This window comes from Pimephales promelas, chromosome 11 (assembly GCF_988280905.1).
Source record: "Pimephales promelas chromosome 11, fPimPro1.hap1.1, whole genome shotgun sequence".
Taxonomy (NCBI): Eukaryota; Metazoa; Chordata; class Actinopteri; order Cypriniformes; family Leuciscidae; genus Pimephales; species Pimephales promelas.
Window position 1 is genome coordinate 33,056,227 of NC_142779.1, and position 288,358 is coordinate 33,344,584.

The 288,358-nt window shown below is 38.8% G+C and overlaps 4 protein-coding genes across 5 annotated transcripts; 3 read left to right on the forward strand and 1 right to left on the reverse strand.

Annotated features, from left to right (window-relative positions):
* The first annotated feature begins 4,830 nt into the window (after positions 1 to 4,830).
* Positions 4,831 to 161,998, forward strand: prkn (parkin RBR E3 ubiquitin protein ligase). The gene is made up of 12 exons (XM_039690476.2): positions 4,831 to 5,023; positions 43,769 to 43,932; positions 69,073 to 69,289; positions 74,822 to 74,940; positions 85,004 to 85,087; positions 87,452 to 87,567; positions 93,570 to 93,706; positions 143,556 to 143,617; positions 145,624 to 145,773; positions 156,639 to 156,725; positions 156,963 to 157,080; positions 161,712 to 161,998. Exons 1-12 carry the CDS (start codon positions 5,017 to 5,019, stop codon positions 161,819 to 161,821), a joined length of 1,371 nt encoding a protein of 456 aa, XP_039546410.2. The 5' UTR covers positions 4,831 to 5,016; the 3' UTR covers positions 161,822 to 161,998.
* A 1,420-nt stretch (positions 161,999 to 163,418) lies between these two features.
* LOC120492403 (uncharacterized) lies at positions 163,419 to 184,021 on the forward strand. Its single transcript, XM_089117315.1, is given in 20 exon segments — positions 163,419 to 164,436; positions 164,536 to 164,665; positions 167,028 to 167,170; positions 167,266 to 167,352; positions 167,429 to 167,579; positions 169,619 to 169,780; positions 169,937 to 170,046; positions 171,252 to 171,380; positions 171,466 to 171,557; positions 171,629 to 171,740; positions 173,986 to 174,156; positions 176,022 to 176,092; positions 176,168 to 176,335; positions 179,325 to 179,443; positions 179,519 to 179,723; positions 182,661 to 182,868; positions 182,956 to 183,032; positions 183,171 to 183,340; positions 183,490 to 183,530; positions 183,532 to 184,021. Coding segments are annotated over 20 exon segments (2,469 nt in total). The 5' UTR covers positions 163,419 to 164,349; the 3' UTR covers positions 183,568 to 184,021.
* A 20,860-nt stretch (positions 184,022 to 204,881) lies between these two features.
* ubr2 (ubiquitin protein ligase E3 component n-recognin 2) lies at positions 204,882 to 269,730 on the forward strand. Of its 2 annotated transcripts, none has more exons than XM_039690443.2 (47): positions 204,882 to 205,038; positions 213,786 to 214,045; positions 218,149 to 218,227; positions 220,452 to 220,562; positions 223,039 to 223,169; positions 223,368 to 223,506; positions 223,595 to 223,657; positions 225,732 to 225,852; positions 226,132 to 226,239; positions 227,961 to 228,049; positions 232,675 to 232,773; positions 234,523 to 234,686; positions 236,355 to 236,454; positions 236,549 to 236,677; positions 236,757 to 236,940; positions 241,081 to 241,142; positions 241,229 to 241,339; positions 241,459 to 241,524; positions 242,166 to 242,288; positions 242,401 to 242,464; positions 242,582 to 242,706; positions 246,178 to 246,230; positions 246,311 to 246,413; positions 246,501 to 246,549; positions 247,610 to 247,764; positions 250,258 to 250,360; positions 250,440 to 250,549; positions 251,564 to 251,644; positions 251,729 to 251,910; positions 252,219 to 252,424; positions 252,513 to 252,606; positions 252,972 to 253,130; positions 257,618 to 257,709; positions 257,796 to 257,874; positions 257,967 to 258,115; positions 258,915 to 258,970; positions 259,119 to 259,215; positions 259,315 to 259,382; positions 260,415 to 260,550; positions 260,631 to 260,727; positions 262,483 to 262,613; positions 262,703 to 262,811; positions 262,911 to 262,967; positions 263,054 to 263,131; positions 263,223 to 263,393; positions 268,211 to 268,312; positions 268,392 to 269,730. In XM_039690443.2, the coding sequence occupies exons 1-47, from the start codon at positions 204,955 to 204,957 to the stop codon at positions 268,531 to 268,533; spliced, it is 5,271 nt and encodes a 1,756-aa protein (XP_039546377.2). In that variant the 5' UTR covers positions 204,882 to 204,954; the 3' UTR covers positions 268,534 to 269,730. The 2 variants fall into 2 exon arrangements, with proteins under 2 accessions (XP_039546377.2, XP_039546379.2); XM_039690445.2 differs by lacking the exon at positions 232,675 to 232,773 and adding an exon at positions 232,845 to 232,943.
* Positions 269,731 to 278,467: 8,737 nt separating this feature from the next.
* Positions 278,468 to 282,441, reverse strand: prph2b (peripherin 2b (retinal degeneration, slow)). Its single transcript, XM_039690664.2, has 3 exons — positions 281,861 to 282,441; positions 280,754 to 281,000; positions 278,468 to 278,668 (listed from the first exon to the last, which is right to left on the reverse strand). Exons 1-3 carry the CDS (start codon positions 282,439 to 282,441, stop codon positions 278,468 to 278,470), a joined length of 1,029 nt encoding a protein of 342 aa, XP_039546598.2.
* Between the last annotated feature and the right edge of the window lie 5,917 nt (positions 282,442 to 288,358).

Here is a 288,358-nt window from a genome sequence, read left to right on the forward strand (position 1 = left end):
CAGGGACACATTGGTGTCTCACAGTGGATTCGAACCCGGGTCTCTCACACCAAAGGCATGTGTCTTATCCACTGCGCCATCACCACCCAAAATGCAAGTAACATCTGGTAATAATAAATAACATTTACATAATACTAAATAAAACAATATTGTACCAAACAATGTAATATACTAGAGATTAATAGAGATTAGGGTAATCTAATATCGACATGGCTATAGGTTCCCATGTTTTGTCTGCTTTAAACCAGTCATGTAAGTTGTCTGGTCATTGTAATAGTTACGCAGCGATTAACTTGGCGAGTTTGGTATTTCGTTCCCACTGCATCTTAGCTACGCAGCTTTGAGTAAGCTTATGAAAGAGAACGTCTCTGGTTACTGGTATAACCCATGTTCTCTAAATAGGGAACGAGACGCTGCGTTCGCTGCCAAACTGAAATGCACGATTCGGCATCGATGCGGCAAAGTTCCATAATCGATTATGTCACTGTTTATATTCTGGCCTTGGACAATAAAGTTTGGAAGTATCAATTACTTCCGGGGGCATAATAACAACAATAAAGTTGGCTGAGGCGGAGGGAGATGACCGCGATAGACGCGATAGACATCTAGGCACAATTCATGGAAAACTAGATAAGACTTCAAGGTGTATAAAACCTGCCATGCTAAAATAAAGCACATTTGCAATACAACTAACTTCACAAACCATGTTGAACGTTGGCATCCTGAGTTGGCTTCAACAACAACAACACAAAAAGTCGACACATCCCAGCTGATGAAAAATTTGCCTTGTTGTGTGCAGTAGAATTTTGATGCATTGGAGAATCGAATTGAATGGAATTGTTACCCATTGAATCGTAATCAAATTGTGGGGGCAGTGCCAATGCACACCCCCCTACTCTACAGGACAATGAGCAGAGTTGAACATGTAAAAGGGTCTGAAAACTTCAGGAATGCAATCACGTCAACACTAAATCTGGTTCAAAAACAACTCTATCTCTTTCTCTATTGGCCTGATATTGCTTTTCCACAGGCGTTGGTGGCAGAGCCAGTGCCTGATTTGTAACAAACTGCATTTTTCCCCAAAAAAACCCCCAACAACAACAACTTGGATTTGTTCCAAATCCTGGTTCCGAACCAGCCCCCAAAACATTTAGAAGAAGTGTAGTATATTTTTAGTTTTGTCAGCAAGAGAAAATAACTGATAATTCTATTCTCCTTACTAATAGCCATTGGTTTTCTGCACCCCTTTTCTCTCTTGCCAGTAACTGAACCTGAAACCAGAAGAACTGAAGCTGGTAGTGTTGTTAAATGAGGGTTCTGGGCTTCAAGATCAAGTCTAACGTTTGGTAAAATTCTCAAAAACCTACAACAACCATGCTAGGCTTCCTCCCATCGATGAACTGGGATACTGAGTCAACTCTCTGGTCAGGCATAGGTGTTCTTCGGTGAGAGAGGAGGATCATATAGACCATCTCACATGGTCTGATGGAAAATGGGGGTATAGTATGAAAGTGCCATTACATTGTAAGTGAATCTTGATTAAGGTCTCTAGCAGCACATGTAAGTGTGTGTATGTGGTGTGTAGCAGTGGTTAAGGCCGCTTCAATCCCTGCAACGAGTGAGCCATGAGCCATCACTATTGTGCCCTTGAGAAAGGCACTTAACCCCAGGTTGCTCCAGGGGAATTGTCCCTGTAATAAGTTCATGTGCTGTTCTATGGTGACATTGCGTGAAAGTGACGGAAACAAATTCTACAGGCTCTGGCCGTGAGGCAATAAATACAGATTCTAATCTGTTTTATATAGTAGTGTCACTGAGCTGGAGCTAAACAAGCTGCTGCCAGTCGTGAGAAATCATGGCCGAAGGAGGTACAAAAGAGAGCAATAAAACAACAAAAAAAGTAGTTAAATGTTTCCGGGATTTTGCATTTTCATGTCTTGTTTATTATTATAGTCGTTTTTCTTCTTTCCTGAACTCTGTCATTTAAATAAGATTTGACATTAACAGCTTCCTGTCCAACAGTCCTCGTTGTGCAAATGTATGTAACATTTTTAATTGACAGGCGTAGAAAATAACCATTCTGAAAAGGGCAATTGCTCCACACAAAGCCAACATTTAGAAAAAAATGCTTTCATAAAAGCCATTCTTTTTTTAATCTCATTCTTTGTGCAAGGCTCCTTATAATGATGTAGGGCCACATACTGTAGCACCTTATATTCCATTAGGGGAGGGTCTTTGTCTTTCTCAGGTGTGAAAAGCAGTAATATTAATGGTGGTTGACGCCTCCCCGCATAAAGTTATCTTCCCCAAAACACGTCAAATAATTTTTAAAAGACTTTATTGTCTTATCTGATTGAGTAGTCTGGAAGATTTTCACAAAGTTTTGGAGCAAATACTCAAGGCTATGTGATTCAATTTTCAAAAGTCTTGTGAAGAAATAATTAGTATGGGTTTTATGACCTTATTTCAGTGACATTTTTTTTTGTTGTTTTTCACAAACCACGCATAAGCGTCATTATCTCAAAACTAAAAAGTTTTACATGCATGCTGCTGACATATTATTGTAGCAGAGTTTGCGCTGAATACAGTGTAATAATAAGTAACAGAAAAAGGCACAAATATAGACCCCTAAGGGTTAAACAGAAATGCTGTGGAACCTGAAAAACAACGTGTTCAGATACTTTTGGGAAGTTATTTCCGAGTTCAGGAATCGCAATTAGGCTACGTCATGCTAGTCCTTTTGTCTCTTAAATTTACAGAAATAGTAAAGTTTTTTAGCATTAGTGCAAAAAAAAAAAAAAAAAGATGCCATTTAGATGTAAAATTTATGCACTATCAATGTATTTTATCATTTTCTGCACCCGAAATTATGAGAAATGTAGTTTTGTTGAGCAAAGCTCACAAATCGGAGTCATTAGTTGTACAAATTGTACAGTCTCAATTCTAAATACTGTACAATTAATCCAACATGACTTTAAGGCAGCAATAATTATTCGCATGTGATAGGCTACAAACTGAAAAGATTCAAGACTAAAATGTTTACCCGATGAACACAAGATCAAATTAACTTCTATTGTTCTTTAAGTTATCTGTTGTTGTTGTTTTTTTTAATAGTAATCAGCTATTCCTGGAAAATGAAACATCTAAAAAGGAGTCTGTCCCTTGAGGGAAAAGGAAAAATATTATAATCTGTCATCTAGCTCATTAATATGCAAATTGAATCCTGTTTAGTCAGTCATTTTATCATCATGCGCGTAAGGTTGTTATATGCCACATCATATTTGTAGAGATGTAAAAAACATAACATTGATGCCTTTTCAATTTGAATATTAATGAGGTTTAAATTATTTGCTGCTCTTCCAGATTTAACAGGTTCTTGGATTTATTAAAGTGTACACAACAAACATCTTCGTAAGATAGATCTTCAAACAGGGCAAGCAATTCTGGGACAGACCAAATCCTATTTGGAAGAGTTAAATGGCTCCGTCTTTGAACTGAATAATGCATTGACAGTGCAAATCAAAATATTCACTGCATTTTAGAGTGAAAGACCAAAAGCCACTCGTAGTTCAGCAAACACACAACAATTTTACAAAATGAGAACCTCAAAAGATCAATATTGAACATCACCATTTCCATGAAACGGTGAATTTGGGTTTGCAGATTTGTTAACCACTAAACTGTTCAGATTTTCATGGATGTTGATCCAATTGGAATCTGTGATTTTGACATGGGTAACTGCTAAACAATATTGGTATGTCATGTAAGTTTGCAGAAATAAAATTTTGTATTAAATATTTGTGTAACAATTTGGGAGGGATTGTGCTCCCAATTCAGCTGGCTTTAAAATATGATGCAAATTGTAAACATCTCCAAAAAAGTAAGACCACAAGATAACATAGCACCAGTAGAGGTACGTTTATTTTCATAACTCACAATTATTCGAGAAGAACCACTCAGTCTTTTAATCATTACAACTCTTCTGACCAACGAGTTCTTTTTTATTGAAGGTCACGATGAAACTCGGTTACAAATAGTCAAAAGGTGAAGAAACAGCGGGTCAGTATGGCCTGGTGACACAGGCAAAACAACAAAACATAAATTATAAATCCATTTCACACTTTTATAAGCCCTCCCAAAAACAATCAGGCATTGGTATAACATCTAGAATTATAGGGCCTTATGAAATACCTACAATATGCTATACCTGCAGGGAAATCATTTTGTTAGAGTTAAAAAAAAATAAATAAATAGCTATAATAATAATTACAAAAAATAAAATATGTATCTCTGTCCCACATTCTGTTTTCAACTGTGTTGATAATGAAACATAAGAAGTGACAGCATTTGGAGTTGGTCATCAGCTTGGCAGGAAGACAAGAACACATCTATCCATATCTATATTCTCATTTTTAACACAATATTGTCACACTTCTTTTTGCTTTAATTTTATGGTTTTAAACGGTATTTAGGCAAAGATTGGGAAGTTTGTGAGTAAAATAAAGTAAAGCTCATATAAGGTGAATGAACAATATTTTGCGACAGTTTGAAGAAAAAAAAAATCTGCTCAATTTCTGGCAACTTTATTATTTTATGAACAGAATCGTTAACTGATTTTATATGTACCTGCTCTGATCATCACCATCAAACTGAGGAATAACCAATAACCTCAAATAAACTACTTGCAAAGAACACGCTGGTCCATAACTTCCTCTGACGTCTATCGAACCAGGAAATGAAGTTTTTCTACCGCTCACATCTTTGGCACTGTTGCCTCTCAGACCCACCTGAATTTGAACTAATCATGTTGTAGCTGAGTCAAATCCGGAGAAATTCAGAGAACGTGTCATTCGTCATCTCCTACGCTAATTATTCCCTCTCCCGCTGCAGAGCGGGCTTTCGTGGACTACATTTCCCACGATCCCGTGCTGCTTTGCTCTGTTAGCGCACGCGACATGTCAACAAACACCAAAGTCACTCACTGGAGTGAATCTGGGCTGTAACAGATATCACAGCATGATCGGTAAGCCCATATTTATTAACAGCTACCTATGGCTGCCCGTAGTCTATAATAACTATGCCTTTATTTCCATTTGAAACAGATTTCAGACGGGTAAATGTGTCAAAATGTTGACATCGGGCTACCTTTAGATGACAGCTCACTGCGCTATTAAAATAGTGAACATAAACACAACATAATTGTTTAATAAAGAAATGTGAGGCATAATCAAATCATATAAAATGTTATATATTACGCGAATTCAAAGAAATGTAAAGGAGAGTAACTTGACAACACATGTGAACTGTTTCACCAACAAGATCTACTACTACTAATATATGAGGCTAGTTGACTTCTTACCATTTTTTAATTCAGGGTGAGTTTTGGAAGTCTGCGTTTGTTTGTAGACAGCTTAAAATATATGTGAAATATGAAAAAAAAAAAAAAAAAAACCCAGCAAAAATTACAAGGTAACATACAGAAATATCCAATATTGGTTATTTTTATCTATAATGTGATGAATAAATTATTGTATAAACGTATAGCATTTAAATTCATAACGATTGCTCCAACAAAAATGTGACTGTATACCTGATATTTATATAGCATGAAGAACACAGTTCAGCCATTTAGTTAAAAATCCACCTTGTGTAGTTGACTGAGTAGATGTCAGTGTGATTTTATTGTGTGCACCTGTTTACCCAACAGCTCATAGAATTGATTATATTAAAATTTAGATTTAGAGGACATACTTTAAAAAAAGAGCTTTAGAAGTAGATGTTTAAAACATACAAAGAGAACACAATAATTTGTGTCAAACCATCGAGTTTCAGAGAGCTGCACGACCTTTAAGAAAACTTTCCTGTGTGACATGAATGCTCATATGCATTTAATACTTGTTTGGAGGAAATCATATTTGCAGAGTCTTCTTAGATAGAATACCACTATTTACTTATCTGTGATTAATGTTTGTTTTTCATCTATAGGCCTATAGTTTTTTAAATAATTATGGTACTTTTTAATATTTTATCAGTTCTTTATAGAGATGAAAGCAATTTTGTGAACAGCCATTTTGAACACAAATGTTTTTGATGTTCTATCCCTCCATTTACAGCTACGCCACTGACATTTTAATGCTTCAAAAAACTAATAAAGAGATCCTAAAACTCCATATGAATTGACCGGTTTATTATTAAGGCAGTGCACTTTGCGTGCATTCAGTAATGCCAAACCATGCACGCAGTAGCCTGCTTGCTTTTATGTTAAATGAACGTTTGTGAATGTTAATGCTTTAATAACAAACAATTTATCGGGCATTTATGCATTTTAGCATTTATGCTGATGTGTATTGCATGGTGGAGACACGTAGGCTAACTTGAAAGTAGGCTATTTCATGGAGGTAGGCTACAGAAAAAAATGTATTTATACTTTTTTTGCGGGCGGGAGCAGGACGAAACATGAATGTTGTGGGTGGGAGCGACAGACGGTAACATATTTTTGCGGGATAAATCCGTTCCGCGCAGTCTCTAGTTGCATTTAAATTACTTGCACTTGCTTCTCGCCTCCCTCTACCATTTTATGCGACCACGACAAAGCACGTATGCGACAAATGACGTCAGAAAAGCGTCAGTAGGCTTACTAGGCTACATTATAATCGGTTATGGTTTATTACTAAACCGATACCGAATCGTCCTCATCTGCATGAGGTTTATTTTTTTGTTACGCATCACGTTTGAGCACGTTTGACCAAAGAGGTTCATTCTACGAATCTACGAATCTGCGAGTTCGCGGCCGAATTTAATGACGCGGAGCGTTGTTAACTAATTGATCCATATATAAGGCGCTCCGGATTATAAGTGTGCTTTTAAGTGTGCCTTATAGTGCAGAAAATACGGTATCAGTCTCAAGCAATCCCCCTCTTCACATTCGACACGGTGCAACGCGAAAGGCGAAGCTTGAATTAACGGGTATGTCCCTCTTTGGCTAATGTACTTTCAAGATGGAGGGGCAACATGGCGACCGACATTAGAACCCCTTACCCGTATGTATATTCAATGGCATATTATACACTCACGAGAATCTTTTATTACTTGAACGAAGTAAATATACATTAATGAGCACATATATTTTTGAAAGAACTAAGTGTTTTTTGCTAAGAATAAACTAAAAAAGTTACACAGTGTAGCTTTAATCAAAAATATTTTAATTTGTGTTCCGAAGATGAACGAAGGTCTTGCAGGGTTGGAACAACATATGGGTGAGTAATTACTGACATTTTTGGGTGAACACTTTCAGCAAGAGGTTTGTTCTTCCTCGTCAAGCAGGTTCGTTTGAGCTTCTGTTTTTGTTCGCTGATCAATGTTTATATGTGAATAAAAGCCTGAATTTAATCTGTTCATCATATAAAGCAAACTCTTTATGAACTTTGTGAAGCGTCAAAGCGGTAGTTGCGTAGTTGTCAATGGAGGGACAGAAAGCTCTTAGATTACATCAAAAAGATCTTAATTTGTGTTAAGATGAACGAAAGTCTTACGGGTTTGGAACGACATGAGGGCGAGTAAATGTTTTGGCCGTTAACCTAATCCCTGTCTGTGAATCCAGGCCCATATAGAATTCGATTGTACCATATTTTCTGGTAAAACTTTCTCTCATGCATCTTTCAGCAGAGGTTTTCTCAAAGCAAAATTCTTTTGTCCTTTTTAGGTGTCTCGCATACTTTTCCGAACCGTCATATTCCACTTCCCTGTGCCTGCCTAGATTATCTGTGAAAAATTATATCAATGGTGAATCTGAAATAAATCGTTACAGCTTCTCCCGAGTCTGCCTTTGGACTGCTGGGCTCTAAAGAAGACATATTGATTGTGTCTTTTCGAGTGTCTCGGTACGGGGCTCGCTGATCCCCGCGAGACAGGGATTTGGTTTGAGTGAACTGACTGGCGCTTGTCTGGCAGAATGAGCATGAATCAAGCAGCACGCCTCCACCCTCAGGCACAGCATCTCCTGCTATTGGAACAATATCTGTGCCAATAGTCATGTCACGTAAGCTTGTTTTTATATTGACTGAGCTGCGAGGAGAACTGACTCTCGTCCCACCAGGGTAGAGCATGTTCAGCGGCACCAAAATCTGTCTGTCTTGCATGAATGGATCTGGATATGTTTTTTTAATTAGAAAAGATTTAAAATGGCTTGAATTAGATGCAATAATCTTATCGTGAGCATATTGAGCTGAACATCTGAATGCTCTTATGAGAGTCTGCAACATAATGAATTATTTTTGATATATTTTAGCTTTTACTCAAGCAATTATTTTAGGGTTATGTGTCTTTCAAGAGCACAATGGTAGTAGATCAAGTCATGATCATTTACTCAACTATATCTGTGAAATGTAAAATGAAATGTTCCAATCTGCTACTTTTTGTCCATACAAGGAAAGTCGATGGTGGTTTACTGTCATGAATGACAAAAAAAGCTTAACAAACGGATCATGAAAATTGTCGACATAATATTCTATAAATCTTCTGAAGAAATACAATAGCTTTGTACTGGAAACAGACTAATTTAGTGTCGTTAGTACTTCAATATCAGCTTATCTTATTTTAGTTAGCTGCCAAGGCAACATTTCTAATTTTAGTTTGTTTTGTTAAGTTTAAGTTTTATGTCAACCATTTCAATTTTTTTTCAGCTTTATTTCAATTAATGAAATCGTTCCTTAATAGTTTTAGTTAGAGTTTTAGTGAAACTATAATGTTGTGTCACGATATGTCTTGTGACACATGCATGCAGAACTGATGGCATTTTAGAAGACTTTTGTGATAGAGAACGTCAGACGTAGTCGACGGCGACTGAATGGGGATCACGCTTAGGGAGCCTGTTTTTTTCCGTACTACTATTTAATCAAGCCAATTCAACATTGGCGTGCGTGATTTCACGCTTCGCCCCGCAGTGTGGGTATACAGAAGTGGACGCATGCACCAGTTGCCTTTCGCTTCGGAGCCGATCGGATGTCTCTGAAGAGTACTATTGTTTTTAAACAAGAGTGTCGTTGTTCTTGTGGGAAGACCTCCCAGTGTTGGTGTTCTATAGCGCGAGTGGAGTGGTGATCGTGAGCTTCTCAAGCTCTTAACTACTATTTTAACAGCATCAAATTGCTGTCGGCTGTTGGACTGGACCATCCTCTGTGTCCTGGTCAGTCTCGGTTGGATGATTGGTATCTCGGGGTGGGCTGTGCTGGTTCTCAGCCTGCCGCCGCAGTACCCTTCTTTCCTGAAGTGCATGGAGAGCTTACTAGTTTGTGGACTGGTTCTTCCCCCTCACTACCCTTGACGGAGAAGTGGTGAAGGGGCTATTAGGCTATTCCTCCAGCTCCTCGTCTCCCCCCCAAGACCTGTGAGCTCGCGTCAGGTTTGACTTCGCCCTCACAGCGTTGTTGCGTGCGCGGTTGGTCTAGCGATGTCTACCCTAGTGGTCCAGGAGTGTCATCATTGGTTCAGCCTGGTTGAGATGGTGGATGCGGACAAGGTTCGGTTCCTGGACACCCCAATTTCCCAGGTTGGGTTGTTCGGCGACACAGTGCAGAGCTGCCTCCACCTCACTGCTGGTGGCAGTTCCTCCGCTCCGCCTGCCCATCGCCGAAGGCATCCACTGCCGCTGCCTCTGGTTCCCTCTGGTTGGGCCCCAGCGTAGAGCCAGCATCAGGCTGGCCGTCCAGTCTATCTCAGGCACTGCCAAGCCAGGGGGCAAGTGTCAGACGTACCGTTCCTGAGGCAGGCCACCTAGAGATGGGGTCCAGTGGTACCTGAATTGTTAAGAGAGCAAATTCCTCCTTCCTTGGGTCTCAAAAGGGCCATGCTGGTGCGTGCAACAACCCTGTAGGACAGTCTTGCACCCCTCAGTCTCCTCTTGTTCGCCAGCCGGCAGCATGGTACATTCAAGGACGGTTATCTGCCTTCTCACGCATCCCCTGTTGCCCCATCGAGACAGGTAAGTGTTGCACCACACAGTCAGACCTGCCCCCGGGCCTTCCGAGCCGGGTCCTTGTCTTCCACCTTGCTGCTCCACCTTAGGTACATCTTGTGCGTGCATGTCGCTGTCCTACTGGCGAAGAACGCGAAATAGCCGCTCTTTCCAGCCGATATGAAGGACAGTGTTTATAAACTCTTTCTTCATGTACCTAGTATGTGGTGGGTCATGAACATCTTGGCCCTGAGTCACTTGAACGGGCCCTTTCTCGAAAGGCTCCGTCCAAATTGCTACACAGAGAGGCATTTTTCAGAAGCTTGGTCTGCAGTGTTTGACCTGAATGACATGTACTTCAGGTGTCTAGCCTTCCGCACCACAGGCTATCCTGCATGTTGCGTTTGAGGGTTCAAAGTATCAGTACAGAGTCCTACCCTTTGAGTGCTCCATAGCCAGTTGGGTCTTTAGGTCAACTGGGAGAGAGTAATTTCGCCCATTGGCTGAGTATCTCTTTTCCGGTTTGAAGACGACATGCCTCTTCAAGAAGAGAGTGTGTCCGGTTATTGCTATATAGAAGTGAGAAAGGGTCCCACTGAAATAATTTTCAGAGGCTCCTGGGGTATAAGGCAGACGCAGCTGCATGGCTTCCTCCATATAAAGACCATTTCAGAAGATTTTTTTTTAAATAAAAAGCCATAGATTTTCTGAAACCAAATGATGATTTGGCAAATTATATATAATTTTCATTACTTAGTTTTTTTCATAATTTGTTTTAAAATGTCAACCAACCTTATGATAAAATAATTTGTCTTATGGTTTATTCCTGAGCTGTCAGACAACTTTGTGTGAGGTATTCGTGTCTCAGGATTCAGAAATGTAGTCGCTGTCTTCAGTCAGGTCCTCTTCTGATGTCTCTGAGAACAGAGCAGGTGTTACAAGAAGTTGAAGGAGACACATTTTCTGTGGTCTAAAACCATCTATATTTGAGACATTTCTTTACTACTTGAATTACAGGCACGTAAACTTAGGGCAAAACACACAAGAAGCGTTTTTGCCATTTTTGTACTGTCACTGTTGGCATTTAATGCAAGATTTCAGAAGTAAACAGATGCAAATAATACACCTTCCAGTCTCTGGGTAAAACTAAAATAAAGAGACTGTCATCTTCCTAAAGTAACTTTACCCCCGGTAATCTGACTTCAAATATCAGGTTTTGACCATCCTCTACAAAATAGTGGATTACTTTGTAAATATACATCCATTACACTTAATGTTTTTAACAACTCTACATTGCACTAGATTATTATTTCCGATCTCTTTTTAAAATTAAGAGACTACAATTACAAACTGTACAATATATATAATACAACCCACCAAAGTTGCTAGTAGGAGTGACTGCGTTGGAGTCCATATGCATTTGTCGGATGTTAATGTCAAGCCTTGCTAATAATAACAAATCAGGGTTTGTGTACTGCTATGACCATTACTTTTTATGGCTTTTAGTGTTTTGAAAATTGTAATGGGATTTGGGGATTCATTTGATCGAAATACAGACTTATTGACTTATCAATTTTGGATGACTAATACACACACACAAAGAAAGCTAGCTGCTCCCTGACTCTTCTTTGCTGTTTTCAGGGCTGATATAGAGACCGATGTCTCCGGACAGTTATTTCAGTGATGTCTGTCAGGCAGTAGGGACATGTCATGTGCAATATACCAAAAAATATTGCTTGCTGCCATTTTAAGATGGGATAATTCTGTGCACTTCTCATAACAATCATATTTTGTTGTAAAAGCCATTTGAGGTTTGCAGTACCTTCCTCAAAGTAGATTCTATCAGTGGGAAATCAACCCCACTATAGACCCTGAACAGAAAAAACGTGTGAAGTAAAAGTCGGATCAGGGTGGTCCATCAGATGTGGTTGGAATCCAAAAACAAGGAGATTGTATTTTGTGTTCAGGGCTAATGTTTTTCCTGTGCTGTCCTCTGGTGGAGACAGAAAGAGACAGATTGACAGTGGATATCTGTCCAAAGTGGAAGTGATCAGGGGGTCAGATGGGTCTGCTTATAAACTCAGTCAGAGAGAGCACTCCGTGTTGGTCCTCTCTCGGGACGGCAGTGCAAAGGGACAGGATTATTTACTCGCTGTGTTTGGAGTCCAAGGAGAGAATAAATTGCTATTGATTTTTGCAGTTAAGTGTCTTTCCTGCCTCCAGACTGACTGTGGGCAAAGAATAATTTGCTTTATTATGTATCCACATTCGTCTTATCTCTTTTTCTCCATGTCCAAAGTGGAAAGTTATTTTTTGACGCAGCATTTTTTCTCGCTGTCAGCACTCAGACCCGCTGTGTGTATGAAAGATGAAAAGTGATTTCAAAGAATCCTGAATGCAGAACATAGGGTTGGACGAGTGCTGCAGGCGTAAAATCATATACATTGCATTACACTCAGAGCCTTTGTGTACATCTGTTGAATCTGCTGCTCATAACTGAATTTGAATTTTAAATCTTGAAGTTGGCTTGTATTAGGAATGCTATTTTCAGAAGTGCGGGCCACAGAACAGCAGTGGACTCAAGCTGCATGCGTCTCTATTTGCATGCTTTTATCTTATGCAAACCCTCTACTTCACTGGGGAGTTGAAAGTATGTTGGAATATGTAGGAAGACAATGTGCCTGTATTGTAGCGGTAATACAGTGAGAACAGTTGCTGCATACTGAATTGTCTATTCAAATATCAGATTATCAATGTACAATTCATGGAGCAGGAGCAATTTATGAGTGACTTTGTTATCTGAATAAGCAAATATAGGGCTCGACAGTAACAGGCACAATCAAAAATTTAGGGTCAAGTTTTTAAAGATAATACTACTTTTATTCAGCAAGGATGCATTAAATTGATCACAATTGACAGTAACGACATTTATAATGTTACATAAGATTTATATCTATTTGAACTTGGACTTCATCAAAAATTCCTGAAAAACATTGATTTCAACATCTTGTGTTCAATGAAGAAGAATCATGTGACTTTGAAGACTGGAGTAATGATGGAAGATTCAGCTTTGATCACAGGAATACATGTTATTAATGCGATTACTGTATTTTTATCAAATAAAAATGATAAAAGAAGCACAATTGGCTTCTTTCAAAAGCGTTTAAAAAAATCTTACCGACCCCAAGCTTTTGAACGATTAATTGTGACTACAGAAAAACTAATATTCACAAAGTATACATTGCTGCTGATAAGCCTTTTTTATCTTGAATATGTGCAGCTTTATCTGACCAAATAACTGAAATATATTGGTAATGACAAATTAAATTCATATAAAGTGCTGTGAAGCATATTATTCTCATTAGTATGAAAATTCCCATTTATTAAAATTCAAATATATTTGAAAATACTTTAATCAAACTTCATAACTAACAAGGTGCACATACAGATTGTTTTTTAATTGAAGATGTCCCACTAAGGTGCCTGCTTTGTTCATGAATATTAATGCATTACTTACTTATTTGCTGACTGGCAGATATTTTGCACTAATCAGTTGATGAATTAAGAATCTGGTGAAATTGTGGCTCATGAATTTTTAATGATGTTACTTGACTGGACTCTTCCATAACGTTTCCGGGGATCTGCATGACCTTAGTACATTTAATAGGAAGTTCTACTTGTTCAGAAATGATAATTACAACGTGCACTTGAACGATTTTAGACGGAACAAAAAGGAAATTCATTTTCCATTTCATATGCCAACAGAAAAAAAACACACACACATACAGAATACAAGAACATTTTATCAATGTATTTGCGCGGACATAGCATCATTTGCCTATATGAGGTTTTATTTTAAGGTGGTTATCTGAGGTTATTATGGTGTTATTTATAAGTAGCCTATTAACCAGGTGTCAGATGTGCAGGTGTTTGCACTGTATTATATTATGAATATATTCAGATTGCACAGATTCGGCCTGTTGCGATTATGATTACGCGTCCCACTGTTTTAATTAGCTACCAGTAATAAGCCTCAAGTAATCAAGCTGGACTTTACACAAAATGATCATTGCATTAATTAGCAAAAGTTTCTAATGCACAATCTAAGCATATCTATGCCACAGAGCCCGTAGTCACATTCTGTTTCAATTTGCATTTAAATGCTAGCATCTACCTAAATTCATTACCATAAAATTAATTTGTACTCTACTTTGAGGTTTGTCAGAAACTGAATAAAGTCACAAGAAAACCATCACAAAATCCTCCTAAGATTAAGTTTAGAAAGTAAGAGACTGTTGGCAGTATTAGTAGTAGAGGTCGAGTGATTGATCGGTTTTGACGATTAATCGGCGCCGATAACCGATTTTTCGAACAATCAGTTATCGTCAAAAATCCATACTGATATTTTTTGAGCGGCTGAGAAGGGTCTACTGGTATTTTACAATACGAGAGTGACCCCTAGAGTCGAAATATAAACTATCACTGACGCGAGACTGCGCTCCACAGAGCATGACTATATGCGGATTTAAAACAGACAATAAAATGGTATGTTGTACAGTGACAATAATAAGAGATATAAACTTGCAATTGTGAAAAAAAGTCAGAATTGCAAGTTTGTTTTTTCACGATTGTGTTTTTTAGCTGCAATCGCGAGTTTATTTCTCGCATTCTAACTTAATAACATGAAATTCTGAAAAATAAAGTCAAAATTGCGAGATTTAAACTCGCAATTGTGAGGGAAAAAGTCACAATTATCTTTTAAAATGTTTTATTCTGTGGTGGAAACAAGCTTCAATTTTCATTAAAGGAGTAGTTCATCAAAATGAACAAATTGTTTAAAGCCCTTTGAACAGTTTGCAGTTTGCACTGAAATTGTCTTTTGGACCTTGAACCGTTTGGTTCCCAATGAAGTCCATTATATGGAGAAAAATGCTGGAATGTTTTCAGCAAAAACCTTAATTTCTTTACGACTGAAAAAAGAATGACATGGATATCTTGGATGACATGGGGGTGACTTGGATGAGAAGGTTTTTTTTTAAAAAAAAAATGAACTACTCCTTTAAGTATCTATTTTAAAAACCATCGGTTGATTAAACGGATACCGGCCAGCGTGGGCCAACCTAGTTATCGTTGTCGGTAAATGGTCGACATCTAATTAGCAGCGACTAGCAAGCACGAGTTCCTTCTTCGAAAAGGTATTCTTAATCTCATGCTGTTTAGGACTGATGGCATGTGCATCCGGAGAGAGTGTAATTATCAAGTGAGGTTTTGGGTTAAAAGTTAAAATCCAAGGGTGATAGACAATCTTCATTTTCAAACGCAAGCTATTTCTCTCTGGGGCAGAACTCTTTATATTCCTTTCATAGAAAGTCAGTTCATTTCCCGCTGAACATGGAAATGACTAATTTTCCATTTACATCTTTCAACATTTCAGAGCTTTTTATAACCCGATGACCTTTCAAGAGAACAAATTCGAGAGTTAAGGCCAGACTATTTACTGCTTTTCAGGCTGCCAAGAGGGAATTCAAATAGCGTATTTTAATCACATATTAACATTCGGTAGCTCTTTTAGCTCTTTATCTGCAGCCTGATATGTCTTTTCAGTCATATTTCCGCTTATTGGTTCCACCCGAGGCTCAGAAAAAGAAGAGACTTTGAGAAATCGTAGCTTTGGCGTGTGCTGGCAGAAAGGAAATTGGTGTGTCAATCACAGGTTTTCATATCTCCAAGCGAGCTGTCATGAGAATCAGAGAAATGGATGGAGACGCTGAAAGCAAAGAGTGGCAATAAATAGCATAGGTTGGAGAAAGTGAGTAAAGGAGTAGATACCACAACACCAGAGTGCAAGTGCTGCTATCTAATTACCCCCGCACATTGCAGAGCTATTGCTGAAATTGAACAGGATAATGACTGCACTGCTGTCAGTCAATACTAGTACAGGGTCAGTGGATTTGCACAGATATGTTTGTCGCCCGAGCTTAAAGTCTGTCATTAGGCCACTTTTAAGGGTCTACAAGGTCGTTTATGTCCTGAATGCTGTCATTCATTGCAGCGGTTTCCAGATAATGGAATACGTGCATCGTGACTGAATGTCTGCGGTAAATAACAGCATTTAAGCACCGCTTAAACCCTTGTGCGTGAACAAAATACAGTGCGTGGTGTTGTTTTACACTGTGACTGGGGAGACCGAAAGTTTTCCAGAAATTACGCTGCAAAGTTTTCTTCATAAGATCAATTTCATTCTTTGAGCACATCTTTATTAATATCAACATCGCCCTGACCTTTTTTGACTCCCCAAAAATGTCAAAATGATAATTCTGAAATTAAAAACATGTTCATTGTAGAAGAAGTGTGATGATCCAGTCTCTGAAATTGATTTTTTATACACTCTAAAAAAATGCTGGGTTGTTTTAACCCAATTTTGGGTCAAATATGGACAAACCCGAAATGTTGGGTTAAAAATATAATGTAAAAATTTAACCCAACGGCTGGGTTAGTCCATATTTGACCCAAAGTTGGGTTAAAACAACCCAGCATTTTTTAGAGTGTATATATATATATATATATATATATATATATATATATATATATAGTATTAATAACACAAAATGCAGCTTGTTATTTGTTACTATTTTCACTGAAATGAATGTACATGAGGACTGGGCTGTCTTTCAAGCTTCAAAAATAGGTAGCTCTTGAAAAGATCAAGTCCCCATTAATTGTAATTTTATGGAAAAAAGCAACCAGGGCGTTCTTTACAATTTTTGTTAGCGATGCATCGATATTTCGGCTACTGACATTTTTTGTCTGAAAAAGCTATTTTCGGTTTTGGAGGGCCCAAATTAGTGACGGAAACCGACGTTTCGTGCTCACAATATGGATTTTATGTTTAGCAGAAGTCATACAGGTTTACAACGACATGAGGGTGGATTTAAATATGTATTTTTGGTTACTTATATTCCACTGTGACATTTGAAACGCCAAGTAACTGACATTGTAAGTGTAACTGAGATAGTATCTCTCAAAGTATGCAATCTTAATTTTTTCTACCAAGCACAAAACCTCTGTCTCTAAAATACCTCAAATTTGTGTATAGTCTTGCTGCAGGACTAATGCGTTTTCCCTCTCTTGCTCTTAGGACCCCAATCCCACTCTTGAAACACCTCACTTTGATCCATTTTCCCTGAATTAATGTTTTATTGTTTAGTCAATGATTAGACCTAGGAATAATTTCATGGTTCAGTTGTGCCGGTGTGTGAATAGCCACCTGAAACACGCTGGGCTCCTTCTCTGAATACCTCACTTTATAATTAAAACTTGAGGTTGGGGTCTGGAAAACAAATTCTGCCTGAAATTGGAATTGGTTACACAGACTCATGCAAATGTGAGATGGCCGCAGCCGCCCCAGGCCTGACGTGAAGGACGCTGGTGAAAACATTTCTCACTGGAAATAAATCACATAATAGGAAAAACTAGAGAAAATATTAGAAGAGCAATACGTACAGTATGTTAGTCATAGGCCAAAATTTTCACAATAATGGTATCACATAGCACAAAATATATATATATTTTTTATAATATATACAATCGAATTATCAAATTAATTAAATACTTTTTTAATGAAACACTTCCTCACTTTTTATTCATAACAAATGATTGATAAATGGCAATCGTTTCATACTTATAGAATAGGATATAAATACACCTAAGAAAATATTATGTAACATAACTTCTATAATATATTCAGTATTTATATAGATGCAAGATGCAGAAATACAAAAAAAAACTATCAGACACACTACTGTGAAAACGTTTGGGCTTAAGAAGAAATGAAGGCTAGTTTTATTCATCAAGGATGCATTAAATGGATCAAACATGAGAGTTAAAACGTTTATAATGTTACAAATTTCTATTGCTAATACATTATTTGATGAACTGTCTGTTAGGGCTAGTATACCATATATCATGGTTTCTGTTGAAAAACTGTTTTTAACATTGATAATAATAAGAATCAGCATATTACAATTTCTGAAGGATCGTGTGACTATAATGATGCTGAACATTCAGCTTTGACCACGGGAATAACTTGCATTTTATATGTATTCCAATACATTTTATATAACAAATTAATTTATAGAAATAACAAGTCATCTTTATTGTCAAATATTGTTTTGCTGTAAGTAAGCTTGGTGACATGAGGAACTTTCGGAATCATTATAATCATCATTTTCTGTAAAAACATATTATTGACAAACATTTGAATGGTGGTGTATGTGGATAAATCGACAGACAGACAGATGGAGTAGGCTGGTTGTTTAGAAGAGCAATTGTGCAGTGCTTTTAACTCTTGGACCTCTTGGATTCAGCCAAACAGAACACTTACTTTAAAGAGACTGCAGCTTGATGCTAAATAAACAATACATTTTTCATGTAGAGCTCTTGAACTAAATCTAGCATTTTCAATTTCATCCAGCTTTTCCTTTTTATGGTGCCTCATCCTTCTTGTTTTAAGTGCTTTATCGTTTTGCATCTTTCAGCTGGTTTATAAGTGGCTGGTGGGCTGAAGCCAGCGTCCCTCAGGTGTGCTGGCCCCGGTGCCACCGGCACAGGTCGAGTATCACTACTTAATTACCATTGTTAATGAATGCCTTTCTGCTCAACCTGTGGCTCAGTGATGGGCCATGACAGACAGACAGTCACGCTCTTGTGTCCAAAATCATCAACACCATTTGGTCCGCCTGTCAGTTTATTGCCTCCAACAGCAGTATATGAATTTATCTTCACAGAGATGATGTCAGTAGATGTCAAGGCGAATCAGGGATGTTCATAATCTGATTTGAGGGACCAGCCGGGGACACAGATCTCAGCCGAATGGCCTGTGACATCATTTTAGGCTTTATTCACACTAGCTTTAATGGCTTGGTAAGAACCCTACTTTGATTTAACCATGCTGGTCTCTCACTTCGGGGGGCCTGTGGGGATGCTAGGGGATCTATGGAAAAAATATATTCACAAAAATAGATTAAATTAAATAAAACTACAGGAAACTGTTGCACAATGTTACTTTAATGTATATATGTATATGTTTTTCTTATTTCTGAAATGTCCCCAATTTCAAAACCTCTTCGCCAGACTTCCTTTTCAAGAGGATTGATTTGTGTGATTCACTAGTGCGGGTTCAGACCATGCTCAGTGTTGGGGGAACACATTACTTTTAAATTAGTTTTTATTTAAATAAGTAATTCAAATGTATACACTGACATCATTTCTCCATGGGAGATATGCAAACTAAGAGAATTATGCAAACTTGAAAGAATGATTAATAACACATTCACTCACCTAAAGGATGATTAGGAACACCTGTTCAATTTCTCGTTAATGCTATTATCTAATCAACCAATCACATGGCAGTTGCTTCAATGCATTTAGGGGTGTGGTCCTGGTCAAGACAATCTCCTGAACTCCAAACATGTCAGAATGGGAAAGAAAAGTTTTTTTAAGCAATTTTGAGCGTGGCATGGTTGTTGGTGCCAGATGGGCCGGTCTGAGTATTTCACAATCTGCTCAGTTACTGGGATTTTCCCACACAACCATTTCTATGGGTTTACAAAGAATGGCGTGAAAAGGGAAAAACATCCATTATGCGGCAGTCCTGTGGGAGAAAATGCCTTGTTGATGCCAGAGGTCAGAGGACAATGGGCCGACTGAGTCAATCTGATAGAAGAGCAACTTTGACTGAAATAACCACTCGTTACAACCGAGGTATGCAGCAAAGCATTTGTGAAGCCACAACACGCACAACCTTGAGGCGGATGGGCTACAACGACAGAAGACCCCACCGGGTACCACTCATCTCCACCACAAATAGGAAAAAGAGGCTACAATCTGTTGAACAGTTGAAGACTGGAAAAATGTTGCCTGCTCTGATGAGTCTCAATTTCTGTTGAGACATTCAGATGGTAGAGTCAGAATTTGGCGTAAACAGAATGAGAACATGGATCCATCATGCCTTGTTACCACTGTGCAGGCTGGTGGTGGTGGTGTAATGGTGTGGGGGATGTTTTCTTGGCACACTTTAGGCCCCTTAGTGCCAATTGGGCATCGTTTAAATGCCACGGCCAACCTGAGTATTGTTTCTGACCATGTCCATCCCTTTATGGCCACCATGTCCCCATCCTCTGATGGCTACTTCCAGCAGGATAATGCACCGTGTCACAAAGCTCGAATCATTTCAAATTGGTTTCTTGAACATGACAATGAGTTGACTGTACTAAAATGGCCCCCACAGTCACCAGATCTCAACCCAATAATTGAGCATCTTTGGGATGTGGTGGAACGGGAGCTTCGTGCCCTGGATGTGTATCCAACAAATCTCCATCAGCTGCAAGATACTATCCTATCAATATGGGCCAACATTTCTAAAGAATCCTTTTAGCACCTTGTTGAATCAATGCCACGTTGAATGAAGGCAGTTCTGAAGGCGACAAGGAGGTCAAACACAGTATTAGTATGGTGTACCTAATAATCCTTTAGGTGAATGTATTTATTTCATTTTATAATAGCTGAATTTGTAAATTTGTATGCGCCTTTAAGTGGTGATTTACTGCATGTTTCCATTAGCTCTTTCCAGAGAAAAATGATTCGTCCACTGTGCTAATAGGAGAGGACGGAGGGAATATTTCCTAGTGCCACTGTGCACCTGATGAACAGCGCTCGACGGAATCAATTTGGCCATTGGTCTGCGGATAACTCTCCTCTAGACAGTGCCGCGGGCCTCTCGTCTTCTGCTCCTGTACTCTCTCCCTTTCCCCATTTTTCCTCCACACCTCCTCCTCCCCTTCCATTTGGATGGATAGATAGCACTATAGGTAGTTCTGTGTCACTACCACTGAGTTGTGGCCCAAACAACGCTGTCTATTTTTGTCCTTCCAGTCATATCGCTAAAAGTCGAGAGGCAGGGAATGAAAAAGCCTTACAGTAGTATTTGTTCTCTTAATTGCTCAAACTGAGTTCTGGAATGGAAGAATCAATCTTCTTTATTGTTATGGTAGGGGAAATTAAAGGCAATGGAGTTGGCAGTATTTTATGGTGCTTTTGTCAGCGTTGTAGCGGTGCTTTATTGCTAATCAATGGCAAGTAGACCGACCCGAGCCCAGGGAAAGTGGCCTGCAATGTCAGCTGTTGTTCCTAAGGTGTTTTTACAGTAATCACCCTCTTATTTCCATGAACATTATAGGGATGTGCAAAACAACATATTTTCTTAATCGACTAGGGCAGTAGGTTAGTCAATAAAGCAGTCCATTAGTCTTTTTTTAATTGGGGTCCATCAGACCCCAATCAGATGTGTTTCAACTTCGAGGGTGTGCAAACAGCTCAAATTCTTGTATTAAAAAAAAAACAAAACACCTGGACAGAGCGTCACATTGAATTTTATTTTTCCCCCAAAATAAAATAAATTTTAATTCAGAAGTTCATTGTCGTTTACTTTTAAATAAATCATTGGATCTGACAGAATCGACAGTAATGTCGTTAACCCAAAGATATAAGCTAAGTTTATTTTTATTGCACAAAACTATTAGCCTGGCTCCGCCCTCCTACGTACTTCCGCTGAATTTGTGGTTGTGGTGTAACAGCGAACAGAGGGAGTGGCTGAGAATGATGATGTTGACGTCGTGCGCTAGTTTGAGTCGTCATACGTCACGACCAAACATTAGCGATTGGTTACGGCAGATCCAATAGTTTTAAACTTGACTAGAGTACCCGGCTTCAACATCATAAAAATTAACTCACATGATTATGAATCCAAGTGTCCTGAAGTATTACGTTTGTTTATATTATTTAATTTTTTTTTATTAATTTAAAAAATTTTGATTGCTTGAGCTTTCAATAGAGAGACTGACATTTTTTCAATTTAAAAATGTCTTCATTTGTGTTTTCAAAACATAACGTATTGTGGGTTTGAAAGGACGTGAGAGTGAGTAAATGACAGAATTTTCATTTTTGAGTGAACTATCACTTTAATGTATTATAGACATCCTTGTGATGAGGTATAGTCACGTGTTAGATGACTAATCGACTAGTTGACCCTGCTGATTTATCCCTATGAGGAGCCATCTCTGTCCAAACCTTCAAGTCTTCCCCATTCTGGTTTCACATTTACATCTTTCCCTTCGTAAAACATTCTTCTGACCCTGCCTCCTTTCTGTCTCCTTTCTTCTCCTCCTTGGTTCTGTCTGGCTCCAGCGCTAAAGACTCCCCAGACTCTATTTCTCTCAGATGCTGCAATACAGAATTAAGCCAATCTGTCTTCATATTACTGGCTGTGTGCGGCCTAGATTGATCTGGCCGTCTGCCATTCCAGGCGGACACAAATCATTGGCTGGTCATGAAACCCCGGTCACCCCTCTTTTGATTGACAGCACTCTGCCTCGTCTATCTTGCACTCTTTTATTCTCTCTGCTTTCTCGGTATTACAGTCTCGGCATGTTATCTGTAAATAACACACATTTCATTATAAGATGGCTGGCAGGTAGATTTTCCTCTTCCTAAGCTGCTAAGAAGAGTCGTTTTCTTTAGTCATTCAGGGAATGTCCTCGCTACTGGCGGTTGGTTGTGGATTTCTTTAATAAGAAATGCTTTGGGGAAAAAAGATGGTTTCATTCAAATTCATGTTACCTCACTATCAAATGGTGTGGTCTTTCTGTTTTCATGACAAAATGAGCAGGTGGGCATGACATGACATCCTAACTTAAAGCATTTTTTGACCCAAGCGATTTAGTCATGAGTACCTGTTCCTGGTTCAATAACCTTTGTTGGTCCTGGAACAACATTCCATGAAATCAATTAATAGGCCAAACTCCATCCTTAACCTTACACCTAACTTAAAGGTTGTAGCAGTTCTAGCATATTTGCACTGTTACAGGCAGAATATAGTTGTTTTATTATTATTATCTTCCTGGTCACCAGGGGGCGATGGCCTCATGTGAGGGTGGTAGAATATCCTTATAAGCAAGTAAGCAGTAGCCCTTTAAGCCTTGTGGTTTTTCAACTTTGTGGACTGCTCACATTTTTTTTTACAGTGAGGTGTTTGAGTTAAAGCTCAACTTTTAAGCCGTCTTGTGGTCTTTAATTGAGGTACAGTGTGTTTGTAATGCATGTTGTACATTATATAGATTTCATCGACTGTTTGTTTGATGTGCTACCCGGAATCTCTGCATTCGACACAGCCTTTACGCCAGCATCAACTTTAATTCGTTTGGATTGCCCTAGTTTGGATTATATATTTTCTCTCTCTCTCTCTCTCTCTCTCTCTCTCTCTCTCTCTCTCTCTCTCTCTTTTTTTTTTTTACTTTGTCTTTGGGGATTACTATTCTTGTCCAAGTGAGTTTTTCGCTACAAGATTATGGTTGCGAACTGAACTGATGTTTTTACGCACAGTCAATTTGATTACAAATTGCTGGATTACAGGTTCATTATATTCATTATCCGTATTCCCGTATTATCATTCTGTGTTTCTGTTTACATTTTTTCTTAGCTTTTTTTCTGCAAAGGTTTATTTGCTTTTCTTCTGCTATGATAAAGAGCCATGGCTGGCATACTTTCTTAAGTAGGTACTTATTTTGAATAATTACTTTACAACTGCTAAAAACATTTCATTTCATTCATTCACACATTTCAAAAACATTCATTTCAAACATTTCAACAATGATTCTCAGAAATCGCTTACTGCACCTTTAATCGGAATGAGCCTATAACCAGTGTTGTAGTTGAGACCAGCTCATTCAAATCCAAGTCTAGGTCAAGACATGTTTACTCACTTTTATTTGTACGAACCTTTATTCATTCCAATCCTGTATGACTTTTATTTTTTTGGAAAATAAAACATGATAATGGGTTTAAAACAACACTGGATTGCACTGACTTTCAATAGTTTCAATAGCAAGACTAGAAGAGGGTCAAGTCTGCGTCAAAAGATATCTAGCACGCACACAGTAGAGCGCAAAAGCCATTCAAAGTACGCTTGTTTGACAGTGGGCTCTGATGGATGTGTTCGGTGGGTATACTACCCCATTAAGTCTTAAAATTATGTCAACTTAGTTATATTAACAATTTTGATTAAAATCAGTTATGTTGTCTCCTGCTTTAAATCCTCTAGCTCTTTAAAGTCAGATCGATTCTGATTGGCTGTCAACGTTTTTAGTATTCTTCAGCTGGGGAAAAAAAATGCTCTGAAATTGATTCCAACGATATTTTTTCCTCTTTGTCGTTATCTTAATACATGTAGTGTGTACTCACTATTCTCTTATAATTAGAATCCATAGTTAATAGTTAAAGGAATCACTCTTGATGTGAACTGGCCTTACGGGCAGGACTTTCAAGGTGTGTTACTTTTCACTTCATGCTGAATTCTGGGTGTTATTGAAGATCACCGGTAGAAACCCTAGAATTTTTGTAAATCAAATGAAAATTACAGTCTTGCATCAGCCTTTTCAAGTCTCGTTTTCAGCACATTTTCTTCCAATGTAAGCATGAAATTTTGCAGGAAACCAAAATGAATTAAAAGTTGTTCTGTTCACCCATTCAAATTCGTAAGGAAGTTATTCACTAGTGAGAAGAATGGCATTTTTAAAGCATCTAGGGTTGAGCTAGAGGGATACTTGGTGGAAACGCATACAGATGCAAAAAGGCATGAGCCTATGTCAATTCCACACCTACCAATTCACCAGAATACCAAATGGAGGTCTGTGCACCTAAGTGGAGAGAGGCAGATCAGGCTGTGAGAAAGGCAAGGGCTTCATCATCTCCAGGGCCTAATGGAGTTCCGTACAGAGTGTACAAGAGTGATTCAGGAGTTCTACGAATTCTGTGGAAATTTATAAAAGTGGCATGGGACAAACAGGTTATACTGTACCTGCAGAGCAGGTGGAGTCTTTATACCTAAAGAAAAATATGCTACAGCATCAGTCAGTTTCATCCTATTTCACTATTAAATGTTGAAGGTAAGATTTTCTTCAACATTGTTGCTCAGAGATTGTCCACCTACCTATTAAAGAATGGCTTCATTGACACTTCAGTTCAAAAAGTGGGCATTCCAGGGTTCTCAGGATGCTTAGAACACATCAATGTTATCTGGCAATGAATTCAATCAGCTATAAAGGAGAGGAAGGAGCTCCATGTGACATTCCTTGATTTGGCTAGCGCATGGTTCAGTGCCACATGAGCTTCTTTGAGCAGCATTTGATTTTTCAGAGTACCAATGTCAATGACAAATTTAGTGAAAGCCTATGTTGGAGATTTGCAATTTAGTTTCTCAACACCAGAATTCAGCACTACATAGCAATGCTTAGAGGTTGGAATAATGACAGGATGCACCATTTCTCCACTGGCTTTTACCATGGCAATGGAAGTAATCATTAGGGCATCAAGATGGGTAGTAGGAGGAGAGCGTTTGGCTTCTGGGATGCAACTACCACCAACCAGAGCATACATGGATGACATGACAACCATGACTACAACAGTAGCGTGCACTAATCGGTTATTGGGTAAGATAACCGATAATATTGAATGGGCACGAATGCAATTTAAGCCCTCTAAATCAAGGAGTATCTCGATAGTTAAAGGAAGGTAGTAGATAAAACATTCTTCATTAATGGTGAGGCAATACCAACAGTTTCTGAGAAGCCAGTGAAGAGTCTTGGGAGATGGTAAGATGGGGATCTAAAGGACACAGTTCGAGTGGGAGAAGTTAGACAACAAGCAGTGGAAGGGTTGAAGAGCATAAACAGCTGTGCTTTACCAGGCAAACTAAAACCCTGGTGCTCTCAGTTTGGTCTACTGCCGAGGTTGCTGTGGCCACTGACTGTGTACGAGGTTTCTTTGACAACAGTGGATAAGCTGGAACCGTTAATAAGTTCATACATCAGGAAATGGTTGGGACTTTGGGTTTGGGTGAAGGAATATTGCAGCTACCAATCTCTGCTTGAAACTAAGAGTTTAAGTGCGCCATGGTTGGAATAGAAATGACCTTAGTAGAGTCACAATCGACAAGTGTGTAAGGGCGACAAATGTGTAAGGGAGGCAGCACCTGTGTTAAAAAGTGGTAGAAAGTGGTCAGCAAAAAAATCTGTGTTAGAGTCAGAGGCTGCCATTCAAATTGGTGATATTGTGGGACAGGTACAGCATGGAAGAGGGTGTTTTGAGCTGAGGTTAGCTCCTCCTAAATGGCACAAGGCAGGCCCAGTTCAAAGGAGGAAGCTGGTAGTCAACGAGGTGCGAAAGCAGGAGGAGAGGATGAGGTGTATAAAGGCCATTTCCCAGGCCACGCAGGGAGAGTGGATGAAATGGGAGTGTGTGAAACAACCTCTGGGTAGGAGAGGATCCCTCTTGTCCTTTGTGTTCATCACCTGCTACATTAAGGCTCATTTTGACAGGATGTAAGGTGGCTCTTAGCCAAGGTCGGTTTAATTGGCGCCATGACCAAGTACTGTGATGTTTGGCTTTAGCTTTAGAAGGCAAGTGTAACATGACCAATAAGTTGCCACCTGTTCTAGCAAAATATTACACACAGAAGACAATATTCCTCCACTCAGCCGAGCAACCACAAACAAAAAGATGTTAAAACCAATTCTCGCCCAGGACAACTGGAAGCTGCTAGGGACTGGAAAACACTGGCTGATCTTGATCAATTGCTTATTTTTCCACCTGAGACTGTCACCACTAATCTCCGACCAGATATTGTTTTGTGGCATGGGTCAGCACACATTGTTCTACTGATAGAGTTAACATTGCTCATCTGGCCACTGAAGCAGAACAGTGATGATGGAGAGTCCAGGTTTATCCAGTGGAAGTGGGTTGTCGAGGTTTTGTGGCACACTCTACAACATAGTTCCTCAGAGACGTCGGATTCAGAGTTGCATTCTAGAGTTGCATCGCACAGTAAAGAACTTATCTGAAGCACCAGAAAGCAGACGCAACTGTCTGTGATTGAGATGGAAAATTCTAGCTGGCTGTGTACAGGCCGCCACGCTACGGTTTTGTAGAATTCTTGAAAAACTTGAAGAGTCTGTTGGTTTATTTGTATAGTTTGCATAGTATTTTCAGTCATAACGTTCCTGGGTATATTGCGTGAATGAGGGTTGGTATTTGTTCAGATATTATGTTTTGCGGTAGGTAGTATGCCATACGGAACCGTTGCCACCGAACCTACTTTAACGAAGACAGTAGGGCTCGACAGCTTTAGTCAAACGGGTTGGCGCAAAAGGTTGGGTTGCGGAGAGATCGTGAGATAAGTCACGTGAACTACGAGGAAGGAGTAACCTCAACAGCAGTAGGGATGTTAAGGTCAGTAAGCTGGGCTGAGTTGAGTTGGGGATGGAGGGGGGTGACTCTGGGACGCCAGAGTCACTGTCGAACCCTCTTGAGGTGTCGTGGGCTAGTTGACGAAACACTGAGGACGGAAGGTGTCCACTTGATGACCCTAGAGATGTCCCCTACTCAGCTTACAGATGGTTGTCGTGTTGGTCCACTGGGTAGACCACACTGTACTTGCAGCCGCACCTAGTACAGTGCAGCCGTTAACGCCGGACAGAATGTCTGCTTATCTTGGCGAAAGCCAAGTACAAATCAGCATGAAGTTTTAACATCTACTCTCGTGTAATGTAAATCGTGTAATAATCAGTGTTCAATCGGTGCACACACAGAACTGAAGCAAACATTTTAAAGATTCAATTTCCAGTGAGATAAAACTGCAGGAACAAATTCTGTGAGATTCAGTAAGACTCTCCCTTACCTGCACTCTTTATGCATCTCTCCCCTTTTTTCACTTCACCCTGTGCTCAGTTTACTCTTAACATAAATTTATTTTAGATGGCTCAAGCAATCTCCACTGTCATGGTCCAGTGTAACCAAGACACAAGGTCTCAGATAGCAGACGTAATGGGAGCTCCGAAACTGGGGGTTAATGTTCTTGTTGGTTGCATTTAGCGTAATGGGACCAACAACAACATCAAGGTCAAGGTATGGTTTTGATTTTCTCCCGGTCAACCAGTTTTTCACTTTGCAGTGTAATTATTTGCACCCTGTGTTGAGTAGACGTGAACCTAGAAATTATGTTCACCACATTTATCACAATACTAATGTAGACATGCAATCTTTATTTATTTCTTTAAACAGACTGCATTTGTCTATTTTTGCGAACTCCACACTGTTAAAAAAAAGGGTAAATCTCTTGCAGCAAAGTTTACAGACTGATTCCGTTAAATTACAGCAAATAACCATTTCACAAAATTACATGCAAAAACCATAAAAATACAGAATTTACTTTATTCAAAATTAATTAAATTACAGTATATTAATGTTGATTATGGCTTATTAAACCGTGGAAAAAACGAATAAATGATGTCAAATCACATTAAAAAGACATTTAACTTTCAGGTTAAACTGTAAATTTAGGGTTTTATAAACTTATTTTATATAATACTGACTAATGCTGTCTTTCTTCAGTAATTTTCTTTTAATATATAATAAAAATAACAATGAAATTATCTAAAAAAAAATGTAATAAGTACTTAAATACAATGTTTGTAAATTTACAATTTTTATTTGTACAGATCCAATTTAACATCTTTGACCAAGCTCTAATTAAGTACCTAATAATTGCAAATTTATAGTCAATTTCTGCACATTTACAGTATTAGTAATTGAACAAACACTGAACATCAAGATAAGTGATTGATAGGGAATAGAAGCTTGGTGTATATAATTTAGAACATATAAAAATATCCACATTAAAAGACAATTGTACTCTAATATACCTTATTATTTCAAATATTTACAATTACATTTTATCCAAAGTGACTAACCAATTAAAAAAAAACAAAAAAAAAACAAAAACAATAGAAGCAACAAGTGCAGTGACAGATAGTTAAGCACAGAACACATAATGTAGTGTGTTTTTTTTTTTTTTGTATTATTGGGTCAAGTGTTAATGAGAAAGATGGATCTTTAGCAGTTTCTTGGAAATGTCTTGAGTTGCGCCGGTCATTCCACCTGCAGGAAACAGTCCAGGTAAAGGTCAGTGAAAGTGGTTATGTCTCTTTGGGATGATGGCACCACAAGGCATCGTTCACTTGCAGAACACAAGCTTCTGTGGGACACATAGACCCCGTTTACACCTGGTATTAAAATGCGATCTGTATCCAGATAAGTTATCCGGATAATAAAAAACGCATGTTAATGCAAGGTGTAAACGCGTTGTGATCGGATCGTGATCGGATCTGCCTGACCACATCTGGAGGTAGTCTGGCTCGCATTGTGTCCGGATCTTTACTAGGTGTAAACGCAATCTGGTTGTTGAAACCACATATGTATATTTTACTCCTTCCAAAAATGCTAAAAAATAAACGAGTGAGAGCGTGTTATATAGGCTATGTCATGTTATAGCCTCAGATGCGACACGCATCACCGCAGATGAGCAGCTGAGCGTCTATTCAACGTGCAAACATCGCAAATAAAAGTGAAAGTTAGTCACAGACGCAGTTAACACATCTTCAAGTAAAGAAACGAAATTATCTTACCAGGCCTGTTGCCACTCTCTCTTATTGATGTCTCGGATTTGGAAATTAGCTGATGATCAATAAAATGCCGCTCAGATCTGTTTTTGGTGGCGTGCAATTGCAATCCAATAAATCTGCATATAACGCAGGAGGTGAAGATCGGATTTATATCCGTTTTGCAAAAACACATTTATGTGGCCAGGTGTAAATGGAATCAGTACTTATTATCCGGATAACTTATCTGGATACAGATCGCATTTTAATACCAGGTGTAAACGGGGTCATAGATCTAAAGTATTGAGTTGAGGTATAGGGCTACTTTTAAAGACCACTCTTGCTGCAGCATCTGGTTCAGTTGCAGAGGTTTGACTGATGCTGGAAAGCCTGCCAAGATAGCATTAGGAGGAGTTGTGTAGCTCCGATAAGAAGGGCCTGATCCTCCTAATGATGTATAAGGCAAATCAGCAGGATCACAGCAAGTATGGATTGGCTGAAACCATAAGCAGTTCTGTCTTGGCAAGGTTTCGTTTAAGTTGAAGGTCATTCATCCAGCTAGGCCGAGATGCGAGCAGCTACCTTCAGATCATCTGGCTGGAGTGGAAGGTAGAGATATGTGTCATTAAGATAGTAGTGATAGGAAAAGCCATGTCTCTAAATGACAGAGCCTAGTAACAAAAAAACCCCACAAAAACTATAGATGGGTGGAAACTAACACAATCGTGGTCACAATTGTGTTGTCTAGTGTTTCAAAATGTCCCGCCCTATCATAACAAAGATTTTATACACAATTGGACGGACTTTGATACGCATAACAAGTCTACTAAAGCTTGTTTTAGGTCTTTAGAGATGTGGGTTCAAATGATCTTTTTTAAAACAGATGAAAGACACATGCTGCAGTGTTTTGCCCTCCAGCTCTCGGCAACAGTTATGACTGAACATACTGTATGAATGCTAACGCTTGGTTGGAAAATGTCTATGAACACCAATTGAATTATAAAATATCGTATGTATGAGACTCTTGCCTCAGCATGTGATTGTTTGGCATGATGTCCGCTGTGACGAACCAGGCTCACTGAAAACGGACTGACACCCGGACTATAACTCATTTCTTCAGTGCTCCTGCTCACGGCTGCTCCTGACAAATACGATTATACAGTAGCTTTGAACCACTGTCATCACACTTCACGAGAGTAGACTGAATTCAAATCTCCCGCTTGCCCTGACAACTTGACGACAGATCTGACAAAAAAGTAATGGCGGATAATTTGAATCTGTGTTATCGTGCGTTTGCGAGCAAACGCACACACAACACACATATGCACACAAAGCCACGCAATGTGCAGCAACGTAGATTTGGGAAAATATTCATTAAAGACATAAAATATACTTGAAATTAGGGAAGATTAATACAAATGAGGATCAACATGAGCATCTATTTGCAAGACAAGATTAAAACTAGATTAAAAGATTACTGACTATAATGATTCAATAGGCCTGCCTACTGTAAATACTATTATTTAACCTTAAAACTTACTTTAACACCCACATGCTTAATGATCTTCAAGGGAAACATGTTAAATGCAGTTATACCTTCTTTTCTGTGTTTTCTAATTTCACAGAAAGAATCTGTAAAATGTTATGTAATATTTTATGTAAAACCAAAATACAAGCGATTACCTGTAAATTTAATAGTGGACCTTTAAATTACAGCAAATATCTGTAAAATAACAGCCATTCACTGTATATTGGCAAAATTCTGTAAAAATACAGGCCGTTACCTATAAATTTAAGGGTTTTTTTTTTTTTACAGTGCACATTTTTCTAGCAGCTGTACACAGACGTCAAACATTGCGTCAGCTTTCCAAATAAACACACCGGCCCTCGAGGATGAAATTTGATATCTGCAGCCTGACATTCAGATGAAGGCAGAGCTTCTGCTGGACATTTTTGGAAGTTCAATGAGAGAAAATATCCCAACATCAGAAGATGTGCACTGAACCATGACAGCCTTGTTGTTTAGCTTAACATACTTGTGTGAGACAGCATTTTCATAAAGATAACCAAATTTCTGTTTAAAACTTGCCTCAGCAGCTTCTGATTACATTGGCCTGGCTGATTCATTTGAGTGCAAGTCATCTGAATTTTGTCATTTCTTTGAATGAAAAGATCTTGCATGATGTTATTTGAATAAAGAAATCAGAATAACTAAACTCAAATTTACAGTGTATCATCGAGTCTGAGGCCTGATGCATTTTAGTCAATCGGATCACAAGTAGGGAGACACATTCCCGTTTACAAGTGTGTTTTAATCTGTCTCTTTTGTACACTTTCAACCACTTCTGTCTTGAATTCTTTGAGGGGTGGGTCTATGGCTGAATCACAAGTCTTACCCCTTCCCCTTACCCCTTCCCCTTAGTTTTGCGCGTTCACGTGAGAGGAAGGGCGATCCCAATTCTAATTTTGATCTAGGGGTAGGGGTAAGGTGAAGGGGTATATACCCCTTAAGACCAAGAATTTTCGCGAGCTTTCTTGAAACCAAGGGGTAAGAAATGCACGTTTTTTCGCTTAAATGATTGATAAAAAAATAAAAATATGACCGTCTTGTTTTGTGCTCTACACAATTATGTACATATATATTTGCAACTATGTTGTTTATTGAAACGTTTTTAAAGTTTTTAAAAATCGCTACTTTGCTACGCTAGGCTATGCTAACGTTACATTGCTGATTTGCACAATCAGTCCCACATTTCAAGATCACCCAAAATGTCCGGGATTCAGCTTTTGCTTTCTACAGTCGCCTTTCATTATGTGTAACGTTATATTATTTGACACAGACACGTATGTGATCAGCTTCTCAGATGATGCATTCAGCTTCAAACGGATCCCGACTGAGACGAAAACACGGGAATATTAGATCAACAATACATTCAGATTCACCGATTTAAATGAAAGATTTCAGTCCGATTGAAACAACACCTTGTGCATGTAACATAATGAATATTGAAGGCAGAAAGCAAAAGCCCAATCCCGGACATTTTGACGGCATCTTGAAAGTTTCGAGAAGTTTAAATCAACACTTGTTGCCCGGGTGACACAGCCGCCAGTTAAGTACGACGCAAGATGACGTAACCGAGTGGTCTCATTTCATAGGGGTATGTTTGCACTAGCGCTTACCACTCGGTTTCGAGGGACAAGGGCTAGGGGTAAGACGAAGGGGAAGGGGTAAGACAGAGAATTGGGATTCAGCCTTAGAGCAGATAAACATTATATGGCTTTTTTCCAAATCTTTTTATCTAATGGAAAAAATAATCTAAGTTTTTCATTTTAAACCTAACATGGCGCTTCCCATGATGTTTTTAAGCATTAGATCTGTAGGTGGAGATTAGGCGTCTTTTGTGGATATTTAAACACATTTGATCATATGAGAGTCTACACTATGAATACAATCTGGTCGAATGCGTTTTCGACTACCTCTGGAAGTCGTTGAAAGTGGAAAACCTCAAAATACATTTGACCCTGTATTTAGAGTTGTCCACTTGTGATCCAATCGACCAAAACGCATCTTAATACCCGGTGTAAACAAGGCCTAAAAGTCTGGGTCCACATCAGAAATTTGGGATTCCAAAATTGAATTTAAATCCTGGAAATAAGCTGAAGGTTTTATGAATTAAAACTTTTTGAACATAATCTGCAGTGTGTGTAGACAACCACCGTATTATGTTAAAAATCCATCCATTCCAATTTTTATTTTCCTCATAAATCAGAAACAGTAGCTGCGTCCGAAACTGAATACTTCCTTACTATATAGTATGCGAAAAACAGTACGCGAGCAGAGTAGTATGTCCGAAATCATAGAATTGGAAAAACAGTAGGTGAAAAGTACCCGGATGACCTACTACTTCAGGCGAGATTCTGAAGTGCGCATACGATGATGCAACTATCCCATGATGCCACGGGAGAGGACACGGTCGTTATATTTGAAAATGGCGGAGACGCGGCTATAAATTTAGGAGATAAACACAGACACACATGAGTATCTCTATTGATTCATTCATGTTTATTCATCGATGGTAATATCACAAGAAAATAAATGTCTTTTTCCTTGCCAAAAATCAACATCATACCTGCACCACTCTATTGTGATGTCACTGTATAACAGGCCCCACCCATGACTAGTGATGGAATTGGCCCTATGAGCTTAGCTCCTCCCCTGAGTGAGCTGTAATCTCCTCGCTAGAACATTTAAAGCTGCAGTATGCATTTTTCGAAATCGTTGTTGAAACACAGTTCATATTTGAAACCAAACAAACACACCCCACCCTTCATTGCTCCAACCCCCAAAATGCACGAACATGCAATGCAAGAGTGTCTCTTTTATCATAGCAGAAGTGAAGCAAAATAATGCTTTGTGAAAAAAGTGAAGATGACGTACAAATGACAAGGAAGCACAAAAATGTAACACAATACAAAAGAGTGTACACAAGCATGAGTCCATTGTTGGTCACCAGCAGCACACACTCACAAACATGTTACCAAGTTAGTTTTGCAACCTCTTACCTGGAACATAACCTGCCCCGGCCCAGGTTAGCCACGTAAGTTACTATGGCGATGAAAAGCCAAACCAATTTCATGGTGCCTAAAACTGAAACATCTATGCATTTTAAATGTTAACATTTGTTTCTGACCTCCTAATTTTTATTCAAAGTGTCGAAATTCCAGAGAAAACGTCATTTTCCAGATTTCTCCAATCATTATATTTGCTTAAACCCCATTACTCCACATTTGACAGTAAGCTTATGTTTATTGTGGAGTGCAACACCAACATCTCAATATCCAATCGAAAAGCTTTTTGATAATTTGTTACTCTCACTCAGCTATACATCACAATACAGAAGAAAAGATCTGTTGCTACTTCAGTTTCGTAGTGCCTTTATGCAAAATACTAAGCCATTCTGGAATTCATGTTAATTATAGTATTCAACTTATCATTCTAATTGTTGTGATGCTAATTTGTATTGGGAACAAAAGCATTCATTTTGAAAAATGTAATGCAGAAGCATTTAAACTAATGGACTTTTGGATCCTACTGCATATTTAGCAAATATCATCTTCTTTGTTAAGTTATGACTTATCGAATACTGTTTCCAGGTCCAAGCCTCCACTCCTATTAAATTAAAAATACTATCCCAGCAGCCAATTTTGAGCACTTTTAATTTGTAGCACACTAAAAGCTAAGCTTTTAAAATCTCATGCTCTATACCAGTCTCCACGCTTACTGACAACATTATTTTAATGATGCATAAAGAATACACCGCTATCTGGCTATTAGCAGATTTATAGTCAACACTTAAAATCAGATAGCATTATAAAACACTACTGGTTCATACCACTGGAACAAAAGTCAGTCTGTAGTTCTTAAAGGACACACGAGTGGTAATATCTGGAAATCTGTGAGTTAAACGAACTAGGGCTTGAATTGTAGTATTCTAGAGTTCGGCCTCATTGCTTTAAAATCAGGCCCAGTGGCGCGGTGATGATTGCTTTTTGTCACTCTCGCCGACTGACGAAAAACTCTGACAGTCCAGGCACGTCGAGATGCGCTCGCGAAACTGACTCCTGCTGTGATGAAACATGACAAAGGGGGAATTTACTCATTTGTTATCATCCTGGAAGGCAGGCAAAACAATGAGAGACATTATGGAAATCAGCACGACAGCACACGTCACCCCCGACCTGCCCTGACTGTGGCTCTGCGCTCGCTACGGGCTTATCTTTCTCCCAACTGTCAGCGCAGTCATTGCTATTCCTGGTGTAATCAGTAGAAATAGTCTGAATGGAAATAGACCAGTTGCTCCGACATCAAAGCCCGCTTGGTGTTACAGCGTAAAGAAATATAGCAGCGATGTGTGTAATAAAGAAGGAAGAGGCGTATTTTACGAAGGCAATGAAATACATTGTGATATTGAAAGCATAGTTCACCCCGAAATTGGAAATTCCGTCATCATTTTCTCACCTTCATGTTGTTCCAAGCCTGTATGACTTTAATTTCGTCTTTGGAAAATAAAACAACCAAGCAACATTGGATTCCACTGACTTTCATTGTACAGACAAATTGTTTGTGTATAGCCTACAGGAACGGGTGCGTTTCCCAAAAGCATCTTTAGTCAACTATTGCCAGAAGTTCTGTTGTTACTCACATAGTTCAACGATTTGGTGTTTCCTAAAACAATAGTTCAAACAAGCATTTGCAAACAGCATCAAACAGTTGTGTGGTTGGACCTTCAGCTCTCAACCTGTTATAATCACAGTTTCTTATATGACATATGGACATAGATCACGCTCTTGGGAACAATTTAATATTCATTCATAGAAAAAAAAAATATTTAAATGCAAGTCAGAGAAGGCCTTGCTGGCCCTGACCGCCCACCACTGGACTCAGAACAAAAGTGGATGTTACATAATTGTTCAGATGACATTTTCTGGTGAAAATTACTTCCAAAAAGAATAATCTGTGATTCTGAATGCCAGTATCCACACCGGCACGGCGACTGACAGACGCACATTCTCCTCAAAACATTGGATTCATCCGCGCTGTGCCGTGCCGAAGCACAACCCACGTAAAGTTGATAATTCCTCTAATAACTGCAATAGCAGATTTCAAACAGAGATGGCGACAAAGAGGAAAAACTATGAACTGCAGATTTAAGTGAACTATCCTTTTAATCCAAGACTGCTTTTTGCTCTTCCCAACCATCCATGTGCAGGTTTCTTCCTCTGTGTTTGCTCTCTCCGATATGATTTGTTGTATTTTTGGCCTGGCGTTGGCTCAAGTGTCATTTGTCTTCAAATATAGTTGACAGAATGCCTTTATTAGAGAATGTCATGCTTTAACAACAAGCAATCACTCAAACCGCTCTTAAAGAGCATTGCAAGACCCTCAGCTTTTGTCGTTTAGTAGCAATCAGTGCAAGCGTTGCCCCCTCTATGCTTAAATCAACAATATGATGCAATTTCCTGGACGAGCAATGGCTGAGTGATATTGAGTCTACATGACCAAATCTCTCTCTCTCCGTCTTTCATTTTTTAATTTGTTTCTGTAAAAGACATAATGGGTTAGTTCACCCAAAAATGAAAATTATCCCATAATTTACTCACGCTAAAGCCATCTTACAGTAGGTATATATGACTTTCTTCTGTTCTTTCAGCCAAACACAATTGGTGTTATATTAAAAAAATATCCTGGCTCTTCCAAGCTTTATAATGGGAGTAAACCTGAGTTTTGAAGCCCAAAAAAGTGAATCCATCCATTATAATAGTAATCCATACAAATCCAGGGGGTTAAAAAAGGGCTTCTGAGGCGAAGCGATGGGTTTCTGTAAGAAAAATATCCATATTTATAACTTTTATAAACTATAATCACTGGCTTCAGGTATTGGCCGTACACGACTCGAGTTGAGTTCCAGCGGAAGAGTGACCTCTGACCCCACGCATGATCCCTTAAAGAAAGAGAAAATGGCTATGTTTATACAGGAGCACAATATGGTTGTCTCTCCTATTTTAGAGCTAAATACGATTTTGTTCACACAGTTCAGTTATAATCGAGAATGACAACTGAATTCTATAACCATCTATAAAAAATACTGATTAAAATAATTGATTATACATTTTTTACTATTTGCTTTGTGATGATGCTGTATGTATAATTTGAGCTAATTACCTTGAGTGTGGAGAACAAACGCCTTCACACCTGTCCTCTCACCCTTTCCAATTTTGTTCATAATGTGGAATTTTAGAGTATTTTTTTTTCTTTAATATCAGTCATTTTTCCATTTTCGGTTTATCTCTACGCCTTTGGGGGCTCTGAAAAGGTTGACTTGTTTCAATTAAAATAATAAGCACACAAGATAACAAGAAAAAGTCCTTCTGCACCAAATCGGCGTCATCTTAATGAAGGGGTTTGTGCTTTTTAGAGGAGGGATGGCATAGCCTGAATGTTAACATGGGTTTCTATTGGGTTTCTGTCAGTCTCCTGTCCTGTCCTCGTGTCCAACCGCTGTTATCTATGACTCTTGTCTTTAGTCTCGACTGTCCTGTCCTATACCTCGTCCCCGACCGCTGCTATCTATGAATCCTGTCTTTAGTCTCGTCTGTCCTGTCCTCGTCCCAGACCGCTGCTTTCTATGACTTCTGTCTTTAGTCTCTCTGTGAGTCTGTCCTGTCCTGTCCTGTCCTCATCCCCAACCGCTGTTATCTATAACTCCTGTCTTTAGTCTCGTCTGTCCTGTCCTGTCCTCGTCCCAGACCGCTGTTATCTATAACTCCTGTCTTTAGTCTCGTCTGTCCTGTCCTGTCCTCATCCCCAACCGCTGTTATCTATAACTCCTGTCTTTAGTCTCGTCTGTCCTGTCCTGTCCTCGTCCCAGACCGCTGTTATCTATAACTCCTGTCTTTAGTCTCGTCTGTCCTGTCCTGTCCTCATCCCCGACCGCTGCTATCTATAACTCCTGTCTTTAGTCTTGTCTGTCCTGTCCTGTCCTCGTCCCAGACCGCTGTTATCTATGACTCCTGTCTTTAGTCTCTCTGGGAGTCTGTCCTGTCCTGTCCTCATCCCCAACCGCTGTTATCTATAACTCCTGTCTTTAGTCTCGTCTGTCCTGTCCTGTCCTCGTCCCAGACCGCTGCTATCTATGAATCCTGTCTTTAGTCTCGTCTGTGAGTCTGTCCTGTCCTCATCCCCGGCCGCTGTTATCTATAACTCCTGTCTTTACTCTCGTCTGTCCTGTCCTGTCCTCGTCCCAGACTGCTGCTATCTATGACTCCTGTCTTTAGTCTCGTCTGTCCTGTCCTGTCCTCGTCCCCGACCGCTGCTATCTATGACTCCTGTCTTTACTCTCGTCTGTCCTGTCCTGTCCTCGTCCCCGGCCGCTGTTATCTATGACTCCTGTCTTTAGTCTCGTCTGTCCTGTCCTATACCTCGTCCCTGACCGCTGCTATCTATGAATCCTGTCTTTAGTCTCGTCTGTCCTGTCCTATACCTCGTCCCTGACCGCTGTTATCTATGACTCCTGTCTTTAGTCTCGTCTGTCCTGTCCTATACCTCGTCCCCGACCGCTGTTATCTATGACTCCTGTTTTTAGTCTCGTCTGTCCTGTCCTATACCTCATCCCCGACCACTGTTATCTATGACTCCTGTCTTTAGTCTCTCTGTGAGTCTGTCCTGTCCTGTCCTCGTCCCCGGCCGCTGTTATCTATGACTCCTGTCTTTAGTCTCTCTGTGAGTCTGTCCTGTCCTGTCCTCATCCCCGACCGCTGTTATCTATGACTCCTGTCTTTAGTCTCGTCTGTCCTGTCCTTGTCCCCGACCGCTGTTATCTATGAATCCTGTCTTTAGTCTCGTCTGTCCTGTCCTGTCCTTGTCCCCGACCGCTGCTATCTATGAATCCTGTCTTTAGTCTCGTCTGTCCTGTCCTGTCCTCGTCCCCGACCGCTGTTATCTATGAATCCTGTCTTTAGTCTCGTCTGTCCTGTCCTGTCCTTGTCCCCGACCGCTGTGATCTATGACTCCTGTCTTTAGTCTCGTCTGTCCTGTCCTGTCCTCATCCCCGACCGCTGTTATCTATGAATCCTGTCTTTAGTCTCGTCTGTCCTGTCCTGTCCTTGTCCCCGACCGCTGTTATCTATGAATCCTGTCTTTAGTCTCGTCTGTCCTGTCCTGTCCTTGTCCCCGACCGCTGCTATCTATGAATCCTGTCTTTAGTCTCGTCTGTCCTGTCCTGTCCTCGTCCCCGACCGCTGCTATCTTTGAATCCTGTCTTTAGTCTCGTCTTTCCTGTCCTGTCCTTGTCCCCGACCGCTGTTATCTATGACTCCTGTCTTTAGTCTCTCTGTGAGTCTGTCCTGTCCTGTCCTCATCCCCGACCGCTGTTATCTATGACTCCTGTCTTTAGTCTCGTCTGTCCTGTCCTGTCCTCATCCCCGATCGCTGTTATCTATGACTCCTGTCTTTAGTCTCGTCTGTCCTGTCCTCATCCCCGACCGCTGTTATCTATGACTCCTGTCTTTAGTCTCGTCTGTCCTGTCCTGTCCTCATCCCCGACCGCTGTTATCTATGACTCCTGTCTTTAGTCTCGTCTGTCCTGTCCTGTCCTCATCCCCGACCGCTGTTATCTATGACTCCTGTCTTTAGTCTCGTCTGTCCTGTCCTGTCCTCATCCCCGACCGCTGTTATCTATGAATCCTGTCTTTAGTCTCGTCTGTCCTGTCCTCATCCCCGACCGCTGTTATCTATGACTCCTGTCTTTAGTCTCGTCTGTCCTGTCCTTTCCTCATCCCCGACCGCTGTTATCTATGACTCCTGTCTTTAGTCTCGTCTGTCCTGTCCTGTCCTCGTCCCAGACCGCTGTTATCTATGACTCCTGTCTTTAGTCTCGTCTGTCCTGTCCTGTCCTCATCCCCGACCGCTGTTATCTATGACTCCTGTCTTTAGTCTCGTCTGTCCTGTCCTGTCCTTGTCCCCGACCGCTGCTATCTATGAATCCTGTCTTTAGTCTCGTCTGTCCTGTCCTCGTCCCCGACCGCTGCTATCTTTGAATCCTGTCTTTAGTCTCGTCTTTCCTGTCCTGTCCTTGTCCCCGACCGCTGTTATCTATGACTCCTGTCTTTAGTCTCTCTGTGAGTCTGTCCTGTCCTGTCCTCATCCCCGACCGCTGTTATCTATGACTCCTGTCTTTAGTCTCGTCTGTCCTGTCCTGTCCTCATCCCCGACCGCTGTTATCTATGACTCCTGTCTTTAGTCTCGTCTGTCCTGTCCTCATCCCCGACCGCTGTTATCTATGACTCCTGTCTTTAGTCTCGTCTGTCCTGTCCTGTCCTCATCCCCGACCGCTGTTATCTATGACTCCTGTCTTTAGTCTCGTCTGTCCTGTCCTGTCCTCATCCCCGATCGCTGTTATCTATGACTCCTGTCTTTAGTCTCGTCTGTCCTGTCCTGTCCTTGTCCCCGACCGCTGCTATCTATGAATCCTGTCTTTAGTCTCGTCTGTCCTGTCCTGTCCTCATCCCCGACCGCTGTTATCTATGACTCCTGTCTTTAGTCTCGTCTGTCCTGTCCTCATCCCCGACCGCTGTTATCTATGACTCCTGTCTTTAGTCTCGTCTGTCCTGTCCTCATCCCCGACCGCTGTTATCTATGACTCCTGTCTTTAGTCTCGTCTGTCCTGTCCTGTCCTCATCCCCGACCGCTGTTATCTATGACTCCTGTCTTTAGTCTCGTCTGTCCTGTCCTCATCCCCGACCGCTGTTATCTATGACTCCTGTCTTTAGTCTCGTCTGTCCTGTCCTGTCCTCATCCCCGATCGCTGTTATCTATGAATCCTGTCTTTAGTCTCGTCTGTCCTGTCCTCAATTCCCGACCGCTGTTATCTATGACTCCTGTCTTTAGTCTCGTCTGTCCTGTCCTGTCCTCATCCCCGACCGCTGTTATCTATGACTCCTGTCTTTAGTCTCGTCTGTCCTGTCCTATACCTCGTCCCCGACCGCTGCTATCTATGACTCCTGTCTTTAGTCTCGTCTGTCCTGTCCTGTCCTCGTCCCCGACCGCTGCTATCTATGACTCCTGTCTTTAGTCTCGTCTGTCCTGTCCTCATCCCCGACCGCTGTTATCTATGACTCATGTCTTTAGTCTCGTCTGTGAGTCTGTCCTGTCCTGTCCTCGTCCCCGACCGCTGCTATCTATGACTCCTGTCTTTAGTCTCGTCTGTCCTGTCCTCATCCCAGACCGCTGCTATCTATGACTCCTGTCTTTAGTCTCGTCTGTCCTGTCCTCATCCCCGACCGCTGTTATCTATGACTCATGTCTTTAGTCTCGTCTGTGAGTCTGTCCTGTCCTGTCCTCGTCCCCAACTGCTGCTATCTATGACTTCTGTCTTTAGTCTCGTCTGTCCTGTCCTTTCCTTTCCTCGTCCCGGACCGCTGCTATCTACATCCCCTGTCTTTAGTCTCGTCCGTGAGTCTGTCCTGTTCTCGTCCCAGACCGCTGCTATCTATGACTCCTGTCTTTAGTCTCGTCTGTCCTGTCCTATACCTCGTCCCCGACCGCTGTTATCTATGACTCCTGTCTTTAGTCTTGTCTGTCCTGTCCTCGTCCCAGACTGCTGCTATCTATGACTCATGTTTTTAAGTCTTGTTTGTCCTGTCCTGTCCTCGTCCCCGACTGCTGCTATCTATGACTCCTGTCTTTAGTCTCGTCTGTCCTGTCCTGTCCTCGTCCCAGACTGCTGCTATCTATGACTCATGTTTTTAAGTCTTGTTTGTCCTGTCCTGTCCTCGTCCCCGACTGCTGCTATCTATGACTCCTGTCTTTAGTCTCGTCTGTCCTGTCCTTTCCTTTCCTCGTCCCCGACCGCTGCTATCTACATCCTCTGTCTTTAGTCTCGTCTGTGAGTCTGTCCTGTCCTCGTCCCAGACCGCTGCTGTTTATGACTCCTGTCTTTATTCTCGTCTGTGAGTCTGTCCTGTCCTATACCTCGTCCCCGACCGCTGCTGTCTATGACTCCTGTCTTTAGTCTCTTCTGTGAGTCTGGTACTTTCAGACTTTGCCTTTATGCTTTTTATAAAAGCATGCCTGTTTGTGTTTTTTTTCTTCACTTTCTTGTCTCTAATGCAGTGGTTTAAGTCATATTTGTCTGGAAGATGTTTTTCAGTAAAGTTTGGGAACTTTGGTTCATCTACTGCCCCCCTTCTTTGCGGTGTTCCACAGGGCTCAATTCTTGGACCACTTCTCTTTTCCAGGAGTCAATGATTGGATCATTATTGCAGTGATTATTATGTTTCTAGCATGTTACATGTTTGGCTACAGTTCTTTTGCATTCGCAAAATGTTTGTGCACAGACAAGTTCCACACTTTCAGTGGTTAAAACAATGCTGTATTCATTCAGTACACATGCACAACAAATATTGTTTTTTGGTACGCATATGTGTAGCTACATACCTACTATATCCAGGTTTTATATAGTTTATTGTCTGGTTAATGTCCTCTGTTGCCTTTTCTATACTCTGTATCCTATTGATATATCCTTTTTTTTATACCCATATCTCTTTTTATATAACAGTTACACTTTTCTATAACCTATACCCAATTTACCCCAGTGGTTCTCAAACTGTGGTATAGTACATTTACCATTGGTGGTACACAGTAGCGGTGTACATGGCATGAAACTTTTTGAAAAAATGTATTTGCTTGTTTATTTATTTATTTATTTATTTAAAAGCTTAATACAGCTTTGTTCTTCTAAGGCTGTATTGCATAGGCCGAATTACTTTGAGATGTCAAACTGTGGAAATACTGATAAGGACTTGCGTCGGAGTGTAATGCACCATCATTTTAATCCACATTCAAAAAAGAGTGAACAGTATCAACCGTCTCTGCAAAAACGTAGGCACTTGATATCAAAAGATATTATATCTAAGATATAAATTATTTTACATTAAAGCTGATTTATTAGTGACCTGCGTTTGACTCTGACACTTTAACCTACAGTTGTGGTCAGAATTATTGGCACCCTGGTAAATATGAACAAAGATGGCTGTAAAAATAAATCTGCATTGTTTATCCTTTTTATCGTTCATTGCAAATATTCACAAAAGTTAAACCTTTCATTGAAGTAAAATAATTTAAAGTGGGGGGTAAAATATCGTGCATTCGGACGATAAAGACACACGTCCTCTTCCAGTTCAGATTTAGGACATCTTTAATTGAAAAACAAAGCCCAAACCCTTAATCATCCATCACAATGAGTAATACTAAAGAATATAGTTCTGATGTGCAGTAAAAGATTGTTGAGCGTCACAAAATAGAAAGTGGCTGTAAGAAAATAGCTAAAGAATTAAAAAATCCCATCTCCACCATCTCAGGGCATTAAGAAGGAAGGGGACGTGTGTCTTTATCGTCCTAATGCACGATATTTTACCCCCCACTTTAAATTATTTTACTTCAATGACTTTTGCAAGGGTTTTTAATGAAATATCAAAAGGATAAACAATGCAGATTTATTTTTTACAGCCATCTTTGATCATATTTACCCTGGGGTGCCAATAATTTTGACCGCATCTGTGTTTATGGTTCATATAGCTTATTTATTGTTCCATCCAAGTATACTCTATATCCTTAATATATGTTCCTTTTTCTTTTTGTTTTGTCAATGTCTTTGATAATGATCAGGATTTGACAAAATCACTCATCACTCATTGTCTCCCTCTCTCTTAGTGTATGTGCGGTTTAATTCCAGCCATGGGTTCCCAGTGGAGTTGGAAAGGGGTGCGAGTGTGTCTGAACTGAAGCAGATGGTGGGGCGTTTGCAGGGCGTACAGCCTGATCAACTGCGGGTCATCTTTGCTGGACGAGAGCTCTGCGATGAATCCACACTTCAGGTAAAACAGTTCAATTATAATCAAGTAATGCACTTCATATGTGCTTTAGGATGTTAGTCAACAATCAAAATAAGTGTAAAATATGCTTGCACATTCAGTGTACACTTCTTTTTCACAAGGGTTTGCTTTCTCACTCTCTTTGTGCATTTGTGTTTGGATAATTAGGTTGCCACTTGCAAGTGAGAACATCTTGTAAATTGTGTGGGTCTAACCCTGTAATGTACTGTATTAGACAGGGCAGACAACTTGTTACAAAGCTTTTCATTTATCAATTTCCTCTATTTCTCATTCTTTTGCTTAGTCTCTCTCTCGCTCGCTCTCTCGCTCATTCTTTCTCAGCATTATGAATGAGGAGGTCTCTGTGGGTCTCTGTCAGAGTAAACAGAGGCAAAGTATCTCCTGAACTTTAGTCCGGAGTGCTTTATTAATCCTGACCTTCTTAATTATGCATTAAACCAGACACACACATACTGACAATCAGTGCATTCAGAAGCACTTTTCGTTGTCCATGCACATCCATGCTAAAGAGGGCTACAATAACCAGAGAAAGCAATCTGTTGCTTTACCATGCATGTCAATGGCAGTTTCTTGGCTGACACAGGACCCCTGGAAGTACACATTTGAAATCTGCCATATTGCTTGAGTTTTTGCGTGATTTCCTGACCTGAGCTGTGAATGTCATGTGCAGTGTTGGGGGTAACGCATTACGAGTAAAGAAGTTACGCAAGTAGTAGTGCTGTCAAACGATTAAAATATTGAATTGCGATTAATCGCATTAATGCCATAGTTAACTTGCGATTAATCGCACATATTTATCTGTTCTAAATGTCTCTTGATTTCTTTTTGTCCCATTATTTTGTTTCTCATTTTAATGCTCTTATCAACATGGAAAAGTGGATCGGCTAGCTTCGTGCAAATGTTTTTTATTGAAAACAACACTTTCACACTCACATTCTCACTTGGAGCAAATAATATCTCAATGTAACACTGTCCATCAATAAAAGGGTGAAAGAAATACTGACGAGGTCCTGATATTGACGAGGGGGCGGAGAATTCGCATCAGCTGTGTGTGTGTGTGTGTGTGTGCTTGGCCATCATTGAGCGGTATTTCAGACTGGACGTGCTGAGATGATGATAGCTCAGTTCACAACGACAAAACACACAGATCACTTTGGTCTTGTCAATGGAACCATTTGGCATCCAATATTAGCATCCATTTCTGCATCTCGCGCTCGTCATCCACTCAAAATGTAACGTTTTTACCTGGCTCGAAAGCCTAAACAAGTGTGTGCGGCGTCGTGCCTGTTGTTTTGTTTCCGGTCTAGCTAGATCCACTTGTGCTTTGGTCGACGAAGCAACAAAACGTCCTTGCGCATGCCGCGTCCTGTTGCAAAAGCACAAAAAAAAAAAAAACTACAAACTTTGCTAGGCCAAAAAGCAGTGTTGTAGTCGAGACCACCTCACTCGAGTCCGAGTCGACACCGAGACCAGAGAGAGTCGAGTCCGAGTCAAGACCGAGTCCATAGAGAGTCGAGTCCGAGTCGAGTCCGAGACCAGAGACGGTTGAGTCCGAGTCGAGACCGAGACCAGTGAGGGTTGATTACCTAATTTACTTTTATTTACTTAGAGAAATCCTTTTTTTTTTTTTTTTTACTGAATTTACTTAGAGTTTAAAAAATATGATCAGTTTAGGGTAAAAAGGCCACATAGTAGGTGGTGTTAAAAGTAATTTTATTACAATTGGTCATGCGCAGTTGCGCACTAGAAAATCACCAATCACTGGGTGTGTCAATCAATTTAAAGAAATATTTTATTAACATACATTAATAATCATGAAAAATATTTTTTTAATTGAACTCGAGTGGACTCGGGAATAATTCCGAGTCCTAAAAAAAAAATGTTCGAGTACGAGTCAATTCCGAGTCCCAATGGACACGAGTCCATGACAAGACCAAGACCATTAAAATATGGTCTCGAGACCGAGTCCGAGACGAGTCCGAGTCTCGAGTACTACAACACTGCCAAAAAGACTGTTAATCCTGCGCTAAAAAGATTAACGATGTTTATAACGCATTTAACTGACAGCCCCTAGTAATTAGATAACTTTTTAACTAGTAAAACAACATATTACTTAAACATTACAACAAAATATCTGTTACTTTTTTAAATAAGTAATGCAAGTTACTTTGTTTTGCTCTTTATTGAATGACGGCCCTCCTGTACTTGTACCTGTACTGTGTGAAGATAATGTTATCGGTCCAAAGTGAAAAGCAATTATGCAATACATCCAGTTCCGTATAGCCAACACTATCTCACGACCAATTCGTACGAATTCGACGAATGATTAAAAAGTGTCTAATTCGTACGACCTCACTCGTACGGATTTGTACGATTTGTCTAAACACACGTGATGGTTAGGTTTAGGGCTGAAACGATTCCTCGAGTTACTTGAGTTATTCGATTACAAAAATTCCTCGAGGCAAAAAATCTGCCTCGAAGCCTCGTTAAATTCCTATGACGCGCACTTTACGTGCACGCAGGGATCTGATTGTTTCACACGGACCGTTATTCAGGAAGGACACCATAGCGCATGATACATTTGACTTCATAAATGGCAGAGAATGTGTAAAGTTTGGGATCATTATATGTTTGTAAAGGGAGAGAACAAGATGCAATGTGTCTGCAAAGTATACCTGGCAGGGCTGCCAACTCTCACGCATTCAGCGTGAGACTCGCGGAATTCGATTTCTCACGCGGAAGTGTCAATCCCTTCGGTCAAATGCCTGAAAGATGAGTTCGTCTATAGATCTACCTGTTGAGCCACTCCTGAACGACTAGTTTTACCGCCGCATATTAATTCACAAGTTAAAATATCCTGTAATCTAGTGCGAGCGCGCATGCGAGATGTTGACCCAGATAGCAAACTGACATTGAATCAACGTGGAAATATGACATCGAAACAACGTTGATCTGACATTGTTTTGCTCATCGAATTAACGTTGAACCAACGTCAGACGCGTCATTCTTTCAAAACTAACGGAAAATCAACTTGAAATCAACGCGTTGTTTCAACGTTATGAAAGCAAACCAATTTTCGATTTTCATTTAGCTATGAAGAATGCCGCGTCTGACGTTGGTTCAACGTTAATTCGATGAGCAAAATCAACGTTGTTTTAATGTCATGAGAGACGTTGTTTCCACGTTGATTCAATGTCAGTTTGCTATCTGGGGAGCTCCTAACCGCGGCTCGCGCACGACGGCAGAGGTAAGCAAGCGCGTGCACCCATGTCTCTCTCACGCGCCAGTCAGACCAATTGCGGCAATTCATCATATGCTTAAACTTTTATGTAGTCACGCAACAAAAATTTCAGCATAAAAAACCGGGACGTGATGGAGGAACAAATATTGTGAGACACACAGACACACTCTGATGTTTGTCTTGAGATTACAGTTGAAAAAGTCTGATTCTTATTTATAATTGTTTTATTTCCATTTATTCATTTTTTATAATTTATACACATTTGTGTACCTGTTTGGGTTGATATTTTATATTAATTTATTTTTGTTTCCAGGTGGGTAATTTGCAGAAGGTGCAAAGCCTTTTTTTGTAATGTTGGATTAAGAAGACAAAACTAAGGCCAAATGGGCTTTACTATTTAAGTTTGTATTCAAAGTTTTACATGTTATGAGCTACATGTAACAGGTTTTACAGTAAATTGTTTTAACTGTATGTTATATAATTGTTGGCACTGGCACTTATAAACACTAAATGGGTAAAAATTGCAATAATTAGTTGTGGAGCCAAATGTTGCAGTTGGAATAAATACCTCTATTTTTTTTAAAGAAATAAAAGCCAAACACCTTATCATTTTCGTAATACATTATTTGTTTTGGTTGCTTAAAAACACACATAAACAAATTATCCGATTACTCGATTAATCGATCGATTAAGTGCTAGATTAATCGATTACAAAAAGAATCGATAGCTGCAGCCCTAGTTCGGTTTAGGGGCGGGGTCAGGGGTAGGTCATTCGTATGATTTCATACGAGTTGGCCAATTCGTAAAATATGTACGATTTAGCAAAATCGTACTAATTCGTACGAGTGAGGTCGTATGAATTGTTACGATTTAGCCACTTTTTAATCATTCGTCGAATTCGTACGACTTGGTCGTGAGATCGGGTTGGTATAGCCGTGCTGCGGGGCGGTGCCTCAGATTCAAAACTCGCATGCCAATGTCCATTGGCTCGTTTAGTTACACTCGAAGTGGATTGGTCTCTCGAAGCGATTTACAATTTCTCAGTTCAGTTCTGACGCAAGAACGTGACCAACTGAAAGGGAACTCAGAATATTGAGCAAACCTGCAAAATTATGTTACATAAAATATACATGGTGTTTGATCTCTCTGTCTTTGCTGCTGACTTTTGATGATCCGATTCAACCATACTAGTTAGAAAAAAAGGGCTTTAGATAAACATCAGGTTTTTGCGTTTTTTTATCACTGAAGAGTTTTGAACATAGTCCTATTCTATGTTTTTAGCTGCACCGTTTACAGCCGTGAATTTGAATCAAAGAATTTTGAAAAAAACTGATTTCAACACTGATAAGCATGAATGTCTCTTGAGCAGCAAATCATCTTATTATAATGACTTCTGAAGGGTCATGTGACACTGAAGACTGCTGAAAATTCAGCTTTGATAACAGGAATTAAATTAGAAATATTTCACAATATTACTCCAACCCCAAAGTTTTGAATGGTAGTACCTATGTGTATGTGTACCTACTATATTAGCAGTTCACATTTTGAGTTGTGCCATATGCCATTGTGGCACTGATTATGCCACTCATCTCGTAAATATGATCAGTTTAACATGGATTTCTGCTTTTATGTGGGTCAAAACGAAAGACATTGACCTATATGTGCAGACAACACACACGGCAAGGAGTTATAAAGAATTTGAATCTCCCAGGGGTAAATTCAGATTTGAGCTCTTGTGTATGTCAACAGCAAGATTTGTCTAGTTTTTGCCACTAAGGTCTGAACAAAGCACAGTACATTTGTGTGATACATCACACGGTACCTCGTTTTCACGGATGAAACTCCTGCAGTGTGTCAGAGCTGTAACAGATGCTGTGTGGAGCTCATAACTCAACTGAAAATCATCTGCTCGTCATTTGTGCCATAAGGAGCACACTATGACAAGTGCAAAGTGCAAAGTTTTCTATTAAATTTAACTTTAGTGGTTCAATTGAACCATTTAGCTTTAGATTATTTAAATTAAACTTTAAGAATTAATGTGAAGAGTTCAGATGCAAAAGCCTCTAAGTGCCATTTGAAATTTTCTTCTAGAATGATAATTTTTATCAAGCTTGTATATTTAAGTTCAGTGATTTCACTTAAATGGCAATGATAATTACCTATTAATTGTTATTTAAGTGAAATTACTGAACTTAAATATACAAGTTTGATAAAAATCATCATTAAAGAAGAAAATTTCAAATGGCATTTAGAGGCTTTTGCATCTGAACTCTTCATGTTAATACACAAATGTCTTAAAACACCATACATGGCATTTCCTTTACATTGGCTTGTTTGAGTGTGGCAAAATCCAGTTTATTATGCATTCAGCAAATTGATTTTGTGTTCAGCAATGGACCTTGATGGGAAACCAAATGCTACATCACCGATCTGGGAATATTTTTGGATTTGTGCCAAACAAAAAAGGTGAATCAATAAATTGGGATGAAGCCATATGTCGGCTTTGCAAGTGTGGGAAAAGGGTGATGGGTGACATCGAGTGATGATACCAACGCTCAGCTGGTCAGGTTGGTATTGGAGAGGCTTTTTCCAAACTGGCCAAATACAAACCAGACAGTCATAAATGGAAGATGCTATCAAGAGCTCCACACTTTTTTCATTTTCCAGTTATTGAAGTTATTTAAGAAATTTAAGAAGACCATCATTGCTGATTTATTTTCCGTGGCTGCTGAGAAGTGGGGCAGCAGTGGTTCATGTTGGTTGTCTACAAACCCGAGGACAAGTGTCATGTGTCGAGATGTCCATGAGCAAGACACCTAACCCCAGCTGCTGCCGGCGAGCTTGCATGGCTGACACCGGAGTGAATGAATGGGTGAATGTTGTGAGGCAATAGACGAATCCGACGAGCGTTCTGTGTAGGCTGCCATCTTGTGGCGACGCCATTACTGAGCTGTTACACCGGCATAGACATATGCACCGGTATGTAAACAAACCTCGGTGATAACGCGAAAGCACCCTCGATGACAGCTACAGCCAGGCAGAATGACTTGTTGGGTTGATGATGTTAGACAGTGGCCCCCAGTCACAGATGAAGGTACAAACGATCTTACAGATTATTTATGAAAATAGCTTGGCAAGCTAGCTAGGCTAACGTTTGCTAACGAGGAAACTATAAAAAGATCTGTCCATTTGGCAACAATAAATAAATAAATGAAATCAAATAAACAAATTCATGTTTTTCATTTGTGTCCATTATTTATCTCATTTTCACATTGCAACGGGCAAGGGTAAGGTAACGTTACAGCTAGAAAGTATACATAATATCGACCAATTATTGTTTTTAAACCATGGAAAGAGGTCAATATAACAGCGGGAGAACAATTATGTCACATAACGTTACATTAGCTCAGGAAAGCCATTTAATGACCATAGCATGTTAATTGAATAGAAAAAATATCAAGAGAGGAGATTTTGCTGATCACTATATCACATATTTATTATATTTTTTATTTATGTCATTAAATAATTGTTATTATACGCGAATGTCCGCGTCTTGTACCTGCCCAGGAAATCTGTGTAAACCGTACGGCTCCAGACAGGGGCACTCGACCCGGGGTATTCACAATGTTTTCTCTTCAAAATTGAAATTTTACTGCCACCATAGAAACAATTTATAACGGAAACTGTTTACCCACTCAACATTATACAAGGGCTAACGTTGTAACGTTAGTGACAGTCCTAAATCGCGGGCTGTTTATTCCAGTGGACGCAAGTTGCAACTAAAACAATAGGAGGCAATGGCACAACGCTACTACGCAACAGCTCAGTAATGGCGCCCGCTTACTTCCGGTAGTTTCGCCGGATTCGTCTATATGTAAAGCGCTTTGGTGGCCATGGGTCTGTAGAAAGCGATATATACATGTAGACCATTTATCATATGTGCTCTGGCTTCAACATGACTCTATTTATGAGTCTGACCATGCATATCATAAATAAAGAATGAAAGCTGAAGAGCAGGTGCCTGCAGACTATGTCCGCACCTGAAAGCCACACGGACAATCATTTATCAGAATCTCTTCGCTGTTCATTCAAGGAGTGGGGATTCATTGAAAGAAAGCTTGCATGCATCACCACATAGCCTATAACTGGGCCAATATTGTAGCCTCTGTTAAGAAGGTACTGTAGAAGGATCGTGGCTGAACTGATGTGGCCACAATCTTAACCTCGCTGTCACAAATGGAGTGTCAGCTGAAAAGGAGAGTTTGGTGGCTGCATTCACCCACAGTTGGCAGAAAATGAGAAATCTTTGTGAAGAGCAAGAGGCCCTAAACCTGATGAGTTGGAAGAATTATGGGAGGACGTTTCATTCTCAATTCCAGTTAGAGGTGGGTGAAGTGGGGGGGAAAATGAAATCAGCCAAGTCATAATCTTGAATTTGATTAGGAACCCATTTTAGCCTACATTTTGAAATCAAAAAGGCTGAAAAATTTTGTTTACTTTCCTTTATAGTTTTATATTTATTTGCTCAAGATCATACACTATTCATATTTGCTCAATACATGGTTTCCAGATAAATATCCCCATGCAAATAATAATAAAATAATCATTGTTCTAATCATATCTTCAAAGTCTCTTCAATTCACAGAAATTCAATTAGACCAATTGAAGGTTTAGATGTGACCAGTGCCTAGTAAATTCTGAGTTGGAGAGGTCTGACATTTTTTACAGTGTACATTTGAGAACTTTGTATTTAAAGAGTAACTAAACACAACTTTTTTTGGTTGGAATGGATCTTTATTAATACCAGTCATTGATTCGAGTAACTTTTTTGACATTTGTGTATCCACAAGTTTCCTACGTCCCATGAGGCCTTGCGTCAAAAGTGGGCGCGACTTCCGGTTGGAAGTAAACAAAGCGCGATTTGACATGCTTGACACTCGTTCATTCAACAGTTGACAGTCATTCAAGTTATAGCGATCCAAACTAGCTAACGATGTGGGAACACAACCTCAACGAAATTCAATAGGGTGAAATAACAGTACCTTTACCCTCCACAGTAGTTGATTAGGAGTATTATAATAACATTATTAATAATCAATACTCATCAAGGCATGGTGACAGACAGTTGTGCGAGCTGACAAACAATTAAAATAAAAAATACACACTTAGTCATTGTGCTTTGGAGTTTATTCAAAATTATAAATGAATGTGCTGCTTGAATACATTAACTGGCACATTTGGTATTCTGTCAACACAGGCTTTGATCGTGAGTTTAGCTGTAACATCAGTAGCGAACAGCCAAACACATGCTGATAGTTTATAGAACATTAAGAATTTAAACAAATGTACACAGGAAGATTCGTCGTCTTTTGGGAGGTGATGGAAACTACAGTCGTCGGCAGGATCACTCAGTCTAATTTCGTTTTCAGCTTATGTTCAAAACAATCCCGTTTAAGCCACTAAATTAGTTTAGTCCGGCTATACACACAACCGCGAACAGCACATGTTGTCCCTGAGCTCCGTAACGACATCTTTTATAAAGATTTGCGTCTTTAAATAGTAAAATAATTCTCCGAAAAACAGCTAGCCTCTTCGCTAACTAACACACAAAATACCATTGGAATGCTACTTCCGCCGCGTCACCGGAAGTTTCACCCACTTTATTTTTTACAGGAGCGCCCCTCGGAAACTTGTGGATAAAGTGTTTTATTTCTACAATATATGGTGTAAAAATGTCTTAGTGCTGCCCTCTTCAGGTTGAACGGTGGCTACTGCACTTGAATTTTCCTATTGGATGTTCCGCACTTCGTGACGTCTTCCTTGGCAGTATCCACAAGTTTCCTACGCCCCATGAGGCCTTGCGTCAAAAGTGGGCGCGACTTCCGGTTGGAAGTAAACAAAGCACGATTTGACATGCTTGACACTCGTTCATTCAACAGTTGACAGTCATTCAAGTTATAGCGATCCAAACTAGCTAACGATGTGGGAACACAACCTCAACGAAATTAAAAAAGGTGAAATAACAGTACCTTTACCCTCCGCAGTAGTTGATTGGGAGTATTATAATAACATTATTAATAATCAATACTCATCAAGGCATGGTGACAGACAGTTGTGCGAGCTGACAAACAATTAAAATAAAAAATACACACTTAGTCATTGTGCTTTGGAGTTTATTCAAAATTATAAATGAATGTGCTACTTGAATACATTAACTGGCACATTTGGTATTCTGTCAACACAGGCTTTGATCGTGAGTTTAGCTGTAACATCAGTAGCGAACAGCCAAACACATGCTGATAGTTTATAGAACATTAAGAATTTAAACAAATGTACACAGGAAGATTCGTCGTCTTTTGGGAGGTGATGGAAACTACAGTCGTTGGCAGGATCAGAGACGGGCTCTGGCAGGATCACTCTGATTTCGTTTTCAGCTTATGTTCAAAACAATCACGTTTAAGCCACTGAACTAGTTTAGTCCGGTTATACATACAACCGCGAACAGCACATGTTGTCCCTGAGCTCCGTAACGACATCTCTCATAAAGATTTGCGTCTTTAAATAGTAAAATAATTCTCCGAAAAACAGCTAGCCTCTTCGCTAACTAACACACAAAATACCATTGGAATGCTACTTCCGCCGCCTCACCGGAAGTTTCACCCACTTTATTTTTTACAGGAGCGCCCCTCGGAAACTTGTGGATAAAAACCAGCTTGTTTCATCAAAACCACTGTAGCGAGTCAGGAGTTGGAATTGCAAGTATTGAAAACGATCAGGATAGAGTGTTTTAGCATCTATTTCGTCCCCTCTATCTCCGATGGGGTCTGCCCACTTTTTCAGCATTTTTCAAATATTGCCAGTGGGTGGAGTCAGGCTCTGACCGGGGGTTTAGTTACCCTTTAAACACTTGTTTACATTCCAATGAAACAACTTTATCAGTAAAGAAAACCACTTGTATAAAAGCATATTTATATTTTAGCTATTGTACCTTTCGGAATATACCCCCAAAACCACAGCCGGTAGTTGGCCCATGACCACAGCAGTCATAAAAACAAAAAAACAAAAAAAATCTGGTCCTCTTTTTAAATCATGCTAGAGCTCATTAATCAGTGGAGAAACATTAATGGTACAGACTTAGATTGTTCACACATTTCCTGTCATTTTCTAGTCGGTTTTGACTGTTGAACAGTGTTTGTCTCTAGAGATTTTATGCTGTCTTCATGTCATTTCCAGGAAGTTCCTATTTACAGAATAAATTTTGAAGTCTATTACAGCGCAATACAGTGTGATTTAGAACAAATTAGACATGTTGGACAATTTCATATTTCTTTCTCCCTCTTCCTGAGAAGCACAATCTATTTATTGTTCCTCATAAGTGTGAAGTCAATGCTTTACTCTTTATCTGGTTATAATTCTCGTGCTGCCAAAGAGAACGATGGGAAAGGTAGTAGGCTGGGGAATATCGCCTGCTGCCTCATAAACTGTTAGTAAACTACTGTAACTGTAGAGTGAGCACTCATAAAGAAATTTTAATTGTGATCAATACTAATTTGCGAGGTTTGGGTGCAAAAAGAACATTTCTCACTGGTAATTATGCCAATGTGGTGGCATTTATGGCACTCATCTCGTAAATATCATCAGTTTAATGTGACTTAAAGGAATTAAAATTCTCTACTGTTGTTCTCGGATATTCATATAAATCTCTCTCTCTCTCTCTCTCTCTCTCTCTATATATATATATATATATATATATATGTATGTAACTATACATTAACTATACATAGATCCTAGCATTAACTATACACCCTATTTGGCCTATATAATATATAATATTAATTGTTAAAATAAATTCATTTGAATACAAACACTTTAGTTGCACAGATGGCAGTTTTTATAATATAATAATAATAATAATAATAAAAAACTTTATTACAGACTCACCGGTCCAGATAAAAAAGACAGACAAATAAGACAATACACACAATATAATACAAACTTCAAAGGAGAAAACTATACCAATGCTTCCATAACTTGGACACAAACCGTGTAGTGCTAAATTTGATATTGGTCAAAGCCACAATTATATAATTCTCTGAGTTATTCAACCGACATATAAATTTGTACATGAAATTTCTCAATGTGGCTTGCAGGGTATTAACACCTGCCGCCACAAACATCTCACTGGCGCTACACCAGCGTGGTCTTCTCAGCAGAATTCTCAAAGCAGCATTGTAAATAATAAATAAATTTATAATAATAACAATCACAGGTTATGTAATTATATAATGAATATAATGGTGTCCATATATTTAGCAAAATGTTCCTCTCTAGTGTTATTTTTTATCTAGCTAACTAACGAGTTATGGTCATTGAATCTTTTTCCTGAGGTTAATGTAACATTACGTGACATATTGTTTGCAATCTGTTTTACTGATGTCTCTCTACGGTTGAATCACTGATTGAGTGATTACATGAGACATGATAGAGATTTCGGTAAGTTGTAATGTATCTTCCGACATACCTCCTGATGTTCATTCATTCGTGTGCACTGTGCTGCCTTGAACTACACTTGAACTCGCTACGGCGATATGTTACATCACATTATGCCGGATTCAGCAATATGTGTGTCGTCGTGATTAGGGCTGGGCAAAAAAATCGATTTTTCGATTAATCGTTTTTTAAAATGTGTTCGATTCAAAATCGATTCTCAACGACCACGAATCGATTTTTTCCATATAAAGGGCTCGCGGACGCGGTGCGGCGTCTTCTCGTCTCTCTGCACTAGGCAAGCGCCAAGCGCTGCAGCTGTCGATACACACACGCGTTTAGGAGTCGGGACATGACAGAATATTCACTTAACAATCGGGCCAGCATTGCATCGTAACTTATGATCGTAACTAACGTTTATCATTTTCAAGTCTTTTTAAGTTTTACAAGCAATGTTAAACCATCCCGTGCTCGCGCACTCTCAGAGATGTCTTTCACTGCGTGCACAGTAACGTTACAGCCTAAATCTGCCTCACAAACAGCTCGCCAGAAACAAAAGTTTTATCCCTGGATTATATCACTTTAACAGTTAAAACACGCGACATTATGTCAAAACTCTGGTCTTGGTGAGTAACCTCGTAAAGACAGTCGGTAATGTCTTAAATTAGCATTAAACGCGTGTAACAGAAAGTTAATGAAACAGTATGGATTCGCACACTAGTTCTTAAAGTGAACGCAGCCATTCGTGTCAGTCATTAATTCTGTTGTCATAACAACAGAATACAGTATTAATTGTAAGCAATCAGAATTAATAGCCTTTGTATTTATTTCAGTTTGGACTAATAAGTCTATCCAGTGTTATTTTACATTGGATTACTTTAGTCAGTTTCTGTAGCATTTCTGACATACCCAAAAAACTACCCCAAAATGTCTCTTAATTTTTGTCTTTATTCTATTGTATTTATTTGTGCTACTTTTTTCAATTTAATTCAAAGATTGAAATCAAGCTTCCATACATAAACTCTTAAAACAAAAATAAACAAAAAATTACACTACCATTTAGGTAAGATCAATGTAAAAAAAATGTCTAAATATTTATATATTTATTTATCTATATCTATCTTAAACATAAAATAACATGATACTGTTTGATCAAGCTGTGCGACTGTTCTGACTTTTTTTGTATATTGCATCAAAATCCTGTTTATTCTTTGTATGCATTTAGTAAATAAAAAGAGTTTTATATACAGGTTTATGGCTCTTAATTTCCTTGTATTAATTAACCACTAGTAAACTTATGTCCACTGTTCTTTTTTATAAATATAGGATTTATGTTACATCTTCATTATAGTCGAATCGAGAATCAAATCAGGAATCGAAATCGAAAATTGAATCGAGAATCAAAATCGAATCGAACTGAGAGCTTGTGAATCGAAATCGAATCGAAATTGAAATGTGAATCGATACCCAGCCCTAGTCGTGATTCATAAACGGGCGTCAGGATGCAAGAATCGATTGTTTCATCTCATATTGTGTGTAATAGTGTACGACAACCGACGCAGCATCTGCGGCGCTTCATGACGTCACAACAGAAATGTTTAATTGTTTTCTGTTCCCCACAACGGGTTCTGTCACGTCTGTGACGTTGACCAAAAGAAGCTTTTCCATACACAGCTATCAAACATGGCGAAACAAAAGAGAGATGTGGCATTGGGGCTTCTAGGTGGAATTTTGCAACACCGAGTGAAAAAAGATAAACGCTGGCGAACAATAGCCGAGGAGCTTCAGCAAACCAGCGAGTGCTGGAACTGGCATTAAGAAAATATGCAACTTTGGTAGCCACTGTTTGTTTATGCTCTTGTTTCTGGAAGTCAGTCGCTAGATCGGTCTTCTCAATAACATCATGCATGTCGTTAAAGACGGCAAGCAATGATTGGTCTGAGAGCAGCGTGTAGTCTGGCATGTTTCTTGTCCACGTCACAGCAAAAATTTAAGAATCAAAATTGCATAATCTGACAGACAAAAATTTTGTGTAGTTTGAAACTGGCATTAAAGAGCAAAACGATTTGAAGTAATGTAATTGAAAGTTTGAAACTTTGAAAGTTCAGACTTTTCAGCCCGTTCTCATCCTTTAACGTCATATAGAACGCTATATGACAAAACGGCGCTATACTACGCACATGGCACCCTTTATCGGTAATATAACACGCGAACCCAAGACGTTATAAATCCTTTAGCGTGAATATGACACGCACACCCTAAACTTAGCCCTCACAGCGCGTGTTATATTAACGATAACAGGTGCCATGTGCGTAGTATAGCGCCGTTTTGTCATATAGCGTTCTATATGACGTTAAAGGATGAGAATGCGTTGGACTTTTTCATATAAAGAATAAAAAAGCATCAAGCTTATTACGATTTATTGGATTGGAGACATGCTACAAACAGTGTTGGATGTAATTACTAAGTAATTAGTTACTGTAATTTAATTTCTTTGCCCTTGAAAATGTAAAGTAAGGGATTACTCTTCATTTACCTGTAATTTAATTACAGTTACTTCTGATGTAATTGAGGTAAATACTGTGTAGCTAGAGATCAATCCGATCTCACAGCGATTCGTATGCATTTGATGAGGTGTCTAAATATTACGACCGCACTCGTACAAATTCGTATGAATTATTGTAAAATATGTATGGAAAAAGTGTGAAATGTCTTGAGATCAGACATAAAACAATAGTGGGTTTAACATGAAAATGTATCGTCTGATGTTAAAAAGTATGTTTTTATAATGTAACCTTCTCCACCTTGGTCTGTTTAAGGATAATTCATGCTATTTTATAGTATTTATTTGAAAGAATTAAAACAGATTCATGTCTATCCTTGTATTATTCAGCTGGTTGAGATTGATATGGGATTTTGAAAGTAATTAGTAATTAAAAGTAATTAAATACTTTTTAGAGAGAGTAATTAGGACAGTAATCTAATTACACTGTTGAAGAGGTAATTAGTAACTAGTAATTAATTACTTTTTTAGAGTGCTACAAATGATATTTAGTGCTACAAAATTTAGTGCAGACATGCTACAAAAGTTTTTTTCATGCATCAACTGAAAACAGCATAGACTAAACATTTTATTTTTGGGATTTAAGAATCAATTTTGGGTCATCAGAATAAGAATCGATTAAAGTTGAGAAAATCATATTTTCAACCCAGCTCTTGAGCGCTAGTATGTTGCACATAAGAAAGAAGAGTTTAATCATGCATTTTACAGTAATCATTTTAATTTTCATAGTTTGACCCATATGTATTTACCACTATCTGGTAATTGGCAGATCCTTTTTAAAATCAATTTATATGAAAAAATAACTTTTTATAAATGTTTTTATTTTACCACTAGAGTACCTCTATAGAGTCAAAAATCCATTGTCTGTTGTCAATATTGTAGTGATGTATAAAGTACATCACACATAACCATTTTTGTTTTCTGTCGGTCAATGCAATGAATCCACTTGACAAACTTGAACCCATTGCAAAATGTTGGGAAATCCTTCAACCTTTTTTAAAAATGTTTGATTCCCATTGAAATTACTTTACTTCTCCTTCAAATATGTAGACCAATGATAAACATGACTGCACATTTGTACTGTAGAACCAAAATCTTGAAACGGCAGAACCGGTCACAGAAGAACGGAGATAAATTAAAAGTTATTGCGAACAAAACCTGATATACTGGTCAATCTGTAATTTAAAAAAATAAATAAATGAAATGACTGTTTGACTGTTTGAAATGACCGTCATTCTCAGGTCAGGTTGCAGACTTCTAGTTTGTTGGTGGCCATATATTTCTTCACAAAATTGAAGCATGCAGAAAACAAGCCCAAACGATTTTATGTGTCGGTAAATGCGTGAGAATCCTTGTGTTTTCGCTCGGCTCTATTCTCGAGTGGCTCTTAAGTGTTGACACCGGCTGCAGGTTGTCACCTTGCTCTGTGGAATCAATATGCTGTATATTTACTCAATTTGTTTTAATAAGCTCTCATCTTCTCTCAAAATTAATTTACGTGTCTCTCATCCATATTTACCACAGCTTCATTGTGCAGTGAATTTACTGGGGCACAGATAAAACTCGCACTAATTAAAAAGAGTTGGCCTTGTGTATGCGTGAGTGTGTTGTACTGAGTGTTTCTGGAGAATGTAACCGACTAATAGCTTATTTGCACAGCTCATAGCTCCTGGGTCTCACGTTATATATGTGTTTCTCACAGTCACACTCTGTGATGCTGTAATCAACTCATCTTTAATTGCACCTGTTCTGTTCCAGACTGGGTTACACATGCAGACACTGACATATAAATGCATTTTTCATTAAAAGAGCTCAATTTTATATTATTGTAGTATCGGTGTGTTTTATTTTACACAAGAATATGCATATTTAAGTGTTTTTCCTTTTAAAAAAAATCGTCATGCTTTAAAATAGATTGAATGTAACTCTACTTGCCTCATTTAGTATACTTGGTTCTATTAATATGCTAATGAGCCCCACCTCCACTCACTCACTCAGCTCAGAGATCCACTGGTTGACAATCACAGGTTGATCAAGGGTGCGTTTCCCGAAAGCATCGTTAGCCAACTATGGTCGCATGGTTCCCAAGTATCTGCATAGTTTAACGAGTCGATGTTTCCCGAAACCATCGTTCCAACGGACATTCGCAAACAGCATCGCAAAGTTGTGTGGTTTGAACGACAGCTCTCGACCTGTGGTTAGAGGCATCGTTTCTATATTGCAACACATTTGGATGTAATAAATCCTTATCTTGAGCAAAATAAGCAAGCTGACATTCAGTACAACAGGTGTCTTTTATTTAGAATACATACAAATGTAATTTACGTCTTTTAGTTTTTCAAAAGATTTGAAGTAACGTGTTTGAAGAGTGTACATGTGCGAACGTGCTCTACTATGTAAGAACGAGCCAAATATTGAGTCTGGTAATAAAGCAAAACAACTGAGAACAATTAGAAATAGTCCTCAGATGACATGTCTGTAATTTATATAAAACAAATCTAGCGTTAATTGGATCTCAAAACATCTCAAACAACATTTCATTAAAAGTAGTTATTACTCCACCACGTGCGAAACCAACGGGGTTGAACGATACTTTGCGACAGTGCGTTTCGGGAAACAGTCGTGACTAGCTAGTTGATTTTTCCAACGATACATCGTACTATGGCAGTGAAGCAGTGAACTACGTCTTGTACGGGAAACACACCCCTGATTGGTCACAAGGTAGTTTGTGACATCAGAAACACCAGCGATTTTAAACCGTGTCTTTGGTTCACTGCCGTTTTAAAATACTCATCAGTGTTGTTGACTTATGAATTTACTGTATTAAAGCATATCAAAAACACCACACACTCTAAAAATGATGGGTTGTTTCAACCCAAATTTAAGTCAAATATGGACAAACCCAAATGTTGGGTTAAAAATGCAATTAAAAAAATTACAGTTGAAAGTGAAAGTTGAAGTTGGGTTCACATTTGAAATTACATTTTTAACCCAACATTTGTGCTTGTCCATATTTTACCCAAATTTGGGTTCAAACAACCCAGGATTGTTTTGAGGGCATAGACATATAAACAACATTAAAAACTTGATTTTTCCTTAAATGAAAATGAAAAATGTTGCCTTGGCAACTAACTGAAATAATAAATTTGAGTTGAAGTACTAAAATTACTGAAACTAAAACGCACAAAAAAAAGATAATTTATTTCTAGACATGGGCGAGGCTAGCCCCTTTTTAGGGGTGCTTCAGCACTAAAGAGGAGCTCAGCACCCCTAAAACTTGGAGCAAGAAATGTTGTTATTCTAAAAATTTTGTTCGTCTTTGACACGGTTAAATAATGTCCAAAAAACACTCAGTAGTTTTTTACCTCTAGAAATACCTAGAGGTAAAAAAAATACCTAGAAATACCTCTAGGGGGGTTCCCCGAACCCCTCAGACTACACATTTGTTCATATCTTTAAGGTTGCCTTTTTTTACTGCTGGCAGGGGAACTACAGATGAAAATTAGCTCTTTTATCTAACTCGGGTACATTTTCATTGTTCTAATGTTGATTAATGTGTACACTGTCCCCCCTACAAATAACTAATTAAATAAATAAAATGAAGAGAGAGAGGGAGCGTATATGGGTGTAAAATGTGGGTGGTGGCAGTGGGGCTCATTGGGTGCTCAGCACCCCTAAAGCTCTGACCCTAGAATCGCCCCTGTTTCTAGAAATACTTTTTAAAAACCAAAACACACAAATAAAGATAAATTATTTCTAGAAATACTTTTTAAAAGATCATAAAAATGACTAAAACTTAAAATTAAAGCGAAAACTGTTTGTTTATTTATTTATATGAAATATTCACAAATACTACAATAGTATATAAAAAACAGTAAAGTGTGTCAGATTGCTGTAGTCTGCTGTATCCTTCACTCAGTTCTGCCCTGTGTAAATGGCATTCAGCATAGATTTCATTGGCTTGTTGTTATCACCTTATTTGCATAATTCCAAAGTGAACCAAATTCTAAAGCAACGGCAGCATGCACAAATAAACAATGTTACTAGTGTCCGGATTTCATTCTTAATGAATTCCCGGAAGAGAGTTCATGTTGCTGTCAGTGTTTGTCTGCACTCTCTCTTTGTTTGTCTGGTTGTTTGTCATTATTTCTCTCTTTTACGTCCTTTGTGCCTCCTTTTCTCTGTTCTGTGCTGTTGTTTTTTTTGTCTGTCTTTGTTATTCTTTTTTGTCTTCTTCTCTCACTCTTTTATATTCCTCTCTGACCCATTGGCTTGCTCACTGTTATTACCTCTATTTTCCAAAGTGCTCATCTCCCCCATTTTTCTTTCTGTCTCGTCCTCCTCCTTTCACACTCTCCACGCTTTCTGAAGGAGCAATACAGATAAACGGCAGTGCTCTGAAGGTTACAACATGCATTCAGCTTCAAGGACTCTTCGTGAATGAGAGTCATCCTCGTCCTTGCCTTTCGCCTCACCAAGGAGCCAATCACCATCTTATTTCAGGATTGCGCCACGTGTTCCCTTGGGCCAAAGATATACTCAACGCTACAATGCAAACGTGAATGCTTGGTCAATGCGTTGCAAGGACGGAGTCCCCTTGTAAATACTTAATGGTGGTTTCAAAGAGGATGTCGGTATATGTGACTCTAGTGACGCACTTGACTTCCTAAGCAGCTTAACCGGCGAGATGCTCTTGTTTTTACATCTTTGTCTGGTGTCGATCTTCCACAGTTGGAAGTCCCGGCTGATATTATTCACAGTGTCCTCTCAGGCTCTGTGTCTCAAGGCCAGCTCTCCACACCATCTGTCTACATGGGGAAGTGTCTCAGCTGAGCCCATATCACATTGGCAGTGTTTTTCGAAGATGCTTAGTCATCTCTTGAACTAGCAGAGTGGATTTCAACTTGCTCCCTTGCGGCGATTTAATTTGGGATTTTATAAAATGGGTTTTTATTATATTAAATTATATTATATGGTTTTAAACTACATTTTTATGGTCATCCAGTTTTGTCAGATATTAAGGTATTGGCTTAAATTGCTAAAAGTGACAATATACCTAGGTCATTCTAAATCTATATTATTGTCTTCTGTGGAACACAATGTTGATCTGCTTGATCTATCATAAAAGTACACTGTAAAAAAATAAAACAAAAATAAAAAAAATAAAAAAATCTAGCATTTCGAGATTAAAGTCGAAATGTTTCGAGATTAAAGTCGAAACATTGTGCATTCATAACAGTGCGCGTCCACTGGCTCAGAGCGCGCGAGTGTGTGTGTGTGTGAGAAGTCGAACTGCCATGGTTAACCCAAAATAGTAGCTTTTTACTTTTATCTGGGCTTTCAACAAAATTTTACACACGTCACACGTGCTAGTGGCAGTGTTTCTGAGGTGTTTTCGTGCTCGTCTAGTCAACACTATCTGGGTCGAGAACACAACAGTAACTGTTCGGTCTCCCTCTTCAACGTAAATACGCTCTGGATACATTTTAAGTGCATCATTCTGTATCCAATCATTTGGCCGGATCCTGTGATTTCCTAAGATTTAATAACCACTTATGGTTAAGGAGAGATTCTCTGATATGATTGTAAAGCACTTTGAGTGTAGGCATATATGAAAGCGCTATATAAATGCCCTATTCATTCATTCATTCATTCATTCATAAAGCTGGATTTCTCCATCCAGTCTGAAAAGTGTTTTCCGTGTTGGTTTTCCTATAGGCTAAAGTCTATTCCGGCGCATTATATTTTATAACGATAAAGTAAGATAAGTAATTCAGATAAAAGTAAAAAGCTATATTTTGTGTTTATCCATGGCAGTTCGACTTCACACACACACGCGCGCTCTGAGCCAGTGGACGCGCACTGTTATGAATGCACAATGTTTCGACTTTAATCTCGAAACATTTCGACTTTAATCTCGAAACATTCCGACTTTAATCTCGAAACATTTCGACTTTAATCTCGAAACATTCCGACTTTAATCTCGAAACATTTCGACTTTAATCTCGAAATGCTAGATTTTTTTTTATTTTTTTTTTTTACAGATTTTTTTTTTTTTTACTGACTTTTTTTTTTTTTAGGTTGCGGTTCAGGGCTTCCGTAGTTCTTTAATGGCATCACTGCAAAAAAAAAAAAAAAAAAAAAAAAAAAATTATATATATATATATATATATATATCTTTTTGGAACTTGAGAACCCCTTTTTGGAACTTGAAATATCTTTTTTAAAAGTAACATGGAAATTAGTGTAGTAACCAAGTTTTGTAGAACATCCATTTTTCAACTTTTAATTCAAAGACAAACTATTTGCAAATCATGCACAGTTGAGATTCAGCTCACAGTCTAAACTAATACAGTGTCCCTTTAAGATGAAATATAGATGAATATATGAGTACTGATGCCAGCAATGACCATAAATGACCTTGAGAAAGTGTCCAGACTCTCTGGGGCTGCTTATGATTCCAGATGAAAGATAAATTGATTGTCTCCGTGCTTTCAGCATTGAAATTCAGCCGCTGCGTATCTTTAAGAGCCAAGTCGTTACTAATGCACAGTGTCCCGGTCTTTATAAGACTGACTTGTTGATCAGGCTCCCCCAAGAGAATGTCTCAATTGATGAAGGTCACATGTGCGTAAAATGAAGGCACTTTCTGCTCATCAGGAATACAAGCGCCGCTCTGTCCCCAAAGTAAGTGGATTTGAAGATGAAAAAAATAAAGAAAAAAATAGACATATATATGCATAAATAAAAGTCAGCATCGAGGCGGGCTGACAACCTCAAATTCATTTGCTGTGGAGACTTTATTCTTATGTTACGGACGATTTTTCCGTCTCTTGGTTTTGTGTTCAATTTTCAGGCTGTGTGTGTGTGTTTTGTTTGGATCAATGCTTTTTCTAAATGTCACAAGTTCACGTCCTGGAAATTGCTTTTTATCTCAGAGTGCATTTCTAGTTTTTTTTTTGTCCAAAGCTTTCCCCTTTACTCTGAGAACTGGAGTTATCAGGAAAACTGCTGGCTCAATTAATGTGAATTAGAGGTTATCGCGAGTTCTGTAGGCGTAGCGTTCGAATACAAAGGATCGTCTCGCTGTTATTTTGTCATGGAACACAAATGCAAAATCAGAAATGCACTGCCGTGCGACTCAATTGATATTGACCGGCATATTTTATGTCACAGCGGCCTTTAAAGCATCCATCATGTGATCAATGCTAATTTCCATTACTGCATTTCTCGATAGGGATAGCAATGTGTTGCTATGGCCGCTTTGTTTCCCAGCATGCGGCCCATCTTTCTTTCAGCCTGTATTAGAAGTCTCATTTCTCTTACAGGAAAGTGTGATAAGGCTTTGCTGGGTGTCCGTTCACCTGAAGCGAGAGGGTCTTTCTTTAAAGGGTAACTAAACCCTAAAACAATCTTTTTTTAAGTTAATGATCTGTAAGACTGGGGCTTTATTAATGCTGTTCATTGATTCAAGTAATTTTTTTGACATTTGGGTTTAAAGTGTTTTTATTCTACAATATATTGTGTAAAAACGTCTGAGTGCTGCCCTCTTCAGGTTGAACGGTGGCTACTGCATTTGAATTTTCCTATTGGAAGTTGTGGTTCTCTGTGATGTCAGAGAGTACCAGCTAACCACGCCCTTGCCTACAAAGAGATGCGTCTCAGGTGCACGCTCCTCCCTCCACTTTTCCAGCATTTTTCAATCAGGCTCTGACTAGAGGTTTAGTTACCCTTTAATTTAGGTTATGCCATTGAAAAAATCAACCCTCAGGGACTGATGGAGAAAATGGACAAGATGAGATTCACACTTTTATTTTGTCTTTTGCTAAAACTAAGAAATGGACACTTGCTTGAGAACGGTTTCAGACAAAAGAATCACTTTCCCTGTCAGAGAGGTTTTCTCTTATTGGAGGAATGTTTTTGTCTGATTTGCATCATTCATTCTGCTATTTTTTCAGGTAGAAATAATTCTCTGCTCAACAAGAGGTAAAGAATGATAGAGCATCACAGTTTAATAATTGGTGTTTGAATCGACATGATCTAAAAATTGGATAATTTTTTGTGAGTGAATAAATATTGTGTATATATATATACACTCACCTAAAGGATTATTAGGAACACCTGTTGTCTCATTAATGCAATTATCTAATCAACCAATCACATGGCAGTTGATTCAGTGCATTTAGGGGTGTGGTCCTGGTCAAGACAATCTCCTTAAAGGGTTAGTTCACCCAAAAATGAAAATTCTGTCAGTATTTACTCACCCTCATGTTGTTCCAACCCCGTAAGACCTTCGTTCATCTTCAGAACACAAATTAAGATATTTAAGATATTAAGATCGCTCCTGCATACAGTCCATAGGCTTCTTGAGGGAATGACTCTTGCTGGCATCGCAAAGTCATTAAAAACATCGTTAAAATAGTCCAAGTGACTACAGGGCTTCACTTCCTTCTCCATGGGCCTGTAGTCAGTTAACGTAGTGTGATTACGTAAAGCTACGTCACACGTAAGCTCACTATTGGCCGCCGCTGGTCATGTGTGTGATGCGTGTGACGTACAATAACAGAAGCTTACGCTATTAAACTAGTAACCTGACTCGCGCAGAGGGAGAAATAAACGAATAGTTGAATTAAAGTCGTTATTTTTGTTGTTTTTGCACACAAAAGTGTTCTTGTCGTTTGATAAACTTAAGATTGAGCCCCTGTAGTCATTTGAACTATTTAAACAATGTCTTTAATGACTTTTCGAGGACAGCAAGTCATTCCATCAAGAGGCCTATGGACTGTATGCTGGAGTGATCTTAATATCTTAAATATCTTAATTTGTGTTCCGAAGATGAACGAAGGTTTTACGGGGTTGGAACAACATGAGGGTGAGTAAATACTGACAGAATTTTCATTTTTGGGTGAACTAACCCTTTAACTCCAAACTGAATGTCAGAATGGGAAAGAAAGGTCATTTAAGCAATTTTGAGCGTTGCATGGTTGTTGGTGCCAGACGGGCCGGTCTGAGTATTTCACAATCTGCTCAGTTACTGGGATTTTCACCACAACCATTTCTAGGGTTTCCAAAGAATGGTGTGAAAAGGGAAAAACATCCAGTATGCGGCAGTCCTGTGGGCGGAAATGCCTTGTTGATGCGAGAGCTCAGAGGAGAATGGGCCGACTGATTCAAGCTGATAGAAGAGCAACTTTGACTGAAATAACCACTCGTTACAACCGAGGTATGCAGCAAAGCATTTGTGAAGCCACAACACACACAACCTTGAGGCGGATGGGCTACAACAGCAGAAGACCCCACCGGGTACCACTCATCTCCACTAAAAATAGGAAAAAGAGGCGACAATTTGCAAGAGTTCACCAAAATTGGACAGTAGAAGACTGGAAAAATGTTGCCTGGTCTGATGACTCTCGATTTCTGTTGAGACATTCAGATGGTAGAGTCAGAATTTGGCGTAAACAGAATGAGAACATGGATCCATCATACCTTGTTCCCACTGTGCAGGCTGGTGGTGGTGGTGTAATGGTGTGCGGGATGTTTTCTTGGCACACTTTAGGCTCCTTAGTGCCAATTGGGCATCGTTTAAATGCCACGGCCTACCTGAGCATTGTTTCTGACCATGTCCATCCCTTTATGGCCACCATGTCCCCATCCTCTGATGGCTACTTCCAGCAGGATAATGCACCATGTCAAAAAGCTCGAATCATTTCAAATTGGTTTCTTGAACATGACAATGAGTTGACAGTACTAAAATGGCCCCCACAGTCACCAGATCTCAACCCAATAGAGCATCTTTGGGATGTGGTGGAACGGGAGCTTCGTGCCCTGGATTTGCATTCCTCAAATCTCCATCAACTGCAAGATGCTATCCAATCAATATGGGCCAACATTTCTAAAGAATGCTTTCAGCACCTTGTTGAATCAATGCCACGTAGAATTAAGGCAGTTCTGAAGGTGAAAGGGGGTCAAATACAGTATTAGTATGGTGTTCCTATAATCCTTTAGGTGAGCATATATATATATATATGAACATCTTCTACAAACCACATTTCTACTCAAAGAGACAATTTTTTTAGTCATATTCAGAAAGGAAATTAAGGACAATCAAGCGAATACTTAAGGGAATTGTACCGTATTAAAGTGCTTCTCATACTGTATGATATCTTTATCATTTTTCTGCCTTCTCCAAACAATGCTGTTTTTACCTTCATCTTCCCTTCATTCTCTGCAAGATACAAGCTTTTTGTCAGTGTCTTACAGTGATTGGCATGTTTATTCTCTCTACCTGTTTTTCCGGCGCTACAATCCCACCGGTCTGCGGCGTATGTGCCAGCTTGATTACTTGAATTTGTGAAGGTACTTATGACGGCAAAGTTTGATCCTTTCTTTCCTCATGCTGGAGACAGAAATGAAAGACAACAGGATGAAAAGATCCTCTCGCAGTGCGCTTTTGAGACTACAGCACCATAGAATTACTATTCATATCACTGACACTGAGGATGGTTTCAGAAATAAAATAAAATATAACTTTTTCTGAGCAATTTTTGATCTGACATGGGGTTACTACATTCAGTTTTTCCATTAATAATTACCCTAAATTGCTTAACAGAAATGGACCAGTGAGAACTATTACAGAGGGGATCATCTTGAAATCCAATTTACATGAAGACATCAACCACATTAATCTTAGAACAAATCCAAAACCTGACAAAAGCATAGGTGTTTCTTTAGAGTGTAGTGGTGCATGATGGATTACAGACCAATCCCTGAGGTATAGTGATATTAAACATGGATGAAGCTGTAACTATCTGCTTGTCCTCTTCTGTGACAGGGCTGCGATCTCCCCGAGCAGAGCACGGTTCACGTGGTCCTGCCCCCGTCCTCGACCCGGCGCTCTGAGCTGGTCCTGCAGCGCATGCTGAGCCACGGGACCGAGAGCTTGACCCGACTCGACCTCAGTAGCTCCCGTCTGACCACCGCATCTGAAGGCCTGGCTGTCATTCTGGAGACAGATGCGTCCAGACAGGGGGACTCTGCTGGACACACAGGTGAAGGCGGTGGAACTGTTGTTTTATGTGCGTATGTTTGTGTGGATGAAATATATGTTTAAATCCATTGGCAGTTGGTGCTTTATAAGAGTGAAGAAGCACTCTTCAAGGAGTAGGTCATATATTTATATATACAGTAATGTAACGTTAAGTCAACGGCGTTGATAAACTCGCTGAAAAGCGATTATGCGTGTTGATAGCACGCCAAAAATAGAAATACGAACTGGCGTGTCATACATATGCCATTTCATGAGATCAGTCTGCATTTTGGCACGCCAGAGGTACGTTTTTCCACTTAGCCTGGGTTAAAAGTAATGTGTGTGTGTGCTGATTTTTATATATACTCACCTAAAAAATTATTAGGTACACCATACTAATACTGTGTTTGACCCCCTTTCGCCTTTAGAACTGCCGTAATTCTACGTGGCATTGATTCAACAAGGTGCTGAAAGCAGTCTTTAGAAATGTTGGCCCATATTGATAGGATAGCATCTTGCAGATGCACATCCAGGGCACGAAGCTCCCGTTCCACCACATCCCAAAGATGCTCTATTGGGTTGAGATCTGGTGACTGTGGGGCCATTTTAGTACAGTGAACTCATTGACATGTTCAAGAAACCAATTTGAAATGATTGGAGCTTTGTGACATGGTGCATTATCCTGCTGGAAGTAGCCATCAGAGGATGGGGACATGGTGGACATAAAGGGATGGACATGGTCAGAAACAATGCTCAGGTAGGCCGTGGCATTTAAACGATGCCCAATTGGCAATAAGGGGCCTAAAGTGTGCCAAGAAAACATCCCCCACACCATTACACCACCACCACCAGCCTGCACAGTGGGAACAAGGCATGATGGATCCATGTTCACCTTCTGTTTACGCCAAATTCTCAATAGAAATCGAGACTCATCAGACCAGGCAACATTTTTCCAGTCTTCAACTGTTCAACAGATTGTAGCCTCTTTTTCCTATTTGTAGCGGAGATGAGTGGTACCCGGTGGGTCTTCTGCTGTTGTAGCCCATCCGCCTTAAGGTTGTGTCTGTTGTGGCTTCACAAATGCTTTGCTGCATACCTCGGTTGTAACGAGTGGTTATTTCAGTCAAAGTTGCTCTTCTATCAGCTTGAATCAGTCGGCCCATTCTCCTCTGACCTCTAGCATCAACAAGGCATTTTCGCCCACAGGACTGCCGCATACTGGATGTTTTTCCCTTTTCACACCATTCTTTGTAAACCCTAGAAATGGTTGTGTGTTAAAAAAACCCAGTAACTGAGCAGATTGTGAAATACTCAGACCGGCCCGTCTGGCACCAACAACCATGCCACGCTCAAAATTGCTTAAATCGCCTTTCTTTCCCATTCTGACATTCAGTTTGGAGTTCAGGAGATTGTCTTGACCAGGACCACACCCCTAAATGCATTGAAGCAACTACCATGTGATTGGTCAGCGCAGTCTCATCCCAAGACTTCATATAACTGACGTCTTGGGACGTCTTTTGACCATATGTCAACATCCGCCGTTTTAGGGTACCCTTTAACGTCGGTTAGATCAGTGGTTCTCAAACTTTTTCAGGAGGAGGCCCCCTTGTGTAGCGTGAATCCTTTTGTGGCCCCCCAAAAGAAAACTCATAACGAAAACATCCTCAAACGTACAATTTTACTTACAAATTTTAGATTGTACCAAAAACAAATGAATTTGTACAATGCTGGAACAACAGTTCTGTTTTTAGCTTTATGTCTTTGAATATACAAAATTAGTTAAATTGTACATTTCATTAAATATAACATTTTTTTTTATAAAAAATGCTTTTGACAGTTAACAGTAATATTGTCTGAAAAGTGCAACATTGAATACTGAACATTTGTGATGTTCATAGTAAAAGATAAACACTGAAAAATTAATTTGCTGATTGTAAAAAAGTGCATTAAACTTCTTACATTTTAAGGTAGTAAATGACAGTGGCTCAAGTTTGGTTTGCAAATTTGAACAGCAATCTGTTTTTTCAGCAAGAAACAAAAAAAATTCTACTCTACTTAAAGAAATACTTTTTCAATTTAGAAGACATACAATTTTAAGTTTTACAAAAGTAAAACTAAAGTTTTACAATATAACAAAAGTTTTACAATATAAAAGAAATCATGCAATGCAGATTTCACATAGGACAATCCAAACTTACATACAGGTAAAATCATTTTTTTTAAATAATTAATTTCATATTCTAGAATTTCTTTGCGGCCCCCCTAGCGCCATCTAGTGGCCCCCCAGGGGGGCACGGCCCCCAGTTTGAGAACCGCTGGGTTAGATGACGTTATCGGATCCTAACCCTACCCCAGACCTAAACCTACCCCATCACCTAACTGACGTTAAAGGTAAAGCGTCAGTTGTATGACGTCCCAGGATCGTCATGTAACTGACGTTAAAGGGTACCCTAAAATGGCGGATGTTGACGTATGGTCAAAAGACATCCCAAGACGTCAGTTATATGACTTCTTGGGATGAGACTGTTAGATTTGTTGATTAGATAATTGCATTAATGAGAAATTGAACAGGTGTTCCTAATAATCCTTTAGGTGAGTGTATATATACTTTGTATATATATTTGTCATTGCCATTTATATGTACATTAATAGGACGTTGTTCTTCCTGTGCAATATTTGCAATTGCCACTGACTCACTTCCTATATGATGCTTTTAGTGCCAAACTAGAATTCCTTTGTAAGTACTGTATATCCTTTCATTTACATTAGTTTGTGCACCGCTGAGGCTTTTTCGACCTCCTTCAACAGTAATACGCAGCTCTCAGAGAGAGCATTTGAATGTTTTTGTAAGCGCACCGGTTGCTGAAGTGGATGCTGTCATTTGCCACAATGGCGCCGCTTTTACAAGCTGTCCTCTTCCCGTCCTTCCCTTTTCAACCTCGCTCTGGCTAGCGGCCCACTCGGCTACTTAGTCCAATCATGCTACCTCTTTTATCCAGCCCTTCTCCCTGTAAAAGCATTAGCATAATGGAGGAATCATGCAGAAATCATAAATAACAGGGTGCCTGTCTTATAAAACCCACTCTGCTCGATTTATTGTTAGCTGTGTCAAGGTATCTTGTACCTCTTCGCTGCCCCATGCTTTTAGCTCTAATGAGAATGCTGCTCCCAGGTGTGTGCGTGTGCGTGCATGAGTGATTTAAACTGGGATGGGACAGACTGATAGGACATGTCCTCTCTCAACTAAATCATATGCAGAGAAGATGTCTGGATCTTCTATTCTAGGTAATTGGATCGTGAGCTCTTTGTCCTGGGACTGTGGTGGCTTGTTGAAGAGCTTCTACACCTTGTTCTTATTCTGTACTCAGTGCTCTAACCAACACTTGCGCCTCACTCAGAACACTCCACAGCTGTTCACTAATAGAGGACAAGAAGCAAGGGATACAAAATTAAAGCAAACAGAAGCTTGATAAGATTTAGTCTGCAATGTTGCTCTTGCTCAGCTCATCCCATCCGTTCTTAAATAAAAGAATGCACTTGATTTCCTTGATGTGAAATTTCAGCAACAAACATTATAAACAAAAAATGAGTTAAAAGAATGCAAACATATTGACTTATTCTCTACCTGTAGCCTATCTACCTATTGGTACACAGTAGGGTTGAGTACCAAAACTCTGTGCCAATAGGGAACCGGTTCTGACGGAAACAGGACCGAATAAGAACGAAAATTTCGGTGCAATATTGTTTTATTTGAAATTATGTAAATGTGAATTTTTATTTTATATTGGTTTATTTATTATTACCATATGTTGCTTCTATTTATATCGTTTAAAGATATAAGTTAATATTGTGTCCAGTTTGGCCCTGGAAATAAAGGGGTATAATTTTTGACAAAGTGTGTGCAGTTTCGTTTTCTTTAGTAGCATTTCAAAAACCGTTTTAGCACCGGAACCGTTTAAAAAAATACAGAGTAGGTACTGGTATCGGATAAAACCCAACAGATACCCAACCCTAGTGCACACAAAAGTTGTCCTCCCATGAGGGCTACAGTGTCCACTCTTAAAAGACAACTCTGGGGCAAAATGAACCTTTGGTCTAATTACACATTGCTACCTAGTCAACCGTTATCGGAGATTTGTTTTCATGATTTCTGAATGTAAATAGTTTTATCACTTAAAACAGTTTAGCCTATAACGCTAGTATAACGCTAGTATATAGGGCATAGAGTAATGACAAATAAAAATCGCTGGTATTACCACTAACAAGGCTCAAAATAACAAAATAACACACAAACACGACAGCATAACAAGGGGCCCTACATTCAAACCGAAGCATTGAGAACTTTGTCAGTGTCCATACAGTTTAATAAGAAGATATTTTATACATGCAGTCAACTTCGCGAATACAGGAAGAAGCCATTTTTGAAAAATAGTCTCTACCAGTCGATCTACAAACGCCGATCCAAGTGCGCTGAACTGTGCAGAATCTCATATGGTCGGTTGTTTCCGGAAGAAACACAAACACGAACCGTTTTCTTCTCTTCAATATGTACACATAGCCTACTGTTCGCGCTCACCTTATCACCTTATTCACATCTCACCAGCGCACTTGGATCAGCGTTCGTAGTTTGACTGGTAGAGACTATTTTTCCTGTATTCGCAAAGTTTACTGTGTGTATAAAATATCTTCTTATTAAACTGTATGGACACTGACAAAGTTCTCAATGCTTCGGTTTGAATGTAGGGACCCTTGTTATGCTGTCGTGTTAGTGTGGGGCTATTTTGAGCCTTTTTAGTGGTAATACCAAGCGATTTTTATTTGTCATTACTCTATGCCCTATATACTCGCGTTATACTAGCGTTATAGGCTAAACTGTTTTTTTAACTATTTACATTCGGCAATCATGAAAACAAATCTCAGATAACGGTTGACTAGGTAACAATGTGTAATTAGACCAAAGGTTCGTTTTGCGCCGGAGTTGTCCTTTAAAGGTCGCATAACACATACAGTTTCTGCGAATCTCATGTTACCTCTAAAGTGTTACCTATAAATCTATATTTTTGTCCCTGTGGATATTTTCTTGCATATTAGTAACAAATAGTGCAGGTCATGTGTCACTCACAGCGTATATGAGATGAGACTCAATCTCTCCATAAAACGCCACCTGTTACAAAATGTGAAGACACATAATAAATTTCAGAATTTGATCCACATATTTCTATTAATGTGAGAAATATTTCACATATGTGTTGGCACTTTTACAACGGATGTAAAAGTTAGAAGATTCATGATTTTCTTCAGTAGACCGTATTTGATTTGAATATCTTACATCATCATCGATAAGTGATATAACCATGTCTTATGTTGCAGATCTTAATAAAGTTGCTGACCAACTGGCAATAAATGCTTTAGGATGTCAACCAACAAATGGTTTAATAATAGTTGTCAGCTCACTGAGATAGTAGAAACTGTAATAGGAAACTGAAAAGTGTGTAAAACCCCACACACTTCACCATATTGCTTGTTTTTATGATGTTTTTGTTTGTTCTTGCAGAAACCAAAGGCCACAGCAGTTTCTATGTGTTCTGTAAGGCGGTCTGCAAGGCCATCCAGCCTGGAAAACTACGCGTTCGGTGTAGAGACTGCAAACAAGGCACCCTTACTCTCAGTAGGGTATGTATATAAACGCATATGCCACTAGAATTACTGGCCCTAACCAGGTACTGTCACTGCATCAAATTTACTACTGACATGTTTTTGTTTGTTTGGCGTTCAGAAGACATTTAGATAAGTCATCTAGTCAATATTGCTTTTTTCTTATTTGCACTCTTAAAAATAAAGGCTCTTTATTGAGATCGAACTTCCATTGAACCCTTTTATTGCAAAAAAAGTTCTTTATTGCAAAAGGTTTTTTTTAGATTGTTAAAATCTTCACAATAAGGAAAATGGTTATTTTAAAGAAATGCTCTTGTTCTGTGAGGAGGCCAAAATGGGTTTTCAATGGGATCGTTGCAGAAAACTATGAAAGCTTGTTTCCGCCACGGAATAAAAATAAAAAAGGTTCTTGTTACTATTTGTCTCATGATTGTTTTTTTTTTTTATTTGCGAGTTTGAGTTTTTTCTCACAATTGTTAGTTTATATCTCACAATTCTAAACAAAAGTGAGGTTGTGGTTTATAAAGTTGAAATTGTGAGAAATAAAGTCAGAATAACCAGATATAAACACACAATTGTAAAAAAAATGTCAGAATTGTGAGATAAAAAGTCACAATTACCGGAAACAAGCTCCCATAAAATAATAATAATAATAATAAAAGCTGTCCTGACATTTTAAACAGTTATTTTTTTATTTTTTTATTTTATACATTTAGAAATTGTTATTACTCAATATTATTATTGTATTTTTGGAAAAATTGAAAATGGCATACATGATTTTGAAAAACAAATGAATTCAAAGAGTATATTTTAAAGAACTTGCCATTTTTAAGAACTTTATCGGCTGCATTTTGATCAATTTAAAGCTGATCGACATATCAGCTTTATCATGGAAAAGGCAGATATAACAAACTGAGTTTATTAATCAGTTGTATAATATCTGTTGCATAACCCAACATATTTCTAAATACTTGCAAAAACAAAAGGAAATCGTTACAAAACATGGTTTGTCAGCACATATAAAGTTTATTACAAAAATTACGTCTGAAGGTTGTCAAGTCTCATTTGTATTTTGTAATTTTCTTTTAAATCTTAGTTCCTCGCTTATAATGTTGGCCTGTTGAATGTTTAATGAATCCAATCCACAATTTCATGAAGCAGCAATAAACTAGTTAATATACCTCAATTCATGTGTTTTTGTGCTTTGCTTATTTAATACATGATCAAATCAATAATCAATTTTAATAACAAAAGTTCAAATAAGATTGCAAGGGACAAATATCAGTCAATTGGCCAATAGTTGGTTGTTAAAATCGATATTGTATCGTGCCAAAAACAACAACAACAAAAAATTTCTGTCGTAAATAGTTTTATCTATATTTTTAAAAGAATTTCCTTTCCTTTATCATTGACACTCTTATATGTCCTCATTTAAAGGGATAGTTCACTTTGAAATTAATTTTTGTTTATCTTACCTCAAGGGCATCCAAGATGTAGGTGTCTTTGTTTCCACAGTATTTGATATTTTTTAGGTCAAACCGTTCTTGTCTGTCAGTGATATAATGCAGGTCTATGGTCACCACCTCAAAGAACATGCACAGAGAAGTCCAAATTAAACATGATTTAATGACTCGTAAATGTAAGTACACATTGATGGCCAAAGAGACTAAACATTTGGATCTTCACAGTGAAAGGTAACACTTCCGAAACCTCTGTGTAAACAACGAGTGACGTACATGCGCGAGAAATCACTTCCAGCGCTTGCGCAGACCGAAGCACCCGAGCCCTCAGATCACTTGGACTTGGCTGTGGTTACACGAGGTAAAAACGATTTAAATACTGTTCGTTTTCTCACACAAACCACTCGTTTCGTGTCTTAGGCCATCAATGTGTACTTACATTTACATTAAATCATGTTTAATTTGGACTTCTCTGGGCATGTTCTTTGAGGTGGTGACCATAGACCTCCATTATATGACTGACAGACAAGAACGGTTTGACCTAAAAATATCAAATACCTTGGAAACAAAGACACCTACATCTTGGATGCCCTTGAGGTAAGATAAAACATACCAAAAATTAATTTCAAAGTGAATTATCCCTTTAAGCTCATAAATCCTCTTTTTAAACAACATTTAGCGAGTTATTCTAATGCAGGAACTCATACCCCACATCACTGAATCAAGATTGTAGTGTGAAAACCTGCTTATTTTTGCTCACATTCACATTCACATTCATAAGGCCTTTGAGAGAAAAAAATGTAACCAGAAACATTTGCTCGCTTGTCCCAAGCCTCATAACTACCTAACAATGCCACTTCTTAGCCTGCAGAATGAATGCAGAACAGCACAAACCCACATCTCGGCTGTCATAAGCCCCATCCCTCCGTGATTCTGCCCGCGGTCCGTTTTATCTGTCGGCCCGTATGGACTCTCTGTCCCAGCGCGTGGGCATCGTTCCCACCCCTCCACGTTCTGGGAAAGCTGACTGACACGTCGCTAAGCTGCACCTGCCTTTACTTTCCGCTCGCGGTGAGAATCTGTTTGTCCGCCGTCTCAGTGCCAGCGCCGCCCCAGTCCTTTGCCAATCTTGTGATGCGATTGGCTCTTAACATCCTCGGGCCTGAAACGGGTTCCAGCTCTTCTCATCTAACTCTCTCCAGAGAACTTGCTGAGGAGGAGAAGACAGCAAAGTTTATGCACTCGCCGTCAGAGCTCTTCATTTGGGCCTTTGGAGATATTAGCAACACTTTCAATCAAAAACATCTCCGTCTACAGAAACTCTGAGCTTAAACACCCTGCCTCTGCTTTAAATAGATTTACTATGTGATTTAGACGCTTTTACGGCCAGATCTTCAAAACCCACATCACTGAATTGGGCCTTTAGGGGGAAAACCTGCTTATTGTTGCTGTTACAAGTTTCTTTGTGCTTTGAACATTAATAGAAAATAACCTTGGCTTGCATCTCTCCGGAATGCAATTACGAGAAATACAGTTTTGACTTGATTGCTGGTATTATAAATATCTTAATGTGCCCTAAGGCTTTAATTAGAAGTTTTAATTACAATGTTCCCGTTGTAATGAAACCCCCGGCCCCACAGATATTACATTTCACACTTTACTTTTCAGAGTTCATATTTGTCTTATACGACATTGTGTGTCAAGTGACTCAAGTCGAGCTGTTGGTTTGTTTTTAAAGCTACACTGTGTGATTTTTACCCCCGTCTAGCGGTGAAAAGGTATATGACCATCTAGTGAATAGAGTGCCGAAGTTACGAGGTCACTCTGTAGGCCAAAACACGGAAGTGAGTTAGCATTTTAGCACTACCGGTTCCCTCGCTCTAAAGTCTATGGGATTTTTGAATGGGTTTTTGCTAAATCATCTGAAATAAGGTCTGTGGTGAACAAAGCCTCTAAATATTTTCACGTTTTGATCTATGACATAAAACACACCAGTTATAACCTGTTTGTGTTTTTTTTTTAACTTTATTGTGTCTGATTGTGTTTTTTAAAATCTTTATATAGGCTTCAAAATGTATAAATTTTGGATTAACTTGTAAAGATTATCTTGATAGACAAAACGTGTAAGTGTCACAACCCTTTGTTAAACACAGATCTTATTTTTTGCGATTTTCCAAAAGTCTATGGGGAAAATGCATTGCTTTTCGACCGAGGGAACCCATGCGCCGCTAGCTTCCGAGTTGTCTTACAAAGTGACGTCATCACTTCGGCACTCTATATTAGTTTCTGTTCCTCTCAATTTCATTTTAACTCCTACGGTGGCCAATGTAGTCCAAGATTAACATGGCTTCCAGTTCGACCTCGTCCATGAGTGTTAACTCAAACGTAAACGCGAAAGGCGAAGCTTGAATTAACGGGTATGTCCCTCTTTGGCTAATGTACTTTCAAGATGGAGGGGCAACATGGCGACCGACATTAGAACCCCTTACCCGTATGTATATTCAATGGCATATTATACACTCACGAGAATACTTTATTACTTGAACAAAGTAAATATACATTAATGCGCACATATATTTTTGAAAGAACTAATTGTTTTTAGCTAAGAATAAACTAAAAGAGTTACACAGTGTAGCTTTAAAGCGATGGTTAACTAAAAAATGCCAATTATTTAATCATTTGCTGAACTAAATACCTTTCTCCACTGACGCTCTGAGTTGTTCAAAGTGTTTCTGATGATTTTTAGACTGAGATGGCGAACAGCAACATAGTTCGTGTAACATTAGCAACACATTATTAGTGGTTTGATAAAGGCTAATCATAGTAATCACCGTTATGTGTCTGACGTTGTAAAGAGCGAAACCATTTTGCAGCGTTTACCTCAGTAAGTTGGCCTAGCGAATCTGTAAGCTCGAGCGAGTGATTGGAGGTGGGGCTAATTTGCATATTTATGGGACCGCTTAAATACTAAATGAAGCAAGGGTGTAGAGTTATATTCAAGCTACTTAAGTTAAGACATAAATATTTCACAGGAAAAAAAAACATAAATATGTAATTTTGGCAATCAAAGTTGAAGGCATAGAATTATTGACAGTCAAGTCAATAGTGAGTAGTGCAAAATTAAAGTAATATATGTAGGCTTGATAAATCTCAAGACAAAAAGGACACAAAAAAAAATATTCCAGGATATGAAATTGCTCTGTCTCTCTCCAATTTTGTTTTAGATTTTTGCACTGGCACATCCCACATAATAATAGTGGATATGAATTATCCGGTAATCATTGGCTGCGCTTCGAAAGGTCAGCTGCAAACAGGGTCAACTTTGAGCATCGCATTACAATGCTTCACCTGCTTTCAACACGGTGTCAGGGTGATGCTGAGGCTTCATGCTTCACTCCACACACTTCAATACACTGACACAAATCACATTAAAAGCCCTCTATAGTTGGGATTAAAGTCTATTTATTATTTGAATGTTAGTAATATTTTTACTTTTAGGAGGAATGACTGTGTTCCTGGCACTTTACACAAATAGGATGCAAAATAAATCCTTAAAAAAAAGAAAAAATCTAAAAAAAAAAAGATATATATATATATATATATATATATATATGTACATATACAGTGATGTGAATAAGTTTGGACACCCATGTTAAAGTTGCCTAAACAGAGGAATAAAAAATCATCTTTTGGATATTGCTTTTAATGCCTTAATTAGAAAAATGAGGAAAACTCCAACCTTTAAGGACACACACATTTTCTTTGGGAATGAATAATGTATCATAAATAAATAAATGTTTTCCTTAAAATACAGGGTGTATAAGTCAGGACACCCCTATGATAAATTCCCATAGAGTCAGGCAGATTTTTATTTTTAAAAGCCAGTTATTTCATGGATCCAGAATAATATGCATCCTGATAAAGTTCCCTTGACCTTTGGAATTAAAATATCCCCACATCATCACACACCATTCACCATGCCTTGAGATTGGCATGGTTTTACTTCAGTTAGCCTAATAGCTGGTTTGATTTGCATTGAAAGATGATCTTATGGAAAGTACCCCATGCCAATCTCTAGGTGTGGTAAAGGGTGTGTGATGATGTGGGTCTATTTTAATTCCAAAGGCCAAGGGAACTTTATCAGGATGCACATTATCCTGGAAATGTATGAATTGGTGGATTGATAGATTTTAGTGCTTTAAAAACTCATGTGACATCAAAGTGCTGTGTTTGTGCCTAATCACTGTAAAAAAAAATATGACTGAATATGTTAAATCTAATCAATAAACTTGAGGCAAAAGATTACAATCAATATTATGAATTAAATTTAACAAATTAGAATTGAGTAATAATTAACCAAATTAATTACTTAAAAGTTAACCACTTAAAATGAGTAGAATGTACTTTTTTATTGCCAACATTGAAGACGCCTGATGATAATAAGCAGAATCACTGAAGGAGAAAACCGTAATTTTTAAGTCACCATTATGGAGATCAGTGTGTGTTTGTGTTTAGTTGGGCTCTTGACCCTTAAATTAAACTTCAGAGGTTGTTTGGCTGCTGTACGTGAGTTAAAACAGCCAGATGAACATTAACATTAACATAATTATTATTTCACAATCATTTGATCTTAATCACTGAACTCATATAGAGCCCAGTTTCTGAGCAAGGTTTACTTTATTAATTATAGCAGCACTGGCCTTGTACAGCATCATATTTTTAGCATTTTCAGTGAAACCAAATGATCAAAACAATAAAAAGATAACTTCAGAAATTATTTTACGTATAGGCACACACAGACATCAAGAATTAGTGTATGAATCTCAGCAACAGATCTTAAGCAGAATCTGTGATCATAAGCTCATTATTTATTCATGCAGCAATGCATGATGGAAGCCATGAATGAGTTTTGATTTGGTGGCACCCAGAATGCACTGCAACATGTGTTATTATTGTCACCATTGTTGAGATTCACAGATTCACAGATTCTTCTAAAGACTAAATCACTAACAGTACTTAAGTAAACCTAAACTGGACACTATATGAGTTCAGTGATTCAGGTCCAATAATTGTGAATTGATGATGTTAAAACATAACCAACTCCATCAGATCACCTTTTCTCTTTGTTCATCTGGTTGTTAAAATTCACGAATAACAGCCAAACAACATCTAAAGTTAAAGGGGCACTCCACACATTTGCATTAAGCTTTCCATTGTTAGAAACCCAGTTATTGAATGGTCATGTAACACTCTCTCATTTTTTCCCTGAGGCGAGAGAAATCTGCTATTTACCCTTTTCACTTCCTCCTACAATGACGCAAAAATCGTCAATTTATGTAATTTTACGTCATTGTAGGAGGAAGTGTAAGAGGGGGGGATTTCTGTAAAGACTACAAGCACTAGTCCCCACCCGTTCAAACCCGCCCATAGGGGGTTGGACCTAATGCGCTAACAGACCAATCACAGATCAGTGCCAGTGAGTTTGATTTCAGTTTTTGAAAATATGGACGTAGGTACTGAATACGCAGATGGATAGATAATGGAGGATTGGGATTGCACATAGTGTCAGCCATCTATTTTGGAAGCTAAGCTAGCAGGCTCTTGTTTTGTGGTGAAAGCTGAGTAGTAGGGGTTACCATCCTCTTTTTCACTGACATGTCCGGCCGTCGATGTCTGGGATTCAGCTTTTGCTTTCTGCAGTCGCCATTTATTGTTTACATGCACACTTTTTGTTTCAATCTTACTGAATTCATTCTGATTGGTGAATCTGAATGTAGTGTTTACATGAACACTAAAAAAAGTGATCGGTTGATGTGCGTTTTAACATTGCTTAGAAACTCCCCGCTCCTCCGTGAGAGATATGAGACCGGTGCGTTTCACAGGTTTTGCTCATCGGTATTCACGCCACCGGCCTCGCGCCGTTCTCCCGCGGCCCTCACTCGTCCCGCTCGCCACAGTAAACACGACTCGCCCGTTCTCCCGCGGCCCTCACTCGTCCCGCTCGCCACAATAAACATAATGAATGGCGAATGTAGAACGCAAAAGCCGAATCCTGGACATTTTGGGCGATCACGAAACACATTTTCGGGCAGACTCATCACAGAGACTCACTAATAGCCTAGACTGCGCTCTGTTACCGGTAGGCGTGGCCTCCTAGGGCAGCGAAGCAAGTGCATTCTGGGAGTTGTTGTCTTTCATCCACATCAGCCAAAAATACACTTTCTGGCTTTTCTCAGTCTGGAAAGCTCCAAATAAAAAAAAAAACAATAATAATAATAATAATTTCACATTTCTTCTACATAAATGACCAATTTTATACACATTCATCTTTCCAGAGGTGGAATGACCCTTTAATCATTTAAGGGTCAAGAGCCCAACTAAAACACACCGATCACCATAATGGCGACTTTTTTTTTTTTACTTGAAAAATTGCGTGTTTCTCCTTCAGTGATTCTGCTTGTTATCATCAGGCATCTTCAATGATGCCAAAAAAAAAAACAGTTCTTAATTCATCTTTGACGTCAATCTATTATTCCAATATTTTTGTTTCGAAAAATGTGTAAATTTTACTCATTTTAAATGGTTAACTTTTTAGTAATTCATTTGGTTAATTATTACTCAATTTGTTAATGTAATTACTAATATTGATTGTAATCTGTTGCCTCAAATTTATTGATTAGATTTAACATAGTCAGTCGTATTCATTTTTACATTGTGCAGTGTATGGTTAAACCAAATATGGTTTCTTAAATAAGCCGAGATTAAATGTCACTGTGATTAGGACTGTGTTTCCAAGTATTTGCTGTGTGTGATTCAGCTCTGTCTTCTCTGGATGTGTGCCGTGTTTGTGTTTCCGTCGACTTCAAATGTTTATAATTGAATGTGGTGAACGAACAGCCGACCAATCAGGCGCTTTGACTCGGGTCTGTGTGTGTATCAGATGTGTCTCTGCTGGATACAGGAAGTAGAATCCTCACAGCTGGCTCACACACACACACACACACACACACACACACACACACACACACAGCCCTGTTTGTTAAACAATAATGTAATTAAGGCTTCGTGGGACTGCGATGTTGATTCTCCTCCATGGAGGAAAAAACCCGTCCTGAGAGGGTGGGGAGGTGAGACTGGTGTGAACAATGCGGGAGGAGTGTTGTTGAATAATTCATCTGCGTTTTTCTCATTAATCATTTACACTCTCAGTGGCGTACGCGCGCGTGTGTGTGCGCGCGCGTTTGTTTTGAGCCGACGCGTCGGGGGTCTGTGTGACCTTTCCTTGCTGTCTCTAAGCAGGTGTCTTCGTGTAATCTCCGGGCTCCTCCACCACGGCACGCGTTTCATCCCTCCTTCCCGTCTCCCCCTCCCGCTCCCCCTGTGGGCGAGTAATGATTTTCTTAACCTTTTCTCTTGCTTATTAAGGGCCCTGTCAGAATGTTTAAATGCTTATGCTAATCAGGCGGGGTGGGGGGGAGAGACGTTGTCCCAAAACAATTATGGATGGAGAGAGTGTCTTAATCTGGCAGAAGGACAAGGAAGAGTGTGTGACTGAGGTGCAGGTATAAAGGAAACCGTTCGATGCTGGTGGTTTTTTAAGGGATAGTCTATATGTATTATCTATAATTATTTAACCTGCGTTGATATTTTTCAATCATTTCGAATTTTTTACGCAGTACTATGTATGTTTTTTTTTTTTTTTTTTTTTTTGTGGTTGTTTTAGGAGCAACTCTCAATGTACTGTAGAAGAGCTACAGTACATACAGATTCTTCAAAAAGTTTCTGTTTCAAGAGAAAAAACTGATTTGAATGACATGAAAATAAGTAAATAATGACAGAATTTTCCCTTTTTTGGTGAACTACTTCCTTAAAGGAATAGTTCACTTAAAAATAAAAATTCTGTCATCATTTATTCACCCTCATGTTGTTTCAACCGTATGATATGATAATCAGACAGTTGATGGACCCTATTAAAATACTATTGAAGTCAATGGGGTCCATCAACTGCCTGGTTACCAATATTCTTCAAAATATCTTCTTTTGTGTTCAGCAGAAGATTTTTTAAAGGGATACTCCACTTTTTTTTTTGAAAATAGGCTCATTTTACAACTCCCCCAGAGTTAAACAGTTGGGTTTTACCGTTTTCGAATCCATTCAGCCGATTTTGTGATATTTAGAAGAACGTCAGTAACCAGATAGTTTCTGGTCTCATTGACTCTCATAGTATATTTTTTTCCTACTATGGAAGTCAATGAGACCAGAAACTATCTGGTTACTGACGTTCTTCTAAATATCAGAAAATCGGCTAAATGGATTCGAAAACGGTAAAACTCGACAGTTTAACTCTGGGGAAGTGGTAAAATGAGCTTATTTCCAAAAAAAAAAAAAAAAAAGGGGGAGTATCCCTTTAAGTGAACTATTCCTTCAATGTTCAATGTTCAGAGTTTTTGATCCATTTCTCTTTGCGTTAAACTGCCCTTCTGTTTTTTTACCCATCTTACTCTACATTCCTCATCACATTCCGGCCCGTTACATTACTTGTCGTCCAATTACCATAGTCATCCTCATCTCCCTGTGACTGGTGTCTGTCATCTCTGTGATGTTGTGTGTGTTGTCTGTAGGGGCCGTGCTGCTGGGATGATGTCCTTCTCCCTAACAGGATTCATGGAGTATGTCAGTCACAAGACTGTGATGGCAGACTAGCGGTGAGACAGCAACAATTTTGTCATATGATTATATTAATTATTCTATTGCCATAAAAAACACCTTTAAAGTGGCTGGGAGACCAGCGAAACCAGCCTAAACCAGCTAAAACAGATTAGTAAGTGGTTTATTACCCTTCCCTTGGGTCATTTTCCCCCTAAACAATTTCTTTTTTAAAATTGAGTGTTCATAGTAACAAATCCTTCCCTCACGTGTCAATTGACCCCCATAGAAATGAATGGAAATGCAAGAAATGCTTCAGTACACATACAAACACCTAAACACATGCTCAAAATTCTAACTAAAAATGCTAAAACTTTGTCTAAAATTCTTTTTTATAATATCTACATGTGTATCTGAATGCATTCTGAAGAGAAATGACTTTAGGACCCAGAGGAAGAGTGCATTTGCTCCGAATAGAGCTGTAAGGCTATCTATATTGGCAAGATTCATTAAAAAAATAATATGTTATATTTTCTTTTTTTCCACAAGAGATTGGCAAAGTCACCCAATGTAAGATAGTTTGAGCTGAATTATGCACAGAATTGTGAGTTATTTTGAAGTTGAACGAATGTGAGGAATGTGTTTAAATCACTAGGCTATTTATTATTAATTGGTCAAATCTAGTAGCCTGGTAATACCAGACTCTGCTACTTCACTTTGCAGGAGCGAAATGAAATTAGCGGAAGTATTAGGTCTGACGTAGTCAGGCTACAAATCTAGTCATTTTAAGGTAAATAAAATTGCATTAACCCTCAGATGCTCTTCGGTCATTTCTGACCGAAAAATGAAAAAAAAAAAAAAATGTTTTGAATTTCTAAAAATCACGGCTTCATTGGAATGTTATGAAACTTGGTGACTTTTATGGCATTATGTATGTGAATACAAAATAAAATTGAGGTCGTGATCCGAGCATGCTAAGTGGTCGTAAAAAAAATAGTCACACTTGTGGTCTTCGGTCAAAAATGACCGACCCATAGGAAATGAATGGGAAATTGACAAAAAAAAAAAAAAATTCTCTGAATTTTTGTACGTGCAATCTACAAATTGGCCACAATTCTAAAAAAAAGTACACCGCAGGAAAAGGGTTGACACTCTACAATATCTAGAGTACAAAACAGACAAACCCACACACACATACAAACACACTTTTATACACATGCATACCAATAAAATTTGATTACAAAAAGTATGTTTTGAATTTTTAAAAATCACAGCTTCATCTGAATGTTACGAAACTTGGTGAATTTTATGGCATTATGTACTGTATGTGATCACACAAAAAAATTGAGGTCATAATCTGAGCATGCTAAGTGGTCTTAAAAAAATAGTCACACATGTGGTCTTTGGTCAAAAATGACCCCCCATAGGAAATGAATGGGAAATTGACAAAAATTCACAATTATTTATTTATTTATTTTTTACATTTTTTTAATAAAAAAATATATTTTTTGATATTGTTTCAACTATATATTCAAATCCACCAAAAAAAAAAAAAATGTGTTCATAAACATCTGGGGAATTCACATGCTTCTCCATAGAGAGCTATACATGCCATCTAGTGGTTACACCATGGTTCTACGCTTTTTCTCGATACTATAACCAGATGGAGCTAATTTTCTTCAAAAAATATTTTTTTTCGGAAGGCCTAGACTCTATATTAAACTAAAATACTGCATTAATAATTTTTTGAAAAAAAAAAAAATATATATATATATATATATATATATTTCATGGAAAAAATAGACCATAAATATTGCATAAATATTAATAAATTCAATCAAATTGTCTCAAAATACTAAATTACAAAGAATAAATATTATAGAACAAAAATAAATTGCATTGGTTTTACTGGGATGGACGAAATTTAATTTTTAGGTGTCCGGTCACTTTTGACCGGGAAGAAAACAAGTGTGACTCCAAAACGAAGAGCACCTGAGGGTTAAAAATTGAAAATAGAAAATATATTATCAAAATTAGATAAAATAAGCTTTCTGGACCTAAAAAATGTAAATAATGTGTAAGCGAGAGAAAGATATGGTACAAAGTGCGAGGGAAGGATGAGGGTTTTTGTGGAGAAAGTGGACGTTGCGTTGGCTGGATTCACACCTGAAATTCTCTTATGGTGTCTTGAGTAAATGTGTGTACAGCTACACACTTTTTATCATTACATAGTAAGCCATTTTCAATGAGGCATACTATTTATTGTGCCTTTTTGTCTGTCTAGTGCTGACAGACAAAGAGGACCGTCCACTTGTTATACTAAATTGGTAAATTGGTAATGCTACCCCCAGCCAGGCGGGTTGTTTTAGTATGTTAGAGGGGGTTTGCAGGACATGATTACATCTGGTTTGTGCTTCTTGCAGGAGTTTTACCTGAAATGTGCTGCCCACCCCACCGGTGATAATGACTCTTCAGCAGCGCTGGACTTGATAATGCCCAACACACGCAGAGTGCCCTGCATCGCCTGCACCGACATTGTGTGAGTTGCTTTCGGTTTTTCCATGTGTCTTTAAACCCATCATGGAGGTCGAAATGAGTCTGTTATGCTGCACAGCAAAGAGCCAATCTGACAGTTCATTGCAACGTTAATCTCAGCATGTCCCAAACTGGCGTGATGTGATAAACCAACAAAAGATAAAAGCTTTTGTCCTAACCAGCCACGATTACAAAACATTTTATTTTTGCTTGGTTTCTATTAGAAAATTGATTAAAACCTATAAATAAATCCTGAAACCATAAATATATTGAATCCCTGAATTAATACACACACACAGTTTTCACTCAGAAATTGGCAGTAGATTGCTGAAATAATTACAAATAAATGGCAAGTCGCATATTGGATTGAAGGATTAGTTCACTTTTAAAAAAACTTTTGCTGATAATTTACTCACCCCCATGTCATCCAAGATATCCATGCGTTTCTTACTTCAGTCGAAAAGAAATAAACGTTTTTGATGAAAACATTCCAGCATTTTTCTCCATGTAGTGAACTTCAGTGAGAACCAAACGGTTCAAGGTTCAAAAAGACAGTTTCAGTGCAAACTGCAAACTGTTCAAAGGGCTTTAAACGATTCCAGACGATGAATAAGGGTCTTATCAAGCGAAACGATCCCTCATTTAATAAATAAATAACAAAGTTTATTTTATAAGCTCAAATGCTCGCCTTGCTCTGTTCTGTGACGCACGTTCGTCACTCTCCTGTTCGAACTTGTTCATTCAACGAACAAAACAAACAAATTGACTCGGAAAAAGATTCGTTCATTTTGATGAACCAAATGACTCAGAAAAAGATTCGTTCATTTTGATGAACACATTCGAACAGGAGAGTCGTGAACGTGCATCACAGAACAGAGAAAGGCGAGCATTTGAGCTTATAAAACTTAAACTTGGTTATTTATTTATTAAATGAGCGATCGTTTCGCTTGATAAGACCCTTATTCATCGTCTGGAATCGTTTAAAGCCCTTTCAACAGTTTGTAGTTTGCACTGAAACTGTCTTTTGGACCCTGAACCGTTTGGTTCCCATTGAAGTCCATTATATGGAGAAAATCCTGGAATGTTTTCATCAAAAACCTTAATTTATTTTCAACTGAAGAAAGAAAGACATGGACATCTTGGATGACATGGGGGTGAGTAAATTATCAGGAAAAGTATTTTTTTTAAAGTGAACTACTCCTTCAATCCAAATGACTTGAAATGACTCGCGCCTGACGTGCTTTTCACGTCCGGTGTGAACACACCATAAGGCACGTTTATAAAATCCTATTTGAATTAAGGCCTAGTCCTAGCTTAATCTAAGCCCTGTCTGTAAAGGCAGGACTTCTTATTGTTTTTGAAATAAGATTTCAATGTACTGTTTGGTTTAAGTGTATGGTCAACTAAAATATACTGATGTCATTTCTATTGAAACTGGTCTATCAAGTATTTAAATATATTTGTAATTATAGTTCCAGTTGAATACATTAAAACAAAATAGCTTTAAAAGTATTAGTAGGCCAAGCCATTAATTCTGTTGTTAAACCAGGTTTGCACATTGTGTAAGACCATTTCACTCGGCAGCCATCTTTAAAACGCGACTGAAACGCGACGCTTTCTCCCAATGATAATAATACGAGTGCACCTTCTTTCAAAAAGTCTTAGTAAGGCCGTGTGTCCACCAAAGCGTTTTTAGCCAGCTGAAAACGCTAGAGGCTCTGCTGAAGACGCCGTGCTTTGGCCGCTTGAGAACGTTTTGGTAGCGCAGCGTTTTTTCCGTTGAGACGTTTCGTTGCTATGATACAGAATATCCGCAGCAGTTGAATGTTGTGACAGTTGGTCTGTGTGGTATTAGTCCCGCCCATCCTCCACTGTGATTGGACGGCTAGGTAAAAAGTGACAGTAATGAGCGCTGTGTTTTATCCAAAGTTGAACATTTTTCAACTCTCGTCGACCAGTAAAAACACTGGGCGCTCGGCGCTTCAGCGTGAAAAAAAAAACGAGCGTCTCGGTACGCTCATGGCGTTTAAAAAACGTGGCGTTCCCATTGAAAACAAACGCCAGGCGCGTGGAAAAACGCTTTGGTGGACACACGGCCTTAGACTCACTCATAGACCAATTAGACTGATCAAATTACAAAACAACAGACAACAACCAGAAAGGAAAAAACTTTTTAAACAAAACTTTTTAAAAACATTTAAACAGCTTTTTGGAGGCTTTCGGGTTGATCCAGCAGTCAGAAAACATGAAATGCCTGCAACACATTGGACAGGTAAATTAAAGATTGACACAAACATTCGGAAAGACAAGCTCTCTGTACTCTATAACCTGCGTACACCTCCTGCTGTGTGGCCCTTCAATCAACAGGGGCCATTTTTCCAGAAAGAGAGCGCTAAGTGTGCCCTGCCAATGAAGGTCAGCTATTAGCGGGGCGGTCCCACGTAAACGCTCCTACCTGCTGCTCTCCGGTCGAGCGCCTGGAAAAACCAGACAATGAAGCCCAATCACCAGCAACCACCATTCAAATCAAGGACTGATTGAAGTAGTGCCGCAATTACCTTCCTGAGTAGAGCTTTGTTTCCCCCCCGTCCTCCATTCCACTCTTCTTCCTCCTCACAGATCTCCTCCATTTGTTTAAAAGGTCAACGACAAGGACGCAGCCAGGCTCTTACAATAGAAGCGAGAGAACCGGGTCAGAGAGGTGGAACACTGTGTTAGCAAGTTGACTTCCAGTCAAGTGAGTGTGGGTTCGTGTGTGAAGGGGGAGGACTGGAGAAATGGAAAGAAAATTGTCAAGAGATTTCAGAGAGTTGTTTCTTTGCTTACTACACTAAAGTAACAAGGGTATTTGAGGTTTTCCGAAGGTTTTAAACTAGCATCTACACAACTTCTTCCCGCCCACGTTCTCCCAGCAGCCCTCTCCTCATCAGTGTTCTTCTCCAGGGAATCTCACGAAAACTGCACAGATCATATCTCACACCAAAAACTCTTCCCTGCTTTTGACAAGTTCTTCTGGAAATCCATGTTTTCACTGCTTAACTGTAGGGGGCGCTGTTACGCATCTTCTGAAATAGTACAGCACGAGAAAAGATCTGCGTAAACCAGGAACGGATAGAAGATTGCTTACGCGCTAGTAAGCTAACGAGATCATCAGACATCCAACAGCATGCTGTACCAACCCCGTAAGACCTTCGTTCGTCTTCGGAACACAAATGAAGATATTTTTGGACTGCCTCTTGACGGCCCAGAAAGTCAATGAAGAAAATGTTTAAATATCCCAAGTGACTACCGTGGCTCAACTATATGTTTATCAAGCGACGCGAATACTTTTTGTGCGAAAAAACAAACAAAAATAACGAGTTTATTCGACTATTTCTTTTCTTCCTTGTAGGCCAGAACGAGACTTCCTTAGATTTCCACGACGCATGCGCGAGAACTCAACTGAAGTAGTGTAAGGAGATCGCAATTCTCGCGCATGCGTCGTGGAAATCTAAGGAAATCTCGTTTCTGGCCTACAAGGAAGAAAAGAAATAGTCGAATAAACTCGTTATTTTTGTTTGTTTTTTCGCACAAAAAGTATTCACGTCGCTTGATAAACATATAGTTGAGCCACGGTAGTCACTTGGGATATTTAAACATTTTCTTCATTGACTTTCTGGGCCGTCAAGAGGCAGTCCTTTAGGAGCCAATGTGGTAGTTATACAGCTCTCAAATTTAATCAAAAATATCTTCATTTGTGTTCCGAAGACGAACGATGGTCTTACGGGGTTGGTACAGCATGGGGGTGAGTAATTAATGACTTAATTTTCATTTTTGGGTGAACTAACCCTTTAAAGCTACACTGTGTGTTTTTTACCCCATCTAGCGGTGTAAATATATATGACCATCCAGTGAATATTAGTTTCTGTTCTTCTCAATTCCGATTTCGTTTTAACTCCTACGGTGGCCAATGTAGTCCAAGATTAACATGGCTTCCAGTTCGACCTCGTCCATGAGTGTTAACTCAAACGTAAACGCGAAAGGCGAAGCTTGAATTAACGGGTATGTCCCTCTTAGGCTAATGCACTTTCAAGATGGAGGGGCAACATGGCGACCGACATTAGAACCCCTTACCCGTATGTATTTTCAATGGCATATTATACACTCACGAGAATACTTTATTACTTGAACGAAGTAAATATACATTAATGCGCACATATATTTTTGAAAGAACTAAGTGTTTTTAGCTAAGAATAAACTAAAAGAGTTACACAGTGTAGCTTTAAAGCAGAGGCTCTGTTCTTTCTTTTTTGGCCATACAACTTATGGAGGATGTGTGGATAATCAAGTGAACTTTAGTTGCTTCAATCCAGTAAATGTTCATCTTAAAATATTGCATCCATACAATTTCCATTATAAATTATTCTTGTGTTAAAGTAGTAGTTCACTTTAAAAAAAAAAAACTTTTGCTGATAATTTACTCACCCCCATGTCATCCAAGATGTCCATGTCTTTCTTTCTTCAGTTGAAAAGAAATGAAGGTTTTTGATGAAAACATTCCAGGATTTTCTCCATATAATGGACTCCATTGGGAACCAAACAGTTCAAGGTCCAAATGAGAGTTTCAGTGCAGCTTCAAAGGGCTTTTAACGACTCCAGACTGTTATGAACTGCTCCGAGACGTAGAGATGAAGATCCAAATGCAGCTTTAATTTAAGAATAGTCGTACAGGCAGGGTCGAGAATCAGCAGACAGGACAATGGAGAATACACAGTGGGAATCCAAGAAACAGGCAGAGGTCAGGGCAGGGCAATCCAAAGTCAAAAACCAGAAAACAAACACAGAAACCGCTCAGAAATGCAGACACACACAGTACAACAAGAGTTCGCAAACAGTGAACGTGAACACAAGGTATATATATATATACAGTATATATACACACTAACAGGATGAGACACAGGTGAATGCAATCAGTGAATGAGGTACAGGTGAACGTGATCAGTGATGATGAATCCGGGCAGTGAGTTCTGGGAAATGTAGTTGTGAGATAAACATGAACATCTGGTGTGGAGTGCCCTCTGGTGATTCTCAAGGGCACTCCACCTGATGACCGTTACACCAGTGGCGTAGCCACGAGGGGGCCTGGGTGGGCCTAGGCCCCCTCATTTACATGTCCGGTCCCCTCAGATTTCTGATTGCTTAAAAAAAAAAAAAAGTTGTTTTATTAGGATTGATAGATTGACCAATCAAAATGCTACGCGGTAAAATGCAGCTTATTTTCAAACTTGATTTGTTTATATAACGTGTTGCGCGTAACTTACGCTGTCATCTTCATCTTTGCGTGAGAGTTAATATGCCGTGACAATGGCAGGCGCTCAAACTCAAAGTACAATATTACACTTTTTTAAAAAAGCACGGAAAGATCAACTTGATATACAGTATATATAAATAATGTTGCCCCCTCATTTAAAGACGGGACCTCCCAAAAATAAAATTCTGGCTACGCCCCTGCGTTACACAGACGATGAATAATGGTCTTATACTGTATAGCGAAACGATTGCTCACTTAATAAATAAATAACTAAGTTTAAGTTTTATAATCTCAAATGCTCGCCTTGCTCTGTTCTGTTATGGGCGTTCGTGACTCTCCTGTTCCAACTCGTTCATCAAAATGAACGAATCTTTTTTCGAGTCATTCCGTTCATTTTTTTCGTTGAATCAACCAAATGTCTCAAAAACAGATTTGTTCATTTTGATGAACGAGTTCGAACAGGAGAGTCACGAATGCTCATCACAGAACAGAGCAAGGTGATACATTTTTTTTTTTGTATACATTTTTATTTTTGACTGATTGTTTCTCTAGATAAGACCCTTATTCATCGTCTGGTGTCGTTTAAAGCCTTTTGAAGCTGAACTGAAACTCTCATTTGGACCTCACTGGCCATCTCTGCATAACATTCGGTGTATGATGCAAAGTAGTGTCAATGCCCCCTGTCAGTGGGATTCATGCCTCTGTGTGTCCTCTAGGACTCCAGTGCTGGTGTTTCAGTGTGCTGAGCGTCACGTGATCTGCCTGGACTGCTTCCACCTGTACTGTGTGACCCGACTCAATGAGCGGCAGTTTATCCAGGAGCCGCTGGTGGGATACTCCCTGCCCTGCGCAGGTAAACACACCTTAAGTGTTCATGGACATGAATGGCTATTAGTGTGTGTGTGTGTGTGTGTGCTAGGCTGCTGTGTTTGGCAGTGATTGATGGTGGTGTGTTGGTGGCTGCAGTCAAGAGGAGATACTATCAAATTGTTCTCCTTCACTCTCTGACGCACACATTCGCACACACTGGGCCCTCGCCGTGCCCCCGTTGGCCCGCCACATCCGTTAATGCCACCCGGTAATGGGGCTCCGGGGAGAAGCATTGACCCCCTATCAGGCAGAACACGCCACCAATCTCTCAAACGCTGTATATACCGTTGTCTCGCTCTTGCACTCCTTCATTTGTTGCGCTGCTATTTTCCTCCTTTCGGTTTCTCTTTTACTGATATTTTTTGTCTTACTCATTTTGTGCTCTGAGTACTTGCAGTTTTTCTTTCGGCTGCATCTGGTAAAGACAGTCCACATCAATTTAGTTTACAATAAGGTTGTCAACATTAGTTCACTACATTACTGTTAACATGAACTAACAATGAAAAACACTTTAGATTAGTAATACAAACACTTTATTAATCTTAGTTGCATGTACACTATGTAACTTTTGGTACTCGGTTAAAAAACAAAACTGCGAAGAGCATAGTTGTGCTTTGGCTCTGCGTGGCGAATGAATATTGTTCTTTCTCATAACTAAAAAAAAAGACGGAGATATTATCCTACTGCTCAGAAAACATATACTAGGCTTAAAGTAGTTCACTTTTAAAAAAAATCTTTTGCTGATAATTTACTCAACCCAATGTCATCCGAGATGTCCATGTCATTCTTTCTTCAGTTGAAAAGAAATTAAGGTTTTTGATGAAAACATTTCAGGATTTTTCTGCATATAATGGACTTCAATGGGAACCAAACGGTTCAAGGTCTAAAAGAAAGTTTCAGTGCAGCTTCAAAGGGCTTTAAACGATTCCAGACGATGAATAAGGGTCGAAACGATCACTCATTTAATAAATAAATAAAGTTTAAGTTTTATAAGCACAAATGCTCGCCTTGCTCTGTTCTGTGATGCGGGTTTGTGACTCTCCTGTTCGAACTGATTTATCAAAATGAACGAATCTTTTTTCGTGTCATTTGGTTCATTCAACGAACGAAACGAACGAGTTGACTCAGGAAAAGATTTGTTCATTTTGATGAACGAGTTCGAACAGGAGAGTCACGAACGCACATCACAGAAGACGACCATTTGAGCTTATTAAACGTAAACTTTGTTATTTTAATTTTTTTTTAAATGAGCGATCGTTTCGCTTGATAAGACCCTTATTCATCGTCTGGTATCGTTTAAAGCCCTTTGAACACTTTGCAGTTTGCACTGAAACTGTCTTTTGGACCTTGAACCGTTTGGTTCCCATTGAAATCCATTATATGGAGAAAAATCCTGGAATGTTTTCATCAAAAACCTTAATTTCTTTTCAACTGAAGAAAGAAAGACATGGACATCTTGGATGACATGGGGGTGAGTAAATTATCAGCAAAAGTTTTTTTTAAAAGTGAACTACTCCTTAAATGTTAATGTATTAACTAATGGGACCTTATTGTAAAGTGTTGTCAGACAATCAAACAAAACTGAAAGTGCACAGCTCACATGAGCGCTAGAGATGGGATTTGTAAGAGATTTAATGATTCATGTTCAGATTCTGGTTACTTGTGAGTAACAGGCAGTCAGTAATTATACTGATTTATAAGAGCGGTCCACCCAAAAACAATGTACCGAAATAATACCCGATGTTCTCATCGTTTTTTCACCTGTGTTTGTGTGTGTGTTACTGTTGTGACAGCGTGTCTTTGTGGCCATCTATCACTGTGTGTGTGACTGCAGACTGGAGATTGTGTAGAAAGGTCAGACATCAGCCTCAAATGCCATTTCCACTTTTAAACACCTTTCAACAGTCCAGCCAAAACACGCTTGTCCAAAAGGCGCAGATGAAAGAGGCCAGGCACATCCGCGAAATGTGAAATGATCGGCTGCCTCTGATAAACATGATTGTGTGAGCTCAAGAAGATTTTTCTCTGAAAATACAGCGGAAGCCAACGCAGCCTTAACCTTCTTTTGAAATGAGCTTTAACATAACACCATATTACAAGCTGACCTCAAAGGCACAAAATCTCCACTTAACATTTAGTCACACACACACAGCACATGGCTTCCTGTCTGTCCAAGCATGATGTGAGATCCCTCCTCTCCTCTCTGAATCATTCACATTAAGAACAAGTTGAATTTTACAGATGCAAATGTGCTGAAAATTCCAGCAGTAATGTACCTGTTCTTCATTTTACTCTAAATCAGGCCATTATTTTGAGTGGGTCACTCTGTGTATCGTGACAAATGGAATTGTCTGTGATCTTTTGAATCAAAAGAGTTAGATGTACTATGTAAACATGTTCGATTGTAATGTTCAGAACTTAAAAACCTCCTCCACGGTTCAAAAAATCTGCAAAAATGCCTGTTGAGTTTTATTGTTAACAGTGTTCTCAGCCATTTCAGCCGTATCTTATTTCAGCAACTTATAATTTGTTTTATGTTATATGGGTTTTAGCAAAGAGGTTGTTAGTGCAACCCATAACCAATTTTAACCTATAATAAACCAAATGGACACAAATACATTATAATGCATTACTAAAAATATATATATTTTTAAAAATATTTTTTCAGTGCCCCTGTAAGAAATCATCTATTAATATTTAATAAATTAAATTAGTCTATTATTTAAAAAATATAAATATAATATATACTGTATATACTGTGTGTATATATATATATATATATATACATATACAGTATATATAATCTGTCACCGTCCCACAGGTGGGACGCTTGCCATATATTTTTAAAACAATAATATCTTAAAGACCTTAAATAATATTGACAAACTATATAACATTTGAAAGCTTACAATCTCTAGTTTCCATATTTGGTGACTTATTTTCTGAATAAATTACAGAGGAGCTGTTATTTATCAATTTGCAACAAAAGTATTTTCATACTCCTAAGGCGTGTTCATACCTTTATTTTGAAATATTGATGAACATGAAAAATCATGAAAAAAAGGTAGACGCCTCAGTTTGTTTTCATGCCAATAGTTCAAAAGATTGCATCCATTCAATTATTTTAGAAAAAAAAGTTCTGAAAAATGTTTTAAATATTAAGAAGAAATTATAAATTCACCATTTGCAGTCCATTTGTGATGTGGCAGGAAGCTATACGTGTTCACATGCGTGTTCACATGTCAAAAATTGCCAAACTTCCCATACTTCTGAATAGGATCTCTACTTCATAAATTGTATGAAAATTGTGGAAATAATTGTTCATATCACTTAAAACGCATATGGAAATAGAGGCGTCCTTATATGGGCAGTAATGGAGTCTGGTTGTGCCCTAGTGAAAAAGTTTGGTACTGCGCCCAAACAAAATCTCACTGAAAGCTCATTTTTTGAGATATCAACTTAAAATTTTAAACACAACTTGTTCAGATTTTTGGCTTAGATTTTTCTGCAGTTTTAGAGCAGCCCATGCAGGTTTTGAAAATATATATTTTATTTAAAATATGAATACTTGTTTTTTTTTACATTGTACATTTCCATAAACTCAAACTTCTATAACTTTTTTTTCTGTTTCACTTTCCTAATTTATTTCACTTCTACAAAAATGTCAAATGTCTTCTTTAAAACAAGACCAATCTTAAGTCTATATTCCAAACCATTCTTGAATTACAACCATTTAAGTTCGAAATGTGCATTTCCATGTCTATTCAAAAAAAGGGGGGTGACAGTTAACAGGATAATATAATATAATATGTGATTTTAGAAACAGTCTAGCTTTTTTGTGTGTCATTTTTGGTAAAGAATGGAAAGACCTGACTAATTATATTCACTTAAAATGAATTATTGTTAATATCATTCCGGCTATCATTTCTACATGGTTTGTAAAGCAACGCTGCAGAAAGGTTCTTGACCATTGCAAGTTGACTGAACGTATAAACAAGGTTTCAGACATGCACACCCCCTCGCTCTGCCACCTGCTTTCTGTTCCAGCAAAATAAAGTGCAACCTAACGCCCCCATTTCTGATATACATCCTCTGATACACAGTAGCTAGTTTGCTCTTTTTATTAAAACGTACATATGCGGGTGGGTTTTGAACCCACTCACATCAAAGGCATGAATCACATCACATCCGTATATGTCCACATTTTATTTTTGATCATTTAACTTTTGCTTTTTGTTCTAAAGAGCTATAAATTAATGTATTCAAGTGATTTGGCTGTCAAAAAAATGACAAAAAATCTGTAAAAAGTATTATGAAAATAGTCCACATGACTGATATTCCAAGTTTTCAGATGTTGTACACTAGTTTTATATGAGGAACAGGCTGAAATATTGTGGTCTTGACAGATCTGCGCTAGCTCTCCCTTGTGCATTCATGAGAGAGATAACTGTCCTATTTGTGAACGAATCCTATGGTGTGATGATGTATAACTATTCGTCGATTCGTCGTATATGTTAAAGGATTAGTTCACTTTTGAAAAAACTTTTGCTGATAATTTACTCACCCCCATGTCATCCAAGATGTCCATGTCTTTCTTTCCTCAGTCGAAAAGAACTGAAGGTTTTTGATGAAAACATTCCAGGATTTTTCTCCATATAATGGACTTCAATGGGAACCGGATGGTTCAAGGTCCAAACGACAGTTAATAACAGCTTCAAATGTCTTTAAACGACACCAGACGATGAATAAGGGTCTTATCATGCGAAACGATCGGTTATTTCAATGCTTATTCCAAAAATGTAACTTTTCTAAGGACAAATGCTAGCCTTGCTCTATTCTGTGAGGCGCGTTTGCAACGTCACGTAATACGTAATTACGTTCAAAAGGTCACTGGCGACGTAGCCGGAAGTACAGAATCAAAATCGTCCGACATCGTTGTTTTACCTTTTAATTCCTTTTTTGTAAACGGCGTTTGAGTTAGTTTTCACGTTCAACCTACAGTATGCGTTCAACTTGTAAACACTCTGACTCTGTACTTCTGGCTACGTCGCCCGTGACCTTTTGAACGTAATTATGTATTACGTGACGTTGCAAACGCGCCTCACAGAATAGAGCAATGCTAGCATTTGTCCTTAGAAAAGTTACATTTTTGGAATAATTTTTGAAATAACCGATCGTTTCGCATGATAAGACCCTTATTCATCGTCTGGTGTCGTTTAAAGACATTTGAAGCTGCATCTGAAACTGTTATTAACTGTCGTTTGGACCTCGGACCGTCTGGTTCCCATTGAAGTCCATTATATGGAGAAAAATCCTGGAATGTTTTCATCAAAAACCTAAATTTCTTTTCGACTGAGGAAAGAAAGACATGGACATCTTGGATGACATGGGGGTGAGTAAATTATCAGCAAAAGTTTTTTCAAAAATGAACTAATCCTTTAATGATTTTTATTTAGGTGGTGTTTACAAGGCGGAGATCTGAAACCATTCAGCTGCTCACAATTTCAAGATCATTTACGATCTTGATTTTCACATCTGGAAAGAGAGTTGGACGTACTTTTTTTGTGTACGTTCGTTCTCTGAATCATACATACTCACATTTGAGAAATGATCGTAAGATCAAACGTATGATGTTTTCTACGCAACATTTTATAAATCAGGACCCTGATCTTGACTATGATCGCTTGAGTCTGTAATTGTGTCTGCCTGTTATATTCTATGTTTTAAAGAGCACCTATCATGGATTTTTGAAAATGACTGTTCATGTAGTGTGGACTATAGCTCTGAGGGAATGAAAACAACCTGCAAAGGTTTATATCTGAAAGTGCACCGTATATAATGTTATTGTCTTTCAAAAGTGAGAGTCGACTCTGAGTCTATGAAATGAATTGTTTTTGAAACGAGTCATTAGCTGTTACGTCGTGACTTAGATACAAAACATTGGCTGCTCCCAACAACTGCGAGCGCAGACGGGAGTGTAAACTTGAAGTGACGTCTAGAACACATTCAAAAACTTCAGCTGAATCGCATCATGTCGAGAAGACGCTGTGTTCTACATTGCAAAGATAGTTCAGCCACTTGTTTCCATTGCCCAGGGACGAGCATGTGAAGAATCAGTGGTCAGAGTTTATATTTGCAACGCCTGAACCTCGTGTTCTCATCATTTTAATGCCGAATCATTCAACAACATAAATTAATTCAAATGTGGATTCACAAGCCGGTTGTTCCAATTACCTCCTAAACGACTTAGCCAAATATGACTTCGCTCTATATAATAAGCACTGCCCCTCAAAAGCCGCCGCAATGCGAGTTTCTCCGGGAAAGCTTGCTCTTGACGGAGACGCGAGTAAGGGACCGTGTGGAAAGTGCACTTTTTCTGACACGTTTGTTCAAACACTATATACAATTTTCAACACTTGACGAGCTATAATCCTGGTTATGGGCGTTCCGTTGCCGACAGTCTCTGCCTACGGTTTACCAATAACAACTGACTGGGTCATTTGACCAACCGCCGCAGATTCGCGTCACTCAAAGGAGGTGTTTGGGAAAATGAATCGTCGAACGAATCATTTGATTTGGGAGTCGTTGAGCAAATCGGGTAAAAATAAATGCATATTATAAGACAAATAAAGTGTTTTTTATCCTTGCATGCACATTAAACTGTTTTTGGGAACTCCTAAAACAAAAATAGGAACATTTCAAATGCTCTTTAATAATGTGTTTCATACAGTTATATATCGCAATACAGAAAAACATATCTGAGGCTGTATGTGTCAGCTACACTGTACAAACTTTTCTCTAATTTTCCACCTATAATTCCACCTTTTATACAGTATCTTTTACATCTACATTTATTATTATTCCTGTCATTATATCACGCATGTAGGATGGCCGCCTCCCACGATAAAATCACAGGGATGCCCTCCAACACCTGCGGGTCCCATCTGAGTTACAAAATTAGATCATTGTACTTCTAAAGAAACTCTCTCTCACACACACACACACACACACACGCACATGTACACACACCAATTACTGATTTGAGCAAATGTGAGTCAGTGAAGGGTTGTCTGCATGTTTCTGTGTGGGCACACTTATCAGACAGTGATACGAACAGAGTTGCATGTTAACTGGGCTCAGCCCGATGGCGAGTGAAATGCTAGATAAGGTGGAATTGCTGCAACACCTGTTGGAGGAAACCTTGACATTTTATCAGCTCAAAAAAAAATATCCTTAAATACCACAGACTGCCTGCAGCCACTCCTAACACCAGCCAGAGTCAACTCTGGAAAAAATCCAACTGAAACTTCTTTGCTGCTCCGCTTAGCTCACTTTAGCTCTTGCTAGTGTGGGTCTGGGGATGGATATATATACAGTATATACATATATCTATATATATCTCTCTATATATATATATATGTATATACACTCACCTAAAGCATTATTAGGAACACCATACTAATACTATGTTTGACCCTCTTTCGCCTTCAGAACTGCCTTAATTCTACATGGCATTGATTCAACAAGGTGCTGAAAGCATTCTTTAGAAATGTTGGCCCATATTGATAGGATAGCATCTTGCAGTTGATGGAGATTTGTGGGATGAACATCCAGGGCACGAAGCTCCCGTTCCACCACATCTCAAAGATGCTCTATTGGGTTGAGATCTGGTGACTGTGGGGGCCGTTTTAGTACAGTCAACTCATTGCCATGTTCAAGAAACCAATTTGAAATTATTCAAGCTTTGTGACATGGTGCATTATCCTGCTGGAAGTAGCCATCAGAGGATGGGGACATGGTGGCCATAAAGGGATGGACATGGTCAGAAACAATGATCAGGTACTAGGCACTAAGGAGCCTACAGTTTGCCAAGAAAACATCCCCCACACCATTACACCACCACCACCAGCCTGCACAGTGGTAACAAGGCATGATGGATCCATGTTCTCCTTCTGTTTACGCCAAATTCTGACTCTACCATCTCAATGTCCCAACAGAATTTTTATTCAAGCAAAATTTTTCTAGTCTTCAACTGTCCAATTTTGGTGAGCTCTTGCAAATTATAGCCTCTTTTTCCTATTTGTAGTGGAGATGAGTGGTACCTGGTGGGGTCTTCTGCTGTTGTAGCCCATCCGCCTCAAGGTTGTGTGTGTTGTGGCTTCACAAATGCTTTGCTGCATACCTCGGTTGTAACGAGTGGTTATTTCAGTCAAAGTTGCTCTTCTTTCAGCTTGAATCAGTCGGCCCATTCTCCTCTGACCTCTGGCATCAACAAGGCATTTTTCAAACAAGGCAATGTTCAAAATGCTTTACATAGAAGGAATTTAAATAATCAAATAATTAACAACAGATGCATAGGAATTAAAAATAGTAATAAGAGATGAGAATAAAAGTGTATAGTTTAAAATAAAAATACTGAGGGCTATAATAGTATTCTTGACTGCCTGACCCAGACAGCAAACTGACATTGAATCAACGTGGAAACGACGTCTCTCATGACATTGAAACAACGTTGATTTTGCTCATCGAATTAACGTTGAACCAACGTCAGACGCGGCATTCTTCAAAGCTAAATGAAAATCGAAAATTGGTTTGCTTTCATAACGTTGAAACAACGCGTTGATTTCAAGTTGATTTTCCGTTAGTTTTGAAAGAATGACGCGTCTGACGTTGGTTCAACGTTAATTCGATGAGCAAAACAATATCAGATCAACGTTGTTTCGATGTCATATTTCCACGTTGATTCAATGTCAGTTTGCTATGGGGAGTCACTAAGCCTAGTTTAGAATGGAAGAGATTGAGAGTACATTAGACACACTGATCCATTATACTATTACACATGCGTTTTGTTTCTGAACTGTTTACATTCACTTAAAACACAACTGATTGTTTATGTGAATACTCGCCAAGACCGACATTTTAACATTATTTTGTGTGTATTTGACACACAAAAATTCAAATACACGTAAGAACACCTATTTGAGACAAATAAACTCAAATAAACGTAAGAAGAGCTCAATGTACTGAGAGGCAGCTTTATGTGCGTACACTTGAGGGCATAAAATCTGCGGGAATGAGTAAAATTATGTGCACAATCCCACGGTGAAAATCAACAATTTTGGTAACAATATTACAACAATTACGGTAACAGTTAACAATTTTGTAAAATGTATATATATTTTCATAAAATTCAACCTGCGATTCAAAATGGTTAGTAGGAGACTAGGAGAAACTGCGTTAAACTCCACTGCAGAAATCCACCTGTATTTGGTGGGTTGGTGGATTTTAATGTAAAGCACTGTATATACAGTGTGTGTGTTTGTTATATAACTGATTAATGCTTGTGCAGGAGTGTACATTGAGCTCAGAGATTATAATAGCAATCCTGCTTCTGCACTTTATTAGTATTCATATAAAGATCAATGTCTTTGGCATATAAATAATCCACAGACTTCTATCCGCTTTAGAGGAATAATCCCAGAACGTTGAGCACGGTGCATCAGTATTACTGTACGGATGGCCTGATCTGGTGTAAATTTATAGGCCTATTGCGATTTTTATCAGCTCTTTGCTCTATCTGTAAGTCTGTATGGGTCTGTAAAGGCCTGTGCTGCTCAAGGTGTTCTGGAAGATTTTCTGGGAAGATTCATTTCCCTTTTTACAATGTCATGGAAATAAAATAAACAGTAAAAGTGTCACTTCATGGATGAAGGAGGGTCATTAGAAGGGAATCAGGAAGATAAGGAAAGGGAGAAACACAAGCACACGCCAACACAACCCAGATAGCAAACTGACATTGAATCAACGTGGAAATATGACATCGAAACAACGTTGATCTGACATTGTTTTGCTCATCGAATTAACGTTGAACCAACGTCAGACGCGTCATTCTTTCAAAACTAACGGAAAATCAACTTGAAATCAACGCGTTGTTTCAACGTTATGAAAGCAAACCAATTTTCGATTTTCATTTAGCTTTGAAGAATGCCGCGTCTGACGTTGGTTCAACGTTAATTCGATGAGCAAAATCAACGTTGTTTCAATGTCATGAGAGACGTCGTTTCCACGTTGATTCAATGTCAGTTTGCTGTCTGGGAAGTGGCATTAGCATGTTAGCATTAGCCTTAGACGGGCATTCAAAAGAATCTGTTTTCTTTATACAAAATAATATACAGATGTTTTGCAACTTTGAAATTAAATATTTCATTACAGTAGATGAGTCAGATATTTGTTCCCTGTCTGCTATACACACAGCAGAAGATTTGGAAGTGTGTATTCATTAGTGAATGGTGGCATTTTCCTGCAGAAGTGCAGCCAAGGACTGTCTACAGTTGACAAATATTGGTTGCGTGTATGGTATTATTTGCTTCACCATAATTTGAATCACTTATGTCTGCAGTAGCATAAAAACAAGATAAGGACTGCACCATTTCAGTGTGTTTTTCCACAGTTTTATGTTTTAGCTTTCAGAAAGCTGAGATGGAAAATAACAGATTTTCCCACTGGACATTTCTTGAGAGTACATGGAGGGGGAAATTGCTGACTTAAATTAGTCATATCTTCCTTCTACAGTGATTCTCTCGCTTTCTCAGTAGGACTAGCTGTCAGTGGAAACATCTCCAGGATTTGAACATTCGTTGCAGTCCACTGTTGGGCTTTGATACAAACAAACCCTTGAATTGCAGCAGTGCTCAGGTACGCCCCTCATGGCAGAAGGTTACAGTTCGCCTCTGAATATTAAACTTTTCCCCCTCAGACAAATGAGTGGTGGTGCTCCGATGAGGCCTCCTCTCTGTTATACAGACACCCACACGGTTCTGCGGGTCGACTGGCTTTGAACTTGTGAAGCTCAAAGCCTGGCCTCTGTGGCACTAGGTGCTTGTTCTTTGTGTTTTATGTATAATGTGATAAAGCGAGCAGGGTTTTGAGGGGAAAACCCAACCGTTAAATAATAGAATACAAAAAACTGTAGACTTCTCTGAAATCCTTACCAGTGAAAGATGAATGAAAGAAAAACAGCTCTTTTATATGAGACCCTGGCAGAATGACTAGCAGCCAGTCATCCAGCTCATGCTGGGTTCGCTTCAAGGGGACATTGTGACATGAGTGAAACACATGTTCATACAGTACCTCGATATTCTTTTATTATTCTCTTATGGCTTGTTTGAAATATTAAAAATGGTTGGAAATTAAAAAAAAAAAAAAAAGATTTTGCACAAAGTGTGACTGCGTAAAGACAGTATTCTTCCCGTAAACAGCTGGGAGAATATCGGATGTGTATCAGTGTATTGGAAACATGTCATTAATGTTAATCAAACTCATTGTTCTAATTTTGACTGAATAACTTTAATAGCTTTAATAAGAATGAATCTAAATTTGACTTGTACAAATAAATGTCTGCATGAAAGAATGCAAGTTGTTATAAAGACTGCATCATTAATTAAAAAGAAAACCGTGTTCTTCCTTTAGGAGAAGAAATTTCATTTAATTTTAAGTTAAATCTGTGTCTGCATTGAAAGTTCAAACCTTAATATCATAGATGTTTTTATTATGAGTTTGGATGTTTAATTGCATTGCACTTTAACTAAACCCCTTAGATTTTAGTCGCCTAAATCTACTGTTGATAAAGTCGACGAAAATCTTAGTTTACTAAAACTAGACTAAAACAATTCAGATGACTCAAACTAAATGGCATTTAAGTTAAGCCTATGACTAAAACTAAATCAAAATTTGCTGTAAAAATGAACACTGCATCTGAAAACAGATCACTCTAAATTGTAATGTAAACACATGCATTTTGTAAAGCTGCTATATACAAATAAATGTGAATTGAATTGTTCAGTGGCACTAAAAAATTGTCTATCGCAAGTTAAAACCCAGTGTAAACCTAACCCAGTGTTAACAAAAGCAAACGTGAGATGATTTTTACTGATACTATTGGTCGTTTCAACTAAACTGCAGTGAATTGTATGTATTTTTGGTATGTTTCAAAAATGTAGAGAGGCAAAAAACATGAGACAAGAAGTTCTTGTTGAGCTGATATTTTGTTGAGCTTGCTACTCTTTCAAAATTGTCCTTTCTCATATTTATAAGTCATGAACACTGAACTAACAATGTCTGGAGTACTTTGAAAGTTATAGGAAAGTTTTTCTAGGATCTTTTGAGGCATCACGGTAAGGTGTTGTAGTGTCCTTGGAGAAATGCTGGCCGGTTGGGCTTTTCATCACTTCTCCTTTTGGATGCTCACTGACTGTAGTTTAATGGGGTCCGAGAACCCAATGACTTTGTAACCCTTTCCAAAATTATACATCTCCACTTTTTATCTTAGCTGTTTTTGAATCTCCTGTGTACATGGCTTCTTCTTTATTGAAAGCTCCAATATATACTGTGAGGAAAATAAGTATTTGAACACAGCGCTATTTTGCAAGTTCAAAATTGTCATCGTAGGTGCATGTCCACTGTGAGAGACATAATCTAAAAAAAAAATCCAGAAATCACAAAATATGTTTTTTTTAACTATTTATTTGTATGATACAGCTGCAAATAAGTATTTGAACAACTGTCTATCAGCTAGAATTCTGACCTTCAAAGACCTGCTAGACTATGTTTACACGGAAACGATTCTGAAGAGAAAACGCAAAAGTGGCGTTGCGCCATCACTTTTTATTCTGCGTTTAGACGAGCGTTTTGTGTGGGAAATCCACGTGCAAATGGTGACGCAAAAGTGTGTGAAATTCAATGTAGTATGCACTTCAGGCGGCTAGGAGTGCATACTACAACAACACCAAGTCCACGCGCCTGCGTGCAACCTTCACTGTCAAGCAGACTTTTGAGTTTTTACTGTTTACACGGGAACGCAGCGGTGGAGCGTTTTTAAGATTTCCACTCTGGAGGGTGGTTTCACTTTTTCGCGTTTTTGAGCCTCAAAAACGCAGTGTAAACGAAAGGCACATCCGATAAAATATTTTTACGTTTTCACCCGCGAGCGTTCACGTGTAAACAGGGCCTTAGTCTGCCTTTAAAATGTCCACCTCCACTACCTTTAAATTATCCTAAATTACAGGGGTTGGACAAAAAAAACTGAAACACCTGGTTTTACTACACAATAATTTGTTAGAATGGTGAGGGCCTCTTTTTGCATCCAAATACAGCACCAATTGACAGATAGAAGTCCTTCACAGTGACCAGAGGGATTATGAGCCGTTCCTCTTCCAGAACAGTGTCCAGGTCACTATATGATGCTGGTGGACTCGCTCCTCCAAAACACCTCAATAATATTCAGATCTGGTGACTGTGCAGACCATGGGAGATGTTCAACGTCACTTTCATCTTCATCAAACCCTTCTGTCACAAGTCTTGCTGTGTGTGTTGGTGCATGATCATGCTGATACACGGTTTGAGCATCAGGTGCTCATGATCCTCCAGAAGGGTTTGGTAGTCCTCGGCAGTGTCGTGTCCATCAAATACAATCAGGATTGTCATGATATTGGAGCTCAAATCATCACTGATCCACCCGTGCTTCACTCTGAAGATTGGCCGCCAGGCATATAGATGTGAAACCTCCAACATTGGCCAGTGTTTCAGTTTCATTGTCCAACCCCTGTAGATGCACCTGTTTGAGGTTGTTAGCTGCATAAAGACACCTGTCCACCCTTATACAATCAGTAAGAATCCAACTACTAACATGGCCAAGACCAAAGAGCTGTCCAAAGACACTATAGAGACAAAATTGTACACCTCCACAAGGCTGGAAAGGGCTACGGGTATATTGCCAAACAGCTTGGTGAAAAAAGGTCCACTGTTGGAGCAATCAAATGGAAGAAGCTAAACATGACTGCCAATCTCCCTCGGACTGGGGCTCCATGCAAGATCTCACCTCGTGGGGTCTCAATGATCCTAAGAAAGGTGAGAAATCAGCCCAGAACTACACGGGAGGAGCTGGTCAATGACCTGAAAAGAGCTGGGGCCACCGTTTCCAAGGTTACTGTTGGTAATACACTAAGACATCATGGTTTGAAATCATGCATGGCACGGAAGGTTCCCCTGCTTAAACCAGCACATGTCAAGGCCCGGCTTAAGTTTGCCAATGACCATTTGGATGATCCAGAGGAGTCATGGGAGAAAGTCATGTGGTCAGAACCTTTTGGTCATAATTCCACTAACTGTGTTTGGAGGAAGAAGAATGATGACTACCATCCCAAGAACACCATCCCTACTGTGAAGCATGGAGGTGGTAGCATCATGATTTAGGGGTGTTTTTCTGCACATGGGACAGGGCGACTGCACTGTATTAAGGAGAGGATGACCGGGGCCATGTATTGCAAGATTTTGGGGAACAACCTCCTTCCCTCAGTTAGTTCATTGAAGATGGGCCGGGGCTGGGTCTTACAACATGACAATGACCCGAAGCACACAGCCGGGATAACCAAGGGGTGGCTCTATAAGAAGCATATCAAGGTTCTGGCGTAGTCTCCAGACCTAAACCCAATAGAGAATCTTTGGAGGGAGCTCAAACTCCGTGTTTCGCAACGACAGCCCAGAAAACTGACTGATTTATAGAAGATCTGTGTGGAGGAGTGGGCCAAAATCCCTCCTGCATTGTGTGTGAAAAACTACAGGAAACGTTTGACCTCTCTAATTGCAAATAAAGGCTACTGTACCAAATAACATTGATTTTCTCAGGTATTCGAATACTTATTTGCAGCTGTATCAATTTATTTTAATAAATTGGTAACACTTTACAATAAGGATAATTAGTTAACATTAGTTAACTACCTTAGTGAACATGAACTAAGAATGAACAATACTTCTACAGAATTTATTAATCTTACTTAAAAGGATAGTTCACCCAAAAATGAAAATTCTGTCCGTATTTACTCACCCTCATGTTGTTCCAACCCCGTAAGACCTTTGATAATCTTTGGAAGACGAATTAAGATATTTTTGATGAAATCTGAGAGCTGGATCACTCCTTCATACTAGTCCATAGGCTTATTGAGGGATTGAAACTTGCTGGCCTCGAAAAGTTATTAAAGACATTGTTAAAATAGTCCAAGTGACTACAGTGGCTCAACCTTACGTTTATCAAGCGACGGGAATACTTTCTGTGCGCAAAAACAAACTTAAATAACGACTTTATTTCAACTATTAATTTCCTTCTCTTTGGGCCTCTAGTCAGTTAAAAGTCACACGTAGGCTCACTATTGGCTGACACTGGTCATGTGTGTGATGTGTGTGACGTACAACAGATCGTCCAGAGAGAAGGAAATGAATAGTTGAAATAAAGTCGTTATTTATATTTGTTTGTTTTTCGCACAAAAAGTGATCTTGTCGTTTGATAAACTTGTAGTCTGTAGTCACTATTTTAAAGATGTCTTTAATAACTTTTCAAGGCCGGCAAGTTTCAATCCCTGAAGAAGCCTATGGACTAGTATGGAGGAGTGATCCAGCTCTCTGATTTCATCAAAATATCTTAATTCGTGTTCTGAAGCAGTGTTGTAGTACTCGAGACTCGGACTCGTCTCGGACTCGGTCTCGAGACCATATTTTAATGGTCTTGGTCTTGTCATGGACTCGTGTCCATTTGGACTCCGAATTGACTCGTACTCGAACATTTTTTTTTTTAGGACTCGGAATTATTCCCGAGTCCACTCGAGTTCAATTCCAAATATTTTTCATGATTATTAATGTATGTTAATAAAATATTTCTTTAAATTGATTGACACGCCCAGTGATTGGTGATTTTCTAGTGCGCAACTGCGCATGACAAATTGTAATAAAATTACTTTTAACACCACCTACTATGTGGCCTTTTTACCCTAAACTGATCATATTTTTTAAACTCTAAGTAAATTCAGTAAAAAAAAAAAAAAAAAAAAAAAGGATTTCTCTAAGTAAATAAAAGTAAATTAGGTAATCAACCCTCACTGGTCTCGGCCTCGACTCGGACTCGACCGTCTCTGGTCTCGGACTCGACTCGGACTCGACTCTCTATGGACTCGGTCTTGACTCGGACTCGAGTGAGGTGGTCTCGACTACAACACTGTATTTTTGGGTGAACTATCCCTTTAATATTAATTTCAACATTGACTAACATTATTAAAATCAAAGGTTGTATTTGTTAACATTAGTTAATGCACTGCGAACTAACATGAACAAACAATGAACAGCTGGACTTTTATTAACTAACATTTACAAAGATGATTAAATACTGTAACAAATGTATTGTAAAGTGTTAATACATTCTTAATCAGTCAGGTATTGTTTTTTGGACTTTTTCCTGTGCAAACTCACGATGTGTTTCATTCAAAGTTGAATTTAAGGGATTCATATTCGATTTCTTTCTTTTCTGACCATAACAGCATTCTATTGCCTGATGCTTGAAGTGTGTCTTATGAGTAAACACAATCTCTGTTAGCTTTGGAGGTGTCAACAAAGACTTTGTGGAAGATTAATGATGCTAGCATTTGTTCTGCAGGTGTACAATTATCAACAGAGATCATATATTGTTTTACACCTGCTGCTGCAAATGTTTGCTAAATAGGTTTACTATCATGTACAGTTGGAACGCTGAGTGATTTGATGCTTTTATTTGCTACATGTTGATTGTTAATCATCTCCCTGGGGACCGCCATGTTTGCTTGACATCATACATCCACATCATGGAGTTTAGAGTTTACCCAGTTCCAAGTCTGACTTCAAGAACCATTTATTTTTAAAGTCAGCTTAACACCATTATGTTAGTTCTGAGACAAATGTTTTTAAATTGTAGATGTCCTTAGTTTGATAATTAGGGGTTGAAGCACAGAGGATTCTGGAACCCTATTGTGTTTGTACTGATCTTCTCCTTCTTCTCTTTCTCCTCCTCCTCCTTCTCCTCCTCCTCCTCTTTCTCTTTCCCCTCCTTATCATCCTTCTCCTTCCCCTCCTTCTCCTCCTTCTCATCCTCCTCATCCTCCTTCTCCTTTTCCTCCTTCCCACCCTTCTCCTTCTCTTTATCCTTCTCCTTCTCCTCCTCCATTTCCTTCTCCTCCTTCTTCCCCTCCTCCTCCTTCTCATTCCCCTCCTCCTCATCATCCTTCTTCTTCTTCTCCTTCCCCTCCTCCCTCTCCTCCTCCTCCTTTTCCTTCCCCTCCTTATCCTTCTCCTCCTCCTCTTCCACCTTCTCCTCCTCCTTCTTCTCCTTCCCCTCCTCTTCCTCCTCCTTCCCCTCCTTCTCTTTCTCCTTCTCCTCCTCCATCTCCTTCCCCTCTTCCCTCTCCTTCTTCTTTCCTTCCTCATCATCCTCATTCTCCTTCTCCTTTTCCTTCCCCTCCTCCTCCTCCTCCCCCTCCTCCTCCTCCTTCTCTTCCTTCTCCTCCTTCTGCTCCTCTTCCTTCACTTTCTTCTTTTCCTCCTCCTCCCTCCCTCCTCCTCCTTCTCCCCTCCTCCTTCTTCTCCTCCCCCCTCCTTCCCCTCCTTCTCCCCTTCCTTCTCCCTCTCCTTCTCCTCCTTCCCCTCCTCTTTCTCCTCCTACTTCTCCTTCCCCTCCTCCTCCTTCTTCTCCTCCTCCTCCTTCTCCTTTTCCTCCTCCCTCTCCTCCCCCTCCCCCTCCCCCTTCCTCTCTTCCTTCTCTTCCTCCTTCTCCTTTTCGTCATTCCCCTCCTCCTTCTCCTCCTCCTCATTTTTCTTCCTCTCCTCATTGCCCTCCTCCTTCTCCTCCTCCTTCTCCTCCTCTTTCTCCTCCTACTTCTCCTTCCCCTCCTCCTCTTCCTTCTCCTTCTCCTCCTCCTTCTCCTCCTTTTCCTCCTTCTCTTTCTCCTCTTTCTCCTCCTCCTTCCCCTCCTTCTCTTCCTCCTTCTCTTTCTCCTCCTCCTCCTCCATCCCTCCTTCTTCTAGTCAGAACATGAGTGTGATACTGCTCCATAAGACTTTGATTATGAGGCGTGTCTTAGCCGAACCAGAAAAAAAAACTGCACTCAATTGGATAGATATACAACCAATCAGAGCAACGCAGTAAGTGACATGTTGAGCTACGCATAGTTGTCAACAGAACTCAATTGCACGTACGCTGGAAGAAGTAGTAAAAAAATAGTTTTGCTTCTTCTCCTTGGTCTTCCATGAGTGCGACCAAAGGAGAAACCACAACGACAACAGGATCTTCATTGTGTCCCATCTTCTTAGCGACCATCGGAGCCAGCTGATAAATTAAACTTTTGCCGAATCCGATAGGAAGGACGGCAAACACATCTTTCAAATCGACAAATGCCTTGATTGCAGTTCTCTGTTCTTCTTTTAAATTGAATGCGCTGTCGATTTCTTTTACAACAGACGCGATAGCTGAGTCTATACATCTCAGTTCTCCAGCTGCAGTCATCTTTGAGGGAAACCAGTTCAACCCAAGTGCTCTTTGATAACGTGATCTGTCCATCATCGTATAAAGCCCGCCCTGGCAATTTGATTGGCCTGACGATTTCTGAACCGATCATAATTACTCCTCAATGGATCGAGTCAAGACCGAACTACCCGACCAACGAAATGTTGTGGGCGGGGTTCGGGGTGGCATCCAGGCTATCAAAATAGGCTACCATAACCAGAATGTCACTTTTCAGTGAAGATTCAAGATGGACTTTCCTGTGAAAACCACATCATTTCAATTAAATCACTAATCATTCACATGCGCCATTAGTGCTCAAACCCCGATGTTTGCTGTTTGCGGCTATAGTCTTCTCTATTATGCAATATGTGTGTGTGTGTGTGTATGTATATATATATACTTTTTGGGGCCACTGTACACTGACAAGTGCACATTTCGGGGAAAGGACCGAACAAGACCCCTTCCACCCGCATCCTGACAGCAGGAGATTAATGATAATGTGTCCACTGAAACAGCCGGGCTCCCAACAGTACTGTATGACATTTCAGTTATGCAAGACTGGTAAGGTTAAAATAGAGCCATCCGAAAGAACGATTGGTTTGGAAATAGCTTCATCCCAATCCGCGCTGTTTCGCTTTCTTCATAGCGGAGACGTCGAGATTGCTGAACTTCGAAGGACCTTATTAGGACACAATGGAAACTCTTTCAACATTAATGTGAGAGAAGTGACAATAGGGTTTTTAGTACGGTCTCTTAAACACCAACTCAGGGCCCAATTACTGACAAAACCGAAGCTGACTCGCTGACAGCAGGGCATTATGGGCCAGCTAATACTAGAGCTGTTGACGTGAAGCTGCTTGGCTGACACTGAAAACCTGATACTCTAATGTGTAGCACTCGCTGAAACCCGCCACATTATGCAGGAACGCTGCTGCTAATGTGCTTCTTTTGACACATGGGATATTGAAAGCCTAATTTCAAGAGTTACGCTGAATGGCTTTATTAAATTGCTGGAATCTAAAACAAAGCCTATTTTATCATAAACTCTGATGCCTTCAGAATATGTTCATTAGCTTAACAATCTATTTGCTAAGCTTGATAATCTATTTTATGCCTTTTGCTAACTGTCTATATATTGATTATGCATTGGTCTAGAATTGGTTATTTATTTCAGAAGAGCATTGTTTCAAGCTAACACTGTTTATACAAAATGTTTGAAAGAAGCACATCTAATTAAGTTTCCATGAAATTAAATGAGGGCAATACAATAATATATATTTAATCGTTTTCATGTACTGTATATGCACCAATATAGCAATCCAAAATAAAAGTCATTTTTTTGTAGCTCACAGAGGCTGCATTTATTGGATCAAAAATACAGTAATATTGTGAAATCGTATACTGTTTAATTTTTTTTTGTATTTAAGTATATATTTTAAAATGTATTTTATTCCTGTGATCAAAGCTGAATTTTCAACATCATTACTTAAGTCTTCAGTGTCAAATGATCCTCTAATATGCAGATTTCTTATTATTATTATTGATGTCGAAAACATTATGCTTCTTCATATTTTGGTGGAAACTGTGATACATTTTTTTTCAAGATTCTTTGACGAATATAAAGTTCAAAATAACAGCATTTTATTTGAGACAGAAATCTTTTGTGACAATCTTTACTGTCACTTTAGATCAATTTAATTGAGTGCTTGCTGACACAGAGGGCCCTATTTTAACGATCTGAAATATCAAGAAAAAAAATTGTGGCAAAATTCAGAAATCTTTGAAAGATATCACTGAACATTTATTTAACCATATCAAAAGTACATTTCTTATGTTAATCTTAATCTTACTTATGTCTTTTGTGTGTATTTAAAACTAGACAAATCTGGTATTATTTGAATCTTATGTCTGTATTTAACAGTTGAGATATTTCTTTAATGGTGATCTAACCTAGCTAATCTAGCTATTCTATTCTAGACTTTAATGAATTCTATTGAGAAACCATGAAAGAAAAAAAGTGAATAAAGACTGATGTTCAGAAATGATTCATTATTATTATTATGTTTGTTACTATGTTTCGTGGTGTTTGTTGTCAAACTCAAAAATTAGTTTATTTTTAATTATTAAAAATGCCATTATTCTATATGAAAATTTCATAATTTTTATTTATTGAGTAAACATTTTAGTTTATCTTATATATTTTCTATTACATCAGATAACATTTTAAGCTGTCGTATGGTCATTTTACAATGTACCCCGCCAATGGGGCATGTTGTCACATTTCACTTCCAAAAAAAAAGTACACACTGTATAATGAAACAAAAGCACATAAGTGTACTAGACGTGTGAAATGAATGCAGGAAAAAATAAATACTCTGTCTAACCCTAAGTACCGTAGGCTTACACAAACTGAGAAAGTCCAAAAGCATTAGGTTGTGCCCCGCTCTCCACTACTTCCAGGAATATTTTGGATTGTGGATGCAAACAACAAAGTGACTCATGGAAATAATTTGATATGTTGATGTTTTTACTGAAATTTAAATCAAGAGACAACATGAAAACATTTAAATGGCATGGATCCTAAAGTTAGTATTGTTAGTAACTTGAAATCTCAAATGAATAGTGCAATAAAATAATTAGGGCTGTGCAAAAATTAATTGCGATTAATCGCATCCAAAATAAAAGTCTGTGTTTACATAATATATTTGTGTGTGCTGTATATAATTATTTTGTATATATAAATACACACACATGCATGTATATATTTAAGAAAATGTGTTATAAATATAAATATTTTACAAATGAATATAATATAGATTATGCATTTATATATATATATATACAGAATTTAAGCGCAAATAATTCTTAAATATATACATGCATGCATAGGTATTTATATATACAAAATAATTATATACAGCACACACAAATAAATTAATAAACAAATAAAAATAAAACAAATAAAACACAGACTTTTATTTTGGATGCGATTAATCGCAATTAATTTTTGCACAGCCCTAAAAATAATATAAATATTTTTTTTTTATTAAGATACAAGTGAGACTGAATGTTTCATAAAGATAAATTAATTTGATTCTGTAATTTTATGCTTTTGATCATCTTAAATTGGAAAGTCTGAAAGTGTACAAACGTAATTCACAATGGCAGTGTGTTACATCAGTCACCGGAACAACAGCTCCATTAATCCTCATCACAGTGACTGTCACATGTACACACTCACGCTTTCTCCTTAATCAAAGAGATAATTAGGAGATAATTAGAGGGTTGGAAATTTGGGCACGGAAAAGAAAAAAAAAAGACAAAACTGTTTTACTTCCTCCATCAGAGGCCAGATTGAGGTGCAATCTGTCTGGGAGGCAGACTCCTCCTGTCAGGGGAATTGGGAAGGTGTGGAGGGGTGTGTGTGGGCTCACCTCCACACGACAGAGAAAACAACTCGTTTGAGGGAATGAAGGGATAATACCATGATGAGAGTGAGAGAGTATTATAAAAATAATAATAATGCTAAACAATGTGTTAAATTTAATGTTAAAGGGATAGTTCACTTTACATTTCTGGGATGTTTTATCTTACCTCAAGGGCATCCAAGATGTAGGTGTCTTTGTTTCCACAGTATTTTCAATTTTGACATTTTTAGGTCAAACCGTTCTTGTCTGTCAGTCATATAATGGAGGTCTATGGTCACCACCTCAAAGAGCATGCACAGAGAAGTCCAGATTAAACATGATTTAATGACTTGTAAATGTAAGTACACAAACCATACAGAAACCATTTTCTCGGTTTCTGTGAAAAAATGAACAGTATTTATATCGTTTTACCTCTTGTATCTAATCACAGCCACGTCTGAGTGATCTGAGGGCACGGACACTGCGGTCTTGTGCAGGTATGTCACTTATTGTTTACACAGAGATTTCAGAAGTGTTGCCCTTCACTGTGAAGATCTAAACATATTTATACAGGAAATCACAATGAAAGACGATTTCGATATATTTTTTTTAGACAACGTTGAATTTTTTTTGCAACCGCTTTTTCCGCCGCTTGCTCAGACCGAAGCGCCCGTGCCCTCAGATCACTTGGACGTGGCTGTGGTTACAAGAGGTAAAAACGATATAAATACTGTTCGTTTTCTCACACAAACCGCTCGTTTCGTGTCTTAGGCCATCAATGTGTACTTACATTTACGGGGCATTAAATCATGTTTAATCTGGACTTCTCTGTGCATGCTCTTTGAGGTGGTGACCATAGACCTCCATTATATGACTGACAGACAAGAACTGTTTGACCTAAAAATATAAAAATTGAAAATACTACGGAAACAAAGACACCTACATCTTGGATGCCCTTGAGGTAAGATAAAACATATCAAAAATTAATTTCAAAGTGAACTATCCCTTTAAATGTGCACAAAAAAAAACCTTAACAAATGAAGTCAATCAGACGAGTGGATGGTTCTCTACTTGAAAAAGTTGATCAAAATCTGGCTATACGAAACTAAGTTCATTGCAAGTGTAGCAACAGCGAGACAGAATTGTCAGTAACAGTGGAGGAGGATTCATAAACTCAGTCTATTGACTCATAATATAGTCCATTAGAGCACAATCTACTATATTAAATCATAATTTAGTCCATTTGAAGGAGTCGCCGCTCGCGTTAGATGGTTGTTATCTCAAATGGAGAGCCTTGCATTTTTATTCAGACTTTCTTGTTCTTCAAATCCACACACTCTCTCAGACGTATTAGACGACATTTCCGTTTCTCATTATTCTCATGCTGAACGCAACAGCTCGGCCCTTTTGTCTGGTCAGTTGCCCTTCATGCTGGAGAAGGACATTAAAAATTAGATTTGGAGGCCCTTTATCACTGCTGGACGGCCCGCCGGAGGCACGGCGAGCGAGGAGGCCGGTGAAATATAGCGCATCTCTCTGCTGTGGAGACTCTAACCACGCTTTTATATGGGTATTGATTCTCTGGCTCTTCTCTTTATGAAAAAGACACTTTTTTTTTTTGTTATCTGTTTCAGCGAGTTATTAAAGAGGAAATTGAGTTATAATTCTGATGGATTTTTGCAGCATGTTTGCACTTTTTCTTATTTCGTTCTCTTTTTCTCTTCGTTCCAGCTCATCCATTCCTCTATGTGTCTTTATTCACAGTTATTCTGCATGTGTCATGTGGTTAAGTAAGGCAAACTTTTTAATTAATGGACATTTTTGGCATCTCAATTCACGTTTAATGCGTAATTTACAGTGATGGATCAAGTACACAAGTACCCTAATGAAATACTGAAGTATTAGCACTCATCCTTTTTCATCTTACTTGAGAAAAAGTACAACTTTATTTAATGTACTTAAGCATTAAAAGTAATAGAACCATGTTTATTTAGTAATTTTATAGTATAAGCAAGCATACATATACAGATGTCACACGGGGCAAAATGTATTAACATTTTAAGAAGAATTATGTATATGTCAACTTACTAGTTTTATATCATTTGAGACTGCGATGAAGATGCATTGGCATTAATTTGGTTATTTTAACATTATTTATAGTTTTTACTTAAAGTAACCTACTCCGTACAGACGGTAACAGGCAAATGCTAAACATCAGATTTTGTTCACAAATACAGTATCGTCTTTACCCTAAATATTGTTTTCATTACAATAATCAATGCAAAAATTCAGCATTTTCCATCAGTCTCTTATCGAAACACCCTTTAAAGCAAACCAAACTCTCACTATGATTACAAGTTCAAACCCGCAGTAATAATGATGATTATGCAGTGTAGATGACCTCAAGCTGTTTGCGGTAAGGTTGATTGTGGGTTTTATTATTGCCCATAACGCAAAAAAATATGTGCTTATGGCTTCATTGATTGATTTTGTGCATCATTGCACTCTGAAATCCTTCAGACTGCAATTCATAAAACAGTGCAGTTACAATACATGTTGGATTCCCAGTGTCACCACAGCAGGCGCGATATTGATTATTTTGCTAACTTTCGGTAACCGAAAGTTCAAATACTGTACTTTGAAGTAAATAGTTTGAAGAGAGTTCTGCTGAGAAATTTAGTCAAAGTCTACATATTTATTAAACTTTTTTTTTTTAGGTAAGAACGGACCATTTGTAACGTGAATGTGCAAGACTTCTGGAGTTTGAGGCTTCAAGTAATTTTAGATGCTTATTTTAATTTATTATTATAATGGGAAACAGACTGGTTTTTAGCACACATAGGTTTACCATTTACTGTACTTTGGTAATCTACTAGTTATTGACCTAATCAATCTGAAATCTCACACATTCACAAGAAATAGCCATAGGAAATGAACCGTTCATTAATTAGTTAATTGCTTTTTAGGTGTTATAAAATCAGGACTTTACGTTGTTTTTTTTAGTTCCATGATAAACTAATAATGTTTATTTAAACAGGGAATAAATTATAAGCGAATTCCACGCGCCTGGCGTATGTTTTCAATTGTTTTCAATGAGAGCGCCGCGTTTTTTAAACGCCATGAGCGTAACGAAAACGCTTTTGAAACGCTCTGAGCGTTTTTTTCACACTGAAGCGCAGAGCGCCCAGCGTTTTTAACTGGTGGCCGAGAGTTGAAAAATGTTCAACTTTGGATAAAACACTGCGTTCATCACTGTCACTTTTTACCCAGCCGTCCAATCACAGTGAAGGAGGGGCGGGGCTAATACTACACCGACCAACTGTCACAACATTCTTTTAGTACAACAACATCAACCAACAGAGCTAACCGAACAAAATGGATGAAAAATATATTTTTAATATGACACAAATTATCTGTGAAATCAGTTACAAGTAAACTATGCTGCGGATATTCTGTATCATAGCAACGTTACGTCTCAACGGAAAAAACGCTGCCCTGCCAAAACGCTCTCAAGCACCCAAAGCTCGGCATCTTCTCTAGCGTTTTAAGCTGGCAAAAAAAAAAAAAAGCTTTAGTGGACACACGGCTTTTCAGAAACTTCAGTTACATTTACTAAAGTTGTCTAACCTGCTAAATTAATCTCTTACATCGTATCTGAACTTTGTTGTATATGATAAGAGAATTTGCAAGAGTGCAGAATTCAGTCAGTAATTGTCTGCAGACTGTGCACTGAACAAAACTGGCTTTTTTTCCCCATCTAATCTAAATGACTCTGATTGGCCATTGCATTAATAAGCTCAACGCAAATGTGTGTGATTGGTTATAATGCTCAACACTGGGGGAAAAAAAACATGTAACGGGAAATCTAATGCAACGTGTGAGCAGATCTTAATGTAATGCTCTAATCAACACTTTTCATTCATTTTCACATTTTACTTTAGGCACAACAGCCGTAATAGATTTAGTTACCTGATCCTAGCATGCTACGGACAAGCCCAATGAAAATTCTCCCTGGAGACCCGGAGAGTGGGGTCCAGAGGTTATCAACACACACAACCGTTCTACCGAGTATAAGTTGCTTCTGCGGAAAGATGTGTAAGAACCAACGTAGTCTTAAAATCCATCAGGCCAGAATAAATTGCTCAGAGTGGGAAAATAAGGTGCAGGGCACAGGTACTAAACCTGGTTAGATTCAGGAGGAGCCCGGCGAGGAATCACCCCACAAATTGTCTGTTAATGGGACTTTAGCATAGGCCAGAAATGAACACAAAGAGAGCGCAAACGTGCAGCAGAGAAAATACCAGGCAGCAAGATCACTGTTTGTGATGCTCGAAATATAGGAAGAAAAATATAATTGTTGAATAGAGTGCCGAAGTTATGACGTCACTCTGTAGGCCAAAACGCGGAAGTGAGTTAGCATTTTAGCACTCCCGGTTCCCTCGCTCTAACGTCTATGGGATTTTTGAATGGGTTTTTGCTAAATCGCCTGAAAAAGGTCTGTGGTGAACAAAGCCTCTAAATATTTTCACGTTTTGATCTATGACATAAATCACACCAGTTTATAGGCTTCAAAATGTATAAATTTATTGGATTAACTTGTAAAGATTATCTTGATAGACAAAACGTATAAGGGTCACATCTCTATGTTAAACGCAGATCTTATTTTTTTTTTTTTTGCGATTTTCCAAAAGTCTATGGAAAAAACGCATAGCTTTTCGATCGAGGGAACCCATGCGTCGCTAGCTTCCGAGTTGTCCTACAAAGTGACGTCATCACTTCGGTACTCTATTAGGGTGGGGATTTATACAAATGTATCTCTGAAGGAAACTGGCTGTCTTTAGAATAGTTTCAATGGCATTTCCTTATAAAGTCGTGCTTATAAGCGCAGCTGCTTCTTTACAGCGGCACCCAAAGAAAAGCTTCTTTTTCATGAGCACCACTTGCTGTCAAGAGTCGATTTGCATTTTCATTGTCCGTCTGTTTTTGTTTTATGCAGGTGTGTCTTATGTAACAATTTCACAAAGCTAAATTTAAATAAAAAAAAACATGCTACATGTGTGTTGCGTCTTTGTTTGGATTGTGATTAAATTTCAGCGATAATTTCAAATGGTTCAGATTGGACCGTTATAGAGCAAGTTAACAATTTAGCTTAAAGAAGAAGAAGAAGAAAAAAAACAGCAGCTGGTATCGGAATTGGCCAATTTGCTTCTATAGGTAGATCTTAGCTTTCATCAAGGCCGAGGTCAGGGATCTTGGGCTTGAAATGATTGGTGCCCACTGGCGTACTGGCCTTACTTTATCACATTCTTGTAATAGTTCTGGATAGTATCATGATGACCAGAGTTTAACTCGCCTACAAAGGTATCAGGGAGAGAGAGAGTATCCTGCCAGCGAGAAGTAAAGTTTGCACAGGCTTTGTGTTTGGGCTGATGAGCTGGGCGTTTTCTGGCTGTGAAAGTAATGCTTGGTAAAGGGTTTTGCCATCAGGAGAGGAGATAAGGTGTTCTCTCACTTTCTGTATTTCTCCCCCTCTCTGGCTGCAGCGCTTTTAAGTGGTTCAGCCTTTGAAGTGGAGGCAATTGGTTCTTGCTGCATGTATTGCCATGGAAACGATTTGACTCTGCCATTCACAAAGAGCCCACTGTAATATGAGAGCATCTTTTGGAAGTCAGTCGGGGTCCGTCCTGTAAGTGTGAGAGGTGTGCGAGACTACTTTTAGGGCTGAACAATATTGAAAAAAACTGACATTGTGATTTTGTTGGTCTACGATATATATTGTGATATGAAAAAATACAGGAAGCATCAGCAGATAACTTGAGTAGCTATATTTGGATTTTGTTGGGTAGTGCATGTGCTTAGAAAAAAGGCTTTTTAAAAGTGTAAAACCCTTTAAACGATTTGAAACTTGAACAATTTGAATGTTCATACATTGGTTAACAAGAACAAGAGTTATATACTGTATATAGTGCAGCCCTTTCTCCTTCCCTGTTGTACAAGTCTATATATTTTGTGGAAGGGTGAAAGTCATCCATCTCAATTTCTTGCTGTCAGTTTCTTTGTCATAAACATGTCCCAATGATATCTCAAATCACCTCATGATGTCATATTCCCTCTAAAGGTGCTTCTGACGTTTTGTTTCTGTATATCTCTGGCACTCGAAAGCCTTCAAGTATATTTTCCTCTCACGCAGGCCCGTGTGTGCACCGCCAAAGTTCTTGCGTTTGTTCTGCACCTATTTCCTCCCGAAATAATCTCATTTCGAAGCTGGCTAGTGTTTGGCAGTTTCTACTCTCTCATCCCAGGAGCCTCTCGCTCTTCGCTGTCTTACGGCAGCAGAAGGATTTGATTTGATAAAACCACAGCAGAAACATCTTCCGTGCTCGCTTGTTTACCTCCACTGACTCGGATGCTACTTCAAAGTCAGTGGAGACAACATTGGGAGCTGGGGAACTAGTGTGAATGTGTGTGATCTCGCCCTGTCAGTGGTTCTGTTCGGTTTGTGTGTGTTAGAGATTAACTGATAGCCGTGGACAGGCTTTGCTGGTGTTAGTCAGGAGGGAGATGTGGGTGTAATTGAGGTCATTTGTCAAAGTCTTGACCTTGTCTAGACTGGCCGCTGTCTGTTGAAAACACATAATGTTATTTTTTTATATATAGAAAAGAAGGAATTGATGTTTACCAGGCCAGTGGCCCATGTAAATGTCACAGTTATGTTCTGTCTTGTTAATCCCTGATTAGTTAATCTTCCTTCACCTGTGTCTAGTTAGTTTTCCAAGTCAAAGAAGGTGGAGCTTCATAGCCACACCCACTTATTTCATAATCGCCACGGACCAATGGGACACGAGTGTTTACCAGCGTGAGCAAATCTTTCTAGAAAGTTCTCTTTGGCAAGCTTTTTCCCGAAACAAATGCAAAACGCACATCGTTTTGGACTGATTTTGTTCAAAATGAAGTCACATTAGTTCACTTGATGTTTATCGAGGGGTGATTCCTTGAGCTTTTGACATCTAAGAGGTCATCATATTATAAGAATATCCTGTAAGTTTCAGAACTGAAAACGTCCTTAAAACGTCCTGAAAACTCTGGGTCGAACATGTATGGGCGAATCATTCCGGTTGCCATTTTACAACATTGGACTTTTTCAAAACAATTTCCCCCAAGTGCATCGACGGGTGAGTCGAAACTCATTATAATATGCAAAACTGTTATGCTCTCACAGCAGTGGGCGTTTACTTCCAAGCCTTCAATGCGAGATGCCCATAAAAACTGAGCGTTTTTCAGCTAGGCTCAAAACTAGGGTACAAAATAGCCTATTACTTATTCATTTTGATGTTTTGAATGCAAAAACCAAGCGACAACAATATAATAACATTTAAAAAGCCAGTTGATGACCCCTTTTTATGTTATTATTGCATTGAATATGCTGAAATTTGCTTGTGCAGCTGAGATGAGAAAAATTCTCTGAAATACTTTAACAAGGAGTTTTATTTTCAGTGACGGTATATTCCATTTTAAAACAGGAAGTTGAAATGACATACATTAATATGTTGTCTGTTTTTAAGTAGCGTATAGATTTTAGGGTAACACTTTAGAATACGGTTCCTTCGTTAATGAATAACTACACAAGAACTAATGAGTAACACAATATTAACAATCTAGTAACTATTATTAACTAACAAGAAACTCTGATTAATCAACTAGTAAGTAATAGCGCACAGACGAAAGTGGTACTTCACTATTAAGTAATCAATAACTACTATTTTTTTAATACTTCCCAGAGAACTACTGAAAAAGTTTATTAATAATCTAGTAACTACTATTAACTAAAAGAAACTCTTATTAACGAATTAGTAAGTAATAGCTCACAGATGAAAGTGTTACTAGATACTTCTGTGGGAATTAATTATTTGGATCCGTATTATAAAGTGAAGATCATTGGAACTAACTAGTAATTACTCAAGTGTTACTTTTAGACATTTTCTAAAAGTATACTAAAGTTCACCAAAAAATCTCAAACATTTGCACAAATCATGAATAGATCATGTAGTAACACTTGAGTCATTACTAGTTAGTTCCAATGATCTTCACTTTATAATACGGATCCAAATAATTAGTAATTCCCACAGAAGTATCTAGTAACACTTTCATCTATGAGCTATTACTTACTAATTATTTGGATCCGTATTATAAAGTGAAGATCATTGGAACTAACTAGTAATGACTCAAGTGTTACTAAAGACATTTTCTAAAAGTTACTAAAGTTCACCAAAAATCTCAAACATTTGCACAAATCATGAATAGATCATGTAGTAACACTTGAGTAATTACTAGTTAGTTCCAATGATCTGCACTTTATAATACGAATCCAAATAATTAGTAATTCCCACAGAAGTATCTAGTAACACTTTCATCTGTGAGCTATTACTTACTAATTCGTTAATAAGAGTTTATTTTAGTTAATAGTAGTTACTAGATTATTAATAAACTTTTTCAGTAGATCTCTGGGAAGTATTTAAAAAAATAGTAGTTATTGATTACTTAATAGTGAACTACCACTTTCGTCTGTGCGCTATTACTTACTAGTTCGTTAATCAGAGTTTCTTGTTAGTTAATAATAGTTACTAGATTGTTAATATTGTGTTACTCATTAGTTCTTGTGTAGTTATTCATTAACGAAGGAACCGTATTCTAAAGTGTTACCGATTTTAGTGCCCAACAAAGAGGCGCAAAGTCCCATGATTTCTATGACAATCGTATTTATAATTTAGTAGCATTTTAATTACATAGCATTGTTAACCCCTGTTTATTTTTGTCAACTTTTAGGAGTATACTAACATGTAGATGGCTCAGATCTAATAGACATGGACTGAATGTCACAAAAACCTATTGATTTCATGGGGTCTATAAAGGATAAAATCCCACATGGGACAATCAACCTTCTACTGATAGCGATCACAGTTGTGCCCTTGGCCTTGAGCACCTCAGGTTCCTCCAGGGGGAATGTCCTTGAGACTAAACCTGGAAGCGGTCTCTCGAGCAGAGGTATTCAATTAAGAGTCTAAGAGGTCCGGTGTCTATGTTTCCTTTCCGTCGGAGGTCCGGACAATATATTTTGGTATAGTTGTATAATATATATGAAGAGTTCAGATGCAAAAGCCTCTAAGTGCCATTTGAAATTTTCTTCTAAAATGATCATTTTTATCAAGCTTGTATATTTAAGTTCAGTAATTTCACTTAAATGGCAATGAAGATTGCCTATTAATTGTCATTTAAGTAAAATCACTGAACTTAAATATACAAGCTTGATAAAAATGGTCATTTTAGAAGAAAATTTCAAATGGCATTTAGAGGCTTTTGCATCTGAACTCTTCATATACAGTATATATTTCCTTCTGGGCAGGTAAAAAATCCTAAATAGTCATCAAAGATGTGGACATTTGGTCCAATAGCCAAAGCAGTGGCATCTAAGGGTGCTTTCACACCTGCCTCCTATAGTTCGGTTGAATCGCACTAGAGTTTGTTTTCCCTCTTGGTGCGGTTCGTTTGGGCAGGTGTGAAGGCAGCAATCACACTTGGGTGCGCACCAAAAGCGGACCAAACAAGCGTAGAGGAGGTATCTGTACGCTTTCAAACGAACTCTGGAGCGGTTCGTTTGTGGTGAGAACGTGATCCGCCCTCAAACAGACCCAACTGCCAAATAACTGTTCATTTTTGGACTAAATCAGCTGCCGTAGTAAAACAAAATGATTATTTATATAGCTAATAGCGCTCCCTTTAAGCCGCGTGTTCTGCACTCTCACTAAAACACTCATCATAAACACTGAAGTTGTCCACACTGCACAGTGAACCTCTTATTTATATCACGTCTATACTTTGTTTATGAGGGGATTTGCGAAAGGATAAAGCTCGTGCTGATTCTGAACATACATTGTGAGTGAATTCTCCGCATGTCAGCCGGATTTTGCTCCTCTTTGTTTACTTCCAGGAGTTCTGTTGACATTTTCACGCACGTTAATTCTGACCAATCGAAGTACAGTTATGGAAATATGTTCAAGACATATCTGGCCAACGAGTAATGTGGATGTCAGTGTGATGTGAAAACGAACCAAAACCCCTGAAAAATGCTACAAAGTATAATTTTTCACCCTTGGTCCGGACCAAATGAACTGAACTACAGATTTGAAAGCACCCTAAGAGTTTAAGGTTCTCCACCAGTATTTGGAGTTTTTACTCCCTTTTCCACCAAAGCATTTTGAGAGCCGTTTCAGAGCCGGTGCAACTGGCGAACCAGTTCTTTGTGTTTTCGACAGCCAAAGAACCAGTTCTCAGCCAGAAAAATTGGCTCTAAAATGGCACCAACTCTTTGCCGGACTAGAACCGTTCTTTTACCACGTCATGCTTACGTCCGGGGCTGTGGGCGGGGCTATTGTGACCAACAACACGATGGGAAAGCTAACACATATGGCGACGTACACAATGACGTAACAACGCTATTCGCTGGGCTCTATCGTCAATGGGAAAACCAACAGGTTCTGAGAAGGTTCGCAAGTTGAACCAACTTTGAACCATCTTTTTTGGTGGAAACGAGCTAAATGTGAAACTATAGGTGTATATGTAGACACGTGATGTGGTGGGTTTTTTTTTTTTGTGCTTTCTTTTGTGTTTTTTTGTTTGTGTTTTGGACCATATGTGTCCTTTATAAAGGTTTGATGATGATGATGATGAAATGTATTATTATGTGGTTAATTCCTAATATGCAGTACATTTCATCATGCACTGTCAGAAAAAAAGGTACGAAAGCTGTCACTGTGGTGGTACCTTTTCAAAAAGGTACACTTTTGTACCTAAAGGGTGCATATTGGTACCATAATTGTACAAATATGTACCATGGAGGTACCAATATGCACCCTTTAGGTACAAAAGTGTACCTTTTTGAAAAGGTACCCCCCTAGTGACAGCTTTCGTACCTTTTTTTCTGAGAGTGTGTCATCAAAATAGTTTTAATGTGCTGGATTAAATAGAAAATATACACTACCATATAAACGTCTGGGATATGCAAGAAAGTACCGGAGAACATATTACTGAAACTCTGAATAAACCTTTTATAGAAATTCCCCCTTAAGTCATACTCAAGTATATTTCTTTTTAAACTAGTTCAAACGGTCGAGCAGAACATGAATGAGCTATGTCTTATCTGTGGGAACTGGCTAATCTTGTCTCTTTGTTTCTCGTCATGCAGTCTGATTTACACGAGTCATCTCTGCCTGAATGAGTATTAACGGGTCTATTGGGTCATCTGCTGTAGCGTCGCCCTGTGATCTCATGCTTTCTCTTTATCTCTCATATTCCCACCAGCAGAGCTCTGTGATACAGCTGTGTCATCAGGTTTATCACGAGTGAGACTCCTCGGACTGTACTGGCTTCAGGAGCCCAAACCTTCCTCTTACACTTCTCTTTCTTTGCTATCACAAAAGAACAGCAAGCAGGGCAGCTTCCCACTGACCAGATACACATCTGGTTTGGTTATCGACAGGTAAACACCTGTCATGCTAATCACACGTCTTACTCATAAAGTGCTTCTTAAAGAGTCATTTGAAGGGTAAATTCACCTCAGCATTATATCTATCATCAGTGGCGTATAGCGCAAATCCACGGGCCCACCCTGTTTACATTTAAGTCAGAGAAGCCTGAAACCCTGTCAATTATTCACTACAGAAAGTGAAAGCAGAAACATCTGACGCTGCATTAAAGGGATGCGTCAGGATTTAGCATTAAGCTTTGCATTAGTAGAAAACCTGTAGTATTTTCGAATTATCATGCTTTCCACCTTCATATCCCCCTTAGACGAGAGATTTATGTATTTTTGTCTGAAAAAATCATCATTTAGCGTCATCTGTGGATTTTTTGTCCAGAGGCTAAAGACTACAGTCAGTAGTAGGGTCTGTCCCGCATGTTCTCAACCCACCCATAGAGGGCGATCTCACTCACAGAATGAACACATAGTGTCGGCCATCTTTTTTTGGAAGCTAAGCTAGAAAGCTGTGAAAAATAATTTCCCACTTTGACCCATTTTAAATACACATTATCCCTTTAACAGTTCATTCTCTCCGAGACGCTGAGAGCTGAATCTACTTTAACGTATTGATAAAAATGTTGCTAATATTGTCAATTACTACAATTTAAAATAACTGTTTTCTATTTAGATGTTTTAACCCCTTAACTGTCACCGTCCCGGTACCGGTATCTAATTATGACAAATTATATATTGTTGGAAAGGTCTAAGACTTCTAAATAGATATTCTACCCCTGTTGTGTGTTAAAAATTATGTAGGAAGAGTAATTGATGAATTTATGACAAGAGTGCACCTCAAAAAATCTGCTTCATAACAGGAGTTTTGATCTTTGTCACAAAAAGTTGATGAACCCACTTTTAATCATTGAAACTTCTGTATTTATGCTAAAAGTTCATAATAAACATATAATCTAGTATTTTTCAATAAAAAATAAAAAATGATAGTACAATATTATCCTCTAAAAGTGATAATATTTATATTTATTATCCTCTAAAATATAATATTATTTTTTATCGCCTTTTTTATTATATCACATATTTTAGTAGTTATCATAAATTAGGTATCATTTGAAAGCTTATAAACTCAGAATTCATCGTGTGAAAACTGTTTTATAATTGAAAGTTGCGTTACCATAGAAACGGTACTTATTTTATCAGGCTCCTCCCCTTTTGGGCATCATTATATTTCATAATTTATGATCAAAACCTTTTCTAATCTTGACAAAACTGATATTGTCAGAAAGGTCAGAGTCTCAAGGTTCCAAATTTTGTGACAGAAGTGATATTTGGACAGAAATGTATTAATTTGTTAAGGCAGAATGTATACAACTAAATTCAATGGAATTCAATGGCACCCGGTGGCTATTTTTGGTACTACGCCTAAACAAAATCTCATGGGAACTTCAATTTTTGTGATATCAACTTCAAATTTGGAACATAACTTGATGAGATGTTCACCCAAAAATGAAAATTATATCATCGTTTACTCACCCTCAAGTTGTTCCAAACATCTATGTGTTTATTGTTGTTGTTCTGCTGAACACAAAGGAAGATATTTGCAAGAATGTTTTAATCAAACAGATCTCATTCCCCATTGACTACCATAGTATGTATTTTTCCTACTATGGTAGTCAATGGGGATTGAGATCTGTATGATTAAAACATTCTTCCAAATATCTTCCTTTTGTGTTCAGCAGAACAAATAAACACATAGAGGTTTGGAACAACATGAGGGTGAGTAAATGATGAAATAATTTTCATTTTTGGGTGAACTATCCCTTTAACTGGTTAATACATAATAACAGTAAATTATGCACAATTACAATGTACATATAGTTCATTAATTCTTGTGACTAAAGCTGAATTTTCAGCTTCATTATTCCAGTCTTAAGTGTCACATGATTCAGAAATCATACTACTATGATGATTTGATGCTCAAGAAACATTTCTGGTTATTATCAGTTGAAAACAGTTGTGCTGCTTCATATTTTTGTGGAAACTTTTTTCAGTCTTTTTTTTTTAAATAAATTGTTCCAAAGAACAGCATTTATTTGAAATAGATTTTTTGTAACACATTTAATATCATTTTTGATCAATGTAATGCAGTTTAATTCACTTTACATAAATAATTGATTAAGACTCGAATCGTTAGGAGAATTCCTAGTAATAGTGATACGAACAGTTTGTAGACTTTTTTTTAATATATATATTTTTTATATTCAAATTGAATTGGAAACTTCTTATCATTCCTTCAGCATTTATACACTGAAAAAAATAATATGCTTTATCTAATCAATAAAATTGTGGCAACATATTACAAGCAATATTATTAATTCAATTGTACAAATTAGAATTAATTAGAATATTAATTTGATTAACTATTACTCAATTCTAATTTGTTCAATTTAATAAATAATATTGCTTGTAATCTGTTGCCACAATTTTATTGATTAGATAAAGCATATTCATTTTTACAGTGTATGTGTTGTTTTTCATATGCTCTTTTTGGATAGATTTGATAATCTTACACCAACTTAATGAAAATCCATCATAAGAATATAAATTATTACTTTTAAAGGAAAACTAAACAAGAAAATAAGAGAAATAACTACATTTAGCTGCAGTGTGTTCATCAGTTTTTTCAAATGAGCAAATATCCCTCTGATGTAACGCTGCGAGCCGAACCTCGGCCGGGTGTGTTTTGGACCGTGACTGCGGAGAGATTTGATTGGAGAACAGGAGAAAGCGTGTGACTGTCATTTCTTATGCATGCTCTTTATTGGAAATGTCATGGGTTCACGGGGCGTTGGGGGAGGGGTGCGGGGGTATTGATTATCTACATAATTAAGTATTCTTTAAGTACTTGGCTTTTGATTGGGCTTTCACATGCTAATGCTGGCCGCTTGTCTCAGAGCGCAGAACAATCAGAGCTTGATTTGTTGGGATAAGGTGATGTTAATGGAGTATGGCGGAGTTGCAAGGGTGACCTCTTGCATTTTAGCCAGTTTCCATAAATGAGGAGGGCAATGCAACAAAGGGCTGTCAGATGTGAGGTGTCAGACACACACGACCTTGGCCCCGGCACCAGGCTATCAAAGGTTATGAGGCTGCAGGCCAGAGATGATAGAGACTAGTTTATGAGCCTGTGTCAGGGGTCCCAGTGTTCTCTCGTGAGTGTAAAATCTGCAGCCAAGAGCTCAACGGGACACATTTTGATGCAAAAGCCATTTGTCATTTGATTTATTTATTTGTTTTTACAGAATATGAAAAATTTTATATAATGTGTACTCTTATTTTAAAGTTTCATTAATGTAAAAATTCTAAATACTAAAAAAAATCTTAATTTAAATCAGGGTTTATTATCAAGTCTATGATTGAATCTGGAAATAAAGCAAAATAACTGAGAAAAACGAGAATTAAACCTCAGATATCATGTCTTTATTTTATTTCTAAATATCTACCATTAATTTGATCTCAAACAGTTTCATTAACAGTAGTTATTACTCCACCTCCTGCGTGATATATGGGCTTCTCCGGTCAAAAATGACCGAAAACCGTTACGTTTTGAAATGTTTAATTTTTTTTGTTACTTCACCAGAGGGGGATGAAACTTGGTGAATTTTGTTGTATTACCTATGTGAACACTCAAAAAAAAAAAATGAAGGAGATGATTCGGATATGTTAAATGGTCAAAAAAAATAAAATAAATAGTTACACTTAGCTTCCTCTCGGTCAAAAATGACCGACATAGGAAATGAATGGGAAATACGAAAAAATAGGAAGGTTTTGGTGATAGAAACTACAGATCTGTGAAGAAAAAAAATGAACATCAATGAAGGGGTGACACTCTAAAACATCAAGAGTGCAAATAAGACACCTCCCCCCACGCATGCACGCACACACACACACACAGATAAACTGGCAAGACTGCAACAGTAAATTTTTAGAATATGCAAAATAAAATCTGTAATTTTTTTTTTATTATTATTTTTAAGTATTTTAAGTATTAAATATTATAAATGTTAGTATTAATATTAGTAAATATTAATTTTAGTATTAAGTATTTAAGTATTAAGTATTTTTTGAATTATCAAATACTGAGTAACAAAAATGTTTGCATTGTGTTCCCTTTATAACCAAATGTTATTGTTTGATTGTAATCATAATGCAAAACCTGATACTTATCTAAAATAAATAAATAAATAAAAGTATTTTAGAATATCTAAATACACACACACACACATATATATATATATATATATATATATATATATACTGTATATATACACTCACCGGCCACTTTATTAGGTACACCTGTCCAACTGCTCGTTAACACTTAATTTCTAAGCAGCCAATCACATGGCGGCAACTCAGTGCATTTAGGCATGTAGACATGGTCAAGACAATCTCCTGCAGTTCAAACCGAGCATCAGTATTGGGAAGAAAGGTGATTTGAGTGACTTTGAACGTGGCATGATTGTTGGTGCCAGAAGGGCTGGTCTGAGTATTTCAGAAACTGCTAATCTACTGGGATTTTCACGCACAACCATCTCTAGGGTTTACAGAGAATGGTCCGAAAAAGAAAAAACATCCAGTGAGCGGAAGTTCTGTGGGCGGAAATGCCTTGTTGATGCCAGAGGTCAGAGGAGAATGGCCAGACTGGTTCGAGCTGATAGAAGGGCAACAGTGAATCAAATAACCACCCGTTACAACCAAGGTGGGCAGAAGAGCATCTCTGAACGCACAGTACGTCGAACTTTGAGGCAGATGGGCTACAGCAGCAGAAGACCACACCGGGTGCCACTCCTTTCAGCTAAGAACAGGAAACTGAGGCTACAATTTGCACAAGCTCATCGAAATTGGACAATAGAAGATTGGAAAAACGTTGCCTGGTCTGATGAGTCTCGATTTCTGCTGCGACATTCGGATGGTAGGGTCAGAATTTGGCGTCTACAACATGAAAGCATGGATCCATCCTGCCTTGTATCAACAGTTCAGGCTGGTGGTGGTGGTGTCATGGTGTGGGGAATATTTTCTTGGCACTCTTTGGGCCCCTTGGTACCAATTGAGCATCGTTGCAACGCCACAGCCTACCTGAGTATTGTTGCTGACCATGTCCATCCCTTTATGACCACAATGTACCCAACTTCTGATGGCTACTTTCAGCAGGATAATGCGCCATGTCATAAAGCTGGAATCATCTCAGACTGGTTTCTTGAACATGACAAGGAGTTCGCTGTACTCAAATGGCCTCCACAGTCACCAGATCTCAATCCAATAGAGCATCTTTGGGATGTAGTGGAACGGGAGATTCGCATCATGGATGTGCAGCCGACAAATCTGCGGCAACTGTGTGATGACATCATGTCAATATGGACCAAACTCCCTGAGGAATGCTTCCAGCACCTTGTTGAATCTATGCCACGAAGAATTGAGGCAGTTCTGAAGGCAAAAGGGGGTCCAACCCGTTACTAGCATGGGGTACCTAATAAAGTGGCCGGTGAGTGTATATATACTGTATATATATATATAACAAATAAGATAGAGAAATCATGTCAAAAACAACAATAGGAATCAAAAAGCCTTTATTTATATAGGAAGCTATAGGCGGTTACAGGACATATCACACATTTATATATTTTTATATACAAAGCTGTCTTCTCACTTGATATTTTTTATTTTTTTTTTGCCTGTAGCCTGCACTCTATTTTGATGTGAAATGTTGCATAAAAATTTTTTTTTATAATAATAATTAAAAAAAAATTATATTAATTCTAATGGGAAAAATAGCTAATATATAATTAATGCAAAGTACCATACACATCTTTAAAAATTCTAAATAATAATAATAATAAAAAATATTGAACAAGAATATATTTGATTGATTTTCCTGGGGGGAAAAAATAAAATTTTAAGGCTTCAGTCTTTTTTGACCGGGAGGAAGCTAGTGTAACCCCTAAACGAAGAAGTCCAGAGGGTTTTTTAACTGACATGTTTAAACGACAAATTTGCGACAGTGCGGTTTTCAGGAAACAGTCGTGACTAGCTAATATTGTACTATTTAAGCAGCGAGTTACATCGTTTGTTCGGGAAACACACCCCTGGAAGGTTACACAACAATGTCACCCTGACTACATTAATATTCATCAGTGACATCACACACAGCCCACCTCCATCAGCACCTGTTTACTATATCTGATTTTTCCAAGCACTTCTTTATGGGTCTGTAAAACTCAGCCCTCCCCATTCATTATTTTTATATCTAAGGTAATGTTATTTTTGATCGATGTCCTCAAGGCAAGCTAAACCAAGAAAATCTTCTTACAGTTCAAAGTAGGAACAATAGATCACATTTAAGATCTAAATCACACAGGGAGTAAAGCAAGCCAGAATGTCTCTGCCTCTCTCTTCGTCCCTGAAATGAAGAAGTGTGTGTGCTCTGGTCATTTCTGCTCATAGCTCATAGACAGACTCGAGGGTCATGAGTACGTCTTGTAGAAGGTGATATAAGAGGTGGATCACTGAATCCAGACTTCCTCAGTCCCATCCCGTCTCACATATGAAACTCTTTAGATTATCATGCATTCATAACTCGCATGATGAGAGTCTGTACTGGTGAATTCACAATATGTGTAACATCATTTACTCACCCTCATGTCATTCCAATCACAATGACTTGCTTTCTTTTGTTTAACACAACATTAGACGTTTTGAAGAATTTCCGTGCTTATGAAAGCATGCAATGAACATCTATCGACTATCAAAAACAACAAACACTATAAAAAGCTTTGTGTGGTAAACATCTCCCATACCATCCATCATTTGATTTTTTCTAAGCAATGAAAAGCAAGTGATATAGTTTGTACTGTTATTTCAATGTCTTAAATGAAAAATCATGAATTTTATTCTATAATCTGAAGCAGATTAATTATCAAACTTAAGAAACCACCTAGCTTTATTGGTTAACATTACATTAAACTGTCAGCTCGTTGGTTTTAACATTGGCTGTCATGAAGCCATTATAACATTTTAATGACAAATTCAATGTGTACCACTGTAGTTGAGGTCAAGAAAAATATTCTCGTGTCATGTCATGATTACGAAGGTGTCATGTCAGTCTTATGCACAATCCTTCAAGTAAAGTCTAACCAAAAATGGTGTATTGTGAAAAGCGCTGTTGACTCACGGTCTCACGGGAATTTGTACGATTTGTCTAAACCCACGTGACGGTTATGTTTAGGGGCGGGGTCAGGGGTAGGTCATTTGTACGAATTCACACGAATTGGCTAATTCATAAAATTGTACGATTTAGCCAAATCGTACTAATTCGTACGAGTGAGGTCGTACGAATTGTTACGAATTAGCCACCTCGTAAAATTCATACGACCTCACTCGTACGAATTAGTAAGATTTTGCTAAATCGTACTTATTTTATGAATTAGCCAATTCGTATGAATTCGTACGAATGACCTACCCCTGACCCCGCCTCTAAACATAACCGTCACGTGGGTTTAGACAAATCGTACAAATTCGTACGAGTGAGGTCGTATGAATTAGCCACTTTTGAATCACTCGTACGAATTTGTCGTGAGATAGCGTAGGGTGTTCTGGATGGCTGAAAATCTTTACTCCCTGTGTTTTGGACAGGTAGAAGGAGTCATTTTTATATAACGCATATATTTTAACAACTATAAGCTGGGTTGGTCGGAAGCGTGAGAGGATGAGGCAAAGATGACACGGAGACCCAATGACCGTTAAGTGTTTATTTATAGATTTTGCGGGAAACGGTCTAGTGTCGGGAATACCGTGATGTCCGGAATACCTTGAGTCTATAGCCCCCTTTACAGTTGGTAAACATGGGGACGTTTTTTTGTGGGCGGAGCTTAGGTGGAGGCAGAACGATCCCTCTGGCCGCTTCACTAACGCTAGTTAGCAAGGATTGTTAGCTTGTTTTTTTAACAATGACTGGAGAAAATCCGATTTTATCTTAATGTGTACGGTCACTCAGTGTCCAGGACCGCGATTGTTATTTCCAAAAGTTATTTTTAACGGACGGAACCAGATTGGCCGACCCGTAGCTTTCACACGCTCACTCAATGCATGGACGATCTGACAGGATTAACGTAACGTACCTCGGTTGAGTGGCCTGACTTCTACACCTACCTTATAGAGAAACCGATCGTAAATCGAAACTTAGGGCATATAAATCTTTAGATGCCTATATGGTCCTGTACAAGACTTGTGTGTACGATCTGCAAGTTCTGCCGAGCCAGTGCCGAAACCACGACAATGTAAAGAGTGACGTTACAGTGCGATTTTAATGATGTGAATATTTTCTAGAAATAAAAGTTCCAGATACAGCATATTCATTTTTCATCAATTCTTGCACCAAACAACACAACAAGATGACATTTAATAATAGTAACAATTATTTAAGCTCCTTATTATGTAGCCAAATCTGTGCTGGTTTGTATTGGCCGCCTCCAGTTTACACTTTGTTTTGCCTCCAGCTAGCGCCGTGACATAACTGTGACGTCGGCGCAAAAGGGGTCTATATACAACTGAAATCGACTTGACTATTAAGTTTGATGTCAAAAACACGAATTCGAACAAGACTCAGTATTCACGAGTTCTCCCGTTGCGTTCCGTGGAAGAAAGTAAGTCAGAAGGGTTTTTACGACACCAGGATGAGTTAATAATTGTAAAGAAAATAGTCCTCTTAATATGCAGTAAAAGGTGCGCCCATGGTCACGTTGGGAACATCCATTGGCTCATTATCTCCTGTGGAGGGGAGTGTTATTGTACTTGTAACACAAGCTTTTATCAGCATTGCAGTGTGTTAGAAGCAGAAGATCCACATTAAGTAGCTAACTAACCCCTGCGGTTGGATTCATTTTAGAGTTGCCGTGGACCCGCTGGTTTCATTTCCTAAAACATTTCTTGAGCGTGACTCAAACAGCTGTGTCAGTCAGCGGGAGGCACTATACATTAAGACGCCTCCCTGCTGGCAAACTGCGAATAGTAATTAAGCTATGAAAGTGGCTAAATGAGGCTTTAACAGTCGTGCCAGGCTTATGATGCCGTCTTTGTGACTCTCTGTGTGTGTGTGCGTCAAGCATCTTTTGGAACAGATCAAAACGAAGGGTGGGAGTTAAACTTTGATCTTCCTGCTTTTGTTTGCATCTTTTGATCCCTCCCGAACGGTCCGTACACAGGAGAAACTGTTTGAGCTCTGAGGATCTGAAGTGCTCTATAGTTCCACTAGTCAAATTGTCGTGACACCGCGCGTTTACACGCCGAACAAAAGACGTCTGTTTTGAGGCAAAGGCAGTCATTAGCGTGTGTCTGGATAGATTTCATCATGTGAGCGAGCGAAATTGAATTGTACAACACAGCACAACTGATCAATTGAATTGCACAGGAGACTAAACAGATATTGACCAGCCAAGCATGAGATGTAAGGGCTTTTTTGCTGTTTCTTCAGCAGACATTTGATCATAGTTGTGCCTGGCAGATGGCGGATCCTCCAGCATGACAAAATAAAATCAATGGAAGTTTCTTTGTCTCGCTGTGTGACTTTTCCCCTCACTTCAACTTTCATTTGCCATTTCGGGTTTTATTGTGCTGCATGATTCTAAGTTGACCATGTCAAATGAATGGTACTGTCTTAACATCTCCATATGACAGCTTTTCCCAGATGCTACCTCCCAGAGCCGCTTCTTTTCTATACGCTAACTTGCCCTGCAGGACTATCAGACACCTTTTTATTGTGGCATTATGCAATGGCACTTCATGAATCCTCAAGTATAGTTAAGTACAGCCCATTCTCACCCCCAAGGCGTCTCTTAACTGACGCCTTGGGAAGCATTTGGACATGCTTCAATATCTGACGCTTTAGGCGCCCTTTAGCGTCAGTTAAATGACGCCCTAGGATCGCGTGTACCCTACCCCCACCCCACACCTAAACCTAACCGCGTCCTCTAACAGACGCTTTCCTTTAGCGTCAGTTAGATGACGCCGTAGGATCGCGTCATGTAAGTGACGCTAAAGGGCGCCTAAAACGTCAAATATTGAAGCATGGTCAAAGGTGACGCCTTGGGGTGAGAATGCGTTGTTAAGTAAGTTAAAAGCTAATACAGGACATATTAATGTATAAAGTCACGGTTCGGTACCTCAGATTTGACATTTGATAAAAGACATGATGCGCACATGCGTAGCCAATTTCACATGCATAAACATAATTCAGGTGCGCAAATAAAAAATTATGAATTCACAAAAAGCAATTCCCGTGCTGAATAAAAGTATGTATTCATAAAATATGTTTTATAAACTGTGCACAAAAAGTTTTGAATGTTTAAAATTTACGAGTTTATCGTTGAATTTGAATGTGTAAATTATCATTTGTGTGTGGATCGCCTTGGATTTGTGTCTGCGTATTTTTGAGACTTCGAAAAATCGGCATTTTGCGTCATCGGAGTATTTTTTGTCCAGAGGCTAAAGACTAGAGTCAGTAGTAGCGTCTGTCCCGCATGTTCTCAACCCACCCATAGAGGGCGATCTCACTCATAGAATGAACACATAGTGTCGGCCATATTTTTTTTGGAAGTTAAGCTAGCAGGCTCTTGTTCTGTGGAGAAAGCTGAGTAGTAGGGGTTACCATCCTCTTTCTCCCGGACATGTCCGGCCGTCGATGTCCGGGATCAGCTTTTGCTTCTGCAGTCGCCATTCATTGTTTACATGCACAGATTTGTTTCAATCTAACTGAATTCATTCTGATTGGTGAATTTGAATGTAGTGTTTACATGAACACTAAACAAGTGATCGGTTGATGTGCGTTTTAACATTGCTAAGAAAATCCCCGCTCCTCCGTGAGAGATACGAGACCGGTGGTGTCTCACAGGTGTCGCTCATCGGTAATCACGCCACCGGCCTTTCACCCGCGCTCGCCACAGTAAACATAATGAATGGCGACTTTAGAACGCAAAAGCCAAATCCCGCACATTTTGGCCGATCTCGAAACACATTTTTGGGGCAGACTTATCACAGAGACTCACTAGTAGCCTAGACTTGTTGTTTAACTACTGCGCTCGTGGCCTCCTAGGGCAGCTTTCATCCACATCAGCCAAAAATACATTTTCTGGCTTTTCTCAGTCTAGAAAGCTCCAAATTCAAAAATAATTTCACATTTCTTCTACATAAATTACCCATTTTAAATACACATTCATCTTTCCAGAGGTGAAGTATCCCATTAACCAATCAGATTTAAGCTTATCAATCGACCAGTCATAATCGAGTGAGGGCGTGCCTACCTGGATGTTATATCATCACCTTGTTACCCCAGTTCAAGTCATGGCTGAGCTATGTGCAGTTAAATGGTTAATTTCTGTGTTTCCTGAAGTTGAAGAAGTTATTGTAAGATATTCTGTGCCAGTTTCCCAGAAAGTAACGATTTTGTTCTCTTCAACACATGATGGAAACACTGCTTTAATTCGCAAATGTTTTATGCGATATTCCAATTCTGCGCATGAGTTAAATCGATTACTTTTTGATCGATGTAATGCAGCCTTTTTTGAATAAAGGTTTTAAAAATAAAATTGTACTGACACCAAGAAAATGGAAGAGACTCGTTGATAATAACTCCTTGTGTTCCACCTGCATGTGGCCTCTTTATTGTATAGATAATGTGGGTATGGGTTTCAAACTGTGCGAGAGTATTTCTAGCTGATGTGCGCTAACAGCTGTGCCACAGCTCTGACCTTAGGTAACTCCACAGGAGATATGCTAGTCAGACTGGTCCCTTTCCATATGTCTCTCTCTGTGTGTTTGTGTGTCTGTACTGAAAAGTTCACCTCTCGGTATGCTACACTCCTTCATTGCCATGGTAACAACATGTCATCCCTCTGTATCCTTTATCTTTAATTATTTTTAGACAAATGTGAGCCCTTTTTCCCTTTTATAATCCTAATATTTGCTGGCAAACCTGCGAGTCCCCCAGCGGGTCCAGTGTGATTATTGCGCGCGCTCCTATTTGCATGAGAAAAGTGAGCTGCCGTTTGCGCTAGTAGCCCTCGAGGAGGATTCAACCCGGTCTCATCCCAAATCGTCATATAACTGACGTTTTGGGACGTCTTTTGACCATACGTCAATATTCGCCTTTTTAGGGCCCCCTTAAACGTAGGTAGATGAGGTTATGGGATCCTAACTCTACCCCATACCTAAACTTAACCCTAAACCTAACCCGTCACCTAACTGACGTTAAAGGTAAAGCGTCAGTTGTATGACGGCCCGGGATCGCCATCTACCGACGTTTAAGGGGGCCCTAAAAAGGCGGATATTGACGTATGGTCAAAATACGTCCCAAAACGTCAGTTATATGACGATTTGGGATGAGACTGTGTTAGAGGATTAGCAACATGAGCATTCAGTGTGTGCGTTCGAGACTCCAACTCTGCTATAGGTTTCTACTGTGTGACCTTTACAACTTTGTCCATTTTCTTGTTGTGGAAGATCCCATCACATTGGATCCCATCACTTTGGATACACATTAGAATGAAGGTGTAAATGCAATTTACTTACTTATAGGCTGTATCCGAAAGCTGAAAAATGCTGCCTTTAGAGGATGCTTTCCAAGGTGTAGCGGACGTAGACCAGTGAGAGCTGTGTGTGTAAACCTCACTCCCCTGATCTCAAGAGGCGCTTTAGCAACTGACGCTAGAGGCTGCAGTCTTTAGCCTCCTTGTTAGTGCTCCCACCTCATGCAGAGGTCCAATATCGCTTGGAGCAGATTGAGTGGAACCGGTTACATTTGTGCCTTGACCCGGATGAGAGTGAGGTTTAGGGGGTTGATTGTAATGGATGTCGGCCAGTAAGAGCTGTGTGTGTAAACTTCTGATCTCAAGAGGTGCTTTAGCAAACTGACACTAGAGTAGTGTTGTCAAAAGTACCAAGTCGGTAGTGAAATTGTAAAACCGTGAAGCTTTGAGCGCTGTTGAGCAGTGTTGTAGTCGAGACCACCTCACTCGAGTCCGAGTCGACACCGAGACCAGAGAAACCACACGTAAAAGTGGTCTCGAGATAAACATCACTACTTGGCCACAAATAAAAAACTTCCATATTTTCCCTATCTATTTGCACAAAAGCAGATCGTCTGTGATTCCTTCTGGCCGTTTTGATAAGCATGTGTTTTTGGTACTGTTTGCACTCAGATGCTATCAGCCTTTGTATCTGCAGATCACATTTAAAGTTCCTCTCTGCTTAGCTTTACAGTGAAGTCCAAGGATCTGTGTGTGTGTGAGTGAGAGTGCTGTCACATGCAGATTAGAGTAATCATTAGTCTCCGAAGAGATAATTGGTGTGTAGCAAGAATCTCTGGTCCAAAGCAAAGCGTTTCCCTACAAAAGGGACCAGATCATTACACCACGGTTGTTAGAGGAGAGGATTGGACTGCCACTTTGGGGTCAGACGCCTGCCTAAGCTCACACACATTCATCTTCACTCATTTGCCTTCCATAATTATCCTGTGTGGATTTAACAGCGAGTTTTTTTTTCTCCTGCGGGCCAGGAATACGCAGGACCTCTTTGGCTCAGTTCCCCATTAAGGTGCTTCTCCTCTCCTCCTGAGATTAGGTGGCTGGAATGAAAGGCGTCCCCTCTCAGAGCGTGACCCTGGGGTGGGTGTTGGGTGCATCAGTATTGCAAGCGCTGGGCGTCCTGAGGAGCACCGCTCATTAGCGTTTGTGTGCGCCCGCGTATGGGATATGGAGCGTAATGTATGTTAATGCATGCACTTGTCAATTCTTGTTGCATTTTGATGAGGAAAGTCCTGCTGAAATGACCAGCATATACTGTATGTGGTGTTTTTCGGATGATGGCGTGCGAAACAGGCTTCATGTCTTGAAGCGTAATGGTGTGTTCACACCAGTTAGACGCTTGAATCTTCCGCTCGAGTTCACATTTTTCAACTTGCGCGGAAGACGTTTGCGGCAAACGCGTCGCCCAATTCTATTTGCGTCTTTGCATTGACTTTGTATGTAATCTACTCGCGCAAATGATTAAAGGATTAGTTCACTTTGAAAAACTTTTGCTGATAATTTACTCACCCCCATGTCATCCAAGATGTCCATGTCTTTCTTTCCTCAGTCGAAAAGAAATTTAGGTTTTTGATGAAAACATTCCAGGATTTTTCTCCATATAATGGACTTCAATGGGAACCGGATGGTTCAAGGTCCAAACGACAGTTAATAACTGTTTCAGATGCAGCTTCAAATGTCTTTAAATGACACCAGACGATGAATAAGGGTCTTATCATGCGAAACGATCGGTTATTTCAAAACTTATTCCAAAAATGTAACTTTTCTAAGGACAAATGCTAGCCTTGCTATATTCTCTGTGGCGCGTTTGTAACGTCACGTAATACGTAATTACGTTCAAAAGGTCACGGGCGACGTAGCCGGAAGTACAGAGTCAAAATCGTCCGACATCGGTGTTTTTCCTTTTAATTCCTTTTTTTGTATACGGTGTTTGAGCTAGTTTGCACGTTCAACCTACGCGTTCAACTAGTAAACACTGACTCTGTACTTCTGGCTACGTCGCCCGTGACCTTTTGAACGTAATTACGTAATACGTGACATTGCAAACGCGCCTCACAGAATAGAGCAAGGCTAGCATTTGTCCTTAGAAAAGTTACATTTTTGGAATAAGTTTTGAAATAAGCGATCGTTTCGCATGATAAGACCCTTATTCATCGTCTAGTGTCGTTTAAAGACATTTGAAGCTGCATCTGAAACTGTTATTAACTGTCGTTTGTACCTTGAACCATCCGGTTCCCATTGAAGTCCATTATATGGAGAAAAATCCTGGAATGTTTTCATCAAAAACCTAAATTTCTTTTCGACTGAGGAAAGAAAGACATGGACATCTTGGATGACATGGGGGTGAGTAAATTATCAGCAAAAGTTTTTTCAAAAGTGAACTAATCCTTTAAATTCGCGTTCGGTGTGAACACACTATAAGACTTCAAAGTAGCGAGACTAGAAAGCTATAGGTCAACCAGCTTCACCAGCTATATTTTGCTAGTAAATAAGTGGCTAAGATGACTTTTTTTTTTTATTTAAAACAAATTAAAACTTATGTTGGATTCATATTGATAACGTTATGGTTGTAGGAACAAAGGAATACTCGATCACAGAAAAACAACCATGTTAACTGAAAAGAAAGTCAAACTGAAGGCTCAAACAAATTTAGGAGAACAGAAAGTGTGTGGAAACTTATTAACAGGCAGAATAACTATCTAGGAACTGGGAGAAAACAGAGTGAAAACACAACATTTTAATACCATTTTCAACAAAAGTCAAAAAATGTCATGTGGTATTACCATCAATTAAAATGTTTGTACATATTTTACTTTACACCTTGAATACAAATTATTATTTGTAATAATTAGAAATAGATTTTATTTTTACATAGTTAAATAGTTTTTTTTTACAACTATAATTAATAAATAATCCATAAATCATATTAATTTGGGATCATAATGCATTTTGTGAAATAACCTTACCTTGGAAATAAATGTTAAATTCATTAAAAAGCTATTTGAAAAGACTTATTGACCCTGACTTTTTGCAAATTTCATCCTGCTAATGAGGCATTTTTCTTCATTATAATATCACAAAATGGGTTATTTGAGACTAAAAGGGTTATTAGAGACTAAAACTAAAACCATAAAAAAATATTAACTGAAAAAAACTTACACTTATTTTATTTCAACTAGTTGCCAAAGCAACATCTAATTTTCAATAAGTTTAACTTTTTTTAATTGAACTAAAATAAAATAAATAAAAACTAGAAATTTAAAAAACTGATGAATGTCATAAAATTTACAAAAAAATCTCAGTTATACTAAAATAACACTAATCAGGACAGCTGCAACACTCTGACACATTTGCTTTCATGCCCACAATAAATTATCAATGAAAAAAAAAAAAAATATATATATATATATATATATATATACTGTATATATATATTTAGAAATTACAATGTGTTAATTGAGGTGTATTTATGTCATTGTCAATTGCCTTTTTAATGTGTTTTTGAATAGATTTACCTGCTTGACCACTACAAAACCAACACTAACTATATAACTATAGCAGTATGGGATTTCATGCTTGTGTAAAGGTCCATTCATACCAGAAGGAAAAATTTCAAAATGAAAAAATTCGCTCATGATTGAATCACTGTCTTGTCCCTCCAAAGCTGTATGACTTTATTTCTTCTGTGTAACACAAAAGAACATATTCAAAAAACAATTACACAATCAGATGTGTCCCAGTGTTGTTTGAACCCCAAAACTGTTTCCTTTAATGTTCCACAGAAGAAACAGATGTATTTAGGTTTGGAATAACACGAGGGTGAGTAAATGATGATAGATGTTTTTAGTTTTGGGCAAACTACCTACTGTACACATCTGTTTCAGCCTGTGTTCTGTCTCTGTCTCCAGCCGGCTGTCCTGATTCACTCATTAGAGAGGTTCATCATTTCCGAGTCCTGGGAGATGAGCAGGTAGGTTAGGTCTCATGCGCACACACTCACACACACACACACACACACACCTTCTCAGCAACCTTCCCTGTCCTCATGAGAAATCCACGCTCATCCTGATCATCAGATGCTCACATGCGAGAGGCTCTTATTGGCTGTTCGATGTCTCACCGATGTTTATTTAATATAATTTTTAAAAGAAGCATAAACACAACGAGGGGTGTCTGTTTTATCTGTTTTTGTGACTAACGTTTCTTTAGTATAACCACGGAGTATAAAATTCAATATATATTCTCGGTATTGCATTGGACTCTACGATCGGCGGAAGTTATTGAGCATCCTTACACCTTCACCGGAAATACCGCCGTGCATAGAGCCCATTACCTCTGAAGGCCAGTAGTCCTATTTCTATATGAAGTCGAATTTTCTGCGAAATCCATTGGATGTGACGTGCACGCACGCTCCCGACCTCTCTCCTTAATATATACAGTCTGTGCGACGGCACTGCAGCGAACGACATGAGTCTGATAACACCAAAGCACGCTAACCATAGTTCACTAACCATTTTCGTTATCATATTGTACATTCACCGATGTTGGCATTGCTGATTGTGAAAGATACACAAATAGTTAGTGAAATGCCTTATGCTAGATAACACCACAAATGTAACGTTACCATGGTACGAGCATGGAGGATTACCTCAACGTCAAACTGATGAAAGTAGCCTATTACTGTAGCGTTGCAGTGGGAGTTTACATGACTTTCCAGCATGTTTTCTGATGCTTTCTCTGGTGTGTGTAAAGTCTCAGTGTGTACCATGAGTGCGCACTCTTGTGTTCGAGCATGAACGCTCTTCTAATAATTGGTTGCAATCTGAAACATCACCAATAGAGGCAGCTAAAAAATACATATACCCACAACCGGCACATCCGGGAACTTAACTGTCAATTTTGTCCCCGCCCCCTTTTGGGGGAAACAAACTAGACTCCCCATAGACTTCAATACAAAATAACGGCAAAAACCAACGTCCGTACACAGCCGACAGTCGTAAATAACTTAAGAAATCACTTATATAAAACATGTCAAGTAATTATATGTCCACCCTGCCTGCCATAGAGCGTGAAAGATACATTTTTTTTATGCCCGTAATCAACTAGCCCAGGCTACCTGCCATCATCATCATAAATTCATAATATATACATTAAGGTTTTTTACTTTAAAAAAACAAAATAAAATCATTCAGGGGCTTACCTGGTGACTCAATGAGGTACAAATTAATGTCCAGGTAAGACACCTCCGGCCACTGGGTGGGGTTGTTACACCAATTTGACGATGGGAGACTAAAGGGACGTGTTTTTAAATTGGCCAAATTAAGTTTGTGTATGTATCCTTCACGCTCTATGGCAGGCAGGGTGGACATATAATTACTTGACATGTTTTATATAAGTGATTTCTTAAGTTATTTACGCCTATCGGCTGTGTACGGACGTTTTTTTTTTTTTGTGCTGTTATTTTGTATTGAAGTCTATGGGGAGTCTAGTTTGTTTTCCCCCAAAAGCGGACGTGAACCTATTCAGAGACATTCTATGACGCAGCGCCGGTTGTGCGTATAGCACCTTTAAAAATAAATAGTATTTATTTTTAAAAATAATAAAAATAGTAAATTAATATTTGTACTGACTATTATTTAAATGCCAGGTCTTACAGGGTTAACAAATCATTTCAGTAAAATGCTAAATAAATGTGTCTTATGACTAATTTTTATTGAAAGTGTACAATCATCCAGTGTTTGAACTTGTGTTTCTTTAACACATTTGAAGGGATAGTTCAACCTAAAATAAAACTTCTGACATCATTTACTCACCCTCATGTCATTCCAAATTGGTATGACATTAGTTCCTCTGTGGATCATAAAATAACATATTTAGAAAAATATTTTTGTTCTTAAAATGGAAGTCACAGTTGTTTGGTTACTTATGTTATGTCTACGAGATGTGTTTTAGCCTCGGTCCCTCTCTGTTTTCCAGTACGAGCGCTACCTGCGCTACGCAGCCGAGGAGTGTGTTCTTCAGATGGGGGGAGTTCTGTGTCCCGCTCCCGGATGTGGGGCCGGGCTGCTTCCTGCGGATGATGGAAGGAGAGTCAGCTGTGAGTCAGGGAATGGACTCGGCTGTGGGGTAAGATCACTTCACTGGCCTCACAGCAACTGTAGGAGCCATTTATACCTTAACCTTTGGGGATAGGTTAATATTGCAATTACTTACTCTAGCCACTTGGTGGGAGTGTTGAACTGGGTGTGACGTCACTGGGAATTAAGTATATTTACAGCCAGGTGTGGTAATTAGTTAGGTATGGTGTGGATGGTGAGGAACACACGGTTCTTACCGTAGCCGTGAGCACCCAATTTACCAACAGCACGACAGCACTTTAATATTTAGCACTGGGTGAAGTACCATTTTAATGTAAATTATTACCTTTCATACTTTTATAATAAACGGGAACACCACCCAAAGAGAGCAAATGTTTGGACTCTGAAATTTCTGCTACGCGTTGAGAACACCATGCCATCTATGCCGAGGCCTATAGGATAGCCTCAACAGCAACTATTACTGTAATTTGCTATTACTGTAATTCAGAGCTATTACTGTAATTCAGAGACAACTGTCAGAATGAGCGGATGAACGCCAGCTCCTTTTATAGCCGTGTCCGGAGGAGTGGCACATGCAAATTCCACTCGCTCATTTTCATTGGCCGTTTCTCAAATCATCAGAAGTGATCGTGGCTCCTAAGAACGACCCCTAGGGCCAGATTTGGGGTGACGTGCGGCCGCTAACCGCACGTCACCGTTTACATCAGGATATTGCAATTCCATGTATACAGGAGAAACTCTCTCTGCTCACGCGTGTAAACGCGTTATTCAGAAACGCGAATAGTGAACCCGATCATAACCCGAAAATTGGCTGCATGTAAACGTAGCCAATGTTAAAAACTTGATTTTCACTACATGGAGTCTTTAAAGAATGCTTTATGCCAAAAGCTTCTTCTATATAAGAGAAGTGTCTTTAATGATTGCACAATACTTTCATGTATAACAGATTATTTCATTTGTTTAAGAGCTGTTCAGTTCATAAAATGTAATTTAAAAAAATAATTAAAACTTAATCTATCAAATGATCCCATGACGGGAACCCCTGAGGGTCTGTATGTGAACCCTTTAGACATGATTCACAGCAGCGCCATCTTTGATTTCTACACTGTAAAATCCAATTAGTACACCTTACTTGAAAAAAGCATGCAAACCGATTGCACTCAAAAAATTGAGTAAAGTGAAATAGGAATTATCTGTAGTCCTTAAGTGCATGCCTAGTAGTGTACACTTACAAGAGAGTTCCAGTAACTTCAAATCATTTCTATACTATACTTGACCTTTTACTTTCCAGTATCTGTGAACCGAGGAAGTGTACTCCCAGAGTGCATTGCGGCATGAATAATTTAATTGCTTTATTTTACTATTTTTGGCTTTATTACAATTTTATTTGCTATCGTTATTGGGGTTATACTGAAAAGAGACAGCAAATAAAATTGTAATGTCTAATTAATTAAATGAGTTTTTTAAAATGTTCCCACTGTTGTGGTTTGCATGCTGAATGTTGAAGTCTGTGTGTGACTCAACCAAAATTGCAAGATATTGTCACAAATATAAAGGGATTATATCAACCCAATTAAAGATTTAATAAAATGTTAAAAGATCATTATTATACATGAAATATATTTATGTTATATATAATTTATTAATTAATTTAAGTATGTGTGTTTGTGTATATATATATATATATATATAAATTACTTCACTTCCTTTGAAATCAAATAATTATGATTTCAAGTTGCATCACTGCAAACAATTAGAAGAGAACCATAATATAAATTAAGTTCCAAGTGCCCAACCAAAGGGAACATCAATCACAATAATGGTGAGAAAGGGAAATCAACAAGTCAACTAAAGAATGTTGATGTTCTCCCAAAAATATTTAGGTGTATTGACAATAACACTCAAGATGACTGGAAAATGAGCGAATGCAAATTGAAAATGGTACTCAAACCAGTCAAGTAAAGTTTACAAGGTTTTTCTGAGTAACGAAAGCACACATGCAAACAGTACAGATTACTAAGAAATGTTAAGTAAGTTCAACTAATTATTGCACTTTAAGTAAAGTTAACATAAAATTCTTAGTAAGAACAATGTTAGATTTTACAGCATGCGAGTCTGTGAGGGACAGACATACATCTCTTCAGTGGCCTGTGCTGTTATTGAATGTGTTTTTTGATTGTTCTGCTGATTAAACACTGCAAAAAAAAAGATCTTTTTAAAGAAATGTCAGTGGACTAAATAAACTCCATACAAAATGATAAGGGATCTAGAAGCTTTATACAGCGAATGACAGCGCAAACACAGTAAGTCTGTCCCTCACGGCCTCACTTTCATACGTCATGGCGCTGCTCTGAATAAGGTCTATACAGAAGTGTGTTGTGTTGCCCGTAATTATATAGTTATCTCTCAAACATTACAGTTTAATGCGATACAGACATAACAGTCAGCCTGAAATGACAACGCTTGCATTCTTAGACACCTTTGAGCGAGTATATCCCGTGTTTAGGATGCCATTCCTGTGTTTTTTCATCCCTGCCCTCTATCGCTTGCGTACTCCACTCGTCCAATCACGGCACCATTAAGATGTAATTATCACACAATTTGCATGATGTTTTCTAATTAGCCAGTCGATTAAAGATTAGGGTGCAGTTCAGCTGCCATTAACACTGACTGATTACATGTTTGCTAACAAAAACATCATCATTCCAGTGGGAGGAATCCCAGTATCTGCGCTTCTCTGTCGAAGGTGCGACTGGTGACCTGCGTCACAGAGCCATGCCTCAGACCTTTCATGGGCTTTAGAGAGCATTAGACCAGGCTACATTTGCTTGAGGATTATTATTAATAGTGTGTATGTTTCGGTGTTCATTCAAATAAGTGTTGAACACCAATAAAACATGTTTTTAAGACACAAACTTGGTATAGAGAGCCTAAGTCCCGCCCCTCCGCTTCCGGCTTATGGGACCTTATTTCAGAAAAAATATGAATGGTAGTCAATGGCGAGAGACAACTTATCTTTTTATTCCGTCTGAACTGTGCCCTGAATTACACATATGATGTTTGTCAATTTAAAAGATAATTCTGAAAGTCAAAAACGTCACCGTTTGTCATAAAACAGAAGAGTAACATTTAGTTTCATGTGAAAATCGCTCTATGAACTACATCTCCCGGGAAGCGAAACAACGAGCGAGATCCGCTGCTCGTGTGTGTGCGGTCTGGTACAAAACACTCAGGCATGACGGCGTAACGTTACGATTATAACGTAAGACTATAGAAACAATGACAGACATTAGCCTCAGTAAAGTTAGCTTCATTCATTGAGAGAAAATGTGCGCCTTTGGGGTTTGTAGTCTTTGTAATTACGTATTTTCACAGTCTTATACCTCAACGGTTTGACATCAAACTGCGACTTTCTTTACTTTGAATTGTATGTTTTAAACTGACAAACATCATATGTGTAATTCAGGGCACAATTCAAACAAGATTAAAATATTTGTTGTCTCTCGCCATTGACTACCATTCAATATTTTCCCGAAATAAGGTCCCATGGTGGTCGACCGGAAGGGGAGGGACTTAGGCTCTCTATAGCAGGGTTGCAAATCAATGAATCTAGTGGTGGGTAAACAGTATTTTCTAAAGTTGAAACACTTTCGCATTTTAGACTTTCAAAACTTTAAAAAATAAAATGTTATGTTATGTTATGACTTCAATGTTCATCCAAACAAAAAAAAATGTAGTGTAGATTGCTAGAAAAGCATACTAAACATGGTTTTACAACACAATCTTGGCAATAGAATAGAGTGCTGCAGTGATGTATTTTGATTTTTTTGGTCAGCCCGTGAGTTAGCATCACCCTTGTTCCCTTCACAAAAAAACAATATGATTTTTCCACTGGCTTTTGGATTATTGCAGGAAATAAACTCTGTGATCAGCAAAATTCCAAAACTCATTCAAAAAACAATTGACTTTTGGACGGTGGAACAGGAAGTGCTAAGAGAACTTGTTTCTGAGTTTTGGCAAGAAACATAGATCATTTCAGCAGCACAACATTGTAAAAAAATAAATAAATAATAAAATAAAACAAAACATCCTGGAATGGGCAAACAGTAGTTTCTAAAGTTGAAGCTCCTTCTGACTGATACGTTTTTGCAAAACAACAAATTGAACTTCATTTTATTAAGACTTTTAAAAATAAAATAAGAAACCAAAATAAAGAAAATTGCACTTTGACTTTATGTATAAAACTCTGGTGAAGTTTTAGCTTTTGTTATAGAGCTGTAGATCGAGATATATTGGCCTGAGAATCAAAGTCATTTTGACCCGAAATTCTCCTTTTCCCCCCCTTTTTTTGTATTTAAAAATGTAGTGTTCATGGGAGTGATCCTACCCTATCTCAAGACCAATTCGTACGAATTCGTACGAGTGATTAAAAAGTGGCTAATTCGTACAACCTCACTCGTACGAATTCATACGATTTGTCTAAACCTACTTGATGGTTAGGTTTAGGGGCGGGGTCAGGGGTAGGTCATTCGTATGAATTCATACGAATTGGCCAATTCGTAAAATATGTACGATTTAGCAAAATCGTACTAATTTGTACGAGTGAGGTCGTATGAATTGTTACGAATTAGCCACCTCGTAAAATTCGTACGAATTCCCGTGACATCGGGTTGGAGTGATCAAATACCTTAGGATTTTGTCACACTTAAACCACAAATACACACACACACAAAAATACAAAAAATTCTAAAAAATTCAAGGAGTTTATTTGGTTGTAATGAAAATAGTATCATGACATGTTCGTTCTTCAAAATCTCACCCCAAAAAAAGCATTAAAACTTTACAAAAATGAAATATTAGCTTTTCTGAACAACAACAACAACAACAAAAAAGTATAATTTTAGGGCTTCGGGTCATTTTGACCCAGGATGCGAGGGAAGTATGAGGATTACTTCGATATTTTATGTTTAGTTTTTCGTCCAAACAAATAAAAGAATAGTTCTGATCGCTGCAAAAACACACAAAGCAGGGGTCTTTAAACACAATTTTGGTAACAGAATAACAAAACTAAAACAGTGTCAGGGTTAGTTGCAGCCAGAAGAGCAGTGAGGTAGGACCTGTACGCAGCCGTCACTTTAATTGAATAAAATACATACTGGAACGCAGGAGATTCACAACCAACTAAACAGACGAGAACGGAAAACTAACATCAACAAGGCTATAAATGCACAGAGAAACCAAATAGCTAAACAAGGAGCAGGCGGATCAACTCAATGAAGCAATGAGTAACCATAGCAACTAACAAAAGCATGCTAAGAAACGATGGAAACTGAACAGAAACACTGTACAATGATTTACAATCTAAGGCTGCATCCGAAATCGCGTACTATGTGAGTAGGTGTTTTATTTAAATAAGAACGTACTTCGCGACCGTAAAAAAAAGTAGTTCTATATAGTATAAATACAGGTAGTATGAATGAGTCCGGACGTACTACATGCGCCATGTTGTTGTCACAAGAGTGCTATAATTTAAAGAGCCCATTCCAGTGACTGCACCAACTTCGCGCTGTTTTTAGCTCTGCTTTCTGTCTTCATCTGCGTTTTTACGTCGTCCGAGCCGACAATCAAGAGGAGGCGTCGGTCAGCTGCTCGCAGATCACGCCCTTTGCGGAATTTCTCAAATAACGTTTATTTACCTAATAAATTTTACCTCATAAAACACACACACAACCCCTATGAACAATGACAGATGTTGATTTTTTGGCAAGGAAAAAGACATTTATTTGCTTGTGATATTACCATCGATAAAAAAACATGAATGAATCAATAGAGATACGCATGTGTGTCTGTGTTTTTCGTTAACGTTAAAACCGCATCTCCAGTTTCTGCCATTTTTAAATATAACAACTCCTCTCCCGTGGCATCATGGGATAGTAAAGTGTCCATCTTACGCGGACTTCAGAATCTCGCCGAAGTAGTACTTTTCGCCTACTGTTTTTCCAATTCTATGATTTCGGACATACTACTCTGCTCGCGTACTGTTTTTCGCATACTACTGTATATATTCGATTTCTGAACGAACGGAAACCAAACTGAACGTTACAGGCAACGTTTTCTGATATATTTTCATTTTTTTTTCAATTTCACGTGAAAATATCTTTATATTTTAATATTAATATTTTTGTGAGCGAGATCACATTGGCTAATGGTTACGTACAGGTGTAGCTTTAGCTGTGATTTAGTAAATAAGGTTGGAGAGCTTTTCCTTTGTCTTCTAACCACACCAACTTCTACAGTGTGTGTGTGTGAGAGCGAGCGAGTGTGTGTCCGGTTTCTGCTGTGGTCAGAGCTGCGTCTGTGAGCTGCAGATAAAGGCTTTATTGGAGGTGGCGTTAATGAACCGTTGGCACCAGCACACTCACACACATATACCAACGATGGCACGTAAAAACACAGACACGTTTTTACACGCTCTGGACCTGAGGGACACCTCGCAACCTACCTGTCCTACTTCCCTTACAGGAAAATCAATATATCCCCTCTCTATCTCTTCTCTTCCGTTTTATTCGGCCTTCCTTTCTTTTGTTTGGGGGTTTAGGTGCCCTGTTTCAGCAGTGTGTGTTGAAAACTAGAGTTGATCTCGAGTTTTTTAGTGTGTGTGAATTCAGCAGGGTTTGCTGTTGTGGTTTGTGTGTACAGTAAGTGTGTCAGCTCTCAGCTTCATGAGCATCAAGATGAGTTCGCCAGTCTCTAGTGATGGAGAAAGATCGGCTGCTCGCAGCTTTAATTCAAATTGTTATTTTCCTTCACAGTAGAAATAGGTCAATTTAACTGTATTGTGAGATAGTATTATGTGTGTGTGTGTGTGTGTGTGTGTGTGTGTGTGTGTGTGTGTGTGTGTGTGTGTGTGTGTGTGTGTGTGCACATGCATGGATGTGTTTGTTTTTATCAGTAATTTTAAATTAGAATGTTATTGATGTCTGTTGAATGTTTTTTAGTCATTTAATGTTTAAAATAATTGTAAAACAATTACAAAGTTTTTTAAACCTTTTTTTTTCTGGCATACAAAAAAGTAAATACACATAATAATTATGTGATCTGAAGTGGAAAAATAATGGACTGAAAAAAAGTTGGTTTACTTCCTATTGGTTACAATGTACATATTCAGTTTTTTGACTAATTTATTTTATTTTATTTAAAAAGTGTTATTATAGATACTGTTATAGTTTTTTGGATATATTTTGAAGGAGATTTTGTTTGGTTTTTATTTTATTAGTATTAATGATTATTTATGTTGATTATTTATGCCGTGTTTTATCATGTTTATATTTTTTTATTCGTTTTTATTTCATTTCTCTTTTTTTTTTCATCAAAGTTAAACAACATGAATATGAGAAATGTTGCCTTGGCAATTCAGTTATAATAATAACCATACGGTTCAAATCACAGTGCATCACCTTTCGTTTGCGCCTTAGATTTAAGTTAAACACTTAGATTTAATGATTTAAGATTTAAGAAAGATTTCATTTTCACTCATCTTTTCAAAGTGTTTTAAAGTTTCAAGCGTAGGAATTGTCAGATAGTTGAAGTCTGTTGTTAAAATGGTGTGTTTATGGATGGTTGCAGACAGAGTGAGAAACTGTTCTTTACAATCTGTCTGTTCTCTCAGTGTGTGTGTGTGTGTGGCTCTGCTCTGAGCGCTGGGGACAGTGAGCCTGGTGTCAGAAAGATGCTATTGCACTGAAGCCATACATTTGGGTCAGGACTGTGTGTGTGTGTGTGTGAGATAGAGAGAGAGAGATCAGTCTGGCAGGTGATCAGAGAAGTCTCTCTCTCTAAGAGCTCTTTCACCGTTTCACTCTGACGTTCTTATTTAACACACATCAGGCTGCCACTGTCAGATCCTGTCTAAGTCTACACACACACACACACATGTCTGGTTTACTATCTTTGTGAGGACTGTCCTTAGACGTAATGGTTTTTATACTGTACAAACTGTATATTTTATCCTCTTACACTAACCCTATCCCTAAACCTGCCCATCACAGGAAACATTCTGCATTTTTACATTAAAAAATAATAATTCTGTATGATTTTATAAGCGTGTTTACCCTCAATTTAGGTCCCCACAGTGACACGAGTTCCCTTGAGTCTGTGTGCATTCAGGTTTAAGTCCCCACCGGGATAGAAAAACATGAACACACACACACACACAGTGCAAACAGAGTTGACTGCTTTTAGAAACGCTGGAGCCCAGATCAAAGCGTCCCACAATGCTTTGTTCGTGTGCAGTGTGTATAAGTGACAAAGTTTAGAAAAAACTTTAAAAAAAAATATTTTATTCAGACACGTTAAATAGAGTTTAAGGAATTATATTTCCAATAAATGCCGTTCTTTTGAACTTCCTGTTAATCAAGGAATCCTGGAAAACACACAGTTTACACAAAAATATGAAGCAGCACGACTATTTAAACAATTATAATAATCAAAACTATCACTTGAGCTGCAAATCATCATATTAGAGTGAATTCTGAAGGGTCATGTGACACTGAAGACTGGAGTAATCATGCTGAAAATTCAGCTTTGGTCACAGGAATAAATTATACATTTAAATAGAAAAGTATGTGCAATTGTTGTTAGTGTTTTTTTGTTTACTGATTTAAAAAAATAAAAAGATAAATCCTAAGATTTATTATTAAATTGTATAAATTCACGATTATGTTCAATATATATATATATATATATATGAAGAGTTCAGATGCAAAAGCCTCTAAGTGCCATTTGAAATTTTCTTCTAAAATGACCATTTTTATCAAGCTTGTATATTTAAGTTCAGTAATTTCACTTAAATTGTCATTTAAGTGAAATTACTGAACTTACAAGTTTGACAAAAATGGGCATTTTAGAATAAAATTTCAAATGGCACTTAGAGGCTTTTGCATCTGAACTCTTCATATATAGGCTATATATATATATATATATATATATATATATATATATATATATATATTAGAATTACTGTAATCTCTATCCGGTTAATGATGAATGATTGGAAAAGTCATGAACAATAATTAGTCAGAAGGTTTAGGATCCCAGAATTAGCCTAGCTCAGATATTTAATGAACAAAAGGAAGTGCTATGATCATCTTCATGACTGGCAGATGTTCTGCATCCGCTGAGGATTCTGGGAGTTATTGAACACCTGTTGAAATGCGTATTAGCGCCGATAACTGACTTGACAATTCAAATATCCCATTCCTCGAAAAGTAAAGAAACCGACACACTTTGTCCAGGACTGCAAAGTGGCATTAATTTCACACTAAGAAGGGTTTCACACTGTTCCACATCAAACGCACGGTATCACACACACTCACTCCGGAGAAATGAGTGGGTAATAAACATGAAGGGTGTTCGCGTCTGAGCGGGAACAAATGATAGCCGGGGTGGGGGAAAAAAAGAGTGGAAAGAAAGTGGCTGTCGAAAGAACTCTGTTTTCTCATCATTACTGGAGAGAGGGAAAACAAAGAAGTGTCTCTAGACCTTGAGAGGAGGATCTGCAATCATAATGCATGTTCCCGACTTCACAGTCTGATCTCTGGAGAAACGCGAGCTTCAGGAGAGGAAGAGGAGGGCATGGAGAAACACTGCCCTCTTGTGGCCTTCCGATGCGGCATCAATATGCATTTGTGCTCGTTGCGTCATATTTTAAACATAATGATAATTCAAACACACCGAGGACAAAGTGTCTGCAAGTATTGGGCTATTAAACCCGTGATTAATTACATCTAGTCTAGTCTGCTGTTAACTAAAACCATTTAAAGATATTTGCTAATTGTGATAAAATATAGCTAATATAAACATTTTAAGGCGGAAACTATAAAGATTGCCTTGGCTGCTGCACTGTAAAAAAAAAATATTGATGGTTTAACTTAAAAAAAAAAAAGTAAGTAACCTGGTTGCCTTAAAATTTTAAGTTCATTGAACTGGAAAAAGTGAGTTAATACAATGAAGGAGATTAATTTAACCATCAGAAACTCAAAATTATATGTTATCTGAACTAAATAAATTATTTAAGTTCATTTGACAAAAGAAAAAATGTTGTGATTACTACACTGTAAAAAATATTGTTGGTTTAACTTAAAAAGTAAGTAACCTGGGTTGTCTTAAAATTTTAAGTTGATTGAACTGGAAAAAGTGAGTGAATACAATGAAGAAACTCAAAATAATAAGTAATCTCAACTAAATAAATTATTATAAAGTTGATTTGACAAAAGAAAATATGTTGTGATAACAAATCTTGAAAATATTTTTACAGTGTGACTGAAAAAAATTTAATGTAGTAAAAATGACTAAAACAAATAAAGAATATTTTTTAAACTAATAAAAATGACAAAAGCAATAGCATTCCTCATTTAATATTACCTAAATTACCTGAACTTAAAAAAATATAGCCTATATATATATATACTGTATATATATAAAGATTAAAGCTATTTCAAATTATGAACACACACTATAATATATTGTGTGTATATTAAAATACTAACACGGCTTTTAGTTGTCTCTGCACATTATTCAGGAATAGTTTACATTATTTTACCATTGTAAAAATATATGTTGGTTATGTTTCCAGTTAACCAAAAGCAGCAAATCAGCATATTATAATGATTTCTGAAGGATAGTGTGACACTGAAGACTGGAGTAATAATGCTAAAAATTCAGACTGATCACATTCAAAATACATTCAGATAGAAAACAGTTACACACATATACTATCCCACAATGCAGTTAAACTGACCTATTTCTATTGTAAAGGAAAATAACAATTTTAATACTAATAATTGCTGATCAATATGAGAGCTGTGGCATAACATGATTTTCTGTTTGTGTCAGTTGGTGTTTTGCAGGGACTGTAAGGACGAGTATCACGAGGGCTCCTGCACACACACCCAGGCCACAGCAACAGGACGTGCCCTACAGGTGAGAACCACACACTTTTATTATCACTTCTTCATCACATATGCATGAGCACAGTTCAATTTATGTTGGCCAGATATCATCCGTCATCTCTCTTTTGGGTTGAGCAGCCTGAGATTATAGTCTTAAGAGTCTCAGTGCAGGACAATGCCTGCAGGCCGTCCACAAATCACCTGATTCATGAAAGCACCATAGAAGAGTCTAAGACTCTGCCGTGCTGTGTGTGTGTGTGTGTTTCAGGGTTATATTGTAGACGAAGAAGCGGCTCGTCGTGCCCGGTGGGATCAGGCCTCACAGAACACTATAGCCCAAATCACTCACCCCTGTCCCAAATGCCAAGTTCCTGTGGAAAAGAACGGTATGGATGGGGCCTTTTCCCTTTCTCGAAGTCTCTCAGGGGCGGTTCAGAATACAGTAGGCCCTACCGTACTGCTCTTACTATTACTATTACTCACTACTTACAGTGCTGGGTAGTCACCACATATGTAATCTGGATTACGTAGTTAAAAATTAAAAATGGATTATAATCAGATCATTATATGTCACCTAAAATGTGTAATGTAATAGACTGTTTCTAATAATTTCTGTCATGTAATTTGTAATCAGTATCAGACTACACTTTATATGTAATCCTCGCTAATGCAATAGCGTCATATTTCATTTCTGACAGGAATGAATACGAGCTGTGAGGGATCGAAGTGCAGTGTGTTCATTGGTTCGGACTGTTGTTTAACAGCTAATCTTTCCGTAAACAAAAACTCCATGAAATGTTCTGACTTGTGAGTCGTGAAAATGATGTGATCTAGGACCGTTATACAGTGCACGCTATTGGAAGAGACTGTACTTCTATCCCCCATTATTGATAAAAACAAGCATTTCCATTTTACATATGGAAGGGGCTTTTTTGTTTTGAAAATTTGTTCCATACAGAATCAAACAATAATTTGTGAACCACCTGCAGTCCTGCTACGGACACCTCTTAAAGAGCCCTAAGCTAAATTATTATCCACAGTGTGCAGTGTACAGAGCACTCACTGCATTAAAGGGATAGTTCACTTTGAAATGAATTTTTGATATGTTTTAGCTTAACTCAAGGCCATCCATCCTTAGTAGGGCTGGGTATCGATTCACATTTTAATTTCGATTCGATTTCGATTCACAAGCTCTCAGTTCGATTCGATTTCGATTCTCGATTCGATTTCGATTCTCGATTCAATTTTCGATTTCGATTCCTGATTTGATTCTCGATTCGACTATAATGAAGATGTAACATAAATCCTATATTTATAAAAAAGAACAGTGGACATAAGTTTACTAGTGGTTAATTAATACAAGGAAATTAAGAGCCATAAACCTGTATATAAAACTCTTTTTATTTACTAAATGCATACAAAGAATAAACAGGATTTTGATGCAATATACAAAAAAAGTCAGAACAGTCGCACAGCTTGATCAAACAGTATCATGTTATTTTATGTTTAAGATAGATATAGATAAATAAATATATAAATATTTAGACATTTTTTTTACATTGATCTTACCTAAATGGTAATGTAATTTTTGTTTATTTTTGTTTTAAGAGTTTATGTATGGAAGCTTGATTTCAATCTTTGAATTAAATTGAAAAAAGTAGCACAAATAAATACAATAGAATAAAGACAAAAATTAAGAGACATTTTGGGGATGTCAGAAATACTACAGAAACTGACTAAAGTAATCCAATGTAAACGCTGCCTTCACACTGGCAGTTGAAATCAGCTCCGTAATACGCAATACGTTCCCAACGGACGTCGTACTACACAGTGAAAAGCGTCGGACGCGGGTAGAACAAAAATGGCGGAGAGATTAAAGTTTGATTCTGTCAGTTCTGTATGATCTCTCTGATTAGGGTTATGCTGCGTGAGGAAAGTTGCCCAGGACGTTGACATGTCAGGTCGGCTAAAAAATGTGATATAGTGGTCAATCAATGTCTACCTTCAATTTAATTGTATTAACTGCCCTTATAAACGTTAGAAAGTCATGAAAATAAAAAATGGCATCACAACTTATCGTTATAAAATCAATATTTATTTTATTAAAAGTTAATAATTCAGGTTTGTTTATCAGTACCATAGCAACGATCAACTTCCGCTGGAATTGTCGGATAGGAACCGTCCGTAGCTTTTCGCAGGAGTTCAAATTTTTGAACGCATGCGGATGACCAACGGACACGATTTTCTTCGCACCGCACTCGGTCGGACCCGTTTCGGACCCATTCGCATGCGGTCTGCGAATCTCCATAGGAAATGAATGACTTCCGGTCGTTTCGCAGCCGCATCGGAGCTGATTTCAACTGCCAGTGTGAAGGCAGCGAAAGACAAAAATTAAGAGACATTTTGGGGTAGTTTTTTGGGTATGTCAGAAATGCTACAGAAACTGACTAAAGTAATCCAATGTAAAATAACACTGGATAGACTTATTAGTCCAAACTGAATTAAATACAAAGGCTATTAATTCTGATTGCTTACAATTAATACTATATTCTGTTGTTATGACAACAGAATTAATGACTGACACGAATGGCTGCATTCACTTTAAGAACTAGTGCGCGAATCCATACTGTTTCATTAACTTTCTGTTACACGCGTTTAATGCTAATTTAAGACATTAAAGACTGTCTTTACGAGGTTACTCACCAAGACCAGAGTTTTGACATAATGTCGCGTGTTTTAACTGTTAAAGTGATATAATCCAGGGATAAAACTTTTGTTTCTGGCGAGCTGTTTGTGAGGCAGATTTAGGCTGTAACGTTACTGTGCACGCAGTGAAAGACATCTCTGAGAGTGCGCGAGCACGGGATGGTTTAACATTGCTTGTAAAACTTAAAAAGACGTGAAAATGATAAACGTTAGTTACGATCATAAGTTACGATGCAATGCTGGCCCAAATGTTAAGTGAATATTCTGTCATGTCCCGACTCCTAAACGCGTGTGTGTATCGACAGCTGCAGTGCTTGGCGCTTGCCTAGTGCAGAGAGACGAGAAGACGCCGCACCGCGTCCGCGAGCCCTTTATATGGAAAAAATCGATTCGTGGTCGTTGAGAATCGATTTTGAATCGAACACATTTTAAAAAACGATTAATCGAAAAATCGATTTTTTTGCCCAGCCCTAATCCTTAGTAGTTTCAATTTTGATATTTTTAGGTCAAACCGTTCTTGTCTGTCAGTCATATAATGGAGGTCACCACCTCAAAGAGCATGCACAGAGAAGTCCAGATTAAACATGATTTAATGACTCGTAAATGTAAGTACACATTGATGACCTAAGACACGAAACGAGCGGTTTGTGTGAGACAACGAACAGTTTTATATCGTTTTTACCTTGTGTAACCACATTTATTTATTTTAGAAATAAATAATGGACAAATGTAGTCTTTGGATGCCTCAGATGTAAAGTTATTCCCTGTTAAATTGAAGCCAAAATGAATGGGAGTCAATGACATGCTAATAGCTGGTGAAGTTCTGCTACAACTTCAACTTCCGACTGATCGATCACCCCGTTGTTTGGAATCACCAATGGCCACAGACAATTTGAGGAAGTGGGTGGGGCGTAGGGGAAGTGACGTATGCCGTAAAGCAGTTCTTTTTGTGCTCCGGTTACTACCCGAAACCTGAAGTTGCATAGTGCAAGTAACAACGATACAGACCGCATCAGGCTATGGCAGACGTGTCATTTAACCTGTTGTAAGTCTATGTGCCATCACAAGGGTCTTGGAAATGTATTATGAAGGTTGAAAAAGTACATAGTGTTACTTTAAAATACTGTATCTTACAATGGTGTTTTTAATACTCACCAGACACTTTATAAGGTACACCTTTATTAGGTCCGTGTTGGACCCACTCTTGCCTTAATTCTTCATGGCATTGATTCAGAAGGTGCTGCAAACATTCCTCAGAGACTTTGGTCCATATTGCATGATCTCATCACACAGTTGCTGCAGATTTCTCCCGTTCCTCCACATCCCAAAGCTGCTCTAGTGGATTGAGATCTGGAGACTGTGAGTGAAGTGAACATGTTCAAGAAACCAGTCTGAGATGATTTGAGCTTTGTGACAATGAGCGTTATCCAGCTGGTCATCAGAAGACTGTACACTGTGGTTATAAAGAGTCAGGTGTGCTGTGGTGTTTAAACGAAGCTTCATTGGTACTCAGGAGCCCAACGTGTGCCAAAATACCATTACACCATGACTTGCTTTCATGTAGTTTATGCCAATATACATGACTCATCAGATCAGGCAACCTTTTTCTAATCTTATATGAGCCCGTGTGAATTGTAGCCTCAGTTTCAGGAGTGTCACCTTCTGCTGCTGGAGCTCTTCTGCTTCAAGGCTCAAACATGTTGTGTTCAGAGATGCTCTTCTGCAGACCTCGGTTGAGATGAGTGCGTATTTGAGTTAATGTTGCCTTTCCATCAGCTGAACCAGTCTGACCATCAACGAGGCATTTTCACCCACAAAACTGGATATTTTCTCTTTTACGGATCATTTCCCTGTAAACCCTAGAGATGGTTGTGTGTGAATATCCCAGTAGATCTTCAGTTTCTGAAATACACACACCAGCCCGTCTGGTACCAACAACCATCCAGTCACTTAAATTCCCCTTTTTTCCTCATTCGATGCTCAGTTTGAGCTTTAACAGATCGTCTTGACCGTGTCTACATGCTACATGAATTGAGTTAACGAGCAGCTGAACAAGGTGTACCTAATAAAGTGGCCGGTGAGTGTTTATAAATATATACACAAATGGTTAATTCAGCAAATTGCGTCTAGTTAATGCGAGAAATATAAATATGGTCATGTGAGCATATTGTTGTATGAAATGTTTTGCATAAAATAGATTGGTTATCTTTGTTTTTATCTTTACACTTGAAGAGTGTATCATAATGGTGCTGTTATCTCCTTCAGTGCAGATAATTGCCCTCTCGGTGTGTGTTGTCATGATCTCTCTCAGGTGGCTGTATGCACATGGTGTGTCCGCGTCCACAGTGCAGGTTTGAGTGGTGCTGGGTCTGCCGTGTGGAGTGGAACAGGGAATGTATGGGAAACCATTGGTTCGGATGAAGACTTGTTTTGGATACGCTCTGAAACTCAGGGAATGGAACCAATGTTCAATCATTATCAGTGTTGTGAGGTACATATCATGAAATGCTGCTGACATGCAATGGTAGTCGTGGTAACCACAAATATTTTGGGTGAGATGGAAACAAATTCTAGTGTTATTAAAATTTTTGAATGAAATCCTGAGTTGTGTGGGGTTTTTTTTTAAGCCATTCAATTCCAACATATTGACATATTTTATAATGGGAGTGTTGCTGTATTTCTCAATAACCACAATGAAAGTTATTCTAACCTGATCCAATCTAACATTCAAAATCTAGCAGTGGTTTACACTATCGTCCAACGGTTTGGGGTCGGTACGATTATTTAAGATTCTTAAAGGGATACTCCACTTTTTTTGGAAATAGGCTCATTTTACCACTCCCTCAGAGTTAAACAGTTGGGTTTTACCATTTTCGAATGTATTCAGCCGATTTTCGGATATTTAAAAGAATATCAGTAACCAGACAGTTTCTAGTCTCATTGACTCCCATAGTATATCTACTATGGAAGTCAATGAGACCAGAAACTGTCTGTTTACTGATATTCTTCTAAATATCCGAAAATCGGCTGAATGGATTTGAAAACGATAAAACTCAACTGTTTAACTCTGAGGGAGTGGTAAAATGAGCCTATTTCCAAAAAAAGTGGAGTATCCCTTTAAAAAAGTCTTTTATGCTCAACAAGGCAACTGATTGAACAAACATAAAATGGTATAACAGTACATCAAGAAGTACACAAACAATAATGCCAATATTACACCACCAAGTTATCAGAATAGACAATAATAAATACACAACAAAATATACAGTGAATACAATTGTATATTGTAATACATACATATAACATATAAACAAGGGTAAATAAATACATATAAGCATAATCAACATTAACAACAGTGACAGTTTCAATTATATCATAAGCAGTCTACCAATTAAAATGTTTTAAAATGTAATTTATCCCATGTGATCAATTTTAAGTTTTCAGCATCATTACTCCAGTTTTAAGTGTCACGCGATCTTTCAGAAATCATTATAATATGCTAATTTGATGCTCAAGAAAGATCTTCTGATTATGATCAATGTTAAAAAAAGATGTGCTGAATAAAACTGAATTTAAAAATGTGTATTATGTTCATCAATACACTATTATTTTATATTTTTAATAGGGCTGTGCAAAAATTAATTGCGATTAATCGCATCCAAAATAAAAGTCTGTGTTTACATAATATATTTGTGTGTGCTGTATATAATTATTTTGTATATATAAATACACACACATGCATGTATATATTTAAGAATTATTTGCGCTTAAATTCGGTATATCTATATAATACATAATCTATATTATATAAATATAAATATTTTATATATGAATAACACATTTTCTTAAATATATACATGCATGTGTGTGTATTTATATATACAAAATAATTATATACAGCACACACAAATATATTATGTAAACACAGACTTTTATTTTGGATGTGATTAATCGCAATTAATTTTTGCTTATTTATTTAAATTTTATTTAATTTTTGAGCTTTGACCAAGATTCAGTTGTATTATGACTCTTTTTCAAATTGGAAATATCTCACGATATTAGCATCATATGAAATGAACATAGGCTAACACAAACACCTGTTTTCATAGTGTGTTTGTTATTATTTTTATCTATTTGCATTCAATCTTCCATTGCTGATGTATTTGACATCCGTCAATGCATGATGTCATCGCATTCCTGGCATTTACCGCTCCAGTGTCTCACTATTGTTCTCACATAATGAGTCTCAGCAGGGCCGGATTATGAACCGAACTGACAGGGGCCACAGAGAAACTGAACACCACGGCATTCAAACGCTACAGGCCGAGGCTGAATGATACATATATGCTTGATAATAAATAGTTTAGTTAATAATTAGTTTATCTAACCTAACAGGCTAACAGACAGATGTCCGTGCTTTGTAATTTTATGCTTACTACAGTTCTGTTTTGTTAGCTTAGCAACATGCTAACAACAAAGTATTGAAGTCAATTGTAATGTATTTGCTGGTAATATAGAGCAAATCCAAACCCTAATGTAGTGTCCAAACAAGCCTGCCTGTGTGTTATCTGCTTTATATGGTGATTAGATGCCCTTGATGGTCATTATCTGTTAAAACTGCTCACTCAGTTCTGGTGCCATAAACATAATCCTGTGCTTGTGTTGCCCTGCGACCTCTAGTTAAACATGAGATGAGATAAATGTTAGTTCATCCAGATTTATTACAGGCAGGGTGTAACTGAGTGTCTAACACACACGTGCCTTCCGACTCACACAGTATTGGTAACTGAAAACAAATCATGTGAAGACAAACACAGCCTGTTATTAAAGACGTCAGGAGAGATATGCTGGGTGATTTGCTGCATTACACTTCTGCCGAGCTCATGTTTGGGGCTGTAGCTTCACTCTAAGCATCTCAAGGAGATCCTCAGGTGTTCTCGACTGAATACATGAGAAGAATGAAGAGATTTGGTCGAGCTGGACCCGATGGGCCTGATGACGTTGAGCTTGAACTGACTGATGGAGTCTCTGGTCAGGTGAGGAAACTGACATGTTATTTCCCGTCTCCTGAACTGTTGAAATCAGCACAACTCACATCTGGTGATGTTTGGTGATTTTTCTATCTTTGGCTGTAGTCAATCTTTGCTCCTCCGGTATCCGTGACCTCAGTTAAAGATGTGGGGCGGTCAGTCGCTCATCTGGCGTCATATACAAGAGGCCGCTGGAAACATGCTGCCCGCAGGACTCTGAGGAAGAAACACACAGGTATTTACTACCCTATCTCACGACCAATTCGTACGAATTCGTACGAGTGATTAAAAAGTGGCTAATTCGTACGACCTCACTCGTGCGAATTCATACGATTTGTCTAAACCCACGTGACGGTTATGTTTAGGGGCGGGGTCAGGGGTAGGTCATTCGTACGAATTCATTCGAATTGGCCAATTCGTAAAATATGTACGATTTAGCAAAAATCGTACTAATTTGTACGACTGAGGTCGTATGAATTGTTACGAATTAGCCACCTCGTAAAATTCGTACGAATTCCCGTGAGATCGGGTTGGTATTTACAGTAAATAAATAATACACAATTAAGGGTTTTCTAATGTTTTGCCTGCTTTGTACAATGTGTTTTTGAAGAAGGTTGTGATAATGTGAACTTTAACAGTGATGGAACATTTATTTGATTAGGATTACCCTACCGTAGCGCATTGATGTATCAGAAGGTAATAATTTTGTACACTCTTAGAAGAAAAGGTTCTATATAGAACATTAAAAAGTTCTATCAACGCTATATTTGGAACCCCTAAAAGGTTATATACAGAACCCTTTTTAAGGGTTCAATAATAAGAACTCTTTTGGGTTCTTTGTAACCAGTGTTGGGTGTAACTAATTATTAAGTAATTAGTTACTGTAATTTAATTACTTTTCCCTTGAAAATGTAAAGGGATTACTCTTCATTTATCTGTAATTTAATTACAGTTACTTCTGATGTAATTGAGGTAAATACTGTGTATAGATCAATCCGATCTCACAGCGATTTGTATGCATTTTATGAGGTGTCTAAATGTTACGACCGCAAAGTTGTAAAAAAAGTGTGAAATGTCATGAGATCAGACATAAAACAATAGTGGGTTTAACATCAAAATGTATTGTCTGATGCTAAAAAGTATGTTTTTATAATGTAACCTTCTCCACCTTGGTCAGTTTAAGGATAATTCATGCTATTTTATAGTATTTATTTGAAAGAATTAAAACAGATTCATGTCTATCCTTGTATTATTCAGCTGGTTGAGATTGATATGGGATTTTGAAAGTAATTAAAAGTAATTAAATACTTTTTAGAGAGAGTAATTAGTACAGTAATCTAATTACATTGTTGAAGAGGTAATTAGTAACTAGTAATTAATTACTTTTTTAGAGTAACTTACCCAACACTGTTTGTAACCAGGAAAAAAGTTCTATATGGAACCTTTTGGGTTCATTCATTATCGTTTGTTTTGTCCTTTCCGGATTAAATATTTCATATTATTGATAAACATCAAGACCCTAAAATGTATTTATGAATGCATGTGAATGATCACAAAATTCAAGATATGGGGGTTGGAAAATGTATATATTTATATCATTTTATGTAGTTAATCAATATCACATGAAGAGTGCCATTTCAGTTTTTCTCGTCCAAGAATCTGCATGATTAAAATGTGATATTAAGTTTAATAAACAATAATTTAATTATAACTACAAAATGTTGCAGAATAATGTAATATATGAATGAATAATAGCCTATAAACAACCTTTGTGCCAAATTGCCAATTCTTTCTTGTCATTATAGAACCTTTTTTAGCATAAAAGGTTCTTTGGAGTTGAGTAAAGAACCCTATGCTTCATATATAGAACCCCAATGGACCTGTTTTTTTCTAAGAATACTTTTGCTGAATTAATGTACCATTTATTTTGTGGTATTCCATGAAGTATTATCATTTTCAAATACCACAGTATAATATTTTATATTATATTTATGAGTGCTATATATCTTTGAAATCCATGGCATAATCATGGCACACAGTATACGTACATTTTAAAAATTACACTATCGATCAAGAATTTGGAATAATTACGTTAAGTTTCTTCTGCTGACCAAGGCTGTATTTATTTGATCAAAAATACAGTAAAACCAGTAATATTGTGAAATAATATTACAATTTAAAAGAACTGTTTTCTATTTTAATACATTTTAATGTCATTTATTCCCGTGATGCAAAACTGAATTTTCAGCGTTATTACTCCAATCTTCAGTGTCACATGATCCTTCAGAAATCACTATAATATGATGATTTGATGCACAAAACATAAAAACTTAAAAACAGATTTTTTACATAATAATAATAATAATAAATAAATAAATAAAAACAATTATATATATATAATTGTTTTTTTAATATTTATACATTTTGCTATTATTATTATTTTTTTTAATCAAATATATAGCATTGTATTTTACAATATATGTCCAAGGATATGCCCATGGAACATGGCCAAAAATAATAATAAAAAAAAAACCTATGGTACTTTTGTTTTCGCCATAATATCAAAATCCTAAATCTAAATGATTGTGTCTTTTTAGAGGAATATGTAGCCAACAAGTACAAGGGTCTGGCGACAGATGAAGACGCTGTGGATGGACTGAAGAATACGAAGATCCAGCTGAATAAAATGCTTCTGGATCACTTTCGAGTTCTGGCGGCCAGCAATAAAGACACAGATGAGGTAACACGAGGCAAATGCTCCACTTTCCTGAACTTCGGGAGACATGGTGTCGTATTTGTCATGGTGTCACACAGTGATATTGATTTTTGCTTTAGGTGGACCTGCAGTTGCTGAATGATGTCCTCACAGATGGAGCCGACCCAAACTCAGCAGACAAATACGGGCAAACGGCCCTGCACGAGGTTAATGTTTGACTCCTTGTGCAAGACTAATATGCCATAAATTGTCATTCTGATTCTAGATTTCTCTGGTTTCTAGATATCTCGGGCGTGGAACGTGGACGTGATGCGTTTTTTCCTGGAAAGAGGGGCTGATTTTCAGAGGGCCGATGCCTTTGGAGTGACGCCTCTTCATGTGGCGGCAGCTTTGGATTATGAGGAGATGATGCACTTCCTGTTAGAAAGAGGAGGTGTGTGTCTATCAGGAATTTAAGATAAAATTGTGATTTTAAAAAAAATGTCTGGTAAATGCGCCGTTATAATAGTATTGCGCCATGGAACAAGCGCACCTCATTCATCACGCTCTTAAAGGGAATGTTGGATGACGCTCTTATTGGTTTGTTTCCGTTACGCCCAAACCACACCTATGAATAATGAAGCTACTTCAGACCAACTCCTTTTAAACTTGCGTCGGGCGCAAGAGTCATTTATCCCGCCGGTTAAACAGCAATAGCGCCCAAGACCCGCCCACAAAGTTACTTGCGCTTCACGTTTGATACTTGCGTTTCATATTGTTAAAGGGATACTACACTTTTTTGGGAATTATGCTCATTTTACAACTCCCTCAGAGTTAAACTGTTGAGTTTTACCTTTTTTGAATCCATTCAGCTGATCTCCGGTTCTGGCCGTACCACTTTTAGCATATAGCTTAGCATACATCATTGAAGTGCACAAGACCATTAGCATTTCTCCCCAAAAAATTACCAGGCATCTTTAGTTGCCTATATGGTCTTGTACAAGACTCGTGTGTACGATCCGCAGTTCTGCCGAGCCAGCGCCGAGACCACGATAATGTAAAGAGTGACATTACATTGTAATTTTAATGATGTGAATATTTTCTAGAAATAAAAGTTCCAGATACAGCATATTCATTTTTCACCAATTCTTGCACCATACAACACAACAATGACATTTAATAATAGTAACAATTATTTAAGCTCCTTATTATGTAGCCGAATCTGTGCTGTTTTGTATTGGCCGCCTCCAGTTTACACTTTGTTTTGCCTCCAGCTAGCGCCATGACGTAACTGTGGCGTCGGTGCAAAAGAGGTCTATAAAAGCAATATAGACCTAAACATGAAGCAAATTTGCCTGTGAACGCTTTATATAAATACAATATAGGTAGGTCTAAATCCGGGTGATCACTTATATCAGTGTTATATATAGCCAGCCAGAATATGCAATGATAAATATTTAACTGATGAGTTGTTAATATATATAACAATATATAATTGTTTATTAATATATAAACAAAATATATGGGTATGGTTTTACACCTAAATTCAGCATATTAACACACAATGATAACTGCAAATCCACCTTTCGCTGACTGGAGTCCAGTTGTTTCTATGAATTGCAGCGATCCATTAGCATGTGTTGTGTTTGTTTTACGCTAGCCCAAACTCCGCCCATAACATTTTTTGGTCGGGAAGTTCGGTCTGGACTCGATCCATTGAGATAAATCGACAGCGCATTCATTTTAATAGACAAACAGAAAACTGCAATCAAGGCATTTGTCGATCGGAAAGATATTTTTGCCGTCCTTCCAACATGATTCGGCTAAAGTGTAACTTATCAGCTGGCTCTGACGGTCACTAAGAAGATGAGACGTAATGAAAAGCCTGTGGTCGTTGTGGTTTCTCCTTTGGTCGCACTCATGGAGGACCAAGTGAAAGAAGCAACACTCGTTATTTAACTAATAAAATAAGTAAGTTAGTTGAAAACTGCGCTATGCAAAGGAGTTGACTTACTGCGTTGCTCTGATTGGTTGTAGGTCTACCGACTATCCAATTATCCAACTGAGTGCAGAGGGGTTTTTTTTCCTGGTTCGGTGACGACACGCCTCATAATCAAAGCCCTACGGAGGAGTTTCAGACTCACGTTCTCACTAGAATATGAGTATGACGAAGTCAGGCTAGTTTTTCGCGGCATTCACGCTGAAAACAAATACAGCTGCTCAGTCTTTTTGCCACTCACTGTGAGGAACTGCAGGCACTCCGGCCGATAGTGACGTCACGCGCATACCCTCAAAACTAACAATTCAGCCTAAAATGCCTAAATAACATTTTTATCAACATGCATCAAAAATTCACAATTTTACTGTTTTTTACGGTATTTTTGTTTGAAGAAATGCAGCTTTGGTGAGACTTCTCTCAAAAATGAATGAAATAAATTAAACCTTAAATGAATTACTTTTGTACGGTGATGTGTGTGTTGTCTCTGAATGCAGCTGACATTGAAGCTCGCACGCTGAAAGACAAGCAGACTCCGCTGCACTTCGCTGCTAAGAATGATGCCGTTGGTGGAGTTAGGGTGTTACTGCAGAACGGGGCGGACATCGCTGTTCGAGACTATAAAGAGAGGACGCCTCTACAGCTGGCTGCCAACTTCGGTAAGGCTTTTATGCACAGATAGACTCTAGTGGGGCTCAAACACCTGACCTTTTGGTCTTTGACTTGACAAGTCAGTAGTGTAGCCATGAGGTCAGACCTAATGCATGTACTCAAGCTCTAATAGTGGACAAGAGCTGTTGTTACTGTATGTACAGATCGGAGTGAGACGGCTCGTTTGCTGCTGGAGTTTGGAGCCGACGCTGGAGTGCAGGACTCTGACGGACAGCTCTGTATTACTGCCATGATCACCAAAATGAGTCCTGTGGTGAGTACTCAAGGACTGCTATTGTTACAGTACGAGATAATCAACATTTGTGCATTAGTAGATGCTTCCAAAGTGAAAATAATGCTAGAAAAGGCCATTCATCCAAGATGGATACAATTTTTGGAAATACTAAAGTAATGCAATACAAGTGAAAAAGTTTTTCAAGGTTTTTGTGGAGATTGCAATCATGTGGCATAGTGAAATTCATACATCATTTAAAAAAAATTCAATAAAATAATTGTTTTTAGTAGGGCTGTCAAACGATTAATCGCATCTAAAATAAAAGTTTGTGTTTACATAATATATGTGGGTGCACTGTGTATAATTATTTTGTATATATAAATACACACACATCCAGGTATATTTAAGAAAAAATATTATTTATATTTATATATAATATAAATTATATATAAATCTACATACAGTTACATGAAAATATTTCTTAAATATATACAAGCATGTGTGTGTATATATATATATATATAAAATAATTATACACAGTGTACTTACATATATTTTGTAAAAACAAACTTTTATTTTGGATTAACCGTGATTAATCGTTTGACGTCCCTAGTTTTTAGTATAGTAATTGACATATAACTCACATAAGGGAATAATAATAATAATATAATAATAATAATAATAATAATTTTACATTATTTTATATTTATGTCAGTGCTTATAAAAAAGGCAAGCTTCACATTCCTGTTTTTAAACTAGTAAAAAAATACACTTTTACGTTTGGAGTCTTTAAATTAATACTTTCATTCAGCAAAGATTCATTAAACTGATTGAAAGCGACAGTAAAACATTCTAAAATTTCTATTTCAGATAAATGCTGCTCCTTTGAACAAATTTCTATTAATCAAATAATCCTGAAAAAAAAAAAAAAAACGTATCATGGTTTCCACAAAAATATGAAGCAGCGCAATTGTCTTCAACATTGATAATAATCAGAAATGTTTCTTGAGCAGCAAATCCGCATATTAGAAAGATTTCTGAAGGATCATGTGACACTGAAGACTGGAGTAATAATACTGAAAATTCGGCTACGTACATTTTAACATATTCAAATAGAAAAGTTATTTTCAATTGCAATCATATTTTACAGTATTACTGTATTTTTTAAGAAATGAATCGTACCGACCCCAAACTTTGGAACAGTAGTGTACTATTCTCAGTGATCATCATCTTGGTGTCGACAGGCTAATCAGGCAATGAATCAGTTCCTTATGAAAGACCGAATGGCCCGACAAAAGTTCTACTACCTTCATCTTCTGGAGCCAAAGCCGGCTGACAAGACAAACCCAAAAGGTTCTGATCCGTCATCACCGGTACACATCTTTAAACATATTTCATATAAAGTTCCTCGATACAGGTGTTGCTGCATTGGGTTATGAGAGCTGTCTCTGTCCACAGCTGGAGTTTATTGTCAATGAAGGTAAACTGGACCTCATCATGCACCCTGTAGTGCTCAAACTCATCACGGTCAAGTGGAACTTATATGGCAGGTAAAAGACCAGCGCTGATGCATGGAGAAACATGGGCTGAGATTCGCATCACATTAAATGTTTTCTTACAGGATGGGCGCTTGGATACTCCTGCTTTTCAACTTCCTGTTTATCGTGTCCTGGACAACAGTAGCCATATCTGTGTCAGTTCGTCCAAATGGAGATCGCTACAAGCTTCCTGAGGTCAGACTAACTGCAGTTTATAGTCCGGGAACATTTTATTTCAATGGTCCACTTTAGACATTCTACTTACTCTAAGTAACATACTTAGTAGTAGAGTACTAGTAGACTGTTAGGGTAGGGTTCGGGTTAGTAGAATATGTTGACATGTAGTTGCAAATTTACTTTACTGACTAATTTAAATTAAATTTACTGTCAATAGAATGAGTGGACCATCAAAATAAAGTGTAACCTTTTCCTAACAGATCAGTAGTTTTGATACGTACAGTAGGTGCCAAAAATGATGGACAGCCTATTCTTTGATAAAGATTTTGTAAACATATTGTGTAGTTGTGTTTGGAGTCAGTTTATGATAATGCAATGAATCACGCCAAATTGTGTGGTCATAATGTTTGCCCAGGAATATGCTTTTTCCTTTTTAACAGCAAAATCAGACCTGTAGCTTACCTGTTGCTTTCCCCCCAAATACACTCACCTAAAGCATTATTAGGAACACCTGTTCAATTGCTCATTAATACAATGATCTAATCAACCAATCACATGGCAGTTGTTTCAATGCATTTAGGGGTGTGGTCCTGGTCAAGACAATCTCCTGAACTCCAAACTGAATGTCAGAATGGGAAAGAAAGGTGATTTAAGCAATTTTGAGCGTGGCATGGTTGTTGGTGCCAGACGGGCCGGTCTGAGTATTTCACAATCTGCTCAGTTACTGGGATTTTCCAGCCCGTTCTCATCCTTTAACGTCATATAGAACGCTATATGCAAAAACGGCGCTATACTACGCACATGGCACCCTTTATCGTTAATATAACACGCGAACCCAAGACGTTATAAATCCTTTAGCGTGAATATGACACACACACCCTACCCCACACCTAAACTTAGCCCTCACAGCACGTGTTATATTAACGATAACGGGTGCCATGTGCGTAGTATAGCGCCGTTTTGTCATATAGCGTTCTATATGACGTTAAAGGATGAGAATGCGTTGGATTTTCACACACATTTCTAGGGTTTACAAAGAATGGTGTGAAAAGGGAAAAACATCCAGTATGCGGCAGTCCTGTGGGCGAAAATGCCTTGTTGATGCTAGAGGTCAGAGGAGAATGGGCCGACTGATTCAAGCTGATAGAAGAGCAACTTTGACTGAAATAACCACTCGTTACAACCGAGGTATGCAGCAAAGCATTTGTGAAGCCACAACAGACACAACCTTGAGGCGGATGGGCTACAACAGCAGAAGACCCCACCGGGTACCACTCATCTCCACTACAAATAGGAAAAAGCAAGAGCTCACCAAAATCGGACAGTTGAAGACTGGAAAAATGTTGCCTGGTCTGATGAGTCTCGATTTCTGTTGAGACATTCAGATGGTCGAGTCAGAATTTGACGTAAACAGAATGAGAACATGGATCCATCATGCCTTGTTACCACTGTGCAGGCTGGTGGTGGTGGTGTAATGGTGTGAGGGATGTTTTCTTGGCACACTTTAGGCCCCTTAGTGCCAATTGGGCATCGTTTAAATGCCACGGCCTACCTGAGCATTGTTTCTGACCATGTCCATCCCTTTATGGCCACCATGTCCCCATCCTCTGATGGCTACTTCCAGCAGGATAATGCACCATGTCACAAAGCTCGAATCATTTCAAATTGGTTTCTTGAACATGACAATGAGTTCACTGTACTAAAATGGCCGCCACAGTCACCAGATCTCAACTCAATAGAGCATCTTTGGGATGTGGTGGAACGGGAGCTTCGTGCCCTGGATGTGCATCCCACAAATCTCCATCAACTGCAAGATGCTAAACTATCAATATGGGCCAACATTTCTAAAGAATTCTTTCAGCACCTTGTTGAATCAATGCCACGTAGAATTAAGGCAGTTCTGAAGGCGAAAGAGGGTCAAACACAGTATTAGTATGGTGTTCCTAATTAATGCTTTAGGTGAGTGTTGTTTTGTCAGATAAAACACCCGAACCAAGTTAAGTGTTTTAAAAATAAAAGTATAATATATTTCCCTCATATTTTGAACGTGTAGGGTCATTCAAATCAGTTATTCCCTCTGGACATGATGTTTGGCCTGTACTGTAGGCTATAGACCCCATGACGAACACAGGTTTCTTTCCTGTGTTGATGTTCCAGGACAAATTTAACATGACGTAGAACATGCAATGCAAACAATATTCCTCTTTCTTGCTCATAATCACACACACACACACTCATCCAGTCCATGCTCTGCTGTTGGTAGGACTGGTGGCGTGTGTTGCTGGTGGTGTTGGCACTTGTGCTGACGGTGGGCGCGGTGTACAGGGAAGTGATGGAGATCGTGAGGTCTGGGAGGAAACTGAAGCACTGGCAGTGTTGGACGGTGCAGAAGATCAACGAGGACTTGAGCTGCTCTCACCCCATGTGGCCTGAGGTAACATGAGGAACACCCACAGGTCTCATTCAAGAGAGAAAGGTCTAATAAGCTTATGGACTGATCTCACAATCTGAATTCAAACCTTTTGATGTTTAAATGGATCCCATGTTTTGGCATGTATTTTAAAGGGTTGGTTCACCCAAAAATGCAAATTCTGTCGCCATTTACTCGCCTTCACGTCAAGCATACAGTATCTGAGCTTCCTTTTACCATATTTGATCAATATTTGTATGTGAATAAAATAAATCTGTTCGTCATTATAAAGCAGTCATCTCACTTCAGAAAACTTGGATTTAACCTAATTCAAATTGGCTACTTTTATGAGGTGTTTATGACATTTTGAAGGTTTGGTTAAATGATGTAACAGAAATCTATCAGGTTTCATTTAAATGTAAGCTGTATTCACATAGTCTGTGGCATTTTTTTTTTAATCAGCCTTCAAAAATCCTTTGATTTTTTACACTGATGCACTTGCAATGGTTGTCTATGCAGGGGCAAATTATTGGAATATATGTTAAAAAGACAGGGTTCATTCTCGTGTTACGCAGCTCTAAAATACAATCCAGCCTAAATGCAAACTGTTCATCATATACAGTTGTGGCCAGAAGTAATGGGACCCCTGGTAAATATGATCAAAATTGGCTGTAAAAAAATAAATCTGCATTGTTTATCCTTTTGATATTTCATTCAAAAAATTAGCAAAAATCTAACCTTTCATTGAAGAAAAAGAATTGAAAGTTGGGGGAAATCACTTTATGAAATAAATAAATAAATAAATAAATAAATAGACATTTTTGATAATATTTACCAAGGCTGCCAATAATTCGGGCCATGTCCACACTAATACGTTTTCGTTTGAAAACGTATATTTTTCTCTCCGTTTTGGCCTTCCGTCCACACTCAGACTCTCTCCAAAGTGGATAAATTTGAAAACGTTGTTTTCGCGTTGTAGTGTGGACAGTGAAACCGGAGGTATTTCAAAACGATGATGTAAGTTTAGTCATGTGATCCATGTAGTACCAATAGATATTCATGTTTATCGAATATCTGCGCTATTCTTCATAGCACAGTACTGCAATAATGTACTCACATTTGCTGTCCTGCGGCAAAACAGGAGTTGCGTTTTAGACCAAATATGGTGACTGAATGCGACCTGGATGCATCAGTGATGGTGAGATATTTTGCTAAATAAAATGATCCCGTTAGAAGAATTGCGCGATAACTTTATTATTTATGTCCCGCTCTGTAACGTCTCAGTGAGCTTTTGTGAAGTTTCACGCATGCGCAGTAAAGTTAATTTAGAAGTTTCTCATCCACACTGAAACGTCAGAAAACGCCTGAAAACACTAGTGTGGACGGAGAGTGTTTTTAAACGAAAACCCCGTTTTCAAATGTATCCGGATTAATGTAGACGTAGCCTCAGACCACAACTGTAAAGCTATTGATTCTCTTCAGAAAATTGGACTCATATGGATTTGGTTTTATGATCTCTTTATGACATTTGAAGCGTCAAAGTTGTCAATGGAGGAACAGAAATGTCAGATTTCATTAAAAAATATTTTCATTTGTGTTCTGAAGATGAACCAAAGTCTCACGGGTTTGGAACGACATGAGTGTGAATTCATTTTTGTCTGGACTAACCATTTAACCATTAACCCTTCTGCATTGCTTTCCCCCGTAGAATTCCATTTTAAGTGCATTATTGTAAGCACACTGAAAAAATCATTTTCAGTGTTTCACTGGAACTTAATTTCAACTCAGAATGTTCATTTAAAGTTGACTGTGGTGTACAGTATACATTCATTTCTCATAAATAAACAATAATAGAATTGTAATAATTAATGTTTCGCTTTATAATACAGGAACGCAATTACTTGGAAGGCCAAATTAGGTATATTCGAAACCTGAGAGGAACCTACACTCAAGACCCCTGGTAAAGTACTCCGAATAAGCCAGTGTAGAATGCGAAAGAGTAATTATACTAAGTATGCTGCTGTGTCGCCCACAGGAATATCTTTGATTGGCTCGTGTATTTGCTGCTGCTGGCCGTTCTGGGCATCCACTTGACAGACATATTTCTAGTGTCTGCCACACTTCGACAGAACAGTCTTCGCCTCTTTGCAGTGTCCATTATTTTCCTGTGGTTAAGGCTAATGAAGCATGTCCGAGCTTTTAGGTATGTACTGTTTCAGTAACTTTGGGATCTTGACCTCCACCGGCTCTTGCAAGACAAGACTATTTGATATTAGAGGAGCTGATTTGGTTTCCAAAAATCGAAAACCCCAAATTATTAAAGGGATAGTTCACTTTGAAATAAATTTTTGGTATGTTTTATCTTACCTCAAGGACATCCAAGATGTAGTTGTCTTTGTTTCCACAGTAGTTTCAATTTTGATATTTTTAGGTCAAACGTCTGTCAGTCATATAATGGAGGTCTATGGTCACCACCTCAAAGAGCATGCACAGAGAAGTCCAGATTAAACATGATTTAATGACTCGTAAATGTAAGTACACATTGATGGCCTAAGACACGAAACGAGCGATTTGTGTGAGAAAACGAACAGTATTTTGTTTTTACATCTTGTAATCACAGCCACGTCCAAGTGATCTGAGGGCGCGAGCGCTTCTGTCTGCGCAAGCGCTGGAAAGTGCCGGAAGTGATCTCTCGCGTGTGTACGTCACTCATTGTTTACAGAGAGATTCAGATTTCCAAAGTGTTACCTTTCACTGTAAAGATCTAAACATATTTAGATATACAGGAAATCGCAATGGAAGACGATTTTGATATATACCAACAGACAACGGTGAATTTTTCCGCAACCGCGCGAGAGATCACTTCCAGAGCTTGTGCAGACCGAAGCGCCCGTGCCTTCAGATCACTTGGACGTGGCTGTGATTACAAGAGGTAAAAACGATATAAATACTGTTCGTTTTCTCACACAAACTGCTCGTTTCGTGTCTTAGGCCATCAATGTGTACTTACATTTACGAGTCATTAAATCATGTTTAATTTGGACTTCTCTGTGCATTGTTTTTGAGGTGGTGACCATAGACCTCCATTATATGACTGAGAGACAAGAACGGTTTGACCTAAAATATCAAAATTGAAACTACTGCGGAAAAAAAAGTCAACTACATCTTGGATGCCCTTGAGGTAAGCTAAAACATACCAACAATTAATTTCAAAGAGAACTATCCCCACATCTTTCCTTGTGGAGTGAAATGAAATTGCAATTTAGAATGTTAATAAAAACATTTCAACGAATGCAGGATTATCCAATTGTACACCGCTGGTCAAAAGTTTGGAATAATTAAGATTTGTTTACGCTTTTGAAAGAAGTCTTTTCTGCTCAATAAGGCTGATTTTTTTTTATGAAAAATGCATGACGATTGTGAAATATTATTACAATCTAAAATAAATGTTTTCTATTTGAATATATTTTCATTTGTAGCTTATTCCTGTGATTTCTGAAGGATCATGTGACACCGAAGACTTAAGTAACGATGCTGAAAATTCAGCTTTGCATCAATAAATAACATTTAAAAAAATATATTAACAGAAAATTGTTATTTTAAATTGTGATAATATTTCACAATATTACTGTTTTCATTTTCAAAATGGTTAAATCACACATTCTCCACTGCTCAATTCAGTTTTAAAAGATGCGTAAAATAAACAGTTTTTTAAAGGGGGTCATGAAGCGTCTATAATAGTGGTGATCTGAGAAAAACCCAGAGAACGTCGGCTCTGTAGGAACACCTGGTCAGTGGCAGAGAGTTGCCATAGATACTTGTGCTGCAAAGCGAGGCCCTCAGATATGATGACAACACCTTTACGGTCTCCTGGATGCTTCGGCACACACTGAACCACCTGCTCAGGGGCCCAAACATCAGTGCTTGCATATCTCAGGTTTCTCTGAGACTCCACCGGTGGCCTCCTGTTTGTGAGCTAGGTAACCATGGGAACATAAATATGGGGGGTTGGGGGGCTAACAGTTAAGGACCCAGAACCAGATCAATCAATCAATTCAATAGAGAAAGTCCAGACTTAGTCACTTCTTCTTAATGCTACTGCAGTTTTTCCACATGATGGAATATCATTTCACTTTTCAAGCAATAATTGGCCACTTTTTCCAGCCTTTTCTGATTGTTTCCATGGGGATTGCAAAAATAACTTTGTAAATACTAAGACATGAACCAAATCAACCAGCTCCAACATAACTGGTAAATGGACTGCATTTATAGACCCAATGGCCACCAAAGCGCTTTACATATTGCCTCACATTCACACACCGACGGCGGTGTCAGCCATACAAGGCTCCATCCAGCTCTTCGGGAGCAGCTGGGGTTAGGTGTCTTGCTCATGGACACCTCGACACTTGGTCAGGTGGAACCAAGGATTGAACCACCAACCTTTCGGTTTGTAGACAACCCACAGTTTAATACTGTAACTCACAATAATAAAAATAAAAAATGTTTTCAATATTGATTATAATAATCAGAAATGTTTCTTGAGCAGCAAATCAGCATATTAGAATGATTTCTGAAGGATCATGTGACACTGAAGACTGGAGTAATGATGCTGCTGATCACAGGAATAAATGCCCTTTTAATATATATATATATATATATAGCTATTTTAAATTGTAATAATATTTCACAACACTTGTGTTTTTTACTGTATCAAATAAGTGCAGCTTTGGTGAGCAGAAGTGATTTCTTTCAAAGACATTATAATATCTTAGCGACTCTAAACTTTCGAAGAGTAGCGTACTATTATAAAGTGAATGAAACTTTGCAAAAGATGTAATTGAGTCAAAAATTACAATTTGTATATGGTGTCAATTAAAGGAGAGTTCCCCAAAACATGACAATTGTGCCATTTACTCACCCTCATGTTCTTCCAAACCTCTACATTTCTTTGTTCTGAAGGAACACAAAGATATTTTGAAAAAAAAAAAAAAAAAAGATTAAGAGATTTGTGAAAATATCTTCTTTTGGGTTTTGTAGAAGAAAGAAATCCATACTGGTTTGGAAGGACATGAGAGTGAGTAAATGATGACATTTTAATGATTTTCACTTCTGAAAACTGATCTTTGCACTCTATTAGCCGACACCGTGACACATGATTGCACTCCAGGTAAATGTCTGACGCTATTCTCTAGAGCTATGGGTCCCTTCATTGTCATGCTGGGGAAGATTGCAGGAGACGTGTTGCGTTTCCTCTTTCTCTATATAGAGATCTACATTCCATATGCCTGTGCTTTCTGGATCATATTTGGAGGTACTGTCACACAGACCTACAGTATAGTTAAAGACATGATGCATGAGACATAAACGTTTCCTCTATTGCTCTCAGGTTTAGCTGAGGTGCCCAGTATGGAGACGGTTCCTGAGCTGCTCTACAGCCTGTACCGCATCACCCTGGTGGATGAGTATGAGTTTGATGCCATGTTGGATGTGGACGCAGTGATGGCCTACCTTCTCTGTGGAACATTTCTGGCCCTGTCTGCTGTTCTCTGTGTTAATTTACTGATTGCTCTGCTTTCTGACACCTTCCAAAGGTATTAATAAGTCCTTTTGTACTTTTATGATATGCATGTTAGGGGTATATGCCAGCAAATGAAACACGCATTTCATGTTTTAAATAAAGGGTGACCAGGCCGGACAACAATTTTGGACACTACTGTAGCCTATGTATTTTGAAACTTTCATGGAAGATGCTATTGAAACTATGTTAGTTACATCTGTACGCAATGTATGTCGATCATTACGCGTTTTCGTCAAAGTGCACACTCTCTTTTAATCTGTTCAAACACCACAGTTTTTATGTAGCAACCTAGAAGATGTCAAATCATCACTGACAATTTTTTTGTTCGGGATGGTTTGGGGATGGGGATGTCTGTGTATGATCGCTTTCTGGTCGGCTATTGCATTCTGAGTGGTGGATTTTTAATTGGTCCATTGGGCAGGGTTGGGGATGTCCTCCTCATTTTTCTTTGCGATTGTGTTCTGAGTGGTGGAGTTGAAAGTGGTCCTTTCGGGAGGGTTGCAGATGTATTCCTGGTGGGGGCGTGTTGGTAGTTGGAAGTTCGGGAAGGTTGGGGGTGGGCAATTCCTATTTGGTCTGTTCATGATTAGGTTCCGGGGGGGTGTAGTTGGTAGTGGTCCGTTTGTGAGGGTTGGGGATGTTCCCCTTCGATTTTGTTTATGATTGCGTTCCATGTGTAGAGTTGGAAGTGGTCCGTTCGGGAGGGTTGGAGATGTCCCCCTCGATTTTGTTCATGATTGCGTTCCAAGTGGTGGAGTTGGAAGTGGTCCGTTCAGGAGGGTTGGGGATGTCCCCCTCCATTTTGTTTGTGATTACATTCCATGTGGTGGAGTTGCCAGTGATCTGTTCGGGAGGGTTGGGGATGTTCCCCTCGATTTTGTTCGTGATTGCGTTCCAAGTGGTGGAGTTGCCAGTGATCTGTTCGGGAGGGTTGGGGATGTTCCCCTCGATTTTGTTCATGATTGCGTTCCAAGTGGTGGAGTTGCCAGTGATCTGTTCGGGAGGGTTGGGGATGTTCCCCTCGATTTTGTTCGTGATTACATTCTATGTGGTGGAGTTGAAAGTGGTCTGTTCGGGAGGGTTTGAGATGTCCCCCTCGATTTTGTTTGCGACAGCATTCCAAGTGGTGGAGTTGAAAGTGGTCCGTTCGGGAGGGTTGGAGATGTCCCCCTCGATTTTGTTCATGATTGCGTTCCAAGTGGTGGAGTTGAAAGTGGTCCGTTTGGGAGGGTTGGGGATGTCCCCCTCCATTTTTTTCATGATTGCGTTCCGAGTGGTGGAGTTGGAAGTGGTCCGTTCGGGAGGGTTGGAGATGTCTCCCTCGATTTTGTTTGTGATTGCGTTCCGAGTGGTGGAGTTGGAAGTGGTCCGTTCGGGAGGGTTGGAGATGTCCCCTCGATTTTGTTCATGATTGCGTTCCAAGTGGTGGAGTTGAAAGTGGTCCGTTTGGGAGGGTTGGAGATATCCCCCTCCATTTTTTTCATGATTGCGTTCCAAGTGGTGGAGTTGGAAGTGGTCCATTTTAGGAGGGTTTGAGATGTCCCCCTCTGTTTTGTTTGAGATAAGCATTCCGAGTGGTGGAGTTGAAAGTGGTCCGTTCGGGAGGGTTGGAGATGTCCCCCTAGATTTTGTTCATGATTACGCTCCATGTAGTGGAGTTGGAAGTGGTCCATTTTGGGAGGGTTTGAGATGTCCCCCTTGGTTTTGTTTGCGACAGCATTCCATGTGGTGGAGTTAGAAGTCGTCCTTTTGGGAGGGTTTGAGATGTCCCCCTCGGTTTTGTTTGAGATAAGCATTCCAAGTGGTGGAGTTGGAAGTGGTCCGTTCGGGAGGGTTTGACATGTCCCCCTCGGTTTTGTTTGAGACAGCATTCCATGTGGTGGAGTTGGAAGTGATCTGTTCAGGAGGGTTGGCGATGTCCCCCTCGATTTTGTTCATGATTGCGTTCCATGTGGTGGAGTTGGAAGTGGTCCGTTCAGGAGGGTTGGAGATGTCCCCCTCGGTTTTGTTTGGGATAACATTCCATATGGTGGAGTTGAAAATTGGTCCATTCAGGAGGGTTGGGGATGTCCCCCTCGATTTTGTTCATGATTGCGTTCCAAGTGGTGGAGTTGGCAGTGATCTGTTCGGGAGGGTTGGGGATGTTCCCCTCGATATTGTTCCTGATTACATTCCATGTGGTGGAGTTGGAAGTGGTCTGTTCGGGAGGGTTTGAGATGTCCCCCTCGGTTTTGTTTGGAATAAGCATTCTGAGTGGTGGAGTTGGAAGTGGTCCGTTTGGGAGGGTTGCGGATCGGGTTTTCCTTTTTGTTTTTGTTCATGATTGCATCTTGGGTGGAGGCGTGTAGGTAGTTGGAAGTGGTCCCTTCGGGAGGCTTGGGTAGTAGGGATGTTCCCGTCTGTCCATTCGCAATCATGTTCCAGGGATGAGGGGGGCATTGGGTGCAGGGCCACCCCTCTGTCCATTTGGCATGGTGCCCCACTCGGTAACACCAGTTGCACTGCCCTAGGGACTGCCCTAATCCTCAAACAACTGATGATCTAATGTGAGATTTGATAGATTTTTTGTGTGTGTGTGTGTGTGTGTGTGTGTGTGTGTGTGTGTGTGTGTGTGTGTGTGGATGTCCCAATTGGGATAAAGGATTTGCTGTTTTCAAAGATTTCTTGTGCAAATGCAACTGGTTGTGTAAAATAGGCACATATTTTTGTTATATTTATATATTGATTGCACCCTCCTTGATCTAGTCAAATTTGTAATCTTTTGTGCCATGTTTTGAGCTATCTGCAAATTCTGTATTGCTGGCTTAGAGAATCGATGCTAGATCATTTCGTAATGAAAGGTAAAATGTTTATTGTGCATTTTGGCCACAATGGATATGCAATGGATAATATATGGATATTTTGGGTGCACTATTCCTTTAACCCCTTTGCTGAATGCTTGTGTTTGCAGAGTCTATGACAACGCACTGGCCAATGCGGTGATGCAACAAGCAGCGATCATTCTGCAGATAGAGGAATCCATGTCTTGTCTGAGACGTTTCTATGACAACGAGCACATCCACCGCCATTGCGCCCCGCTTGGAGAATTCTTTGATGATGATGTCACCACTAACCCAGATCAGCATGCAGAGATGAAGAAGCTCACAGAACAGATCAAGGTTTCTACGTTAACAACTACTGGAAGTTATATTTTAAATGTTTTTTTCTTATATCGCATAATAACTGAAATTTTGCATGCTCTGCAGGATACTTTAGATAAATATCTGAACATCCAAAGAGAGACAATCTCACCTCAGTATGCAGATGCCAGAGATGTCACAAGGTCGGTAGATTGAACATCCTGGAATCCTGGGCTTAGATTGTTGCATTTTTCGTGTTACCATCTTTATTACATGTATTGTGACAAGTGATGTTCCTGGAAAGGCTGCCTAACCTACATATGTTGTTTTTGTTTTAACAGAAGGAGAAGCGTCGCACCTCCAGAGAGAGAAGAACATCTCAAGACTCTTCAAAGACTTCAGAAAGACCAGCAGAAGCAGAGTCAGGACCTGAGTGAACTGAAGGCTGAAGTGAAGGAACTCCACAGCTTGCTGCTCAATCTAATCCAGCCCCGGACAAACTCAACATCATGTAAGAGACTTATTCTGCACTTATTATGGAAGTCTGTGGGGCAAACATGCTGTTGTTCATTTCTGCCCATTTTTACTAGTTTTAATGAGCTAATCATTGAATCTAAATTATTGTATGTGCTCTAAGTAATGTTACTGGTGTTTCTGCAGCCACTCATGAGGATAAGACACACTCAGAGTCAAAGCAACTTTAAACCGGATTGCAAAACCTCTGAAAGTGATCAATGAACTACTGAAATCAACACCGAATCCACCAGGAGCAAGACTTGGAAAGGATTTCTGTGCAGCAAGTCATACAGGATTTTGTGACCAACATTTATTTTATTATTTTATTCTTAAGTTATGCATTGTACCAAGTTACTGTAACAATATAGGTTTGCATCTATGTATATTAAAGTTACGATATCTTAATTATTAAGGTTTTATTTAACTATTAAATGTGAAGACCACGACTTACAAGGAATTGTTCACTCATGCATTTTTTCCCTATCATTTACTCGCCCTCATGCCATTCAAAACTCATATGCTGTTAATACACACAACTGCCGGTCAAAGGAATTTGGAATTATTATGATTTTTAATGTTTTTGTAAGAAGTTTATTCATGATTTATTTGATCAAAATACAGTAAAACAGTAATTTTGTGAAATGTTACAATTTCGAATAAATGTTTTCTATGTTAATATATTGTCAAATGTAATTTAGGCCTATTATTGTGTCTTCATCTTCAGTGTCAAATGATTGTTTCTTGAGATGCAAATCTGTATATTTGGCACTGAAGATTGAAGAAATGATGCTGCTTAGATCACTGGAAAAAAATGCTTTTGTTTAAATAGTTATCTTAAATGGTTATAATATTTCACCAGGAGGAACAGTATTATTAATATTCACTAATAATCTTACTGTGTTCAGATTCAAAAATGTGATGTCATGCCAGGTTTGGCATCACCGATATAAAAATAACTGAAAAATAACTGCATAATGTTGTTTCAAAAATGCACTAGAACAGCCTTCACATCATGAGCTGTGAGCACCTCTATGAAACCTTAAAATACTGCCTACATAGAGTTTATTAGAGAAATAACAATAGGTTACTATCGTAACCCCGGTTCTCTGAAACATCGAGTGGAGAGATCCACCTATGGGAAGGGCATCCGTACCTGACCTCTGCAGAAGCATCCAATTGCACCAAGTCTGGCTAGACAGACAGAAGCGCGCGGCCAATGCCCGATGAGGCCACACCCCTCACCCACGGGCATATAACATCTGGGCGCGCTGCTATTCCTCAGTAAGTATATTCGCTTCTCGTGCGGCAAGCGGGGCAAAGCTGGTGGATCTCTCCACTCGATGTTTCAGAGAACCGGGGTTACGATAGTAACCTATTGTTCTCTTTCATCATCTCGTGTTCGAGATCCACCTATGGGAGAGACATGGACAGCTCCCCGATTGCCCAATACACTCACAGTGAGGTTCTGGAGCCAGAGAAGGACGGTCACCTCGTGGGAGGCGGTGCCTGACACGTCCCTTAATCATGAGCCTGCGAAGGTGAAACCACACTTAACTAATGTGGACAAGCAGGACATGAAATACGCATGGGACACATGCGAGATAGTAACCCCAACCCACCAAGACATAATCTATACCCGAAGGGGGAGTGATTGGTGATTGGTGACAGGAATGAACATGGCCAGTCAGCCCATTCACTCCTAATGGTTATATATACCAACAGGGTTACAGGGAGGGGCTAAGACGACCCCACCCCTAGAACCGAATGTGCTACCGAGGTACTGGTGACATCCAGCCGGTAGTAGCGCACGAAGGTATGAGGAGAAGCCCAACTGGCAGCGGAGCAGATGTCCTGCAGTGACACTCCCCTAAACAGAGCCCAAGAGGTGGCTAAACCTCTTGTGGAATGAGCTCTGATGCCCCTAGGGGGCTGCACTCCCTTTGCTTTGTAAGCCATGGTAATAGCATCCACAACCCAATGTGAGAGGCGTTGCTTCGAAATTGGACTCCCTAGGTGAGGGGGAGCCCATGAAACAAAGAGCTGGTCGCTCTTCCGGAAAGCATTCGTCCTCGTCATATATGCCTGTAAGGCACGGACTGGACACAGAGCGTTCAGCCTCTGATCCTCTAGAGAGGTAAAAGGTGGAGGGTGAAAAGCGGACAGCTCCAACACCTCCGAAGTGAACGCAGGGAAGCACTTCGGCATGAAGGCCGGGTTAGGCTTAAGGAAGACCTTATCTCCACTAAGAGAGAACTTAGAGCACGAGGGATGAACCGAGAGTGCATGTAGCTCACTGACACGTTTAGCAGATGCCAAGGCCAAAAGCAAAGCTGTCTTGAGAGACAGCAGCTTAAGGGATATACTATCCAAAGGCTCAAAAGGGTGTTGAGACAGAGCTTCCAGCACCATGGAGAGGTCCCACTCCGGGACAGTTCTCCTGACGACTGGCAAAGAGCGGCGTGCACCCTTCATAAATCTGCGGATTAGAGGGTGCTGACCGACGGTCGAGCCCTCAAAACCCACATGACAGGCTGAAATAGCAGCCAAGTAGACCTTAATGGTGGAAAAAGACCTGCCTTTATCCATGAGGTCTTGAAGGAAACACAAAATATCAGGAACTGAACACTGATAAGATGTGATACCGCGCCCATCACACCACCCCTCGAACACTTGCCACTTACAGCCATATAAGGACCGTGTCGAGACGGCCCTGGCATTCTGAATAGTGGTGACCACACGCGGCGAAAGCCCAAGTGCGTTCAGGTTCGTCCTCTCACGGGCCAGGCCCAGAGAGCCACCCTGTCCGGGTGGGGGTGGTAAATCTCCCCGTTGGCTTGGGATAATAGATCCGTGCGAACGGGAAGGCACAATGGCTCGGCGTATAACAGAGGGATTATCTCCGCCAGCCACGGTGCTTTGGGCCATCTGGGTGCTATCAGAATGAGAGACAGGCCCTGCTCTCTCACCCTGGCCAATGTGGGAATTATCAGGCACAGGGGAGGAAAGGCATACAGGAGCACTCTGGGCCATGGGTGGGCCAGTGCGTCTACCCCGAGGGGCGCGTCCATGTCCCTTAGAGAGAAGAACATAGGACAATGGCAGTTTTCGCGCGAGGCGAATAGATCTACGCTCGCCCGTCCGAATCTCATCCATAGCATTTCCACTATCTGCGGATGAAGACGCCAATCCCCGTAGATTGGGTTTCTCCTCGACAGCAGATCTGCGCCGATGTTCAGAATGCCTGGGACGTGAGTCGCGCGTAGCGACAAGAAAACCCGTCTGCTCCACACCAAGAGCTTGTGAGCTAGAAGGTGAAGTTTCGACGAGCGCAAGCCGCCCTGACGGTTGATATATGCCACAGCCGTGGTATTGTCGCACCGTACCAGCACGTGATGTCCCTGCAGGCGAGGCAGAAAATGATTCAGAGCTTTCCAAATGGTCAAAAGCTCTAAATAATTTATATGTGCTGAACGTAGTCTGTTTGGCCACAGACCGTTCACCGTTCTGCCCTCCTGGGTGGCACCCCAGCCTGTTAAGGATGCATCTGTCGTCACCACTTTCCGCATCGTAACCGCCCCGAGAGGGGTTCCCCGTGCGTAAAAGTCTGCGTTCTTCCAATGACGCAGGGCTGCAGAGCACGCGCGCGTCACTGTAACCGAGCGGCAAAGGTCGTGAATCGGGCTGAAATGTAGCGACAAAACCCATTTCATGAACGCCCTCATCCTCAGGAGTCCTAATGGCACAACTTGGGTGGATGAAGCCATGAGACCCTGCATCCTGAGACATGTGCGATATTGCACTTTCGCCCCTTCTCTGAACTGTGACAGACAGCTCATTAGAGAGCGAACGCGCTCCAGAGAGAGACGCGCTCGCATGGCAACCGAGTTCAACTCCAAACCCAGGAAAATGACATTCTGACTGGGCGTGAGATTGCTCTTGCCCACGTTCACTTGGAACCCGAGCGATGTGATGTGCGCGAGCACACGGCCGGTGTCCTGCAACACCTTCTCCTTCGATTCGGCTATGATGAGCCAATCGTCTATGTAAGTCAGGATTCTCAGACCTGTTATTCTCAGAGGCGTTAAGCCCGCCTCCGCGCACAGACAGAAAGACCGGGGACTCAAACTGAGTCCAAACGGAAGAACTGTGAATTCGTAACATATGCCCTGGTAGGCAAAACGAAGAAACTTCCTGTGCGGAGGATAAATGCTTATGTGAAAGAAAGCATCTTTCAGATCGACTGATGTGAACCAGTCGTTCTGTTTTATGGCACGGGCGAGTGCGCCCTGTGTCAGCATTCTGAAATTGTATTTCCTCAAATGTTTGTTCAACACTCGAAGGTCCAAGATAGGGCGGAGAGAGCCGCCTTTCTTTGGAACCAGAAAATACCGGGAATAAAAACCCTGGTTCATCAGATTGGGGGGTACCACCTGAATCGCTCCCTTGTTTAAGAGAGATGAAATTTCCTCTTCCAGAATGTGAGAGGCTTTCTCTTCCGTGTGAGAAAAGAGAATGCCGTTGAAATGAGGGGGTTTTACTGCGAATTGCAATCTGTACCCCTGCATTATTGTACGCATCACCCACTCGGGAGCCGAAACGGTTCGCCAAGCCGCTTCGTGGCTCGCGAGTGTCCCCGCTCGGGGCAGAGCGGAGCTGTGTCTTGAGACCAACAGATTTATTTGTGATGCAATGGCGCCATCTCGTGGGCACACTAGAGGCGACATGCGGGGGTTCGGAGGGGATTCCTCTCTCTGCAGTGAGAAAGGTTCTCTCTGCGGAGAGAGGTTTTCCCTCCGAAACGAATTTGTTAGATTCGTTTTTATTTGTGTTTTGTGTGTTTTGTGCTGGGCAAACACTGGGGCCGAAGCCTTTATTGAAAGAGTGAGGGGAACAGAGTGAGGGCAGTGTGGTTTTGACACTGAACTTAACCTTCCTCTCACCAGAGGCCCCCTGAACGTGGGGGGAAAACACACATTCCTTGAACACACGGGCTGGGCAGTCTCGACAGGCGGCAAGCTGACCCATCCGCGGGACTCCCGGGGTCTTTTGGACGGGGGTCCTAGAAGGAGAGAGGAGTCCAAGGGGCTCGCGGCCCGTGAACGTGGACTGGAAGTCCCCATCGACTGAACGTCAGGCATGCCGCTTGCGTTTCGAGTGGTCGGTGGGGTTGGAATTAGCAGGTCTCCCAGCCGCGGCCGCGGCGGGAGCGGGCTTAACCCAGTGTTTGTTAGAGGGCGCTGGGTTATGATGTCGTGAAGGCGGTTTGTTTCGGGACTTTTCCTTGCCCTGGGGAAACTGACGTCCCGTGACCGGTGGGTTAGGCGAACGCACAGGGGGATTCTGGCGTGGACCTGACTTCCTCGGAAGGCAAAGTTTGAAAGCCTCATCCTCCTTTTTCTTGTCGTCGCACCGTTGTTGCATCAGTGCGACGGCGGGGCCGAAGAGAGCCCGGCCGGGCTCCACCGGCGCGCCCGCGATGCGCCGCTTCTCGCTGTCCGGGAGTCCCGACAGGTTCAGCCAGAGCGCGCGCTCTCCCACCACGGAGAGCGCCATGGAGCGCCCGCACGCTTGGACAGCGTGACGGGCGTTACGGAGGACGAGGTCGTTCACCGTGAGGATCTCCTTCCAAAGGATTTCGGAAGGATTACCTTTTTCTAGCTGTTGCCCTAATTCTTCGAGGATCTCCGCCTGGTAGGCGGAGAGGAGCGAAGAAACGTTAAGGGCCCTGACAGCCACAGACGAGGATTTATACGCTGCCTGGTGAACGGACGCAGCGAAACGGTCCATTTTGTTGGGCAGGACTGGCTTAGGGGGGGCGAGCAGCCCACCCTGAGCGGGGTTAAGGTGCCTGGCGATAGAAGGCTCGACGGCGGGGGGGTCGCCCATACCGTGAGCTGCCATGTCCTTAACTTCGAGTCCCGTGAGACCGTGTCTGAAGTCGAGCGGATCGCTCCAATAGTTCCTCATGTGCTTAGCGCACGCCGGGAGGATGGGGAAGAGTTGTTTCCTCGGGCCGGGAGGGGGTCCCAACACTTTCCCATCATAAATATCCCTCTCCTGGTCGGTGGCGCTCTGAGGTGCTGGCCATTCAATGTTGAGACGAGCGGCCGCTCGTTCACACACCTCCAGGAGGATGGCTTGAGGAAGAGCCGCGTGAGCGGTAATCTGGGGAACGACAGAGGGCGGGAAGGCCTCCTCGTCCTCTGAAACCCCAAGAATGGCCGCATCCTCCTCTTCGCCAGAACCGGCCGGTTCGTGGGCGAGAGCGAGGTTATCCCCGAAGATGTCCTCCTCGGGGAAGGCTGGATTGGGCTGGTCAGCCCAGACGAGCGACGAAGCGTCCCGAGAGGCCCTCGGTGGCGCGTCGTCATCACCGTGTCCCCCGTCCGAGTCTGAGCCCGTGGGGCTGAGCTCGGAGCACTGTGTCACTGCTACCTTGAATCGACGTTTAAGCAGTTTCCTCGGCAGCAAGAGGCAGAAACTGCAGTTATCTGGGTTCTCAAGGGCTTCCCGAGCGTGCTTAGGACCCAAACAGACAACGCAAAGCTGGTGGAGGTCTTTAGCTGCGATAAGGGCTCCACACGCGGCCGGGCAGGCCCGTGAAAAGCTATCCCCAGATGATGCCGTAGGCTTAGACAGAGACATAGCGAGGGAGAAATCCGTGGTGAGCAGCCGTGTTGTAGAACGGTGAGAAAAAGCTCCGAATGCACAACAGCAGTTGAATTTAATCTGCCACGTCCGGTGGAGGCTGATCAGGCCGATATGTCCTCCTGTAGACACGAGGTGAGCAGAGTAAAAAACTAACCGAGCTGAGAATTGCAGAGATCGCGAGAAGCGAATGACAACTGAGGAATAGCAGCGCGCCCAGATGTTATATGCCCGTGGGTGAGGGGTGTGGCCTCATCGGGCATTGGCCGCGCGCTTCTGTCTGTCTAGCCAGACTTGGTGCAATTGGATGCTTCTGCAGAGGTCAGGTACGGATGCCCTTCCCATAGGTGGATCTCGAACACGAGATGATGAAAGAGAACAGCATACAGTCAGTGTTTGGAAGGACAACTCATTTCCTTTGGAAACACCAATGCTTTGGTAAAACCATAGACTGTAAAGGTAAAACATGTGATAAGGAGTGGCTAGCTTGTTGCTACCAGGGGCGTTTCTAGGTTTTAAAAACATCAGGGGCTGAACCCGAAACATCAGGGGCTGGGGTGGGGAATAAGATAACATGATTCAAAACAGAGAATAATGTATATTGCAGGCCTATACGCGGGGGCAGACTGGTTAAGAAAAAACATCCCTGGCACTGTAACCACACCAGCCCACATTACCACAGTCACACACATGCAAAGGTGAGGTAGCAGACCTACATTTGTGCATTTTAAGGTGTTTGAAGGTCATAAAAATGGTATAACAATAGCTTTAAAAGCATGCCAGTGGGCAGTAGCATAACATATTACAGGTTCCTAAATATGAGAATGAGGATGAAATGAATGATCCACGCTTGGATGCAAATGCAGAATGTTTCTGCTTATTGTTGACAATACACAATCACAAATTTCAAATAGGAATGGCCTTAATGAGAACTCTTTCAAGGATTATTTTACATAGATATTATTTCAATCAAACACCAGTGCAATCTTTTTGTGTCCGGAGGAAAAGGAGCAATTTATATATTAGCATTAAAGATTGGTTTCAGCAACTAGTTTCTTTCTAAGGTTAGCTAATCAATCTTTTTTGGCACTAATCTGTTAAGTTAAAGTTCAATTGTGTACTCCTAAAGACAGTCACTTGTCACCACCTACTGGCTTAATGATGCAAGTTGGGCAAACACAGACAAGCGGAGTGATACAAACGGTGAAAAGGCTGATAATGGTGAACACATTCGAGGACCATACATACACACACACATATATATATATATATATATATATATATACTTATACATGTTCTAAATATACTTATGAATTGAGCTTATAGTTTATGTAATTAGCAAATGACATCTGTGTTAAATAGGAATATATTGTAATAATGTTAAAAGGCGTAAAGATAGAGCAAAATATCTTGGGACAATCATTGATGATAAACTTTCCCTTTGGATTTTATGGGCTACATAAGAAAACTAGACAGCGTTTAAGTCTACTTAGGAAGTTAAGAAATTTTGACATTGAAAGGAGGCTCTTAACCATTGTTTATAGATCAATGATTGACATTTTTTAACTTATAATATTGTTTCATGGTATTACAGTGAAACAGTGGCTTGTGAAACAGAAGAATAAACTAACACGAGTAATCAATGAAGCAAATAAGATCATCGGCCAAAAACAGAGCACATTACAAGAGCTATTCACATTTTTTTTTTTTTTTTTTTTTTGAGAAAATTGTATTATCAATATATTCAGACCAGACTCATCCCCTCCATTCCTGCTTCAAGATCCTCCCTTCGGAGCGCAGGCTATGGATACCGCTCGCCAAGAGGAATATTTATAAGAGATCATTTTTGGCGGTGACTGTTTTAAACTCAATTCTCAGTTGAGGTGTGTGAATTTGCACATACTGTATTAATTTAACTTATGTATGTGTCATGATTCTGCTCTTGTCCTACTCTGGAGGCAGGATCATGACAGATCCTTGTTTTGTGTGCAGGCACATGGCCTTGTGTTTGGGCTGTGTGTGTTTGGGGTGCCTCATTCTCTGGCCACACCCCCTTGTGCTTGTTACCCTCGTTTTGTCATCATTGCTTCATCTATGTCACCTGCTGTCAATGTCTGTTTCCCCTATTTGATCCCCTTGTGTTTGCTGTCCTGCGCCACGTGCCATGTCTGTGAGTATTGTCTTAACGAAGTTGTGACGTAAAAAATCCTGTGTTGCTCCTGTATAGTTAATGTCAAAGTCTTATTAGTCTTTATTTTCCCTACCAGTGTTGTTTTCCCCCTCGTGGGTTTTGTTTTCCCAGTTTTCTGATATCAATAAACGTTGTGTGTTCGCATACTGTCTGCAATTGGGTTCATCTGCTATCCACATAACAGTATGTTAATTATCTATTTTTTATGTGTTTTTTATGTGGTTTGTAACGGTTGTTGTGCCAGTGTCCAAGATGAATTTCTGTCCAGCAACAGACAATGAAGTTAATCAAATCAAATTCGCATTCATGTTATTATATGGTTTATAGATGTCAGTCGGATATGATGGACTTGATTTATGGTAATTGAGAATGAACGTGCACGCGCATCCCATTTACGACAGGTTGGAATTCATTAACACACACACATTTCACTATGACATCTGACGTTTACGATGTATTTGTAAATCATGGGAAGAGTTTTCGGGAAGGTCTCTTTACGCGCAAATCACTCTCATATTTACTCGTATATTTACGAATATTCATGAATGAGACTCACTGTGAGGAACTGCAGGCACTCCGGCTAACGGTGACGTCACGTGCATACCCACTATTTATAATTTCTGAACATTGAATCTCAGAATTTATTCACCCTTTTCTCGTGGTTTCTCAATAGAGTTCATACAAGTATAGAGTAGAAAAGCAATGATTCTAATCATTTGCTCATTGCGACAACATGCCCTGCCTGGACAAATGGGACAAAGTTCTCTTAAATATAGGATTTAAACCAGCTAGTCTGTCTTCTGCTGTCACACCAGCATTCAAGAACTATCTCAACTGTTAATTAAAAGATATAAGATAAAATAAGACTTGTTTAAAATGAACACAAGAAACTTACTTTTGCTATGGTCAAATAAATGTTCAGTAATATATTCAATATTTTTAAAATAATTCTATAGTGTTGCTATGGCAACTAGAGAATTCATCCGCTAACCTCCATAATGTGTCGTGTTTCAAATCAATGCCAGTTGGAACAAATGATAACATTAATTAGGCTACTGCCAGGTGGTGGTTAATTAATTGTATTAACGAGATTAATGCATTCCTGATATATTAGAGTCTGAAGAGTTGCTTGATAAGGGTTAGTCTTGGGTGATCTGTCCTCATGGCTGTGAGGGAGATTTGTGTTTGGAAGAAGCTCATTTTCACCCTTTTTCTCTTTGCTGTTGATGGACTTAAAGAATCAGATAAGTACCATTAGGCTTTGAAGCGAACAGAAGCATACTGTTTTTATGTTGGAGTTGTTTACTAAACTTTATAGATGGTGAAAGTAAGCTTTGTGAACCACTATGGTTTGTTTGCCATCCAGTGATCAAATGGATGATGATCATGTTTTTTTTGTTTCCCCTTTCCTAATCTTGATCATTCCTAACAGATATCCGTGACTCGTTTTGATAAGACTCCAATTGTAAACAAAGTGACCGTGTCGATATGGCTCCAGCAGTGCAGATTCTGGTCTACAGCGTTCTTCCCAGTGAGAATGTAGCTGTGCTCTCTTAACACCCTTGACTCCAGTGTGGACCATCAGCCATTCGGCCTCCCTCTGTTGGACATTACATCTTCTTCGCCATGGACTTGCGGCCCATTCGCTGCCCTACGGCTCTCCACCTCTTTTGCCTTTGACTAGCTCCGCCCTCCCTCAGGTTCCACCTCCATCTATGGTTGCTGCAGCTCAGCCTCTCACCTCAGGATCGCTTCTTCCACTTCAGGGGGTCGGCGCTGTGGCCTAGTCGTGGTCGCCTAGGCCTTTGTGTCTCACTGCCTCATCGCTTCTCTGGCTACGTGGTGTCCTCCACCTCCATCACCGCCGGTAATCCCCTTGGTAGTGTTGGGACTCTTCACTCCATGGCTACTCCATTCTGCGACGCTGCCGTGGGATGCAGTCCTGACTGTGGGCTGGGTCTCCGTCTGCCCTTCCCTGCTCAAGGCCATCCCCCCTGGCTGTCACCACCATCTGCACCAACCTTTTGCATGGTTCTCTTCGGCTTTTTATTGTCCTCCAGCTAAGCCGCATTCCTTCCATACGGACGCCTGCGGGTGCTAGTATAGACCATTACAACACAAACGACTATATTTTATCCAGTGGCTTGCAGTTTCAATGTCCCTAACTAGTCTAAGGGACGTGGAAACTGCAAGCTGTAGAATAAAATGTAGTCTTTTGTTGTAATGGTCTATACTAACTTTTGTTACTGAAGGTGATCTTTTAATGTGACGGGTAGTAAGGCCGTCCGTCCGTCCAAACCGTCCGTCCGTCCAAACCGTCCGTCCGTCCGTCCAAACCGTCCGTCCGTCCGTCCAAACCGTCCGTCCAAACCGTCCGTCCGTCCGTCCAATCCGTCCGTCCGTCCGTCCAATCCGTCCGTCCGTCCGTCCAAACCGTCCGTCCGTCCAAACCGTCCGTCCGTCCGTCCAAACCGTCCGTCCGTCCGTCCAAACCGTCCGTCCAAACCGTCCGTCCGTCCGTCCAAACCGTCCGTCCGTCCGTCCAAACCGTCCGTCCGTCCAAACCGTCCGTCCGTCCGTCCAAACCGTCCGTCCAAACCGTCCGTCCAAGCCGGCCGTCCAAGCCAGCCGTCCGTCCAAGCCAGCCGTCCGTCCGTCCAAGCCAGCCGTCCGTCCAGCCGTCCAAGGCCTTGAGTAAGGAAGAGCAGACGGACACCCAGCCCACAGTCAGGACTACATCACACGGCGGCCGTCCGTCCGTAGCTGGAGGAAAGGTTGGTGCAGGTGGTGGTGACAGCCAGGGGGGATGGCCTTGAGCAGGGAAAAGCCGACGGAGACCTAGCCCACAGTCAGGACTGCATCCCACGGCGGCGTCGCAGAATGGAGTAGCTATGGAGTGAAGAGTCCCAACATTACCAAGGGGATTACCGGCGGTGATTGAGGTGGAGCACACCACGTAGCCAGAGAAGCGATGAGGCAGTGAGACACAAAGACCTAGGCGACCGCAACCAGGCCGCTGCGTCGCAGAATGGAGTAGCCATGGAGTGAAGAGTCCCAACGCTAGTCTCCCAAGTTTTTGAGGTGATAAAATACGGTAAGTTGTTGTGTGAGGGCAGTTCAATGACAGATCTGAGGCCTTAATCTAAAGCGCTTTGTTTCTGGTTTAGTTTTGCCCAAGTTTGACGTGACCGTAAATGCACTGCAGATCTACAGCGTTGCAGTTATGGGACTGAAAGTTGAGACTTGTGCCAAGTGAGTGATGCTTTATTTTCTTGTCTTGTGGTTGGTCAGTTCTTTATCTTGTTATGATGTTTCCCAGATATACATATGGCCAACCTGTACCTGGTCAAGCCTTAGTGGAAGTGTGCCATGATCCATTTCCCTACAGTCTGCTTCATAATTTGACCAGACAGTGCCTGACTCAAACCGCAAAGGTGTGTGACTCCTGCCTTTCTGCTGAGGGTTTTCCTTTTGCCTGTGCTTGACTTAATTGTGTCTTTGTTCTCCTACCAGGTGAATGCCACAGGCTGTGCCTCTCTTACTGTTGATGCGTCAGTGTTTTTCAACACCAAATTTGAAGACCAAATGCAAGACACATTTCTTGTAAATGTGAATGTTACTGAGGAGGGAACAGGTGAGCTATTGGCTGATCTGAACCATGTACTCTTTATCATCTTTAGAAGACATGCACTTTAAGCCACAAAGTTGACATCTTCACTGTTTGTTTGGACTTTCTCTCGCAGATGTAATGGTGTCAAAATCTGCAATGGTGTCCTTTACAAACAAAGCTGTATATCTCTTGGAGGAATTGGCCCAACAAACTGCTGTTGAATCTAACCACAAACAAGAATGGACGGGCTGCGTTCTCCCTAAACACTGCTAATCTTAAGGCTGATCTGAATCTGGTGGTACGACTTGTATTTTGTAAAAATTAAGACTTTCTCTAACATGATGCTGATTAAGTTTGATCTTCCCCAGGCGAGTGCTAATCCATAGGTTTTTTTATGGTTCTAAATCGCCATACTTCACTACAGATACAAGGTTAGTTCAGCTTCTTCTACCCGTTTCTCCCGACAACCCATTGTTTAGTGAACTGACTATAGTGAAGCTCAATCAGCTGCTCAAATGTGGTGCTTCATTTCCAGTGACCGTGGAGTATTCATTTGTTGGAGAGGCTGGTAGCTACAGTGCTGACATAATCTATATGGTGAGTGGACCTTAGTCTTGTAGTCAAGTGTGCTGGTCTGTTTGTTCCGCAACTTGCACACCTATGTCTTCTGTCAGGTCTTATCCAAAGGAGTGATCGTCCTCTATGGATTTCAGACGGTTAAAGCAAAGGCTGGTGATGCAGTCACAAGTGGCTCTGTGACGTTCCAGTTGTCTGTCAGCGTCGATATGGCTTCAGCAGTGCAGATTCTGGTCTACAGCATTTTTCCCAGTGAGAATGTAGTTGCTGCTAGTGTGCCGTTTGACACCGATGTGTGTTTCCAGAACCAGGTACTGTGTGATGTGGCTATTTTTCAATTTGGGAATGTTGGTGTGTGTCCTACAGCGTGTTGGTCCTTGTTCCAGGTGTCTCTGCATTTTTCTCCAGCTACGGCTGTTCCTGCGGAGGGAAACGTTCTGATGGTTTCTGCTCAAGCAGGATCTCTGTGTAGCCTCAGTGCTGTAGATCAGAGTGTCCGGATCATGGAGCCAGGATCATGCAGCCAGAAAGACGTCTGAGTGCTGAAAGGGTGTCTGAGTGCCTCAATCAGGTTTTTTGTTTGTGCTTTTAATCTGAATATTTCAGTGTGTGGCACTTCTGATTAGAACGCCACTTCAGTTTACCCCCAGTGTCTGAAGTACAAGGGCCTGAATTTTTATCGCAACTTCAGTGTTGGTATGTCTGTTAGTTTGATTCTTGCTCTAGAAAATAGTACATGACTCAAAGATAAAATGAAAAAAATGTAGTGTTGTATTGGTTTATACTAGCTTTTGTTACTGAATGTGGTCTTTTAATATGAAGGACAGGGGTGCGTCCGTCCGTCTATCCGCGCGTCCATCCGTCCATCCGCGCGTCCGTGCGTCCGTCAGTCCGTGCGTGCGTCCGTCCGTCCGTCCGTCAGATGCAAAGACCGCCGCAGAATGGAGCAGCCATGGAGTGAAGAGTCCCAACACTAGTCTCCCAAGTTTTTGAGGTGGAAAAAATATGGTAAGTTGATGTGTAAGGGAAGTTCAATGACAGATCTGAGGCCTTAATCTAAAGCGCTTTGTTTCTGGTTTAGTTTTGCCCAAGTTTGACGTGACCATAAACGCACTGCAGACCTACAGCGTTGCAGTTATGGGACTGAAAGTTGAGTCTTGTGCCAAGTGAGTGATGCTTTATTTTTCTTGTCTTGTGGTTGGTCAGTTCTTTATTTTTTTTTTATCCTTTTGCCTGCACTTGACTTGTCTTTGTTCTCCTACCAGATGAATACCACGGGCTGTGCCTCTCTTACTGTTGATACGTCAGTGTTTTTCAACAGTATGAAACAGTTTTTCAACAGTATGTTTTTCTCCTCAGCCCATGAGGGCACTGCCTGTAGATTCACAAGGTGACCTTCTGCATTCTCATTCTGTCAGTCACAAAAAGATTGATTATCTCACTGACAACCTAGGAGACCTGAGACTAACAGGCTCGGCTAACTTCAAGTCATCCTTTCTCTTCTTATGAACCAACTCAATCCCAACACAATCCCAACCCAAGCTAGCCCATCAAGAAGATGCTACATATCCTCAACCTGGTATTAGGCACATAGATAGACCACGTGGTTACTACAACACAGACCACAGAGGCCATAACTATATGTCCACTGACCAAAGAGAACCAATATCCCGCAGCTGTTCAGTTTATGCCTCAGGACTACAGTCAAGAGACAGCAGCTACGTATGGGACTTATAAAGATCATAGTCTGAACTGCAAACCCCACCGCTATTTCCCTTCCACTGAACCATATGGTTATCAGCAACCTTATCATGGGATTCCAGCTACAAGTCCAGTCTATCAAGATGAGAGACTTACTCCAAGGGATACATTAGCTCACCATGCACATGAGAGACCTGCATATGAGACACTCAAACAGCTATGGTCAATCAGCTCCTAATCCTGTAGACAAATCAAGCTTCTTGACCCCACGACAGTACGCAGATTACGCTCAGCCTGAGACGTATCAGCCATACCACCCAGTGCGCCCTCCTTTTCTTCCATATCCTCATGTAGAGCCCACCTACAGAGGTCCTATTCCCACCATTCCTCATTTTTGCAGTGAAGATCCCAGAGAGTTTGCACGACTCAAAATTGCACTGGAGAATTTGCTACCTGCCGAGGCTACAGAACGTTTCAAGTACCAAATACTCGTTGATCATCTGAAACGGGAGAATGCTTTGCTCATTGCAGACTCGTACGTCAACAGCAGGTACCCATACGCCAACATCATGAGGTCTCTAACTGCACTTTATGGTCAACCACATCAACTCGCACTGCAAAGAATTGCAGAATTGATGGATGGCTCAAAAATCAGGAGTGGTGACACTAAATCTTTTAGAATGTTTGCCCTCAAAGTGCCTGCATTAGTTGGAATGCTGGACCAACTTGGAGCTAAAGGATTGACAGAGCTCAAATGTGGGTCGCATGTTTCACGTCTCCTTGCCAAATTGCCTCATGATCTTAAAGCAAACTTCAGAAGGTTTGTCAACCCCATTCAGAACCCAGTTCCAACACTGATAGAACTCAGCGATTGGCTAGAATATGAGCTCAGAATACAAGAGGATGAGTCACAGTACGTTAGTAATGTAAGCAGAGCCTACTCTCAGCCACAGCAAAGGAATTGCAAGCCGGTTCAACGATTTGCTACTGTCTTGCATGGTGGCGAACAGAGTAAACCAGCAAGTGTTACAGCAGTCAAGAAGGAGAAACCGACAAAGTACTACCCCTTCTGCAACACTGTGTAGCATTACTTCAATCAGTGCGCTAATTTCAAATTGCTGAATCAAGATCAAGTGGAGTCTTGGCTGAAGTCAAATCAGAAGTGCTTTAGGTGTGGCTGTGATCACCAGATCTCACAATGTAATCTTAAAGCCAAATGCAAAAAATGTGAAAGACATTTAGAAATACTGCATGACTTCAATGCCAAAGGTAAACATGAAACACAAGCTTCAGCAGAAAATGGTTGTCTTGTGAACTCCGAAGTAGAGACTTTGTATATGGACAGACCAACTGCAGGCAGCAAAGTTCTTTTGAAGGTCAGCCGAGTCATCATGAGAAATGGAGAGAAGGAACTTGACACATACGCTATATTGGATGACTGATCAGAGAGGACCATGTTACTGTATGAAGCAGCACAGCAACTTGATCTTCAAGGACTGCCTGAAGATATAGCCCTCCATACTGTGAGACAAGACATACGGGTTGTTCATGCGGTGGCTGTTTCATTCTCAGTAGCTTCTGCATTTCAGCCAAACAAATCCTTCACTATTGAAAGAGCTTTTACAGCCAAAGAACTGAGCCTTGCAAAACACACTTACCCTGTAGAGTTGCTGCTGAAGAAATACAGATATCTACAAGGTCTGCCCATTCCCTCATTGCAGCAGGCTCAACCACTCTTACTCATTGGCTCAGATTATCCACATTTAATCACAGCTACAGAGCCAGTACGTCTCGGACCTCCTGGCGGTCCTGCCGCTGTGAAAACCAGACTCGGGTGGACTCTGCAGGGCCCCTCAAAATTCCTAGCCGGTCATCTCTTACCACAACAGTGTCTAACCTCCACTTTGTCAGCAGAAGCCGAACTGTTCAACAATGTACAGAAATTGTGGCAAATGGACACTTCCGTATTGGAATGAGACACAGAAGGCAAGACACAGAAGCGGTGCAAATCCTTGGCAGTCGGAGACATTCAAAGGTATGCAACACCTCTCCTCTGGAAAAGAAATCTTCCACCTTTGCAATCAGCTAAAGAAGCAGTAACAGCCCATTTAAGAAGCATAGAAAAACGCCTTTTGCAGAACACAGATCTTGCTTCAGTGTATGTTAAAGAAGTGCAGAAACTTGAAAAGGCAGGCTATATCTCAAAGCTGACACCAGAGGAGACGGATAAAAGCCGATGGAATCAAGGTCCACAGTTCTTAACTCAGTCAGTTAGTAGTTGGCCCAAACAGCCTCGTGATGTTGTAAGCGATGACATCCACAAACACCGCAGTTATACTTTCTGTGGAGCGCTATTCTCCAGTCAAACTGATCCCAGATATCTCTCAATACAATTCACTTCAAGATCTGATTAAGGCTACTGCTATTTCCCTTCATGGGATGGCAGACGAAAGTGAACTCTCTGCTGACGACTATACACAAGCTGAACAGGAACTTCTGAGACGTGCTCAAGTTGAAAGCTTCCCAGAAGAAATAACCCCACTCCAGTTAGGTAAACCTGTATCTCACTCTAGTCGTCTTCTAACTCTAGCCCCAGAGTATGATCACAAAGTCAAATTAGTCAGAGTAGGTGGATGCCTCCGCAGATGTAAGCACTTGGACTCAGACACTCTATACCCTATTGTCTTAGATCCTGCTCACCCTCTTGTAATGCTTCTGATTCAACATCACGACAACCTCCTGTTACATCCAGGACCTGAGCGCATGTTCGCAGAACTGAGACGAAAATATTGGATCGTAAAAGGCAGAGAGGCAGTAAAAAGACACCAGCGCAGCTGCTTTGAATGTAAGAAATGGCGAGGGAAGCCAGAAATTCCTATGATGGCGGATTTCCCTTAGTCTAACCTTCGGTTGTTTCGGCCAGCTTTCTATTCAACGGGCATTGACTGTTTCGGCCCCTTCCAGGTTAAGTTTGGATGCAGATGTGAAAAATGTTGGGGAATACTGTACAAGTACCTTACTACCAAAGCTGTTCATATTGAACTTCTATCGAACATTGACACGGACTCCTTTCTCATGTCGTTAAGAAGGTTCATAACTCATAGAGGGAAACCATATGAAGTGCTTTCTGATAATGGCACAAATTTCAAAGGAGGTATTACAGAACTTCAGAATGCCTTCAATGCACTTCACCCAATCTTGAAAGAGAATCTGGCTTCAGATTCTAACAGATTAACTTCCGTCTAAACCCACCAAATGCACCGCATTTTGGTGGATCTTGGGAGAGAGAGGTTAGATCTATCAAGACTGCACTGCGTACCTCTCTCGGTTCTCAATCTGTGCCAGAGGAAGTACTGAACACGGTACTTGTGGAAATAGAGGGAATATTGAACTCCAGACCATTGGGATATGTTTCCTCAGACATTGCAGATATAGACCCAGTGGCACCTAATTCCCTCCTCATGGGACGTCCATCTTCTGGATTACCACAAGTTGTTTATCCGGAATCGGATATGCTCAGTCGTAGGAGATGGCGCCATAGCCAGATTCTAATTGAAAATTTCTGGAAATGTTTCATACGGCATTACCTCCCCGACTTGCAACGACGACAAAAATGGCAAAAAGAATCAGACAACCTTCAAATTGGTGAAGTTGTGATTATTGTGGGCCAGCAAGCACCCAGAGCCTTGATAGATTGTTTCAAGTTTTTGGTGAAGATTTCTCAGAGAACGTTTTTATAGGGGGTGTGAAATATAATTTTTCAAAAAGAAGGAAGATGTGTCTGTTAAATTATTTAACAGGAACTGTGAAATTGGCAATATGGAAAACCAGGAAAAATCAAGGATTGCAGCTTAATAGTATTAATGTTGAAGTGATGTTTATGAAAATAGTGGCTGGTAGACTAGAATTTGCATACTGTCTTGTAAATAATGAGAAGGGTTTCAGTGATCAGTGGTGTGTTAATGATGCTTTGTGTGTTGTTTACGATGGAAATCTGGTTTTGGAATTTTAATGTTTTTTTTGTTTTTTTTCCCCCCACAAATAATGTTAATAGTTGAATATTAAGTGTTTTAAATAAAGTTTTGTAAACCTCTTTCTCTCTCCTCTGGTGCGCAATCTAAACTCGAGCGTGTTGTGTAGCCATAGTAACCAGCTTGATCTGCTTGAATATTTTAATCGTCTTTAACACATGATTCCGAAGGATAGATTAAAATACTTTTTTTTTTTTTTGCTCAAAAAAACACATACAAAATACCAACAAATATCGATATACAAATCTTAGATGATTACAAAACAGTCCAAATAGCAGCACAAAAAAAAAAAATACATGAACACCATAAATCTAAAAAAAAATAAAATTAGAAAACAAAAACATGTAAGAACACATAAATAAACAAGTAAATAAATAAAATATTACACAAGGGGGGAATCATCAAACAAAACCTTCAGAAGATTAAATAATTTAAGGGCTTTTTTGTTATGCACCAGTCTTAAAGCTTTGAAGAAGATCATTAAATCTTTATGGAAGAGACTGAAAGTGGGAGGGTTCTTAAAGAATCTGCATTTGTGTATGAAGTAATTGGCCAACAGCACAATATTGTTCACCAACAATTCAAGATCGTAACTCAAAAGACAAAGACAAATACTTTATAGTTTTAAAATTAAAGTCAGGTATTTCATATTTCAATCTTAACCAATTATAAAGGTCATCCCAGAATTTCTTTGAGAATTTGCATAAAAAAAATTAATGTTCCAACGACTCTATATCCGCTTCACAAAAGGTGCACTCATTACAATCCATATTAAATCTGTGTCTTAGGAAAGCATTACAAGGATAAATATCATTAATAATTTTAAACTGAACCTCTTTTACCTTTGGAAAAAGAGGAAATGTAAGAAATCTTGTTCTAATTTGACCCACTTTGTCTTTTGGGAAATCAAATACAAGAGGTCTTTTTTTTAATTTACAAGGGAAAGTCTCTACATTTACCAATGTTCTTAACACTTTACAGCCTTCCTCTGTAAAATCAAGACCAGAGATAATTAAACTTTTCATTCTCGGAATCACAGGTGAATAACACAATGCACCTTTGACCAACTGAACCAAACCACCAGGAACAGCTTTTAATAAAGATGCATATAATTTCTGAGTCCAAATAATATTATATCTTTCACAAAAATTCTCATAACTAAGGAAATTCCCTTCCCCATCCATAATGTGTACAATGGACCAGACACCTTTATCCATCCAGTCCTGAAAAAAGACTGATTTCCTATTAATAAGGATAAACTTATTATTCCACAAAGAACAACTATGTGGGGAAAAATTGTGTTTGTATATCAGTTTCCAATATAATAATACCTGACTATGAAAAGAGGACAATTTACACTTTAGTTTTAATGGCTCAAAATCACACCTCAAAAGAAAATCAATGCCCCCCCAAAAAATCAAAGATTTTTGAAGAAAAACTAGACCAAACAGATTGTTTAGTCCTAAGGAAAGCTTGGAGCCATCTCAATGTAAGAGTGCCATTCATTACATCAAAATCAATAAAATTCAAACCTCCCTCACAGAATGGCTTCACTACATCTGATTTTCTTATGTAATGGTGTTTGTTTTTCCAAAGAAATTTAAACTGAATTTGATTAATATCCTTTATCCACCTGTCGGAGATTGCCAAAGAATATGCAGGATAAGTCAGCCTAGAAAGTACCTCAGTTTTCTGTAATAAGATTCTACCAAAAATGGAAATATCTCTTTGTAACCACACATTTAACATATTTTGACATTTTGTTATATTGTCAGCCAAATTAGTTTTTTCTCTTGTTTTAGCATCTTTAGTAATAACAATACCTAAATATTTGACCTAATTTTTTAATGGAATATTAAATAAACGAGATTCAGTCCGATTATGCACCGCCATCAACTCACACTTTTTTAAATTTAACTTCAGACCAGAAGCTTTGGAAAAATGTGACACTAAATTAATGGCAGCTGGGATCTGCTCTGCATCCCTAAGAAACAGAGTAGTGTCGTCTGCTAATTGACTTATTAATAGCTGACTCCCCAAAACATTTAACGGCTTAACATCTTTACTATTTTTCATGTAAATTGCCAAAAGTTCAGCTATTAAAATAAACAAATACGGACTTGTCGGATCTCCTTGCCTAATACCTCTGTTTATGTTAAAACGCTTAGACGTCCCACCTGGAAGCGATACTGAACTATTGATATCTTTATACAACATCTCTATCAATTTAACAAATTTATAACCAAATCCAAAAGAAGTAAGTGCATGTAAAATGAATGCATGCTCTACAGTATCGAATGCCTTATAGAAATCAAGAAACAAAATAAACCCATCATCCTTAATCAAATGTGCATAGTCAATTAAATCTAAAACAAGTCTAATATTGTTGTGTATTAACCTTCCTTTAATAAAGCCAGATTGCGTTTCACTTATAACTTGACTCAACCTAAATTTTAGTCTGTTTGCAATAGCAGATGTAAGAATTTTATAATCAACATTGAGTAGGGTAATCGGTCTCAGATTATCAATAACTCTTTTGTCTTTGCCTGCCTTTGGGATGAGAATGATCAATCCCTGTTTCATAGTTGGAAGTAAAGAGATAAAATCAAAACATTCCTTTAAAGCTTTAACAGATCTTTTAAATCTACCCAGAAAAATTTATAAAAATGTGTAGTCAGACCATCCTGAACTACTATCGTGACGTCACTAAGGCAACAGCAGGGGCACAGACCGTACTTTTCCATTACTCAGCAGAAAAGTTTTCCAGGTTTGTGACGGAAGTAGGGCTGATTTCCGGTTCCCTCACTGGCACTGCTGCTTCTGCTCTGCTGCTGCTGGGCACTGAAGGAAAGATGGCGGCGGCCGAGAATGATCGCGATGCTCCGTCCGCTCTGTGTAGCGAATTCCTCAATTTCTCCGCAAAGGACACCGCTGCGGTAGGCGACAGTTTTATAAAGACTCTGCAAATGCCCTATCCTGATGAATTATATATATTTGTTGGCGGAAATCGATGCGAGGGCGAGGAATTTTCTGTTTTTCTCGCTCCTCATCTCGGGTTGTTTTGATGAGTGTTGTCCTGCTAACGCGCTAACAAGCTAGCCTGTGAAATGTTCACACCTCAAGCTCCAAAACACGCATTTAACACTTTTGCACACTTATTTCTGTTATATATCTACACGTTATAAATGCTTTATTAATGTCTCGCATTTGGTGTTTAACTAATGGCTTTGCTTACAAAGAAATGAGCTTTTAAAGAGGTCTGTCAAGAGTTGGATAAAAACAACATTGGCTTTGTTCATTATCTATGTTTTTGCGTTCTTCTAATGACACATTGTTTCACGGACAGCTCTTTTGACACGCTGTTTAAATTTACTTAGACAAGCAAACTGACCCTGTCTATTTGTGTAGATTTTCTGCATTCCTGTAAAAACATTAGAATGAGCTGTAACGTTATTTCTTTCGTTGAACAGCAGGTGTCGAAGAATGCTGTGGTTAACAAACTAAACAGTAATATATTTGATATATTCCAGTTACGTGTGTTTGTTTTTCCATTTTTTGCATAACCCACTTATTACCATGTCTTTCTGATAAACACAAGTAGGTTTGTTTTTACAATGTAGCACAGACGGTGGCTATTTAAAACCATATTCAGTACCTCAATTTGTCGTGGTTTGTATTGTTTGATAGACTGAACGACAGCAGTGCACATTATCCTGACTATATTAGACTATTAATCACCATGTGCATGAAAACATTGATCATTTTATGTTATAGGTCTATAGCAATAAAACTACAATCTCAAATCAACTCATGCATGCATATGGTGAATTGTGTGAAATGAGATGCTGGATTGTTTGGTTATGTTCTCTAGCACTAAATCCAGGTTAGTTGGTCGATGTAAACAGTCACAGAGACTGCCAAGTTCCGCTTACTGTGCATATGTAATCCCTGTGTTTCCTTTTAGCATGTGATTGTGGCACATCCCCGTTGTTGGACATCAGCTAGGTTGTTCTTACTGTATTTTCTTTAGGAACAAATTAAGTCAGAATTGCATACTATAGTTATAAAACCTAGTGAGCTTTCCTAAATGTATGGTTGTATAATCTAAGCCATTTTTCATTTTTTTTTTTTTTTGCAATTTTGTGCAAATTAGTATTATGCGGATGCATGGATATGCAATTGAACCCTGCCTCCACTCACTCATAAAGGCTCGTCTGCATGTAGATGTATCAGAATGGTAATGCGTTTTATTAATCGCTCTCTACAAAGTCAGCCACCTAACTGAAATTAACATGATTAGCCTTAAATCGCTAATATTGTGTTATTGTGTTGTTTGTTACACAAACCATGATTCTGTTCATCATCTCAGAGTTAGACAGCTGCCTTCTGAAAAACAGTGTACAAACATTTTGAACCACTTAGTCTTAGAACATCAGTGGAGAAAGGCATAGATTTCCTCATTACATCGCAATATACATAATATCCATAATTCACCCGCTATATTGCTAAATGTACCTGATTGTTCATATCAACAGAAAAATATAGCGGAATAACCTGGTTTATCATGAGACTTCCTTTGCTTTTTATATTTAAAAATCTGTTAATTTAAATGTAAAAAGTGGCTGATTTGAAAAGTTAGTAATAAAAAAATGAAAAAGTTACACATTACATAAAGTGGCAGGTTTAATTAGTTTGCATTACACTTAATACAGATTATTTAAAGTTAGTGCTACTAATTTTCTAATGACTAATCTTTCGACTAATATATATATATATATATATATATATATCTTTTCGTTGTGTGCATTTTATTTTGAACTCAACTGAAAGGCCAAAATATAAAATGTCACCTGCTGAAAAACATTATGTATTAACAATCTAATACAACAACGACACATCGACTAAAATAATTGCCGTCGATTAATTTGCATGGTCGATTAAGTCGATTAATCGCGGCAGCAGTATTTAAAATACTGTATCAGATTGTTTTGTTGTCATTACTGCCATAGAAAACTGATTCAATTGCACATTTAAATACGGTTGGCAATCTAGAAACTTTGCAATATTTAGTTAGCAGTAAAATAATAAAAAATATACAGAAGGAGAGCCATTATAATCTAGAGATGCACCGAAATTTCAGCTACCAAAATGTTTTGGCCGAAACAGCAACTTTCATTTTGGGACCGAAATGGTATTGAAGGGCCGAATCAGTGACCGAAACAGATCTTTCATTAGTGCTTTTCTGATGTTCATCGTCTATTTCGTGCACACAACGTGGATAAATTACAACAGTTAAACATGTCATCAGCTGTGTGGACACTTGCTCTGGATCGACAATATTTCTTGATTTAATATTATCAGTATTGGTATGGTTTTTAAATCTAAAATCGTTTACTCTGTGCTGCTTTCTGTTGATGCGTGAGCAAAGCTCAACGAAACATTTGTAGCGTGCCTGCCATCCGATAATCGCAAAAAGCTTTGTTACTTTTAATATGAAGCAAAGTCTCACCTTAAAAATTCGGTGTATTTTATTATGAAATTCAAACAATAAAGTCATGCTGGTGCTCTTTAAAGGACAACTCCGGCACAAAATGAACCGTTGGTCTAATAACATGTTGGTACCTAGTCAACCGTTCTGAGATTTGTTTTCATGATAATCGAATGCAAAGAGTTTTATCGCTCAAAACTGTTTACTGAATAACGCTAGTATATAGGGCACAGAGTAATGAAAAATAAAAATCGCTAGTTAATACCACTAACGAGGCTCAAAATAGCCCCACACTAACACGTAACATAATGAGGGTCCATTGAGAACTTTTTAAGTGTACAGACTGTTTTTTTTTGGTAAATTAGACATGTTTACCTCAATAACTGTAAAGAAACTAAGTCATTTGTAGAATTGTTATTGACATTATGCCAGAGCTGCCTTGGTCTCTGTCTGCCATTGTCTGTAATTCTTAAATATGCATTAAAACAACCATTTTAGTAATAAGTAATAAAAAAAATTCTATGAAATGTTTTATTTTCCACAAATTGTGTTGTGAATTTTCTAGTAATCAACATGTTTGCAAACTTCTAAATAAAATGAAAAATAGTCAGTTGAAATTAATTTGATTAAATGCTTATTTAAAGTAATTTCCACCAAACATATCCTTATTGTAAGATCACTGCTGTATAATCTTGAGATATTTAATTTGGTCACACCACACATAGAGCTGCACAGTTAATGGTTAAAAGATTAAGATCTCAATTCAAACAACCACGCTATCTTATTCCTAACTGACAACGATTCTTCTGTGTCTATTATACCTTTGACAAAACACACCGCAACAGTCAAATCTGTGTCAACACTTTTGCTGCTGGCCCAAAGAGAGCAGATATCATGTTTAGTAGGGCTGGGTATTAAGACAAATTTCACAATTCGATTCGATTTCGATTCACAAGCTTGCAATTCGATTCGATTTCGATTCAATATCGATTATTTTCGATATCAGTTACAATAAATGGCAATTTTTCTCAAGGGAATCATATCTCTTAAATGCTGTAAACTATGGGAGTCTAGTTGTAGCCAATAGGCTTCATTAGCCTAATATGAAGGTAATAATTAACTGTTTTGTAGCTATACAAACACTTAAATTACACTTTTATTTATTTTTATAATAAGAAGATTATGTGAACTATAAACATTTAAATGGTGGCTGTCATAAAAACTTGCCCGATTTATTCAAATATGCATTAAATATTGAAGAACACTAACGAGTGTGGACCAAGCGTGCCGCACAAGCCCTCAAAAGTGAAGCCAAAACGTCTCGATCGCCCCCCTGTGACCGGTCCTAGTATAGCTCATAAATCCCGCCTCCCCATGTTATTCAATGGGACACGAGACCAACTAAACAATTAAATTACACTTCACATATCCTTTTTCCAAAGATAGTTTCTGTCATTTACTGTAGTTTCTATCACGTTGATGTAATTTCAAGTGTTCGTTTTTAAAATAAGTTTGTTTTTAGTTAGTTATGTGATAAAAAACGGTGCTCTGACATCATGGTTGACAGCTGTGATTGACAGGTTCTCTGTGCTAGGTAGTCACTGAAAGCACCAGCGGACTTTTTTTAATAATGTTGATTATGTGGTTAGTAGTTGTATTTACCTTATTTTAACAAGGTTTTGCAATCAGCAGACATCATTGGAGAAGAACGAAGCAGACAGAGGACATTAATGAAAGTGCGGGGCGTGTGCTTGCGGTTGATTCAGCGAGAATGAGGGCGCGGCCTTGATTTCGCGGCTTTACTTCCTGCTCACGACTGCGCATGACCGGTCCCGAAACACGCAAGTGCGCACACTCAAGTTCCAAGATGTCAGCGTCATATCGAGACACTGGCGGCTTCGGTTCTCTCTGATGGAAAAGAGCGAAGGGGCGTCGTCCATCTTTTTTTACAGTCTATGGTGTGGACTAACGAGTTGATGTGGGTTTTCTGAGGTAAATATGATGATACATGACATTGATTACAAGCCGTTTAACTGACGTCTTTCCACGGTTGAAACGCTGATTGAGCGAATCAATGTGACATGATATGGATTTCGATAAGTTGTACTCTATCTTTTAACACACTTTCAGATGCTCATTCGTGTTTATTTGGCGCTGTGACTGGTATTATTAAGCTGGAAGAGAGATCAGCGCTGCTGCTTCTCTTAAACTGCGCCAGAGCGATCTCACGCCACAGCGCCAAAACGCTATTTATGTTTTTGAATTTCTAAAGAAAATGGACGTAATTTTAAAATTGATACTTTGTTTCATATCAATAGTAACAAAGGACAAAGATTATTGCGATTTTTTTTTTTTTGGATGCGCGCAGCCGCGATACAGTGTCCCATTCATTCAAATGAAACAGGATGACTAATCGATTCTTGAGATTTAAGAATCGATATCGGTTCGTAAAAATGAGAATCGGTTAATATCGAGAAATCGATATTTATTACCCAGCCCTAATGTTTAGGTATGAAACCGCTTCACAAACACACCATATATTATTCTTTTCAACCACACCGTATCATTATTTCTGTTACAAATATTATTTCACAGAAGAACTGGGATCAAAGTTTATATGTCAGATAAAAACACTGTCTATATGGTAGCGATCAAAATAGAGCAAGTCCCATTTGGCGATGACAAGTGAAAAAAATGTATTTGTCAGATCCGTTAAACGCTGATACATCCAGTTATGAAAAGTGAGTCATTAAATCATTCATTCAAACTGAGCGTTTAAACGTTTTAAATAGACCTCAGCAATTAATATTTTGTCAGAACCTCTAGTAAATTATGTTATTTTGTTTAGTTCTTCTTGGACAATCTTGATCTCAGTTTTATTTTTTTTAAATTTGTGATCCTCAATGCATCCAGAATGGTGCAGCTCTAACCTCACACTTCTAGAACAAACATTGTGTTATGCCTAGTACTTGCTAAATATAAACTTAGTTGAGAAATGTTATAAATGACTGGTTGTCCTGTAAGGTCATGCAAATATAAAACAGTGGATGCAGCAATGCAGTCAAACACTGACTACTGGTAGTGTTCCTTTCCAAACCTGGCCTTTGCCCACCTGATCTGTTTATCTTTTTGCCATTGTTTTAGTATCTCTGTGTGTCTGCTTTCACACTGTAGCTCTAATTGACTAAATTAATTTATTCACAGATTTAAAATTAAAGTAAAAGGCTGCTTTTCTCATATTCAGAGTCAGACAGTGGTGTGTTAGGGCTAGGAGAAAAAATCGATTCACCTAGATATCGGATTTTTATTATTATTACAGAAGCGATAGTAATTCAAATGCAATTGCTTTATTTTCCATCCTTGCTTCTGGATGAGGTTGACAAAAGTCATAGATGCACTAGAGCTGTGTCCGAAATCGAATACTATATAGTATGTGAAAAACACTACGCGAGCAGAGTAGTATGTCCGAAATCATAGAACAAAAACAGTAGGCGAAAAGTACACATATGACCTACTACTTCTGGCGAGATTCTGAAGTGCGCATACAATGGACACTTTACTATCCCATGATGCCACGGGAGAGTTGTCGTCGTTATATTTGAAAATGGTGGAAATCGGAGACGCGGCTGTAACGTTAGGAGATACACATGCGTATCTCTATTGATTCATTCATGTTTATTTATCGATGGTAATATCACAAGCAAATAAATGTCTTTTTCCTTGCCAAAAATCAACATCTGTCATTGTTCATAGGGGTTGTGTGTGTGTTTTATGAGGTAAAATTTATTAGATAAATAAATGTTATTTGAGAAATTCCGCAAAGGGCGTGATCTGCGAGCAGCTGACCGACGCCTCCTCTTGATTGTCGGCTCGGACGACGTAAAAACGCAGATGAAGACAGAAAGCAGAACTAAAAACAGCGCGAAGTTGGTGCAGTCACTGGAATGGGCTCTTTAAATTATAGCACTGTTGTGACAACAACATGGCGCATGTAGTACGTCCGGACTCATTCATACTACCCATATTCATACTATATAGAACTACTTTTTTTAACGGTCGTGAAGTACGTTCTTATTTAAACATAGTACCTACTCACATAGTACTCGATTTCGGACGCAGCGTAGATGTCGCAAGCATGCGTCAAAACGGCCGCCATCTTGGAACAGGGGTCTTGTCATAGGAAGTAGCTCTAGGTAACGCTGCTATCTCCGCCTGTACTTCAAATTCATATATTTTCTGACTTTTGTGCTGCATATGGATGGTCACTAGCCTGGATGCCAGCCTGAACTCCGGCCACAACATTTTTTTGGTGGGGAAGTTCAGTCTGGACTCGATCCATTGAGGAGTAATTATGATCAGACAAGAAATGAACGGGGCAATCAAATTGCCAGGGCGGGCTTTATACGATGATGGACAGGTATCAAAGAGCGCTTAACTGTCTGGTTTCCCTCAAAGATGACTGCAGCTGGAGAATTGAGATGTATAAATTCCTCTGTCGCGTCTGTTGTGAAATAAATCGACAGCGCATTAATTACAATAGACAAACAGAGAACTGCAATCAAGGCATTTGTCGATCGGAAAGATATTTTTGGCGTCCTTCCAACATGATTCAGGAAAAGTGTAACTTATCAGCTGGCTCTGACGGTTGTTAAGTTAAGAAGATGGGACTTAATGAAAAGCCTGTGGTCGTTGTGGTTTCTCCTTTGGTGGCACTCATGGAGAATGAAGCAACAATCGTTATTTAACTTCTAAAATAAGTAAGTTCTGAATCTGTAGTTGAAAACTGCGCTATGCAAAGGAGTTGACTTACTGCGTTGCTCTGATTGGTTGTAGGTTTACCGACTATCCAATTATCCAATTGAGTGCAGAGGTTTTTTTTTTTCCTGGTTCGGTTAAGACACGCCTCATAATCAAAGCCCAACTGAATGGTATCAGATTCATTTTCTTATTAGAAAATGAGTATGACGAAGTCAGGCTAGATGGTCACACAAATGAAATCTGAATTAGGAAGAATTTTTTTTTTCTTCTTCTCTGAACTCAATGATACATGTCTGACCATTGGAACTAACCAAAACAACTAGAAAATCGCATTCAGGACGATTTATGGTGATTTTATTTCCGTAAGTCCGTTGCCTACATTGACGCTTATGTATTAAAGAGGAGGGGCCCCGCTGTTCCATGATGGCGGCTCTATTGACACATTCGTTCCAATGAGCTGCCGTAGCCAAGGCAACATCTAGTGCAGAAGTTAGCATGTTTCGTTCCAGCCGATGATGAAATGTGTCGTCGTCTTTGAGTGTTAAAGTGACATAATATCCCAAGTGGACGCGTGATCGTGACGTGAGACTGAATGCACAGAAAAGCCCTCGCGCTCCTCATATGCAGAGAGAGAGAGATAAGACATCTTTAAAAGACTGATCTCGATTTAAACACCTACGATTTCATCTGTCTATCAAACCTTTGACAAATCATATCGCAACATTCACATCTGTGTTGCCGCTGACCCAGAGAGAGCCGTCATGAAACAGCTTCACAAACAGTCTTTTCAACTTCATAGTATCATTATTTATGTGATACAATAGTTAAAATTATCATAGAAGTACTTGGATAAAAGTTCAGATATAAACACTTATCAGCATAAAATAGCGCATTTTTGATTACATTGTTTCGCCTCTAAGTGGTGACAAGTGACTGTTAAAAAATGTATTTGTTATTGAAAGATTTATTCAAGAGATTTTAGTTTATATGATGCTTCTGAAATAAAAGTCAGAGGGATGTGGTGATTTGTTTTTGTAAATATGACTCATCTTATACATCATGTACAGTCTGTATAGACCATTTTGCAAGATGTAAACGACACTGGTCCAGAAGCACTTCCTGTTTCAGTTTGTAACTGTTTTCTTTATTTCACATGTAAAGAAAACATCTTAAAGATGTTTGTTTAACTTTTTGATTCAGTTTTAAATGTTCTGTTGGTTGTATTTTATCCCAGCTTTTATGTAGTGTTAAAAAACAGGAAGTGCTTCTGGACCAGTGTTGTTTTCATCTTGCAAAATGTTCTATAAGTTTATAATTTAACTTTTCCCCATGGTCTAATCGCAATATCGTTATTGTAAAAGTATCGAATCGGGAGATAGGTGTATCGTCCCAACCCTGTGTGTTTGTGTCTCTAATATTTGACCCATCTGTCCACAGAAATGGCTACTGGTGAGCAACCTGCCCAAAGAGGTGTACCAACACTTGGCTTGCTACGTCCCCAAGATCTACTGCCTGGGCCCCAACCTGAACCCCCAGAACGAGGATCTGCTGGCTCAGCTGCTGCTCCAGGGCCCGCTCGAGTGGTACCTGTGCGGGGAAGAGCCGTCCGTGGGATTGGCCAAGCTGGAACAGAACAACCAGCCCTCACAGCTCTGTGGCCACGTGTTTAAAGTGGGAGAGCCAACGTATTCCTGCAGGTACACTGTCAAAACCTCATCGTCTTCTCTGTCTGATCCACCCACAGAAGGATGTTGATTCTCATCTAGTCTGCACCCACAGTTATTCACAATTCGTTTGATGTCAAAGGCATTAAAACTAGTCTATCAAGATGTATTTATTTATTTTCCCCCATGCATGTATTGCTGTTGCAGACATCTGACCTGGGATAGTGTGGGTCACTGTGTTCCCACAGACGTGGAAGTCTTGGCTGAATTAGGTCAGGTTGCTGTTAGGTTAAGTCCTTTAGGCAAGATCACTCTAAGCCGGCTAAGAGGCCGGAGGTGACGAGTGTGTGCTGTTCTGCTCTGTTTCTTTGAGAAACAAATGAAAGGGCTCACACATATCCCCAATGCTTTATCACGCCGGCTTTATGAGACTGGAATCTGATCTGACTGATGTGAATGTTGTGTGAAATATATCTTGCGTCCTAAGAATTTGTGCAGATCTTTTTACAATCCTGTCATATAATGTGTTACTGGCTCTGATCCAAAACCCTAGTGATCTGCTTTGCTGTCTACATAGGCTACATCTTGTGCTGCCAATGGAGCTTCATTCAACTAGGGCTGGGTGATAAATAACAGTACTAATAACTAGGGCTGGGCGATATGGCCAAAAAATCATATCTCGATATTTTTTGGTCAAATGGCGATATACGATATATATCTCGGTACTTTCTACGTTTTCTATTTAGATAAAGAAAATCTTTATATTTAAAAAAAAAATAATAATATATATATATATATATATATTCACATTCGGCCCAATGATATCCTACAAACAATGTTGATATTGAAGGATATGGAAACAAATATAATATAGGCTATGCAATATATTATGTGCAAAAAGCTTTTGTTTTTATATTGACTAAAAGCTAAACTAAAAATGAAAATAAAAACAAAAACAAAAGCACAAACTAATTATATTAGCCTGCATTTGATTACCCCATTATAATCACTTTCACTTTCATTAAAAATATATACTTGTAGATTTAAAATTCCACATATGGCACATTTATTTTCTCCAACAAAAAATATTTTAGCAATATGTTTATTTTAGTCAGAATTATTGCGTACTACGTAGTACTATTCACGCGCATGCGCGCGCCGGCGCTCGTTCAAGGAAGCATGAATTTTAGCGGAGATTCACTTGCAGAAGCTCGTCCTCTTCTGACATGGACATATTTGTTGTGAAATGGACATATTTGCTTTACTTTCTAACATTTACAGATGGAGAATATGTGAAATGTAAGTTGAGCACTGAGGAAAGCACCACATCTCAAACGCATTAAACAGCGCAAGTATATCTGTCAGTCAGCAACAGTGTCTGTCAGAGCATTTGACAGGGCGGCAAGCTGCCTTAAACTTGTTAACTATATCAAAGTGATTTTGACGCAATTAATATAAGCTTGTGTCATGTTTAGGACAAATTGTACTACGTAGCCTTGCTACTTTCACTGCAGCAGCTCACACTGCAACCTCCGCTATTTTTCAGATGTGCTCATATCAAACTACTGTATCGATATAAACGGTATTGCCTCATTCCATATCGTTTAAAAAAATATAACGATACATCGTACATACTCGATATATCGCCCAGCCCTACTAATAACACATTTTATAGTAGGGCTGTCAAACGAGTAATCGCGATTAATTGCATCCAAAATAAAAGTTTGTGTTTACATAATTTATGTGGGTGCACTGTGTATAATTATTTTATATATATATATAAATACACACACATGCTTGTATATATTTAAGAAATATTTTCATGTATATTATGTATATAGATTTATATATAATTTATATTATGTATAAATATTAATATTTTATATATAATTTTTTTTCTTCAATATACATTCATGTGTGTGTATTTTTATATATATATATATATATATATATATATATATATATATATATATCAGTGATGCGCGGGTCAATGTATAAACAAACCGCAACCGACCGACGTTTTCAACTACCCGCCCGCAACTCGGACCGCAAAAAAAAGTAAAAAAAATATTGTACCCGACCCGCTTCCTGACCGCATTTTTTAAAAGTAGTAAATGCTCATTGGAGCGTTAATTGGGCCATAGACGTGTAACAACACAGCATCGCAAGAAGACGTAGGCCTGGCCTACACATAACAAAGGCAAAGCCAGCACTTTGGTCATCATATTTCATTATTTCAGCAAATGTCTCCCACACTTTTACTCTTTCTATTTGTGTATTTGCGGAGCTTCCACTCCCCAGTCTTCACCTTTTCTCTTGCCGCCTCCATCTCTGCAGACTGTAGTGATCATAGACATGGCCGGTTCGTGAACAAATCGTTCTTTTGAACCAGTTCTTTTTAGTGAACCGGTTGAACCTACACTAAATCGAACTGAATCGTTCGAAACAGTTCGCGTCTTGCGTCAGTGCTGATCCACAAGTTAGTTACTTACTTTCAGACATGCCTGACAGTCGCCTCCGAATCGAAATAAATCAATATCCTGAATTCTATTTTACTCCAGTAACTCCAACAGTTCACTGAACCGAGACATGTTGGTGCCACTGTTGAGAGAAGTGATGAGCACGAGCAGCTGATACTGCGCATAGATACTGCGTACTACCGAACGCACAGGGACAGCGGTTCTCGAATAGAACCGAGAACTGTTTAGACTGAGCTTGTGTGTTATCTTCGTGCCAGTTATTCAGCCAATAATGTGTAGGGCTGTATATTTCATCAAAGATTGTGTCTAGTACTAATACAAATGTTTAATTGGCATCTTTTTTCAAACGACCCGACCGACCGCGACCCGAATATCATTAAAAACATTTTTGGATGACCCGTAACTGCGGGTAACCGCGGGTGACCGCAGGCACCCGCTCATTTCGGATCAACCCGCGCATCACTGATATATATATATATATATATATATATATATATATATATATATATGCACCCACATATATTATATAAACACAAACTTTTATTTTGGATGCGATTAATCGCTTGACAGGACCATTATATAGCCTATGGTTTATATATGGTTGATGATTTTTCAGGCTTTTCCTGAAATAAATCCTTTCTTGATGTTTGCTCTGAAAATCAGTGTGCAAAACACTTTTATTTTCACAGCGCTTTATACAATACAGAAAATATCAGAGTTTTTCAATTCTACTTTAAAGCATCTCTAAAAAGAAAAGTGTATTTTTTTTTATTCATTGTTGATTAAGTTCAAGTCAATAAGTATGTAAAATTAATCAAATCTGAAATGTTCAATTCATCTGTAAAGCAGCTCTGCAGAAAACAGTGATGTCAGTTCTAGCTCAGTTCACTTTCTTATCCAATACTATCAGTACTAGTATATACAAATCAATCATATTGCTAAATGTTTCCCCAACTAAGCAACAGTGGCAAGGAACCCAAATGCTACATTTGTAACTATTTTTATGTTTTTTAATTAATTTTATTAATTAAAAAAATAATGAAATTTGTTTGAATGATGATAAGTAAATAAATAATTAAAAACATTATTGTACCCTTCAAATATTGTTCATTTAAAAAAACCTTTTCAAATGAAAAGTTAGAACTTTTGTAATGCCATGTTGGTTATTAACTTTTAAATGACTCATTATGCAAACACATAAGAAGAGTCTCTGCATAAAAAGACCCACGACTGGCAGATCAACGTTGGGCTGCTACATTTCTCTCTGATACTGTAAGAAATTAAATTAAATTGAATGTTACAATGAACTGTGACATCGGTTTAAGTGGTGACAGAGCGGTCTGTCATTATGACGAAGTAGATGTTAAAGCTTGCCTGCTCTTTTGCTATCCACTTAAAATTATGTGCATTTTCTTCACAAAAACATTACAAAATTTTAGGGCATAGTATAACTAGGCGAATTGGGATGCAGTAAGAGCTATTCAGTTGCAGAATGATTTACAATTCATGCCATGAGGAATCTTAATGGCAGCATAATTTTGCAACTTTCATTCGTGTCTCTATGCTACCTGTTTGTTTGTAGGCAGCTCATGGGTTTTGACAGCTGCTATCCTTCTGTTTAAGTCGTTTACATTTGATATTTTTTCTCCTTATCAGGGAGTGTGCGGCCGACCCAACCTGTGTGCTGTGTATGCAGTGTTTCTTAGGCAGCGTTCACAAAGAGCATCGCTACAGGGTAAGAGGAAACCACATGCACAGTGGCCACTTTAACATCTCACTCAGGTGTGTCAGCATGTTGGTGTGACCGTCGCAGAGAAAGTGTCAAAAACCAAGTGTAGGGACCCGTCTGCACTAACAAGAAAGTCCTGTCCAGATCCTGTCCACTGTAAAGATTTTTATGAACTTTCTTTAGCATTTAAAACTGAGGGCTGTGACTCATTTCTTTGTAAAGGTTACAGGACTGATGGGGCTATGAAGAGAAATCAATCAAACACAGTTAACTGTCAGGTATTTACTAAGATATTATTGTTTTAAAAATATAGTGGCAAACGTCCCACCTGTGGGACGTTTGCCACTATATTTTTAAAACAATAATATCTTAGTAAATACCTTAAATAATATTGACAAACTATATATCATTTGAAAGCTTACAATCTCTAGTTTCCATATTTGGTGACTGATTTTCAAAATATATTACAGAGGAGCCATAATTTATCAATATAAAACAAGAATATTTTCATACTCATAAGGCGTGTTCAGACCTCTATTTTAAAATAGCAGTAAACATGAAAAATCATGAAAAAATGGTAGATACCTCAGTTTGTTTTCATGCCAAAAGTTCAAAAGATAGAATCCATTCAATTATTTTGGAAAAAAAAGGTCTGAAAAGTTTGAAATATCAAGAAAAAAATAATAAATTCACCATTTGTGACGTGGCAGCTAGCTATGACTTACATGCGTGTTCTTTGTATGTTTCTTAGAGGTTCAATTCATTTCAAAATCTGCCAAACTTCCCATGCTACTTCTGAATAGGATCTCTACTTCAGAAATTGTATGAAAATTGTGAAAATAATGGTTCATATCACTCAAAACACGAATGGAAATGCAGGCGCCCTTATATGGGCAGTAATGGAGTCTGGTTGTGCCCTAGTGAAAAAGTTTGGTACTGCGCTCAAACAAAATCTTACTGAAAGCTCATTTTTTGAGATATCAACCTAAGATTTGAAACACAACTTGTTCAGATTTTTGGCTTTGATTTTTCTGCCATTTTAGAAAATATATATTTTATGTAAAATATGAATAATTAATATTGTTGCATTGTACATTTCCATAAACTCAAACCTCAATAACTTTTTTTCTGTTTCACTTTCTTAATTTATTTCACTTCTACAAAAATCTGCCAAATGTCTTCTTTAAAACAAGACCAATCATATGTCTATATTCCAAAGCATTCTTGAATTACAACCATTTAAGTTCGAAATGTGCATTTTCATGTCTATTCAAAAAAGGGGGGGTGACAGTTAACAGGTTAACTGTCCTATAATTTAAGGACTGTTTCAGTTTTACCTTTGACTGATTTTTGTTATAGGGATGCACCGAAATGAACATTTTGGCCAATACCGATAATGATAATTCTTTATATTTGAAAGCCGATAACCGATATATCGGCCGATAAATCTAATTTTTGAAAGCCTGATTGCAAAAACAAAAGTCTCAAAATTAAAATCAGTTCCCTAACACAATTATAATGTTCTCACTATAATTTCATGTAGCCGATATGACAGCACATTTTGCACTTAACTATATTTTCCTTTTTGATTCCAATCATATTTCAAGCAATTAAGATCAATCATGTTGAACAGTGCACATCTTAATTGTCTCAGGTGTCAAGTGTTGAAGGAAATAATTTATTATTTCTCAGCTTTAATATATCAGCCAAATTTTATTATCGGGCCGATAACGATAACATAAAAATTAACAAATATCGGCCAATACCGATATGGTGGCCGATATATCGTGCATCCCTATTTTGTAACCATTTTGTTTGAAATGAGATATCTTCATACAGAAATCACCAGCTGATCAAAATGGCTCTCAGAAAAAAGACACATGAACCATGATTTGAAGTGGGATGTTTTAACAATTATACTAAAAGGCCTTTTACTCTTTATAAAGTATCCATCAGATGACAGAAGGCGTGTAGTAGATTGTGCGCAACAGGTTTTTCAAAACATTTTTGATCATGTTGATCATTTAGAGGCCATAGAAATTTAAATAGCAAATGCAATACAGCAGGCTTTATAGGATGTTAAAAAAGTGTTTAAGGAACACTAGAGCAGACCGCGCCATGTGTGTTGCAGGTCGGTTCATGACTTCATGCCGATGACAGGTCTATTGTTTATAAGATACAGATATAGGAGACTTGAGATCATGTGCTGCCGTATTTGTGCTCCCTGTAGATGACCACGTCAGGAGGAGGAGGCTTTTGTGACTGTGGCGACACAGAGGCCTGGAAGAAGGGCCCTTACTGTCAGAAACACGAGCCCAATATCAGTGACTGTTCCCAGAAGGTAAGACGCCTCTTCCTCCGTGTACCCGTTGTAGAAAAGGCCATTCCCGGACGACACACGTTTTTAATACTTAGGAGAAGAACCAACAAAATATTCTGTCAACTCTTTATCCTTGAAACATGTTTTATTAGATTGTGCTGGTTTTAAACCTGTGAGAAACCTTTTTTTTTTATTATTCAGTTAACCCTCAGGTGCTCTTCGGTCATTTCTGACCGAAAAAATTAATGTTTTGAAATGTTAAAAATCACAGCTTCATCGGAATGTTACGAAACTTGGTGACTTTTATTCCATTGGGTATGTGAACACACAAAAAAATTGAGGTCATGATCCGAGCAGGCTAAGTGGTCGTAAAAAAAATAGTCACACTTGTGCTCTTCGGTCAAAAATGACCGACCATAGGAAATGAATGGGAAATTGACAAAAACACAAACTTTGAGAATTTTTGTGTGTACAATCTACAAATCGGCCACGATGCAGAAAAAAAGTGCTCAGCATTGAAGGGGTGACACTGTAAAACATCAAGAGTGCAAAACAGACATACCCACCCCTACGCACACACATACACACACACTTTTATACACAAAAACACCAATAAATTGTGATTAAAGAAATCTGTTTTGAATATTTAAAAATCACAGCTTCTTCAGAAAATTACGAAACTTGGTGACTTTTATGGCATTGGGTATGTAAACACACAAAAAAATTGAGGTCATGATTCGAGCAATTTAAGTGGTCGTAAAAAAATGAGTCACACTTTTGCTCTTCTGTCAAAAATGACAACCCATAGGAAATGAATGGGAAATTGATACAAAAAAAAATTCTCTGAATTTTTGTATGTACAATCTACAAATCGGCCACAATTCTAAAAAAAAAAGTACACCGCAAGAAAGGGGTGACACTCTACAACATCTAGAGTGCAAAACAGACACACCCACCAACACACACACACACACACACACACACTTTTATACACATACACACCAATAAATTTTGATTACAAAAAGTATGTTTTGAATTTTTAAAAATCACAGCTTCATCGTGATGTTACGAAACTTGGTGACTTTTATGGCATCATGTATGTGAACACACAAAAAAATTGAGGTCATGATCTGAGCATGCTAAGTGGTCTTAAAAAAATAGTCACACTTGTGTTCTTTGGTCAAAAATGACCCCATAGGAAATGAATGGGAAATTGTAAAAAAAAAAAAAAAAAAGAAAAAAAAATTGTGTTTGTTTTTTGTCTTTTTTTTTATAAGAAATAGTTTTTGAGATTGTTTCAACTATATATACAAATCCACCAACAACAACAACAAAAATGTGTTCATAAACAGCTGGGGAATTCACATGCCTCTCAATAGAGAGCTGTACATGCCATCAAGTGGTTACACCATGATTCTACGCTTTTTCTCTATACTGTAACCAGATGGTGCTAATTTTCTTCAAAAAATGTTTTTTTTTCTGAAGGCCTAGACTCTATATTAAACTAAAATACTGCATTAATATTTTTTTGAAGAAAATAATATATATATAGAAAATAATATATATTTTTCTATGGCAAAAATAAACCATAAATATTAATAAATTCATTTAAATTGTCTCAAAATACTAAATTAAAAAGAATAAATATTATAGAACAAAAATAAATTTCATTGGTTTTACTGGGATGGAGAAAGTTTCATTTTTAGGTGTCCGGTCACTTTTGACCGGGAAGATAACAAGTGTGACTCCGAAACGAAGAGCACCTGAGGGTTAACTCTTTTGAAGAAATTTAACAAAGTTAAACCAAATATAGTTTGAGTTTTTGACAAAAATAACTGATGTAGTTTTACTATGATTTTTACTCGCCATGAAAATAGCCACAGAAGCTGGAATGGCATTAAAAACACAAACCTCTTCCTCCGTCACAGTCTTAGCAGGAGGGACGGGAATAATGAGGCATTTAATGATCCCAATTCCAAGGTCCATTAATGGAACCACACGTCATCAAAGTCATCAGGGGTGTGATTTCTGTGTTTTTCAGCCTGGGACCCACATGAACTGTGTTAATCTGACTTTATGGATGCTGAAATTACCACAAACGGCATTTCTAATACCATTATTTCATGCGTTGGTTGCTTCTGTATCACGGTTTGTCCATCAAAACTCCGCAAGTACTGTAAGCTTGGGTCAAGCATTTTAAAAACAACATGCGCCAAGTTACCATCTTATATGATTTGTTATGAGAAATGTTGTCAACAAAAGAGACATAAGCTCTTTAATTTAATGTTGGAAAGCACAGAAATGAAGATGGCCATAAACATTAGTATTGTAGTTGTACTCTAATATATGTCTTTAATGAATTTTTATTTCAGTTCTAGTCAGTTTAGAACAACTTATTTCAGTTCTCATTTCTAATTTCATTTCAGCTTTTATTTTAATTGCTGAAAATTATTTTTAATTGTTTTAGTTGACTATAACAACCCATCTTGTTTGGCAGGATCCGTTGGCTAATCTGTCTGCTGAGATGATCGCTCGCACGTATAATGTTTTTGCCATCATTCTCAAATATGCTGTGGACATGCTCACCTGGGACAAAGAAGACGAGCTGCCTGAAGGCCTCGAGCCACCGTGAGATATATAATCACTCATCGCTTGAAGTCATGTGATGACATGTCCCTTAAATGTTCAGAAGACACCATTTTTAACATTTGCGTGGGAGAAAAACCCGTTCTAGACCCTCATGATCATCCATCATGCATTTGATGTTTTTGAGAGCTGGATGTTAGTATATTAGGAGATGTGTAACCTGCTTATTTTCTTGTGAAGGGCCCGTGGAGACACGTACTACTGCATGCTGTTCAATGATGAGGTCCACACGTACGAGCAGGTCATCTACACACTACAGAAAGCTGTGAACTGCACTCAGAAAGAGGCCGTCAGTTTCGCCACCACCGTGGACAGAGATGTAAGTGCCAGCTTAACCGGCTGTTATTTCAATTCAGGCTTAAGGCTCTTGCTTTTGTTCACTGATTGCTTCTGTTCACCGTATTCAGGGCAGGAAGTCTGTTCGCTTTGGGGACTTTCAGTTTTGTGAGCAGGCCAAATCTATCATTGTGGTAAGTTTTCTGCAATCACAAATCTCATCAGTTTGCCTCAGATGTGAAAATCGTTTGGGTTTTTACTCTTTTAACTGAGAACTTTTTCTTGTTAGCTTCATTTAAGTTTCTATTTCCCTATCATTTCAGCACCAGGCTATGACACATGGGTTCACAAACAAGATTGTTAGTTGTGTTTGTTTAGACAAACATCGCTATTGATGCATTAATTTCGCCAAAAAGTGTCAGCTTACATATCTGACAGATTTATCCCCAAATCCATACAATAAATAGCATTTGATGCTCGCTTCAGTTCAAGTGGCACGTCAACCAATCATCTCTTCCTCTTTACTACTAGTTAGATCACATGAATGAACATCAGAAGGTACGTTGAAAGAAACAGTACACCTTGACATGTCTCATTTAATCACTCAATCAGTTTCAACTGTGACGAGACATCAGTAAAACATCTTGTAATGTAATGTTTCATTTACCTTAAAGGGATACTCCCCCTTTTTTTGGAAAAATTTCAAAAAAAGCTAATTTTACAGGCTTATTTTACAACTCCCCCAGAGTTAAACAGTTGGGTTTTTACCATTTTCGAATCCATTCAGCCGATTTTCTGATATTTAGAAGAATATCAGTAACCAGAGAGTTTCTGGTCTCATTGACTTCCATAGTAGGAAAAAAATATACTATGGAAGTCAATGAGACCAGAAACTGTCTGGTTACTGACATTCTTCTAAATATCAGAAAATCGGCAGCAAAATGAGCCTATTTCCAAAAAAGTGGAGTATCCCTCTAATAAAGCCATTCAATGTCCATGGCTTTATAGCCAACTAGAAAAATAGAAAACACTCTTTAACCCTAAAACCGTATTCTGGACAAATGTGGGCAAAATAGTTTTGATTATTTTAAAAAAATACTTCCCATTATCTGAGCGGTACAAGACTTGGCTACTTTTCCTACGTTTGCCTCCTGAACACACACAATTTTTATTTTGACTCAATTCAACAATGTTAAGTGGGTGAAAAAAAAAACAACAACTCAAAAAAGGGCACCCATAGAAATGAATGGGAAAAAAAACTGTACCGGTAATTTAGGGCAGTCTAAAATAAGCCAAAATAAGACACCAGGTGACAGCAAAGTCACTTCATCTTTAGGTTTTAGCTCTAAGAACTTATTGGAATGATATTTTAGTGTAGTTAAAAAAAAAAAACATAAAAATAAGCATAATTTACATAGAAAATATGGTACTTTTTGAATTAAATAAATTCAAAAAATACCCCCAAAATAAATAAAAAACACCGTAAATGGATTGACAAAACTTTGTTGAAGACAGTGATATAACATTAGAGAGTCCTCTGTGCCCACATTTGTCCACAATTACAGAATTAAGGGCTATAAAGTGAATACGGTTTGAAGGCCACGAAAGGAGCATTTTGATATATATTTGCACTATAATACATATTCATCATATTTTTACTTATTCAGTTAGTGATGTCTTCATTATTTAATATAGCTCTTGTTTGAATAAATCTTTTATGAAAGCATTTTATTATATCCAGTTTAATTGTTTATTTTAATGGATTGGAGAAAATCGTAATTATATCCTGAACAAGTTGATATAATATTGTCTTGTACCATTTCAATTATTTGAGTGTTCATTATTAAATACGGTCGATGTTGATTTTTAACTTTTTTTTTCTAGAACCATTTTCTGTTTTCAGCTAAATCAAATGAAAACTTTAATTTTGGTTTCACTTTTTCTGTAAATAATTCATTTTTACTATCGGTCAAAGGGGATTTGTCCATGTGTTAAACGTCCCGTGTTGTTTGTGCTACCGGCATGGGTGATGCCTCAAATCATGTGGCTTGTGGAGAAAAGATGTGCTATTACTTCTGGAAGCTGTCAGATAATAAAACAAGTGGAAATAAATCCCATAGACTTCTGTAGACTTGGGTTGGGCTTAGTTTAAAACCACCCGGCACACTATAGCAACTTCATAGCCACACTTTGGCAACTATTCACAACACTTTAGCACCATTAATTGTTCTTGTAAATGTAGTTTGTTGGCGAACGCATGTTTTGCAGAGGAACACGAGTCGTCAGACGAAACCTCTGCGTGTTCAGGTCATGCACTCCTCTATAGTGGCTCATCAGTGTTTTGCGCTCAAAGCTCTCAACTGGCTCGGACAAATCATCAGATACTCAGGTCTGTCTCATTTCCTCTCTATTGTTGTTTCCCTTTCCTTTTAATCACTTCTGTAGAAGTCATATTACATTTCTGCTTTGTCTTGTGCAAAACCAAACTTTCTAATGTCCTCCATTTAGCAATTAGCATACATTTGGATTTCACAGCTGTATTTTTTGTTTTCAAGTTTTTCAAAAGCCACCATCAGTTTCCCGTGTTTAATAGAGCAGTGTGTTCTGAGTCAGCGTTTGCATCTGCTGTAGTGAGTCAGTGCCTGAGTGTGTTTCTGTCGCCCAGCAGATGCTCTGAGGAGGATCCTGTGTCAGGTGGGACTGCAGCATGGGCCGGAGGGAGAGAACTCTTCTCTAGTGGACACACTCATGCTCTGTGACTCCAAGATGTGGAAAGGTGAGTGAATGTGTTTGTGCTGACATCAGCTCTCCTAAGATAATGCAGTCCTGCAGAAACACAGAGCACAGTGAATCACATGACTACTAGGGCTGGGAGAAAAAATCAAATCACCTAGCTATCGCGATTTTCTTTTCTTTTTCTTTTTTTTTACGATTCTAAAATCTCATTTTTTATTCCAGAATCGATATTAATATAAATTCAATATCTTTATTTTTGTCTTTGCTTCTAGACGAGTTTGACCGAAGTTGCAGACTGATCTCATGAAGTAGCGTGTGTATGCCACGCCAATTCATATTTCCATTTTTGGCGTGCTATCAAGACGCATAATCGCCTTTCAGCGTGTTTATGAACGCCGTTGACTTAACGTTATATAAATATATGACTTACCTCAACCCCGTCCCTAAACCTAACCGTCACTGGGGTTAATGGCATTTATGACTGTTCCCTTACCATCCTAGGTAAAAAAAGATATGACTTACCTCAACCCCATCCCTAAACTTAACCGTCACTGGGGTTAATGGCATTTATGTCTGGAGTGTTCAGACACGCGGAATGACGCGGACGTTAATGGCGTACACACGCGCATACAAGCGGATAGATCAAAATGCGTAGAGATAACACGCCACCTGACTCGAAAGTGGCGTGTATGTTTACGCAAAAGTCATGATGTCATGTTGGAAGTTGGCATCTATTGTTCCAACAGAGGATGAAATGTGTCGTCGTCTTTGAGTGTTAAAGTGACGTAATATCTCAAGTGGACGCGTGATCGTGACGTGAGACTGAATGCACAGAAAAGCCCTCGCGCTCCTCATATGCAGAGAGAGAGATTAGACATCTTTAAAAGACTGATCTCGATTTAAACACCTACGATTTCATCTGTCTATCAAACCTTTGACAAATCATATCGCAACATTCACATCTGTGTTGTCGCTGACCCAGAGAGAGCCGTCATGAAACAGCTTCACAAACAGTCTTTTCAACTTCATAGTATCATTATTTCTGTGATACAATAGTTAAAATTATCATAGAAGTACTTGGATAAAAGTTCATATGAAGAGTTCAGATGCAAAAGCCTCTAAATGCCATTTGAAATTTTCTTCTTTAATGATGATTTTTATCAAACTTGTATATTTTATTTCATTAATTTCACTTAAATAACAATTAATAGGTAATTATCATTGCCATTTAAGTGAAATTACTGAACTCATTAAAGAAGAAAATTTCAAATGGCATTTAGAGGCTTTTGCATCTGAACTCTTCATATATAAACACTGATGTCTACGACATCGATCAAAATAGAGTAAATCAGCTTTCGATAGAAACTTGCCGCTTAAAATAATGCATTTATCGATTGCATTGTTTCGCCTCTAAGTGGTGACAAGTGACTATTAAAAAATGTATTTGTTATTGAATAATTTATTCTAGAGAATGCAGTTTATATGATGCTTCTGAAATAAAAGTCAGAGAGATGTGATTAATTGTTTTTGTAATTATGATCATAAATTGATAATTTCAATTGCCTTAAATCAAAATGCAATTTGGGGGACACTCTAGTAGTTTACAGTGACCTTGTTATACATATTACATGTACTATGTACATTATATAATAATAACATAACATAGTAATTAAATAAAATATGTAAAGAGATGTTCTTGCCTTGTTTTGTGAGATTCGCCCAGTTAAGCTTATGCTGTACCTAACATTGTGTTTCCTGCAGGAGCGAGAAATGTTTACCACCAGCTCTTTATGAGCAGCCTACTCATGGACCCAAAGTACAAGAAACTTTTTGCAATCCAGTTTGCGAGGGTAAGACTTCCATTCACAATGGCACAGTCCTTATATTGATTTACAGTAAGATATCAGGGGCTGTATTACAGAAACATCTGGTTACTAACCGTAGTAGTTTAAATTAAGAAGCAGAACTTTTTCAAATCTCAAGATAGGAAGTTTCTGTAGTATAGCCCAGAACTTTATCTCTGTATGCCATGAAGCCCCAAAAAGTGCATTTACCCACCAGCATTCTCATGCTTACTGAGGAATACTGAGTCAAGAAAAAACATTACAATTTGTTGAATTCATAAAGCAAAAATAGCATCATTTTAACATATTGCCACATGCTTCACGCTTTCTGGGACTCCATGACAACCTGTGTGTTAAAGGAATAGTTCACCCAAAAATGAACATTTTGTCATCAATTGCTCACGCTCATGTCATTCCAAAGGGGAAAGACTTTAATTTAACACTAATGAAGAAAACTTCAAAAAGTACACTCACCTAAAGGATTATTAGGAAAACCTGTTCAATTTCTCATTAATGCAATTATCTAATCAACCAATCACATGGCAGTTGCTTCAATGCATTTAGGGGTGTGGTCCTGGTCAAGACGATCTCCTGAACTCCAAACTGAATGTCAGAATGGGAAAGAAAGGGGATTTAAGCAATTTTGAGCGTGGCATGGTGGTTGGTGCCAGACGGGCCGGTCTGAGTATTTCACTGTCTGCTCAGTTAGTAAGAATGGTGTGAAAAGGGAAAAACATCCAGTATGCGGCAGTCCTGTGGGCGAAAATGCCTTGTTGATGCCAGAGGTCAGAGGAGAATGGGCCGACTGATTCAAGCTGATAGAAGAGCAACTTTGACTGAAATAACCACTCGTTACAACCGAGGTATGCAGCAAAGCATTTGTGAAGAAGACACAACACACACAACCTTGAGGCGGATGGGCTACAACAGCAGAAGACCCCGCCGGGTACCACTCATCTCCACTACAAATAGGAAAAAGAGGCTACAATTTGCAAGAGCTCACCAAAATTGGACAGTTGAAGACTGGAAAAATGTTGCCTGGTCTGACAAGTCTCGATTTCTAATGAGACATTGAGATGGTAGAGTCAGAATTTGGTGTAAACAGAATGAGAACATGGATCCATCATGCCTTGTTACCACTGTGCAGGCTGGTGGTGGTGGTGTAATGGTGTGAGGGATGTTTTCTTGGCACACTTTAGGCCCCTTAGTGCCAATTGGGCATCGTTTAAATGCCACGGCCTACCTGAGCATTGTTTCTGACCATGTCCATCCCTTTATGGCCACCATGTCCCCATCCTCTGATGGCTACTTCCACCATGTCACAAAGCTCGAATCATTTCAAATTGGTTTCTTGAACATGGCAATGAGTTGACTGTACTAAAATGGCCGCCACAGTCACCAGATCTCAACCCAATAAAGCATCTTTGGAATGTGGTGGAACGGGAGCTTCGTGCCCTGGATTTGCATTCCTCAAATCTCTATCAACTGCAAGATGCTATCCTATCAATATGGGCCAACATTTCTAAAGAATGCTTTCAGCACCTTGTTGAATCAATGCCACGTAGAATTAAGGCAGTTCTGAAGGCGAAAGGGGGTCAAACACAGTATTAGTATGGTGTACCTATAATCCTTTAGGTGAGCATATATGGATGTAATCCATATAAATCGAGCGGTTTAATCCAAGTGTTTTTTCGAGACACATGATAAACAGATCACATCTAAACTTTGAACACACTACATGGAGCACAACACATAAATATATCAGACAAACTCCCTTGACACTCAAGAACAAACTCATTAGTTCGGAATGAGGGTGAGTTTTCATTTTTGGGTGAACTCTCCCTTTAAGTATTGTTTTTAGAGTACATGACATTGAATGTTCTGGCTCCAAGTTACAAGTTAAAATTACTTACACTGATAGTCTATATAGGGCAAGGCAAGTAAACATTTAAATGTACATCATTTTTTAAATATGCCCACAAAAGTTTATACTTGGTAACTTAAGTCTAGCATTAAAATTTCCTTGTTACTATCTACATAATTATTTCCAGTCTTAACTCATGTCATGACCATGTAAGAATGGTTACCTGCAAGGATACCACCTGTTAAACACATTTTGCTTGGAGCATACTCCACACACAGGATTTCCAGTGTTACTGCAATCACCATTTTATTTTATTTTATTTATTTATTTATTTTTCAAACTAGCAAAATTATTTTCTGTGGTGATCACTGAAATGTTATAGATTCTGTTGATGGAGCTTAAACTTGTGTTGCACCATCCTGTGAGACAGAATTGTTTCCACAGATATAGCCAGAATGTGCCAAGTCTGTGATTCACACTGGAACATCCAGTTCACTTTTAGTTCACTCAGTTTGATTCAGCTGATCTGTGAGGATAAGAGAGTTTGAGAATCCTGTTCAGTGAGGGGAATCGTCTCAGAGAGAGAGCCTAAGTATTAGAGAGTGATACTTTGATTGGCGTTTTACTCTTGCTATCTTTGGGCCGCTGTAGGCCTCCGACTGACCGTGACGGCAGGGAATCTGTCTCCCAGCACTCAGGTGTAGGGCCCTATGAAATCCCTCGTGTTTCTTGTTTTTTCCCAATTTCCGTTTTATTGTTTGCCAAATTATTTTTTTTCTAGATTCAGTTGTAATGGTTAAATACAATTTAAGTAATCAAAAAGCATGTATAATTAATTGAAATCATGAAAATGATATAATTTAACATTTCCTTTTAATATTCAACAAATAAAATTTCTAGGGCCATACGAAATCAGTTTTATTTTTGTTCTCATGTTTTCAGATTATTATTGTTTTCCGGATTTCATTGCAATGCTTTAATTAAAAGGAATCAATTCAATCAAATAAAATCAAATAACCTTTAATCAGAAGGCATTTTTTGAACAATAATATGGCCCTATGAAATGTAAATCCTTTATTTTTCTTCAGAAATCATGTTTTATTATTTCTGGGTTCACGATTGAATACAAATGTATTATCGATTATCATATGAAGTCATAACACATTAACAATTGAATTAATCTTAAAATGCTATCAAATTAAAATGTAACAATTTATTTTAAGTTTTGGCAAACAAAGTCCTGCACAGCAAAGGTTTACTATTAAAATGAAAACATGGAAGAAAAAAAGGGATGTTCCTTAAAAGTAATTTTTTAATAATTGTATTTTGTTACTTCAATAAATGCATTCTATGGTACATTAGTAATATATTTGGCATACATCTTCGTTAAACCAAACTTTTATTTTAGTCCTTATATAGTGAGAGAAGCTGAAAACACGAGCGTCACGCGTGCTTCAGTATGTATTTAGTGGATGAAACTGTCGATCATTCACACAGAAATACACATGCAGATTTCATATTTTAGTTCCAGTCTTTTTGTGCTTTAATATTCAGACACTTCTAAAAATATTGTGGTAAGTGTACAGTCCAACTCTTGATTTAATCATCCAAAGTTTGTCAGATTCTGTGCCATTCCGTGTTCTACTGTAAATTCCATTTTTATGACTAGATTCCATGATTGTGTCTGCGTTTTCCACATTGTGGGATTCATAGGGCCCTTGCTCAGGTGTCACCGACCACATGTGCTGGCAGAGATTAAAACTAGAGCTGTTAAACGATTAATCGCGATTAATCACATCCAAAAAAAAAGTTTGTGTTTACATAATACATGTGGGTGCTCTGTGTATAATTATTTTGTGTGTATATATATATATATATATATATATATATATATATATACACACACACACACACACACACACACACATGCATGTATATTTAAGAAAAAAATATTATTTATATATAAAATATTTATATTTGTATTAGGGCTGTGCAAAAACGAATTGCGATTAATCGCATCCAAAATAAAAGTCTGTGTTTACATAATATATTTGTGTGTGCTGTATATAATTATTTTGTATATATAAATACACACACATACATGTAAATATTTAAGAAAGTGTTTTCTTTTATATAATATGTATTATGTATTTTTACAGTGTATATATATATATATATATATATATATATATATATATATATACAGAATTTAAGCGCAAATAATTCGTAAATATATACATTAATGCATAGGTATTTATATATACAAAATAATTATATACAGCACACACAAATATATTATGTAAACACAGACTTTTATTTTGGATTAAATTAATCGCAATTAATTTTTGCACAGCCCTAATTTATATATATAATATAAATTATATATAAATCTATATAGAAAATATTTCTTAAATGTATACAAGCATGTGTGTGTGTGTTTATATATATAAAATAATTATACACAGTGCACCCACATATATTATGTAAACACAAACTTTTATTTTGGATGAGATTAATCGCGATTAATCGTTTGACAGCCCTAATTGAAACCTTTAACTATTCTAGAAAGTCTACTAATAAACCAATGTGCAAAGTTCAGCTTTAACACAAGTCCCCCGGCTCCACACGCGCCGTTCTCAACACTGACCTGTGCCGCGGTGTAACTTCAGGCCGTATGTGCCGCAGAACTGAGAACTGAGTCGGGGGACAGAACTGCAGATGGCCCCTGACCTCTGACCCGGAAGGTGAATGTGCCCCCTTCCTTTAGAATTACCAGCGCCTCCAGACAGATTTTATGGAGGACGATCACGAGCGTGTAGTGTCAGTGACCTCTCTGTCAGTGCAGCTCTTCACCGCCCCCACTGTGGTGAGTACCATCAATCCCACACTCCTCTGCTCTCTCTCCTGCCTCTTTCCCCTCTCCTCCGCCGCCTGCAGAACTATGAGCGCTTGCAGAGCGACTACGTGAAAGACGACCACGACAGGGAGTTCTCGGTCACTGACCTCTCTGTGCAAATGTTCACCGTGCCTTCTCTGGTGAGTACGTGTGAGGAGAGCCTGCCTGCCACGAGGAAGAGGGCTTGTTTTCTCATTTCACTTTCCTCTTTACTAGTAGTGCACCAAAATGATTATCAGCCATTAAAAAAACAGAGTTGTGTATACGTATATACATTTCAATTGCACATAAGGCTGTTTTTAGATCAGCATATGTGCACGTATGCGATTCTAATCCAGTTTGATGTTGAAAGATGAATATTTATGGCTATAATAACATGAATGAACATCTGGGGCCTGTACCATGATGGTAGTTGAACAAACTCAGGGTTGCAGGACTAGTTTCGAGTTGACAAAACCAAACCAATCCAGCCAGGCTTTGTTGGTACCATGATGCTGATCATCAACTTTCTCTGTCAACTCAGGCTTTGATCCTGAGTTAAGGAGTTTAGGTGTGACATCAGTAGCAAACAGCCAATCACATGCTGAGAAAGAGTGAAACTCATTCAAAACTCATTTAAATTAATTTCTCGCGAGAGAAGCAGCGCAATTCACGTATTAAATAAAAGTATTAAAATATTACGAATTTAAACAAATTTACACAGCAAGAAGAAAATAGCTGTCTATGAAAGAGGACAATTAAAAGAAAGTCTCGCTACTGTATATCAGTGCAAGAAAAAGTTGTGAAGTTAGTTCATGTTGATAAAGGTATAGAGAGAAATGAACATTTAAGCTCACATGTAGTCATTTTATAGCTTCATTTATTGATTCTAAAGCGTATTTATATTGCCTTTATATACGTATTCATTTAAAATCTGCATAACAATAATTGATGAACTTAAATTAGATTGTTAAAGGATATAATAATTACAGAAATAATTTCAAAATCCATGATTTTGTCTTTTAAAATTATTTGCTGTGGAGTGACTATCACGTCATTCATGTGTCACTTTGCTCACAGCTGATTGGTCCAAGTTCGGTTTGCAACCTCTTACCTGGAACATAACCTGCCCCGGACCAGGTTAGCCGTGGAGTGTAAGTTACTATGACGATGAACACTGCTAAAAGCCAAACCAATTTCACGGTACCTAAAACCCAGGGTTGGCACAAACTAAACTGAAACAAATCGGGCTAGCCACCTAAACCGGCTTCATGGTATAGGCCCCAGAAGAAAGTGTTCACACATCAACTGAATACAGCATAGACTAAAGATCTCGGTTCATCAAAATGAAGATTGATTAAAAATGAGAAATTGATTATCATAATTGATTATAGTTATGGATTAACCCAGCTCCAGCGTCCACACAGCAAACATGTTTGAAGCCTATTCACGTTGTGTGAACGAAATGGACACTAAATAATCATCACCATTTTAGTCAATTATTCTTTCCTCCTCCTTTTTCTTATCTTCCTTCTCACTCCCTTTCCTCCTCCATTTACTGCACCTTTTGTATTTCCGTCTCTTCTTCTCTCAATAAAATGCATTTTCATATATTGCGAATTTCGTGTCTGTGTATGTATATATATGTATGTTTATATATATATACACGCAACAGCTTACCGCCCTAAGCACCAGCGGTCTGTCAGATACATCAGTGAACGGTGTATTTGATGTTTTCAGGCGCGGATGCTGATCACAGAAGAGAACCTGATGACCACCATCATCCGCACTTTCGTTGATCACCTGAGACACCGAGACCTACAGGGCCGTTTTCAGTTTGAACGCTACACCGCACAACAGGCCTTCAAGTTCCGCCGAGTCCAAAGCCTTATTGGAGACCTCAAGTAAGATCACGGGCGTGTGTGTGTGTGGCAATTTCCAGCCTAGGGATGTCCCGAGACCATTTTTTCCGGAACCAATCCGATCTGATATCGATCCGATACCTGCGCGTTTCCTTTTTTTTTTTTTAAATCAAGTAGAATTTCTATAACTGTGTGTTAAACTGATAATCACTCTTTTGTGTTGTAAAAAGGGCCACAAAATCGGTCCAATGGCGGAATTCGATTCGTGGTGAATGTTTCAAGCTTGTTCCGCCTTTTCCATGGCAAAGTGATTTTTGGTTAAATGCAACACATTTAATCTTATGTATTAACTCGTATGGAAAGATTTATCAATGATATCTGTGCATCATTTAATACGTCAATGCTCGACTGTTCCTTTTAACTCTAATGAAAATAAAGTCAAAGTCTGTTAGAATAGTCAAGTATAACAATTTATTATGTCAGGTAAATGTATTATTACAGTTCCACAAGATAATCAGAGCAAACCATCAAATGTTTTAGGACAAAGAAACTTCTGATCTGATACAGAATAGCAACCCTGAACTCTAGTTACATCTCCCTTTATAATCAGACCTCACCTGATATGTAAATCACCAGGTTACAATGGCAAGTTACTGAATCCCCCTACCATGTTTATTGGGGGCAGACCATTTGCTTGGTTGTAATTTGCATTCAGACAACAAGGCAGAAGGTGTTAACTCAAAGACACACCCTTCTGTGTTCAAGATATTTCTATATTCTTAAAACCTTATTACCTTTTCTTTTATTTCTTTGGGAATGAGACATTATTACCAGTTACTCTGAAACTTTTAAAATGATATCAAACACTCCTTAATGATTATCACATTTACATTAAAACCATATATATTTGTGTGTGAGTTTCCTCTGCAAGAGTGTGTGTGTGTGTTCAAGCAAGGTCCTTTTGTCTTTAAACGACACTGGTCAGACTGAGTTCTAGTTTTTCACTCTTACAGTGTGTTAAACACAATCTACTTAACAATAACACAGAATAGTAAACGCACAATATCGGATTTGGATCGGCCTCGTCTCACCGATACCCGATCCGGCAAAAATGGTATTATCGGAGCCAATGTTATCGGGACATCCCTACATCAAACGGTCGAGAACAGACTATGAGAGATCCCTGGCACCATAAATCCCTAAATGACATAAGTATATACATATATATATATATATTTTTTTTTTCCTCGAAAGTTTGCACACCAAATCTGATTCCAGGTTTAAACCACTTAAAGGGATACTCCACCCAAAAATGATAATTCTGTCATCATTTACTCACCCTCAAGTTGTTGCAACCCTGTATGAGTTTCTTTCTTCTGCTGAACACAAAGAAGATATTTTGAAGAACGATTGAAACTTTGGCACCATTGACTTCCATAGTATTTCGTTTTTTTCTACTATGGAAGTCAATTGAGCCCCACAACTGTTTGGTTCCAATATCTTCTTTGTGTTCAGCAGAAGAAAGAAACTCATACAGGTTTGCAACAACTTGAGGGTGAGTAAATGATGACAGAATTATCATTGTTGGGTGGAGTATCCCTTTAAAGAAAGGGAGTAAATTGAACGATTTCGTACACGGTTATGCGTTATCTGTGTCTAAAATGTCCATTTCGTGAGATGCGTGTCATGAAGCATTTCTCTCGGACGCAGGTATGTCCTGATAAGCCGTCCAACAGAGTGGAGTGACCAACTCAGGGAGAAGTATCTGGAGGGGTTTGATGCTTTCTTGGAGTTGCTAAAATGCATGCAGGTGACTATAGCAGTCTAATCTTAGGGTTATGCGTCTATGGTAACTGAAATTGGGCATTAAAACAGGTGTGTGTGTGTGTGTGTTCTCTTTGCAGGGAATGGACCCAGTAGTCCGTCAGGTGGGGCAACACATAGAGATGGAGCCAGAATGGGAGGCAGCGTTCACCTTACAGATGAAGCTCACACATATCATCTCTATGATGCAGGAATGGTGTGCCAGTGATGTGAGTGCATGTCACATTAGTACCCATAATGCACCGTGATTGAGCCTGTGTAAAAGTGTGTTATGTGTCATGTGTACAGGAGAGAGTGCTGATCGAAGCCTATAAGAAGTGCCTGATCGCGCTGACTCACTGCCACAGTGGTTTCACAGATGGGGAACAGCCCATAACCCTCAACATGTGCGGCCACTCCGTCGACACCATCCGCTACTGCGTCTCTCAGGAAAAAGTCAGCATACACCTGCCTGTGTCCCGGCTTTTAGCAGGTGACTCTTATAGAGCGTATGCGCCAGAGAAACAAGCACACAGATATCGTTCTGTTTTTTCGGCAGCTTTGTGTATTTCTGTGGTATCTCGGTCGAAGAGTATTTAGCAGGTGAAGTGGATCCACTTATTGCAGAGTTAAGGCCATTGCACACTGAGTCCGAAATTCGCGCCTGAAATTCTCGCACGTTAAAAAATAAATACGACCTCACGTTATGTCAATCACACTTGCACACTGCCTCCGAAACTTTCGTCGGTCAAAAAAAAAATCGAAACGGGTTCGATTTCATGCGTTGTTTGCATCCGTAGCTAGCAGTTTGAATGGTATTTGAATGGTGTTTTGAAATTTTTGAGCCACCGAATCACGAATACGAAAAAATGCATACGAAAATTTCGGATTTAACCCCTTAGCTGTCACCCCCCTTTTTGAGAATGGGGGTTAAAATGCACTATTCAAACTTAAATGGTTGTACAAACCCAATTCCATAAAAGTTGGGACACTGTACAAATTGTGAATAAAAACAGAATGCAGACATCCCAAGTCTCCCGGAAGTTCCGGGAGTCTCCCGCATATTGATAGCGTCTCCCTGATGCCCGCAAATTAGTTCAAATCTCCCGGAATCTAGAGCGAGACATACTGCGCGCATAACATACATAGCTCGCTGCGCGTGCACTGTACAGAGGGAGAGACCGAGTGTGCCTCGCAGACGCGAAAGTTAGCCCTCCCTCCCACCCAAGATCCTGTTACCGAAATATACCTCCCGGAAATGAATTCTTGCAGGTTGGGATGTCTGCAGAATGCAATGATGTGGAAGTTTCAAATTTCAATATTATATTTAGAATACAACATAGATGACATATCAAATGTTGAAAGTGAGACATTTTGAATTGCCATGCCAAATATTGGCTCCTTTTGGATTTCATGAGAGCTACAAATTCCAAAAAAGTTGGGACAGGTAGCAATAAGAGGCCAGAAAAGTTAAATGTACATATAAGGAACAGCTGGAGGACCAATTTGCAACTTATTAGGTCAATTGGCAACATGATTGGGTATAAAAAGAGCCTCTCAGAGTTGCAGAAGTCAAGATGGGCAGAGGATCACCAATTCCCCCAATGCTGAGGCAAAAAATAGTGGAGCAATATCAGAAAGGAGTTTCTCAGAGAAAAATTGCAAAGAGTTTGAAGTTATCATCATCTACAGTGCATAATATCATCCAAAGATTCAGAGAATCTGGAACAATCTCTGTGCGTAAGGGTCAAGGCCGGAAAACCATACTGAATGCCCGTGATCTTCGGGCCCTTAGACGGCACTGCATCACACACAGGAATGCTACTGTAATGGAAATCGCAACATGGGCTCAAGAATACTTCCAGAAAACATTGTCAGTGAACACAATCCACCGTGCCATTCACCGTTGCCGGCTAAAACTCTATAGGTCAAAAAAGAAGCCATATCTAAACGGGAACCAGAAGCGCAGGCGTTTTCTCTGGGCCAAGGCTCATTTAAAGTGGACTCTAGCAAAGTGGAAAACTGTTCTGTGGTCAGACGAATCAAAATTTGAAGTTCTTTTTGGAAAACTGGGACGCCATGTCATCCGGACTAAAGAGGACAAGGACAACCCAAGTTGTTATCAGCGCTCAGTTCAGAAGCCTGCATCTCTGATGGTATGGAGTTGCATGAGTGCGTGTGGCATGGGCAGCTTACACATCTGGAAAGGCACCATCAATGCTGAAAGGTATATCCAAGTTCTAGAACAACATATGCTCCCATCCAGACATCGTCTCTTTCAGGGAAGACCTTGTATTTTCCAACAAGACAATGCCAAACCACATACTGCATCAATTACAACATCATGGCTGCGTAGAAGAAGGATCCGGGTACTGAAATGGCCAGCCTGCAGTCCAGATCACCCATAGAAAACATTTGGCGCATCATAAAGAGGAAGATGCAACAAAGAAGACCTAAGACAGTTGAGCAGCTAGAAGCCTTTATTAGACAAGAATAGGACAACATTCGTATTCCTAAACTTGAGCAACTTGTCTCCTCAGTCCCCAGACGTTTGCAGACTGTTATTAAAAGAAGAGGGGATGCCACACAGTGGTAAAAATGGCCTTGTCCCAACTTTTTTGAGATGTGTTGATGCCATGAAATTTAAAATCAACTTATTTTTCCCTTAAAATTATGCATTTTCTCAGTTTAAACATTTGATATGTCATCTATGTTGTATTCTAAATATAATATTGAAATTTGAAACTTCCACATCATTGCATTCTGTTTTTATTCACAATTTGTACAGTGTCCCAACTTTTATGAAATTGGGTTTGTAATTTAAGAATGATTTGGAATATATACCCAAGTTTGGTCTTGTTTTAAAGGAAACACTCAGCAGAATATTGCTGAAGTGAAAACACTTCAAAAGTATGAACATGTTATGGAAGTTTAAATTGACAGTAAATCAAATATACTGTACTATATATTTTTTATTTTATATAATATATATTTTACAAATATTTTTTACTCTAAAATTACTATAAAATCAAAGCCATAAATCTTATCAAGTTTTGTTCCAAATTTGAAGTTGATATCACAAAAATTGAAGTTCCCATGAGATTTTGTTTAGGCGTAGTACCAAAAATAGCCACCGGGGGCCATTGAATTCCCTTGAATTTAGTTGTATACATTCTGCCTTAACAAATTAATACATTTCTGTCCAAATATCAATTCTGTCACAAAATTTGGAACCTTGAGACTCAGACCTTTCTGACAATATGTGTTTTGTCAAGATTAGAAAAGGTATTGATCATAAATTATGAAATATAATGATGCCCAAAAGGGGAGGAGCCTGATAAAATATGTACCATTTCAATGGTAACGCAACATTCAATTATAAAAAAGTTTTCACACGATGAATTCTGAGTTTATAAGCTTTCAAATGATGCCTAATTTATGATAACTACTAAAATATGTGATATAATAAAAAAAGGTGATAAAAAATAATATTATATTTTAGAGGATAATAAATATTAATATCATTTTTAGAGGATAATATTATACTATAATTTTTTATTTTTATTGAAAAATACTACATTATATGTTTTATTATGAACTTTTAGCATAAAAACAGAAGTTTCAATGATTAAAGGTGGGTGCATCGACTTTTTTGTGACAAAGGTCAGACCTCCTGTTATAATGCAGACTTTTTGAGGTGCACTCTTGTAATAAATTCATCAATTACTTTTCCTACATAATTTGTAACACAAAACAGGGGTAGAATATCTATTTAGAAGTCTTAGACCTTTCCAATGATATATAATTTGTCATAATTATATTAGGATTTAATAGAAATAGTGAAGTAAAGTTAGGCGTCCCGGTACTGGGACGGTGACGGTTAAGTTATCAAGAGCATGGTAATGTTTGAAGAGGAAGTCATAACAAATGTCAGAAGATTTTAAGACGACTGGTTCATTCATAAATCTGTAAGATTGTTTCTTCATGCTGTGGGAATACAAACCGGAAGACCGAACACAAGGAGCCCAGTGCTGAAAAGGGGCGGAGCTACATAAGCTCTATTGTTTCACGCAAATCCATTGTGCTGGTGTGGAAGCCTGTCTCAGCCACAGAATAAACAATTTTAAAAGTTTCACAATTCGGACTTTTTTGCAATTGCAAGTTTGCAATTGCAAGTTTGATTTTAGCAATTTATACTTGTTTTTCTCATAATTGCGAGTTATAAAGACAGAATTGTGTGATAAATTCTTATATACAATACAATTGCATGTTTTGAGAAGTTCTGCGAGTATTTCAAAATTATGAATATATCTCACAATTGACTTTTTTTCTCAGAATTGTGATATAAACTCACCAGTTGAGTCTGATATAGTCACAATTCTGAGACTGTGAAAGAAGTCGCTATTACCTTTTTTTATTTGTTTTTATTCCGTGGCCAAAACAGAATCTTCCATAGGAAGGTCTTGTACAAGCTGCGGTTTAGGGAGTAAATATCGAGCGAATCCCATTATTGTTGTGTGTGTGTGTGTGTACGGGATATAGGATTATCTCCCGAAATTGCTTGAAAAGTGATTGATGATGATAAGCATACAACATATTAACTGAATTTCAACATGCTCTGTGTTGTAATTAGGTTTACATGCTCTGCTGAGCAAAACTGAGGCTGCCTATCGATTCCCTGAGCAGCTCCCGATGGTGAGTTTGGGAGTTTTGATTCATGTCAGTTTTTGTTCTTCACACACATCCTCAACGCTTTCTGAGGCCTCTCTTGTCTCCTACAGAGTGAACTGAGTCCACCCATGTTGATCGAGCACCCGCTCCGCTGCCTTGTACTCTGTGCTCAGGTGCATGCTGGGATGTGGAGGAGAAATGGCTTCTCTTTGGTCAATCAGGCAAGAAGCTTATTTGTTTCATTCTAATACTCTTGACATTTTTTTTTTACGGTGCGATTTTTATTTTTAATACATTTCCATAATAATATCACACTTTTTTTTTTTAATTGTCTTTGCAGATCTATTATTATCACAACGTGAAGTGTCGAGTGGAGATGTTTGATAAAGACCTCATCATGCTTCAGGTCAGTAGGGTCAAGATGTTTCTCAAGAACTAATAATGCATTGCTTTAACTATTAGTCAATTATCAATTATAAATAAGTCCTTGGAATATTTCTTTCCTAATTAAAAAGACAAATTATATATTTTTTTTAAATAAAAAAAACAAAAAAAAAAACTTTATTATTTTTTTCCATAAAGGCGGCTATTTTAGAACAGCTAAAAAAAAAAATACATAAATAAGTAATTTGATTATTTTAATAATGAAAATGTATGTGTTCTTGTAAATGTAATGTGCTGAAAATGTCACAATACAAAAAAATAATAATTCACAAATTAAGCAAAATTCTCATCTCTGTAAAGTGGAAAATAATCAGTAATCGAAATATAGTTATTATATTTCATCAGTTGTAATTTTCTCTTTTTCAGTGCAGCCACTATAAAAGCAAAACAACAGTGGACATTCATTTGTTAAAGTGTGGGAATACTGTTACTTAAATTGCAGTGTTTACACATCATGGTGGTATTTATTTTACTGCCTTTATGCTGATTTAATTGATAATAATAATAAAATCACTGTGGTTCTTTTAGAGTAACGAGAATCTGTTGAGAAGGTGAATTCTCTCTAATTTAGTGATCGTCATGTTTCATGTTTTTTGGATTTAGGCTGGAGCTTCAATGATGGATCCAAACCACTTCCTGATGATCGTGTTAAGCCGCTTTGAGCTCTATCATATCTTCAGCTCAGCCGACTGCAGAAAGAGATACGGCAGAGAGAACGCTAACAAGGTCTGCTTGCCTCAACCTGTTTTTCCCCTATTAATTTTCTTTTCCCTTGATTTCTCTCTACTTGCACTCACTTTTGTTGCCAATGACGTGTGTGTCGCTCTCTGTCTCTCAGGATGTGGTTCAGCAGAATAACACACTAATTGAGGAGATGCTACACCTGGTCATTATGATTGTGGGTGAGTGGTCATTTCTCAACATGCCATTTGAGCTGTGTTTTAGGTGTGTATTGAGCGTATTAGACACCATAGAAAGTAAAAACGAGTCATTCATGTTTTGTTTGTTTTGTCCTGCAGGCGAGCGATACACTGCAGGTGTTGGTCAGGTGGAGAGCTCTGATGAGATAAGGAGAGAGATTGTTCATCAGTTATGCATTAGACCCATGGCCCACAGTGAGCTGGTCAAAGCCCTGCCTGAGAATGTAAGTCAACGTTCACGACTTCACTTTTATCCCTGATCATGAAAGAGCTGCTTATCGTCTTATAATTGTTTGCATTTTATTATCAGTGTTTGAATCAGTGTTATTATCAGAATTTTAATCACGATCATGATTTTGGCTTCCCACGATCAAATTCGCTTGATCAAGGTGTATTTAAAATGCATTGTTCGGTTCACAGAACGCTCCGTTTTAAAGTTGTTGTTTTTTTGCAAAGCCAATCTAGCACTCCGTGTATATCCATATAGAGGATTTAATTAAATAGATTCAATTTATGGAGTAAGATTTTACAACTAATCACTGACACTGTACCACAACATTTTACATTTCATTTTACAATCGTCAAATAACAATGACTCTGAATTTCATCCATTAATCGAACTTCTGTGCATAGTTCTGCCTCGACATGTCCTCATTTGGTTACATTGTGTTATGGAATATTTGTTTTTTATTGATTGTATATTTTGCGCGTTTTATTCATATCCATTATGCAGGTACAATGCACGTTTATATTTTGCTTCCTAAAATATATTTACACAATTTAAATGTAAAATAGTGCCCTGTTGAAGTTTTGCTACATTTTATTTATTGTTTTCTTAATTTTTATTTATTCTTTAAGGAGATGCACTGAATTTTGGTGAATAAGACGACCTATTTTTATTTTTATGCACACATAGTTCTACATTAGCAGGAATGTAGCACAATATGGATGTGAAAGCAGTTATAATTAGCCTATGTGACAATAAAATTAGTTTTGGTTAAAATCAACAAAAAAATCTTAAAAAATCTCAATATTGATCAATATAATCGTGATTTTCATTTTGGCCCAAATCGTGCAGCCTTACAGTAAGGGTTTGTTTTAGTAGTTGTTTTTAAAAGTTTGTCTTTTGGTATATATAAATACACACGCATGCATCTATATATTTAAGAAAAATGTTTTATTTTTATATATATACATTTTGTAACATAAACTATGTATTAATGTACATACAGTATGTACATGCAAATATTTCTTAAAAATATACATGCATATGTGTGTATTTATATGTACAAAATAATTATACACAGCACACACACACACACACACACACACACACACACATTATGTAAACACAAACTTTTATTTTGGATGTGTTTAATTGTAATTGATCGTTGCCCAGCATTAGTTTTTAGTAATTATGTTGGCTTTGAAATCTGACCAAAAAAAAAAGAAATGCAGTAATTGTAAAAGTACTAAAGGGATAGTTCACCCAAAAAAATGTAAGTTCTCATCATTTACTGCCATGCCATCCCATTCCACTCATGACTTTCTTTAGATGAACACAAACAAAAAGTTTGAAAAACCACACTCTGACATTGTGACGGTAATCCATATGACCCCAGTGAATGAATCAATGTCTTATATTTTTTATTTTGATTTTATTTGACTTAAACTATAAATCATTGCTTCTAGTCTACTGTCATAGGAGCATTCATGAGAGGAAAATTGTGAAATGTGACACAAGTGCATTGTGAAGTTCGCACCAGCTTCACAACACTCTTGCGTCATATGTCACAACAGCCAGAAATGATGATTTATTGTTAAAGTTAAAAATGTGCAAATTTTTCTTTCACCTATCATTTGACTTCAGAAGACATTGATTCATCCACTGGGGTTGTGTGGATTACCGTCACGTTTTTTTTTTTTTTTTTTTTTTTTTTTTTTGAGTGGCAGCCATTCACTTTCGGCATTATTCAGACTCAAAGACATTGATTATTTTCCCAAAAATCTCCCATGTAACATGAAAGAAAGTCATGTTAACTTGGATATGGCTTGAGGGTGAGTAAATGGGGTGATTTTCATTTTTGGCTGAACTATACCCAGACAGATTCCTTTTTAGCCAATAGTGTATGGCTCAAAACTATTAACATTAGTATCAGAAAGTGCTATGTTCAGGGACGCTGAGTTTTGACATGTGAGAGAAGTGTTTTGAACTATGATGTTGAGGCCCTGTTTACACATAATAATAAGATCAATATCTTAATCGATTAGATCGATATTTTTGCTACGGTATTGACATTGGTAACAAGAGAACCATTTATTGTAATGTATAATTAAAGACTGTTTGTTTTGTTTTTTTTTTTACTTAAAGGGTTAGTTCACCCAAAAATGAAAATTCTGTCGGTATTTACTCACCCTCATGTTGTTCCAACCCCGTAAGACCTTCGTTCATCTTCGGAACACAAATTAAGATATTTAAGATATTAAGATCGCTCCTGCATACAGTCCATAGGCTTCTTGAGGGACTGGCTCTTGCTGTCCCCGAAAAGTCATTAAAGACATCGTTAAAATAGTCCAAGTGACTACAGGGGCTCAATCTTAAGTTTATCAAACGACGAGAACACTTTTGTGCGCAAAAAAACAACAAAAATAACGACTTTATTTCAACTATTCACTTCTTTCTCCATAAGCCTATAGTCCGTTAACGTAGTGTGATAGCGTAGAGCTACGTCACACGTAGGCTCACTATTGGCCGACGCTGGTCATGTGTGTGTGATGCGTGTGACGTACAATAACAGAAGCTTACGCTATTAAACTAGTTACCTGACTCGCGCAGAGGGAGAAATAAACGAATAGTTGAAATAAAGTCGTTATTTTTGTTGTTTTTTGCGCACAAAAGTGTTCTCGTCGTCTGATAAACTTAAGATTGAGCCCCTGTAGTCACTTGGACTATTTTAACGATGTCTTTTATGACTTTTCGGGGACGGCAAGAGCCAGTCCCTCAAGAAGCCTATGGACTAGTATGCAGGAGCGATCTTAATATCTTAAATATCTTAATTTGTGTTCCGAAGATGAACGAAGGTCTTACGGGGTTTGAACAACATGAGGGTGAGTAAATACCGACAGAATTTTCATTTTTGGGTGAACTAACCCTTTAAGTCATGTTTGACTTAATTCATAAGTCATGACTTATGAATTATGGAGACTTATGGAAAGAGCAATATATTTTTTTAGGCTGTGATCCTTGTCTTTTATTCCCACCGTAGTCAAATTTTAAATGTCCTGGAAAATGATAAAAAAAACTAAAAAACCCTGTAGCCCTTTAACCTCATTATTCCAAGAATTGTGTAAAGCCGTTTAATTCTGAAAAAAATTGCTTTAAAACGCCATCCGTTCTTTCTACCTAAAATCACTGTATCATTAAATCCACCAGGAACCATCATTAAATCCTGTACAATTCCATCATGGTCTTTGAGCAGAGAATAGCTGCATAATAGATCTATTTGCTCACTTAGCAACTTACAAATGCACAAACCATGAGAGTCAAGAAAAAAGGTGCTTTATGTTTTCAATCTAAAAAGTATTATCTTTTCTTGAAGTTCCGGTTGACAGACTTTATTTAATGTGACGGCCACCTAGTGGTACTTAGTTAGTGCTAATGAATTTCCCCTTGCTCTTCTGTCTTCTGCACACAGGAGAATAAGGAAACTGGCATGGAGAGGGTCATCGATAGTGTGGCTTTGTTTAAGTGAGTGTCCTGAATAAAATATTTTCATCCGAAGCATTAGATTGGTCTGTGTCTAATCCTAACTGAAATGTGTTGTACAGGAAGCCTGGTGTGACGGGAAGAGGACTTTATAAACTCAGGCCAGAGTGTGCTAAGATGTTCAACCTGTACTTCCACCATTACTCCAGAGCTGACCAGTCTAAGGTACGCTGCATGTATGTTTGAAATGGAAACTCACAAAGAACAGTGGTTGAAAATCCACGTTCATTTTTTTTCTGTGTCGTCGTTCAGGCTGAAGAGGCTCAGAGAAAGATAAAGAGGCAAAATGGGGAAGATTCAGGTAGTACTATCTATACATGATATTATGATCTATTAATACTTTATATATGTTAAAGGAGTAGTTCACTTTAAAAAAAAAAAAAAAAAACTTTTGCTGATAATTTACTCACCCCCATGTCATCCAAGATGTCCACATCTTTCTTTCTTTCTTCAGTCGAAAAGAAATGAAGGTTTTTGATGAAAACATTCCAGCATTTTTCTCCATATAATGGACTTCAATGGGGTCCAAACGGTTCAAGGTCCAAATAAGAGTTTCATTGCAGCTTCAAAGGGCTTTAAACGATTCCAGACGATGAATAAGGGTCTTATCGAGCAAAACGATCGGTCATTTAAAAAAAAAAGTTTAAGTTTAATAAGCACAAATGCTCACCTTACTCTGTTCTGTGATCCACGTTCATGACTCACCTGTTCATTCAACGAACGAAATGATTTGAAAAAAGATTTGTTCATTTTGATGAACAAGTTTGAACAGGAGAGTCACAAACAGCATCACAGAACAGAGCAAGGCGAGCATTTGTGCTCAAAACTTTTTATATTTAATTTTTAAATGACCGAACGTTTCGCTTGATAAGACACTTATTCATCGTCTGATGTCGTTTAAAGCCCTTTGAAGCTGCATCTGAAACTCTCATTTGGACCTTGAACCATTTGGTTCCCATTGAAGTCCATTATATAGAGAAAATCCTGGAATGTTTTCATCAAAAACCTTAATTTCTTTTCGACTGAAGAAAGAAAGACATGGACATCTTGGATGACATGGGGGTGAGTAAATTATCAGCAAAAGTTTTCTTAAACTGAACTTATCCTTTAAGTTAAAACAGTTACAAGTACAAGTTAAACCGTTCTCTGAGATGCTGCAAACACTGGCGGATCATGAGCTGCTTATGTGCAAATGAACACAGTGCCGCACTTCACTCTGAAACATGCATGGCATACATTTATTTACTTTATTTGTTAGTCGCACTATTCCTGCGATTTCGGGTTTATATCAATTAATCGTGCAGCCCTGGCAATATGTGATGTCAATTCCAAAAACTCATTTGCATGTATGTTTCTTGTAGTTCTGCCTCCGCCAGTTTTGCCTCGGTTCTGTCCGCTGTTTGCTAGTCTGGTAAACATGCTGCAGTGTGACGTCTTGCTGGGGATTCTGGGAGCTGTGCTGCAGTGGGCAATGGAGCCCAGCGGGGGACACTGGTCTGAGTCCATGCTTCAGAGGGTACGTCAGCGCAAACTGGAGCGCACTCTTATATTACCAACTAGAGTTGTCAAAAAGTACCGACTTCGGTACCAAGATCTGTTGAGCGGAATCGTAACTACCTCTGATTGGCCATTGTGTACACGCGCTCATCAACTATATCTGTGATTGGCTACAATGATCAGCGCTTCAAGAACATAAATATTAGTGCTGTCAAACGATTAAAATATTTTCACAATATTCTCATTTTCCACAACATATTTTCCTCTTTATCTTATCAGCAATTTCGAATTCGGCACGCTTTACAGCAGCTAAGCACAGAGCGAGTTTATGGAGCGAATGTACAGTGACATAACTTCCAGATTCAAACTGCGTGCTTGTGCTATGGCTTGTCATAGCTATATCACAACTGTTCAGTGTTTTTAACCACATAATATTTATTTTAGGTTTCAGACATTTAAATATATATAATATAGCAAATAAAATACATTTTTAGTTTGTAAAATACACAATGGTGTCTATGGAAGCAGAACTAACAACCCATTCAAATATTTGATGACGGTTTTTATTCATATCAGAGAGACGCTTTGTAAATAATTATAAAGTCAACTCTATTTTTCTCAGCACTTACTTTCATGTATTTCGGGAGAAACTGATGAATTCCCACACTGTAATAAATCCAACAGACTGAAATATATGAACTGCGGGCCAAACACGGCGCCCATCTCACGTTACAGATAAAGATCTTTTTCTTTCTTTTTTTAAACGACAAAACAAACTCACTTACACATTTGAGAATCGGAATATGAGAATGGTAAGCAAGTTAATATTTTGAAATAAAAGCGCTAAATCTGCAATAGAGCGCTAGTTTGGCTGTGGTGAACGTGCCAACAAAGCATAACGCGTCACCATGGAAACGGGGGGGGGGGTTAGCCGATGCCGTCTAAACATCGTGATGTCTGTCAGCCATCACGATGGACAATGATATCATCCATCGGCCCAACCCTATAGGCCAAAAAGACCGTGCGATTAATCGTGCGATAATAAAATGAATGCCGTTAAAATGGGTTTGCTATAACGCTGTTAATAACGTGTTTTTAATAGTGTTGCCACGGTGAGGAAAATTTCCCACCGATTAATCGACGTGTGACAACACCGGTAATCCCGGTGTCACCGTGGAGGGCAGGGCGGGGGGATTAAATAGCTTTTAAATGCGTGCGCGTTATACTTTCACTCTTATTTCGAAATAAGCGTCAATTGGCAATTCAGCATCAATTGCTTGAATGGACAAAAAACAACTCGCTGATAATAAAACTTTTATTTATAGACTGAACTTTTATTAGCGTAACGAACGAATAAAATATACACAGAACTTTTATTAGCATAGCGAACGCATAAAAATAACCCCATGCATTGGCTGAAAAAAGTGAAAATCAGCTAATTGTGGGCCCAAACAAATAAGAACCATAAAACGTTTATTAACGAATAAGAAAATAAAATAGGCCTAAATAAATTACACAAAGTTTAAATAAGATAAAACCCATTAAAAAGAGATGAATATAAAATAAAAACTTCAAAAAGGACCTTAGCCTACATAAATGACATACTTTCACTTTCGAAATAAGCGTCAATTGCAATTCAGCGTCAATTGCTGGAATGGACAAAAAAAATAAAAAAACTCGCTGACAATAAACTTTTATTTATTCGGCAAAGTTTGCAGATTGCCTCATTAACATTTTCAGGTTCCATTTTTGAATTTGGTTTGAACCCAAAATATTGCCAAACAGGCGCTTTTGCATTGCGTTTTGACACCAAATCTTCCGCCATTATCTTGCTTTTCTGTAATTTGACTCGTTCTCGTCTCCACACGTGCTAAATGGAATCCTGATTCTTGCTGATCTGTGACGTGACGGCACGCACTGCGCAGTTCATTTTTAATTATAATGTACTGTATACTCTCTTCTGAACTAAATAATTGAAAATTATTATTTTTAATTCATTCAAATAAATATTTTAGCAAAAACGAATACTTGAAAAAAAAAAAAAGTCAAGACATCGCGGTGTCACGGTGGGAAAGTGATGTCACCAGTGATGGGGCTTAAAACCGGTAACACAGTCAACACCGTCTATCGCAAGCCTAGTTTTTAACTGACAGCCCTAATAAATATACATCAGTGAGCGCTTGCACAGATACACTCCTGTTTTTTTAAACACTTTTAAACATTTCCCAGTGCTCTCCTACACCACCTCACAGACATATCGATGGTCACGGTAACACAATGGCCAATCAGAGGTGATTGCAATTCCAGCGCTCAAAGCATCACAATTTCAGTACCGCATTATCATATTACTATCACATTACTAGTTAAAAAAAAAATAAGCATGACTACGTGGTTATTTAATACTTAAATAATACATGATTTTATTCTTGATATAATTTTACTTGTTCCATTATGTTCGACCTTGTTCTCACCACCCATCCAAATCAGAGCTCTATATGAATGTGTCCCACAGGTGCTGCATCTCATAGGCATGGGCCTGGTGGAGGAACAGCAGCATCTCATCAGCAGCGCAGAAGATAACGATACCAACTTCAACTTCACTCTCAAAATCTCCAGTACGTCTTTCTTCGGTATCCTCTCTCCACATGCACACACACCTCTTATAGTTGAGCTGAACAAATGTCTTCTTTGTAGGACCGGGTGAGGCTCCTTCAAACACTCCCAGTATCTTGGCTTTATTAGAAACCCTGCAGAACGCTCCTCATCTGGAGGTGCACAAGGACATGATCCGCTGGATCCTCAAGGTAAAGCTGATTACAAAGCCAGAATGAATGTGTTAATTACTTTGCAGTCCATTAGAGGGCAGCGAAATATGACATGTTTGCAATATTGCCAAAGGAATAGAGTGCCGCAGGGATTTTCAAGAAATTATATAGAGGGAATGCATTGACGTCACTTTCCCGCCGGAACAACCCCCCTCAGCCTGACTGAGTGGCAAAAGATCTGCGTGACTGGATTTAATAACTGCGAAAATGCGATTAAAACGAACAATTTTATCAATTTAAACTAGATTTTGGACTCGATATAGTGTTCCTTACAACTTACTAAAGATCCAGTGATCCATGGATATTGACATGCAGCCAGGAATCGTGTTGCCTGACATTTATGTTTGCCTGATTTCGAAACCGGGGAAATAAAAGCAATATAGACCTAAACATAAAGCAAATTTGCCTGTGAACGCTTTATATAAATACAATATAGGTAGGTCTAAATCCGGGTGATCACTTATATCAGTGTTATATATAGCCTATATACTGTATATCATCATGTCATCCAGCCCTAAAACTTTATAGTTTTTTTTTTTTTTGGTCAGTGTTTATTAATAAACATCCATTAATGCAGAATATGCAATGATACATATTTAATTGATGAGTTGTTAATATATATAACAATACAAAATATATGGGTATGGTTTTACACCTAAATTCAGCATATTGACACAAAATGATAACTGCAAATCCACCTTTCGCTGTTTCTGTGAATTGCAGCGATCCATTTGCTCATTTGTCTGTAAAAATGTACCTCTGATTTTTAATCAAATCTAGTTGTACAGTCAATCGCAAAGCTCTTTTCCACTTTATATGTGTTGTTCATTTTTTCGCGGCATTCACGATGAAAACAAATACAGCCGCTCAGTCTTTTTGCCACTCACTGTGAGTAACTGCAGGCACTCCAGCCCACGGTGACGTCACATTCCCTCTATTATATATATTCATTATATTTAATTTATTTGAAATATTTGTACTGTGTATCTGCAGACTGTGGCCACCATCAAGACCACACGGGAGTGCACGGCCAGTGCGCCCCCCAGTGACAGCTCAGGGCACAGTCAGGAGGAGGTGAGCATAGGAAGCGCAACACACTTGCGTCATGACCCGTTAAGGTTGCAGGGATTGTCTCACTGGATTTGTGTGTATGTGTAGACGGTGCGGGACAAGGATAAGGCGGAGCGGAAGAGGAAAGCAGAGATGGCACGGCTCCGCAGGGAGAAGATCATGGCTCAGATGTCAGAGATGCAAAGACACTTCATCAACGAGAACAAAGAGTTGTTCCAGCAGAGCCTGGATGAGCTCGACCCCTCCACCTCCTCCTCACTGGAGCACAGGTACACACGCCGCAAGATCTTCCAGATGCCGTCCTCTAATTTCTCTCTCTTGTGTGAAACGCGCTTTACAAATAAACTTGACGCGCCTTACCGTGTCTAATAACAAGCACAAACTGTGCTAAAAAGAATTTGAGGTGCAAGTTTTGCTGTTTTTCTACTTTATCATAATAAAGAATGCAAATAGACCTAATTAAAAGCAAACCAAAGAAACGTTTATAATCCAAACACATCATCACGCTGCAAAATGTCACAGATCAAACATTCGTTTCCAGATGCCGTCCTGTAATTTCTCTCTCTTTGCCCCGTAGCCCCAGCTCGTGTGATAGCGTGCTGGTGTGTGTAGGCCCACGGCGGTGGCGTGCGGGCGGCAGTGAGAGGAGGCAGGTGGTGACGTGCATCTTGTGTCAGGAAGAGCAAGAAATCAGGGTTGACGGTAAAGCCATGGTGCTCGCTGCTTTTGTCCAGCGCTCCACCGTCATGTCCAAAAACCGCAAGAGACCTCCACACAACCCAGGCATGTCTTGTGTGCGTTTGGTTCACTGTGCTACTGTATATACGTGCATGTTCGTGTTGATGAATGCCAGTGTTTTTTTGTGCTATAGATAAGTATGACCCTCTGTTCATGCACCCGGACCTGTCGTTCGGGACACACACCGGCAGCTGCGGACACATCATGCACTCTCACTGCTGGCAGCGGTGAGATTAATCATGAAAAATGTGCTCTTCCTATCATACGGATAAAAGAATGTAACGTAAACTTGGTATTTTTCCCAGTCATTATTACATTGTTTCCACCTCTTTTAGGATTTAGATCATCCAGCACGTTTTGTTTGACTCTTTTCACTTAATTATGATGTAGCTGGTTCTTGTGAAGTGTGAATACCGAGATTTAGTCAAAATTGTTCTGCTCTCGTTTTTTAAAAATATTTTTATGTTCTATGCATATGCGGTCCTCAACAAAATAACCACAATGTCAGTTTGTGTGTGTTTTTGTCACTATCATCTTATATGATTTGATCATTCCTATGCATTTTAACTGTGTGTAATGTCTCCCCCTGCAGGTATTTCGAAGCGGTGCAGGCTAAAGAGCAGCGCCGGCAGCAGAGGCTACGAGTGCACACGAGTTACGATGTGGAGAACGGAGAGTTCTTGTGTCCCCTCTGCGAATGTCTGAGTAACACAGTCATTCCTCTGCTGCCTCTTACTAAGACCAGCTGCAGGTACTGCCACAAACACACACATCAATCTTTGTAATAGACTTCTGTAATATACAAAGCTCTCAGAGTGCAAGTAATAGATGATTAGCATGACCTCTCAGGGGAATGAGTTAATGAATGGAGCAGATTGGCTGATTATGGACCATGTTGTGTTTGTGTAATATTCTCATCTGTAGAAAATCCGTTGTATGATAAAGAGACTAAAAGCCTCTCTTATATAAGTTCAGCACTGCTTTTAATGCACACTGCCACATGCTAAGCACCCAGTGCAACTTATAAGACACAGTGCAGATGGTAAGACACATTGTGAATGTGCATCCTTTATATTTATCAATTTTTCTAAAGCAGGACTTCCTTGAGGAAGTCACGGTACCTTACTTTGCCATTTTGGATAAAAGCATCTTCTAAATCAGTGGTTCTCAACAAGGGGAGTGCAAATTGTTTTCAAGAAGAAGAAAAAAAAGCAGGGCATCATTTGGGTACTCTGTATTTTACTGATTTTCAAGTATAGACCATTTCACAAGCACTTCCTGTTTCAGTTTTTTAACACTACATAAAAGCTGGGATAAAATACAACCAACAGAACATATAAAACTGAATCAAAAAGTTAAACAAACATCTTTAAGATGTTTTCTTTACATACAAAACAGTTACAAACTGAAACAGGAAGTGCTTTTGGACCAGTGTTGTTTACATCTTGTGAAATGGTCTATAATCTACATATAAATATATATATATATATATATATATATATATATATATGAAGAGTTCAGATGCAAAAGCCTCTAAATGCCATTTGAAATTTTCTTCTTTAATGATGATTTTTATCAAACTTGTAAATTTAAGTTCAGTAATTTCACTTAAATAACAATTAATAGGTAATTATCTTTGCCATTTAAGTGAAATTACTGAACTTAAATATACAAGTTTGATAAAAATCATCATTAAAGAAGAAAATTTCAAATGGCTTTTAGAGGCTTTTGCATCTGAACTCTTCATATATATATATATATATATATACTGTATATATATATATATATATATATATAAATAAGTTCTGCATAAAAAAATCCCACTGGCTCTCCTGAGGTCGGGTTTTACATCACATTTACGAACTCTGCGTTCTGAGGTGAAGACATTTCTTCACTGTAAAAAAATGTTACTGCTATTTTTAAAAAAAATGATGGTAACAATATTACACATAATGTTTTTGAGTAGTTAAAGGGATACTCCACTTTTTTTGGATATAGGCTCATTTTACCACTCCCCCAGAGTTAAACAGTCGAGTTTTACCGTTTTGAAATCCATTCAGCCGATTTTCTGATATTTAGAAGAATATCAGTAACCAGACAGTTTCTGGTCTCATTGACTTCCATAGTAGGAAAAAAATATATTATGGAAGTCAATGAGACCAGAAACTGTCTGGTTACTGATATTCTTCTATATATCAGAAAATCAGCTGAATGGATTTCAAAACGGTAAAACCCAACTGTTTAACTCTGGGGGAGTTGTAAAATGAGTCTATTTCCAAAAAAAAGTGGAGTATCCCTTTAAGATCTGAATAAATCATGTAAGATCCCCTTAATTATTTAATCTATGATATATGAATTTAATATTTTAGTTAATTTTGCTTTTTTATTTTAAGTTGACGCTCAAAATTTTGTGAATTAGAGTAAATGGAAATAATCTGTTTGTGTTATGTTGCATTATTAAACGACTGTATGCCAATAGCACAGTACAAAACAAAACTTGGTCAAATCCATCGGCGTCGCGTTTTGGCAGTTTTGAGCGTCAATCAAAAAGTTGAAAGAAGCTCAACTTTATGGTAATGAGCTTTGATGCGGTTCAGCGGCAAGCAGCGGCACATGCAAGCAACCAGTCGGAATATAGGCATCCTTCACGCTGGCTGATTCCGGAGAAATACACAATGTAAACTTTCGTTCCTACCAAAACGTTAGCTCTGAGAAAATGGCGGAGAAGCTAATAATCTGCGCTGCTGTATTTCCTACTGGTTTCGTATAATTTATGACATGACGTTGTTTGCTTATAGGGACCGCATGAGCGCAACTTTTATTTGAAATATTTACGAACGCTCGTTTTAAAGCAGGAATGCAATTAATTTGCTCACTGTGACACCGATTTGACCGCAAATAATAATAATAATAATAATAATAGCTAACTATTTTTCCAGACCAAATGTGACCAAAACGGTAAAAATGCTGTCATTATAAAAGGTTTCTTCAATGTATTGCTTGTTTTTTTCTGTTTATTACATTTTATGTTGTGATACTTCTATTCTTCTGGCAACGTCAGAGCGTCCAAAGCGTCAACAAGCTTCCCCGTACTATTTGACAAGCGTCCTTGACAGAGCGGCCAGAGCTTCTTTGACACTCAAGTCGGCGGCGGTGTGAACGTACAGTGACGCAAACCCTGTCAAACGTTTGACTGCAGTATCTCATGCGCCTTATAATCCGGTGCGCCCTATATATGAAAAATGTTCTAAATTAAGTCATTCATTGAAGGTGCGCCTTATAATCAGATGCGCCTTATAGTGCAGAAAATATGGTAGATCTTTTAAAGGGTACTTTTAAATCCTTCATTTTTACATATAAATCATACCGTTGTGGTCTATATAAAACATAACTGCAATGCTTGGGTCTGAATTCCTCATTATTATAGCTCCACAGGCCCCTTTTCTATATTCCAAAACAGAATATAAAGATATAAACGAAGCACCTGAAGAGAATAATTTCATCTTTTCTGTACTTATAAACACTCCAAATATACAACAAAAAGTATTTAAGGGCTAAAAAAGTGGATTTTGCATGATATGTCCCCTTTAAATGATGTATAGTTCGTTGCGTTAATTACAATCGTTAACATTAAAACTTTGAACTAATATAAACAAAGAATCCTTCAATTCTCCGTCGTCCTCGTGAAGCTGAAGAGGTGTGGTCACATTAACCGTTGTTGGGCGTAGTGTTAATTTTACCAGCCATTTTTAAATTTAGTTTCAGTTTTAGTCCAGTTTCAGCATCGCTTGTTAGTTTTTATCACATTTAGTCGACATCATCCCATTTTTATTTAGTCTAGTTTTAGTCGACTATAAGTCGAGCATTTTAGTCTTTATTTTAGTCCAAGAAAACATAATTTTATTCGTTTAGTTTTAGTCAAAAAAAACTGTCAACATTTTAGTCTAGTTTTAGTCAGGACATCATTTTAACCTTTTACTTTTTTGTCAGCAGACAATATTTAACATTTCCTAAAATTATTTCACAATTCAACATTTTCTCTCATCTTTTTGATAAAAAACACAATTTTAAGGAACACATGCAGACAGGGAAGATGTTCTGACAATATTTGCATATTTATTTTGAACTTTGAACATTGAACATGCTTTCCTGCCAGCTAGTTCACATGGTATATAAAGGTACAGTATTTAAGGTGAAACAAGGCATAGCTTGCTAGAACTTATGAAATCTTTTTAACTAATCTTTTTAAAGCGTCTGTCTTTAATCAAATTTAACTGAAACTATAGTTGCCCGGCCAGTATACCATAACTAAGTTAGCATAAATTTAACTTCACATACAATTCTATCAACAAGTGGCTACGGTCGCTACGTGCTAAGAAGCTAACGTAACATAGCCAGCCTGGATACTAAATGCTAAGTTAGCCATCATTAGTTAGTTTATCATTGTAACAAAATGTGTCCACATATCACGTCTCTTCTTTCTCACGAGCCCCGTGCAAAGCATGTTTTACTTTTAACCTGTCGCCGCCGCCTCACCGTGAATCCAGCTCCTGTCTGCTCCATGTTGTGTAGGCTACTCTGACTGTGCCCGCCCGCTCCAGGTTTGAAAGTGGGTGTGTGGCGGAAGAGCTGACGAGGAGGAGGAGGCGGCGGAGGAGGAGACAGGATTTGACAAAACAAAACCATATCATATAATAATATGTAATTTTCGTCTCGTCTTTGTTCGTGAACTAAAATGTCCATAGATTTTAGCCCAGTCTTTATTTACCGAACTGCATTTTCGTCTCGTCTTTATTAGTCTACGAAAATTATTTCTGATTTACTCCCAGTTATTGTTTATTAGTGGGGATTTTAGTCTCGTCTCGTCTAGTTTTCGTTCGGTGAAAAATGTGCGTTGACGAAAATATTTTCGTTTAGTTTTCGTTAACGAAATTAACACTAGTTGGGCGAATGATCAAACAATTTTGCATGAGAGTGAAAGATTTTCTCAAGCAGATTTCACAACCGGTTCTAGTCCATTCGGATTTGCTGCGTTGACCAACAAAAAGCTTCTTGGTTTTACTATTGACTTCTGAGCGAGATATGCTTCATACATCGCCACACTATTGGCAATAGACTTTTTTTTTTTCCTGCAAAACATTTTTCTAAAATGTCTACATCTTTATTGCATGATTTCTGTCCTTTTCGATCTTCTCCGTCTTCGTCAGATGGGTTTGATTGAGTGTTTGTTTGTTTCAGCTCTGAACAGCCGGACCTGAGCCAGTGGCTGAACGTCACCTCTCAGCAGATGAAAGCCCTGCTCTCTGTTCACAGGAAGAGCAAGGCCAACAGTGAGTAACGCCAATCCTCAAAACGGCCCGTTGTCCATTGAGTCAATGGCTTAACAGGCAACCAAATGATCCATGTGTGTCTGCAGGTGCTGAAGGTGTTGAAGATTCAGATGGTGTTAATAGCTATCCTCCACCTGATGGCTTCAAACTGGACCACACTCCAAAGTAAAAGCACATTTTAAACTACCAGTCACCCATAATTCACTTATACAAGTTAAAAAGACACAACACTAATAAAGCATGTTTCTATCTGTCAGCAACCCATACTCAAGCACCATAAAGGAGATGTTGACCACGTTTGGGACAGCCACATATAAAGTGGGTCTTAAAGTGCACCCAAATGAGCAGGACCCCCGCGTGCCAATCATGTGCTGGGGCAGCTGTGCCTACACCATTCAGTCCATAGGTCAGTCAGTGTGTGTGTATATATATATATATGTAATTATATTTTTTATGTAGTGTTTTAGTACTTTGCAAGTGAATCATCTTTTATTTACACATTTTTTTTATTTTTATTAAAATTATTTTTTCGTCCATAATCAAAATTCAAAGAAAATGGCATTTGCATTCTGGTCTATTTTGACCCGGGTATCGACTGAGGCTTTACACACGCAGACTGTTTTCTACAAGTTAGATTTTTCTCCAAAATCCTGTTGTAAAATGTACTATGGTGAAATACTAGGTATAGCATTAAGCTAAACTTTCCCATATCTCATACTATTGAGACTGAATTTTGTTAGATACACATGCATATTGATGAACTATTGCAGCATGAAAATAATCTTTTTCATTTGCAGGTTTCTGCAAGTTAAATTAATATTTAGTTTGAAAGCAGTTCAGGGTAATATTGATGTTGTTTTGTTATTGTTAAAAAATGAATATAATGTAGCTTTCATAAATGTTGGCTGTTTTTGAGCAGTCATGATTTGTAATTTCAAAGGAATTTAAGTCCATTGATGAAAATTAGTGTTTTGCTACAGTTTTTCAAATAATTTTTTTTATCAATAAATTTCAATTTTTTTCCATTTTTATCAATAAAAAGTGTAAAAGTAGCAACATGGTAGCTTTAAAAACTGAAAAATATTTGTGCATTCACTCATTAAGTCGCTGATTAATTTCCAAAGGACCCAGGAATGCAAATAAAAAAAATGTATGGTGTTAAAAAAAGTAAATTCGACTGTGTCATTTTTTTTCCCCCCACACAGAGAGATTGCTGGTTGATGAAGAAAAGCCTTTGTTTGGCAGTTTACCATGCAGACAGGTGATCAAACACATTTGAATAATTATGCAAGCTTGTTATTTGAACGTGTAATGAATATGTTAATAGTTTGTCATATCTGAGTGGACTCTGAAATCTTTACTCTTGAGTTTGATTTGCATTTGATAACCCAAATGTGTTGTGCACGTAGGACGACTGTTTGAGTTCTCTGACCCGGTTTGGCTCCGCCTGCTGGACAGCCTCCTCTCATAGCACTGTACAGAATCACTTTATCAGGCTCTTAGCAGGTAACAAATAGTGTTACAGTCTCTAACCACAAGTGTTTGTTTTGCCATGTCAAATATAATGAGAAGTGAGTATTCATTTAAACATCTCTGCATCTCCAGCCCTTGTTCCTGATCCTCGGGTGGAGAATACGCCATGCATTCTGGATATAGACATGTTCCACTTGCTGGTAGGTAAACCACCAGTTTTGCTCCTACATCTGCTATTCACTTAAGCGTCAGACTGCACAGTGCCTTAACCTTATACAATCCCTATATTAAAGGAGTAGTTCACTTTTCAAAAAACTTTTGCTGATAATTTACTCACCCCCATGTCATCCAAGATGTCCATGTCTTTCTTTATTCAGCTGAAAAGAAATGAAGGTTTTTGATGAAAACATTCCAGGATTTTCTCCATATAATGGACTTCAATGGGAAACAAACGGTTCAAGGTCCAAAAGACAGTTTCAGTGCAAATTGCAAACTGTTCAAAGGGCTTTAAACGATTCCAGACGATGAATAAGGGTCTTATCAAGCGAAACGATCGCTCACTTAAATAAAAATAATAAAGTTTAAGTTTTATAAGCCCAAATGGTAACCTTGCTCTGTTCTGTGATGTGCGTTCGTGACTCTTCTATTCGCGCTCGTTTTTTTTTTTTTTTTTTTCAAAATGAACGAATCTTTTACCGAGTCATTTCGTTCTTTGAATGAACCAAATAACACGAAAAAAAGATTTGTTCATTTTGATAAACGAGTTCGAACAGGAGAGTCACGAAGTCGAGCATTTGAGCTTATAAAACTTACTTTTTTTTTTTTTAATGAGCGATCGTTTCGCTTGATAAGACCCTTATTCATCATTTGGAATCGTTTAAAGCCATTTGAACAGTTTACAATTTGCACTGAAACGGTCTTTTGGAACTTGAACGTTTGGTTCCCATTGTTTTCATCAAAAACCTTAATATCTTTTCGACTGAAGAAAGAATGACATAGATATCTTGGATGAAATGGGGGTGAGTAAATTATCAGCAAAAGTTTTTTTTAAAAAGTGAACTACTTTAATTTAATAACTCAATGAATCTGTAGCATTTTACTACATATCCTGTTCACGCCTCTAAATAAAAATACTGTTTTTTTACAGCAAAAACAGTCTGTGTAAAGGTTCCTACTCGTACTGAGTCAGTAGTTTCAGATTGACCTTTGACCCCAGGTTGTGTGTGTGACAGGTGAGCCTGGTGTTGTCCTATCCAGCGGTTCACTGTCTGGATTCCTCAGGGCTTAGCGAGGACACTGCACAACTGCACTTCTTGCACCTAGTCACTGTTGCTCACATAGTCCAGATCCTTCTGACCTCCGTACCAGGTGAGAACCTCACCACAAGAGAGACCGCATAGATGATTCTGAGTGTTTTGGGATGGACATTCATGTTTGTGTGCCATCAGAGGAGATGCGGATGGAGCAGGAGAGTGGAGGTGCGGAGAGGGAGGAAGAGGAGCGAGTGTGTATGCTCTACAACACTCTCAGGACACACCTGAGCAGGTGAAAGCACACACACCGTTAAACCGGCCAATTGACTTGGGTTTATATCAAAAAGAAATTTGTCTAAAATGGTCATCATATCGTTCAAAATCCTCACTGTTTGGTTTGGATCACTGTTCTGAGGTCATCGTTTTGCTTCAGTTTGGTAAATAGATCTGAAGTGACCAAAAAGACAATATTGTAAAAGTACTTTATATTCATAACAGAATCCTGAAAAAAAAAAATGCATTACGGTTTCCACCAGCACAACATTTCTCAGCAATATTGAGAATAATTTCCAATAGTCAGAGTAAGGACTTAATCGCAGTAAGATGTTTACATGACACAAGCAAACCTTTTCACTCTTTTTCCATGCAATTTTTACTATTCTGGTTGTTCTCGAAGAATTTAACAGCATTATTCACATGCACAGATGATGAACTCACGTATAGTATGTGTTTTCACAGATTTGTTCACTGCTTCTTTGGTTCCTCTCTCTGGATTCTTCATTGTCTTTGTTAAATGCCTAAAATGTCTCCATTTTAATTTGTTGACCATCAAAATACTGCGTTATATTCATGTTTGTGCAACAGTCAACATGAACTCTATTTCTTCAACACCCCATAAATCCACATGCACACTTTGGTCAGAGTGCAATAGATGTGATTAAAGTGTTCACGTGCCTGTTTATAGTGAGATTAAATTCTGCATATGCCACGGTTTACTACTCTGATGTGATTTAGCTCTTATTCGTAACAACCATTAAAGTATTGTTTAGGTCAGGTTAGGAAAGTTTCATCGCAATATTGCCCTCATCAAATTATAATCGCTTTATGAGGGTGCATGTAAATGTAGGTAGCCACTGTCCGAAATTAGGAGTAGTTCACTTTTAAGAAAACTTTTGCTGATAATTTACTCAGCCCCATGTTATCCAAGATGTCCATGTCTTTCTTTCTTCAGTCGAAAAGAAATTAAGGTTTTTGATGAAAACATTCCAGGATTTTTCTCCATATAATGGACTTCAATGGGGTCCAAACGGTTTAAGGTCCAAATGAGAGTTTCAGTGCAAACTGCAAACTGTTCAAAGGGCTTTAAACGACACCAGACGATGAATAAGGGTCTTATCAAGCGAAACGATCGCTCATTTAAAAAAAAAATAACGAAGTTTAAGTTTAATAAGCTCAAATGCTTACCTTGCTCTGTTCTGTGATGCGCGTTTGTGACTCTCCCGTTCGAACTCGTTCATCAAAATTAACAATTTTTTTTTCGAGTCAACTCTTTCATTTCGTTTGTTGAATGAACCAAATGACACAAAAAAAGATTCGTTCATTTTGATGAACGAGTTTGAACAGGAGAGTCACGAACGCGCATCACAGAACAGAGCAAGATGACCATTTGAGCTTATTAAACTTTTTTTATTAAACGTTATTTTTTTTTTTAAATTGAGCAATCGTTTCGCTTGATAAGACCCTTATTCATCGTCTGGTGTCGTTTAAAGCCCTTTGAAGCTGCACTAAAACTGTCTTTTGGACCTTGAACCGTTTGGTTCCCATTGAAGTCCATTATATGGAGAAAAATCCTGGAATGTTTTCATCAAAAACCATTTCTTTTCGACTGAAGAAAGAAAGACGTGGACATCTTGGATGACATGGGGGTGAGTAAATTATCAACAGAAGTTTTCTTAAACGTGAACTACTCTTTTAAGTATGATGGTCCGTTGTTTCACCATAAAAGCTTTGCATGACCCTAATATGAAGCTGTGTGTGCGTGTTTCAGTGGCTTGCGTGAGGTGAGCTCAGGCTGGCATCTGTGGCACTGTGTGAAAGCTGGAATGCTGCCTTATCTCAGGGCCACCGCTCTGTTCTTCCACTATCTTAATGGAGCTCCAGCACCACCTGAGATCCACGGTGAATGACTCGCACAGCGTTTGACATCACACACAAACTGCTTTTACTCGCTGCCCTGGTGCCATTTCTAATGATGAGTGTGTTTTCAGCTCTAGGTGTGGGTGAATGGGAGGCTCTGTGTGGATACCTGTGTCTGCCCTCCAACCTGTTACAGCTCTACTACACCAATCAGGAGCTCATGGAAACTCTCCTGCAGGGGTAGCTGTCAATATCTAGATGAACACCTGGCATATTGTCCAGATGTGTAGCGTGTCTTGAACGTATGATGGTGTGCTAACTGTTAGTTGTGCTTTGCAGATGGTGCTCTCACCCAGGGGTTCTGCAGGGTCTTCAGAGCAGCTTGGCTCTCATCAGGTGTGTCCTGCACCTCGACACTTAAAAGGTCACCGCAGATGACATTCAAGTGCTCACCTGTTTGATTCTTCTGTATCCTGCTCTAGGTTTCCCAGAGAGTCCAATCATCTCATAGAGCTGCCGTGCGACTACAGTGCTCTGATTAACCAGGCCTCCAGCTTCACGTGAGTCACGTGTCTTATAAATCAAAGGCGATTGATGGCTAAGAGCTGCCGGTACATGAATTGATCTTTTGTTGATCCTGGCGGCGTCTAGATGTCCTAAATCTGGAGGGGATAAGTCTCGCGCTCCTACTCTGTGTCTGGTGTGTGGGACCATGCTGTGCTCTCAGAGTTACTGCTGTCAGACCGAGCTGGAAGGAGAGGACGTGGGCGCGTGCACTGCACACACTTTCGCCTGCGGAGCCGGTGTCGGCATCTTCCTCAGGTTTGTGCAAGGATGTCGATTAAAACCTGTCAATATAATGGGCAAATTATTTAACCCTCAGGTGCTCTTCGGTCATTTCTGACCGAAAAAAATTCTGTTTTGAATTTATAAAAATCACGGCTTCATCGGAGTGTTGCGAAACTTGGTGACTTTTATGGCATTATGTATGTGAACACCAAAAAAATTGAGGTCATGATCCGAGCATGCTAAGTGGTCGTAAAAAAATATTCACACTTGTGGTCTTCAGTCAAAAATGACCGAGCACAGGGAAATGCATGGGAAATTGACAAAAAAAATTCTCTGAATTTTTGTACGTGCAATCTACAAATCGGCCACAATTCTAAAAAAAAAGTTCACTGCAGGAAAGGGGTGACACTCTACAACATCTACGTAGAGTGCAAAACAGACTCACCCACCAACACACACAGACATACAGACACACTTTTATACACATACACACCAATACATTTTGATTGCAAAAAGTATGTTTTGAATTTTTAAAAATCACAGCTTCATCTGAATGTTGCGAAACTTGGTGACTTTTCTGGCATGATGTATGTGAACACAAAAAAAATTGAGGTCATGATCTGAGCATGCTAAGTGGTCTTAAAAAAAATTGTCACACTTGTGGTCTTTTTTTTTTTTTTTTTTTTACATTTTTTTAAATAAAAAAAAATTGTTTTTGAGATTGTTTCAACTATATATTTAAATCCACCAAAAAAAAAAAAGTGTTCATAAACAGCTGGGGAATTCACATGCTTCTCCATAGAGAGCTGTACATGCCATCAAGTGGTTACACCATGGTTCTACGCTTTTTCTCTATACTGTAACCAGATGGTGCTAATTTTCTTCAAAAAATATTTTTTTTCTGAAGGCCTTGACTCTATATTAAACTAAAACACTGCATTAATAATTAAAATATATATATATATATGCATATATAAAAAATATATATTTTTCCATGGCAAAATAGACCATAAATATTGCATAAATATTAATAAATTCAATCAAATTGTCTCAAAATACTAAATTACAAGGAATAAATATTAAAGAACAAAAATAAATTGCATTGGTTTTACTGGGATGGAGGAAATTTAATTTTTAGGTGTCCGGTCACTTTTGACCGGGAAGATAAGTGTGACTCCGAAATGAAGAGCACCTGAGGGCCTTTTGCTTATCAAATAATAGTATTGTTATTATTTTGCAATATTAACTGACTGAATGTTCATTTATTATTATTATTATTATTGTTATGTGAGAATAGACCGCACAGAGTGCTAGGAGTCACATGACTTGCATAGTGTAGGGAATTACACCGTGTAGCCTCACACCGTGTCCTAACTACATGCGACGCCGCGACACGCGATAAAAGGTATCTTTTCCATGTTAATCAGAGTTTTTGTCCAAACCAGATGCGACGGCGACACGCAAATTTTCTAATTTAGAAACGGTTCCTATTTCTGCGATGTCGCAGCTGACAGAATGAAGAAATTACACTGGTTATGAGTACACATTATTTATTTTTAGTTAAAAATAGGTCACTGTGCCACAAGCGATAACGGGTAAGTATATAATATAGCGTTCAAAATGTATTCTATGCAAACATACAACTGTACTTTAAAACAAAATTAGTCAATGAGTATGTTTTGTTAATGTTTTGATTTTTTTATAATGTTATTTCTTGATTTAATTATGTCCTTACCCATTTCCAATGCGAGTGCGGGCCAGCAGTGCGCTTTCACGCTGTTCTGAATGCCTGTCATTTTTGATTGACGTGTGGCATCTCACAGTCGTGTCGTGTCTACACTCTTAGAAGAAAAGGTTCTATATAGAACCTGAAGAGGTTCTATATAGAACCTGAAAAGGTTCTATCAGTGCTTCGTATTTGGAACCCCTAAAAGGTTCTATACACTTCTATATAGAACCCTGGGGTTCCATACTTGGCCAATAGAACCCTTTACCAAAAAAAAAAGGTTCTATATAGAACCATTTTGGAGTTCCATATATGAAGTGGGGGATGTAACCATTTCTGGTTCTAAATAGAACCATTTCTTCTAAGAGTGTAGTGTGGACAGACACAATTGCTGTCGCTGGAATTTTATCGCGTCGCTTGTAGTTAGGACACGGTGTTAAGGCTGGAATACACGACTACAGGACTTTCACTTGTCAACTTTGTAATTCGCTACAGAGAAAAACTGGGCTTCATAAGCCACGTTTCCACCGCAGGAACTTTCCCCAGGAACTATGGGGTGGTACTCGGTGTGTTTACACCACAGGAACCAGGGTCTAAATGAAGTTCCGGGTAAAAGTCCCTGCTGGCGAGGTAGTACTTTTCCAGAGTTCGGGAACTTTCGGAGTGGGACTTGTGCGCTGAACATGCGGATTGGTTCTTACCACTTGTTCGCTCTGCCCGATGGCACGCGTTCCTCCCATCCATCTCACGGTCAATGTCCACTGATGACAAACGTCTACTTTTATATCTAGCAATACAAGCTTTCTGAATACGCTTTGGGTGCTCGTCTCTTTTCTGCCGTTTTGTTAATTACCTCGTTAGTAAACCAATCGCACACAAAAGCAGCACAGCTTGAATCTCCTCCATACAAAACTCAAAACAAACGCACAGACTGGGAGGAGCAGTCGCACGCAGTTCAACGTCACTACATAATCTTCCCGCCCCGGACCGGTACTTTAGTCCGCGGTGTTAACGCAGTCTGGGGCAAAAAAAGTTCCTGGGACAAATAGTTCCTGGTAATTGCAGTGGAAACACGGCTTTAGACTGGTTGCATGTTGAATTCTATTTTAAATAAATTAAAATTCTAGGTCTCAATGTGGCAGATTTGTCAGGGCTGGGTCAAAATGTAATTACTTTAATGAGTTTTGCCCAATGCCCAATTTTTATGCTCTTAAGTGGTCTTTTTTTACTCAAATATCTCACATTGCAGACTTTGAGGTACAATAGCTATTTGACATGGGACAGACTGATCTCATGAAGTAGCGTGTGTATGACACGGCAATTCGTATTTCCATTTTTGGCGTGCTATCAAGACGCATAATCGCCTTTCAGCGTGTTTATGAACGCCGTTCACTTAACGTTATATAAATATATGACTTACCTCAACCCCGTCCCTAAACCTAACCGTCACGGCATTTATGACTGTTCCCTTACCATCCTCGGTAAAAAAAGATATGACTTCCCTCAACCCCATCCCTAAACTTAACCGTCACTGGGGTTAATGGCATTTATGACTGGAGTGTTCAGACACGCGGAATGACGCGGACGTTAATGGCGTAGACATATACGCATACACGCAGATACACGCGGATAGCTCAAAGATACACGCGGATAGCTCAAAATGCGTAGAGATAACACGCCACCTGACTCGAAAGTGGCGTATATGTTTACGCAAAAGTCATGATGTCATGTTGCATGGGACAAGCTTTTAAAGGGGACCTAGTATGCCCCTTTTTACAAGATGTACTATAAGACTCATGTGTCTTAATTAATCCATTATGTTGCTGGGAGATTATGGAGAAGCTTATGTTCATTTTTATGGCCACAACAGAACAGTTGTAATGTTTACGTAGCTGAGACATCACTAGCTGCTCTGGCGAGGATATAAACATGGACTGTGCGGATCACTGAAAGCGGGATCTGTGCTAATAGGGCAGAGTTGTGGGGGCGGGGCTTGTCATCATAATGGCAATATGACACAATGGCTCGTTTTGAGAGACTGTTACGGATTTATGTAGACTCTATTAAAGGACAACTCCGGCGCTAAATGAACCTTAACTCTAATTACACATTGTTACCTAGTCAACCGTTATCTGAGATTTGTTTTCATGATTGCCGAATGTAAATAGTTTTATCTCTAAAAACAGTTTAGCCTATAACGCTAGTATAATGCTAGTATATAGGGCATAGAGTAATGACAAATAAAAATCGCTTGTTATTACCACTAACAAGGCTCAAAATAGCCCCACACTAACACGACAGCATAACAAGGGTCCCTACATTCAAACCGAAGCATTGAGAACTTTGTCAGTGTCCATACAGTTTAATAAGAAGATATTTTATACACACAGTCAACTTCGTGAATACAGGAAGAAGCCATCTTGGAAAAATAGTCTCGACCAGTCGATCTACGAACGCCGATCCAAGTGCGCTGGTGAGATGTGAATAAGGTGATACGGTGAGCGCGAACAGTAGGCTACGTGTACATATTGAAGGGAAGTAAACGGTTTGTGTTTCTTCTGGAAACAACGAACCATATGAGATTCTGCTCAGTTCAGCGCACTTGGATCGGCGCTCGTAGATCGACTGATAGGGACTATTTTTCCAAGATGGCTTCTTCCTGTATTCGCGAAGTTGACTGTGTCTATAAAATATCTTCTTATTAAACTGTATGGACACTGACAAAGTTCTCAATGCTTCGGTTTGAATGTAGGGCCCCTTGTTATGCTGTCGTGTTACTGTGGGGCTATTTTGAGCCTTGTTAGTGGTAATACCAAGCGATTTTTATTTGTCATTACTCTATGCCCCATATACTAGCATTATACTAGCGTTATAGGCTAAACTGTTTTTAGAGATAAAACTATTTACATTCGGCAATCATGAAAACAAATCTCAGATAACGGTTGACTAGGTAACAATGTGTAATTAGACCAAAGGTTCATTTAGCGCCGGAGTTGTCCTTTAAAAGGAGTTGGGTGGATTTTGCCCATTCATGCCCATGATCAGATCACTTTAACTCTCAAACTTGTGGCTTTTTGCGTTGTGTTTGCCAGCAGGGTTTAATTTGTATATGTTTGTGTGTCAGGGTGAGGGAAAGTCAGGTCCTGTTCCTGGCCGGCAAAACTAAGGGCTGTTTTTATGCTCCCCCATACCTGGACGACTACGGGGAAACAGACCAAGGGCTAAGGTACATCTCTACTTCTGATGTTTCACACATATGGTTATTTCCAACAGTTGTGTGAGATCAAGTGTTGTGTCTCTCTTAGACGGGGAAACCCATTACACTTGTGCCAAGAGCGCTACAGAAAGATCCAGAAGCTGTGGCGCCAGCACAGCATCACAGAGGAGATCGGCCACGCCCAGGAGGCCAATCAGACTCTGGTGGGCATCGACTGGCAGCACCTGTGAAGCCACCCTTAACGCACAGGGCTAGAGGTTGCCAAGGCGTCACCAAGGCGTCTTGCTCTTCCTCCAACCCTTTCTGACAGTGGATGAATGCATGACGTTTTTTTTTTGTGGGGGGAGGGGGTTTTCGCTCCTTTTTCTTTTAAATATGATATAAATACATATTTAAAGAGACACATAGCCAAGGTATCGATCCTTAACCATAAGGGTTCCTTCGCAACACAGATATTCTTCATAGGAATGCTATTTAATTTCTTCTCCAAGACATTAAATTATTTTCCAGGTATTTTGGTTACAAATATAGGTTTCGCAAGATGGTTCTCTTAACGCTTGGGAATTGAATGGTGGTGCTGCCCTTCAAGTAAGCACAAATGTCCCTCAACGGCCATGCAGGGATAGCGCCACCTGTAGGACACAGAGCCCCGTCATCTCAAATGCTGCAATACATTTGTTAAGGCCACCTAATTAATGTGCTCAGCGATGTTCATCCAATACAAGCCAACGCCAGGAAGACCCGGAAGCACATGAGTATGTCCGACTCCTTTGAATGCCTGCTTTCTGTCTGTCTGGGTCGCGTATGTTTGCGTGAGTGAGTTTTTTTTACGTGCAGGTGTTTAGTTGGTATGTTTCTAATATGATGGATGTCTAAGGTGGTCCGTTTTACAAGACTGTTTCTGTTTCTTTCGTGAAGCGTGTTATTTACGTGTTTCTCGCGGGTGTTTGTTGTGTTCGTCCTTGATCTATGGAATCAGGCAATTCCACTCTGAAACATGATTTTGACGTGTGTGTGTGTGTTGTTGTGATTTTGGGCATTTTCTTTCTTGACACTGCTGCACCATTTTTCAGCAGTAATGGATGCATATCCTATATTCAGTTTCAACTTTGGTCTCCTTTAGACTTTGTTCATTCTTTAGTGGCCTTGGCCTGAGGATTTAGTCCAAATCGAAAGTTTTATTTGTCGGCGATGCAGACGCACATTAAAACACACGACGCTTATTTCAGATACAAGTTTTCATGCCTCGCGCAATTCAGATGAAACGCCTGGCTCTAATGCGGTGAGCATATTTCCTGAGACACTTCCAGTGGCTGCAGCAGTGTATTACATCACAAACTGACTTGTTAATATTGTGAATTCTTGTATAAATGGGTACATTGTACTATATTGTAAAACATTAATGAAATAAAGAGGAAAAAAAGCTCCGTGTTGTGTGTTGAAGTGATCCATAAAATGCATCGATGAATGAGCCGATCAATGTATGTGTGTTGTAAAGCTCTTTGTTCTGTATACTAGCGCAGGTACAGTGTTAGCTTAGTTAGCCTGCTTCGCCCCCCTACGTACTAATTTTCCTTCAATGCTACGTGGGATTGTGGTGTATTCTTTGGTTTTCTCCGGCCAATTTTTTTTACCCGTCCAAACCATAGATATGTATATAAAGGCTAGATTTGTTACGGCGGAGTTTCCATCGTCATCACCGGCGGCCATCTTGTCACAGACAAGCTGATGTAAGATGAGTGGTCAGCACGAACACAAATACTCTTATCTCGTTGAAATCTTGACGGATTTACAAACGGTTTGCTTTCTTACAAACGTTATTAACGTGGCTATAATTATCTGGATGATTATTTATTTATACACTTTTTATTCATAATAAGTATGCAGTGTCATAACTACATCTCTGACGTTTATAACAAAACAACCCGTTTGAAAATCGGTAGAAAATTGAGCAAGTTATGGTCATTTAAATAGTACATGTACCATTAACACAATGTTACGAGTGAGCGAGCTGCCTGTGACAAGATGGCCGCCTGGTGCAGACGTCGACCTCCATTGGCCAGCAGCGTGGACGACATATCTAGCCTTTATATATATATATCTATGGTCCAAACGGCGAACAGAGGGAGTGGCTGAGAACGATGACGTTGATGTTGTGCGCTAGTTTGAGACGTCATGCGTCACGACCAAACGTTAGTGATTGGTTGTGGTAGATCCAATAGTTTTAAACTTCAACAGAGTACCCGCCTTCAAGGAAGTTAACGCTGGTCAATGGAGCGAGGCCAGACTCTGTACAAATGAAATGTACGAGAGTATGGTGGGACCAGGCTAAGGCTTAGCGGCCTGATGCAGGCAAGTGTGTGTGACCCATTTTACTGGTTACAGATCTTCTCAGCAGTGCTCTAGTTCTGTCCAAATCTCTTGTTTATCCAGGAACACTGCAATAAAGAGGATTAGAGCCAGAGTGAAAGCTCTTACTGCTTAGACTGACAGTCTTATTAGTCCAAGTTTTGATGACCGTCGATTTCATGGAATATTGCAGTATTTATTCCTTCTGTTTCACGGACAAGGTTTAAGGCTAGTCCCAGATTAAAATTCATGTTTGAGCGGAAATTAATTTGAACTGATATAGACGAATCCGGCGAAACTACCGGAAGTAAGCGGGCGCCATTACTGAGCTGTTGCTGGGTAGCCTTGCCCCATTGCCTTCTATTGTTTTATTTGCAACTTGCGTCCACTGGAATAAACAGCTCGCGATTTACGACTGTCACTAACGTTACAACGTTAGCCCTTGTATAATGTCGAGTGGGTAAACAGTTTCCGTTATAAATTGTTTCAATGGTGGCAGTAAAATTTCAATTTTGAAGAGAAAACATTGTGAATACCCCGGGTCGAGTGCCCCTGTCTGGTGCCGTACGGTTTACACAGATTTCCTGGGCGAGTACAAGACGCGGACATTCGCGTATAATAACAATTATTTAATGACATAAGTAAAAAAAATATAATAAATGTGTGATCTAGTGATCAGCAAAATCTCCTCTCTTGTTATTTTTTCTATTCAATTTACATGCTATGGTCATTAAATGGCTTTCCTGAGCTGAATGTAACGTTATGTGACATAATTGTTCTCCTGCTGTTATATTGACCTCTTTCCATGGTTTAAAAACAGTAGTTGGTCGATATTATGTATACTTTCTAGCTGTAACGTTACCTTACCCTTGCCCGTTGCAATGTAAAAATGAGATAAATAATGGACACAAATGAAAAACATGAAATTGTTTATTTGATTTCATTTATTTATTTATTTATTGTTGCCAAATGGACAGATCTTTTTTTAGTTTCCTCGGTAGTACGTTAGCCTAGCTTGCTTGCCAAGCTATTTTCATAAATAATCTGTAAGATCGTTTGTACCTTCATCTGTGACTGGACTGGAGGCCAATGTCTAACATCATCAACCTAAGTCTGCCTGGCTGTAGCTGTCATCAGGGGTGCGTTATCACCTTATCTCCGAGGTTTGTTTACATACCGGTGCATATGTCTATGCCGGTGTAACAGCTCAGTAATGGCGTCGCCACAAGATGGCAGCCTACACAACAACGCTCGTCGGATTCGTCTATATCTTAAAATATGTCAGTGCCTTTGTTTTGTCTGAAGATAAACCAGCAATGTTTTCTAAGGCACACTTATAAAAACTACTTAAATATCCTAATTGAACTAAGACTTTAAGCCTGTCTGTGAAACCATGTCATTATAAATGAATTATATGTGCACGTCATTATATTTTGATCCACCCTTAATCAAGTCATCTGCCATTTTTTTTTTCTTGTTTATGGATACATCAAAATAGGGAAACACTGACTTCAAAGTCGGGTGAATTCTGATTTGCTGTCAATGTTTTTATTCTTCATCAACTGGAAAGAGGTGTCCTCTGTGTCATGGTATAGGACTTCAATAATTATGGTGCAGTCAATGATGCCTTCAAGTCATCTTGTCTCAAGAAATCCAAGTCCAGGCACTCAGTAGGTTAAAAAAAAGCCTTTATTATTATTAGTCAAGGGCTAAACCATTTAAAAACGCCAATGCATATCAGCCCACTGGCCTTCAACAGGGTGTTTGTAACAAACAGACAGAATCAAGCAGTACTTAGTTGCATTGGTTTCAGGTGTGCCACTCTGGCACTTGCAACACACATTTTTGGACACTAGAGGCAGTAGTTCAAGTCATGTCTAATGCCAGAAGTAAATCATACAAGTAAAAGTACATTTAAATAAGAGATCTCCAAGTGGAAAAATCGGAGTGACGCCACTACAGACATCTAGCCAGCAGCCATATCACCCTGTAGGCCAAGACTGGTTGCCCACTGAAGCTAAGCAGGGCTGAGCCTGGTTAGTGCCTGGATGGGAGACCTTCTGAGAAAGCCTGGTTGCTGCTGGAAGAGGTGTTAGTGAGGCCAGCAGGGGGTGCTCACCCTGTGGTCTGTGTGGGTTGAAATAAAAAAACAAAAAAACATTACATTCAAAGACTAATCTAAAACTGTACCCATTGAAACACAGCACTTACAAAAACAGTGAAAGGTCAATCTTCATTGAGACCTGGATGGCTAGTGGCCCTCAAAAAAAAAAAAAAGTATTCTTGTCGTTTGATAAAGTAAAGGTTGAGCCACTGTAGTCACTTGGACTATTTTAACGATGTCATTAATAACTTTTCAAGGCCAGCAAGTTTCAATTCCTCAAGAAGCCTATGGGCTAGTATGGAGGAGTGATCCAGCTCTCTGATTTCATCAAAAATATCTTGTTCCGAAGATGAACGAAGGTCTTACGGGGTTGGAACAACATGAGGGTGTCACAGTCCTTTGTCTGCACCAGCCTGTCTTCGTCATCTGCACTACACTTCCCAGGATCCTCTTGTCTCTACTCCCAAACTCACTCCCTCATCAGCCACCTGTTCCTCGTCTTGTTCATCAGTTTCACCTGTCTTCACATCATTATGTTTGATTCATCTGTGTATTTAGTTCCCTCTGTTTCATTCAGTCCTGTTTGATCGTTGTCTATGTTACCTCGTGTAATGAGTGTCTTCCTGCCAGTTTTATTGTTTGAAGTTAAGTAAAGTAATTAAATTTGAGTCTTGACTCTTCGGTCTCCTTCGTCTGCCTTCACTCCTACACTACCCGGGTGACAGAGGGTGAGTAAATACTGACAGAATTTTCATTTTTGGGTGAACTATCCCTTTAAGTTTGATAATTAATCTGCCATGTCATGTTTATGACCGGTTGTGTTGTCTTAGTAATGTCATGACAAAGACACTGACAGGATGTATTGGTTTATGTCAAAGTAAGACATCTCAAACAATGTCATATTTGCATTAAAAATGTCATAATTAAGCGAATGACACTGTGACATATATTAGGGCTAAGAAAAATACACTATTTTAGTAATACTTTATTTTACAAATGTGAAGGTGGATAAAATGATTTAAGTGTGATTTTAAGTGGTTTCAGGTCCTAGTTGAAGTTCTGTCTTTTGTATGTGGGACTTTTATGTTTGGTGCAGAAATATCCTGTAGTGGGAAAAGGGGACTTTTACTTTGATAGGAGGGCACCTTGTAAGAGGAAGGCCTTCTTTGGTGAATGGAAGCCAAGCCTGAGGGAAAAGAAAAAATGCATGTTTGAACCAAACAGATGGGTGCTTTTTAGTCTTGAGTCATTATGGGCTAATTAATTAGCCATCGAGGTTAAAGAGAAGACTTGGGTTTTTTGGTATTTTTGCCAGTGCATCACATTTGGAGGATTATTATCCTTTTTCTGGAGATGTATGGTTCATTTCTGGGGCGCAAGGACTAAGGATTCATACATCAGGACAATACTCCTCGCACATGGACTATTTGAGTGTGATTTTTCTTGATTTGACTGCTGTGTTTTCAATATAATCCGTTTATGCCATTCTTTGTCTGATTTCAAGCATTGATACAGTTTTCACCGAATTCATTCATGCCTTGTGTGTGTCCTGAACTCTTAAGTGACAACTGGGTTAATTGAGTTGCAAGCCAAGTTTGTTACAACTTAATGACAGTTGTCACAAACATTCATAAAACTTCCTTCATATTCATAACATGTGTCATGACAACACTATCTCACGACCAATTTGTACGAATTCGACGCATGATTAAAAAGTGGCTAATTCGTACTAATTCGTACGACCTCACTCGTACTAATTCGTACGATTTGTCTAAACCCACGTGATGGTTAAGTTTAGGGGCGGGGTAAGGGGTAGGTCATTCGTACGAATTCATACGAATTGGCCAATTCGTAAAATATTACGATTTAGCAAAATCGTGTTAATTCGTACGAGTGAGGTCGTATGAATTGTTACGAATTAGCCACTTTTTAATCATTCGTCGAATTCGTACGACTTGGTCGTGAGATCGGGTTGGTCATGATTATGAATGTGTCATGTTAGTTAGTCTCATCTACACCCCTTCAAGTAAAGTGTTACCGTACGTTTTCCGACAACAAAGTAGGCTACTAGAATGCGATGAGCTGGTAATCACGACTTAAAGTGGTGAGTAGGACATTTCCGATAGCAAGAACTTCCCTGTATGTGTATTTAAGCTGCAGCCAAAGGTACATTTCATGCAGGTCTAAAGCCAGAAACCTGAAAATAGCATTTCTTTTCTGCCTACTTGACAATTGGGTTTTGTGCCACGTGTGTTTGCGTGTGTGAGTCCCGTCCGGAGCTTCACCTGAGAAGGTAAGCTGCTCCAGAAAGCTGATTAACGGCTTTTATCACTGTTTATGGACTTCGGAGAAAATACCAGATGACACATATTCTGTTTAGCGGTCTACCTGTATGCAAAGCTAGAATTGTTCCACCCATTACTTAGCTTATATTTAATTGTTATTAAATTAATTTGTATTAAATTAATATTAACTTTAATACTATTTTAATGACAATTAAGCCCATTACTGCTGGATGGATGGATTGATTTGTATTGAGTATTTTTTTAAGGTCCAATTCCAAATATTAAGTTGCTTAAGCATGCATATTACTATATTCTAGCTGTCTATTAGTACTTATAAAGCACATAATAATGCCTTTTTCGGCATGACGATATTCTACCCAGTACCTAAACTTAACAACTACCTTAGAACTAGCCTATTAATAAGCAGTAATTAGTTTATTGAGGCAAACGGCATAGTTAATAGTGAACATGTGTCCCTCATACTAAAGTGTTACCACTATTATGGCACATTCTTGATATGTTTCATTACATTCACCAATATATCTATTCTATAGCAGTGTTAATTGAACTGTTTCATTGTGGACCATTAACAGTGAAAGTAAGGCAGCTAAGAGGTGAAGTGATATATTTTCAAGTTAATGCAGTTTTGGTGCTTTTGTCAATTATAATGACTTTTTAGCCTGTCAACTGACTACAGGTCTGTTGTTTAGGAATATTTTGGCATACATTTTAAAGATAATATATGTAAAGGGGGTATTGAAAAGCAGTCTCATAAGCATGTGACATAATCAGAAACCATTTTAAAACAATGTGTTTAAACCGCACACTTTCATTTATACATTTATGTATTTTAATCTAATATTTTGATGTTGAAGAAAAATTCCCGTCCATTTTTTTTGCTTAAAGGTGTTCTGAGGATGCGTGTTCAGCTGTTCTGAGCAGGACAATAGTCCCATTTAGAGAAATCCATTTCCTTCTCTTTATCCAATCAGGTAAAGCTGTGTCCCGCTGGGATTCAACTGTCCAAACATATTTTACCTGTGACCAGCTCTACAGCCACTTACCTCACGCCACATCCAACACTCATATTTAAGTATTTAAAGTATATAAAGCCTAAATTTAAACAGAAACAGTCACATCTGTTCAGAGGTAGGGGTGCATAGGAACAAGCTGTAGTATACACTCACCTAAAGGATTATTAGGAACACCTGTTCAATTTCTCATTAATCCAATTATCTAATCAACCAATCACATGGCAGTTGCTTCAATGCATTTAGGGGTGTGGTCCTGGTCAAGACAATCTCCTGAACTCCAAACTGAACGTCAGAATAGGAAAGAAAGGTGATTTAAGCAATTTTGAGCGTGGCATGGTTGTTGGTGTCTGAGTATTTCACAATCTGCTCAGTTACTGGAATTTTCACGCATAACCATTTCTAGGGTTTACAAAGAATGGTGTGAAAAGGGAAAGACATCCAGTATGCGGCAGTCCTGTGGGCGAAAATGCCTTGTTGATGCTAGAGGTCAGAGGTGAATGGGCCGACTGATTCAAGCTGATAGAAGAGCAACTTTGACTGATATAACCACTCGTTACAACCGAGGTATGCAGCAAAGCATTTGTGAAGAAGACACAACACACACAACCTTGAGGCGGATGGGCTACAACAGCAGAAGACCCCACCGGGTACCACTCATCTCCACTACAAATAGGAAAAAGAGGCTACAATTAGCAAGAGCTCACCAAAATTGGACAGTTGAAGACTGGAAAAATATTGCCTGATCTGATGAGTCTCGATTTCTGATGAGACGTTCAGATGGTAGAGTCAGAATTTGGTGTAAACAGAATGAGAACATGGATCCATCATGCCTTGTTACCACTGTGCAGGCTGGTGGTGGTGGTGTAATGGTGTGCGGGATGTTTTTTTGCCACACTTTAGGCCCCTTAGTGCCAATTGGGCATCGTTTAAATGCCACGGCCTACCTGAGCATTGTTTCTGACCATGTCTATCCCTTTATAGCCACCATGTACCCATCTTCTGATGGCTACTTCCACCATGTCACGAAGCTCGAATCATTTCAAATTGGTTTCTTGAACATGACAATGAGTTGACTGTACTAAAATGGCCGCCACAGTCACCAGATCTCAACCCAATAGAGCATCTTTGGGATGTGGTGGAACGGGAGCTTTGTGCCCTGGATGTGTATCCAACAAATCTCCATCAACTGCAAGATGCTATCCTATCAATATGGGCCAACATTTCTAAAGAATGCTTTCAGCACCTTGTTGAATCAATGCCACGTAGAATGAAGGCAGTTCTGAAGGCGAACACAGTATTAGTATGGTGTTCTTAATAATCCTTAAGGTGAGTGCATATTGCATTTTGCAAAAGGAAAAAAAAAAGAAAAATACCACAAAATAATGCTGAGTCTCAATAAATATCTTTATCTCACAAATGGAGTTACCTACATCATCCACAAAAACTGGCATTACTGCAAAGTCAAGATCAAATGTTCAGAAAGGTATATGTGAAAATTAAAAATTCACAGAAATTAAATGAATAAAAATACAACTGGTTGGGTTGTCTGACTTAACAAATCACACACAATCAACTAGAATATTTTACATTTGGTACTCTTGACAACTTCTGTAACTGTCCCATAGCTGTGCGCCCAGCAGATCTCTGAAATGGTGCAAGTTGAGGCAGAAAGCCTGTCTTCACATCTCTTCAACTAGTGAGACAGATATTTAACCCGAGAACTACACACATTAATGGCGAACGTGAGTTTCCCCATTGATACAGAGTTCTCTCCAGTAGATCACCATCAACTTTTTTGAAGATTGTCAGACAACCTAAGGCCTGTTAAAGGCAGCGTTGTGTAGAAAGCAAGGTGTGCCACTGTGTCCATCCCTTTAGTTTTGGGACGTGACGGAACGCTTTTTCCTCAGCTGCCGGATAAAAGCTGCCATGTGACCCCCTTCAAGACAGGTCATTTCTGATTTCAAAAATATATTATAGGGAAATATATGCTATTGCATGTGTGAGGCTGTTGGGTTAAACATCCGCTCAACCAATAAATAAACTGGAAATATAAGGGTCAAACTTGATGCTACTACAAATGAACATGGAGAGTGAGGCTTGTTTGGTTGGAATATCAGAAAGGGTTAGATGGTAACATCAGGACATGTACAGATATATTGAAGTTAAAATATTAGAAAATAAACTTGTTCATTTGTATTTACATTGTAGTGTGTACATTCACATTTCAGTTGGAATCTCATTAAATTGTAGGTGTATTGGTCTTATCTGTATGCATATACACCTATATTTTTAAGAGAGAACATTTTGATCAACCTTTCATGCGTTCCTTCTCCCAGAAGTGGGAGTGGCTACGAACATGACTGGGCAGGAGTGGCCGTGGCTCTCAGTTTTATGTGGGAGCTGCTTCTGCATCTTCCTCCTGTACCTGGTTGCCTTTACACAGGGACTTGATCTTCGTCATGACGCTAGAAAGGGTCTCCTTTACACTCTTTTCCAGCAGCCACCCCTCGCTTTCGCTCTCAGGATTCTCTGGGTCTGCCAGGGTTTCCAGTGAAGTAGTGAGGTACTGCAGACCGACAGTCACCACAGCCTGCGACAAAGGTTCAGGTTAATAAAATATCCAGTTTGGCATCAAGATTCTAGGACTAGAAGCCTGCGGTTCAAGCTAAGGTTAACCCTCTTGAACAATTTTTTTGGTGTCACATTACACAATCACAAAAAATTGAAGAATGAGCAGTTGTGTAGTCTTTAAGAACATAATCAGACCAAAACGAAGTTCGTTTGGAGTTTTTGGGAGTTGAAAAAGCTTGCCAAAGCGAACATTTCGGAAAAATTTGCTCGGACTGGTAAACGCCTTCGAACAACCAATGGTCTGTGACGATTATGTAAAGTGACTCTGTTTTTTTATCTTTATGTTTAGTACTTTAATGCTGTGTGTTTTTAAGTAATCTATTGTTTGAAGTGCTATACTGTAAATAAGTGATGTGACTTGACTTGAGAGCTGAATTTCAGAGCTTGTGCAAACATGTCTACACCGCGATTAACAGATGCTTTCTTATCGCTGTCATTTTTGTGTTTATTTTGTTTATTGAAAGGAAAGCACACATCACATATTTACATATTCATCTAAACCATTGTTCCCAGCAATGTGTGTGGGGTCGAGATGTTCTCTTAATAGTAAATCGCTGGTCATGTATTTCATATTTCTTTTAACCACTAGGCGAAGAACTTGTGTACTAATAGTATCCCAGACAGCAAACTGACATTGAATCAACGTGGAAACGACGTCTCTCATGACATTGAAACAACGTTGATTTTGCTCATCGAATTAACGTTGAACCAACGTCAGACGCGGCATTCTTCAAAGCTAAATGAAAATTGGTTTGCTTTCATAACGTTGAAACAGCGCGTTGATTTTCCGTTAGTTTTGAAAGAATGACGCGTCTGACGTTGGTTCAACGTTAATTCGATGAGCAAAACAATGTCAGATCAACGTTGTTTCGATGTCATATTTCCACGTTGATTCAATGTCAGTCTGCTATCTGGGATATCGGGTTCTTAACAGTTCATATTGAAGATTTGCTATTCCCATCTACTAAATTGTGTATGCATTACTGTATAGTATTTTGTAGTAGTAATCAGTCCCTCCATAAAAACACGATTATGCGATCAAATTTTTCAAATACGTCGCACTTTCGCGCCACATAAATTGCCGATTTCCGTGCAAAATATGCGAGGCTTGCATGATTTCATAATCCTCGCATTTTCGTTGCAAAAAAGTCACTTATATCTGAGCAGAAAGTTGACAAATGTTGCGTTTGCTTCACACAAGAGCCGCCGTTTTTCCCTGTTGCCATGGGAACGTTATGAAGTGACGTAATTACGCGACGTGAACATCATCGAAAAGCTGTAAAACAGGAGCACACTTTATTCTTTTTATATTTTATTTATTCATTTTTACAGAAGTTGTAGCATGTTCCTTTTGTAAAGCTACAGAACTTGCTTGACTCATCAGTGTAGGATTAATGTGTTTATTAATGTCTGAAATAAAACAAGATGAGAACTGAAATATTCCAGCACTTTCTGTGATGTATATGCTTGCTAATCATAGGAAGTAATAAGAAATGACTCTTTACGTTATGGTAGGAGCCTAGTGAGAACTTCTCTTTTTCACCAAACAGCAGTTTTTGCAAGTTCCTGCAATTTCATCATATAAAATTGCATAAATATCCTGCGTATTCCATCGCATTAAAACAAACAAAAAAAAAAACAAAAAAACAGGCCGCATAGTCAAGGATTTTTGCCCACAACAATCACAAAAAAACTGTTTTTCTGGAAGGAATGAGTAATGTAGACAAGTTCTGTGAGGAAAATATAAATGTGTGAAAAGTTCATGTTATTTGTCAACTTCCCACATGTTAAATGTTTACCATTTACACCTTTTCATGTCATCAACACCAAGTGTTAATTTAATCAATTAAGCTGTTAATTAATCTGATTCTTTCAGAACTATTTATATTACTCTTTACGCACCAACTGACCTTATAATCTAGCCGCTCTCTTTAGAATCCAGCAACACACTCTTTACCCACCAAGAGTGTAATCTAGAGACTAAGTCAAAGGCCACAAGTTAGCTGAGTTCAACTTAAGAATCCAGTTTGTCCCACATACCCACCTGCAAAACAATGAACAGCAGCACAAAAGCACCAATGCTGTTCATCATGCCTCCATAGTAGGACACCAGGGCTTCACGGCAACCTCTGGTCCAGATGTTTAGGTCCTCAGTGTGGTGGTCGTAGCTGTAGTGAGCGGAGTTGTTGGTCAGGTGATGCTGGATGCAGGGGCGAGGGGAGCCAGGGTTGCAGCAGCTGAAGGGAACGCTTTCCATCAAGTATTTGCCTTCCACGTTGCTCTGGATACGGCTAAGAAATTCCCCCAAAAAAGATTGAGAACTCTGTCATTAATTGGTTCATATTCTTGGATTTGGAATTTAAGATTTCAGGAGTGATGGGCTTAGAAACACATCTCAACAAAGTTGTATCTTTACATTAACTTTGAGATTACTGGACAAAGATGAGAACTTCAATCTGATGATGAAAACAACACCACTTTTTAAATTAGATTTGTGAACCTCCTTGGGATCAGTTATCACCTAAACGGTGATAGCCCCTTGGGAGGCCATCATTGGGGGCAGACTCCATGTTATTATTGGTGTGGATGGTGAGTAAGCTTTAAAGGACTTTGGAATAGGATCCTTCCTGATAGATTATCCAATCCATGGATCCATCTGCCCCCTTTACTCATTTCCTTTTTATAAAACCCACCAGCCAATTATCTACTTAACTACTCAAAACATTCCCCTTAAATTTGATTCCTCTTGCATTCAACATTACAGGTTTCAGTCTTTAAGAGGTCTCCGTTAGAACTTTTGTGTTATCTTTTATCTGTACTTTTTTGCAAACTACAGTGCCTTCTGGGTTGCGCTTCCTGAAGAGGAGAATAATATATACATCAGCTGATCTCTATCCACTTAGCTGCCTTAAACAAGATACAACTTCCCCAAATCCCACTGAACATCAGCCTTGATAACTTTATCCTAATACTTGGACATGTTTAAAGCATGTACCTTTTAAATTTGGCCACATATATAGTACTTGACATACATCTCGTTATCATAATAAAAGAAGTTGCATACAAATGATCCAGAATCTCTTCCACTTAGGTCCCTCACCACCTCTTATCTACGTTTTTAACTGAAAAAAAAAAAAATATCAGTACTCACTCTTTAACTTCCTCATTGCTGAAGTCCAGGTAGCGATTGCTAATCCACTGGATCTCGAACCAATCCTTGTAGTTGTTGTTGCCGCAGCAACGGAACTCAATTTGGGTCATATCCAGTGTTCTCTTCATGAAGCATCGTCCCGGCGTGTCTGTGTCTTTGTAGTACTTCATTCCATTCTTCAGGCCTTCAGCCAGGGCGAAGTGCAGAGAGATCTGCATCAAGAAACACAGCAGAGCCGTGACAAAGAGGGCGATGCAGAAGACCACACATCCACACATGTACATCTTCAATAGAGGTTTCCACTTGGTGAACTTGACTGTGTCAAGGGAGTCATGGCACACTTTGCCCCCAAAAGCATTGACACCACAGGCCACAAGTCCCACCAGAATGAGCAGGTTGGGCACGAAATGACTCTCATTGTTATCCATAATCTCGCTTCTCTTGCGCAGCTCGATCTTGAAGAATATCCCCATGCTGAAGATGAGGATTCCAGCCATGACAGAGAGCCAGTACAGGAGCCACAGTCCTTGGGCAAGCTTGACCCGTTTGGCCAAGTCAAATTTCATAGGCATCAAAGCCATTTTGTTTTTGGTGTCTAATGAGTCACAAGGATATATTCACAGGGATTCTTCTTCAGTACGATTGCCTGTTATTGTAAGATTTGACGTGTTTTCTTATCCTTGTCGAAATTCTTGAAGACCTTGAACAGAAACGTTGTAGTCCAGAAGCTTAGTTTAGTAATCCGTCATCAAGGATGGCTGCAGAACGGATTCCCCTTTTCATACCCATTCTGACCATCCACAATTTAAGAGAGTCCATAATGTTGACAACCAGAGGCCTTTTCCTCTGGAATTTCTCATAAATCCACCCAAATGGACCTGCTGGGGGGCAACGTGGCTTTTGCTAACGGCTCCCTTCCCTGCAAAAGGGGGTGGCCGGCTGAGGAGCTGTATGATTGTAGAATCCAGTTCCTCTACGTCATCCTAAAGCCCACTAATCAGCTCTTATCCCATTTGCAGATGAGCCGAGGACTAATCCTTTATCTTACTCTGTAATTGGTTAGTTACTTTAGCATCAGTTTCCTTTTTTACCTGCTGGTATTGCTGGGCAATGGCGTATGTAAGCAATAAGGTACGAGAGGCTGTTCTGTATTATGAATAAGTAACCCCTTATTAAGACCCCTTCAGCCGTTACTTATTCACGAGACGGCACTTGCCTCGAGTACCTTATTGCTTTTATAAAACGGTTACCACACAATACAAATATTAAAGTAATAAAAAATATGTATTAGTGCAACTTTCAATTAGTAAAATCACTAAAAGCCTTCCTTCCGCTTGAAAAAAATAGTCCCTGACCGTGAACAGCCAATGTTTAATATGCTTGAAAGCTCAAATAAAAACAACATATAGGAACTGCACTGCAGTTGTTGCACAGCATTAAATTATAACCGTTGGCGTTGGGTAACGTGGTCATAGCCGTGTTTTATCATGAAGAAAGCACAACTATTAACCAATCAGAATCAAGGATTTGAACTGACCGTTTTATAACTTTGGATAGTCTTCAGACCAAAGCATTATTGTCTGATAGGCCTTTTGTTTGTACCTTATATGGCTACTCAGACCACCGATTTGTTAGGATAATATGCTCAAATGTACCCACAGTCGTAATTTCCTATTTGTTATGATTTCTTAACTAAAATTAATTAAGTCACCTGTTGTTTCTGTCGTTTCATCTCCGACTGTGCAGCAAACACGTCGCGCGAAGTTCCTGGACGTGGACCGCGCACGCATTCGACACAGTCCTGGTCCTCCGTGGTTGCGGCACAGTCAGTGATGAGCAAAAAGACGCACGCCAGTATCAAGTTCTTTTTTGCAGCTTGAACGAACAAAAACACAGGCTATGCAAAATGTCAGTTTTGTCGAGTATTTTCACAAGAACAGTCAAGTCAAGTCGAGTCACATTTATTTCTATAGCGCTTTTTACAATACAGATTGTATCAACGCAGCTTCACAGTGATAACATGAAAATAATACAACACAGATGATAATATTGTTGAATATTAAATGTCCCCTACTAAGCAAGCCAAGGCAACGGTAGCAAGGAACCAAAACTCCATCAGGTGATTGAATTGAGAAAAAAAAAACCTTGGGAGAACCCAGGCTCAGTCGGGGAACAGTTCTCCTCTGGCCAAAGAAGGAACAGTGATTACAAAACAATTTAGATCAAAACATCAAGAGAGTTTGTCCATTTCCATCTGTTTGTAAGTCGAAGTAATCACACTGGTTTGGAGACGAGATGTTGGGAATCAGTGTCGATGAGGGCGGCACTTACGGATGAGTCGGGATGGGTCCAGGCGCAGGTCCACCATAGAGGGTCCAGCATATGGCGTAATTTAGACATATTTTTAAGATGGAAAATGTGGTTCTACAGATACTAGACGCATGACTTTCAAATGAGAAATTGGTATCAAACAGCACACCCAGGTTCCTAACCGACGACAAAGACTTAACAGAGCATCCATCAAGTGTTGGAGTATTCTAGGCTTTTATGTGTGGAAGTTTTTTTTCCAATAATTAGAATCTCTGTTTTTTTTTCAGAATTTAGTAGTAGGAAATTACTAGTCATCCAATTTTTTATATCAGCAATGCATTCCGTTAATTTTGTGAGTTGGTAAGTTTCGTTAGGTTTTGAAGAAATATACAGGTGGGTATCATCAGCATAACAGTGAAAGCTAATTCCATGTTTCCTAATGACATCTCCTAATGGTAGCCTGTACAGAGTGAATAGCAGCGGTCCTAGTACTGAGCCTTGTGGTACGCCATACAAAACTTGTGATCAATAAGACATCTCTTCATTTAATGCTACAAACTAATAACGGTCAGATAAGTATGATTTAAACCATGCTAATGCAGTTCCACAAATGCCAACATAGTTTTCTAGTCTATTTAAAAGAATGTTGTGGTCAATTGTGTCAAATGCAGCACTAAGATCGAGTAACACTAATAGAGAGATACAAACATGATCGGATGATAAGAGCAGATCATTTGTGACTCTAATGAGAGCTGTCTCGGTACTATGATGTGGTCTAAATCCTGATTGAAAATCTTCACAGATATCATTACTTTCAAGAAAGAAACACAGTTGTGAGGATACTGCTTTTTCCAGTATCTTTGACAGAAAAGGCAGATTCGAGATTGGCCTTTAAATTACTAATTCTGTAGGATCAAGTTGCGTTTTTTTAACAAGTGGTTTTATTATAGCTATCTTAAAGGTTTTTGGAACGTATCCTAGCGAGTCGTGACAAAGATGAATTAATGACTATGTGGGGAGGGAACTATGACGACAAAGAGTAAAACACCACCCCCGCAGAAAAAGATCAACTCCTACTATAACACGGCCGGTTTAGCCCCGCCCACCGATTCTCGCATTACACGCAATCACGCATAGCTAAATAACATAGGCCTACCTCATGATGACAAACCGGATCGATCTACCGAGCAATACGGGATATTGTGAAGTGCCTGGTTGTGAAAGACGACAGTCGCTGCATAAGCTTCCTCTGGATTCCAATAGGACTGCATGGATAAACTTTATTTTTAATGACGTTCCAGTTGATGAGGTAAAACGTTGTCTTCTGTTCGCATCATTTCACTGAGGATTGTCCTGTAAACAAGACTGGATTTGCAGACCGATTAAGAGTAAAGAACGGTGCTGTGCCGTCTATATTGTATCTGACAGGAATTGTGCAACACACAGACTTTGGGTCGAATCATTCCGGTTGCCATGTTACAACATTGGACGGGACTCATTATAATATGCAAAACTGTTATCCACTCACAGCAGTGGGCGTTTACTTCCAAGTCTTCAGTGCAAGACGGCCATAAAAATCCATCGTTTTTCAGGTAGGCTAAAAACTTGGACACAAAATTGCCTATTACTTATTCATTTGGATGTTTTTGAACGCAAAAACCAAGCGAATGTCATAAGTTGACCTCAGAAAACAATTAAATAAAATTTAAAAAGCCAGTTAATGACCCCTTTAAAGTTGTGTAGAGTGAAGCACCGGTAGTTCAAACATTTTCTTAATATTTCATTTATAAAAATAATTGAACAAGACTTTTTGGGGGCACATTTTTCTGTGCATGATACTTCTGCTAAGTGTAACTTAACAAATGTCCAGATGTCTTTAGCTCAGCAATTGGCTTCCATCTATGATATAATGATGAATGAAGGTAAACGTGACCGATGTGTTTATCCTATTGTCTAACTCGTCAAGAAGTTGGACAGGCCTCCTAAGATTATTATCACCCAGACATGTAATTGAACCATCCTTGTTCCCGGTCAATCCTCCCATAGCAACTCCAAAGTTATGGACAGCTTTACTTCTTCCATCAGAGTTGATTTTTACATGATGAAATGAGATAAAGCCACGTTTTTAATCTCATTATCTAGTTGGTTAATTTCTGTTCCTCAACAAATCATGGGGAGATCCAGTCATACAACCCGTCAAGACCGATTTTGCTCCTAAGCCAAGCCAATGTACTTTGTCAAAGAGCAATTAGCTCATTTGACAGTTACCATGAAGAGCAAATCAACTTTCTGTGTTCACTACTAAACCCATTTGCAGCAATCACAAGCTCTTATAATTAGTAGTGAACTTCAAGTCCTTTGCCACTTTGGTTAAGCCTAATCAAATTTCTAAACATTAAAGATTAGGACTTTTGGTGGATTGACCCCAAGTCTTTTGTAGGGTCTCTTGCAGAAGCACTTGACCTGTCTTTGGGCTAAGAGCTAATTGGTTGAGTTGTAGAGTTTCCTATATGACAACCCAATCGGGCATCACCCCTGTAATTAGCCTGTGTTGGTCACATGTGACAAGATTACAGGGACTGATAGGATTTGAGTGACTTACTGTCAGATCCATTTAGAAGGACAAGTAGGCGCTGGATGAATTGCACGCAATGCTTCTACCCCAGAAAATGAGAAGACTGAGAAGTTTGTTTGGAGGCTCAAGTGTGCATGTGTGTTGGTGTGTGGGGAACTCTTGGTCGGCCGTTGTTATTGTGGGGCATTATGAGCTTAACATAATACTGTGTTTCTTTTTTGTGATGGCCTCTTGTATGTTCTTTCAAATGCATTGCTGTACATTGCTTTAATCTGTTTTGATTCCAGACAGAGTAGTATATAGTACTATAGTATGTGCTACTGCTGTACTATTACACTCCCTTTAAAGTGAACTCTGTGTGCAATGACACCTTTTGGCTAGCTGTGAGAATGGAGCACATCAACCACCCACTTTTTCAGTGGCTTTGGTTCTGGAAATATTTCTCCATTCATTGTGTTCATAGGGATTAAAGAAAAAAAGTTCAAAAAAGACTTGAAAGCCTTGAACCAACCAGCTCCAAGATGGACAATGCAAAATTTGACTTATTTTCACTATTTTAAAGAAATTGAATTTTGCAATTCTTTGTTGACGTAGGCGGTCATGGCTGTGGTTTTATTTATTTATTTATTTGCAATTTCCATAATAACATTGAATTGTTCTTGGTAGAGTTGTCTTCAAGTACTGACTTTGGTAACAAGCTTTCAAACGCTCCTGTGTAAGCGCTCAATGAAGAGCGTCAAAGACATACCTGTCAACACTCCCGTTTTTCCTGGGTTTCTCCAATTTTTTTTAGCCCTATCTCTCGTCCCGGACTCCTCCCGGTTTGTTATTTCTCCCGGGAAACTCCCGTAATTTGCCTGGCCCAAACTCCTTTATGAATAATGTTTGTCTAATGATGACCAGTTGCCAGATTAGCATTAAAAGCATTATATTCATACACACCATTTACAATTTCAGCCCATTTTTCAGTTCAACCTGGCAACCTATAACCAAGTAGCGCAGGACATCGCAAAAAGTTCACCCTCACCCATGTTGTTCCAACCCCTTAAGACGTTCGTTCATCTTCGGAACACAAATTAAGATATTTTTGATGAAATCTGAGAGCTGGATCACTCCTCCATACTAGTCCATAGTCTCCATAGGCTTCTTGAGGGATTGAAACTTGCCGGCCTCGAAAATTATAAAAGACATCATTAAAATAGTCTTCAGTGGCTCAATCTTAACTTTATCAAGCGACAAGAATACTTTTTGTGAGCAAAAACAAACAAAAATAACGACTTTATTTCAACTATTCACTTCCATTTCTATGATCCTCTAGTCAGTTAACGTAGTGTGATTGCGTAGAGCTACGTCACACGTAGGCTCACTATTGGCCGACGCTGGTCAATTGTGTGATGCGTGTGACGTACAACAACAGATCATACGCTGTTAAACTAGTAACCTGACTCGAGGCCCACAGAGAAGGACATGAATAGTTGAAATAAAGTCGTTATTTTTGTTGTTTTTTGCACAAAAAAAGTTTTCTCGTCGTTTGATAAAGTTAAGATTGAGCCACTGTAATCACTTGGACTATTTTAACTATTTTGTCTTTAATAACTTTTCGAGGCCGGCAA

Excerpts from the sequence above, each read along its gene's own strand:
- ubr2 (XM_039690443.2), top strand. The coding sequence starts at position 204,955 with ATGGCGGCGGCCGAGAATGATCGCGATGCTCCGTCCGCTCTGTGTAGC. Across the intron at positions 223,658-225,731 it reads AGGCCAAATCTATCATTGTG|AGGAACACGAGTCGTCAGAC; the intron begins GTAAGTTTTCTG and ends CATGTTTTGCAG. Across the intron at positions 236,941-241,080 it reads TGTGTCCCGGCTTTTAGCAG|GTTTACATGCTCTGCTGAGC; the intron begins GTGACTCTTATA and ends TGTTGTAATTAG.
- prph2b (XM_039690664.2), bottom strand. The coding sequence starts at position 282,441 with ATGGCTTTGATGCCTATGAAATTTGACTTGGCCAAACGGGTCAAGCTT. Across the intron at positions 281,001-281,860 it reads AGCAATGAGGAAGTTAAAGA|CCGTATCCAGAGCAACGTGG; the intron begins GTGAGTACTGAT and ends GGAATTTCTTAG. Across the intron at positions 278,669-280,753 it reads TGCTGTTCATTGTTTTGCAG|GCTGTGGTGACTGTCGGTCT; the intron begins GTGGGTATGTGG and ends CCTTTGTCGCAG.
- prkn (XM_039690476.2), top strand. Across the intron at positions 143,618-145,623 it reads GAGTCCTGGGAGATGAGCAG|TACGAGCGCTACCTGCGCTA; the intron begins GTAGGTTAGGTC and ends TCTGTTTTCCAG. Across the intron at positions 145,774-156,638 it reads GGAATGGACTCGGCTGTGGG|TTGGTGTTTTGCAGGGACTG; the intron begins GTAAGATCACTT and ends TGTTTGTGTCAG.